We start from the raw sequence: 288358 nt of genomic DNA on the forward strand, positions 1-288358 counted from the left end.
CAAGTAATTCAGCAAAGAAATTAAGCAATTTTATCTGTATTTACTAAAAATCTCCTATTTTCTGGTGGGGATCTACTACCCTATTTTCTCTCTAAGCTGTGAATTAAGGAAAAAATTGGACTAATGCTACAAAAGTTTTATATTAATTTGGGGAAAAAAGAAATTTTTTACATTGCATTCTATATGCTATTGATGGCATCTTGTGGCGAAAGTTGGTACAGCAAGTAAATCTTTCTCCTGTTGTGAGAGCTGACTGAATAACAGAGCTGTCCTTGACATTACTTTTAAAGATAAGTGTGGGAACACCTGGCACTGAAAACAACTCTTTTGGAGGTGGATAATCTTTGACTCTTATTAAAATAGCCTCCATGGAAGATTTAACTGCAAACAACAATGAAATGGATGAATATATCCCACCACTTGATTATAAACTGATACTGGACATGATTTTGGCAATGACAGAGCAAATTAAAGCCAAACTGCAAGAAAAATCTGACAACTTAAAGCCACCAAATCAAATTCTGACCTTAAATGAGGAAATGATATTCCAAAAGCAAATAGAAGAAGAGGAAACTAACACTAAAATAGATTACAAAGAACAACAAATGCAATCTACAGAGAACCTTAAAGTCCAAATTTCAATGTCAACTACAAAACTTACAACTCAAAAAGCAATAGCACCTGAAGAAAGCAATATTAAGAGTGAAGACACTAAAGGCCTTCAAATACACTATATTGAGAAATCAACTAATCAAATGACAACCATAACACCAGCTACTACTTTCTGCCTAATCCAGTTGGAATTGGAAGAAGAAAAAGACTTGACTGATCTAAGGACAACTATATTACATCAATCATCAAAAACTGAATTATTAAAGCAAAACTTCAATGGTTACAAAGGAGACACTTTCTTTGCCAAACTGACATTTGGATACTCTCCCTGGATTCAAATAAGGGGTATAGGAAGAATGGGAGATACATTTGAGAATTTAAAGGCACCAAAAGGGAAGCCTGATTGGCACAAAAGGAAGGCAAGAGTTAGATTTAAAAAACTGAACTTGTTTCTTTTTTGGAATTCCTAAAGATAGAGTATAAAAATACCTTTTAATGGATCAAGGGGAATCTCTAAAAATATAACTGATTTTACATTTAGGTTTTAGATCTGTAAGGGAAAACAAACTTAAGCTTTTAGAATATAATTCTGAACTATATTATAGAATTTGGAATGATATATCAAAAGATAGTATTTTAACAATTGATGTACGGTTAAGACGACTTATAGAATATATTAGTTGTAATGATACAGATAGAAACTCATCTTGTGTTTAATTTTTAAAAGAAACTTATTAGAATCGATATATATCATAGAATTTGGAAAGATATAATATAAGATATTTTGATATAAGTGGTGAATTGTTAAGATAATAAATAGATGATATTGGTAAAAATAAGAATGTTTTGAAATGAATAATGTAAGTTTTATAGACAGGATAATTACTTTTTATTGAAAGAGGGAAATGTGGTCACCCAAAAGTAAGCTTTCTTTCATTTAGTATAGGCTACTTTAGATTGCTTCATTGCAATTAAAGGTAAAGGTAAAGGTTCCCCCGCACATGCGTGCTAGTCGTTTCCAACTCTAGGGGCCGGTGCTCATCTCCGTTTCAAAGCCGAAGAGCCAGCGCTTGTCCGAGGACGTCTCCGTGGTCATGTGGCCGGCATGACTTGCAATTAGGTAAAACCTAAAAACAGGATATTTTTATGTATTATGTATTAATTCTTTTAATTGACTAGGTCACAATTAGAAACGAATTAATTTGATTAATTTGCCTATGTTATAACTAAGGGAAGTAGAGAGGGAATTTTTGTTGATGTAACCTGAGCTATGTACAAATAACCTGTTATTTGATATTGTTTACTTTTGATTACCCAACCACCGTATTGCTTCACAAATATTTGAATGTAAATAGTATAAAATTAATAAAACATATATTAAAAAATAAATAAAAAAGAATGCACATTTATATAGAATAAATCCAACTGATTTTTTTTAGTGTGACTCATTCTGAGTATGACTAAGCTGTGTGTGTGTGTGTGTGTGTATATATATATATATATATATATATATATATATATATATATATATATATATATATATATATATATATATGTCTGTGTGTGTGTGTGTGTGTGTGTGTGTGTGTGTGTGTGTATGAAATGACTAGTCTTTTCTTCTATAAACAACTACCATATGACTTTCAGCACAAGTTAAATTCAGCCATTGTTTTTAAAGGAAAGTATTACATAAATTCATTAGTTTATAAAAAATATATGGCTTTTGAAAACCATCCAGTTGACTAGATATATTGGTGATTGGTCATATAAATATAGGTGACTGGAGGTAGGTAACATCACTGACAAACATGAGATGGTAGAGGATAACATCCTTGTTTTTCTACTCTAGACTTGAAACATCTGCATATCATATGATATCTATTGTATACTGACAAGGTGTTTCTACTAATTCTGTATATCAAATTTCTTCATGGAGCAGAAGTTTGGAAAACAGAAGTGGTAGTGCTAATTCTTTCATGATTTAAATATGGTCACAATTTTCACTGAATGTTGCAGGACTTATTTATGAATATGTATTAGATGATAGTGTGACACTACAACTTTTAAGAGAAGGTTCACTGAGCAAAGTATGAGTGAATGTAATTATGCTTTTGATAATATTTCATGGATAGAATCAAGATTATTTTTTATTTAAATGTTCCAAACATCGACCTTGGCTTGTTGTGTGGAACTCAGTACTTTAAACTGGGAAAATAATGTTGTTGGAACAGCTGTGGGAAAGGCTGAGAGAGAATTAAGATCATAACTGTCAGCAAAAAATTGCCCTGTCAAAGGAGCTTTTTTCCAGAAGCTCTTAAACAATTTTGCTCTGATCACTATTTTGTTTGAAAGCACATAAGAAAGACAACATTTCATCTTACAGTCTAATGCATGGACAAGAATGATCTTATACGCTGCCCGATTCTTTCTCTTGCACACATATGACTTACTCTCTACTTATCTGTTGAAATATTATATAAGCTGAGGTAGGAAGTAAAAATTATGTGTATTTCATCAGAAGAGATTGATGGTTAGCATACCATCTGGTGCTACTGGGATTCTTCATGTCTTCTTACTTTGAGCCAAATTTCATTATAAGATCCCTAAGACATGTTTGTGGCAAAGAATATTTGTGTAGCAGAGAGAGGAGCTAAGGCAGGATTGGCACTGGCTGGGGGGCTGCCGGCGCTCTGCTGAGGCCCTGGGGTTGGTAGATGGGGCCCAAGCTGATCAGCACTGCCAAAGAAGACCAGCTGGATGGCCAGTGGTTAGACTGGGACAGCCACCAAGGCTGGAGCTCTGTTAGAGTCTGGAAGGTGGCTGACTGGAAGAAAAAAGGAAGATGTGGGGAGAAGAGGGGAAATGACTGAAAAGGAAGGGGAGGGGTTTTGGTTTTTGGTATGAGAAAAAGGGAAAGAAACAGAGGAAGAGCAAGGAAGGAGGTTGGCTTGTTTTTTCTTCTGCTTCTGGGGGGGTAAGCTGGACGGAGAGGGAAGAGGAAAGAGAGAGGTTTCTGTGGGGCACGTCTGAAGGAGAGAAAGAGGGTTCCAGTGGGGCAAGGCCAGAGGGTGGAGAGGAGATAGAACAAGGGAGGTTCCTGTGAGCTGCTGAGAGAGACTGACCATCATCACCTCACATAAGCTGCCTGTGAGAAACTGACCACCATTATCTCACATGAGCTGCTGCTGACAGAGATGTGAGCTGCCTACCTAGAAACTGACCACCATCATGTGAGTTGCCTGTGAGAAACTGACCACCATTATCTCACGTGAGCTACTGCTGACAGAGATGTGAGCTGCCTGCTGAGACAGACTGACCACCAGGACCTCACATGAGCTGCCTACCTAGAGACTGACCACCATTATCTCATGTGAGCTGCTGCTGACAGACTGACCATCATCATCTCATGTGAGCTGCCTGCTAAGAGAGACTGACCACCATCACCTCACGTTAGCTGTCTGCAAGAGACTGACTACCATTATCTCATGTGAGTTGCCGCTGACAGAGACTGAGCACCACCACACCACGGGTCTCGGCTGAGCAGAGGTGTCCAAGTAAGGGACCCCTTGGGCCAGCAGCCAGACCAAGAGGGCCAGGAGAACCCGGACTTCAGCAGTCCTTTCGGGAGCAGCGCTACATTTGGATAGTCTTTTCCCCCTCCTCCTTTTAAATCAGTGGTCCATCTATTGATTTGCAGCAATAGGGCTGTGCAAAACATTCAAAACAAATGCTTAAGAACATGTAGAAAAGCAAATTACAGTATGCCCTTTTCCTTAATTGATCAAGGCAGCTGTTGTTGGAGGAAATGATTTCAGTCCATTTCTGGACAGCAAGATCTAACCAGATGAAAGACCAGTGAAGCAATTTCTTATAACATTAACAGAAAGAAGTTTTCTTTTTACAGAAAATAGATGGGAACAAGCAAATGAGAGCCAGTTTGATGTAATGGTTAAGGCAACAGCTAAAAACCAGAAGATGTGAATTCTAGTCCCATCTTAGGCACAAAGCTAGCTGGATGATTTGGGACCAGTCTCTCTCTCAGCCATAGGAAAGAGGCTATTGCAAACCATTTGCAAAATCTTGCCAAGAAAACTGCAGGGACTGGTCCACATATTTGCCATGAGTTGACCCTCAAAGGCAGACACATACATACACAAGAGATAGGCAAAGCCTAACTTAAAATAGCTACATCCCTATCAGGTAGAGAGTTAGAGGGCAAGTAACTTGGAAAGCAAAGGCAGGGAAAATGTATATTGAGATTAGTAATCTTGCAAACTATAGGCAAAGGTAAAGGTAAAGGTTCCCCCGCACATGCGTGCTAGTCGTTTCCAACTCTAGGGGCCGGTGCTCATCTCCGTTTCAAAGCCGAAGAGCCAGCGCTTGTCCGAGGACGTCTCCGTGGTCATGTGGCCGGCATGACTAGATGCCAAAGGCACACGGAACGCTGTTACCTTCCCACCGTAGTGGTCCCTATTTTTCTACTTGCATTTTTTACGTGCTTTCGAACTGCTAGGTTGGCAGAAGGTGGGACGAGTAACAGGCGCTCACTCTGTTATGCAGCACTTGGGATTCGACCCGCCAAACTGCCGACCTTCTGATCGACAGGCTCAGCGTCCTAACCCACTGAGCCACTGCGTCCCTTAAAGTATAGGTAGAATGAGATAAAGAGAGATAAAGATGAGATTCAGAAGAAATTTCTATTTACATCCTTCTATTTTTATAACCAGTATATTGTGAGGTGCTGAAGTATAAGTGCAACTAGTCACACTTCCAGCGGCTGTGATTTATTTCAGTCTTACACTGTTTCGAACACCACTCTCAGCTCTGTCCACATGTATATGTATTGATATCCATTGTATGTTGCTAGGAAGTACGTGAAGCAGCACTACACACACACGTATATATGTAAAAAAACAGCAGTGGCATCCTGGAATCATCTGTTTTGAGGATTTAGAGAGAGGTATTTCGTTTACTCTCCCACATGTTTTGAAGCAACTCTTTATATTTTACACATCCCTAATATGCATTAGATAAAAGTGGCAACATTGGCTAAACCAACTAAAATAATAGCACAGATAGCAGGGGTGTCAAACTCAATTTCATTGAGGGCCGCATCAGCATTGCGGTTGCCCTCAGGGGGCCAGGTGGGTGTGGCCTGGGTGGGCATGGCCTACTGGGTGGGTGTGGCTAGAGTGGGTGTGGCCTACTGGGTGGGCGTGGCCAGCTCTACATCGTTGGCATCAAGGGTGCCTATGAGGGCCTGGGCAGGAGTGGGGCAGGAGGAGGGTCTCTGGGCCAGGGCCAAGGCAGTGGGGGCCGTTCCCTCACTGTTTCCAGGATGGCTTTGCGGGCCGCATGAAACCACTTCGCGGGCCGGATCCGGCCCCCGGGCCTTGTGTTTGACATGTCTGACATATAGTAATTGATTTAAAATTGGCATACATTAAAGAAGGTTTCACTCTAACTTTCAGGGAAAACTATAGCCACCTCTGCACAATATGGCAATATATATGCAAAGATATAAAGAGAGAGAGAATAAATGCTTTGACCTTAGTGGGTTAGAGCTGGGTTTAAAGATTTTTTTAAAAGAAAATTTTATTGATTTTCTAGTTTTACATTTGAATATTTGAAAAGCAACATGGTGGCTGAGTAGGTCAATAATTCAGTAACATACAAATATCTTTAGTACAGAGCTCAAACTATTACATTAAATGTTTCCTCTCTTTTCCCTTTGGTATTTACTGTCTTCATATTTAAATTAATACAATTCTTATTATATCGATTAAATGCAAAAGAATTTTCTTACATTTGTCAATAATTTTTAGTTTATACGTATCCTAGTTGTTTTAACATTCAATCTTTTTAGACAGACAATGTCCTGGTAAATTTTTCCCAATTTTTAGTTTCCCATTAATATTTGAATTTAATGTTTAATATTTATAATTTCCAAGTTTTAAGTAATCCCAATTACCTTTATCACAATTCATCACAAGATCTAATGTCCAGGTTCTCAGCATCTTACAATATAATATTCTTATTTTCTGGTAATTTCCAAATACCGTAAATTTAGTAACCAAAATTTCTCTTATTTCAACATTTAATAGTTCCTCTCTTTTTATCTTGATAGCTACTATCTCATATTTAAGCTAATATTTTTTTACTGCTAAGTAAAAGTATATTTATTACATTCATCGATAGATTTTTGGCTTATATATATCTTAATTACGTTTACATTTGACCTTTATAAGCATACCAATGTTCAAATTTAACTGTTAATATTTATACTTCTAAGTTATAAATGACCAAAGTTTTCTTTATCTCAACTCATAGCAATATCTAATATTCTAAGTACACATCTTATCTATTTGAGTATATTCTATTTTAATTCTCATGAATGTCAAAACTCCAATTTTCTTCAGTCTTAGTCTAGCTTTCTTTCTTTGCCAAATCGTCTTCCATGTCCATGCTTTTGAGTTATCAAACAAATCTCCCTGTGTATATTGTTTGACGTAGAAAAAACCATCCAGTTGCCATATTTTTGAGAGGACTAAGAAACCATCTCTCTCTTGATGTAGTTGTCCTGAACTGTTTATCTTCTCTTCAGTCTGTTCTTCTTGATCTTCAGGTTCCTTCTGATTTATGTAGAAAGTCTTTTCCTTTTTTCATATTGTCAGTTCCTTTTCTGGGTTTTCCATTGACTGTATTTGTTGATCAGTTGAATCTTCTGTCATAATATTTAATTGTTCCACTTTTTCCATTATATTCTGTGTAGTTGATTTTTTAGTTGTACTCATAGTTTGAGTTCGTGTACCTGGGCTGTACCTGGGCTGTAACCTCTTATTTCATCAGTGATTGTAGGAATAGTTTGATGAATAGCTTTCAACATAGAGAGAATCTGTTCCTGATCTTTATCCATATTTTCTTAGTAGTGTATTTAAGCTAAAAGCTTCATAATCAGAGAATGCCCCCAAAATTTTTTGTCACTGGATATGGAACACAGCTGGGCTTCTCACAGCCGATATCTCAAGGTTACATAAATCTTATCTATTGTCTGGGCTACTGGCCAAGTCTCTTTTAATCAATAACAGTTGAAGTATCAGGTTTAGCCACAAGATGTCACCCCTACCTGCTTCTTTTTTATAAGTAAAAACCCAGATCTTCAGTAAGCATAGAAAATCTTTTAGTTCACAAACTTTAAAAAATAAAATTCCAATTAGGATCAAGTTATTCTTTCAATGTTTTAAACTCACCTGGATAGTCAGTCGCCACTGTTCATAGAGGGACGGATAAAATCTCCCTTCCCTCTCCACAGGAGGGATAGTATTTTAAGCAGCTTATGTAGGTAAAAAAATAGTTAGGATTTAAGAGAGGTAGATCTCACCCAGTCTCATTTGCACTCCTTTATAATTGCCTGGTGGTAAGTGTGACTTCGGCTGTCTGCAGTCTAGTGACGAGCCATATTGCTATGGCTGGTCTTTCATGCACCAGTTTGGAGGGCTGCCCCAGATCGAGCAGAAGGACTACCACCCTCCCACGATCAAGAGGGGATCCCCTTCTTGCTGGTCGCCCCTAAAGGGCGACTTTCGACCCTTTCCAGGGTCCCCCAGCGAAGCGAAACTGGATGCAGAAGACGGAGCTTGCCTTCCAAATGTCCATGGCAGCCGCGTCAGCAAACCGGAAGTCTAGAGCTGGGTTTAAAGATTTATGTCTGCCACACTACCCTATTTGATTTCTGTGAAAATGGCTTTTCAAGGGAAAGAGAAAGCAGTGCTTTCTCAGCAGATTAGTCAGATTCAGGTTTAATCATAGACAATTGTCCTAATCTGAAACTTAAATCTCATAAAATTGTAGAGGTTTCTTTTCAATACATCTGTTGTATAGTAATGTAAGTGAAAGGGGAAAGCAAAGACCTTCATCACGCACCAAACTACACTTTGCACAAATGTATTATTTGGAAATATTTCAGTTTTCTTAATTCTACTGTTCATATATTTTATATTGCTTTGATAATAAAAACAGGGTTTTTTATTTTTTGAAACTAGAAAAGCTACTTTTTCATATCCCCCAAATCTTAACCTATTTGCATGCACTTTGGGAGACTTAACCCTTTTGTACAAATAAAATTTACCTGAAAATTAATCCATTAATAATAATAACAATAATGTTCTACAAAAAAATCCAGGAAAAAAATGCTGCCCTTATCTATCTTCAGTTTGACATGTTTTCTTTTCTCATGGATTATTATTAGTATTTTTGAAAATGTCTGCAAGAAAAGTTACAAAATGCATTGTTTTAGTCACTATAATTATGTTCTGATTTCCAAACTAAAATGTGGGTGCAGGTATTTAAGCCGCATTGAGGAGCTTTAGATTGGCCAGAGACAAAATCAGACTATTATCTGAATTGCCAAAATTGTCCTTACTACATGTTACTGTGTGTGCAGCTTGACAGGCAGCTAAACCCACCTATCCTCCAATAAAACAGACCATGTGCATAGATCTGAATGCTTTATTAAAGGAACAGGATGGGTGAAACTGGGGGAAAAATAGAAATGCATATAATAAAAATCCAAATACAAAATAAGCAGTATTGAGTTGCTGGTGGATATAACAATTAACAAATATAGATAAATCTAAATCTCACCAGCAGTGCTGTGTGTATGGGATGTAGATTTTGTCCTCAGATGAACATGTGCCACAGATTAGGCTGTATTCTTCCTGGTGCTTCTGCTTCTCTCCAAAAGCTAAAAGAAATGGAGTCCAGCGTGCACTTGTTCTGGGAGTGAGGGTGTGTGTGCATGTGAGGGTGTGTGTGCAAATTATATGGTGGGACATGACACACACTCATCAGTATATATTTTCCAAATGATGAGGCAATGTTTAACCTTGAAATAATTGGATAATATTTGCTTTAATTTAAATATATGGTATATATAGAATTACTGTTACACGGCACAACATTGGTTGAATGTTTCCTTGAAATCATACAGAATTTTATCAGTAATACTTCTGAACATGTTTTAGAAATGATATGGTGACCTATTGGGCAAAAGTACATTCTAGAAACATTTAGGCACAAGAGTGTTAAAGGACTTACAGTATACCTCATAATCTAGACAGCAGGTAGAGACCACCCTAGCCCAGGAAATCTGGCAATCAATGAAGAACAGAGTTTTTTTTTCCTTTTTCCAAGATCACATTTTAAAAATGATTTCAGTTTCAGTTTATTATAATCAAAGATCAAAGTGAGAGGGGGCAGCTCCATTTTGCTGTAAGCTTTTGATCTTTTCATGGGAGGGTACCTCTTCATCTACCTACTTCAGTCAGATAAGAAAGCCACCCTAACCCAGAGAAGGGCTGGAGAATCAATAGAAAATAGTTATCCATAGACAAATGGAACTAGATGAGATTAAGATTTTCATTGCAGCTGTATTTAGGAATCATCTCAGCTGTGCCTTGTACTTTGTTCTATCTATATTTGTTCTATAGGTCGTCCTCAACCTATAACCACAGCTGGGACTGGAACCTCCATTGCTAAGTGATGTGGTCATTAAGAGAATCATCATGTGACCATGGCCAATTTTATAACCTTTTTGACTGCAGTTGTTAAGCAAATCATCACAGTTGTTAAGTAAATTGCACAGTTGTTAAGCAAAACTGTCCCCCACCCACCCACCCCAATTTGTTTGTTGTAAGCTGGCTGGGAAAGTCTCAAATGACAATCGTGACCCCAGGATAAATACATGCTGGTTGCCAAGTGCCCGAATTGCAATATTGTGATTGTGAGGATGCTGCAACAGTTGTAAGCACTAATTGTTAATTTTTTTTCAGAGCCATCATAACTTTGAATGGTCATTAATTTAATAGTCATAAGTCGACGGCTATTTATACTTGTATTTTGTGTGTTTGTGTATGAAAGAAGAGGCACTGAGGTAAATACATAATACCCCAGAGTCTTCCACTCTCATTTACTTGTTAAATATAATCTGCATAATAAAAGCCTTTTGCCTTCTTTTGGAATCCATACTCTCATTCTGACAGCTAATTTAGCCTACTACATAATCCAACTACCCAGGGAAACTGCAGACAAGAAAAAAGTTGGGGCACAACTTTTGTTTCCCCTCACTTTTCCCTCTTGCTTAACAGAGTAGAGATAGATTACAACTGAATATGGCAGTATACTGAACAGGGTTTCCATAGGAATAGGTGCAGGTAATTATAGATGGAAGGTCTTCCCATTATATCCTGTACAGTCCCAGAGAGCCATCCAGCCTATTAGAATGTATAGCTTTCTTGAGATTTGCTTGCATTTTGTTAAGAATAAATCCTTGTTCTATTAATTCTGTCTCTAGCAGAATCTATTTGGCTTTAAGAATATTCTTCCTGTATTAACAAAACACTTATTCCAAAAGTTCAGTCCAATATGTAACATGCTTGAATTCTATATGAAGCTAAGTTTGCCATCTAGTGGCTGTGGATTAAAAAGCTAAAACCCAATGCATTTTTGTACTAAAACATGGAGAGAACATAAGAAAATATAATCAAAGTACTTGCTTACTCAAGTATTTTATATATGCAAAGACTGTTTGCTGTGTCAAAACAATGTTCTTTGATCAGGTATTTCAAGATTCCAGTTACACTGGCTTGGAGTTTCTTCAGAAGATACACAGCTGATATGGATAATATTTAATATGAGTCTCTTCATGAACTAAAATTGTACATTTTCAATCAGAATATCAAATTGTTAACCTCCTAAGTTATAAAAAATAAATAAAGAAGGAGCAGTATTTTTATAGTCATTAATGACACAACAAAGACGTACTGGCTTGACTAAATAATATCAATTAGACTTCACAAATAATTGTTTAATGTGCCCACGTTTACATATAAATGGAGAACAAAGAACATTCAAAGAACAATGATTTATTATGATTATATGCCATCAAGGTGGTTTCAATTCTTAGCAACTACAGAGATAGATCTTCTCCAGGACAATTTGGCCCTTCAGGTCTTCCAACAGTGCACCCACCACCACTGCAATCAACCTTGTTGCTGGTCATTCTCTTCTCTTTCCTTCCATCTTTCGCAGTGTTATAGACTTATTTCTCTGGAGAAATTTATAATGCTAGGAAAGATAGTAAGAAAGAAAAGAGAAGGAAAAGAGAAATGGATTCAATTATAATAACAATGTCTGTAGTATTGGAGGAGGAGGAGGAGATCATCCTACAGAAAATCTATGTGGTTATGAACAATTGATACAAATTTGATGTATTTAATGCTTAAGCTCAGACCATCTGCTTTATGCTTTATTATGTTACATAAACCACAACAGTCTATGTTTTATAAGTCAGGCCACAAACCTCTCATTTTGATACTAAGATCTGATCATTGCTAAACTAAGTTGAGTTAAGGAGACATACAGTATATAGCCACTACAATGTTTACATTCTGATTTTGTGCAAATTAACTGAAAACCTTTAAGTATAACTTTTGCTTGGTCATATGCAAGATGAAATATCTAATACTGTACTATAAGTATTTTCTTCCTTTTATCTTCTGAGACATGCTTAGCCAATGGTACAAATGCTTGTGTTTTAGAGCTATAGGATCCTAATATTTCTAATTGTGGAAAGTATTTATGAAGACTATTGTGTTTAACTTTTGATTGTGTGGAAGGTTAGTTCCAAATTCTTGAAGAACAATTCTGCTGTAGTCAAAGAGTTAAACTGAAAATACTGTCTTAGAAATTAACTGCTTTATGTGTATATAAGAAAATGGAGGAATGCTATTTGGTATTGACACAAAATGAACAATATATTACAATCTTAGGAAATAATTTTATGATGTTTTTCTTTCATTCAATCATGTCTGATTCTGAGACTTCTGGGACAAGTCCCTGAAGCTTTCTTGGCAAGGTTTTCCAAAGTGGTTTGCCATTGCCTCCTTTCATGAGCTGTGAGAGAGTAATGGCACAAGGTCAGCCATCTGGCTTTGTACCCTAAGGCAGGTTTGTAGCCTGATGCCTTAACCAGGGGTCCCCAACCCCCAGTCCATAGACCAGTACTGGTCCGTGGCATGCCAGCAATCGGCCTGCACAAACAAGCAAAGCCCCATCCGCGAGATGCAGGCAGCACACAAAACCACGCCCCCTCTGGTCCATGGAAAAACCTCTCTCCATTGAACTCGTCCCTGGTGCCCAAAAAGTTGGGGACCTCTGCCTTAACCTCTAACCAGTTTGTAACCTGATGCTTTAACCTTTACACCAGACTGGCTCTCAATGTAATGATTAGGAGCTTGCAACTGCACAAAATTTCAAAGACATTCTAGGAATGGGAAATTTCTCTTTCAAGATAATTTCTGTCTTCAAAATAAGACATTTTTAAAAGCCAAGCATAGGAAGGCTTTGAAAATAAAAAGAAGGCAGTAAACAAATCTTCTCTGGTATATGGCTTTATTCTTGTCTGCACTGAAACAATTTATCTAACCATGACACACCTTTGTGAGCTTCTGTTACAGTAAGTTGCTGACTACTGTGCCAAGTATCTGGAGGTTTGAGATTCATTGCTATGGTGCCCAGAGGCCTGACAGCTGTGAAGATAAAATCCTTTTTTTAAAAAAAAAAACACTAATTAACAGTTTATGGAGATTCTCAGTCATAGTTGTCCCAAAGTTGCTTTGGGAAACATCTTCAAAGAAAAACAAGAAAGTCCAGTTGCCTCATTAAAAGCATCTTTGAGGGTTTGCTAATTAACAGCTTCACCCCCTGCTTGCTTCCCCTGCAGTAGGCACACATGGGAAGAATTGCAAGGAACAAAAGACATTCTGGTGGCTTGCCCTGTCGGTGTTGGTGGAATGGTCTTGGAGGTTCTTTGGTTGCGCTGTTTACTGTTACCCTGTTTGGCAGTTCCTTGATTGGGGTATTGTTTATTTCTTGGTTGTTGGTCTGGTTGTTGGAACGAAACAGAGAGGCCAAAGACTCATCATTTCATCCCTGAGCTACAAATATTCTCCTTTATCAGAACAAAAGGAAGAACAGAATAGTGTTAGCCCATGATTCAGGCTCTCTGTGCCCAGCTAGCTGATAAGAAGGAAGTGAGTGAAAAGAACAGTAACTCCTTTTATCTTTCAGGAAACAAAAGCCATTTAGCCTCAATCTATTTTTAGCTATTGGCGAAGTAAGCAGGCTCCCTGCTTGGCAATGAAGAGAAATAAAGGGATTTTTTTTTAAAAAAAACCTACTTGTCTGTCTGTCTGTCTCTGTTATAGTAACAACCTCTCCCCAACACACACAATTTTCAGTTACCCTGAAATAGATTCCTGTGAGAAACAGTGGAAGAAATATAGCTCATAAGCAACTAAAAGATGAGAGGAAGTTCACGGGGAAGCTCATCTCAAAAATTATATATAAACTATGATAGAATATTTCATTTGAGCATGTATAGATTGGTGGTCTTTTTACTTTTTACTGATTACAGGCCATGAAAGTAGCTTACCCAGGGAAGTGAAATAAGGTGCAAATTCTTTTTTTACTATATACGGTATTTTGATTAACATTATCATATGTAAAACTCAAATGGTAATAAAGATAATAGGAAAATAAGGGAAAGAGGGGAAAAATGAGAGATAGGAAGGAAGAAAAATAAGTATTGATTTCCCATTTTTTCAATTCAGTAAAGTACAAATTAAAATTGTTGCCTCAGCTTAGTAAGCATATGTTATTTCTATAACAACTAAGTTAATCTGCAAAACCCAAAATCAAGATTTCATTTTTTTAAAATAATATCTATTATTTGTGACTGTGGGATGCTGGTACAAATGAGATCTGGCTACTCTAGTCCAGGGCTTTTCAACCTTTTCACCCATTGTACCACTTTTAGGATATGGCAACATCCGAGTACCACCAGTCGCCTAGCAAGGTGTCAAAAATTTGATGACAAAAAAAGAGGACTGTTCGAAGTTACAATGGCACTGAAAAAAGTGCCCCCCAAGGCACAGCCAAGCAAGACACCTGCCCACCCGGTGCTCTTCCTCCTGTCCGAGGTTTTCATTGTTGTGAGCATTTCTGTTGAGGATTGGCAGCAGGGGTGGGGTGGGGTGTTTGGTTTTTATTCCCCCCATCTGCTGGGTGGTTGCAGCAGGTTTTGGTCACTTCACATGACCCTGGGACACTGTGACCATCATAAATATGAATCAGTTGCCAAGCATCTGAATGTAAATCACAAGACCCTGGAGATGCTGCCACATTCCAGCTGATTGGCGCTTGTTCAGGGCTCAGCAGAAGCACCAGGATCTGCACTGAGCTCCAGCTGACAGTCCTGAAGAAGCGCCGATCAGCTGGAAGGTGGCACTGATCCTGGCGCTTCTGCTGAGCCCTGACAGCCCTGAAGCTCCAGCCATCTCTCACTCAGGCTTGTGCGGTGCTGCCACTGGTTCAGCTCATTCCCCTCCCCCACTACCACTTTTCTCAGTTGGTTGCATACCACCTGCCAGGTGCCAATGTACCACAGGTGGTACCTGTACCATTGGTTGAAAAGCTCTGGTCTAGTCCTTATACCTATTATTCCCCCTTCACAATTTCCCATCACATACAAAGCTTTATTGCCCTTTCATCCTTCCCCTTTCTTCCCCCTTCCAGCTTTTGATAGCAGGATGTCTGTGAGGTGCCAAACTAAACCAGGCAGAGCTGACCTTCTGACCCCCTTGAGAGAGATGTTAGTCCCGCAAAAGAAAAAGAAAAAGAGGGGAGGGGAGGGAGAGATACAGAAAATTTCTCAATTAGCAAAACAGTTCAATGTGGCTTATCTGGGTATCAGTTGTGGAATTTTTCAAGCAGTTTGGGGGCCTTTAATATGTTGGGAGTTGACTCATCCAGTTTCTGAGAGGGGAAAATCTTTTCAGGCTGCTAAATACTGTTCCCCCCCCCTTTCATCCTTCCCCCTTCCAGCTTTTGATGCCTGTGAAGCACCAAGCCAAACCAGGCAGAGCTGACAAGTTTTTTTTTTAAAAAATCCCATTTATACCCCACCCTTCTCCGAAGACTCAGGGCGGCTTACAATCTAAGAAGCACAAATCAATGTGCTTAGCAATAGCCTTCATTCTATGTATATGCCTGCTTATTAGGGCTTTTGCCCACCAGCCCCAGCAGCATTATTACAAAGTCAGCTTAATTGCCCCCAACAATCTGGGTCTCATTTTACCTACCTCAGAAGGATGGAAGGCTGAGTCAACCTTCAGCCTGGTGGGATGCGAACCTGCACTAATTGCAGGCAGCTGGTGTTACTTAAGGAGGCATTAGCCCACTGCTCCACCAAGGCTCTGTTTTTTAAAATTACTAATAAGAATAAAGTGCTTAAGACTTAAACAATGTGTTGTGTATGTTGACCTGATTGTCACGTTGTCACAAATAATGCCAGCCTGCATTTCAAGTTTCTCTGTCTTTTGAGGTAGGTGAGTTGATCTCCCTGTCATGTAGGCAGACAGATTCCCCTTTGCAAGATTTTATTGCAGAACTCCTGAAGGAAAGAAGGAAAGTGGCTACAAGTTAGGGAAAAAAAGAAAGTAGACATAGTTCTCTAAACACCAGATTAAATTTGGAACTTTCAGGGGAGAAAAGAGGAAGTCTTGCAAATTTGAGTAGAAAGGGAAATTTGCTGAGGGCTTCCTATATAAATGCTTTAGTTAGGAACTACTGTAAGCTTGAGGTATTTTATGTGCGATCACATCTTTCTTTCTGAAACATTTAAGAGAACTGGGTCTTCTGCTGCCTTGAACCTAACCTCAGAGTATGCCTGAAAATATGTTTTGTTTATTGAGACTCTTCAGGTAATTTGTATGTAGAGTTTATCCATAATTGTATCGCATTGTTTTCCCCCCTAATAAACTTTACTTTTGTCTATCCCTTGTGAAATTGGCTTCATTTTCCAAAAGAGGGAAGATGGAGCTGAATTTTTTTAGTTGCATGTCTTGAGGTTATAATGCTATAAGGTGGAATTATTTTTATTTTCACATTTTAGTTGTCAGAAATATAGTATAGATAGTGAAAGAATAATCTTTTCCATATAGCAGAATCAGAAAAGGATGCTAGCTTAGGAAATTCAAGGAAGATAAATGAAGGAATTTTTAAGCTAGTGTGCCTGAGCAGGAGGCATAAGACTCAAAGGGTTTCTGGGGCAGCCAGTTTGAGAGTAAGTCTTATATAAATTTGAGATAAGCTTCTAGAACTTTCCAGAAATCATGTATGCTCTTCCAAACCTACCTTAGATTAATCTGGAAATTAATCTCTACCTCTACTTCAGAAATCAGAAAATCTTGAATTATTTTTGTGGACCAAACTGAAAGAGTTGGGAGAAATGTCCTTGCTCTCCTTATGGAAATTTTTTGTTCCAAAATACTTGAACTTTCCTACTTCCTTTCCTTAAAACAGTAACTTGTAAGGAAAAAAGCCCTTCTTATATCACCACTTTTATTCTCAAATACTCAGAAGTATTTGAAAAATAGGTGATATTAGGTTATGGAATTAAAAATAAATCAGTTCAACATGGGAAACACAAAAGTACACGACTATTTTCAAACCAGCTCAGGAATATTCATGTAGAAGAGCATTGGATCCCCTAGAGTTTTATAGGCTTTCTACTTCTCTGTACAACACACGTAGTTGATAAAAAAAGGTATGAGAAAGGGAAAAAATGTGCACATCTTATATTTCAGGGTTTTATAACTGTGAAGGAAAGCCAATAAAGGAGACGGGAAATATTTCTAAATTAGACTGTTATTGTGAGACTGCAAATTAGACTTGATCTAACAATTTTACAAGCATATCTTTAGCAACTGTTTGGGAGTGACAGCCTACCTAGACAAACTGTTGCTAGGCTAAAAGTGGCGAGGCCCTTTCTGGTTGCCAAGATAAAGTGCCTCCTACTCATCACTGAGTCTGTAGAAGATGGTGAATAATGCAATAAGTGCAAATTCAAACAATATTTGTCTAGGTAATCTTTTAAAAATGTCACTGCTGAACAAGACTGTAGCTGCAAGCTTTTATTTCATATTTTTTAATTTTTATACTTTTATTCATTTACAACATAAAATATGAAAATACAAAACCAAATAGTAAGGGGCAACAAAGGGAAAGGGAAAAATAAAAAAGTGTGGAGAAGGAGAGGAGAAAAAACAAAGGGCATTGACTTCCAACTCTCTCTGTTGCAGTGAAATAAGACATTAAGATCGAATCTCAACTTTTTACATTTCTATAGTAGTATGCACTAGACATTTCTGTATCAACAAATCAGTCTAATCAGTAAAACCCCAAATCATAGTATCGTTTTTTTCTACCTCAAGCACAAAATCCAGAAATGCTTTCAAAGTATAAACAAAGTACTTATAGTCTTTTATCAAAACAGCCATTTAGCCATTTCTGCTAATTCCATCAGCTTTTGTAACCATTCACCCCATGGTCGGAATCGAAGCATCCTTCCATTTTTGTGCATAGAGCAGTCTTGCTGTGGTCACCATATATAAAATCAGAGTTCAAAATTTTTTTTCCAAGTCTTTTTCCATTAGACCCAGAAGGAAAGTTTCTGGTTTAATCTTTATGTTCACTTTAAGAATTTTTTGCATTAATGTATGAATCCTACACCAATATTTCTTTGCTTTATCACATGTCCACAAGCTTTTATGATAGTAGAAGAAAATATTGATATACTGTCACTACTAAATAGCGTGTTTTGGAGGGCAAAGAAACATTTCCTCGCATAATGTTTGGTTTGTGATCTAGATGAGGAAGGCAAAGAAAACAAGGCTAGATCTAATTTCTCAAAGTTATAATAACTTAAACTTGGTGTTAATAACATTTGCAATAATATTTTATTCAATATTAGCAAATATCTGTTGACACTGGGGTTTTGTCTTTTTGTGCTGAACATTATAATTTTGCTCCCAAAAAGTACATTGTCTCTAAAGAAACAATGATGCACAAATTATACTGGAGCTATGTGCTGCAAATACAAGAGATATTGCAGGATGTACCAATTTCAGTTCCTGTAACTGTTTCCCATTATTTGATGAATCTGGGCCAAATTAAACACATATGAAACCAATTTCTCCTTTCTCTCTAGATTTTTATATAAAATAAATGAAAAGTAAACTAAGTAAGGAATGGTAGAGATTATCTCCTCCCAGTCTTAAGGTTTTTTTTTTTGCCCAATGTCCTCTCATCTGTTCACTAGTTCTCTACCTCTAATATTCTCCCAAATATGGCTAAGCTAATGCAGAACAAATCCAATTTGTACAATTTTTAGTTTTTCCAAAGTTGTCATCCTCTCATGGCAGTTTCTCCACTCTTTGCTCTGACAGCTTCCTCATATAAACAATCATCTTACCTTACCTTATCTTGGCAGCTTATCTTATCATCTTACCTTACCATCTTACCTTACCATCTTATTTTATCTTATTAGCTTACAAAGCATTCATTCCAGCTGCACTCCAGATATGGAATCCTCCATATACCATTTACTGCATTTGCATCCTGTCCAGCCCCGCAGTAATAACAAGGATAACCAGAGGAAACCAACTGGTTGCTCCTCAGCCAAAGATTATTGCTACTTGCTCTCCTAAAGTAGTCATCTGTCTCAAAGGTGATGATGATAGACAGTGGAAATGCAATAGAATTTTTACATCATAGCCCTGGAGAAGCTGCATTAGGGACAAATCTGGTTATTTTCCAGAATGGCTATGTGGCATAAACCTATTTAAACCTTGAATGGTGAGCAAGAAAAAGGGCAACATTTACAATGGTATCTACCATGTTTCCTGAAAATAAGACCTGGTCTTATATATTTTTTTCCTCCAAAAGAGGCACTGGGTCTTATTTTGGGGGGGGGGGTGTTTCTTACCTTATGATCACTACAGCCAGGCCTCCCACACCCCGACACCTGTCGCGCCACTGCTTGACTTCTTCAGCAGCCGATTGCCGCCACTTGCAGCTGGAGCCATGTGGCCATACTGCACTGTTGCCATGCTAAGGGGTGGGGTGGGGGTGAAGCTGCCCCACATGCCCCACACCCACTTACCTTACCAGTCGGACCACTGTAGCCAGGCCTCTCTCATGTCCCAACACTTGTCAAGTAGTGTGGCTCTTCACGCCAGAGACGCCACTAACAGCAGGAGGTTGCACAGTGCTTTGGAACATTGCTGTTGCTTACAGCAAGAAGCTGAGTGACTTTTCAGGCCATTGCCATTGCTTGCGGTTAGACACCTCATGGCACTTCAGGCCATTTCCGCTGTTCAACCGAGTGGCTCCTTGGGCCATTGCCGTTGTTTGTGGCAGGACACTGCATGGGGCTTCAGGCTGTTTCCACCACTCACGGGAAGAAGCCGAGCAGCTCTTCGAGCCATTGCCATCGCTTGCGGCAGGTCGCCGCATGATGCTTCAAGCCATTTCTGTAGGTGCAGGACTCATGGGGCAGCTTCACCCACCCCCACTCCCATCCTTGCCCCCAGACTAGGGCTTATATTAGGCCCACCTAAGGCTTACTTTCTGGGGGGGAGCTTACTTTTGGGGAAACACAGTATGTAAAGGATAATTTAAGATAGGCCACTGTTCAGCAATCACTAAGTGTAGCTCCCATATTTAATGGATTTTCTTTCATCCTCTTTCTTTTTTTGCCTATCAAAAATGCATCGGTCACTTTCATGCACTAGTCAGTAAGTTCACTTATTTTGGCTATCTTGTGCTTTCTACTCTGGGATAGGTTAGGTTGACAGTTGACTGATAGTTGACTATTGCGTGTGCTAAGAATAGAGTAGGGTAGAATGAAAGAATAGAGGAGAATAGAATAGAATAAAAGGAGTAGAGTAGAGTAGAAATAGAGTAGAGTAGAGTAGAGTAGAGTAGAGTAGAGTAGAGTAGAGTAGAGTAGAGTAGAATAGAATTCTTTATTGGCCAAGTGTGATTGGACACACAAGGAATTTGTCTCTGCTGCATAAGCTCTCAGTATACATACAAACAACAAGTGATAAATCATGATTATAATCATCATAAGATACATTCATCATGAATCATAAGATACAACACAATGACAGTCATAGGATACTAATTAAGCAATCAACATAAATCATACTAAGATACTAAATAAAACAATTAATATAAATCATAAGTTACAAGCAATAAAGCTATAGTCATAAGAGGATAAGGAAATAGGTAATAGGAAACATGAGAAGAATAATAGTAATACAGCTCTACTAGGTAGTTTGACAGTATTGTGAGAATTAGTTGTTTAGCAGAGTGACGCCTGGGGGTGGGGGGACTTTCATTGTGTCTAGTTGTTTTGGCATGCAATGCTCTATAGCAGGGGTCGGCAACCTCGGCTCTTTTATGACTCATGGACTTCAACTCCCAGAATTCCTGAGCCAGCGTAGCTGGCTCAGGAATTCTGGGAGTTGAAGTCCACGAGTCATAAAAGAGCCGAGGTTGCCGACCCCTGCTCTATAGTGTCTTGAGGGGAAAAGTTGAAATAATTTATGTCCAGAATATGAGGGGTCTGTAGATATTTCCACAGCTCTCTTTCTGGATCATGCAGTAGATCGGTCAATGGAAGGCAAGCTGGTAGCAATTGTTTTTTCTGCAGTTCTAACTATCCCTTGAACTCTGTGTCTGTCTTGTTTGGTTGCAGTGCCAAACCAGAGAGTTATAGAGGTGCAAATGACAGACTCAGTAATTCCTTTGTAGAACTTTATCAGCAGCTCCTTGGGCAGTCTAAGCTTTCTGAGTTGGCAGAGGAAGAACATTCTTTGTTGTGCTTTTTTTGATGACATTTTTGATGTTAGGTGTCCATTTTAAATTCTGAGATATAATAGAACCTAGAAACATGAAGGTCTGTACTGTTGATACTGTGATTTCTAGTATTGTAAGAGGTGGTAGAATAAGAGTATTTCTGCTAAACTCTACTATGATTTCTACAGTTTTAAGTGTGTTCGATTCAAGATTGTTCCAGCTGCACCACAAGGCTAGTTGTTCATGAGGATTCATTGTCTCCAACATTCAAGTATCAATACAAAGTATGTATCCACACGTCATCACAAGAGTATCACTCCAGTCGGTTGTGTCTGCAGGGGCAAAGACTTTTGAGGCATGAGATTTTAAGAAAGAAAACATCCCCTCCCATAGTCTGCAAATAAATGAAAGCTGCCTCCTTCAAATCCGGCCCCTAAAAGGTCCTTTTCCCTGGTTAGATGAACACTAAGCGCCGTTCAAAAACAGGCTTCGGGTATTTTTAAGCAACGATTGGGGAAATTTTCGGGGAGAAAATACTTCGCTGTCTCTGCGAGTTCAGTGTACGATTAACTTACGGCCGCGGTGTATTTGCACAGGCTGAGTGTGTGCTCAATAGAGGCGGGCCAGGAAGTAATCAAGCTAGGTTTTAAGTTGGGTGATTTACCGAGGTAGAAACTGCAGACAAGATTTTTGTTTTTTTAATGTCCGTACTTGCCCGTTCAGCGCCCAGCCTTCAAGTTTTCTTCTGCAGTTTCGTGTGCCCCGGATGTCGTGCAGAGTTTTCCCTGTAGTCTCCGAAGTTGTTTGAAGAGGGAGCTAACGGGAAATTTCAAAGAGTAACTTTAACGCTTTTATTTTGGCGGGGGACAGACGAGCGGAGAGGGAAATTGCTGTTGCATATTTTTTTGACTCGGGATTTTATCTTTCTTTTGCACCACCGCAAGTCCTTATTTAAAGATCGGAAGTTTTTGCCCTTCCCTTTTTAAAAAGAGATTGTACGGCTGCACGAGAAGGCGCAGGCGCTCAATTTATACCTGGCTGTTACAGTCTCCCCGAGGTAAGAGGAATAGCGAGCTTGATGAAATGTGGGAAAAATAAGGAATTGTTCCTACTCTTAAGAGCTTTGTGACCACAATTTCCAGCAGGCCCGCACCCCGTGGCCTTTGCTTCTTCAGCAGGGAGAGCCCTGCCTTCTTTGGCAGTGGGCTGAAATATCTTTTATTTTAAGGGATTGAGGTTTAAGGGATTGGTAGCACCTTTCGAAAGAAAACCCCAGACTATTAAAAAGGTAAATGGGGAGGGAACTTAAGATAAAGAAAACAGCGTTTTTCAAACTTGCGAGTCCAATTTTGAAAAACTGCTATAAAGTGAACTAGTGCCATTAAATCAGTATTTAGTGCCAAGAATAGTTACCTATGCATAATTTGGAAGCGGTTCGGTGCAGGGTTTAAGTGAGGGCTGAGATTGGATCTATAATGCTGGGCTCCCTCTGGAAGTTGGGCCGTGTCTGTTTCCAAGGTCCATTGGATACTTTTCTGATAAGATTGTACTTCATTTTGCTACTGAAAGAAAACAAGTATCTATTTGTTCACTGGTTGTGTCAAGCTCGCCACGTCATGTGACGTTTCACGATGTATCGCAACTTTCCCCCCATTGCCGGAGCTGGGGTGGGTGCGGTTTTGGCATGATGCATGGGCCGGCAGTTTGACACCCCTGCATATCACATATGCATCAGACATTTATTAGTTTCATGGGTTTATTGAAACTTTGGCAACCCACACTTTTAACCCTTATTCAGCTGACAGCAGACTGTTCTCATCTGCCTCGAAAGCAGATTGAGGTTAAAAGAGTCAAGATGGCGGCCACTGCTGTGTGATTGAAGTATGTGCCCTTCATATATGTGCCAATATCACAAGCACGGATGAAGGGATTGGGTGGTCTTCACCTTTTTATTTTTGTAATTTGTAAGCTGCTTTGATTTGGGCTTAGGTTACTAATACATCAAGATACTATTGGTAGTGAACCTTGACTTAAGATGCATAAATCAGATTTGTATGCCTTGATAAACAGGTAGCATTTTTTTTCTTCTTCTTTCACAGTCTGCTTACTAATGTAATAGTGAAAGGAAAATTTGCTTTTTAAAGAAAAGGCCACCTCTCTCAATAGGTGTGGAAGGTATGACAGGGATAATACTGTAATTTATAATGTGCCTGAAAATAGAGGCTGTCTTGTTGAACAATAGGTTATGTTGAACTTGGCCAGGGACCAAAGAAAAATGGAGTGGAACACTTAATTTCTAGCATTCTATAGCCAGAAGGGCATTCAATTTGCTAGGAATTCTGGGATTTCTAATTCCAACCAATCAGGAGAAACCTGGGTTAGGAATAGAAGAAATAGGGCATCTCTCTTCCAGTTCACATTAGACTTATTTAAATGAATATCTAATTACCTTTTGGGATAAGTTCCCTTGAAAATGTTGCTCTCATTGGAATAGCTAATATTTTGCAACTTTTTGCAGCTCTCTTAATCCTTTTGGAGTGCTATTTTCTGGTGTTTTATTGCCCTTGTCAGAAACTGTGCGCTTCATTTGCATACAAGTCATCCCCAGGGAAAATGGCACTGGACAGAATCCAGGTACTACTGATAATTAAGAGCACTGAAAGGTAGGAATAGAAGGTGGCAAGAGTATATGCTAGGGTAGCCCAGAACAAAATCCTACAAGCCAACCTCCAGAGCTTTACCACAGATGTTGTTGTTGTTAGTTGCGAAGTCGTGTCTGACCCATCGCAACCCCATGGACAACGTTCCTCCAGGCCTTCCTGTCCTCCACTATCTTCTGGAGTCCATTTAGGATCATGCCTACTGCTTCAGTGACTCCATCCAGTCACCTCATTCTCTGTCGTCCCCTTCTTCTCTTGCCCTCAATCTTTCCCAGCATTAGGCTCTTCTCCAGTGAATCATTCCTTCTCATTAGGTAGTCAAAGTATTTGAGTTTTAGCTTCAGGATCTGGCCTTCTAAAGAGCAGTCAGGGTTGATCTTCTTTAGGACTGACCGGTTTGATCGCCTTGCAGTCCAAGAGACTCACAGGAGTCTTCTCCAGCACCATAGTTCAAACACTTCAATTCTTTGGCACTCAGCCTTTCTTCTGGTCCAACTTTCACTGCCATACATTGCAACTGGGAAGACCATAGCCTTGACTATACGCACTTTTGTTGGCAGGGTGATGTCTCTGCTTTTTAGGGTGCTGTCTAGATTTTCCATTGCTTTCCTCCCCAGGAGCAAGCGTCTTTTAATTTCTTGGCTGCAGTCCCCATCTGCAGTGATCTTGGAGCCCAGGAAAATAAAATCTGTCACTACCTCCATTTTTTACCCATCTATTTGCCAGGAATTGAGAGGGCCGGATGCCTTGATCTTGGTTTTCTTAATGTTTACTTTCAACCCAACATTTGCACTCTCCTTCTTCATTCGTAACAAGAGGCTCTTTAGTTCCTCTTCACTTTCTGCCATTAGAGTGGTATCATCTGCATATTTTAGGTTGTTCATATTTCTCCCAGCAATTTTAATTCCAACTTTTGATTCATCTAGCCCTGCCTTTCTCATGATGTGCTCTGCATATAAGTTAAACAGACAGGGTGACAGTATACAGCCTTGCCGGACTCCTTTCCCGATTTTGAAGCAATCAGTGGTTCTGTGTCCTGTTCTCACTGTTGCTTCTTGACCTGCATATAGGTTTCTCAGGAGACAAATAAGATGGTCTGGTACTCCCATCTCTTTAAGAACTTGCCACAGTTTGTTGTGATCCACACAATCAAGGGCTTTAGCATAGTCAATGAAGCAGAAGTAGATGTTTTTCTGGAGCTCCCTAGCTTTCTCCATGATCCAGCGTATGTTGACAATTTGATCTCTGGTTCCTCTACCTCTTCGAATATCTGCCTGGTAGTTCTCGATCCATATACTGCTGGAGTCTAGCTTGTAGGATTTTAAGCATAACTTTACTAGCATGTGAAATGAGTGCAATGGTGTGATAGTTTGAACATTCTTTGGCACTGCCTTTTTTGGAATTGGAATGTAAACTGATCTTTTCCAATCCTTGGCCACTGTTGAGTTTTCCAAATTGAGTGTAGCACTTTTACTGCATTGTCTTTTAAGATTTTGAATAGCTCAGCTGGAATACTGTCACCTCAACTAGCTTTGTTGTTGCTCATCTTTCCTAAGGCCCACTTCACTTCACATTCTAGGATGTCTGGCTCAAGGCCAGTGACCACCTCATCGTGGTTATCTGAGATGTTAAACTCATTCTTGTACAGTTCTTCTGTGAAATTTTGCCACTTCTTCTTAATCTCTTCTGCCTGTGTTAGGTCCCTGCCATTTTGGTCCTTTATCATGCCCATTTTTGCATGAAACGTTCCCTTCGTCTTTCCAATTTTCTTGAAGAGATCTCTAGTCCTCCCTATTCTATTGTTTTCTTCTATTTCTTTGCACTGTTCATTTAAGAAGGCACTCTTATCTCTTCTAGCCATTCTCTGTAATTCTGCACTCAATTGGGCGTATCTTTCTTTTTCTCCCTTGCCTTTCACTTCCCTCCTGTCCTCAGCTATTTGCAAAGCTTCCTCAGACAGCCATTTTGCTTTCTTGCATTTCTTTTTCTTTGGGATGGTGTTAGTTGCTACTTCTTGTACAATGTTACGAACCTCCGTCCATAGTTTTTCAGGCACTCTGTCTATCAGATCTAATTCCTTAAATCTATTTGTTACCTCTACTGTATATTTGTCAGGGATATGATTTAGTTCATACCGGAGTGGCCTAGTGTTTTTCCCTACTTTCTTCAGTTTAAGCCTAAATTTTGCAATGAGAAGCTCATAGTCTGAGCCACAGTCAGCTCCTGGTCTTGTTTTTACTGACTGTATAGAGCTTCTCCATCTTTGGCTGCAGAGCACATAGTCAGTCTGATTTCTGTGTTGACCATCTGGTGATGTCCATGTGTAGAGCCATCTCTTGAGTTGTTGGAAAAGAGTGTTTGCTATGACCATCGTATTCTCTTGACAAAATTCTATCAGCCTGTGCCCTGCTTCATTTTGTACTCCAAGGCCAAACTTGCCTGTTATTCTGGTTATCTTTTGGCTTCCTACTTTAGCATTCCAAACCCCCATGATGATAAGGACATCATTTTTTGGTGTTAGTTCTATAAGGTGTTGTAGGGCTTCACAGAACCAGTCAATTTCATCCTCTTCAGCACTGGTGGTTGGGGCATAGATTTGGACTACTGTGATATTGAATGGTTTGCCTTGGATTCGAACTGAGATCATTCTGTCATTTTGGGGATTATATCCCAGTATTGCTTTTCCTACTCTTTTATTGAGTATGAAGGCTACTCCATTTCTTCTGAGGGATTCTTGCCCGCAGTAGTATACCTGATGGTCATCTGAATTAAATTCACCCATTCCTGTCCATTTTAGTTCGCTGATTCCTAAGATGTCAATGTTCAGTCTTGTTATCTCTTGTTTGACCACGTCCAGCTTTCCTTGATTCATGGATCTTACATTCCAGGTTCCTATGGAGAAAAAAAATCTTTACAGCACCGGACTTTCCTTTTACCACCAGACACAACCACAGTTGAATGTCCTTTCGGCTTTGGCCCAGTCACTTCATTCTTTCTGGTGCTACTAGTACTAGCCCTCTGCTCTTCCCCAGTAGCATATTGGACGCCTTCCGACCTGAGGGGCTCATCTTCCAGCGTCATATCTTTTTTCATTTTGGTATTGTCCATGGGGTTTTCATGGCAAAGATACTGGAGTGGGTTGCCATTTCCTTCTCCAGTAGATCACATTTTGTCAGAACTCTTTGCTATGACCTGTCCGTCTTGGGTGGCCCTGCACGGCATAGCTCATAGCTTCATTGAATTACGCAAGCCCCTTTACCACGACAAGGCAGTAATCCATGAAGGGGTCACCACAGATAAGAATAGCCATTTAGGCTGCGAGATAACTAAACTGTTTATGTAGGAATATTCAAAGAAAACAATGTAAGGAGGAAATATTTAAATTTATAAGCAGGACCTATATATAAGAGAACACTGGAGCTTCTGGTGAAACAAAGAGAGGAACTTAAAACAAATGTCAAACAATTCAAACGACTTTTTATATAGGTTTTTTCCCCCTTTTATTTTCAGAATTGAGCAGAGCTCTTCCGTGCACTTGCCACCTGTGAGAAAACAGGATGTGCTTGTCCCTGCTTATACCTGATCCTCAGAGCAATCAAATTAATCATAGGTCTATCGTAGCAGATGGCCTAGCTTGAAACATTTTTCAGAATGCTTCTATTTTCATTCTATTTCTCCCCACTTCTGCCTTAGCACTGCAGTTATCATTGAAAAGAGTTTCTGCCTTAGCACTCTTAAGGCTTAAACCATTTTATATCCATCCTTTATAATGAAATGTACTAATAAAAGGACAAAAGAAAAATGTTTGTTCCTTCTGATTTAGAGGAGCTTGATGAGTGAAAGATTTGCTCTTAGGTCTCTACACAAAAGTAGCTTTTCAGCTAATTTGCAGAAGTACAGTTTTATAATATAACCTCCAATCTGGGAGTCCAAATCCTCCACTTTCTCTAGCTTCCTGTAGCATTTTCGCTTTGATTCGTGGTTTTTCCCCTTGCCAAATAAATTTCAATATTATTGTATTCAGTTCATCAAAGTAAGCTTTTTCTAGTTTTACCAGAATCATTTGGAATAAGAAAAGTATTTTTGGTAGGATGCTCATTTTGACTGTGGCTGTCCTCCCCAGCATTGACAGTTGAAGGTTTTTCCACTTTTCTAAGTCCAGTTTTATTTGTTTTAACAATTTTATATGATTATCTTCTTTCATTGTTATACATCTTGCTGTTAAGTAGATTCCCAAATACTTAACTTTTTTGACTATTTGGAGGTTTGGTTTTTTTTGCAAGTTGAGTTTTCTGTTTTTCTGTTAAGTACTTTGTCAAGACTTTAGTGTCAGGCTTGCTACTTCACCATAGTTTTCTATTGTCTCCAGCAATTTCATGCTTGTTTCAAGAGGTTCTTCCAATATGAAATTGCAAATGCTTGCAATTTATATTTTTCATCCTTTATCTCCAGTCCTTTAATTTCAATATCTTGTCTAATATTTTTATTCAGTACTTCCAATGTTAATATAAATAACAATGGAGATAAAGGACATCCCTGTCTTGTACCCTTTTTGATATTAAAGTTTTCTGTATAGTCTCCATTTACAATTATTCTAGCAGTCTGTTTGTCGTAAATTGCATGAATTGCATTCACAAAGTTTTTCCCAAAGTCCATTTCAGCAAGTTGCTGGAACATAAATTGTCAGTTTACATTATCAAATGCTTTTTGTGCATCAAGGAATATTAATGCCATCTGTTTCCCTGGATGGACTTCATAGTACTCTAAAACATCAAGGATCGTTCTTAGGTTATTTTTTATCTGTCTTTTAGGCAAAAAGCTTTTTTGGTCTGTATGTATAAATTCAATCAGAAATTTCTTAATTCTTTCTGCCATTATCGAAGCAAAGATTTTATAGTCTACATTTAGTAATGAAATTGGTCTATAGTTTTTTATATGTGCCAAGTCTGTGTCTTCTTTGGGTATTAAAGTGATATTGGCTTCAGTCCATGACTTTCATGTTTTAGCTTCCAGGAGAATTTCATTGCAGAGTTCTTTCAAAGTCGGACTTCACACATCTTGTAATGAAATGTAAAATTCTGCAGGTAGCCCAGCTGGCCCCAGAGTCTTATCCCTTTTTTTGCCTTTTTATAGGTTCTATAATCTCCATCATTGATATTGATCCATTTAAAATATTTTGAATGTTCTCTGAAATTTTTGGTAAGTCTGCTTTTTTAAAATACTACTGTATTTTTTCCTTAGGAATTTCCTCTGCCTTACAAAGTGTCTCATAGTAATCTTTAATATATTTTTTCATTACCTCATTTAACCAATGTATTAACAACAAAAATTTTGGGCTCAATTGAGGTTGTAAGTCAAGGACTACCTGTAGTGTGATTTATAAGAGTGGAGATGAAGCTGTGGGGAACACCTGGTTGGAAAGCCTTTGTCTCTGGCACATCCTGGGTTCCTGCATTCTTGTCACTGGGATCTGGGGCATTGCATGATAGTCAGGAGCTGCTATTAAAGTTGTAAGTTTGCATATTCCTTCACAGAAATGGATTTTGATCAGGATCTTCTTCTTCTTCTTCTTCTTCTTCTTCTTCTTCTTCTTCTTCTTCTTCTTCTTCTTCTTCTTCTTCTTCTTCTCCTTCTCCTCCTCCTCCTCCTCCTCCTCCTCCTCCTCCTCCTCCTCCTCCTTCTCCTTCTCCTTCTCCTTCTCCTTCTCCTTCTCCTTCTCCTTCTCCTTCTCCTTCCCCTTCCCCTTCCCCTTCCCCTTCCTCTTCCTCTTCCTCTTCCTCTTCCTCTTCCTCTTCCTCTTCTTCCTCTTCCTCTTCCCCCCTTCTCCTCCTCCTCCTAGAAAATAAACCCAAGAAATATAGTACCAAGAAAGAAATTTAAAGAAAGTTATTAGAATAATGGCATAGTAACAACTCTTAAATAAAAAAAACCATGTTACTGAAAATGCAAAGGCTTTTAATCTGTATAAATTAAAATATAGCAATCTCAAAACTGACATTTTTGATATTAGCTGTGCTGTGCCATACTTATTGGAAAGTTAAACTGAAAAGAGATGATAGTCTCCTGACTGTTGAAAAGAGTTAGCAGCTTTGTTCTAGCTAGAAGCAGATGTTGGCCTCTGGAGACTACAAAGGTTGTTGGAAATTGAGTTAATTATTTTTATTTGGGGAAGGGGAAAGTGAATAGATTAATTTTTGAGGAGGAGGGACTATTATCCAGTGCTTTTTGATCTAGAAACTGAAAAGCTACTTACACTTTTATTATAAAATATAGTATTTTTATAGTAACCAGACTAGAAACCTTGAGATTGTAAATTCTAGTCCTGCCTTAGGCATAATACCACTTGAGTGATCTTGTGTCACTCTCATCTCTTATTTATTTATTTGTATCTTGCCTTTATTATTTTTACAAATAACTCAAGATGGCGAACGTATCAAACATCCTTCCTCCTCCTATTCCCCTCCCCACAATAACAAAAACCCTGTGGGGTGCATTGGACTATAAATCATTGGCCCAAAGTCACTCAGCTGACTTTCATGGCTAAGGCTAGTCTCGAACTCACAGGCTCCAATTTTCTAGCCTAGTTCCTTAACTACTAGATCAAATTGGCGTTCTTACATCTAAGAAGGAATCAACAAACATCTTATGTAGGCAGTTGCCAGGAGTCCTGAATGACTTGAAGATTTTTTAAAAATTTATATTTAAATGAACATTATTTGCAGAAAAAGAAATGCTGACCCTTTGCTGGAATTTTGTGCTGAATATTTTGTGCTGAATATTTTGTCTATATTTTTCAGCTGAGATCTAGAAGCTCTACAAGGTTCATGGCACATTGCTATAATGTCCTGCATAGATTAGTAAAATAAAGCTAATATTATAAAATGTTTCAAATCCTGTAACCATAAACAGGAATATTGTCTGTTTGTTCTGTCATTCATTCTTCCTCCAACTTCTCTTGGGTATTTGATTTACTTGATAGCTTTTTGCTTTTCACCAAATGAATTGCTTGCAAGTACAGCGTTCCGTGCGCCTTTGGCATCTAGTCATGCCGGCCACATGACCACGGAGACGTCCTCAGACAAGCGCTGGCTCTTTGGCTTTGAAACGGAGATGAGCACCGGCCCCTAGAGTTGGAAACGACTAGCACACATGTGCGGGGGAACCTTTACCTTTACCTTTACATTCAAATTAATAAATTGTGGTTTGTATTAGTATTTTGAAGTAGCATCATTGTATAGATCATGATTTAATGGTCTTTATTCCTGATTTCTGAGCTTGTCAAATGTAGACTGAGGTGACAAATATAAAAATATGTTTTTCCCATTTAATTTAAATTTAATTTATCTTTTGTGTTTATTAAAGTAAAAAAATGGAGGAAAACATTCCTAGTCAGATATTTTGCTTGTGTCATCTTTCGTGTTTTCATTTTTCCTTGGAAGTAAGTGGGAACAGGATAAAGTCTATTGCAAGAGGAAAGTCAGCTGAGGACCTTACAGTATCTTATAGTTATTGATTACTGATTGATTGATACAGCTACTGAGCTCTATTTTCATTAATCTGGAGATGTTTGGCAGTGTCAAAGTTGCATGACATTTGCTTTTAAAGTGATTGAAAAGGTAAAATAGCAGGGCTCTTTTGACTGCCTATTGCCCCAAATCATTTCTAATATACCAATGTTCTGTTTTCTCCACAGTTTAAAGTTTTAATATTTTTGAATTTGCTGTTAAAACAACATCACATAGGTTGATTATTCTTTTCATATAAAGTAATGTAGCCCCAATACATGTGCAGACTCTGGGAACAGAGATAAATAGGAATATTGGAATTATATTTTCTGATCCAAATTTTTTTGGAAACCCCACATTTATCAGTACATTGCATTTACCTCCTCCTTGCATTAAACTGAGTGAGAATATTTACAGTGGAATTGAAATTTTGTTGTACAGGTAATCCTCAATTTACGACCTCAACTGAGCCCCAAATTACTCTTGCTTAGCAAATTTGTTAAGTGAATTTTGACCGATTTTTGACCTTCCTTGCCACAGTTAAGTGAATCACTGCAACTGTTACGTTAATAACACAGTTGTTAAGGGCAGGGCTTTTCAACCTTTTCACCCATTGTACCATTTTTAGGATATGGCAACATCTGAGTACCACCAGTCGCCTAGCAAGGTGTCAAAAACTTGATGACCAAAAAAAGAAAAAAAGAAAAAAGTGATGAAGTACAGGTAGTCCTCGACTTACAACAGTTCATTTAGTGACTGTTTGAAGTTACAATGGCACTGAAAAAAGTGCCCCCCAAGCCACTGCCGAGCAAGACACCTGCCTGCCCGCCCGGCGGCACTCTTCCTCCTGTCCAAGGTTTTCATTGTTGTGAACATTTCTGTTGAGGATTGGCAGTGGGGGCGTAGGGGGTTGTTTGGTTTTTATTCCCCACCCCTCTGCTAGGTGGTTGCAGCAAGTTTTGGTTACTTCACATGACCCTGGGACACTGTGACCATCATAAATATGAATCAGTTGCCAAGCATCTGAATGTAAATCACAAGACCCTGGAGATGCTGCAACATTCCAGCTGATCGGTGCTTCTTCTGGGCTCAGCAGAAGCGCCAGGATCAGTGCTGAGCTCCAGCTGGAACCTGGCGCTGATCCTGACACTTCCACTGAGCCCTGACAGCCCCGAAGAAGCACTGATCCTGGTGCTTCCACTGAGCCCTGACAGCCCCGAAGAAGCACTGATCTTGGTGCTTCCACTGAGCCCTGATAGCCCTGCAGGTCCACCCATCTCTCGTTCAGGCTTGTGGTTCAGCTCATTCCTCTTCCCCGCTACTTTTCTAGGATGGTCGCATACCACCTGCCAGGTGCCAATGTATCACAGGTGGTACCCGTACCACTGGTTGAAAAGCCCTGGTTAAGGGAATCTGGCTTCCCCATTGACTTTGTTTGACAGAAGGTCACAAAAGGTGATCACATAATCCTGGGACACTTGCTTAACAGTAATTAGGACTATAATTTCTATTGGTAAGCGAAGTAGCCATAGGGGCAGTATTACATGACTGTGCCACTTAGCAATGGCAATATTTGTAATCTCCAGTTGCTGTTATTAAGTGAGGACCACGCAGGTTGCTAATGACTTCCAACTTCTTGCCACCTTCCCTGTTGACTTATGCTTGTGCAAAACTGGCAGGGAAGGCTGCAAATTGCAAACACTGCGGCAGTAAAAAAAAAAATCTAGGCCAGTTACTGACTGCTCAGATCATGATCATGTGACTGCTGGGACCCTGTGACAACCGAAACTTTGAGGACTGGTCATAACTACCATTGTTCATTGATATAGTTAGTTTGAATAGTTGCTGAAGAATTGTGGTTGCTAACCAAGGACTTTCTGTAGTTGGATTTGATAGATAAAGAAGAGTGGACTTTTGCAAATTACACTGTATCAAAACACTAGAACTATTGGTTGATTACATGCCATTAAGTCAGTGTTTACTCTTCGCAACCACACAGGTAGAATTTCTCCAGGATGATCTGTCCCTAATTTGATCCTTCAGGACTTCTGATGTAGGTTGTTTATAAAAATGGGAAAGTACAAATGCTGATATAGAACAGAAATGAGTAGTATCTGGTCTATGGCCAGGAATGAATGTTGAAAGAAGTGAAAGTGTCTGTGTATAAGAGCTTGCATTGGCTCTCTTTATTATATGGAAGTGAGAGTTGGATATTTTAGAAGAAGCATTAAGTCAGTAGAATGCACGAGGAATGGATTACTTAAGACGTGTGTATGGCTAAATAAGAGATGACAAAGTTTAGAATAAACTGGACAGCCCAGTCCACTTTGGGTCATCATTTCAGAGCTATTTCCTTACCTAAACAAAGAAACAGAATGACCAAGGACAGGTAAAAAAAAGTTGTGGGAGTCAGAGGGACTTCTGACTTCCTGCTGGTTTCCCCACTGAGTTTCCTGGTGGGAATCTGGCATCAAAAATGGCAGAAATTCCCTCCCTTTGTAGTAGGCAGCTAAGTGACTGCTGATGGGTGGGGAAAGGAGTGAAGGAAGGCAAAGCTAGCTGGGGAACTGTCGTGGAATATTGAAAATTAAGATCACATGACTACAGCAAAAGCATACCAGTAGCACTGAAGTAGCCACAATTTGCCCAAATTTCATGGGTCCCAAGTTGTGGATCACATTCTGTAAATTAGCCCATCCGAGTTATCCTGGTTCAAAAATGCTTGCTCTATGATGCAGCATTTTGCCAGGTTAAAGGTCATGACAAGAGTTTTAGTGAAAGACAGAGGCACATTGAATACAAAATTAGGTATGAAACAAGCATACTGAGGTGGTTTGATCATGAAGGCATGATGTTGGAATTGCAGGGAAAATATGTGAAGGAAAAGTGAACAGGTTGAGAAAAGGAAGAATGAAAAAAAATTATAATTGGATAAGATTCATGTGAACCTGAAGAAGAGAAAGGATAAAACTTGAACCAAAAGCTGTATGAAGAAAGAAGCAAATACAGTATTTATGCATAGAAAAGTATGGGAAGACTTAGTAAATTACAGCTAGGAAATTAGCTGTAATTTCCTTACTCCATGCTTTATTTCTTGGGTTACTGCTTACTCCAAAAGAGAATTGTGTCTGTCTGTTTATCTATCTTTGTCTACACAGTGCATTCAGAGAGGAAACATTCGTTTTAAATGATTACTTTTTCCTTTCAGGAAAATGAGGAGGCTTTTGAGGTGCTGGACATGCTTGCCTTTCATCCTTTGCATTATTCCAACTAATTGTGGATCGACTCAGGATATCTGTAAAATCACAGATAAAATAGCAGACTGTACTCATTTAAAACTGTCTCAAATTCCCTCCAATCTCCCAACTGACATAACAGCCTTGGATATTTCACATAACCAGCTGAAAACACTGCCACCTAAAAACCTTACAAAGTACAATCAGCTCATTTATTTAAATGTGGGATTCAATTCCATCTCTAAACTAGAGATGCACTTGTGCCTCAGTTTACCTTGGTTAGAGGTGCTGAGGCTGGAGCACAATCAGCTGCGTACATTACGTGGAGAAGTTTTTACTTCTTGTACCAGTCTGAGGGAGCTTAATTTGGGATTCAACTTTCTGAATGCAAAAAATGATCCTTTCAAAAATCTGAAGGTAAGTCCAAGCTTTGATCTGCCATTTTGTAAGTTCATTTGATTGAAGGTTCTACAACTTTAAGGTTAGCGTGACGTGACCATATGTGAATATGATTTGACTGAGTTATACTAGCATTGTCTCCCTAAATAATAATTCTTTTGACTGATATTGATTCTCCAGCTTTTTTGATGGAGCTGTTTCCTGGAAGAAGAAAAGATCTCTTTAACAGAAAGGGTTTAATGCCTTCTGTAATGCCTTCTCTAATTTTTTGCTATTTAGTGATAGAAGAGTTTATGTTTATTGTTCTCAAATGTCTCCTTTTATCCATTGTTTTCTTGTCCCGTGCTTCTTGTTATTTCAAATCGTGCATGACTGGCATATAGATATGCTGCCTGTTCTGAGTCAGAATTAGAATTGTGTACATAAATGAAGATAAACATACTTGTATGGGATGTGTAAGTATTGAATATGACATTCCTTTGTGTTTATACTGCAAAGTATATAATATGGATTCCTGTCATATAGCATGCTAATTTCTGCAGAGTTGCTTCTCTGGAATTCTGTACTTGCTATCTAAATTGAAGCAGATTGGAAACTGATGCTTTTCTGCTTCCAGCTGTCATTCTGGAAACCACTTTCTAGCATTCTTACTCTATCAGGATTCTAATTCTAAATAAAGGACTTAAAAGGGCTCCCCCCCCCCCGATTTTGGTGATTTAGTTGTTCACAAATTCAGTCATAGTCCTTGTAGAACAACTGAGCAGAAATACAGTGAACATTAATGATGCAATCAAAAAACAAGGTAGCATTGCTAAAATGGTAGAATGAAATAAGTTCTCTTACAATAAACCTGTGAGATTGTTGCTGGTTGAACTCTCTTCCAGCCTCATATCAGCTTTTTTCAATCCAGTATCTACCAGGTTTGCTGGGTCTGCAGTTCACAATTCCAAAACACCTGAATGTTTCAACTAATTTATGGTCATCTTAGATTTTGTTTTCCTTGACAACGTATTAGGCATTCCACAAACTTAGTCATTTCATGAAAAAGTAGTAAACCAATAAGAAGATATAAGTGCAGTTTACACCAAAGGTTCACAGCAAAGGAAAGGGATTCTAAGGTAACACTGGCTGTTGCCAAGGAAAGGGGTTCTGTATACAATTATTTTAAGCATGTAATTGTCATACTCAAACATAGGCTTCTTAAACTTCTCACTATGCAGGGCTTTCCAGAGGGTTATTTTGAAGAGTTGGTTTACCATACCAGTATAGCAAGTGAGATTTAGATGCTGAGAAAAGATGTAATCACAATGACACATAGGATCATTATAAAAATAATATTGTTAACAAGAAAATAAGCTGGGTATGTGTAAAAATACACAAACATACATGCTGCTGAGAGTCTGGATTTCAATAGGGTAGAAATGTGGAAAACTAGATAGATAGATAGATAGATAGATAGATAGATAGATAGATAGATAGATAGATAGATAGATAGACAGATAGATACAGAAAGAAAGACAGGCAGGCAGACAGAAACAAATAGAAAGTTTGAAGAGATCCACATTCTCTGGAAAATCTCTAATGAAAATGGGTGTGGGCCAACAGTCAGCTGTTCTGTTGTAGGAGATGCCCATAATGCAATCTCTACTGAAGTCCTCTCAATTTCTTAAAATCAAAGACAACTCACCAAATAATCATATGTTGAAGACCACAGGATCAGTTTTATTATTATTTGATTTATTTGATTTGATTTAGATGGCCTACTTAGTAAAGCAATTCCTGGTGGCAGGCACAATGAGAACATCAGCATAACACCAAGTAATAGAAATAATTAAAAACACACAATAACAGCAGAAATGCAAAGAATGACAACCAAGGTTAAACCCAACAAACAAGTTTGATTTATAATGACTTAAATTTCGTAATTTTTCAAACTTTGTATAGGTAGGAAGAGAGAAAGATAATGAATTAATGCTTCTCAGTTTTCTAGTAATTTGGAAATATATTTTGGACTGTAATTATCAGACTCTCTAGGTCCTGGCTATTTCATATGAGAGTTGCAGTCCAAAAATGAAGTCACCAAGCTGTCTATTCTTGCTCTTATGTAGTGTTTCTTTATTTTCCCTAGATGTATATGTAGAATTTAGGGTTTTGTATTGGTGGAAGAGCGTGAGGATATGCCAAATTAATGTTTTCATTTAAATATCAGATTTGCTATAACTGTAAGAAATTATTTAATTTGTTCTAGTTAGTGTTGCACATGATTTAATTAGTGCTGTACAGAGCTTTAAAGTTTTTTTTACAAAATGCCATAGAGCATATGGATGATACTACTTAAAGCAGCTTGCTTTTTCCCCAAGAGTGTGCTTTTGGCTTCTAAATTTGGTTTAAGGTTTTCTGAAAAGAGCTGTATGGTTTAAGGTTTTCTGAAAAGAGCTGGCTGTGCTGATGTATCAGATCCAAAGCACTGCACAGCCATAGTTTTAATTAGAAAGCCTAATATTGAATAAAATACTTGCAACTCATGAGATGAATGTAAAATAGATAATTTGCTTTCTTTATTTTCTTTTTCTCTTTGCTAGAATTTGACATTCTTGGATGTCTCTCATAATTTCCTAAGATCTACAGAATTAGGGTCTCAGCAGCAATTAGGGAATCTACAAGAGCTTGTGATGTCTCAAAACCAAATTACAGAATTAAAGAAAGAAGATCTATACTTTCTTCGTAACTCTTCATTAAAAAGATTGGACCTTTCATCAAACCCCATAAAAAAGGTAAATGAAAACATCATGCCTAGGGTCTTGGTGGCTTGAAAGAATATGGATGAAAGTTACTTAGGAATAAACAACATCATCCCTCTCTCTCTGCCTCTGTCTCTCTCTCTGTGTGTGTAGAAGTCAGAGGTCAGAATTATTGGCCATGATGGTATTCTTGAATGTACACTAGATATGGAGAAGAAACAGGAAAAGTCAAACTGATAGCTACAATTTATGATTTGTTGTTTTGTCTCTCAAAATTTCTCTGGAAAGGTTTATTCTAGGAAAATGCAGTGACTCAGACAATGACCTGTGTGAAATTAAGCACAGGAAACCTATCCGAAAGGAACAACTACCATATAAAGAAGCTATCTCTAACTGACTTTTAGAGACTCTGGAATGGAATTCCTTTTAACCTCTCCAGTGGAGCTAGCAGCTCCACTGCCTGCAGCTCTTCTTGATAGCAACTTCTGGACCCTGAAATTGTTCTTTTTAAATTAAAAATGGCCTGGGTTTTATAAGGTTAAATGAAATCTCACATTCTTTGTATGAGACTCCATATGCATTGTGCTACTTAAAAATAATTTTGTTTTTTATTTTTTAAAATAAAAAACACATGGCACATGGCTCCATCCATAGCCTTAATTGCATTACAACCTGAGTTAGGTGTTGTCTAATTTGGACCTCAGGTTTCTGTGAAAATTGGAGAGAGAACAATTTTTAATTCTTTATCAAATTTAGAAACTGCCCACCACCCTCACAGAGGGACTGGGTGGTGTACAAATAAAATATAAAAACATAAAAACTGTATATAAAATTTAAATATGAGGCAAACATAGTTAAAGTTCAACATTAAAAGTCAATTAAAAGACTTGGCAAGGACCTTCTGGGCACTAACGAGCTCCACGGCTTTGTGGTCCTCTATGAGCCCCCTGTGGGATGGCAGAGCCAGGTTCTTAGATATTTTGAAAGGCCAAGAGAGTAGGGGCCCATCTTGCATCTGAAGGGGGGAGGATGTTCCAAAGGGTGGGAGCAATGGCAGAGGAGGATCTCTTCCTGGAACCTCCAGGAAGGTTAAGTGACAGGGTCTGCAACATACCTTCCCTGCCTAATCAGGTGGGGTGGACTGAAGTAATAGGCTGAGTCATTTCTGTAGGTAAACTGGTCTCATACCATGAACACTTTACATTGGACTGGAGCAAGCTGGCATCCAATGCAGTTGGCACAATAGAGGGGTTACATGCACTGTTCTTTGGGATCCCAAGATTGGTCACAAGGCAATATATACCAGCGAAGCTTCTGTCTACTTTTCAAGGGTGGCTCCATCTAGAGTTCATTGCAATAGTCCAAGCGGGAGATGACCAGGGCATGAGTGACCAGGGACGTTGACTCCCGTTCCAGGAAGGGGCGTAACTGGTGCACAATGCAAAGTTGAGCAAAGATCCTCCTAGTTACAACTGCCACCTGCTCTTTGAGTAGGAACCATGAGCCTAGGAGGATTCTCAAATTATGCACTAGGAGAGTTGGCTCAAAATTTTGGGTTAGTGATGGTGGGAAGACTCAACATTTTTGTAGCTCAGTGTTTCTGTCATGTTTTAATTTTAAAAATTTTTAATTATTATTTCTAGTTTCAACCAGGCTGCTTCCATGCTATTGAAAACATATATGGTCTTGATCTGAACAACATTCCATTGGGACATGATGGCACAGAGAAACTTTGTTTGGAATTATCTGGCACAAAAATACAGAACCTTTCATTGAGCAAAGTGCAACTTTCACGGATTTCCAATTTGACCTTTAGTGGAATGAGTAAAACAAACCTTACCATTTTAAACCTATCAAATAATTATTTGTCTGTTATTGAAAATAACTCATTTATATATTTTTCAAATTTAGAAGAACTAAATCTAATGAATAACAATATTACAAAACTTTTTTCTCATTCTCTTTATGGGCTTCACAATTTGAACTATTTGAACTTGGAAAACTCAGATGTCAGAATAATTGATTCGGCTTTCCAGTGGCTAACTCACTTGAATTACCTTATTATGGATGGTAATAGATTTCTAGAGATTACTCCTCATACATTTAAAGGTTTAGAAAATTTGAAAAACTTGAGTTTATGTCAGTGCAACATAAATTCAATAACAAATATGACATTTGCTTCACTTGCAAATTCTTCCCTGCAGTTTCTCAATCTTACAAAAACTGGAATCATTTCCATCAAGTCCAAAGCTTTTTCTTGGTTAAGGCAACTAAAAATGCTTGATTTAGGTTTAAATTATATTAAGCAGAATCTTACAGGTCAGGAATTTCAAGGTCTTAGTAATATTGAGACTCTGTATCTTTCATATAACTATCAGTTGAATTTGACGAGTGAGTCATTCACTCTTATTCCAAGCCTTCGAAAGCTGAGAATGAGAAAGGTACGTTGCAGTAATCTTGCAATCACCCCCTCACCTTTTCGTAAATTAAAGAATTTGACAATCCTGGATATGGGTAACAACAATATTGCTAACATAAAGGATGATATATTTGATGGACTGCATCAGCTTGAAATTCTTGACTTGCAGCACAATAATCTGGCTCAACTTTGGAAACACACCAACCCAGATGGTCCTGTTCTCTTTCTCAAAGATCTTCACAACCTTCGTCTATTGGATTTAGAATCAAATGGCTTTGATGAGATTCCACACAAGGCTTTCCATGGCTTATCTTTATTGAGAAGCTTGAATTTAGATTCCAATCTCTTAAATCTGCTTCCCAGTTCTGTTTTCGATGATCTGACATCTCTGAGTTTTCTCTTCCTCCAGAAGAATATGATCACAGCTATTGATGAAAAAATATTTGGTGCTGTTTTCAAACATCTAAAAGTATTAAACATGGCTTCAAATCCATTTGACTGTACTTGTGACAGTATAGCTTGGTTTGTTAGTTGGCTCAATAGCAACAAAACATATATCTCAAATTTAAACAATTATCAATGCAACACTCCACCCAAATATCACTCTACTCCAGTAGGACAGTTTGATACTTCTATATGTGATAATGTCCCCTTTAAGCTAATATACATTTTGTGCACTACTTCTGTATTATTCCTCATCTTTGTAGCATTGCTTGTTCACTTTGAAGGATGGAGAATTAAATTTATGTATACTGTGGCTATAAACAGAGTATTAGGCCTCAAAGAAATAGATAGACCACAACAGCAATTTGAATATGATGCCTACATCATTCATGCCAAGAAGGACATGAACTGGGTATATAAGAACTTTATTACCCTTGAAGAAAATAATCAGCCAGCCATTCGATTTTGTTTAGAGGAACGAGATTTTGAAGCTGGAATATCTGAATTTGAAGCCATCATCAATAGCATACAGAGAAGTAGAAAAATCATATTTATTGTAACTAAACATCTCTTAAAAGATCCCTGGTGTAAAAGGTAAGTTGAAAATATTTAAATAATTGCCATTCTATTTGGGTTTTTAGGACATGTATTTAATTTTAAAGTTGTGCCTGTGAATTGCCAGGATTTCCAGCTAAGGAATCCTATTTTCTTATCTTTAAAGGAAGGTGGTGGGAATCCTTCAAGTTAATCATGTATTCTACATATTACTGTGGAAACATTGAGATTTTAGATTGTACCAGTTAAACAGCACATATTTACTTTTCGTGTCACAGATCTTGTTCACAAAATACTACATTGTGCTTTCAAATAATAGAGCTGATTTTGTTAAATTTCAAGACTGCTCTATTGTATTTAAGAGAATTTAAGTTTAACAAGGCAAAAAGTATATGAAATGCATTATAAGATATATTATTTATTACATCTAGTGCTTAATTACAGTATGAGTGACACAGCTATTTGAGTAGGAATGTTATCATAAATTAACAGTCCTGGATAAATTCTTGCAAATGGGAATATTTACGGGAGTATACGCAGTGGCTCAGTGCAGTGGCGTAGCGTGGGGGGTGCAGGGGGGGCCGGCCGCACCGGGTGCAACATCTGGGGGGGCGCATTAGATGCATTTTACTTTAATTACATCAGTATTTTCATAACAAACAATACAGGTGCTTAGGGGGTAAGGGTTTCTTTAACTAATCTAGTGGAAGAGACTCGAGTGCTAAAATCCACGGGTTAGGGGGCGCAAATTACTTGCCTTGCCCCGGGTGCTGACAACCCACGCTACGCCACTGGCTCAGTGGGTTGGGATGCTGAGCTTCTCGATCAGGTCGGCAGTTTGGTGGGTCGAATCCCGAGTGCCGCGTAACAGAGTGAGTGCCTGTTACTCGTTCCAGCTTCTGCCAACCTAGCAGTTCGAAAGCAGGTAAAAATGCAAGTAGAAAAATAGGGACCACTACGGTGGGAAGGTAACAGCTTTCTGTGCGCCTTTGGCGTCTAGTCATGCCGGCCACATGACCACGGAGACGTCCTCGGACAAGCGCTGGCTCTTCAGCTTTGAAACGGAGATGAGCACTGGCCCCTAGAGTTGGAAATGACTAGCACGCATGTGCGGGGGAACCTTTACCTTTACCTAAACTTTGTCTAGTAAAGAACTTTCTTTCCAATCCTTTGCACCCAGGTCCTGAAATTTAATTTGGGAAAGGAGCTGTTTTCAGGCTTTATCAAAGCTTTGGCAGGGGCTAGAATTGCAAATCTAAGATCATCAGTGAGAAACATACAACTTGTGTCACTTAAAGAAAAGTTTAGTTTAGTTTAGTTTTATTGAATTTTTATACCGTCCTTCTCCCGAAGGACTCAGGGCGGTGAACAGGGCATATAAATAAAAAATACAAAAGTTAAAAAGGATTAAATTATTGCCCGAATTAAAACAATCAAAGTATAAAAAACATTAAAACCCTAAAATTCCCCCATCAGGCCAGGCCAGCTTGTTCGAATAGATGGGTCTTTAACCCGCGCCGGAAGGAGTGAAGATCCGGTGCCATCCGGAGCTCAACCGGCAGTTGGTTCCATAAAGCCAGGGCACCCACAGAGAAGGCCCTCCCCCTGGGGGCCACCAGCCGGCATTCTCTGACCGGAGGCACCCTGAGGAGGCCCTCTCTGTGGGAACGCACAGGGCGGAGGGGAGTCGACGCCGGCAGCAGGTGGTCCCTGAGGTATTCCGGACCCATGCCATGTAAGGACTTAAAAACCATCACCAAGACCTTGAACCTCACCCGGAAGACAACTGGTAACCAATGCAGCTCGCGGAGCAAAGGTGTAACATGGGAGTACCGGGAAACTCCCAAGACAACTCTCGCGGCTGCATTCTGTACCAGTGCTCTCAGTACCTGTAAAAGTGCTCTCAGTACCTTGTTTTCTAGTGGAAATAACATACATAATATTTCAAGTTGGCAGGGAAATCTGTCTGGTTCACTTCTGTATGTGAGATTCACAAATTTGTAATTTTTAAATCTTTATAAGTAAATTAGAACATGTTTTTGTATTAAAATCTACATTTTCACAACTTTCGTGATAAAGTTCACAACTCAACAGTGTGCACATGAAGCATATATTAATGAACTATAATCCAATGCACTCCATACAAGGGAAGAACTATTTAAAATGAATTCTAGGAAAAATGCATAGAAAAATGATCATAGATTTCTATCACTTGTACCTTTTCAATCAGAATTATGCAAAACTCCCATCCTCATTCCCCATGTTGTATTGCTATCTTTCCCTTTATATAAAAGGCACAAGAACTAAATTCTCCCAGTTACCAGGCATACAGTGTATTCAGAAAGTACTCAGACCCTTCACTTTTGTCCATTTTGTTATGTTGCTCCCTGATTCTACAGTTGTTGAAATTCATTTTTTTCCTCATGAATCTACAATCAGTACCCCATAATGAAAAAGTGAAAACAGAATTTTGGAAATGTCTGTAAATTTATTAAAAAGAAAAAAACTGAAATATCCCATTGGCATAAGTATTCAGACCCTTCACTCAGTACTTTGTTGAAGCACTTCTGGCAGAAATTACAGCCTTGAGTCTTTTGGGTATGTCACGACAAGCTTTGCACACCTAGGGGATTGGGGGATTTTTTGTCGTTCTTCCCTACAAATTCTCTCAAGCTCGGTCAGGTTGGATGGTAACCGTTGGTGGACAGCCATTTTCAGGTTCCTCCAGAGATGTTCAATAAGGTTCAAGTCAGGGTTCTGGCTTGGCTAGCTTAGGACATTCACAGAGTTGTTTCTAAGTGTTGTCTTGGCTGGGTGCTTAGGATTGTTGCCTTGTTGGAAAGTAAACCTTTGATTCAGTCTGAGGTCCTGACTGCTGTGGAACAGATTTTCATTGAGGATATCCCTGTAGTTTGCTCCATTCAGCTTTCCCTCAACCTGACCAGTCCCGTCTCTGCTGCTGAAAAACCCACATGACATGATGCTGCGACCACCATGCTTCACTGTTGGGATGATAGTGGGCAAGTGATGAGTGATGCCTGGTTTCCTCCAGACATAATGTTTATAATTGAGGCCAAACAGTTTAATCTTGGTTTCATCAGACCAAAGAATCTTGTTCTTCTCAGTCTAAGGGTCCTTCAGGTGCTTTTTTGCAAACTCCAGTGGGCTTTCATGTGTTTTGTACTGAGGAGAGGTGTCTCTCTAGCCACTCTGCCATAAAGCAAAGATTGGCGGAGGGCTGCAGTGATAGTTGTCCTTCTAGAACTTTGTGCTATCTCCACACAGGATCTCTGGAGCTCAGTCAGAGTGACTAACGGGTTCTTGGTCACTTTTCTTACTAAGGTGCTTCTCCCCAGATTGCTCAGTTTGACCGGGTGACCAGCTCTTGGAAGAGTCCTAGTTGTGCCAAACTTCTTCCATTTGAGAATTATGGAGGCCACTGTGCTCTTAGGAACCTTGAGTGCAGCAGAAATTTTACTGTAGCCTTCCCCAGATCTGTGCCTTGCAATAATCCTCTCTCTGAGCAGTGCAGGCAGTTCCTTTGACCCCATAGCTTTTATTCTCCTACAGTATGCATTGTCAGCTGTGAGGCCTTCTATAGAGAATTGTGTGCCCTTCCAAATCACGTCCAATCAATTTAATTTACCACAGGTCAACTCCAATCAAGGTGTAAAAACATGTCAGGAACAATCAAGAGAAATGGAGGCACCATAGCTAAATTTCAAGTGTTGTTGCAAATGGTCTGAATACTTGTGCCAATGTGCTATTTCAGTCTTTTCTTTTTAATAAATTTATAGACATTTCTAAAATTCTGCTTTAAACTTTGTCATTATGGGGTACTGAGTGTAGATTAATGAGAAAAAAATGAATTTCAACAACTGTAGAATCAGGCTGCAGCATAACAAAAGTGAAGGGGGTCTGAATACTTTCTGAATGCAGTGTAGATACAGCCTTCACACAATAGTAGATGTCACATAAGTCCAAAATTGAACCATATCCATATTTAATGTTCCTTCAGTGTCTATACCTGCACTCTTATCATTTTTCAGTATTCTTAACAGCATTTACATTATTCTTTTCATTACTTTCCCCCTGGATATTGAGAAGGATAATTTAGTTTGAATATTTTTTGCACTAAACAGACAATTGGACTTTTTTTTTAAAAAAATCCCATTTATACCCCGCCCTTCTCCGAAGACTCAGGGCGGCTTACAATTTAAGCACAATTCAATGTGCTTAGCAATAGCCTTCATTCTATGTATATGCCTGCTTATTAGGGCTTCCCCCCCAAGTGGTATTATTACAAAGTCAGCTTATTGCCCCCAACAATCTGGGTCCTCATTTTACCTACCTTGGAAGGATGGAAGGCTGAGTCAACCTTGAGCCTGGTGGGACTCGAACCTGCACTAATTGCAGGCAGCTGGTGTTACTTAAGGAGGCATTAGCCCACTGCTCCACCAAGGCTCTTACTTCTTAGTGGCTTAAGAAGTTCCTTCGAATTCTGGGATTCTATGACACTAAATGACTTAAGTCTCTCAAATGTATTACTGATTCTAAATGATTCAAGAGTTAATGAATCATAAAGTTACATGTCTCTGAAACTTATAAGTAAGTCTACTAAGCCAAAACATGTCTTTTTTTTCTTCAGGTTCAAAGTGTACCATGCTATACAGCAAGCTATTGAACAAAGTCGGGATTCTATTATACTCATTTTTCGACATGATATTCCTGATTACAAGTTAAAGAATGCACTTTGTTTACGAAGAGCAATGTTCAAATCTCATTGTGTCTTGGAGTGGCCTGTGCAGAAAGAACGTCTGAATGCCTTTTACCAGCAGTTGAAATCAGCACTTCAATCTAGTAGTAGGATAATATGATTTGTTTTAAGAAAAATATTGTATGCATTTCTAGGTAATTCATTCAGTGGTTAAAATACCACACTAAAAATATGATATTGGGGGGAAAAAGTCAATGCAAAACCATTCTTCCAGGATTTTTTTTCTTCTGTCCAAAATAAGAGAGTCCTGTATCCAAACATACAAAACAAATGAGTAACATTCAGGAATGTCAAATGTTTGCTACAAGAGAAGACAGTGAAAGTATTTGGAGGTGAGACCAAAACATAGGGTTATGTACTAAACAAAAATGTATTTGATTTTAAATCAAAAAACTAATCTCTCTCCTTCTCTTCCACATGGCTCATGTTAAAACTTGATTATCAATCTTTCTAGCAATTTCCTCTCGCTGCTTACCCACAGCTGCCTAACTCCTCTCTCTTCACCTATATGCCAATCTTTGCCTTAGCCATACCTGGGCACCATCTTTCCCACTGGTCTTCACATGACCTTCCTTTTCTTATTCTCTAGCCACAGTGGGAGGCTGCCATCTTGCCATCTTTTCTGACTGCTCAAAACTAGCTGGCCTATACACAGCAGTTTATGCATAGAACAATTTGCATATTACCAGTACTTTGGTCTCTCTCCACTTTCTTACCCAGAAATAGGAGCTGCAAAGTAAGTTAACTTCTTGTCTTTGCTGCATAATCTTACTGGAAAAAAGAAATGTAACAAGAGTAGCATCCTAATATCTGCTGCACTAGAAAAGAGGGCTTGGTGAAAATACAATTGATACAGCAGTGTCTAGGGTTAACCAGTTTAATGGTATGATAATACTTGCCAGTAGTAGGCTTCCTGTTCCTGTTCTTCAGCGAAACAGCTGGAAGATTCGGAATGCCGAATCCTCTGGCTGAAATTTATTTTTGTTGGGGACCCTAAGGGGCCATAATCCACCCTGAAGGGGTGGAATGAAGGAAGGAAATCCCAGGGACTTAGGAGAGATGGTGGTCTCTCCGAACGGTCCAGGAGAAGCCTCCCAGAAACCAACGGAAGAAAAGGCTGGCTAACTCCATGTCCAGTCATAGCTGAAACAACGGAAGCCATAAGCTGTTAAACTAAGCGGATCTTAAACAGCATGTTTGAATCTGGGTAAGATTATTGATTTTCTCTATCCTACCTATTTTCCTGAAGAAGAAAGTCCCCCAAAAAAGAGATCTCTGAAGAAGGAAAAGGGGAGGGGGACTCTGCTCCCTCCCTTATAGTAGCTGTGAAACTTACCCTTTAGAGAAAGAAAAAAGACTAAAGACATGAAAAATGAGCAAATGCTGACGTCTGCTGGTGGATGAGGATTTTTTTCTCTGAACCTCAAAGCTTTTAGAAAATGCAGCTATGTAAATAAAGTGGAAATAACAAAGCTGAAGCAATGAATACTTTACAAAAGGAAACATATGATAAGCAACAACAATTTCAAAGGACAATGATTTTAAACTACATAGAAATCCAGAATAATTTTGAGAGCATGAATCAACTCATTTCCAACTTAATTTCACTCCAAGAAAGTTCCCAGGAAAATACAGTAGAGATGACTGAACAAAATTCTGAGGATAGAGACTTAAAGAAGGAACCTTATAAAATGATCACTTCGCAAAAGGAAGCATATGATAAGTTGGAAAAATTTCAAAGGACAATGACCTTACACTACAAGGAAATGCAGAATAACTTTGAGAGCATGAATCAACTTATTTTCAACTTAATTTCACTTCAAGAACTTTCTCAGGAAAATACAGCAGAGATGACTAAATATAATTTTGAGATAGAGACTTGAAGATGGAACTATATAAAAAACTATGATTTAATTCAAATGGGAAATATTTCATCACGTCTAAGCAACTTTGAAGATAAGGAAAAGAATGAGAAAAAATTTCTTATAGGGAAACAAATGAAGCAGCAAAACATATTGATTAAGAAAGGCAACAACCAGAGAAAAAAGATTAAAATGAAAATTCAGGAAAAAGAAGATGATTATCAGAAAGAATATTTTAAAAAGAAACATTTCTTTGAATATGGCTGAAGAAATTTGTGAAATATACTACTCTTAGAGCAGACATGTCAGACTCAAGGCCCGGGGGCCGGATCCGGCCCGTGAAGTGGTTTCATGTGGCCCGTGAAGCCATCCTGGAAACAGTGAGGGAATGGCCCCCACTGACTTGGCCCTGGCCCAGAGACCCTCCTTCTGCCAGAGACCCTCAGATCTGTCCCACTCCTGCCCAGGCCCCCATAGGCACCCTTGATGCGAATGATGTAGAGCTGGCCATGCCCACCCAGTAGGCCATATGCACTCTAGCCACGCCCACCCAGGCCATACCCACCCGGCCCCCTGAGGGCAACTGCAATGCTGATGTGGCCCTCAATGAAATTGAGTTTGACACCCCTGTCTTAGAGGGATAATTTTTTTTCCTTAACAAATGTAATGTGTTTTTTTTATTCTTCTGAAAAAAGTTGAAATGATTTAAACAAAAGTAAATGTTTTAATTATTTAAATGTGACGATTAGAAAAGCATAAAAATGTGTTTTGAATGAGAGTTAAAGGATTAGATGATTAGAACTATTGAATGGAATGCTCAAAGTTCAGACAGATTAAATACATTCTTAGCTATGGTCAAAAAGAAGAAAAAATGAGGGAATAAATATATATTAAATTAGGAGGGATATATATATTTAAGTTGTATGTTATTTTCTGTATCTCAGTGCTCTTGTCTTTTTTCTTGTTTCTCTTTGTACTTTTTTTTACTTATTAAGAAATATAAAAGCATGAGAGGGTTTATATGGAAAAAACAGAATTAAATCCACCAATATAAATATAGTTAAATGTTGAAAAGATTGTTACTTGTAAGAATATTTAGAATTTGGAGGGAGAAATAAACTGAAATAAACACGGTAACAGGATTTATGATAAGGCAACTAAAATGACAAATAGGATTATTTAAACTATATACTTAACTGTTGTTAATTAAAATAATGAGAATTGTCTTAATCTAATGTTTTGCAAAGAAAGATACTTTGGGGAAAGGGGAAATCAAATGAAATTAGAAATTGTTAAGGATTGTCTTATAAATGTTATCCAGACAACATTCTGTTTATAAATTACTGAATGTTTTATGTTATGTTAAAAAATTCTAATATTTATATATATATATATAAATACTTGAAAATATTCCTTGCCTGAATTGTTCCAGCTGTGGAACAGCTGCTTTTGAGTAGCCAGAGCAACAAAAACATACATTTTAGATATTTTGGTCATTAAGATGGGTCTGTTTTGTTCCAGATATGGGTTGTTTCTCGTGAGGCAAGTAAATGGGAAAAAAAGATAAGTTTTCTAACTTATGCCAAATCTGACATTTTTCCAGACTTTCTACTGAAGGGAGAGAGTTTTAAAGTGACAATGGAATTTCTCTATGAAACCCAATATTAATCTTCGGTGGTACAGTGACCTGATGTATTATCAGTAGTTGAATGAATGAACCTTTATTGTCAAAGTACAACCATGTATACACTGAGATTGGCTGAGCCTCCCTTCGTGCCCCCACCCCCAACTTACAGTGACACAAACCCTCCATCTTATTACACCATGTGAGCTAATTGCACAACACACCGGCTTCGCAAGTAAATCATGCATAAAGTTTATAAAAATTATTTCCCATTCAAAAGCCTAACAGCCCATGGATAAAAGTTGTTCTTCAGCCTGTTGGTACGGCTGGCTATACTCCTATATCTCCTACCCGATGGTAGGAGAGTAAAGAGATACCGACCAGGGTGTGAGTCATCCCTGAGAATTTTCCTCACTCTTCCAAGGCAGCGAGCCCTGGCGATGTCATCCAGTGGTGTCGGGACAGCCCACAATGTCTTGTGCTGTGCTCACCACCCTCTGTAATGCTTTCCTATCTGCGGCTGTCAGACCAGCATACCAAACCACAATATAGTACGAGAGGACGCTCTCTATAGTAGACCAGTAAAAGAGGGTCATTAGTTGTTGTTCTACCCTGTTCTTCTGCAAGACCCTGAGAAAGTGAAGTCTCTATTGGGCCTTTCTGGCCACCTGGGTTGTATTAACTTTCCAGGTAAGATCTTCGCAGAGATAGACTCCCAAAAATTTAAAATTTAAATTTTACAATTCTTATTAATCTAAAGATATTTAATTCAGAAGTGTATTATTAGATCAGTTTCTCTACACTGACTTGAGATATGTTTCCATACACACTATAATAGAAAAATAGCCTATTGTTCTGTTATTATTCAATATGAAAGTTATCATTTATAGTCTTATAAATTTAAAAAATCAGCTGGCATGAGGTGAAGGAAAGTGCCAATTTTAAACATCCTTATTTATGCACAGGGTGAAGAATTACTGTTGGGAAATAATATTCTAGAGCATCTTAAATGCTAAATTGTGTAACTACAGAGCAACCTGGGATATTAGAAATCATTGGCAGGATGCATTCTGAACAGTTTGTCTAAGAAGTCACTGGGCATCTCCATGGGGAAATGTGGGGTGCATTTTGCGAAGAAGCCAGAGGACCTTGTGACAGCCATTTTGTGAGCAGGGTCTAAAAAGCCTAACAATGCTGCCCGAAACAGCCACCTGTTTCAGCAGAGTTACTCGTAGACACTCCCAGCAATATTCTAGGCCTCCTGAGAAATTAATCGACTCTCTCCAGGATTGGGTTTTTCCCCCAATCCCTGCTACGTTCAGGTGCGATGAGCCCTGGGAGGAGGAAGGAACGGAGCACCGGTAAATGCATATATTACACGCACACAAAAATAGAAATAACTGCTAAAGAGAAGCTGTCCGTTTGCCAACGCAATCTTAAAGCCGAGCCTTCTCACAGAAGCCTTTTCTTTCGGGCAGGAAGAAGAGCGAATGGTGAGGCAGGTGGAGCTAAATTCTAGTTTTCCAACGGGCCTCAGACGGACGGCTCGCTTAAAGACGTGTCCGCGAATAAGGGGGGGGGGAAACAACGCTACGTCCTCGGTCCCTTTTGCGAACTAGGCTAGCTAGTTCGGGCGGTTATTTCCAAGAGCTTCCTCAGTCAAAGCATCCGTCGGAGGCGAAACAACGGCGAGACTGGTCCATAAGAGGCGGCATATCGGGGGCAGGAGGAAGAGCAACGCCGCAAGGCTTCTCTTCCCCACCCCTTAATCTTTTCCCCTCAAAACCTGGATAAAGCGCAGCCTCGCGCCCCTCGCGCCCGACGGCGAGAGTGGGCTGCCCGGCGCCCAATGACCTCCTCTGCTCGGTTTTTGTTTAGCTTAGCAACCGCCGCTCCCTCCCTCGGCAGCCGCCTGGGTAGGCAGAAAGGCTGGCCTACGGTATACGTAACCCGGGGTGGCAGGCTGGCTCTTTCTCTCTCTCTCGCTCCGTCTCCAGCCGTCTTCGGTGCCGACCCGCAGAAGGGAAGCCCCGCGCTGGCAAAGAGAAAGCGACCAAGCCGCCCTAACCGCGACGCCTCGGTTCTGGCCGCCGCGCCTGCCAAAGTCCGTCTTGGCGCCGAGAAGCGGCGGCACCATGAAGGTGGCGGTCCTCGACCTGGCCACCGTCTTCGCAAAACTCTTCAAGCCGACCGCCTCTTCCTCCTCCTCCTCGCCCTCTTACTCGCCCGCCCCCGGCGCCCCTTCGCCGAAAGTACAGCCTCTCCTCACTGCCTCGGCGTCCGCGCTGGGCGCCCCGTCTTTGCCCGTCCGCTACGCTGCCCTGGCCTCCGCTGGGGGAACCTCTGTTACAAGCCTAGCAGCGGCGGCTCGGCCGTTCCCCGGCGGCAGCGGGGTCGGGGTCGGGGCCGCGGCGCCGAAACCTTCGACGGGTGGCAGCTGCGCCAGTGGAAGCAGCTCTCCGCGTTCGACCAGGGAGCCCGGGCCTTGGGCCGCCCCCGCGAGCAAACCCCTGCTTTTCGTCACTTTGCCCGATATCGGCGAAGAGGGCGCGCCGGACGCGGATCCCCAGGAAGAAACTGCTGCGCCCAGGCAAGTTGAGGGACAACCCCCCCCCCCGCCGATTTCCTGGCCCTGCGCGGGAACTTTATAATGGTTAACTCCTTTCTGAAATGCTGGTCGGTATTAGTTTACAACCAGGTGCTTCGTATTTATCTAAGGTTCTGGTCAGTCCCAGAAACGAGCATTCTCTTCACAGCTTGGAAAGAAGACAGAGGGATTTTAGGTATACCTCAGAGTAAAGTACCATTTGCAGGATATCTTTAAGGATGCACGGCATCCAAAGTTTTCACAAGTCCAGTCCACTTGGTACAGTAGATTGTCTTCCCTGTGCTCATAGGTAGGCTCTTGTATAGAGTTCTTGTACAGACCATGGTTTGAAAAGGTGCCAGATTAATCCAAAGTTAAGACTCAAGAAGGCTAGGAGAAATGAGCCCTGATACTTTAGCAACCTGTCTGGGGATCAATAGCAATGATGCACGGTCTTACTTAAATGGTTCAAAAGACCACAAGAGCATCACAGGGTAAGGACTAGTCTTGCTGGTCCTGATGTTCCATTTACTGTATTGAGATTCAGGCCTCAAAAAGAATCAGGAAATGGAAGAACAATCTGTCATGTTGGGTCAAACTGAAACTGCATATAGGGGACAAGTCTGTTGGTGTCTATGTCACAATCCTTGAGGAGCAGGAGCCAATATGATCTAGCTTTCACATTGACATTATTGGTGAATTTTATTTTAAAATTCCTTGATGTTTAAAAAGAAAATATATCATTATTGGTTCAGCAAAGGCATATATCTAGAATTTTGAGAACTAAATTGTTGCAGAAAGAAATGACTGTTTACTGAAAACTTCCCCCTCTCCATCAGTTCGTAATGGATGTAGATTGCAAATTGGACTGTAATTCTAAAATTAGTGGAAACCAGCCCTTGCTGTGACCAAGGAAGACCTGTTGGGTGCAGTGATGCATTGTCTTGATTCTCTTTGCTGTCTTTATGTGTGGAAAACGGGTAAGGTTGTCATGGAAATAAAGCAAATTTTGGCATTGTTGTGCTATTCTGGTGATGCTGTATAAACTATTACTAAACAAGTCTCATTGACCAAAATGCATTTTAATTATCCATCATTAGTTAGCTTTCCTCAGTCCTCTGTGCAGATGTAGATCTTAGCCTGCTACTTGATGGATGAACTTTTCTTTACTTGCAGAAAGTTTTTCTCTCTCCAAATAATAACATGATAATGGAGGGTCCTCTTAGATTCCCAAAATTTCTTTTATTGGTGGGGAAATGTGAACTTGGGTAAATACAATAATGGCCCTTGTTTTCCTTGTCTTTTCTTGTTAGAATTTCCCAGTCTGAAAAGCCTCCTTTATCACTTCAAGCTCCAAATTTTATTTTATCCTTTAGTGGGGTAAAGGTTTATAGTTTTCCTGTTGTTCCTCAAAGTAGAATTTGAGTAGTCACCTTATGAGATCATGTTCCTTAATTCAAGGAATGACATTTCAGATAAAATATAAAACAGGCAGCCTCTCCTACAGTGCTAGCTGTATTCCAGTTTCACAACAGCCCACTGATACAGCAACCCTTTAGAAGTGCTAGCATACCAATAGAAACTATACCTGTGAAGTCTCTTCATTACAAATTAAAGGCAGAGACGGGGAGGGAGAAAGAGAGTTTGCAAAAGTTTCTGACTGTGGTACTAGTTGAATTGCAACTGCTGGCATGTGAAATTGAACATGACCCTAAATTTTTGCTAGGAGTTGCTTTCATCAGACAAAAAAAAATCTAAATATTTTTCTTGAATCATTTTAATCAGATTTGTAAATAAGATACTTACATAGGATTCAAAGAGGTAAAAAATAGTCAGTGTTGCACTTTTTAATTTGCTGAACTTTGTTATCAGTTTGAATTAAAACTTGATACTAAAATAAGAACTTGAAACTATACCAAATTTCAGATAAATACTTTAGAAGGTCTAATTTAATGCTAATAAGAGCAGATTTTTCCCTATAAAGAGGTCACTCTTTTGTCTTTTAATTTGAAAGAAAGTGGTGACGATTGATCTTAATAATTTTAGAATGAGATGGGACTACTTATAGCTGTTATAAAGAAATTGTTACCTACTTTTTAAGATTATAAACACAGTTGAGGAATTCTGGGAGTTGAAGTTAATGTATCTTAAAAGTGTCAAAGTTGAGAAATACTGGTCTACTTCAATTAATCTTGAATACATTTGCCTGATGTTTTTCATGGAGACTCTTAACAATCCCATTCTGAGGATTTTCAGAATAAACTGGATTACTATTTATGGGATTGTTCTTATATATTCAAGTAAGGGCTGTAATTTTTATTTAAAAATCATTTACTAGGAAGCAAGCTACTGACTTTGTTCCTTATCTCCCTTCCTTAGCTAGATGTCTCCTCTTTATCTACCTAGTTCACCTTTGGATATTGCTGGACACATGGCATGATGCCAAGCAAACCACTGTTTGGCTGCATCCTCCCACCATTTATAATTTTTAAAAGTCTGTCAGAAAAGTGCAGAAGCAATCTTAAGATGAAGCTTATTTGTTCCGAAGCATGACAATATTTATTATTTAAAATTTAAAGAATCCAAACAAATAGGTTCCAAGTAGAATATCAGTGGGCATATTAATGTGGCCAGCCATTGCAGTCTGTCTCAGATCTTCAGACAGGTCAGCTTCTCAGCGTGAAATTATGTGATTTGATTGCTTATGTCACAAATCCTTAGATGTAATCTAATCTCAGTGCACATTTATTAAGCATTTTGGTTTTTTATTTCAATTTATTTGCATTGCATTTGGCCCACAGCACAGTAAATAGAAAGATCTTTTAATGAAACACTTTATTTTTAGAACCATTCCCAACCTTAATTTCTAAATCCATCAATAAACACATTCAGCTGAATTTTCACTTAGAGTAGCTGTAATAACATGGATTGCCCTTGAATTAGTAACAATTCATATCAGTGGATCTAAATGTAATCATTTGGGACCCCTTTAAAACATAGCAGCTTTATACAGATGAGTTCCTCTTTTATATTTTATATCAACTACTGATTTACTTTTTAATACCGTAACTCTGATAAGTACTGTTATTATAACTATGGGGCTTTTTACATTTGGTTATGTTATGTTTTACAGAATCAAACTGGTATTCGTATTAAAATTTTCTGTAGGGAACATGCTTGACTGCTTTTTTAAAAGAAAAAGATATATAAGAAGAAATAAGATACACCTCTTAGAAAAGGAAAGGATATACTATCACATTAGCATTTTTTTAATTAGACAATCCCACTTAAGCTTTAGAAGAAATGTCCTAATGAAATATTTATCATCATAGTTCTTCTTAGCCCAAGTTCCAAGTCAAATTTATACAGACTTCAGTCTGTGCTCTCCTGGCAGCCGTGTGTGCTAGGCATCTGTTTATCTGATTAAAATCTTTGTATAATTGTAATGAAGAAATTATAGAAGCCTGTCATAATAATAGTCCCCCCCAAAACTAATCACAATGAACAAGTTTATTGATACAATTTAAAATTATTCTTCTCTCACATATTGTTAAAAACACAAACATCCATTATATTTTGAAGCAGATTTAGTTGTAATGAATTCACCATTCATGTTGTCCAAGCACTGTGATATCACTTAAATAGCATCACTTGGCTGGTCCAGTTATGCAAAGTATAACTGAGTACCATCAACTTACTGAGGATATATAACTCTGAGCTGGCAGCTTCTAATAGACACCAAATAGGAGGGATGAAAGTATACTGCCCTGTGGCCAGATGAGAAATCACGGATATCTCATGCAACCTCTCTCCTCTTATCAACACTGACTGGTACCAACCATGGAGAAAGGTGGAGAATCACAGTAACATTGTACCTACTGCTTTGCCACAGTAGGTCCAAAAGAATACTAGGGTCAGTGGTATCGAAAACTGCTCAGACATCAATAAAATCACTTTCTTCCTCCTGGCTCCTTCACAAGACATCTAGACGTGCAATCAGTTCTATCTCTATACCATGACCAATCCAAGGACCAGCTAGAAAAGGTCTAGATACACCTCCTCACCAACAATGGACATCCAGATGAGCAGAGATTAACATAAAATTAACACAAGACCAATAGTCAAGAAATAAAACAATAATTCAATCAACAAAGAACAACCAACTCAGACAAATAAGTTAACAGCAAGCAAGAGCCTAATCAAGAAACCACCAAGAATGCACCCACCCACACTGACATGACAAGCCACTAGTATATAAAAAGACAATAAACCCCATTCCCTTATAGCACTGATGATGTTACCTAATTAGGTAATGAAATGTCTGCAACAAAACAATGAAGCTTAGAGAGCACCAAGGAACCTACAGTTTAATCCTGAGCTATAAATATTTTTAAAGGTCTAGATCAGGGGTGTCAAACTGCCAGCCTGCGGGCCGGTTGCACCATGCAGAGGCCACGCCCACCCCAGCTCCGGCAAAGTGAAAAAAGTTGTGACATGTCATAACACATCATGTGAAGCGGTGAGTTTGACACCTGTGGTGTAGATAGTTCATTTTCTTAAAGGTACAGTATTCTGTAATTGCAATCCTGCCACCTTCTCAACAACCCTGTCAGCCATTAGTTTGATTTTCAATATCACACCCAGGTTTCAAATCAGACTGCCCATGGGACCAGACAGCATTCTGTAATTTCAGCTCTATCATTTTTCAACGAGGTTCCTCCAAAACAGAAGGTTGGAGGCTGGCGGGCAATTTTCCAATTACAGTGGATTTAATCTCTCCGATGATCTTTAACTGTTGTGATCATCGAGAAAACAGAGTTTACCTGCATGTTAATAATAATAATAATAATAATAATAATAATAATAATAATAATAATAATAATAATAATAATAATAATAATAATAATAATAATTTAATTTCTATACCGCCCTTTTCCCGAAGGACTCAGGGCGGTGTACAGGGCAATAAATACAATAAAAATACAATGTACAAAAGTTAAAAAAGAATTAAACATTGTAGCCCAATTACAGTAAAAATAATAAAATTAATATTAAAATACCCCAAACCCATCAGACCAGGCTGGCTTGTTCAAATAAGTAAGTTTTTAGGTCACGGCGGAAGGAGCGAAGGTCAGGAGCCATCCGGAGCTCAACCGGTAAACGGTTCCAAAGGTCAGAAACAGTAGTTAGGAAAGAAGACAGATATCCACTGTGCACTCCTGTACATGTATATTTAATGAGATCCCCAAAGAAGATTAAAAAAACACTTTTATCTTTGTTAATTTTAGGGCTGTGCAATAGAAGAATTTTTTTCTAATTTCTTGTAGTAGATGACTTTTTTTTCCAATTTTTGTTTTCTCTGGTAGTTTTCTTGTCAAGCTGAGAAAGGGCAAACAGTTCTTATCAGAGAAATGACCCAATGATGACCAGAAAGCTTATGAAATTAAACCAAGATCACAAACAATCCACCACTAGTACACAGGATTGCATTAGCCCTGAGTGACAAGCTATATACATTAATGGCATCTCATATTGTGAAATATTGGTCTTCCTCTCTTGGAAGGAAGAGGTTTCTGAAAAAATAATGTATTTTATTTTCTGAATGGAGCTCAACTTCAGCAGTTTTGAAAGAAAATAGTATTTACATACTATTTCACATTCATGTCGTTCTAAAATATATTGCAAGATGTCTTCCTTTGACTATGGCAGCAAGATTTCAACTGTGTGTTGTTATTCATGATTACAGAGGAGAAAGTAATAGAGAAGCATACAGTACTTGTAGTGTTTTGCAGGGGCAACTTGGATTTCATTGAAAGGGAATAATAAATGTATTTGAGCTCAACAAAGTCTGTTATCATGCTTGCATTATCATGAGCCCAAGCAAAATTGACTGTACTGAATCATGATATCTCCTGTTAATACCTCTCTTATCTGTATCTTAAAGTTGCTGTGAGGAACAATGCAAGTCTTATTGCTTTCGTAGCAGTTTATAAATCTGGAATAGACATCTGCAGAGTTAGATTTTTTTTTAAAAAAAAATCTAGTTAAAGTCATTGTCAACTCGGTGTATTCTGTTTATGACAAGGTTTTTGTGGCATATTTAAAAATACAATTTGAAAATGTTACTGCTGTGTAGTTATATACAAAATTATACAGAATTGGAAAGTGCTGTGAAGAATATTTATGTTTATTATGCCTTTAAGTGATAACTCTTGCTTTGCTTTTTTAAGGTAGTATTTTCTCACTGTCTGAAGTGCATTTTCTAGATCAGCGTTTCCCAACCTTAGGAACTTGAAGATGCGTGGACTTCAACTCCCAGAATTCCCCAGCCAGCTATGCTGGCTGGGGAATTCTGGGAGTTGAAGTCCTCGCATCTTCAAGTTCCTAAGGTTGGGAAACGCTGTTCTAGATATCCCTAACTAATTGAAGACTATACCCTATATATCCAATGAAGAGAATTCTGATCTCCAAAAGCTTACACTGTAGTAAATACATACCACAAGGCTCTGTCTTTTGTTTTTGTTTTGTGAAACAGCAATTAGTAACTTAGTCTGTTCTATCAGCAGGAAGTATCATTTAAAATGTTGATATAATGAGACCCACCAGTATTCATCTGATTTCATGGAAGTATGAAACCTAGTTCATTCAAGTGATGAATGTTGTAGAAAGGATTTGCACTCAGTTCCAGTCTATCTTCCCTCATCCTAGCAGGGAGTTCTAATCAAGGTCCAGTTCTGCCCCAGGCTTTAATAGCACAGATATTAGTGAGCTAATGAAGAGACTCTTAATATTTGGAGTTTCCACCTTATTATAAGACTTGATTCTCATCCATTCTTAGATACACATGGACGTTTTCCAAGATTTTTATTCAACCCATTATCTCTTTTCTTTAAGGGATACCTGATCTTATTGCAGTAAATGCTTCCTATCTGATCCTAAAGAAATAAAACACCTCTACCAAGATACTAATTAGTCTCCTTTTTGTAACAGTTAATTAAGTTGATTGCATTTTCCTTGTCTTTTATCAATTATTTACATATGAAATACATAGCAATCATTTTCCATTGACACATTTCCATATATAAGTACTGTCGATAAATATTATAAATAAAAATGAGCATAATAGAAACATAAATATAGTAAAATGTGATCAGGTTATCTTTGGACTGTTAATACTGTTTCTTTCAAAAATTTATACTCAGATGTTCTTATTTTATTTGCATGTTCAGGTAGTGTTCGACTTATGACCACAAAGCAATGCAGTTGTTAAGTGAGCCATGCCCAATTTTATTACCATTTTTGGTACAGAAATTAGGTGAATAATGTGATTGTTGAGTGAATCTGGCTTCCCTCAGGGACTTTGCTTGTTGGAAGCCCCTGGGAAGGTCACCAATGGTGATTGCATGACCCCAGGATGCCACAGCCATACATGACGGTTGCCAAGCACCTGAATTTTGATCATAGGGCTGCAGGGATGCTGTAACAGATCTGAGTGCAAGGACCACATAGACCTGTGACCAAGACCCTTTTTTCAGTGCTTTTGTAACTTTGAACATTTGTTAATCAAATGGTTGTAAGTTGACGACTGTCTGTATAGTTTGAATTACTTTCATTTTCATTCCTTTTTTATACCTCTGTTTAACTACTGGTACATTTTTTTGGTATTTAGATATTTAGTTAAGGTATTGAAGGGACTTTATTGTGCTTATGATTTTATTATGCTTAAGGTTGATATTGTAGTGTTATTTTGTAACCACTATATTGATACTAGTAGTGATACTTTGTAATCATTTTATATATAACTTTGTTTATGTGCAAGCAGTTTTGTAGGTGCCTTATATTAGGAAATTATTTACATAAAAGCAAATGTCTCCTACTAGATATACAGGAGATTGCTTACATGAAAGGAGCAAGGTGAGATTTAGTGGTCCAGGAAATAGGGAGGGGGAAGATGAGCTAGCCTGGATTGATGTGTATGAGTCATCACCTTGGAATTTGTTTTTTCTGTGCTTCCTTAGTCCTGGTAGAGAGACCTGAATCTCTTTGTTCTGAAAGGGTGTAAAGAGTGCAAGAAATCTTTTCTGGATGTGCCTTCATCCCTCTAAGCAGTCACGAAGAGGGAAGAGGCTGCCTGATTCTATTTAGATCAAAATAAAGTTGTTTTCTTGCTGAAACCTTGGCTCAGGAGTTTCTTTGGCTCTTTGAAATTTCTGAGTAGCCCAGAGGAGTTTGTGAAGCTAGGTGGAAAACCTTACAGTATCAATATTTTGTTCTAATATACAGGTGAAACTCAAAAAATTAGAATATTGTGCAAAAGTTCATTTATTTCAGTAATGCAACTTAAAAGGGGAAACTAATATATGACATAGACTCACTACATGCAAAGCAGGATAGTTTAAGCCATGATTTGTCATAATTGTGATGATTATGGCTTACAGCTCATGAAAACCCCAAATCCACAATCTCAGAAAATTAGAATATTGTGAAAAGGTGCAATATTCTAGGCTCAAAGTGTCCCACTCTAATCAGCTAATTAAGCCATAACACCTGCAAAGGGTTCCTGAGCCTTTAAATGGTCTCTCAGTCTGGTTCAGTAGGAATCACAATCATGGGGAAGACTGCTGACCTGACAGTTGTGCAGAAAACCATAATTGACACCCTCCATAAGGAGGGAAAGCCTCAAAAGGTAATTGCAAAAGAAGTTGGATGTTCCCAAAGTGCTGTATCAAAGCACATTAATAGAAAGTTATGTGGAAGGGAGAAGTGTGGAAGAAAAAGGTGCACAAGCAGCAGGGATGACCGCAGCCTGGAGAGGACTGTCAGGAAAAGGCCATTCAAAAGTGTTGGGGACTTTCACAAGGAGTGGACTGAGGCTGGAGTCAGTGCATCAAGAGCCACCACACACAGACAGATCCTGGACATGGGCTTCAAATGTCGTATTCCTCTTGTCAAGCTGCTCCTGAACAACAAACAAGGTCAGAAACATCTTACCTGGGCTAAAGAGAAACAGACCTGGTCTGTTGTTCAGTGGTCCAAAGTCCTCTTTTCTGATGAGAGCAGCTTTTGCATCTCATTTGGAAACCAAGGACCCAGAATCTGGAGGAAGAATGGAGAGGCACACACTGCAAGATGCTTGACGTCCAGTGTGAAGTTTCCCCAGTCTGTGTTGATTTGGGGAGCCATGTCATCTGCTGGTGTTGGTCCACTGTGCTTCATTAAGTCCAGGGTCAACGCAGCCGTCTACCAGGAGATTTTGGAGCACTTCATGCTTCCTTTCGCAGACGAGCTTTATGGGGATGCTGACTTCATTTTCCAGCAGGACGTGGCACCTGCCCACACTGCCAAAAGCACCAAAACCTGGTTCAATGACCGTGAGATTACTGTGCTTGATTGGCCAGCAAACTCACCTGACCTGAACCCCATAGAGAATCTATGGGCCATTGCCAAGAGAAAGATGAGAGACATGAGACCGAACAATGCAGAAGAGCTGAAGGCTGCTATTGAAGCATCCTGGTCTTCCATAACACCTCAGCAGTGCCACAGGCTGATAGCTTCCATGCCATGCCGCATTGAGGCAGTAATTGCTGCAAAAGGGGCCCAAACCAAGTACTGAGTACATATGTATACTTATACTTTTCAGAGGTCTGAACACTCCTTGTTTTATTGATTGCATGTAATATTCTAATTTTCTGAGATTGTGGATTTGGGGTTTTCATGAGCTGTACGCCATAATCATCACAATTATGACAAATCACGGCTTGAACTATCTTGCTTTGCATGTAGTGAGTCTATCTCGTATATTAGTTTCCCCTTTTAAGTTGCATTACTGAAATAAATAAACTTTTGCACGATATTCTAATTTTTCGAGTTTCACCTGTAGGTTTTCAAGCAAAACTATTATTCTGGCACTCAGTCATATAAACTAATTTTGAAAATAGCTGAACATGTTGATGCTAGAATTCCATTTTATAACTTTACAACTTAGTGGACCATGCTTGGGCTAATAATGTTATTCCACAATTACACTGTGGTAAAAATGCTGTTCCATTGTCTTTGGATCGTATTAAATCAACCACAAGTTTATGATATATTGCAGGTGTTGAATTATTCCTCCCTTCTTCTGTCTAATTGAAAAACAGGATTAGGAAGCCCATATTAAGGCACTTAGTGGTTCCTGACAACTATTGCAATTATAGTATTTTATTCCTTTTTATTAATTTTTCACTTGCATTACATAGACACTGAACTTTTTATTTTGTTCCTAAAACTTGTGTAAATGTATACTGTTATTATATATATATTTTATATAAGCAACTTAAAAATATATAATACAACTCAAATATATATTTAAAACAGAATTTAGCACAGAAAATGAAATTTTTCTTGCACGTATGCTTGACATTTATATAGAAAAAAACAAAATTTGTTTCTTTAGGTTAAACCATGAAAGTTGAGAATTATTGTACAACTGAAATCTGAGATTGACAAGGAGCTAATTCACCACAAAACATTTGTCAGACTGAAGTATATAATTACTTTTTATGTAGACACTCAAATTGCAAAGTTAAACTAAGCCTTAATATTCTTTTTCATGTGAAATATAATCCCAGCTTTTTAAAAAATGAACATTTTAACAAAACAGAAATTAACTTAGATGACATTTATTTTATAATGACTCATCCAATTCTTGTTTAAATTGCCTTTAAAAAATAACATCAAAAGGCTGATAAGAGAAATGTCAGGCCGGATTTAATTAAAAAGTGGAATGAAAGGAGAATGGCTGTAGTATTCTGTGGAGATTTTGCTGCAATCTAATATGTATATAAACACTGTCATCTAGTGGTGACATTGCATTATCTCATGAGGACAGTTTAAACATGTTTCGGTCATCCTTTGCTTCAGTGACATGTTGATTTGGATGTAGAAATCTGAACTGCAATGAAATTTCGATTTCAGTGAAACATCTGTGCCTCTTCCATTCTTAAGTAAAGGTAATCCTCAACTTACAACAGTTCATTTAGTGACCATTCAAAGTTACAACGGCAGTGAAAAAGTGACTTATGACCATTTGTCACATGACTGTTGCTGCAACTTACGACTGTTGCAGCAAGATTTACATCCGGATGCTTGACAACTGGTTCATAATTATGACGGTTGCAGTTTCCTGTGGTCAAATGATCACTGTTTGCAACCTTCTGATAGACAAAGTCATTGGAGAAGCCAAATTCATTTAACAGTCATGTTATTAACTTATCTACTACAGTGATTCACTTAACAAATGAGGCAAGAAAAGTTGTAAAATGGGGCAAAACTCACTTAACAAATTTCTCACTTAGCAACATAAAATGTTGGGTTCAAATGTGGTCATAAGTCGAAGACCACCTGTATTAAGATTAACCATAAGAAATGTTCATCATAATCTATATCAGAATGGGAAAAATGTCATTTTGTTTTTTGCCTTACCCAGAAAAATATATATGACCAACTTTGGGCTGAATATTTATTAAGATTGTGTGTGCACACACATAGATATGCCACTGTCTATTTTACAAGAGGTATATGCATGCACATAACATGCACATTCTCTTCTAATTTCTGTCATCTGAATTCTTATTTCAATTTTTTATTGAAGGATGATCTCAGAAGCTCCCAAACCAACAGAATTCAGCCACAAAAATCCAGGGAAATGATGAAACAATTATTTGAATTTGAATTATTTATAGATTTTGCACCTGAAGAAAGAAACTTTGTATTTTGTTTTCACTAGATGTGACACCATATCCATGAATTCTACCTACTGTATATGCAGTGCAGCAGAAGTATAATTAAACTGAAATGAGCTTCATGTTGGGTTTGAGATTGTTCAACTCTTCCCCCTTTGTGCTGTTTTACTAACCAAAATTGCCTTTTGCCTACTGCTGCTGCCACACATGGACGAGGTATCAATAGTTCTGTGTTTCTTGTAAGTGAGAAAAAGAAGAGGAGAGAAAGGGGACTAGCTGAAAAATTAGCATGGGGAATATAATTTAATGATCTTTTTCCTCTTTGCTACTTTGTGTCGTTTCAATTAATAAAAACACACCAGTTGCAAATGATGTCAATGAGTCTTAGACACAACTTAAATTCTGTGAAACTGTGGAGACTGGCAAGCATGTCACCAGATGACCCGTGTCCCATTGGGTTATTGTTTCAGAGATATTTCCTTACTTAAACAAAGAAATGGAATGATACAGGCAGGCAAAGAAACACGGGAGTTGGAAAGACTTTGAAATTCCTCATTGACTTTCCTTGTAGGAAGCTGGCAGGGGGTGTTGAAATGAGAGTCATGTGACCAGGGGGGGATGTATGGCAGTGGAGCAGCATGGCAGCTCAGCAGCACTGAAGAAATCACAACTTTGCCAAATTTTAATCCCACAAATCTCATGGTTCCTAGATTTTGGATGCATTCTTTAAGTTAACCTGCTTGAGGTACATTGATTAAAAATAGTTGCCCTTTGATGCACTGTTTCATCCAGTTGAAGGTTATGCACAAATATCAGATTTTTTAGTAGTACATAGGTAAGGTAAAGGTAAAGGTTCCCCCGCACATGCGTGCTAGTCGTTTCCGACTCTAGGGGCCGGTGCTCATCTCCGTTTCAAAGCCGAAGAGCCAGCGCTTGTCTGAGGACGTCTCCGTGGTCATGTGGCCGGCATGACTAGACGTCAGAGGCGCACGGAACGCTGTTATCTTCCCACCGTAGTGGTCCCTATTTTTCTACTTGCATTTTGACGTGCTTTCGAACTGCTAGGTTGGCAGAAGCTGGGACGAGTAACAGGCGCTCACTCTGCTACGCGGCGCTCGGGATTCGACCCGCCAAACTGCCGACCTTCTGATCGACAAGCTCAGCGTCCTAACCCACTGAGCCACTGCGTCCCTATCCACTGAGCCACTGCGTCCCTATTAGTAGTACATAGTGAAGGCCAAATGTGGCTCTTTTAGTCTCATGGCTCGGCATGCCTATTTTCCAGTGAGACAAACCAAGACAGGAAGATCATTTTATCACAACTTATCAAAATATTCAGACAAAAGGGATTCCTCTCATATAAAGAGGGAACCCCAGTTTAGCTTACAACACCTTTTGTAGTTAGCATAACAAAGAAACATCCAAAGGGAAAGTTGATTGGACAGGATAACGGTAACCTCCCCTTTGCATAGGAAATCAGTTACATGTGGTCAAGCACGTTACACATTTGCATCCCATAAAATCACACATGTTCATTAAAATGAGGTCTGACATCAGAAGAGGCGTAAATTGTAAGGAAAAAGGTCATTTAGAGTTCACTAAAGATAGGAACATGGTGGCTCAGGTTAGGACGCTGAGCCTGTCGATCAGAAGGTCGGCAGTGTGGCGGGTCGAATCCCGAGTGCCGTGTAACAGAGTGAGTGCCTGTTACTCGTCCCAGCTTCTGCCAACCTAGCAGTTCGAAAGCACGTAAAAATGCAAGTAGAAAAATAGGGACCACTACGGTGGGAAGGTAACAGCGTTCCGTGCGCCTTTGGCGTCTAGTCATGCTGGCCACATGACCACGGAAACGTCCTCGGACAAGCGCTGGCTCTTCGGCTTTGAAACGGAGATGAGCACCGGCTCCTAGAGTCGGAAACAACTAGCACGCATGTGCGGAGGAACCTTTACCTTTACCTTAAAGAGAGAAACCAGACCCCAATTTGTACTAACAAACTTTTTCTTATCTTCAGATAATCTTCAGCCTTTTTATCTCTTCAATTTAGGAATGTTAAAAGCTATTCCTAAATTCTCCAGCATGATAGATGGAGAATCCACGAATGGGTTAACTCTGTCTTCCTGCCCAATTAGACTAAGTCAGTCAAACTTGCCATGCCTCTCCTAGGCCAGGACACCTCCCAGTCATGACTTAGTCTGTGCCCAGAATAGACGTGGTAATTTTGGCTCCTAGAATCTTGCTGAGTCATCTCACCATTACCAGTACAGAGCCTTACCGTTCGGCCTTTTGTAGGCCCCAAGAGTGTTTACCAAGATCTTGGTGGCGCTGACCGCGCATCTGAGGTCCGTCCCCATACGCATCCAGTGCTATTTGGATGACATTCTCATCCAGTCCCTATTGGTCCAGGTGGCTCAATCAGACCTGGCTTTGTCTATCAAGACTCTCCAGGACCACGGGTTTATTTATTTTATTTATTTAATTAAATTTTTATACCGCCCTATTGCCGAAGGACTCAGGGCGGTTTACAGGGCAGCATAAAATACAATATAAAAATAGTATAAAATTAAAATAGATTAAATTAATTAAGCCCAACAATTAAAACAATATTAAAAGCTAAAACCCTTCAGTCCAGGCCTGATAGATCAAAAAAACAGGTTTTCAGGTCCCAGCGAAATGAACACAGATCGGGGGAAGTCCGAAGTTCCACCGGTAAATCATTCCAAAGGGCAGGTGCGCCCACAGAGAATGCCCCCCCTGGGGATCACCTGCCAGCACTCCTTAACCGCCAGCACCCTGAGAAGGCCCTTCCTGTGGGAGTGCACAGGACGATGGGAAGTTGATGCTGGCAGCAGGTGTTTCCTTAGATAATCCGGACCCAAGCCATTTAGAGCTTTATAGGTCATTACCAGTACCTTGAATCTCACCTGGAGGGCAACCGGAAGCCAATGCAGCTCACGGAGAAGAGGTGTTACACGGGAGTATCGGGAAACTCCCATAACAACTTGCGCGGCTGCATTCTGCACCAGTTGAAGCCTCCGCATGGTCCTCAAGGGCAGCCTCATGTAGAAAGCATTGCAGTAGTCTAGCCGGGAGGTCACGAGCGCATGGGTGACTGTGTGTAGGGCATCTCGGTCCAGATAGGGCCGCAACTGGCGCACCAGACGAAGCTGGGTAAAAGCCCCCCTGGTCACAGCTCCTATATGGTCTTCAAAATTGAGCCGTGAATCCAAGAGGATGCCCAAGTTGCGAGCCCTATCGACGGGGGGTAACACCTCACCCCCCATCATTAGTGATGGAACAACCTGGTTAACCCGACATGCCGGTATGCACAGCCACTCAGTCTTGGCAGGATTGAGACGAAGCCTGTTTCTCCCCATCCAAACCCGGACCGCCTCCAGGCAATGGGACATCACGTCGAGTGCATCACTGGGTTGGTTCGGGGTGGAAAGAAAAAGTTGGGTATCATCAGCGTACTGATGATACCCCACCCCGAAACCATGAATGAGCTCGCCCAGCAGTTTCATGTAGATGTTGAACAGGAGGGGAGAGAGGACCGACCCCTGAGGTTCTCGGTGAACTTTCAAAAGAGCCACACAGGTCCCTCAACCTGCCTTCTTCATTTGGGCACGGTCATAGACATCGAACTGTGCAGGGTCTATTTATCTCAGGAACGTCAGGACAGCATCAGAGCCCTGGTCCTTCAGGTCCATAGGGAGCATGAAGTCACCCTGGCCATTCTTTCCCAACTGTTAGGGAAGTTGGTTTCCTGCATGGGAATAGTCCCATGGGCCAGACTACATTCCAGGGACCTGCAATGGTTTTTGCTCCCATTTCAGAGACTGGGCACCAGCTCCTCCAACCAAAGGGTAAGGGTTCCATCTCGGATCCTAAACTCCCTCCAGTGGTGGACCTCACCAGCGGTAGCCAGGGGCTCTTTGTTCCAGGAGCCCATTCAGATCACCCTGACTACGGATGCCAGCCTGTTTGGCTGGGGGGTGCATCTAGGGCCTCAGTTGGCTCAGGGCTGGTGGTCCCGGTCTGACCTGAAGCACAACATAAATTGGTTCGAGCTCAGAGCCATACATCTGGCCCTTAAACCACTTCCACAACAGGGTGGCGAGACAACATGTCCTGGTCCTCACAGACAACGTAGTGGCAAAAGCCCATGTGAACCAGCAAGGGGGTACCCGTTCCAGGTCCCTTATGGTCGAGGCTCAACTGTTGGGCTTTTGGGCAGAGACCAACCTCTCATCACTCAGAGCCGAGCACATCTCGGGGGAGTCAAATCAGCAGGCAGATTTTCTCAGCAGGTTAACAGTGGATCACTCTGAATGGTGCCTGCATCCTAGTCTCTTCGAGGAGATATTGGAGAGGTTAGGTCGGCCAGTACTCCATCTGTTTCCTTCTCTGGTGAATTCCCAGCTTCCAAGATTTTCCTCCCGGTTCACCTCTCTGGGGCAGAGAGGATGGATGCCCTCCTCAGCCCTTGGCACGGGGGCTTGCTGTATGCCTTTCCGCCTCTCCCTCTGATCCCGGCAGTCATCCACAAGTTACTGCAAGAGCGGGCAGAGGTGATATTTGTTGCACCACACTGGCCAAGACATCCGTGTTTTGCTGACCTCATGAATCTGTCAATCTCTCCCCCATGGAGGATTCCTCCAGATCACGTTTCACTCAGCCAGGGAGCTCTGCGTCATCCAGGCTCCAGTAGACCGCCTGGCACTTGAATGGTGGCTCCTGACACATTGGAGGTAATTACGATGATTCAGGCCTCCAGACAGCCTACAACAAACAGGATCTATGATTCCACTTGGAAGAGTTTCTGTAGTTGGTGTGCAAAGAACCAGTTAGATCTTTCGGCTATTACTATCCCCAGGATCCTGGACTATTTATTGGAGGGCCTTAACAAGGGCTTGGCACCCAATACCATCCGCCGACAAGTAGCAGCTTTCTCCACCATATTTACTTGGAGCAATTCAGAGGCATTGGCTCAACATCCTATGGTACGCTCATTTCTCAAAGGAGCGACCAACACCAAACCTCCAGTGGTTCACTGGTATCCCTCTTGGGATTTGTGAAAGGTCTTGCAGGCTCTTACCTCTCCTCCATTTGAACCCATGAGGACCTGTACTCTGTGGTTCTTGACAATTAAGGTGGCCTTCTTGATAGCCGTCACATCGGCTAGATGCATTTCTGAATTGGCAGGTCTCTCTGTCAGACAGGACTTATGCGTTTTTCATGCTGACAGGGTGGTCCTTCGATTGGATCCCTCCTTTATTCCTAAGGTCAATACCTTGTTTCACAGAGCACAGGAAGTCATTTTGCCAGATTTTTGTCCTCATCCATCTCATGCCTTGGAATGGCAATGGCACACTCTGGACGTCCGCAGGGCTTTACGCCACTATATTAAGTGGACAGCATCTTTTTGCAAGTCGGAAGCCCTCTTTGTTTCCTTTCAACCCTCTACTATGGGGCGGAAGGTTTCTGCCTCCACTATAGGCAGGTTATCAGGGCTTGTATTGCAGGGGCATACCAATCTCATTCCCTGTCAGTTCCCAGGCATATCACTGCTCACTCCACTCGTAGTGCTGCAACCTCTGCGGCTTGGGCAACACAGGCATCCATTGAGGACATTTGTAGGGCGGCAACATGGTCCTCGCCTTCACCTTTCGTGAGGCATTATAAACTGGATAGGTTTGCCTCCGCAGGTGCCTCATTTGGTCGGAGAGTGCTGCAACAGGTAGTGCCACAGGGTGGGACACAGGCCCAGACTGATTCCCTCCCATAGGGACAAGGCAGCTTTGGTATGTCCCATTCATGGATTCTCCATCTACCATGCTGGTGAAGGGGCGTTGCCTTACCTGAACACCTTTTCTCAGCATGATGATGGAGAATCCACACCCACCCCTTAGTGTCCGTCAGGTCCTGTGTCAGGGGTATGGGAGCCAACACGTCGGACTGTCGTCATTTGCTTCGCTTTCATCATGACTGGGAGGTATCCTGGCCCAGGAGAGGCATGGAAAGTTTGACTGACTTAGTCTAATTGGGCAGGAAGACAGAGTTAACTCATTCGTGGATTCTCCATCATCATGCTGAGAAAAGGCATTCAGGTAAGACAACGCCCCTTCCCATCTGTATTGTACCTGAACAGAGAAAATAATCAGTCTGAAAATTTATCTTTTCAGTTTAGGAATGATAAAAGCTATCTAACCAATCCATACAACTATCCTATATTCCAATCTGTAATGAACCAACATTATTTCAAAAGAGAGAAAATACATCAAATTAAAATACAAAATAGAAAATAACTGTGTTAGTTAACAAATTACATAATCCATGTCATTTGTCCCTCAGTAGATTGGGCTGGCACATAGGCAGAAAGTCATTTAGAAACTTTTTCTTTCATTGACCAATAAATATATATTCAATAAAATGAAGCAAAGTTAACACCTAACACCAAAGACTGTTGGCAACTATTTATAGGCAAAACTTACATATAAAATAGCAGAATTATGCTATTGTTATAGAGATAAATGTATCCTAATTGTGTAATAAATAATGAATTAAAATCACCAGAGTACCTTGGAAATTTAGATAAAAGGGGGATAATCAACTGCTGAGGAATGGCCCTGACAACACAAAAGTACGCAATGTGGTTTCTAGGGCACCCATGTAACTGGGGCAATATATAAGGAATCCTCCTATATTTTCCTTCCAAACTGTGAGGAGAAAATTAAATTGGGCTAAAGATAGGACTTTCCTGAATTTGGAGGCTATGATTGATATAGAAATGAAACTGATTTAGATGCTAAAATTTGGTTATTTACAATTACATTGTTAGAAAAAGCAGCAATACCTGTTTGGCCTTCTATGTTTAAGATACTTTGTCTTAATATTGTTCTAGCTTGATCTGACCCTAAAGTTAAGATGGTATCACTGTAAAGCCATAGTCAGTGGCTCAGCTTCTTTTGGATAGCTGTTCCTCAAGATTTGAAGCTGTCTGCCAATATTAGACAGGTCATCTACTAGGACTGTGGTATAGTTTTAGCCAGTAAGTAAAAATATTTATCCAGAGAATGAATTCAAGTTTATTGACTCCTAGGATAATATCTTTTGGTACTCTCCATAGGGTTTTCCTGGCAAAGATACTGGAGTGGGTTGCCATTTCCTTCTTCAGTGGATCACATTTTGTCAGAACTCTCTGCTATGACCTGTCCATCTTGGGTGGCCCTGTACGGCATAGCTCATAGCTTCATTGAATTATGCAAGCCCCTTTGCCACGACAAGGCAGTAATCCATGAAGGGGACCAGAGAATAGGGAGGACCAGAGATCTCTTCAAGAAAATTGGAGACATGAAGGGAACATTTCATGCAAAAATGTGCATGATAAAGGAACAAAATGGCAGGGACCTAACAGAGGCAGAAGAGATGAAGAAGAGGTGGTAAAATTACACAGAAGAGCTATACAAGAACAAGCATAATGTCCCTGATAACCATGATGAGGTGGTCACTGACCTCGAGCCAGACATCCTAGAATGTGAAGTGAAGTGGGCCTTAGGAAAGCTGAACAACAACAAAGCTAGTGGAGGTGACAGTATTCCAGCTGAGCTATTCAAAATCTTAAAAGACAATGCTGTAAAAGTGCTACACTCAATTTGCCAGCAAATTTGGAAAACTCAACAGTGGCCACAGGATTGGAAAAGATCAGTTTACATTCCAATTCCAAAGAAAGGCAGTGCCAAAGAATGTTCAAACTGTCACACCATTGCACTCATTTCACATGCTAGTAAAGTTATGCTTAAAATCCCACAAGATAGGCTCCAGCAGTATGTGGATTGAGAACTACCAAAAGTACAGGAAAGATTTCAAAGAGGCAGAGAAACTAGAGATCAAATTGCCAACATATGCTGGATCATGGAGAAAGCTAGGGAGTTCCAGAAAAACATCTACTTCTGCTTCATTGACTATGCTAAAGCCTTTGATTGTGTGGATCACAACAAACTGTGGCAAGTTCTTAAAGAGATGGGTGTACCAGACAATCTTATTTGTCTCATGAGAAACCTATATGCGGGTCAAGAAGCAACAGTGAGAACTGGACATGGAACCACTGATTGGTTCAAAATTGGGAAAGGAGATCATGGCATCCGGCCCTTTCAATTCCTGGCAAATAGATGGGGGGGGGGGGAAATGGAGGTAGTGACAGATTTTATTTTCCTGGGCTCCCAGATCACTACAGATGGGGACTGTAGCCAAGAAATTAAAAGATGCTTGCTCCTGGGGCAAATCTAGACAGCACACTAAAAAGCAGAGACATCACCCTGTCAACAAAAGTGCGTATAGTCAAGGCTATGGTCTTCCCAGTTGCAATGTATGGCAGTGAAAGTTAGACCATAAGAAAGGCTGAGTGCCAAAGAATTGAGGCCTTTGAACTATGATGTTGGAGAAGACTCCTGTGAGTCCCTTGGACTGCAAGGTGATCAAACTGGTCAGTCTTAGAGGAGATCAACCCTGACTGCTCTTTAGAAGGCCAGATCCTGAAGTTGAAACTCAAATACTTTGGCCAACTAATGAGAAGGAAGGATTCACTGGACAAGAGCCTAATGCTGGGAAAGATTGAGGGCAATAGAAGAAGGGGACGACAGAGAATGAGGTGGCTGGATGGAGTCCCTGGAGCAGTAGGTGTGAGCTTAAATGGACTCCAGAAGATGGTGGAAGACAGGAAGGCCTGGAGGAACATTGTCCATGGGGTTGTGATGAGTCAGACATGACTTCGCAGCTAACAACAACAGGATAATATCTTAGCCAGTTCAATGGATTGGCCACCAAAGTCTAACTTATTTATTCTGGGCATTTGGACAAAGTGCAATTCTTAGTTTTGGAGTAATTTATTATTAGTTCCTCCTCTATACAATAATACACAAGTGATCTCAAGGCGCTTTTAAGGCCAATGGAAATCAGTGACATAATTACTGCATCATCAGGATACAGTAATTTATATGAAAGGTAGAGTTATTTGGGTGAGTAACTAATGACTTTATATAACAACTGAATAAAACTAGTGCCAATAAACATCCCCCTCTTACTCCTTTCCTTGCTGGCATTTCCTTGATTACAGTACCTGACGTTCAGTCTTGCATCCTCATGTATTTTAATGAGCAATAAAAATGTTTATTGTTTATTCTTTAACTTATGCTGCAGTTTAGATCTTGATACTGTGTCAAAAGCTGACCTAAAGTTAATTACTGCTGCATAAAGGGATCAGCACCAGGTCTAGATTGGAAGACTGGTTTCGGTGCATTAATCATTAGGGATCCACTGGGTGAATAGGTTTGAATTGGACATTTGGACATTTATAGTGCATGGACACTGCAGAGGTAATATATTTCCTGGATTCGTATTCAAATGACATTCCAGCAATGAAGAAAGACATTCTGTTTATTTTGAATTTGCAGAGAAAGGGAATTTGAACATTTGCTTCGTTATAGCTATAAATACAATCAGTATTTCCCATAAGTGGACAGGGGGTTTGGGCAGTTAGATTAAAGAGAAATGGGACATAAGGCATCAGAAATAATATTTACCCAAAAGAAAGAATATTCTGTCCAAAAAAGGAGAAACAACCTCCTTATGTTAAATTAAACTCCTGTTGATGACATGGGAAGCAATAGCAAGGAGCCTCTATCTTCCTCTGGGATGTTTGCTTTGACTTTCCACCTGGCCAATAGCCCAAAGATTTCCTAGTTCTCTCTCATGTAAATACCAACCAGGTCTGACTACATTTTAGCTTCTTTAATCCAGCCAAGGTCAGGGTTGTGCTAATCTTTAAAAAGGGCTGGTCATTCCAGTATAACTAAGAGTATGATGAAAAGAAAAGGAGTAGTTTTAAAGTCAGGTGCAGGTTTTATTTCAAGTGAATGTGGTTCTCTTTCTCTCTCTTATACAACGAAACCTTATTTTATTTATTACGGTACTTTTTTTTTACACTAACTCCCTGTGATTTGGGGTTTTCACAAATAACAACAACAATAAGGCCCCTTCAGTGATACTGTGGACATCCCATTCCAGTGTCTGGAGGCTGTTGGGGACTGGATTTAATTCAACTCTAGCAAGACGAAATGACTGTGGGTATTTGAATTTACTGGAGACAAGGGTTTTCCATCTCTGGTTCTGGATGGAGGTGAACTTCCCCAAACAGATGCAGTTCGCAATCTGAGCGTCCTCCTGAGCTCCTGGCACCTGCTCAAAGAACAGGTAACAGACTTGGCTTGGAGAGCCTTTGCACACCTTTGGATGGTGTGTGTCCATCCCTTGAACAGGAGGCCTTGATTGCAGTAAGTCACAGCCTTGTAACCTCCAGTTTAAACTACTGTAACATGCTCTACATGGGACTGCCCCTGAAGACCATTCAGAAGCTTCAGCTGGTGCAGAATCCAGCCGTGTCGGTAGTAAATGGTGCCAGATACATGGCACATATAATACCATTCCTGTGTGAGCTGCCCTGGTTATCAGTGTGTTTCCAGGTGCAATTCAAAGTGCTGGTGGTCACCTTTAAAACCTTATATGGCTTGGGACCGGGTATCTGAGGCGTCACCTTTTTTCAAGAATCTCTACCCATCCAACCAGGTCATGCAGAATGAGCATGCTTCAGTTGCAGATACTGCAGATCTCATCAGCAAAGAATGTCGGCTGGTGGGGTCCAGAAGATGAGCTTTTCCCGCAGTGGCCCCTGCTCTGTGGGATATCCTCCCTTCAGAGAGCAGAATGGCCTCAACCCTATTAGCCTTTCGTAAGGCCCTAAAGACCTGACTATGTTCCTGAGACTGGGGCACTGCATGAAGAAGTGTGTGTGTGTGTGTGTGTGTGTGTGTTGTGTTTCTGTATTATGCAGCATTCTTGGCTGCTGGGCTGGACTCATGCAACTCCTAATTGCTTAAATGTGCTTGCCTACTGTGTTATGGGACTGTACTCTGCATTTATTACCCTGTAGGTGTACATGATGATGGCAGATGACAGTATGGAGTATTTCCCCCCTCCAGTTGGTTATATTAAAATAGAGAGTGTCTTACCAAGTGGCTCTTCTGCCTAGAGTTCAGATTATCCATGCCAGCCCCATTGACAATGCCATGGAAAATATCCTTGCTGAGTACAAAATGTAACATGGAAAGGCTGACTTTGCATATATTTTATACTCTATTTCTTCAAAAAGAATGTTAACAAATGAAACTATGCTATGGGTTTACTAGTCCTAGAAGGGAAACTGGCAGAACTCTTGTCAATTTCACCCCTGCTCACCAATTAAGTGCAGCAAGTCCTAGTAGCCACAATTGGCATCACCTGAAAGCATCTCATGGAATATGCAACGTGGCATTAGGGTAGCATGACCTCCTTTCCAAGTAATAAAAAGAGTAAAAGGCACAGCCATGCAGAAACCCTTGTCGGTGGAAAATCTGCAATGCCCTTATTTAGCAATTCAGAATCAGCAGTTCAGCTCTTATCCAGTTTATATCAGCCATCGGCCTACTCCCTTTATTTTTGTTTGTTTGTTACAGACAGATCTACCAGCCTTTGGAAAAATGACTGCACACATTTAATAACAAGACTAATGATCTTTCAGAAGATCTATATGCCACTGGATATAAGGAATGCTATTATAATTTATTTATTCATTTATTTGTATCTCACATTTATTATTTTTACAAATAACACAAGGCAGCAAATATATCCAACACACCTTCCTACTCATCGTTTACCCACAACAACAATTCTGTGAAGTGGGTTGGGCTGAGAGAGAGAGAACGACTGGCCCAAATTCACCTAGCTGACCTTTGTGGGTAAGACGAGAGACTTGAATTCCTAGTCTCCCACTCCTAAGCCTGGTTCTTAACCTATTGACCAAACTGGCTCTGTATGAGGAATGCTATTATGCCCATATGCCACTTTCTGATTCTTGGTTCAGACATTACACAGGCAGAGGCTTCATCACAAACCCGAGGTCCAGTGTCTTTTGTCCCCAAGTGATGGCAGTTCCCAGTGACCAGGGGGGAAGCATATATCATGGAACATTCTTATGCTAAGACCTATGTTGAAAGAAGACAAAGCAATTTAGTTTAAAAATGAAATGGTTATGGAGGAATTTAGGCTTTTTTCAAAGTAGGCTGGGATGAGAAAAGGGCTGCAGTTTGAGGTCACCTCCCTAAAATGGCATGGGTCTGGATTACTTACGGGAGCACCTGCTGCCAGCGTCAACTTCCCTTCATCCTGTGCGCTCCCACAGAGAGGGCCTCCTCAGGGTGACGTCGGTCAGAGAATGTCGGCTGGCGCCCCCAGGGGGAGAGCATTCTCTGTGGGCGCGCCAGCCCTTTGGAATCAATTTCCGGTTGAGCTCCAGATGGCTCCCGACCTTCGCTCTTTCCGCCGTGATCTGAAAACTTACTTATTTGAACAAGCCGGCCTGGTCTAATGGGTTTGGGGTATTTTTAATTTTTAATTTTTAATTATTTATTGTTAGGGCTAGATTAATTTAATCTTATTTTAATTTTTGTATGTTGTATTTTATTGCCCTGTACACCGCCCTGAGTCCTTCAGGAGAAGGGCGGTATAGAAATAAAATAAAATAAAATAAATAAATAAAAATGATCAGTAGGACAACTTTGTACTTCAGCTAGCAGGACATAAAAATGAGCATAACAGAGTACCCAGCCTACTTAATTTCTCTTCTTTCTTGATATATCACAAATTAATGATGAATACATAAAAGAAGTGTGTGTGTGTTTGTGTGCTGTGTGTGTCCTTTTTAAAAAACATTTTGTGGGAGGGGGTCATGAATTATAACAAAAACTGGAAATGTGAGACATCCTTTCTCATTTTCAAAATAAACTATCTTATTGTTGACCATTATAGCCAAACAGCAGATAATATTCTTAGTTTCAATAATATAGAAATCAACCATTTTTTGCAGTAAGGTAAGATTTCAAATGCCATGGTGAAATGTGTGGATCTATTTTCCTGTTTCTTCTTCCGTTTGATTTTGACTGTTTTGGAATCTTTCAAAGATGTGTTACTATCTGGTAACAATGTTTTGAAAAGAGAATTGTGGGAGAGAATATACGAAGAAACAGAACTGGAGAAGACGGTGGGGAAAGCTTAAAACTGCAGCCATTGCTTCTTTCTCCTCCTCTTTCATTTACACTCCCACATCACACACTTTAAGGCACTGGCATGCATGCATATTCGCTCGTCTCTCTTAGGGAAGGAGGCAGAAGACAACATGCAGAAATGAAAGGATTCTCTGGGAATAAGCAAGGCTGAGACACAGATAGCCGAGTTTCTTCAAAGGGAGGAGCAGTGGGGTGGGGGCTTCTTGGGCTGTGTTTTTCATGCGCTTTGCTAGTGGGGTACGATGTCCTTGCAACCTGCCTGGTGCTGCTAGCTCCCATCAGAAAGAGACGGAGCCAGAACTGGTTATCGTAGGGTAAGTCAGAAGGAACGAGGATGCAGATGGGTGTGGATGCATGCATGTATATATGTGAATTCATCTGTGGGTTTTCTACAGGGCTCTAGTTCTCCTACCTGCATATATTTACAGCATTTCGTTTCAGCTCCTCTGTGCCCCATCCTTTGTGAAGGGAGGGCTAAGGAAGCAAGCTTCTCTGGAAACATTGTGTGGCCCTTTTTGAGGTTGTGGCTCAGATTTTGTGTTGGTGGGCTGCTTGCTTGTGAACAATGCATTTGCTGTAATGAGCTAAATGTCACAGTACAATTCTGAAGATGTAAGTTAATACAATGCAAACAGGAGGGCTGTCAATATGACCTGAAAAGTCTAAAGACAAAATAGTTTGCTTTAGGTGACATTTTGCATTATTCTTTCATTAAGGGGGTCAGGTTCATTACCTCAATAATAATTTTATTTAGAGCAAATATTCCAAAATCAAATGGTAACAAAACCCCTTCTGATGTAAACAGTGTCACATAGTGCAGGTCAATCTGTCTAGATAAAAATTGGGTTTGGTTAAGAGTGTTAAATTTTATTCCTTTTTGTATACTGTACTGTGATAATCTATATACAGTTTTAATACAAGAGATTATATTCCTGAGAATGATTTAATGCTGTCATTTGATAAGAAAGTAGTGTATTTTTTTCCCTAACATGTCCTCTGGAAGAATAGGTTAATTAGTAACAATTTTGTGGGCCATGGTAAATATACAACTTGTACTTCACAGATGTTTATCTAAAAGGTAACATGTAAAAAATTTATTTTTGTGAGAAATTATTTAACATGTATTATTCAGCACCAAATGTTAAATATATTGGTAACTGTCCTTTAAGAATATTATCAATTTATTAATTTGTATATAGGTATAGAACTTATCTTACAGAACAAAAATTTAGATATATTGGGAGAATGATAGAATTATAGCCCTTTATGCATCATGGCCTATCTCAGAATTATTACAGTTGCCATGCCATAATTTCTGGAGAGCCCTTAATTCTACAGTCTGTGTATGAAGTGCATTTATATAGCTTGACTTTAAGGACTTGATGTTGGATGCTACCCCTTTCTTTATACTCGGTGCATCTATAAAAGAAAAGTGGATCCCAAAAGCAGGTACTTTTTATTAGTTTTTCTAACACCATTTGTTGACTTTGAGAGGCAGGGGCAAGGTGGATGAAATACAATAATTAGAAATAAGGAGATAAGCATTATAGTATAATACATGAACAGTAAGTTCACTTGGTTTTGATAATTTTGCATATCTACTATTTGTGAATGCTCAAAGTATTTCACATGCATTTTAAAAATTACATATATATTTTTTTAAAATTCCATACTATTATTGTTTTAATGTGATGTGCTGTAATATTATGTGCTATAATGTTATCCGTAAGTGACTAGTTCTCAGCCCCTTTTCCTTAGGGTGGGCGCTGGGGGCTAGTTGGGACTGCTGTGCAGTAGCCTCTCTGCCTGACCGCCTACTGCAGGGTTGGTGTTGGAGCTCCTGGCTAATGGTTCAGGGGACTTCAATCTGCCTTCCCTGGGAAGTACAGTAACTCAGGAGTTTATGGAAGCCATGGCTTCTGTGGGCCTGTCCCAAGTCATCCAGGCTAGGAGTAATGATCACCCACATGGTTTGGTGTTCTTGTCACAGCAGAGCCTTTGTGGTCTAGAATTGGTTCATCTATCTCTGGTCCCCTTGCACAAGCCTATCACAATCTGATAGCTATGGACGTCTCTAAGGTCGTACCCCTCTGCAGAGAGATGGGACCTATTAATTGGTCTGCCCTCAGTGACCGATGGACCTCAATGGATTTCAGAAGGAGCTGGGAGTTATAACTGAAGATCCGCTGCATAGACCTGCTGAAATCCTAGTTTCACCTGGGATAGGAGTGTAGCTGAAGTTTTAAATATGATTATGCCTAAGCGATCTCTCTCGACCCATGGATCTCATTGGGCCCTGTGATATATGGAAGAACTGAGAGAGATGAAGCAAATGTCTAGTGTGCTGCTGGTGGAAGACAAAGAATGACGTCTGTAGCAAGAGATCTGACCCTCGATCCCTGCCGTGCTGGGTCCTTCAAGGGTCAGTGCTTTCTCTGCTCCTGTTTAACCTCTGTACGGAAATGGGTGAGATCATCTGTCACCATGGGGTGAGATGACATCAGATATTATCAGATATGCCGATAATAGTGTTCATCAACTGTAAAAGGAAATGCACATTGTGCAGTTATGAATGAAAAAAGGCCTAAATTAGAATTAATTGCATCTAATTCTTTCAGAAAAGGGCTGTCAAAAGGACTTGTGGACCATCCTTTCCAAGCAAAGAATGAATATTGCCTTCCAGCGCCTTTTACAAAAAGTGTACAAGAAGCAATTGAGAACTACTCCTTGTATGTATTAACTTCTGAAATCACATTTAGTATTTAAGTATTTAGCTAATATTTGTCTCATTTTATTGCTAAAAAGTGAATAAATGCATAGAATAAGTTGATATGAGAAGACAGATTTTACTTCAAAGAACACATCACTTCAACATTCTGCTTCCCCATGCTATCTCAATCTAGCATGGCAATTTTAAACAGTGTAACATCTTCAAAGCAATTCATAAAGTGGCTTGAACATTTTATCTGGAAATTAAAAAGTCACAAACTCTGGAAGGATGATTTCCCTCCTGTGACTTGAAATACATATAGCATTGAAATATTGCTTGGATTTGATAGTACAGATGATAGTTCTGGGTTAAAGCCTATGCCTTGCATGAGATGGTTCATGAAAAACCTTTGCCTGAAACACTGTATAGTTAGCACTGAAAATGATCTTAAAAGGAAACTTCCACAAAATGGATCTTGTTAGAACATCCGTAGCACTAAAAGGTAAAGGTAAAGGTTCCCCCGCACATGCGTGCTAGTCGTTTCTGACTCTAGGGGCCGGTGCTCATCTCCGTTTCATAGCCGAAGAGCCAGCGCTTGTCCGAGGACATCTCCGTGGTCATGTGGCCGGCATGACTAGCACGGAACGCTGTTACCTTCCCACCGGAGTGGTCCCTATTTTTCTACTTGCATTTTTACGTGCTTTCGAACTGCTAGGTGGGCAGAAGCTGGGACGAGTAACAGGCGCTCGCTCTGCTACGCGGCACTCGGGATTCGACCCGCCAAACTGCCGACCTTCCGATCGACAAGTTCAGCGTCCTAACCCACTGAGCCACCGCGTCCCTTCTCCGTAGCACTATGCACAGTGTATTTTGGAGGCCTGTAATTGGTGCTGGAATCAAGAGACTATTTTACTATAAATATTTGAACAAATACATTTAATATCTATTTCTTCACCAAGGACAAGCATTAGGGTCCCAGTAGGAATGGGGAACAAAATGGGCAAGGAAGTGGATACAGCATCATCATATAAGACTTGCCATTTTCTACATGTATGTGATCTTGATATACTGTAAAAATGGCTGGTCTTGGATTTCAAAGCCATTTTCACTATCTTGCTCATCTTATGTCTCCACCTCCAGACACCAGTAGATAAAAGGAAACAAAGATACAATTAAAATAATGTAAGATTCCCTCCTTTAACACTCCTGTAAGTAACAGCTTCAGTTACTTTAATAGCAGTCACACATTAACATCTTGTGCACTTTTGGCCTCACCTTTATTTGTTTTCCTTTCTGTCAGCTTTTAACCTGCCACAACATTCTACACCTGTGGTTGCTGACGGACATGGCACTCCCTAGCCAAACTTCCTGTAGATCGGGTTAACAGGTTTAAAAACTATCCTGGTGGCTAAACACATTCAAATTATTGCCAAGAAGTCCGCAGAATTACCAAGAATCAAGGTATATCCAAGAGAGAGACCTGAAAAACTTTATTTACATATGAAAGATTGTTTTGGAAGTATAGTCACAAACTAGTTACCAGAATAAGTCCTATTAAACTCATAAATGGATGAATAGATACTTTCCTCCCTATCTACTGCTTAGAAGTTCCATTAATTTTGCTAATTGTATTCCCAAGACTATAACACATAATTACTTAGGTGTACAGTTGAATTTAAATCCATAGTACACAAAAATACTTTTTAATTTTTTATTTCATTTATAGAATCATAGCTGCAATTCTACATGGCCTTAAAATGTTAAAACTAAAATAAAATTATAATAACTTATAAAATTGCCAGGCATCCATATTGGGGAAAATAATGACATTATTTACACAATCGTAAAATGCATATCTCAGGGAGTAGAAGCAGTGTTACTGACATCTGCTCCTCTTCCACCATAGATGCCCAGGAGACATGCTCCTGGGAGAGCATGTAAGTGTAAGACTTATGTAAATTTGTTCCTTTACAACAAATCTGTCACTGAAGTTTGCATTTGGAAATGAATATGCAAATATATATTCTACTGTCCAGTGAAATAGTCATTGCTTTTCTGCTATGTAAGCCAATAACGTCTGTATTTGCTTCACTAGTAGTAGATGCAGATTAATTATTAATCTTTTATTGCCTTGGGATCTACTGGTCATGTTTTATTAATCCATAATATTACATTTACATTTTGTTTCTATCAACAGGGCTTCTGTTTCATCACTTTCACCAAGCGGGCAAACAACACCCACAGATTTGAATAACTCCTGGTCAGGGATACAGAGCTGTACCACTGGCCCATCTACTGAAAGAAGTTCTGTTTACTCTTGGGGCGATGATGTAGGTCAACCTTCAGTAGTAAAGTTGGTATAAAATGTGTTTAAAAATATGGTGGAGTTTTTTTTAATAACAGCAAAGCTTAATATTTGTTTGAATAAAAGATAGATTCAGAGTCCTGTCTCTTCTTACTTTCAGTTTGGTGTAGTGCTTAAGGCAGTAGGGTAGAAACCAGAGTTCCAGTCCCACCTTAACCAACAGGATGATATTGGACCAGTCACTTTCTAGCACCCCTAGAAAGCAGGCAATAACAAACCACTTCTGAAAAACCTCGCCAAGATTATTTCAGGGATTTGTCTAGGGCAGTTACCAGGAGTTAAGACTGACTTGACAGTACAAAAAAGAATAACACCAGAAACAAAACCCCAAATTAACATTAAATCATGGTTCTTTCTTTAAGACTTATGAAGGAATATAGTTTATATTTATCAGTGTTAAATGTGTTTTTTTATTGTTGTCTTATAAATTTTCTTACCTAGGAAGAAAAATAAAATAAAAATAAGTACGTAATAGTAAAAGAATGTACAGGTAGTCCTTTCTTACCAACTATTTGTTCAAATTTAGAATGGCTCTGAGAAGAGTGACTTATGACTCATCCTTATGATTGTCACAGTGTCCCCACAGTGTCCCCATAGTCCTGTGATCACAATTTGGGTATTTGGCAACTGTCACACATTTTTATTGTGTGGTACGTCATCAGCATTTGCAAAAGCCAGCTTCTGACTAGCAAAGTCAATGGGGAAACTAGCAGGACGTTGCAAGTAACGGATGTGATGTTTTACTTAATGACTCCACGTAATTCACTTAATAACCCCTAGGACTTCTGGGACTGTTGTTGCTATGCAGTGATGTTTCACTTAATGACCATTTAAATTAGTGACAAAGTTGTCTGCCCCAATTATGGTTGTTAAGGAAGGACTACCTGTATTGATGTCAGAATGATAAGCAAACTTTGAGAAGAGCGTACATGTCCTGTGCTTGTTTGAGCTTCTTAGAATAAACTATGGGTTATTTTAGCTATTCTTTTTCTGAGATCCTCCTTTATTTTTTCTAATCTTCTATTTCTGCTCTTAAGGTTACCTTGTTCTTAATTTTCATTACTAGTGAATATAAATTCCTCTGATATTATTTCTCTTAGGTACTGCTGACGCTTGTTGTCCTAACTCTGCTTTTTTAAACATAATCATCAATAATGAAAGGCTCTTTCCATGTAGCCTTTGTTCTGCACCACATTAAATAACTTTTGTTAAATAACTCATGTTGTTCTTCACAAGTCCTGCATTCCTTCTGAATTTACTCATTTTAAACTTCATTCCATTCCTTCTGTCTTTGGCTAAGCACTTCTCTCATTCTCTTTCAGCTGATTCGCGTCACCAGTCTTTCCCATTTAATATATATCTTTTCCTGCTTCTAATTTATCCCACTCATCTTGTGCATGTATTTCCTTTGGTCACTTTTTGTCAGTAATTTTTCTTAGTCTGTCCTTCCTTCCTTCCTTCCTTCCTTCCTTCCTTCCTTCCTTCCTTCCTTCCTTCCTTCCTTCCTTCCTTCCTTCCTTCCTTCCTTCCTTCCTTCCTTCCTTCCTTACTATTATTTTAGCTGTATAAGAAAGGAAAAGCTCATAATAGCTGAGACCCAGCTAAACCATTGTGTCACCAAGGCCCATTTGTAGAAACCTACATGCAAGACACAAAAGCAACACTTTTTTCCTGCCTTGGTTCCCAACAACTGATATTGCAAGTCAGTTTGTTTCTAATTTTGGCAGAAGAATGCCACCTACTGAATTCTTCCATGAATGTCTTTTTAAATAGGATTTAATTTTTTGTGTGTGCTTTTTCTTCTCATTTCCTTCATTTATTCTTGTTTTTTACTGATGTTCTGATCCACTTTTTCCAAAACTTTTTGTATATTTGAGGCCTTGTTCATTTCCTAAATTGATTGTTGTTCCTATTCTTTGTTACATAATCTAACTTTCATTCTGTTATTTACCCCTTTAATTCCCAACCCAGTGAATCACTGGAAATAAATTATGTAATGGAGCTTACTATGCCTGCCTGCCTGTCACTAGGATAGCAATACCAATAGCACTTCATAGTGCTTTTACAGCACTCTTTAAGCGGTTTACAGAGTCAGCATATTGCCCCAACAATCTGGGTCCTCAATTTACTGATCTTGGAAGATAGAAGGCTGAGTCAACCTTGAGTGGTCAGAATTGAACTACCAAACTGCAGTCAGCTGGCAGTCGGCAGAAGTAGCCTGCAATACTGCATTCTAATCATTCTAAGAATAAATTTGAAAAACAAGCAGAACGGGACCAAATTTAGTATGATGAGAGAAAGCTAAAAAAAAAAAAGGCCATATCTATCTTGGTGTAATTGAGAAAAATGGAAACAATCACTCAGGGCATTTCTATAGGACAGTGATGGCAAACCTTTCAGAGACTGAGTGCCCAAACTGCAACCCCAAACCCACTTTTGTATCATTGGGTGCCAAGTGGGTGTGGCCAATTGGGTGGGCGTGGCTGTGGTGGTAACGGCAGACTGGGTGGGGCTAAAAAGTTCAATCAATCAATTCCAAGTTTGCGAGAACTTTCCCCCCCCCAGAAGTTGAAATTGATTGATTGATTGAACTTTTTTTTTTTGCACACGGTGGCAGAGGCCTAAAGCGAAAAGGTTTATAAAACCCAGCTGAAAGCCAAGGACTGGGGCGTTGACACATGTGCCCACAGAGAGGGCTCTGCGTGCCACCTGTGGCACCCATGCCATAGGCTCGCCACCACGGCTATAGGAGGTGCAATGGGGGCATTGGCTTGGAGGACTGCTGATTCTCAACTCACGCTTTGGTTTGGTCACCTGACCCAGAGCAGAGAATGTGCAGCTTGCTTTTGAGTGCACAAGAAACAAACTCACTGTAAGGGAAGGGGAGCAGAAACAAACAAACACACATACGCTGACACAACATGTTATACAGTAAATAGTCCTTGTCTATATAGCTGCCTCATTTAGTGATAGTTTGTTGTTATGACAGTGATGAAAAAATAACTTTAAGACTAGTCCTCACATTTACAGCAGGTTTGTAAAGCAAAGGAAACCTGAAGTTTGTTTGCACAGTCATGGTTTTGCTTAGCGACCACTAAATGAGGACTCTCTGTATTTCACTATACAGAAGATTCCACTTATGGTCAATTCAAGGAATGTTCTGTTGCTTTCTCTAATTTAGTCTAGTCTTCTTTGGTTTCTTGTGCCCCAAAGATATTTTCTCTTAAGCTTCTTTCCTTCCTTTCATTATTTCTCTGTTTCTTTGTTCCCATTAGGTGTATTCAGGTTTTTTTCTTTCCCTATGTGCATATGTGAACTTCTTTCCCAGATTATCTAAAATCAGGTGATGCCCAGATGGATTGAGTGGATATGAAAGGGCTTGCAGTGCAACACACTCCTTAGATGAATTCGGGATAACAAATACTGTATCTTCATTTTGAAGCTGCTAGAATCAGGCTCAGAGTCGTGCTGTAATTCCATAACGTCACTGGCCAATATCTATAGTACTGCAATTTTATTCAGCTGCAATGCTATGTGGAAATAGTGTTTGAGAATCTTAATTTTAAAATCCACAGGAGTTTGATAAAGCGAATACCCAAAGAGTGCATCAAATGTTTTGGGATGTGGATGAAGTGCTGTTTGAAGGAAAAGTGAGCTCTCAAACTGAGAATCTAAAGACAGAATGCAAAGACTGGACAAATAGATCACTTCATTTAAGGCAAGTCTATATAAACTTTATTTTATCTAAGGTCCCCACATTAGATCATTATTTTCTGCATGTATTTTTACTTAATATGCTTAACTTGCCTGGCTTTTTGCAGTGGCTTAAATTACAAGTCTCTTGTAGTTTGAATCATAGCTGAGTTATATGATTCTGGTCTTATATCAAGTTTCTGGTCTTACTGTATATCAAGTTGAATTGAACTGCTCTGCCTACATTCAATTTCCTTACTTTGTTATCATAAATTCTTTTTACAGGATTTTGGGAAAACAACTTCTTTTTCCAAAAGATGAGGGTTTTCAGCATTACCAGAGCAGAAGTTCTAGTTCTGTGTATTCAAAATCTCTTCCTAGTTTGAGTGAAATCAACACCAGTATGAAAGAGTATGTTGTCATCAATTTAATAGATATTTATTTATTGAGGTATATGATTGACATTTTAAGATTATGTCTTTTTGGTACTCCCAATGTATTAATCAACCACAATCAACCGAATAGAAGCAGCATATTGGTAATTCATGCACAAACTGCTTTTTTAATAATGGGAAAAGGTACTTTTCAAATAGATTATACAGTAGTTAAATTTCAGAAATATTGCATGGGATAAAATAGCAGAATTTGCAAGAAATGAAATAACTGTTGACACATGTTAGTGATTGTTTTGCATATTATATTGTTAGGTTTATATTTTGTTGAGTGCAGGGTTATATGATTAAACAGGAATATAGAGAACTAGACAACCCATGACCGTTGGGTCATTTTCTTTCCACATATAATATAGTCATGCACTCTTTCCTTTCCCCTTACAAAACTCAACAGAATCCAGGGGTAGGGGTAACTTCCTTAACAAATTCTTCAATGCCCCCCAAAATGGCAGAGTTTGTAATATATTTCCTTCATTGGAAAGGTTCTTGAAAAATTGGGAAAACTTTCAGAGATGTTTCTATCTTTAAAATAGCCCGTGTTGAACTGTATAGTATAGTCAAACATCAGAAAGTGTTTATAACATTTTGTATCATGTCATAAAATGCTTTCTGAGGATTTTTATGTCGTAAAAAGTTTTACAAATTTGCCAAACTTCAATTCCATGGGAGTCACGGGTTCCAGAATTTGGATGCATTTTGTAAAGCAAGCCCTTTTGAGGTACCTTGTTGCTCTATGATGCAGCATTTTGCCCAACTACAGTAGTAGTAGTATGAGGTAGTTGGGATACTCACCACCAAACAATAATCACAAATGTTATAGAGATGCTTAACATGTGTTAGCAGTTTGCAGTTAGCATCTGTACTAATGTAATAGGAAAATATCTGAGTAGAGATGTGGCATGTTCTGTAAGATGCTCAAAGCACACTAAAGCTTGTAAGAGGCTAATCTTCATTAGAATTTTACTTTATGAGTAGTTTTATTCTTATTTTTTTGTTGATGTAAATTGTTTTTTCTATGTGTTATACTTAGAAATTTTAACAAGTTACCCTAACAGCTTATAGTATTACTGTTTAAAAAAAGCATTTTTTCTCTTTTGTGTACCATAATTTAGGTTATGCATTTCAGGATCAAAATTGATACCAGCAGCTTTTCCAGTGCAGAAAGCATTCAGCTCTGAATTATCAGAGATTTCTTTATCTGAATCACCTGGATATTCATTCTTGGAGGAAGAAGTTTATGATGCAGAAGGAAAAATGGAAGAATATCTTGCATTCGACAAGGAACTGTAAATGTTGAATTTTAATAGCTTTCATGAGTCATAATTATGACTAAAGAAAAATCAGACTTTTTATGAAATTGTCTACATATATCTGACTTATCTTTGCTTGTATCTTTAAGCAGCATCTTTGGTAACAGAAACTTCCAGGCAAAATTATTTTGTCTTTAAATCAGTGAATGTCAGTGGTTGAGATTGGTAATATGTTCTAGACTGAAGCTGTTTTCGAAATGAAACCTTCACCTGCTTTTTCTTCATAATAAAGTTAGCTAATTTAAACACTCATGGTTAAAAACTAGCAAATGTTTTTGGTCATTTAACAAAGAGGTTTTTAAGAACAGCTAGGCAAAAATTAAAAGTTTATTCTACCAATAGATTGTTTGCATGAGCAAAGCAATGTTAAAAAGCTCTACCAATCATTTTGGATTTGATGCCTATCTTTATAAACAATTAAGCTGCTGAAGAATTTCATGTCAACCATGCATGCCTTTCTTAGTTTTATTGGAATTGGTCTATTAGGCAAAAGAACCTGAAGTGAATTTTTCAGAAACTTTTACTCTAAAATCATTTGTCTTCAAAATTGCTGAGAATATATGAAATACGTAAAATACTAATCCTACTATGATATTAATATTGCACTATTTCCTCAGTACATATAACAGTTTTTCTTAAAGGAAGTAGAAATTTTCTACTGGGTTCTTTGTGATTTATTTAATTCAAAATTGAATGTTGTAAGAATATTTTGCAATATTGTCTTTATTGTTAGTGAGTGATCAAGTGATGAATACTGAAGGCCAATTTGTACAGTACAAATTGTAAGAATCATATTTCCTGTGTGTATAAAATACAGCTTTTATGTGCCCGTGCATTTACCACTGAGTCTTGATAGAATTTAAATGTGATAAAATCATAATTTATAATTTGATAAGTTCTGAAATAATACTGTGTGGCACTACTTTGATCAAAAGGTACTTTGATTACATCGACCATGTTGTTATTAATTAATAGTGCTTAGTAATAAAACTTTAATTTCCTTATTTCATTAGTGATGATGAAGATTTCGAGCAAAGGAATCCTCAGCTTGCCCAAAAACAGATTAAACATGGCATTCCTCCTGTTTCTCCCAACTCCTGCATCAAAGAAGCTGTGACTGCTGAAGTGTTTGATCAAATCTGGAAGAATGTAATTAAAATATTGGAAGAATTAATAAGAAAATACTGGCAATCATCTATTTCAAGTAAGTAGAACATTTTATGTAAATTTTATTGGTTTTTATAATGGTGGGGAGGAAAATGAAGGGATAGGGTGTGGGGTTGGGATAGCGGGAAAGTTGGGGGAGGGGTTGGGGTTTCCCCCAATTACAAGGAATATTTAGCAAATAGCATATTGTCTGGGTTGATATATATCAATAGAAGTAGTAAGAATAATGATTGATAACAGTAATAGATATAGCAAATTACAGTAAACAATGTTAAATTTTCAATCTATAATATTTTGCTTAGTAGAATAAGGTCAAAAATAAGTATCACATTCCTTTCTGTCTAATTCGTTTGTCTAGCCATTGATAAAATTTAGTTCTATAGTAGACTAAATGCTCTTTTTCTTTAATCTCTAAAGTTAATCTATTTCTGCACAGTCTGATATTTTCTTAATTAGCATTTCTTCAGTTGGTAAAGTCTTATTTTTCCAATATTGGGCATACATAATTCTCACTGCTGTTAATACATGTAATATTAAATACCCAGTCTCTTTATCATATTTGGGATCTATCATTCCTAACAAAAACAATTGAGGTTTAAATTCTATTTGTTTTTTAACCATCTTCTCCAACCATAAATGTATCTTAAGCCAAAACCTTTTAGCTTTAGAACATGTCCACCAGAGATGGTAATATGTACCTGGTCTTTGGCTGCATTTCCAACAAACATTTGGAGTATTTTTAAACATTTTCGCTAGTCTCACTGGTGTCATGTGCCATCTATAAAACATTTTATACAACTTTTCTTTATATGATACACCTTTAGTTAATCTAATATTTCTATCCCATAAAATTTTCCCATTCTTCAAGTTCTATAGTGTGGCCAACATTTTTTGCCCAAATTATCATTGTTTCTTTAACTTGTTCTTTCTCCATCTTTAGATTAAGCAGAAATCTGTAAAGATTTTTATTCAGCTTCTTATCTGTTTTTAACAATATACGATCGAGTTCTGTCTGTTCATTGTAGAGCCCCATTGTTTTCAAGTCTTTTTCATATGTTGTTTTAATTTGTAAGTATGGCCACCATGCTAAATCAATACCTTGTTGATATAGGTCTTGTCTAGATTTCAATCTTCCTTCCTTATCCAATAAGTCCTTATATGTTACAAGTTTATCATAATTAATTAAGTTTGGGTAAGCAAAAGCTTCCATTGTTGAAAGCCATTCAGGTATCTTAATATAAGTTTTTTCCTTTATTTTTTCCCATTCTAAGAGAACTGCATGTCTTATGGTATGGTTCTGAAAGTATCTATGGACTTTATTCTTCCCATACTATAGGAAGGCATGCCAGCTGAGCTGCAGGTCATGCCCCTCAAGATATAATAGTCTTTTATCTTTGAGTGTTATCCATTCTTTAATCCATATTAGAATAGCTGCTTGGTAATATAACTTCCAATCTGGGAGTCCCAATCCTTCCCTTTCTCTAACGTCTTGTACCATTTTCACTTTGATTCATGCTTTTTTTCCCTTGCCAAATAAATTTAAATATTATGGTGTTCAGTTTGTCAAAGAAAGCTTTTTCTAATTTTACGGAAATGGTTTGAAATAGAAAAAGTATTTTCGGTAAAATGTTCATTTTAATTGTAGCTATTCTCCCCAACATTGAAAGTTGGAGGGTTTTCCAGTTTTCTAAGTCCAGTTTTATTTGTTTTAGTAATTTTACATAGTTATCCTCTTTTATTGTTGCACATCTTGCTATTAAGTAAATTCCCAAATATCTAACTTTTTTGACTATTTGAAGGTTTGTTTTTTTCCAAGTTGCATTTTCTGTTTTTCTGTTAAGTTTTTGTCAAAACTTTAGTTTTTTCTCTATTTATTATCAAACGTGCTACATCACCATATTGTTCTATTGTATCCAACAGTTTCGTGCTTGTTTCCAAAGGTTCTTCCAATATAAAAACCAAGTCATCTGCAAATGCTTGTAACTTATATTTTTCACCCTTTATCTCTAGTCCTTTAATCTCAGAGTCTTGTCTAATGTTTCTGTTCAATACTTCCAAAGTTAGTATAAATAATAGTGGGGATAAAGGACATCCCTGTCTTGTGCCCGTTTTAATATTAAAGTTTCTGTATAGTCTCCATTTACAATTATTCTAGCAGTCTGTTTATCATAAATTGCATGGATTGCATTCATAAAGTTTTCCCCAAAGTCCATTTCGGCAAATTGCTGGAACGTGAATTGCCAATTTAGATTATCAAATGCTTTTTGTGCATCAATAAATATCAGAGCCATCTGTTTCCCTGGATGGGCTACATAGTACTCTAGGACATCCAGATTTGTTCTTAAATTATTTTTTATCTGTCTTTTAGGTAAAAAGCCGTTTTGATCAATATGTATACATTCACTCAAGAATTTCTTAATTCTTTCTGCCATTATTAAAGCAAAAGTTTTATAGTCCACATTGGGTAATGAGATTGGTCTATAATTTTTTATGTGTGTCAAGTCTGCATCTTCTTTAGGTATTAAAGTGATATTAGCTTCAGTCCATGTCTTTGGTATTTTGGTTTCCAGGAGAATTTCATTACAAAGTTCTTTCAAAGTTGGAGTTAAGATATCTTGTAAAGCAGTATAGAATTCTGCAGGTAGTCCATCTGCCCCTGGGGTCTTTTTTTTGCCTTTTTATAGATTCTGTAATTTCCATCATTGATATTGGTTCATTCAATATATTTCGAATGTTCTGGGAAATTTTTGGTAAGTTTGCTTTTTTAAAATATTGCTGTATTTTTTCCTTGGGGATTTCCTTTGCTTTGTAAAGTGTCTCATAATATTCTTTAACATTTTTTTTTCATTGCATCATTTCGAAACTGTATTTCTCCATTTGTATTTTGTAATTTCTTTATCATTTTGTTTTCTTTTTCTTTTTTCAATCTATATGCTAGCCATCTTCCCGGCTTATTTGCATTTTCAAAGAAATTCTGTTTAGCCCGTTTGATCTGTTGAGCCATTAGTTCCATCTCAGATAAATTTTACCTATGCTTTATTATTTCCATTTGTTTCTTGAGTGATACTTTATCTGGATCTGTTTGTACTTCTGCTTCTAGTCTTCTGAGTTCCTCCCTCAAGTTTAGTTGTAGTTGTTTCTTTTCTTTATTCTTTTTTTTATTGAAAAGTTTTAAAATACATTTTATCTTTAACAATCCCCTCTCCCCCTCCCCTACCTATCCCTCCCTTTTCTTTATTCTTATTAGCCATATAAGTTATGGCCAAGCCTCTAAAATATGCTTTAGCAGTGTCCCAAACATTTTGGAGTGATGTTTCTTCTTTCTTATTTATTTTGAAGAAAAATTCCATTTCCTTTTTTTGCTAGTTGTAGAAATTCTTTTTCCTTCAGTATCAATTTATTTAGAGACCATCTAGGTTTCTTCTTGGTTCCTTTCCAGGTCATTTTTATTGGATTATGGTTTGCCCAGTCATTGGCTTCAATTTCCACCTCTTGAATCATCGATTTCAAGTCCAATTAGATCCATATCATATCAATTCTTGACCATGATTTGCGTCTATTTGAGTAAAATGTATACTGTAATTTCTCTGGGTTTCTCTCTCATGTCTAACATGCTAAATTCTTCTATGATTTTTAAAAATGCTCTAGGTAATAGATTTTCTCCTTTCCTTCCTTGCTTGGCACTTTTGTAGTCTGAAGATCCATCCACAATTGCATTAAAGTCTCCCATTATGCAAACAGTTTGGTAGTTTAGATCTAGTATTTTCTTATAAAGTTTAAGATAAAATTGTTCTTGTTTATCGTTAGGTCCATATATTCCAATGATTAGTCTTTGCTTTTGATCCATCATAATTTCCACCATTAAAATTCTCCTCTCTTTGTCCGCATAAATTTGTTTGGGACCCATCTTTTCTTTGATATAAAGGGCTACTCCTCTTTTCTTTTGGGATGCCAATGCAAAGAAAAGTTTGACTATTTTTGGTTGCTCTAGAATTTTGGTATGTAACATAGCTTGGGTATCATTCTGTTGGGTGTCAGTCTTCTCCTGTTGTAACATTGTGGCTATTGATTTCTGGTAGACTGGGTTTGCAGAAATTGAGGCAGGAGCAGAAGAGCCTTTTTTTTCCAAGTTTGGATAAATTAGAAATACTCATCTTTTCCTTCAAATCGTGTGGTATCTCCGCCCAATGGTTTTGTAATCCAGGGAGCTCCTAATAGTTAGAAGAGACGAACCATCAAAAATAGTAGAGGTAGTAAAAAGTAAAGGGAACCAGAAAAAAAATAGAAGTCCCAAAAAGGTAACAGATGAGCAAAAAGGAAAAAAAATAGAAGAAAAGAAGAAGAAAAAAGAGCAAAAATAAAAATAGTGATAATAATAAAAAAATGAGAATAGAGGAAGCCAAAAAAAAGTATGTTGAAAAATAGTGGAGCAAAAAAAGAGGAGATGCCCCAAAAATAAAAACAAGGGAAAAAAGGCCCATAAAAGGCTAATAATAAAAAGAGGTAAGAATTAAAAAAAACAAAAATTTTCAATAAAAATATAGTAAAAGTAAGTGATATGAATTGGTCAAATGCAATAAAAATAGGTAGAAGTGTCCCAAGTTATAATCCAAAACATTATATTCAGAGGTAGGTAGTAGCAATTCCAAATCTCTGTGTACTTACAGTCCAAGGGAATCAAATAGCTTCAAGGACAGACTTGTTTAAACAGTAATCTTCAAAACCAACAGGCCAAAAAGACCAAAGGGAGTCCTTTTTTCTTTCGAAAACAAAGATGCCAAAGACCTTCAGGGCAATGTCTGGGCGAACAGCCAAATTCCAGTGTGAAATAAAACAGTTCAGTGAGGGTGGTGAAATTTTCAAGTTTCACCACTAGATGGGATTATCTATCTAGTCCCACCCTTTGCAGGCAAAATAAAAAAGGAGCAAGGAGGGGAAAAAACTTTCAAGTTTAAAAAGAATTAAAAAGTAAAAAGTAAAAGTAAAAATAAGAAGTAAAAATCATAGTGGCTTTCACACAAATGCCCAATTTTATAGAAGCAAAAGCTTTCCCAAGCTTCTAGCCAAAAACAGCTCTGTGATAAAGTAGCATTTTCACTTTTCCAGGAGCTTAAACCACTGCTTGTAAATTGGAAAGGGGGGGAATAAAAGAGAATTCCACCCCCTTCCTCAAGTAAAGGCTTTACTCTCAAAGGCTGAAAAAGTGCTAATCGCTAAGAGTCTTGGCTTCTAAAGAGAGTAGAAGGAAATTCTCACCCAGCTGACTATTTGCATGCAGATTAGAAGTCTTTTGTCTTCGCTGAGCAGCTGGCAATAGCGGGTTGTATGAAATACGATCTGCCTTTCTTCCTGCTGGTTCCAGTGGCTCTGTTGGGACTGGCGGTCCGGCTACTGCCTAACCACAGTCCTCAGACATTCACCCTTTGGTGGCTGCCTCTACGGGGCAGCATTCAGTCCATTTGGACCCACCAGGTGGTAGAATTCAGACCCAGGGAGGAGAGAGACCTTTACTCGAGTCTGTTTTCAGCTGATGTCACCGGAAAATTCCAGTAGAACATTTTAAAGAAAGGTTGAACCATTCTACCTGGTTGACTTAAGCAGAAGGGATGAGAGTCAAGTGGGCTTAGGACAACTTGCTGTGGCTATCCTGCTATGGCCAACTTGCTGCGGTCATTTTGCTGCGCTTGCTGTGGCCATCTTGCCACAGCAGTGGGACAACTCATTGCAGCCAACTCAATGTGGGACAACTTGTTGCAGCCAACTCACTGTGGGACAACTCATTGCGACCAACTCACTGTGGGACAACTTGCCAGAGACAATTCCATGCAGGATAATGCAAAGTTACTTGCCAGTGTTTCTCTGATATTATTTCCATTTTTGTCAATGGAAATAATGTCAAAGAAACATTGGCAGGTAACATTTATTGCATTGATTTATCCGGCATGGAATTGTTCCATGGTGAGATGTCCCACGGCAAGTTGGCCTTGGTGAGATGGCCATGTTAAGATCGCTGTGGTGGGTTGGCTGCAGAGAAATGACCACGGCGAATTGGCCATAGTGAGTTGGTTGTGGTGAGATGGCCTTGTTGAAATGGCTGTGACAAGTTGGCCATGCCAAATTGTCCCATTCCAGAGTCAAGTATGACTGGATTGGTTTTATCTTGCTAAGAATTTTATCCATGTCCTTAGGTTGTATGAATGAAAATTATCCATAGCAGTTACTAGTGTTACTGGGTAACTAGGACCTGTTATAACCAAGAACCCAAAGTTGGGGCAAACATGAACAATTATGTTTGTGGGTATCTACCAGACATGCCACAGAAGGCAACAAGGTTACCTCTTCCATTTTAATAGGTCCTTGATTACAGACCTCACCCAGGTGTGCCAGTGCATTGGCAATGGCAAAGAACAGTTGCTTTGTCACTTTGAGAGCCTTGGCATAATGTGGGCTTCAGCCTATCAGATGGCTCTGTTATCCTACCGTATCCTTGAACTCCATGAATGAAATCCTTTAGACTCATAAAGCAAGGATTGACACCTCAGAAGCTATTGGTTCAATTGCCTTTAATCTCTGCCCTAGAGATCTACTAGGGCAGAGACAAAAATGCCAGTTTAGGTGGAAATAAATTGTTCCAAAGCAATCAACAATATTCCTTTTCTGTGGCAGCCCCTGCCCTATGGAACAGTCTCTCCCCCCTGAAGTTGAGCAGGCCTCTATTCTCCTAGCCTTCCATCAAGCTTTGAAGACCTGACTTTTCCCCAACGTGAGAATATATGACTTGGTGCCAGATTTTAGTTGGTTTTAATGTTTTAATGTGCTTAGTTTTGTAGTTTTATTATGGTTTTTATATTTGATCAGGAGCCGACTAGAGTTGGTTTTTAAATGGGTGACTATATAATTGTTTAAAATAAAATAAATAAATAATCAAATAAATAAATTATATTCCTAATAGCTCCTCCAAACCATTAGGAGATTAGGATTTTCTTTAAATCTGAACCCCTTCATGCATGTAACACTATTATGTACTGGGCTCATTAGTAATACTACGTGGGTTGCTGGAGCAGCTAACGACTCTCCAGCAACCCAGACTATAAGTCTCCAGCGCTGCAATTGGCTATCCCTAGGCGGCAATGGTTGTTTCAAACCTATTGGCTGCCGCCTAGGGCCTAGACTATATATTGTGGCTAGTTGCAGCCATTTGCTCAGTACAGATTCTGCACAAAATAAAATATGAGTTTCCCTGTACTCAGCTACCTCGTCTTCATTCCTGCGCCAAAGTACCCGCTATTTAACAAACACCCTCTCTATCTGAACAAACAAAACAACCTTCCCAACCTTGACCCATGAAAGTCATAGAATATTGATGTGCTGTTGACAGAATAGCTTCAATTTTCTGTCTGTTCCCCTAGAAAAACCACCTATCTACCAATCTTGGGAAGCAGAATTGTATCATCCTGGCAGCTGAGTAGAGGAAGCAATAGATTATTATAAATAATTGTTAATAATGCATTGCTTCCACAGTTGAAGCAAATTAAGAGGGTTCTGATATTGCCTGATTCATGTATGTATATTTACTATTTTTATGTAATAATGATCTAGAAAATAACAACTATTCGGAGAAATCAAAAGTTACTGGAAATAAGTTGTCACATATTCCAGCCTCCCATGCTATGGTAGATACATCCAGTGTTCCTTCATCCAGAGGGTCAGAGGTTCGATCCATGTCTTTCGGTCTGCATTTTGGACAATCCCAGGTAAAATAATATCTTTTCATCAACATATGAAAAATCTTCACAGTATGAATGAACAATCTTTTCTTCATGTATTTAGTTGAATATTCTATTTTACTTGGTTCCCTCTGTCTCCATGGTTCTTGGGTGCTTAAGCCTGGGACAATTTTCCTGACCATTCTTTTTTTCTTTTTCTTTTGGCTTTTGAGCAACATGGTAAGTTGCAATATTATAACAAAAGACCAGAGTAATTTATCATCATGTCTAAAGCTCAAAATATGTGCATTTATGAATAAGCCATGCAAGAGACATTAATACTAATAAAAATAAATTAAATATTAATTTATTTCATATCTTGAATTTAATTTCATTACTCTCCATGACACCATTTTTTAAGTTTGCAACAGAACATATGTAATAATATTTTAAATAATTTACTTATTACATTTATTCTGTGTCATACTCAGAAACTAATAAATATTAAAATAAGTTTTAAAAACTGTAAGAACTCAAAGCCCAAGTGGATAAGGGGATAAGATTCAGATTACTGTATTTAAAATAAATAAAAACACGTTTGCCATATGCTGGAGAGATCATAAAGATCATGCTGTACTAAACAAAATTGTTCTCATAGTCTTGAATATTTTTTAACTGTTACATGAATCATTTTATTCACCTAAGTCAATGCGTAGTGCCTGGGGCTTTTACAAAAAAGATGCTGCTAAAGAAGTTTTATATTTCCCATTGTTATACACAGTGAACCCAATCAAGAACAGGGTTCTTCATGTTTTCTTTAGAATTTAAAAAAAAATCAATCGGTTGAGCTGTATATAGTTAATTTAACGCAGAAGGGAGCAATTATCTGGTGGCTGATGCCTGCTTCTAACATTTTGGGAAAAAATAAGACTAAAAATAAATTGGACAATAATATTCCCATGTTTGGTCCGGGAAGGGTGTGGTTTGTTTCCTCTTCTTACTTCTTTATGATAATAAGACTATTTTAGGGAATAATTATATTGTGACATTGAATGACCTTCACCCTCATTGAATGACATATCTGTGTTGCTTTCTGTTGCTTTCTTTAGGCCCACCGTTTCTCTAGCAGTTCACATGGCAATTTAAATGGTGTCATGACAATTCAAGCTAAACCACTACAACAAAGATATTCAAGCTTCATTGAAAAGTATGTTTTAAAGTGACCTCATAAAATTACGCTTTTGTATAGGCTGCATTTATCTATTTATTCCTGGGCTTATTTATTTTAGTTAGATAGTTAAAGTGTGTTATGATTATAGATTAGGTTTATAAAATGATAAAAGGAATAACATACCTGGTAGAAGTAGAACATCAATTTTATTTTTATTCAAAACATTAAAATAAAAACGTCAGAAAAAGAAAAAAATACAAAAACAAAACACAACTAAAGAAAACTACACAAAAAAGAATGCATAAAATGAAAAACAAAACATATAGTCCCCACTAGTTGAATACTGATATACTTCAAAGATAATAACTCCTCCCCTTTTGCAAAGCAGACACACAATTTATAAATTTCTAAAACACTGTTTACCCAACCCACTTAGCCTGACATCTATCTACTATACAGAAACATAGTTTATAAAACCAACAGCTGAATTAAACTTCAAAATCCTCTGTTAATACTATAGTCTATTTATTGTATGATTTAGTTACATTTTAGGAAGATGGGAGAAAGTAATTTGGGATTAAAAATATGCATTGCCAATTGTGTCTCTAGACACAGTTGCTTCACTCTTTTTATCTTGGTTATCATGAAAGGATAGTACATTGTTCTTTGCTCAATTTATTATTATGTTTTACTCTCAGAGAAAGACACTTGTGAGTTTCTTATCTCTGATGCCAGAATCATTCATGAGACTTGAAATTTATCATTTCTTTATTGGGAGATGCTGATCCACTTATTATTTAGCTTCAGGTTGCTGAAGACTTTAATCTTATATAAGTGGAGTGATGTTTGATTGAAACTGTTTTTCAGGCATGAACAAGAAGACAAGCCACAAGGTGTGGGTTCCAGTATTAATTCAGCAAAGAATCGAGTGGGGCGAATGACTGACAGCAATGTTTCATCATTACCTCGAGTGTTGCCTGGATCCTCTAAGAAAACAGTGAGCCATCGTAGGTTACCATCAATAGCACAAGATCAACTACGTTTAAAGACTCCCAATGTTTACAGTGATGAGGTCCTGCGAGGAACAAAATTGTAAGTCCTTATTTCTGTTCTTTGCTACTGTAGCTTCAATATCATGTTGAGTTCAGATAAGAGCATTTGGACAGCACTGAGAAATAATGTTGTGATTGTGTAACACAAATAGTGCATTTAGAAGAGAACTATGTAGTCTAAAGATGTTATTTTATCCTTCAAGCTATGAAAATAAGAATCCTATATGAGGAACTAAGCAGGTATGAGGAACTAAAGTAATAAGATCCAGATTTTTAAGTGGGCAGATATGCATTATTAAGATTGTGTAATTTTAAGTGGATGTCTTGTGCTTCAAAGAGAATCTGCCTTCCCAGTTTGGCCACTCCAGATGTGCTAGGACTATAATATCCAGAATTTCCAGAAGTTCAGTTTTTGAAAGTCACCATATTAGGGAAGATTGACTTAATATTTCTATATATGCAACAGACCTGTTATTCACAATACTGGGATAAGAAGCACTCTTTTAGCAGTTTAAGGGACTGAAATAAGAGTTAATTCCTATGTCCATGCTGCTTTCCTACAGATGCACTGCCTTAGATCGTTTGCCATCTCCATTTACACCTGTTATCCGGAACAAGTTGCCACCCATAAATTCAGATACCATTGATCAATATCTTTCAGTTCCCGGACTACGTTTAAGCTTTGTAAGACAACTAAATTATTTGTTTCATGAATTATTGAATACTTGTTTTCATGTCTCTCTAAAAAAATCTAGGGTGTGCACATCAAATAAAAAACTCAGCTTGATTAAAATACAGTGTGACCAGGTATTGGATGAAGTTGCCAATAAAACTTTTAATCATATCTTTGCATAATCCCAAAATGTATACATCCACCCACACATTCATAATTTATTTCAGCTATGAAACTTCCTTGAGTCGTCTTACACAATACACTTTTCCTCTGTGCCTCATAGGATTGTTGTGAAGTTAAAATGTCTATTATATAAATTATCCAGGCATATAAAATAGATCTATATGTGGAGACGATGACTGCTGCAAAGACTAAAGAGCCAAGGAGTAGACCAGTTCTTTGAAAACTCTTTGGTGAAGGAGATGATGGGAAATCACTCACATATGATTTTGGATAGCAATCTCCAGTGAGTGCCAGGAGACAAAACCATCAATCATTAAACTCACAATCACAGCAGACCTTTTAAAACGACACTGAGTATGCTAAGTGTACTTCTAATCACTTTGGAAACTGCTTATTTAAACATTTTAAAGTCTTAAGAAGTCTTTGGAATGAACCTATCTTTGTTTCTGAACAAAAAAAAATAACCATAATTTTAAGAAGTTAAAAAATGTGAAATAAACAAAAGTTTGTTTTTCCAGCTTGCTTAGTTTTAGTTTTATTATTTCTGTTACATTGACACTTTTTTTCTTGCTTTGAAAATTCACGTAATAAGCCAGTGCATCTTGCATTAAAAACATGATATATGCAGTTATGAAATCAAAAAAGTTAATTGTAGTCTACAGATTAAAATGCCAGCTATCTTAATATCATGAACTATAAATTCAGACAAAATGCAGCCTATGGGATCAGAGTTCTCTTTCCAGTCTGGTTTTCTGATAGAGAAGATATAAAGGATGAGACGTGAAGCTGCACTTGAAAGTAGATCTTGGCACACTGCAGATTTTTGTGTTAGCAACAGGTGGTAAAACTGGGTAGATTATTCAACTCCAAATAGCTCCATTTTAACTGTATTTGTAACACTATTCCATTGACAAAAGACTATGTTAATGTTTTCTTAAAACAATGGGAAGTCCTTCCCATGCATGGCAATTCCATATTTTTGAAAAAAAAAATTAGGAATTTAGTACATGTGCTCCACTTACACAGCCATTTACATAGCCTATAGCATTCTTTAATCACAGTTATCATTTCTAGTCTTGAGCAGACCCCTGTGCAATTAAAGTTTTCTCTGTTCGTGCTAAAACACATTTCATCTGAAGTTCCTTTGAAAAAGTCTTAAGTAGGTAATTTTAGAACTTCTTATCTAGGTGCTCAGAAGCTGGTTGAAAAATTAGTTATTTGTGAGGAGGCAATAAAGTCAATTGAAAAACAGTTACATTGACCACCAGGAAGCAGGATATGTCCAGCTTCATCCTCATTAGAATATACATAGCCAGACCTTATTCTATGGAGTTCAAATCCTCTCTCAGGAATTTTGCTCATCAGTTAGCAGTTTTAGGTGACTATATACAGTGCATTAGCTTTCAGATCTATTTGAGCCCTGGCGCACAGCAGTGTTGCAGGAAGGGATACTATATATAGACACTATCCATCTATAGTAGTCCTCAACTAATAATCATTCATTTAGTGACCAAAGTTACAACTGCACTTTAAAAAGTAACAACTGATCCTCACACTTACAACCGTAGCAGCATCCCCATGGTCACACCAGCATCCCCATGATCAAATTCAGATGCTTGGCAAAGTTGCAGTGTCCTGGGGTTATGTGATCATCATGTGAGCCTTGGTGGAGCAGTGGGCTAATGCCTCCCTAAGTAACACCAGCTGCCTGCAATTAGTGCAGGTTCGCATCCCACCAGGCTCAAGGTTGACTCAGCCTTCCATCCTTCCGAGGTAGGTAAAATGAGGACCCAGATTGTTGGGGGCAATTAAGCTGACTTTGTAATAATGCCGCTGGGGTGTGTGTGAAAGCCCTAATAAGCAGGCATATACATAGAATGAAGGCTACTGCTAAGCTTGTAAGCCGCCCTGAGTCTTCGGAGAAGGGCGGGATATAAATGGAATTAAAATAAAAAAAATAAAATAAAATAAAAATTTGCTATCTTTCCAGCTGGGTTCCAACAAGCAAAGTCAATGGGAGAAGCTGGTTTGCTTAACAACTGCATGATTCACTTAACAATTCTTTTGATAATTAGTGGGGAGCATCTGCGGCCGGCGTCAACTTCCCTCCGCCCAGTACGCTCCCACAGAGAGGGCCTCCTCAGGGTGCCACTGGTCAAAGAATGCCGACTGGTGGCCCCCAGGGGGAGGGCATTCTCTGTGGGTGCACCGGATCTTTGGAACCATCTTCCGGTCGAGCTCCGGATGGCGCCCGATCTCCGCTCCTTCCGGCGCGATCTTAAAACCCATCTCTTTGAACAAGCTGGCCTGGCCTGATGGGACGGGGTTGGATTTTATAAATGGATTTTAACTTTTAATCTGTATTAATTTATTACGGGCACTGTTTAATTACTTTTTAATAATTTTTAATTTTTGTATCTTTTTTTTTATGTATTGCCCTGTTCACCGCCCTGAGTCCTTCGGGAGAAGGGCGGTATACAAATTAAAATAATAATAATAATAATAATAATAATAATAATAATAATAATAATAATAATAATAATAATAATAATAATAATAATAGTGGCGAAAAAGGTAAGATATCTATTCCTTAAGCTTGCAAGGAAACAGATGTACAGATGTTACATATTGTCACCGCCCCTGGATACAATAATTGTATTTACTTCAACTGCTAATAATATTTTACATTTTTCTACCCAGTAATTGGTTGCTTCTTTTGTCTTTTCATTTTCAGCATAGAGGAAAACATGTTCATAGCAGAATATCCAGTGCAGTACCTCATGGTCTGGAACAACGACCTCATAGAGAGCGAACTGTCTTAACAGATCAGTTTTCAAGGCCCAATACAACTCATACATTCCGGGTAGGTTTGAAAGTTTGTAAACATGGGATGAGAATCAATTTGGCAGTTAAGGCATCAGGGTAGGTCCGGGAGACTGTGAATTCTAGCCTCATTTTAGGCTAGAACTTCATGACCAGCTTCATGACCTTGGACCAGTCATTCTCTCGTCGTCCCACGAAGCAGACAATGGCAAATCACTACCAAGAAAATTGCAGGGACTTGTCCAGGCAATTATCAGGAGTCAACACTGACTTGAAGGAACAATGATTGCCCACCCCCTCCCAAAAAAACCCAAAGTTGCATGTGTGAGATAACAAATGTGTATTTCATCTCCTTCTATTGTTCTCATACATATGTCTGGAATTTGCCAGTTACCCATTTATTTTTTTCCTAATCTTAATTTGTTATTGTATATTAACCAGTGATTACAGTTTATACACAGTTCACAAGGTATATTAATAAACTAGATTGTTTATCAATTACCATGACTTTAAGTTGATCATGGTTTATGATAAACCATAATCCCTGGCTTGTATTTAGTGGCAGTCAAGCTTGCAAAGCAATGGTATAATTTGTACTGTTCTGGGGCACACATAACTGCCTGTGTCACTACATTCTGCACCACCTTCAAAGACAGCCTTAAGTAGTATATATTATAGTAATCCATCCAGGAGGTTACCAGGACATGAATGACTGACCAGAGCTTCCCAAATCTTGTTCCTACAATTAAGCTGTCAAAGCATAATGCAACAAGGGGTTTGTTTATCAGCTGACTTATCACAGAGCCAGATCCTAATTAGGGCTATGAGTGAATAATGGGTTCTGTGACTAAGGGAGGACTAGACCTTGGATCTCCTTGCTTCTAATCTAATATCTTAATCATTGTACCACACTAATTATCAAAAGAAGCAAAGCATCATATTAATTTATTTTTCAGTCAGATACACCTCAGAAAAAGTCATCAATTTCTATGGATCTTACTAATCACTTGTGGACAAGCCAAGGAGTAATAACAGGTAAGACCTGTCTCATTAAGCATATTTTTCAAAAGTGAGTATAGGACTATATCTTTTTGGATTATAGGAATGTGTGATTTCAAAATTATTACATTTAACATGCTGACATTTGTTGGAGAAAGGGCTAAATTAAGCAATATTTTTTTATTCCACCTTTAAGTTAAATGCTAATGATAAACGTGGCATGACTAAAATGTTAAAAAGTTGCAGCAGCAAATCAATTTCTGCACTTTCTTGCCAAGCTTGGTCTTGACCTTCATTTCGTTCGTATCCAACCCTTTTACCCAGAGGGCACTTTCTTTAAAAAAAGTAAAGTACAACTAAATAAGTATTTAAGATTTGATTAAGATTGTAAAAATTAAAGAGTTCAGATTGCAAAGCTAGGTCTGAAAAGGAAGATGTGGAGTCCTTTTCTAAAAGTTGAAAGAGTGAGAGCAATTCCTGAGGAAGGAGAACAGCTACGTTAGAGCCAACAGAGGAGGGAGCTTTTTCCTATGTGCCCAGCAAAGAGACCTTAGAAAGCAAGGCAAGTTTGAGAGAGCCTCTCCTGCTGACCTTAGGGTAAGTTCATATTGAGATAGGTGGTCCCTTAGAAAGCCAAGTTCAAAATTCATTAAGGCCGAAGACCAAAGCCAAGACTACTAAATTGGAAAAAACGGTGCTCAAACATGCAAATCTTTCAACATGATCTTCTGGTATTATGCACTGCTTAACAATCTGATTGGCAGCACCTGCAGTTTTTGGATGCATTTCAACAGTAGTCCTGGACAGAACACATTTGCTTTAGATAAGTTGGATGTAACTAAGATACAGATAACTGCTGTGGGGGGGTCTACTCCATATAGCTCATTTGCAGCTGGCACACTAGATGTAATTATGCAGCCACCGTTGGTGTTGGAAATGTCTGTCTGGAGAGAAAGTTTTTTGAGAGGAAGTACAATCCTACCCACAACAAGCTGAACTTAATCCAGGACCTTGAGGATCCAGGATGAATAATCCTTGATAGCCTCTGGACTTAATTTCAGCTTGTTTACTTTGTCCAGCATTATTGAACTTAACAATTGGCTAAGAATTGGCTGTTTCCTTGGAATTAAACATCTAAGAGTAACTGAACTACCTGCCATTTGCATACTTAAAGCATCTGAGTCAGTGCCCCATATAATATCTACCAGTGATTTCAGGTAGATATTGAACAGCAGGAAGAGAACACAGCACTTCAACATCAGAAGTCATCTCCTATCACAGTCCTGCGACAGTAAATATAGTAGATAGAATAGGGCCAAAGGGCCCAGCCCTCCTAAGCAGTCCAGTAAAATAATGTTTCTGTATTCCACATTCATTTTTTGTGTAGGTAATCTTCTACGATGGCCAAAGCAATCCTGGTTTCATATAGAATAGAATAGAAGACTTTATTGGACAAGTGTGATTGAACACACAAGGATTTGTCTCCGGTGCATAAGCTCTCGGTGTACATACAAGCAACAAGGGTTAAATGATCATAATCATCATAAAATACATTCATCATAAATCATAAGAAACAACACTGACTGATAGTTATAAAATATTAAATAAGCAATCAACATAAATCATACTAGGATACTAAATGTTGTTGTTGTTAGCTGCGAAGTCGTGTCCGACCCTTCGTGACCCCATGGACAACGTTCCTCCAGGCCTTCCTGTCCTCTACCATCTTCTGGAGTCCATTTAAGCTCACGCCTACTGCTTCAGTGACTCCATCCAGCCACCTCATTCTCTGTCGTCCCATTCTTCTCTTGCCCTCAATCTTTCCCAGCATTAGGCTCTTCTCCAGTGAGTCTTTCCTTTTCATTAGGTGGCCAAAGTATTTGAGTTTTAGCTTTAGGATCTGGCCTTCTAAAGAGCAGTCAGGGTTGATCTCCTCTAGGACTGACTGGTTTGATCACCTTGCAGTCCAAGGGACTCTCAGGAGTCTTCTCCAGCACCATAGCTCAAAGGCCTCAATTCTTTGGCACTCACCCTTTCTTATGGTCCAACTTTCACTGCCATACATTGCAACTGGGAAGACCATAGCCTTGACTATACGCACTTTTGTTCACAGGGTAATGTCTCTGCTTTTTAGTGTGCTGTCTAGATTTGCCATTGCTTTCCTCCCCAGGAGCAAGCGTCTTTTAATTTCTTGGCTACAGTCCCCATCTGCAGTGATCTTGGAGCCCAGGAAAATAAAATCTGTCACTACCTCCATTTCTTCCCCATCTATTTGCCAGGAATTGAGAGGGACGGATGCCATGATCTTAGTTTTCTTAATGTTAAGTTTCAACCCAAGTTTTGCACTCTCCTTCTTCACTCGCAACAAGAGGCTCTTTAGTTCTTCTTCACTTTCTGCCATTAGAGTGGTATCATCTGCATATTTTAGGTTGTTGATATTTCTTCCGGCAATCTTAATCCCAACTTTTGATTCATCTAGCCCTGCCTTTCTCATCATGTGCTCTGCATATAAGTTAAATAGGCAGGGTGACAGTATACAGCCTTGCCGGACTCCTTTCCCAATTTTGAACCAATCAGTGGTTCCGTGTCCAGTTCTCACTGTTGCTTCTTGACCCGCATATAGGTTTCTCAAGAGACAAATAAGATGGTCTGGTATGCCCATCTCTTTAAGAACTTGCCAGAGTTTGTTATGATCCACACAATCAAAGGCTTTAGCATAGTCAATGAAGCAGAAGTAGATGTTTTTCTGGAACTCTCTAGCTTTCTCCATGATACAGCGTATGTTGGCAATTTGATCTCTAGTTCCTCTGCCTCTTCAAAATCCTGCCTGTAGAGCCGTCTCTTGGGTTGTTGGAAAAGAGTGTTTGCTATCACCATTGTATTCTCTTAACAAAATTCTATCGGCCTGTGCCCTGCTTCATTTTGTACTCCAAGGCCAAACTTGCCTGTTATTCCGGTTATCTTTTGGCTTCCCACTTTAGCATTCCAGTCCCCCATGATGATAAGAACATCATTTTTTGGTGTTAGTTCTATAAGGTGCTGTAGGGATTCATAGAACTGGTCAATTTCATCCTCTTCAGCACTGTTGGTTGGGGCATAGACTTGTACTACTGTGATATTGAATGGTTTGCCTTGGATTCGAACTGAGATCATTCTGTCATTTTGAGGATTGTATCCCAGTATTGCTTTTCCTACTCTTTTATTGACTATGAAGGCTACTCCATTTCTTCTGAGGGATTCTTGCCTGCAGTAGTATACCTGATGGCCATCTGAATTAAATTCACCCATTCCTGTCCATTTTAGTTCGCTGATTCCTAAGATGTCTATGTTCAGTTTTGTCATTTCTTGTTTGACCATGTCCAGCTTGCCTTGATTCATGGATCTTACATTCCAGGTTCCTATGGAGAAAAAATCTTTACAGCATCGGACTTTCCTTTCACCACCAGACACATCCACAGCTGAGCGTCCTTTTGGCTTTAGCCCAGTCACTTCATTCTTTCTGGCGCTACTAGTACTAGCCCTCTGCTCTTCCCCAGTAGCATATTGGACGCCTTCCGACCTGAGGGGCTCATCTTCCAGCGTCATATCATTTTGCCTTTTGGTACTGTCCATAGGGTTTTCATGGCAAAGATACTGGAGTGGGTTGCCATTTCCTTCTCCAGTGGATCACGTTTTGTCAGAACTCTCTGCTATGACTTTTCCGTCTTGGGTGACCCTGCATGGCATAGCTCATGGCTTCATTGAATTACGCAAGCCCCTTCGCCACGACAAGGCAGTAATCCATGAAGGGGTGGATACTAAATAGAACAATATAAAACATAAGATAACAAACAACAAAGTTATAATATGATAATAGGAAAGATGAGAAGGATAATAGTAATAGAACCCTACTAGGTAATTTGACAGTGTTGTGGTAATTAGTTGTTTAGGAGAGTAATGGAACGGGGGTGGGGGGGAACTGTCCCTGTGTCTAGCTGTTCTGGTGTGCAATGACTATAATGTCATCTTGAGGGGAGAAGTTTATGTCCAGGAGATGAGGGGTCTGTAGATATTTTCACAGTCCTCTTTCTGGCTCATGTAGTATACAGGTCCTCAATGAAAGGTAGGCTGGTAGCAATTGTTTTTTCTGCAGTTCTAACTATACACTGAAGTCTGTGTCTGTCTTATTTGGTTGCAATGCTAAACCAAGCAGTTATAGAGGTGCAAATGACAGATTCAGTAATTTCTTTGTAGAACTGTATCAGCAGTTCTTTGGGCAGTCTGAGTTTTCTGAGTTGGCGCAGGAAGAACATCCTTTGTTCTTTTTCTTTTTTTTTATGCTGGCCAAAAGCTTGAGTGAAATGGTCAGGTTCTTTCAGATGTGTTGGAAATTACAGGATACTACTTTCTTGATTAATGTAGCCAGAAATATTGCACTTGAGAGTTCTAAGTCAAGGAAATATTTTGATGGAATGGGGGTTTGACTCAGAGAAGAAGAAAAGGAATGCTGAACAGTTACAAAACAGATATCTGAGGCCTGGGAAACATGAGCAATAAATTCAAAACAATCTGCCTTGATTGTGATATGAGAAACAGAGAAGGAAGTTGATAAGTTTTCAAGTTTCTGTTGAAATACTGAAACCTCAATGAAGTACATTCCAAGACTCCTGCCAACTCCTACTTTGAGAAGCTGAATACAATATAATGATCAGCTGCTAATCAGTTTATCAGCTCAGTAGTCATTCAGATTATAGCAGAAAACACATTTACTAAAGAATGCAGTATTGCAGGCTAACTCTGCCCATAGCCAGTTCAATCCTGACTGGCTGAAGCTTGACTCAGCCTTCCATCGTTCCAAAGTTGGTAAAATGAGGATCCAGATTGATAGGGGCAATATGCTGACATTTGTAAACCACTCAAAGAGTGCTGTAAAAGCACTATAGAGCAGCATATAATTTTAAGTGCTATTGCTATATCTCCTATCCTGATTTAATACCTGTTTGGCCTTCAGCAATGCAGTCTATAATGGCCATTTGAAAGGTACAATTCGGGCAAAATGCAGCAGTTAAATAATCTATTTATTATCTGGCACTTTGTGCCAGGAACACACTAGACCTGTGATGCAGGCATTGGGTTGGTTGCTAATATGCTTCCAGCTGCAATTTGGTGCTAGATTTAACCTATCTAATCAGTTGAGGTACTTGCAGAGCCACTTCATCTACCCAGAGGAACTGGTGTGCTATGTGTATTCTGGGAAAACTGTTGGTTTCCTTGAAGTAGGGTGCTGAGACCAGACAGAGTGTTTCTTCTGTATACTACAGATCTTGGATAGAAATATCATTCTTCTAGTCCAGGGCTTTTCAACCTTTTCACCCATTGTACCAGTTTTAGGATATGGCAACATCCGAGTACCACCAGTCGCCTAGCAAGGTGTCAAAAACTTGATGACCAAAAGAAAAAAAAGGAAAAAAGTGATGAAGTACAGGTAGTCCTCAACTTACAACAGTTTGATTAGTGACTGTTCGAAGTTACAATGGCACTGAAAAAGTGCCCCCCCAAGCCACAGCCAAGCAAGACACCTGCCTGCCCACCTGGTGACGCTCTTCCTCCTGTCCAAGGTTTTCATTGTTGTGAACATTTCTGTTCAGGATTGGCAGCGGAGGTGGGGTGGGGTGGGGTGGGGTGTTTGGCTTTTATTTCCCCCGTCTGCTGGGTGGTTGCAGCAGGTTTTGGTCACTTCACTTGACCCTGGAACACTGTGACCATCATAAATATGAATCAGTTGCCAAGCATCTGAATGTAAATCACAAGACCCTGGGGATGCTGTAACATTCCAGCTGATCGGCACTTCTTCTGGGCTCAGAAGTGCCAGAATCAACGCTGAGCTCCAGCTGGAGCCTGGCGCTGATCCTGGTGCTTCCACTGAGGCCTAACAGCCCTGCAGCTCCAGCCATCTCTCGCTCAGGCTTGTGCAGTACTGCCACCGGGTCAGCTCATTCCCCTCCCCTGCTACCACTTTTCTAGGATAGTCACGTACCACCTGCCAGGTGCCAGTGTACCACAGGTGGTACCCGTACCACTGGTTGAAAAGTCCTGTTCTAGGGATTATATGTAAAGAACAGCAACAATAAACAATATTGTTTTCCTTCTCTTTATGGATCCAGACTTTTTCTTTGGGATGGTTTTAGTTGCTACCTCTTGTACAATGTTGTGAACCTCCGTCCATAGTACTTCAGGCACTCTGTCTATCAGATCTAATTCCTTAAATCTATTTGTCACCTCTGCTGTGTATTCATCAGGGATATGACTTAGTTCATACCTGAGTGGCCTAGTGCTTTTCCCTACTTTCTTCAGTTTAAGCCTAAACTTTGCAATGAGAAGCTCATTGTCTGAGCCACAGTCAGCTCCTGGTCTTGTTTTTACTGACTGTATAGAGCAGACATGTCAAACACAAGGCCCGGGGGCCGGATGCGGCCCACGAAGTAGTTTCATGTGGCCCGTGAAGCCATCCTGGAAACAGCGAGGGAACAGCCCCCACTGCTTTGGCCCTGGCTCAGAGACCCTCCTTCTGCCAGAGACCCTCAGAACTGTCCCACTCCTGCCCAGGCCCTCATAGGCACCCTTGATGCGAACAATGTAGAGCTGGCCATGCCCACCCAATAAGCCATATGCACTCTAGCCACGCCCACCCAGTAGGCCACACCCACCCTGGCCATATCCACCCGGCCCCTTGAGGGCAACCGCAATGCTGATGCGGCCCTCAATGAAATTGAGTTTGACACCCCTGGTATAGAGCTTCTCCATCTTTGGCTGCAGAGCACATAGTCAATCTGATTTCTGTGTTGATGTCCATGTGTAGAGCCCTCTCCTGGGTGTTGAAAAAGAGTGTTTGCTATGTCCATCGTATTCTCTTGACAAAATTCTGTCAGCCTGTACCGTGCTTCCTTTTGTACTCCAAGGCCAAACTTGCCTGTTATTCTGGTTATCTTTTGGCTTCCTACTTTAGCATTCCAATCTTTTACTGGCAGCACCCTGAGAAGACCCTCCCTGTGTGAGCGCACTGGACGATGATAAGGACATCATTTTTGGTGTTAGTTCTATAAGGTGCTGTAGGGCTTCATAGAACTGGTCAATTTCATCCTCTTCAGCACCGGTGGTTGGGGCATAGACTTGGACTATTGTGATATTGAATGGTTTGCCTTGGATTCGAACTGAGATCATTCTGTCATTTTGGGGATTGTATTCCAGTATTGCTTTTCCTACTCTTTTATTGAGTATGAAGGCTACTCCATTTCTTCTGAGGGATTCTTGCCTGCAGTAGTATACCTGATGGTCATCTGAATTAAATTCACCCATTCCTGTCCATTTTAGTTCGCTGATTCCTAAGATGTCTATGTTCAGTTTTGTCATCTCTTGTTTGATCATGTCCAGCTTGCCTTGATTCATGGATCTTACATTCCAGGTTCCTATAGAGAATAAATCTTTACAGCATTGGATGTTCCTTTCACCACCAGATGCATCCACAGCTGAGCGAGCGTCCTTTCAGCTTTGGCCAGTCGCTTCATTCTTTCTGCCACTACTAGTACTAGCCCTCTGCTCTTCCCCAGTAGCATATTGGACGTCTTCTGACCTGAGGGGCTCATCTTCCAGCGTCATATCGTTTTGCCTTTTGGTACTGTCCAAGGGGTTTTCATGTCAAAGATACTGGAATGGGTTGCCATTTCCTTCTCCAGTGGATTACATTTTGTCAGAACTCTCTGCTATGACCTGTCCATCTTGGGTGGCCCTGCACGGCATAGCTCATAGCTTCATTGAATTACGCAAGCCCCTTCGCCATGACAAGGCAGTAATTCATGAAGAGGTAATTGTGGTTAGGTGACTGCAAAACGCTGCAACTATTGTTAAATGCAATGTGGTTGCCAATCCCTGACTGAGGGATTGCTGGGATAGCTGTGTGCATGAGGAGCAGTCATAAATACCTCTTGTTTGGTGTAGTCCAGGGGTAGGCAACTTTGGCTCTTTTATGACTCATGGATTGAACTCCCAGAATTCCTGAGCCAGCTACACTGTGGAAAAAGGGAGAGGTTTCCAAGCTGAGCCATGCTTGCTCAGGAATTCTGGGAGTTGAAGTCCACAAGTCATAAAAGAGCCAAGGTTGCCTACCCCTGATGTAGTCTAAGAGTCATTGAATGAATGATCAGTAAACAAATACCATTGTATTACACATCTTGGTGACAGAATTAACGGCACATAGTTACAGAACCTGGTTGTCTTTCCTGGTTGTAATTGGCCTTCTCTGCAGCACATAATTAGCACTAGAAAGTAAGCTTCTGAAAAAAAAATCAGGCTTGTATTTTCTGGTTGCAGTGGATTGCATCTACTTAAGTCTCTATTGTCTGATTCTTTTTTTTTTGTTACAGGTTCACAGTTACATGCCAGGTCATTCCAGAAAAATCCATGTCTCTCTAGGAGAAGATTTCAAGTTGCTTAAAGACATATAGGAGCAAGAAGAGGAGAAAAAATTATTGGCACAGTCAAAATCCTCAATAATTCAGCAATCCTTAGGAATACTGAAATGTTATCTCTGAGTGTTCAGTATCTTTGCATATTGCCTGAAGGTGGAGTGCCATTTGGTTTCTAAAAGTATAAATTTCTGCTAAACTGGATAAGAAAATGGTCTTCATGTTCTTATTTTCTTATGTGGACCAATTCACAATTAAGCTAAGCCAAATTATGTATAGGTACCAGGCTTTCTTTTTTTGACTCTCAGAGGACCTTTGAACATAGTAACAGGTCGTGGCTTTTGCTTTCTTCTGCATTTTAAATGTCTTTACTTTTTCTTCCCTGAAATGGTTGAACATTTCTGTATTCCACTGCAACGTGTTTCATAAAAGTCTTCTGATATAAAAAAATATACTTGTTTAAAAACAAAGAATAAAACAAAACATGACCCTCGCCACAAAGTATTGCAATTCTTATCTAAAATTTAGCTTGCTTCCTATATAAAAAGGACTTTGGAGTTGCATAGCTTCCTTATTCCAAAATCCCCTGAAACATGCTTGTGGGCCAGTTAAATAGCTTTTTACACTCACAGATTAGAGAAAATATAACTGCATTTTGAAATGCATTTCAATGTTTGGACTATTCAATACCCTCTGCATGGGGCTGTGCTTGAAGGACATTCAGAAGCTTCAACTGGTGCAGAATGCAGCAGCTCAGGCAGTTCTTGGGGCCCCTAGGATGGCCCATGTATCACCTCTGCTCCCTGAACTACACTGGCTGCTGGTTTGCTTCCAGATGCAATTCAAGGTGTTGGATCCCAATGGGGGAGCCTCACAATGGAGGTGGTTGATGAATTAAGAGGCAATCCCGCCTCCCGCCTGTGCATCGTTCCCCCCTTCCCATCTTTTAACTATAATTTTATCTTTGATTGAAATTTCTTTTTTATTGTTTTAGAAATATTTAATGCTTTTAATGCTATGAGCCACCCAGAGTTGCTTTGAAACAAGATGGGCAGCAAACAAATCTAATAAAAATAAAAAATAAAAATGCACTTAAAGGTTACACATGCTGAAAGCACACATTAACAAGAATAAAAACCAAACTCAGTATGTTAATATAATCCCATTGTGTACATCCTTAGACCAGCAGATTGACAACTTTTTAATCATGTAAATGTTATGATTTTAATTTTGTGATAATAATTAAGGTTATGATGATTGATGTGGGATCTTTGGATTTGAAAGGAAAAGGTGCTTTAGCCCTTTTACACCCACATAGCACCAACCAGCCACTTGTTAAAGCTCTGAATTTTGTAGCTGCCCTTAGTAACTGTATTGCAATTCCAAGATTTGATTTGGGGAGTTTCATAAGGTGTTAGGTGCAAAGCCCTGATAATCATTACAAGTTGGGAGTTCCCGATTTGTCGTGGATTCTTTCCAGATTACCTGGAGCACATGCATGTTTACTAAACCACCACACTAATCATTGCACCAGCATCTTGCAACATAATTAGTATGTTAACTCTATTAGTAAGTTAAGTATTAAGACAGTGCAGAAGGTATCAAGATTCTTTCCTGAACAGTGTTTTAGTTAAGAAAGATTTTGTTGTACCATTTGGAAACAGAAATCCCTAAATACATAGAAATTAGAATTTAAACTTCCATACCTCTTGTTTCTGCTGAATAGTCCCCTTGTTATAACTGTTTTGGCCTATCTGTTTGCCAGTTATAAAATGTCTTCAAACCATATGCTATTCTAGAAGTTTCCCTTTACCATTTTTAAAATGTAATCTCTAATTCCCTTTTTGCTGTTTATTCAGCATGTGACTGTTAAAAGAATGATTTACAGAGCAATTTCACTTATTGCCAATTATTAATAAGACAAGAGCTAGAAAATAATGCAGATGAATGTATTTATGCAGAATAATAGGTAGATTATCACAAACTGAACCTATTGCTGAATTTTTAGATTTTTGTTTTCTAAAAATTTTAACGTCAAATATAAAATAAAATATTTTTCCCTATTCAGTCCGCAGCCCAATTAAACATACATGGATCTGTGAAAATGTATATAAAATGTTAAAGTTTAAAAATTGCTTGAATTTGTATTTTTATGAAACCTTGCCCAATTTATTTTCCAAATATATATGTGTAATTTATGTATATGTTGATTTTTTAAAAATGTTAAGTACTATAACATGATGAATGCATACATCTATTAATAAAAAGCACTTCCAAAATTGTACATATTGTAAAAAAATCTGTATGTTAGCTTTAATGCATATAAAAATGCATAAAACTTTTACCCATATACTTTTAAGAGCAAATTTATAGAAGTGGCAAGAGACTAAAATAAGATACAGTGAAAAAGTGGGCACCTGGAAATTATGATGAACTCATTGCATCCTGGCTGGTTTATGCAGCTTGGGAGGTCACACAAGGCTGGCTCCAGGCAGTGATTAATGCTTCTTTGAGTGAGGGGTGCTTCCCTGCTGCTTTGAAGGAGGCGGTGGTGAGGCCCCTCCTCAAGAAACCTGCCTTGGACCCAGCTATTTTGAATAATTTTCGTCCTGTCTCCAACCTTCGCTTTCTTGCAAAGGTTGTTGAGAGCGTGGTGGCACGGCAGCTCCCGCTGGTCCTGGAGGAAACTGAGTATCTGGATCTGTACCAATCGGGTTTCAGGCCCAGGTACAGCACGGAAACGGCATTGGTCGCGCTGGTGGATGATCTCTGGCGGGCCCGGGATAGGGGTTATTACTCTGTCCTGGTCCTATTAGATCTCTCAGCGGCTTTTGATACCATCAACCATGGTATCCTGCTGCGATGTCTTGGGGAGTTGGGAGTGGGAGGCACCGTTCTACGGTGGTTCTCCTCCTACCTCTCGGGCTGTTCACAGACGGTGTTGGCAGGGGGACAGAGTTCAACCCCAAGGCCCTTTGATTGTGGGGTGCCCCAGGGGTCGGTCCTCTCTCCCCTCCTGTTCAACATCTATATGAAGCCACTGGGTGAGATCATCCGTGGTTTCGGGGTGAGGTATCATCAATATGCTGATGATACCCAGCTTTTCATCTCTACCCCAAACCAACCCAGTGATGCCCTCGATGTGATGTCCCGTTGCCTGGAAGCGGTACGAATCTGGATGGGGAAGAACAGGCTCCAACTCAACCCAGCCAAGACCGAGTGGCTTTATGTATTGGCATCTCGTGTAGTCTAGGATATTCCATCTTTGGTTATGGGGGGAGAGGTGTTACCTCCCGTTGATAGGCCGTGCAACTTAGGCGTCCTCCTGGATGCACGACTCAGTTTAGAAGATCATATAGGAGTCGTGGCCAGGGGGGCATTTGCCCAGGTTCACCTGATGCACCAGTTGCGCCCCTATCTGGACCGAGATGCTTTGCGTATGGTCACTCATGCGCATGGTCACTCATGCAGAATACGGCTGCGCAGGTTGTGATGGGAGCATCCCGATACTCCCATATTACACCCCTCCTGCGTGAGCTGCATTGGTTACTGGTTGCCCTCCTGGTGAGATTTAAGGTGCTGGTTCTTACCTATAAAGCCCTACATGGCTTAGGCCTGGGATACCTGCAGGACCGTCTGCTGCCAGGAATGACTTCCCATTGCCGTGTGCACTCACACAGAGAGGGCCTCCTCAGGGTGCCGTCGGCCAGACAATGTCGGCTGGTGACCCCCAAGGATAGGGACTTCTCTGTGGGGGTACCTGCCCTGTGGAATCAGCTTCCCCTGGAGCTCCGGATGACCCCAAACCTCCGGTCCTTTCGTTGTGACCTTAAGACATTTCTTTTCCAACAGGCCGACCTGGACTGATGATAAGGGGTTTTTAATATGGTTTTAAGGTTTTATTGGTTGTAGTTGGGGTTATAGATATAGTTTAATTTTTAATATTTGTATTTTTACTTGTATTTTACTGTTGTTAGCTGCCCTGAGTCCTTCGGCAGATAGGGCAGCATATAAGTCCCATTAAATAAATAAATAAATAAATCATCAAGAATCATGTAGGCAGTTTTATTGCAGCACCAACAAGGTTTTAAATCAGACCAGATTTATGCTCAAGCAATGTGTTTCTTTGAAAAATTTGATTTAAAATAATGACCGTTAGACGGGAAAAGACCCGAATATGCGTGTATATATATATATGTGTGTGTGTGTGTGTGTGTGTTTTCTGAGGTTTTCGCGGGTGCCTGTATGTGGATCCTTGGTAAAAGAGGAACTAACAGCCACATGCTTCTCCCAGAAGAAGGAAGCTAAAGCCTGATGATGACGGATGGGACTCCGTCGAAACGTTGCGCCCACACCTTTAGTTCTACGCGGGGAAAAACCCGAAAAACCAAGGATCCATATATATATATATATATATAGTTATAGTTATAGTTATAGTTTATTTGATTTATATACCGCCCTTCTCCTTGGTAGGGACTCAGGGCGGTTCACAGGGCATATATAAAAAGAAAGACAATACAAAAATTAAAAAAGGATTAAACCCATGCCCAATTAAAAACAGTAATACAAATTTAAAAAACAATAAAAACCCATAATCCCCCATCAGGCCAGACCAGCTAATTCGAACAGGTGGGTCTTCAGGCCCCGACGGAAAGTTCGGAGGTCTGGTGCCATCCGGAGCTCCACCGGCAGTTGATTCCATAATGCCGGAGCACCCACAGAGAAGGCCCTCCCCCTGGGGGCCACCAGTCGACATTCCCTGACTGGCGGCACCCTGAGGAGGCCCTCTCTGTGGGAACGCACAGGGCGGAGGGGAGTCGATGCCGGCAGCAGGTGGTCCCTGAGGTATCCCGGACCCATGCCATGTAGGGCCTTAAAGATCGTAACCAACACCTTGAACCTCACCCGAAAGACAACTGGTAACCAATGCAGCTCGCGGAGCAAAGGTGTAACATGGGAGTACCGGGAAACTCCCAAGACAACTCTCGCGGCCGCATTCTGTACCAGTTGGAGCCTCCGAGTGGTCTTCAAGGGAAGCCCCATGTAGAGAGCATTACAGTAGTCAAGGCGAGAGGTCACGAGCGCATGAGTGACCGTACACAGGGCATCCCGGTTCAGATAGGGCCGCAACTGGCGCACCAGGCGAACCTGGGCGAAAGCCCCCCTAGTCACGGCCACTATATGATCTTCCAGGGTAAGCCGTGAATCTAGGAGGACTCCCAAGTTGCGAGCCCTATCCACGGGGGGTAAGAGCTCACCCCCCATAGAAAGAGATGGAACATTTTGAATGTCCCGGGATGCCGGAATGCACAGCCACTCAGTCTTGTCAGGGTTGAGTTGAAGTCTGTTCCTCCCCATCCAGACCCGAACCGCCTCTAGGCAACGGGACATCACGGCGAGGGCATCACTGGGGTGGTTTGGGGTCGAAAAGAAAAGTTGGGTATCATCGGCATACTGATGATACCCAACTCCAAAACCACGAATGATCTCACCCAGCGGTTTCATATAGATGTTGAACAGGAGAGGCGAGAGAACCGACCCCTGAGGAACTCCACAAATGAGAGACCTAGGGGCCGATCTCTGCCCCCCTGCCAACACCGACTGCGAGCGTCCCAGGAGATAGGAGGAGAACCACTGAAGAACTGTGCCTCCCACTCCCAATCCCCTGAGACGCCGCAGCAAGATACCATGGTCGATGGTATCGAAAGCCGCTGAGAGGTCTAATAGGACTAGGACAGAGGAATATCCCCTATCCCGCGCCCTCCAGAGATCATTCACCAGAGCGACCAATGCCGTCTCCGTGCTGTACCCGGGCCTGAAACCCGATTGGTAGGGGTCCAGATAATCCGCTTCATCCAGGACTAGAGGGAGCTGATGCGCCACCACACTCTCAACAACCTTCGCAAGGAAGCGAAGGTTGGAGACTGGACGAAAGTTGTTCAAAACGGCTGGGTCCAGGGCAGGCTTCTTGAGGAGAGGTCTCACCACCGCCTCCTTCAAGACGGTGGGGAAATAACCCTCACTCAGAGAAGCAGATATAACCGCCTGGAGCCAGCCTCGTGTCCTCTCCCTAGCTGCATAAACCAGCCAGGAAGGGCACGGGTCCAACAAACATGTGGAGGAGCTCAGCCTCCTCATAATCCTGTCCACTTCATCAGGGGTCACAGAATCAAACTCTTCCCAGATAACATTGACAAGACCGCCCGTGTCCTGATCGCCTGACTCTGCCCAGCTGGAGTCCAAACCGGTCCGAATCCGAGCGATTTTATCCGACAGATGTTGACTAAATTCCTCGGCACGACCTTGCAAGGGATCCTCCCTCACCTCCTGATTAAGAAGTGAGCGAGTCACCCTAAACAAGGCAGCCGGGCGATTATCTGCGGACGCGATGAGGGTGGAGAAGTAATTACACCTCGCCACCCTCATCGCTGCGAGATAAGACCTAATATAGGTTCTTAACCGCAACCGGTCGGGTTCGGATCGGCTAGACCTCCAGCAGCTCTCTAGGCCCCGTTTCCGACGCTTCATCTCCCAGAGCTCCACGGAAAACCATGGAGCTCGCTGGGATCTGCGCCGGATAATATATATATTATCATCTCACACCCCAGGGGCACTGATACCCCCAGTTGGGAGCCCCTGAACTAAGTAGAGGCTTCTCTCCATTGCCATTTCTAAGCCTGGCTTCAGATACCCATTTACAGCCATTTTTGCAAGCCAACTTCAGACCATTTTTGTGATTTTTTTCCAGATTTGAAATTGGAGGTTTCAATATCAGCCCCCCCAAAAGGTTGATGGAGACAACAGTTCGGGTTGCCTTTTGTTATCTCTCATGTCCATCAGAGCCACCAAAATCAGATTTTTTTAAAACAAACATAAATCTGAGGATAGAGATTTAAAGATGGAATTTTACAAAACAAGACAATATGACTTAATTCAAGTGGAAGAAAAGATAACTTACATTTCAACACTTCAAAGCAAATTTGAGGATAAGAAAAAGAGATACTAGGAAAAACACCAGAACTGGAGAGACAAAAAGTGACAAGAGAAGTGGAGAGAAAAGGAAGGAAAAAGATTCCTAATAAAAAGGAGTGGGCAAATGCCCATAACAAAGATACTGGTTTACTTTCTTTATCTACAGTAATACCTATGATTAAATGGAAAAATCTTTTGATTCAGCGAAGTACACCGATTAATTACTGGGCAAAGAAAAAAGATTAAAATGGAAACTAAGAAAATAGATGATGGGACCTATCAGAGAGAATACTTAAAAAAGAAGCATTTGTTCGAATATGGTTAAAAAATTGAAAAACTTTGGCATATACTACTCTAAGAGATATGAATTCTCCAAATAATACAGTATGCTTCTTTCTTTTCTGTAAAAAAAGCTGAAATGACTTAAATAAAGCAAATGTTTTAGGTACTTAAATGTGACTGAATTTAAGAAAAGTATAAAAAAATGTTTTGAATCAGAGTCAAGGGACTAGAGGACTAGATCTATTGAATGGAATGTTTAAAGATTAAATATATTCTTAGCTATGGTTAAAAAGAATAAGAAATTGAGGAAATAAATATATATTAAGCTAGGGGGGATATATATTTTAAGTAGTATGTTATTTCTTATGTTTCGTTGCTCTTGCTTTTTCTTTTTTTTTCTTTTTCTTTTTTTCTTCTCTTTTCATTCTTTTATTTATTTCTTAAGAAATATAAAAGTGTGAGATGGCTTAAATGGAAAAAAATAGAATTAAATCTGTCAATGTAAATGTAATTAATCGTTGAGAAAATTTTCACTAGTAAGAATATTTAGAATTTGGTGGGAGAAATAAACTAAACTAAGTATTGTAACAGGATTTATGATAAGGCAACCAAAATGACTAATAAGGAAAGAAATATTATACTAATATGATTATTATTCTTTAGGAATATTGGAAAAACTATATACTCAATTGTTATTTATCAAAACAGTAAGAATTGTATTAACTCAATGTTTGCAAAAAAAGGATATTTTGGGGAAAGAGGAAATCAACTAAAATTAACATATGGAATACAGTTTATAGAAATTAATTGTTAAAGATTGTTCTACAAATGTAACCCAGACAACACACTGTTTACCAATGATTGAGTGATTTATGCTTTGTTAAAAAATCAATAAAATATATATTTCTAAAAAGGAATATATGCAATGTGGCCCCCAAACCGATGGTGTCATCAGTATTGGGGGAGAGGAACTGAAGAACGTAGTCCAATTCAAGTACCTCAGCTCCCTCATATGCAGCAACTGTGGTAGCTTTCTAGATGCCTGCACTGCTATCTATGCCCCTTGGAGGAAGTGGCGCCAGGTAACTGGGGTCCTGTGTGATCATTGGATGCATTTATGCTTCAAGGCAAAGATTTACAGAAGGGTAGTGTGCCCAGTCACTCTCTACGGATCTGAGTACTGGCACGAGCAGACTCTACATGTGATGGAAATACGAATGCTCTGATGGTATCTTGGACTAACATGATTCAACCACTCCATGAACGACAATATCCCACGTTGACTGGGAGTTGTGCCAATTATAACAAAACTGCAAGAAGTAAGACTTAGATGGTATGGACACTTCATATACAGTAAACAAGACTTGGTGGTGAGGATAGCCATGTGTCTGGACCCTGATGGCCGGTGACCCTGTGGCAGATCCAAGAAACAGTGAATGGATTGCATCAAGGAGGACATGGAATGTGTGGTGAAGTCACCCGGGATCGAGCCAAATCGAGATGGCTTTGCAGACAAGTGGACCATAGCGTGGGAATAACACTAGGAAGAAGTTATTATGTTTTTCATCTCTGTATAGAGAAATGAGCACAAGACATTTGCCCTCAATCAGCTGTGCACTCGCCTTGTATCTCTGGACCTTGATGTCTTCAGGCAGCTGAAGTATAAAGGGGCAAATATTTCAGCTTAAAAATGGAATTGGGTAAGTTCAAGAGATATTTGAGAGAGGGATGTTCTTAGACTGTGTTTAAGAAAGCAATTTGATGCAAATTTCCATTAATGGAGACTAGCACAATGAAAGATTAAAAGCCAGATCTTTGGTTACATCTAACAAACAGAGGACCAATTAATAACATGTTGCTGTTACTTAAATTGGACAGGAAATTTCATTGGGATTAAAGTGCACTGGGAGAATTAACCTTTCCTTCCATAAACAATCCCAGAAGTCTCTAACCTGTAGATGTAGCTGTAAAAACTTAATCCTAAAATTATGATATAAAGTAGGAAACCAAAAGATAAAAAATAATACACTAGAGAATAGGAAAAGAAACTATATTTGTTTACTGAGAAATAAACACTTTTTAAGTTGAGTGATAAAACCTTTTAGTTGCCACTTTGTTTGCAATAGCAAAATCCTTGTTTATAAATGTAAATGTTCATAAAAACTACCAATCAACTTAACCCTTGTTCATATACAAGCTCTTTTGTTCATATTATTAGCACCATGAGGAAATGATTTTACTATTATCTTGTAAATATAACTTGTAAAAAAATAACTTGGTCTTTCCACATGGCATCATTTTCTGCTCTCAATTGCTGCAAAGCATTTGGAAGTTAGTTGTGTGACTTTCTTTTTCTCGACAACTTCAGAACAGTTAGAGTTGCCAATCAGCGCTCCCTCTGTTTCAAGATTAATTAGTATCAATTTACATTTTTACAAATTTCCTCTACAACCTCAGATAGAGGCTGAAATGTAAGTTTATGCAGAAAATGGATGTGATAATTATTCAAATGGTTCATTTGAATCTAGACTGGGGCAGCTTATATAAACAGGGAACCTTAACCCGGACATACTTTGTTATTGGATCAGTGAAACTGACTACAAGGATTGAGAAATATTTCACAAGTAAGTTGCTCTGAATTCAGGGGTGGAGGCAGGAATTTCAATAGAAAATATCCTGTTTCCAAGCATTGCATAATTCCAGTATATAAACTTCAAAATATAAGTGCTGTGATTTCATCTTACTGCAGCCAAGCTGAAATAAATAAGGTTGGCTGGAACCAAGGAGAACAACTACGGAGACCAAGACAAATGCCATTTCTGGAAGGTCTAACTGGAGATCAAGCTTCCTGATAGTACCTAACATTTTCCCCCACCCCCTGATTTTTACAGATCTTCCAGAGCAAACTTGATAGTTTGAGGCATGCTGATGAAGTGAGATAGAAAAAAATAGGAAATGCAAAAAGAAAGCCTCATGAGTAAACTGTCCCATGGAACATAAGGGTAACATATTTCAGGTACAGAAATCCAGTTAATCATTTGATGAGAGTCAGAATCTCCTATTTTCTATTTGTGCCACCTAGTGATTATGGACATTTTTGTGGCCCAGATCACTTCCATTGAGTAATTCTTATTTTTATTTTAATTCTCCTATATGCCATGGAGAATTGAAACATTCAGTAGGAATTGTACAGCACTGTGCTCACACAGTGATGACAATTTACAGGAGTGAGACTACTGTTACCCAATACTTGTTTACATTCAACACGTAGTCGATTTGGTTTGTTTTTGTTTCCAGTCTGTTTATACCTTTGAACTGGCAAGTGTGCTTGGATTATTAAAATAACATTTTATATATTGCTAGCCATCAATAACGAGTGTGTTCATTCCACATACATAGTCCTCTGCAATAAATTTGTAAGCTTAAATTTGTAAGCTCTGCAATAAATTCTGTAACTTAACACAGCAAAACAGGAATTGTGCAAGCAATTCTGCCTATTATTTTCTTATTTTGAATTATATTTATAATGTGAAGTCACTGTAAAGAGTTTAACTAATGATAAAGAATAGGTCCCTTATTAACAAGAAGCAAGCAATATTTGAGGGATATATGTCCGAGAACAAATTTGAATATTATCAATAATATGCTGTTAAACTAGACTGCCAAATATTTTTTAATAAATTTAAAACAAATGTATTATGCAGACACTAGGAACTAGCAAACAAAATCAGTTAATTGATGTTTTCAATTGCTTTTAAAAAAATAGATCTTAAAAGAATTGCTTAACTTGTTCCTGGTCTTAAGGAATACTTATATTGCATTAGCAAATAAAAGCTAAACAAGAATGCTAAAATCATTCCAAATTACATAAAGAATGCTTCCTCAACCATATATTTCTTTGCATAGTTTCTAAACAGATATTGGCTTCAATTTCTGTTTAGAAATATGTATTCATTTACTAATGTTTGAAATATTACTCAGATAAAGAAAAGTTTAAGTTACATTCTTCATTGTTTCTTGTCTACAGCATCAAAAGTGTAGTAAAATTAAGTATAGTTAGAAAAGATGGCCATAGGGAGAGGAAGAAATCCCCTCTGCAATGCCTTTTTCTGGCCTATAGCAAATTACAAAAAGTTTGCATGTTTTCAGTTTTTCAAAAGCTCTTGCATAATGTAGATTTTTCAAGATCTCAGAAAGTCTATGGAAATTCTCAGTCATCCAGGTTATGGTTGTCCCAAAGCTGCTTTTTCAAAAGGCAACTGGATTTTCTTTGTATTTCCTTGAAGACATTTTGCTTCTCATCCAAAAAGCTTCTCATCCAAGAAGTGTCAGAGCTGAAGAAGCTTCTTGGATGAGAAATGAAACATCTTCAAGGAATGTATGAAGATGTATGAAGTGTTTTTAATTGATTTGATTCTATACTGCTTCCATACAATCCCATCTCAAAGTGTTATATATGATTTATTAATAAAAATAAGAAATTAAAATAATGTTAAAAATCATTATAAGAGAGTTGTGGTAAGGAGAGCAAAATAAAATTAATCATTTATCTGGCATTCAGACCAAGAGAGTCCGAATGAAAGGATAAAATATATGCAGGCACCAAAAACTGTGAAATAATGTTGTGGAAAAATTGGCTGTTATTTCCAATGTTGTAACCCTGCATCTGCCAACTCCCTTGCGTGTTCACTGTGCCACCCATTCCACAGCTTTACCCTGCAGTGCCACAGTGACTGCCACCACCACAGCCCACTGTGAAGGGTAGAACTGGGCATATTGGTCCAGGTGGCTGATGGCCTGGCTGAGAAACAGGGCTAGGTGGTCTGGATCCCTGTCAAATGTAGCCTGCAAGGGCCGAGGACCCCAGCACATGCCCTGGGGTCAAAACCCCATGGGCCACCTGGAACCCTGCGAGGTGCCACTGGCCTGCTGAGGGTCCTGATCTCTAGGACCTGGACCCCGCCGGGCTGATGGACGGGCCACTGGAACGTGCCCCTGGAAGGGGCCCCACCATCTCCAATGTCATACTTCCTTCCCATGATGTCTGTGGTTGTCTGGCCGAGGCAGCCAGGGATGAGTTCTGTTCCAAAGCTCTCACCCGCAGGGTATCACATGCATTACTGGGACCGGCATCCAACCTGAGCTTCGGGCTAGCCAAATGGAACCGGGTTTGTGATGTCTGGGCTGGCTGAGACCCTGTTCGCTGCCAGCCAACAGCCTCAGCTCCAACCTCCCAACATGGCCATGCAGGGGCATCCCGGAATCTGGCCTCTCTGAATCTTTCTTGCAATATGTCTATTGTGTAACTTCCTGGAGCTGTAGAGTAACTCCGCTCCCCTTCCTCATCATCAGTCAACTGCCTCTCCCGCCATTCAATCAACTGAAGTTCAGGAACACCCATCATGGGCAGTTGGCGGGCCGCAAGACCAGTCACAGCTGAGCTGTGCCACCACTGCCCTGAGGAACCTGCCTTCTGCACCGTCCCTGAGGCCAACCGTGTGTCAACCACCGGCACGTCTAGTCTGGTCTCACGCACCTTGTGGCATACCGCTGGCTGAGCGCTATCCTCCACAGCCTCTGGTGTTGCCACATCTGCCACAACCAGCTCTACCACTTCTCACACATCCACCGTCGGCTCAGTGCCCTCAGCCATCTCCCCTGTATCTGCACAGGCCACAATCAGGAACCACCAGGAAAATGGGTAGGGACAGGAAAAGAGGAACGCTGACTTTCTGTCAAAGGTCCCAAGCCCAGGCCTGAGCCCAACAGAAACACTGTCACTCTGGAACCAAGGAAAACTTGGTTTATTCAGGCTGGGAAAGTAAAGGCACACTTTGGCTTATGAAGTGTTAACCAGCAATCGCAAAATAAAGTCAGCTCTGGGAGCTACTCTCTTTTGTTATCTGTTTTCACATGACCCATTTCTTCAAGTCCTTCTATCCACATGACTGGTTCAATTAATTATAATAGTGCTGGGTCAGTTTTCCAATAACACTGATCAATATTTTTCTACAACAATGGTAGGCAGCACAGCAGTTTCAGAGAAAAAGCATCAAAAGATAGGACACCTTTTATAGCGTATTTTTTACTCATCTAATAAAAAAAATGCCAATATTAATTAGGATGTTATGGCTTCATCAAAAAAATTATTGAAGAAACTTAGTAGCCAGTCAACAAAATCAGTGCATGAGGCTGGCGTAATGATCTTATTTAGAAATCATGACAAACCAACTCCAGACAAAAGAGAGTATACACTAAGTAGTTTGTGTACTTGCAAAGCTAGTTGATATGAGCAAAAGTATTAATTATAGGACACTGAATGCTAACATCTGGAATAATTAAATAAACCCACATATGAACATCACTGAAATAAAATTGACTACATGCAAGCAAAAATTCAGTCAACAAAAAAACTGCTCAGTTCATGAATAGATATGAAAAAGACATGAAAATGTTTGAATTTTATAAAAAACAAAATGTGTTTGATAAGATGTTATTAACTTCTGATGAGAAACTAATTAAAAAGTTGTATAATTTTTTGTTAACTTTAGAGATGGAAAGTGAACAAATTAAAGTGTCAGTGACAAGATGGGCGGAGAACTTTGGTTATAACATAGAGTTAAAAGAATGGCAAAAATTATGGGAGAGAAATTATAAATTGACAATGTCAACTGCATACAAAGAAAATTTGTATAAAATATTTTATAGATGGCATTTATCTCCAGCTAGATTAGCAAAAATGTTTTAAAATGTATCAAGTAAATGTTGGAAATGTAAACATAATATAGGTACATATTATCATACCTGGTGGACATGTGATAAAGTGAAAGCTTATTGGAAGAAAAGACATACTTGGCTAGAAAATATACTAGGAGAACATGTAATATTTAATCCTGAACTATTTTTATTAGGTATGTTACCAAAAAAGACTAATAAACAAAATGCATACTTGGTTTTACATATTATAACTGCAGCAAGAATAAGCTATGCACAATGCTGGAAAAATGAACGAGTACCATCAGAAGAGGAATTAATAAAGAAGATATTGGAATGTGCAGAAATGGACAGATTAACTATGAGACTAAAAGACAAAGAAGAAACAGAATACTATGAAAGCTGGAATCTATTTTATAATTGGTTGGAAAAGAGAACCAAAGAGTGAAATTTGTATATGTATTAATAGATTATGAACTCAGCTCACACGTTGTTTGGAAAATTAACATATGTATGTAATGAATAAAAAAACTGCTCAGTTCATGAACTCCTTACAAAATTACTCCTTAAAAATTAAAATAAAAATAAAAAATCAGACCATAAAATATAATCTCAGGAATATTCTCTATTGTTATTTGATCAAGTTAAGAAAAAAAATAAAATATTGCTAAGAAAAAAAATATGGGAGATGATGAAATGCCAGAACTATTTCTAAGTATTACTTGTGCTACTTATAAAGTTTTCTAGCATTAGATGAGGTGCTGGTCATGATCTGGATTGAATCACTCCTATTTTTTCAAGGGAAATTATTCTCAAATAGTGCTAATGTGCACCACAGATGATTGTCAGAAACACTGAATGGGCATTTTGTGGGACTTAAGAGATATATATTGAATAAAAGAATAATAGAGTTGGAAGGGACCTTAGAGGTCTTCTAGACCAGCCCCCTGCTCAAGCCTGAGACCCTATACCATTTCAGTCAAATGACTATCTAATCTCTTCTTAAGAACCTCCAGTGATGGAGCAACCACAGCTTTCAAAGGCAAGCCATTCCACTGATTGTTCCCACTGTCAGAAAATTTCTCCATAGTTCTAGATTGGACAAGTTGCTAAGATTCCATCTGCTACTTCTTGCTCTACCATAAGGTGCTTTGGAGAACAGGTTAACCATATCTTTTTTGTGGCTGCCCCTGATCTCAATCCTAATCCTTTTCTTTATTAGCCTTGACATACACAGTTCCTGCAGCCATTTGTTGAAAGAAAAATTTTCATCGGAATCTTCATCAGGGTCCAGTCCAACCCGGGAATAAGCAAAATGGAGACTGCTTTAGAAAGAAGATTGTAGTTTATTGAAGAGCATAGCCAGACAGAAATGAGGCTCTGGGAAAGCTGACCATATGTAGCAGGGAGTGGTGGGTTTTTATACCTTCTTGGGCTTTTGTGTTTGGAGTTGTTCCTGTGGCATGAACTTTGACCTGAAGGTCAGTGTGCCTTTTTGGTATTCTGATGGGGGTGGGTTAATCCTATTATTTCCTAAAGGTCATGTTTCCTATCCTCTCTGTTTTTCTAATCCCCTCAGCTCCAGCCTTCCTGCCCCCAACTTTTCTGAACAGGATTATCAAATCTGCATTTCTAATTTCTGCTTGGATATTAAGAAAAACTGGGCCTGCTTTTCTGCCTTTAAGATCCTTTGGGGAAATATAATATTCTGCCTTTTAATATTCCCAAAATATTTCTTTCTCGGGGGGGGGGGGCAGTGCTGTCCTCCCACACATTCTTTATATCAGGGTCCCCAATCCCTGGTCTGTGGACCAGTACCAGGCCGTGGTATCCCAGCAACTGGTCTGCACAAACAAATAAAGCCCCATCCATGGGATGCAGGCAGCACACAAAACCACACACTCTCTGGTCTGTGAAAAAACCTTTCTCTACGGAACCGGGCCCCAACCTTCTGGGCACCTCTGCTTTATATGTTTAATATTGAGATTCAGTGAAATGAAGTAATGCTCCCCATTTTTTAATTTTTCTTAGTTGGTGCTTAATTCCCTAGAATGAAATTTCTGAAAAACAGCAGAAGCTCTTTTCCCTCAAAGACAAAGAAGCTGCTCTGATGCTACAAGAATCCAGGCATTAGGGAGAGAGAGCAGGTGGCTTCTTCATTTGACTTACTTTTTTAGTCTCACAGAAACTTTGTAAGAAAAAGCAGATGTGGTAATTTTAGCTTACCAAAGGAGCAAAGGAGCAATGAATTACACAAAAATTAAAGAAGGGAAGATTTGTAATTTGTGGGCAAGCAGTCAGGAAGCCAGGGCAGAAACTAAAAAAATAATAATAATGCCCGGGTGATGTAGCGGTTAAATGAAACAGGCCTTCCTAGAATAAAGGACAGTTCATTGGTTTAATAGTAAAGGTTCCCCTGCACATGCGTGCTAGTCGTTTCCAACTCTAGGGGCCGGTGCTCATCTCCATTTCAAAGCCGAAGAGCCAGCGCTTGTCCAAGGACGTCTCCATGGTCATGTGGCCGGCATGACTAGACGCCAAAGGCGCATGGAACACTGTTACCTTCCCACTGTAGTGGTCCCTATTTTTCTACTTGCATTTTTACGTGCTTTCGAACTGCTAGGTTGGCAGAAGCTGGGACGAGTAACAGGTGCTCACTCTGTTACGCGGCACTCGGGATTCGACCCGCCAAACTGCCGACCTTCTGATCGACAAGCTCAGCATCCTAACCCACTGAGCCACCGCATCCCTTCATTGGTTTAATGGGAAGTCATTTAATTTATTGCAACGTGCGTTTGTGTGTGCAGTGTGTATACAGCATGTATATACACATATCTGTAGCAGTTGCTCAGCAGGCAGAATACTGATACTGGGAAGGACAGGACAGGACAGGCCCTGTAGCCCAAGGAAGCTGGGCTACTCCTAGAAGAAAAGAAACGGTAGACCACGATCTCCTCTGTACAGCTTCAAACGCTCTGGTTGGAAAGCAGCAAAGCTGGATTTGTAACGAGTTGGGGGCGGGAGGAGGGGCCCTTCCCAGTTTCTGGCGATGGGCCTCACCGAAAAAGCAGGTTTGAAAAGCAAACCTGGATTTAGTGGATTTAGTTGCTTGCCTACTCCAGCCCGAGTTAATGCTTGGGTATGCCTCGGGGCTGGAAAGGGCGGGCATCGAGGCTCTACCCCGCCTGCCTGTCACTTTTAACCTTTCCTCGTAGCCGCCTTCGGGTTACAATTAATCGCGCCTTCCTCAAGTTCGACAGCTCCACGGCCGCTCTAGAGATCTCGCTGGGGTTTTCTTCTCCGACTTCCCGGGTTTTCCTCCCACAGTTCCGCGAAGCCTTCCGGGCTGTACCGCCCGTCCGCAAAAAAAAAAAAAAACAACCCTTGCTCGTTAGCACTTAGTCAGCTTCTGGCAAGTGGAGTCCCGGATGGCTCTGGTCAGCGGCGCGTTTTTCTTCGAATGGGCCGCCTCAGCCTTAACTGTGTTGGCCGCCGCCGCCGTCTCCTTCTTGGTGCTCCGCAACTATTGGAAATGGAACGAGATGAAGGCTATTCCGGAGATCAAACCCTGGTACCCCATACTGGGTAACTCTCTGCTGCTGGATAGAGACGCCGAAGGTAAAAAAAAATAACTCTCCCCTCACCCGCGCACTTCTTCCCAAAGGAGCAAGCCGCAAAGGCGGCGGCGGCGGATCTGGCTAGAATCTTCCGCTACTTGCTTAATTCAGGTCAGCTGGTGAGCGGCGGGGACAGAGGGCAGAGTTACGAAGCGAGCGCGGAACTGCTGGGGAAAGGGCGCTTGAGACCGAAACGAAAGTTTGAAAGATGTTAGGGTGGGAAACGGGGGAGAAAATGCAGTGCTTACAACGTCATGATATTAGATCAGGGGGTCTTCAAACTTGGCCCTTTTATGACTTGTGGACTTCAACTCCCAGAATTCCTCAGCCAGCTTTGCTGGCTGAGGAATTCTGGGAGTTGAAGTCCACAAGTCATAAAAGGGCCAAGTTTGAAGACCCCTGTATTAGATGTTGCGGCGGACGAATCATCTGAACAAAGTATCCCTTTCATAATGAAATGTTTTGCATATTAGAAGGTAACCTAAAGTCAGCATTAAAAATATCCTCCATTCTGTGTCTGCATCACTGAAGGAAAGTGAGGACAACTGTTCTATGTAGTGCATTTTCAACCATTCTTTCTTTACATTCAAAATCAGGCTAATTTACAGATCGTGATAGAACATTCCAGCTGGATGGATATGTTGAAACCAAAAAGTCAAACAAAGCACCAAATTCAGGGCAGGAAGGGAAATAAAGTTGATTTCTTTTTAATGTGCATTAGATGTCCTAAAATCTAGTGGGTTAACATTTATTATGGTTATAACCAGCATCGTAAAATATGTAAGCTGACTCCTGTTATGAACATCGACAGTTTTTAAATACCTTCTATATACTAAGTCAAATGCTAAACAAATAACATTTTCCATTTTCAAAAATCATATATCTCTTATTAATCAGAACCAGTGTAGCAAATGTACATAAAGTAATAATATTCCTGTATTAATTTTTAAAAGGGACGTGGTGGCTCAGTGGGTTAGGACCCTGAGCTTGTCGATCAGAAGGTCCGCAGTTTGGCGGGTCAAATCCTGAGTGCCGTGTAACAGAGTTAGTGCCTGTTACTCATCCTAGCTTCTGCCAACCTAAGAGTTCGAAAGCACGTAAAAAAATTCAAGTAGAAAAATAGGGACCACTACGGTGGGAAGGCGTTCCGTGCGCCTTTGGCATCTAGTCATGCTGGCCACATGACCATGGAGACATCCTCAGACAAGCGCTGGCTCTTTGGCTTTGAAACGGAGATGAGCACCAGCCCCTAGAGTTGGAAACGACTAGCACGCAAGTGCGGGGGAACCTTTACCTTTACCTTTTTAATTAATTTTTAGTTCACAGACTGTCGCATCAAATCTAGTTTCTAGCAGCGGAGTCAAGGAAGATAAATCTGATTTTCTAGCTCTGTTTATAAAGAGAGGAGTAATGATTTTGACTCCCATATCCTGGCATAGCTGTTGGTCGATAAAGTGTGATAGCACCTCCATCTCCTTGGAACCACAAAGACACATTCATATAACACTTTGTTATAGCACAGATGTAGTGCACATGTTGAGACATTAATGAGACAGCTGTATGGAACTTCAGAATTGATATGAAAGATAAATATTTAGCTGACTGAATGATATTCCCAATTCTTCCAGGAAAAAAATGATAATTGCTAAGAAGTCTTAAGTCTGTTTGCTTCAACCTGTCTTAGCTATACTGTGAAAGCATCACATAATATGAAAATTATGAACCTGCAGGAGAGGTTCAACCATAACATAATTCTTGCACACTAAGCCCTATCTCCTTCTACCTTAGTCAGACTGGGTTCTAAACATTAAACTGCACCTAGGACACAATTTACAACTCACAAGGGTATTCATAAGAAATTGAACTGAATTCTATCCAGCTGAGCAAAGGCTACGGAAAGACCAAATCTGGCTCTTGTAAAAGAATTACGAAAGGCTTTGGCCTCAGAGAATTCTATAGTAGCTAGGATGCATTCTTCTTAGCTTTGGTTTAAGCACTGGTAAATGTAAATCAACAGATCTGTTCAATTTATGTCACAATGTAACTAGAAATGAAAGCAAATGTTGCTCTAAAGTCTAGTAGCTTCAAATAAAGCTGACTTTGCTGGCCTGCATATTTTCCAAATACGGTAAGTATTGATCTATAGTGGGTTGATTTCTCTTTCCTCTTTAAATATTATCCCCTAATCAGGCCTGCAGTCTGACCTGTAAACACTTTGCTAGGTTATTTAATGCTACTTGGAGACCAGTGGGGAAATATATTAAAAATGTAACTTATATTTTTGAAGCCAATTTACTTAGTAGAATAATAAAATATTCAGTGTATCTCTTAAGTGTATTATTTAGTAATGCCTAATTACATGGAACCCTTATATACCCAATTTTTCATGACCTTCTTATCAGTGTCTATCTTTAATCTGTACTTTACTTATGTACTAAATGTAAGAAATCAGAGCAAGGTCCAGTTTGCCAGAAAAATTCTACCTTAGACAACATCTCAGCTTCCTTTATAATTAGCTGGCTAGTCAGCCATACTTCCTGTCCCCCTTTATAAAAATTAAAAATAAAATCCATAATGGTCCTTTGGGTAAGAGCAACCATAGGAAACAAGGAAGGAAGGAAAGGCTGTGTCTGGCAAGGAGAGAAAATAGAAGGAAAAAGCAAATAGGAAAAACATGAAGGAAAAAAGTTTCCTGATCAACAAAGAAAGAGAAGAAAAAGAAAAGCAGGTCTTAGTGAGAAGATTTCCTCAGATTACATTTATTTATTTATTTATTTATTTATTTATTTATTTATTTATTTATTTAAAAACATTATCAACCAAGATAAATATTTTTTGATTGGATAAATTTACTTATTTCTTAAACTTCTATCATTGCCAAGTCTCAAGGCATCTTACACTGAAAATTCAATTTAAAAAGATTAATGATAAAATTTAAAGCACTAGATGAGAAGTTCAGAAGAAGCATTTTTAGCTAGCCTTTTGCTCACTTGTTGGGATCATAAAACATCCTATAGCTGTGTTTTGCAATAAAATTGATGAAAAATTATTTTGATTTGAAATCCATCCTATGTTTAATTCTGATTGATAATAGTTATAACAGACTATATTTCAGAACACAGTTATTTTGAGCTTTTTTTCAACAAGCTCTCCAACCTAAAGAAACAGCTTAACTGGGAACCATAGTGAATGTTTGCGGTATGCTTCTCCCTGAACCCGATCTACAAAGCAAAGTAAAAATTGCAAGGTTATTCTAAGCAGTTCTCTCAGTTTCAGACAAATCCTTATATTCTATCAGACTTTACTCAAATTACTTACTCTAGCACTACAGTGTTGCAAATTATTTATTAACTGAGACTCAGCGTATCCCATATATACCATGGCTAGATTAACACTTAAGAATACTATTAAAACATAGTTGTTATGGAGTAAAGATCACAGCAATTTGCTAGTGAACAACTCACAACACAAGCTGTGTTAAGATCAAGGACTGCATTTGGAGAATAGGAAAGAAGATACTTCAGGGTTGTTTTATTTGAGTTTGCTTAGTCAGCATGATAAATTTTTTGAGAAAAAATCTTAACCTCAAATATGTTGTCTTTGTCTTGTGAGGATCAAAAAAACCTTCAGATGTAAATGTTTTATTCAAAATACCAATGAGCAATAAACTTATAATTTGTAAACTGAATGTATATCTTTCAGGTTTCTGGAAACAAGTAATTTACTATTCAGAAGAATTTCGCTGTCTACCACTGCTAAAACTTTGGTTAGGACCATGGCCTTATGTGATCTTATATCACCAAGACACCGTAGAGGTGAGTCCTTGAGTTTTCATTCTCAATGGCTATGCAAGATGATTCTTGCTCCCAGGGAAATCTTATAGGTGAGGATGTTAGTCAGTATTTTGACTTTATTGACAACCCCCTGATAGAAAGACCTTGCCAAGTCTGTTTAGAAATTTATTGGTGGAATCCTATTTGCCCCTTTCTAGAAACAATTGTACTTAATAGGCAGGTGGGTAAGTATAAGGTGTAACATCTTTAATAGTTCAAAGAACCCTGAAGTAGCATGAAAGTGTGTGGACATTACTATATTACAACTTCTGGGTTCTTTTTAAACTTGGGATATCAGTTAAATGATTCTTAACAATTCTGAAATACACACACACACACACACACACACACACACACACACACACGATGATCTGAGGTGAAATGGCCAATATCATTTTCCACTGACAGAAAATAAACCACATAGGATTTTGTTATTTGTTTTTTTTTAATGTTATTACATACAGTAATAGCAAAACTAAATATCCTGCTTTATACTACAAATTATAAATGACATCAATTAATAATAAAATTCTTCAAGTCATAAAGTCTGGGGTGATTGTCAACATGACAGAAGTGAGATGCTCTGCTTCTTCACTTTTATTTTTGTTTGTTTCTTTAAGTCAGTGTTGATCCCTGGACTTGTCCCTACAGTTTTCTTGGCAAGATTTTTCACAAATGGTTTGCCATTTCCTTCTTCCCATGGCTGAGAGAAAGTGACTGGCCCAAGTCACCCAGATGGCTTTATGCCTATGGCTGGACTAGAAATCATATTTTTCTGGTTTTTAGCCTGGTGCTGTTAACCATTGGCTCTGTCATCTTTTTTTATGTAAACATAAAGTTAGCAGGAATGCATATATGTGATTGCCAGTAAAGTGTGGTGAGAAGAGTGATCACGAGGGTGGGACTATCTAATACATCCCCATGATTGAGTGCTTTAAGAGTATTCAGTCTCATGATACTATAGGCATATTTTTTGCATTCCTAATTTCCATTATTAAAAGCAACCTAAGTGTACATATCAAAAATACAATGCACGGTGTGGCCTTAAAGTTAGAAATCATGTCAAGGCATAAGTAATAGCTTTTGAGAGAGTGCATGATCACATTGTCTTCTGGGCTTCCTCGGGTTTTAACCAATGAAGCCTCTTTGCATGATGGGATGAAAATGGGCCCCCTAGTGCTATCCAGAAACTATGCATAACTAAATGGGAGAATTTAGAGAACATGCTCATACCAGGAATTGAATCATGAATTCACTAATTTTTACTGTATTTTTCAAACCTAGTCCATATGTTTAGTGGATGATTCAAAGTATCACATGTCTCTAATAAATTGGCTCAATGGTAGAAATAATGTTATGCTTTATAACCTGCCTTATTACCCAGTTTTATTATCAAAGTGGCTGGGTATAAATAGAATGCATTACAAAAGTGAACGTTCATCAATATAAATTAAAACTACTGCAGGTAACAATAAACTACCAAGACCCGAGGAAAATAGATGCATCTTGATTGTGCTCCCAAGGAAGAAAAAAAATGAAGTAATTTCCCAAGCAGTGAATTCATAGCTGAGTTGTTTTGCCAGTTATTCCTCTTAAGTTAACTAGCTGCCAACATCAATAGCTTCTTCCAAAGGTTCTCACTTTAATACAGGGGTGTCAAACTGCTGGCCCCTGGGCTGGATGCGTCACGCCAAAACCGCACCAACCCCATTGCCGGCAATGGGGGAAAAGTCACGATACGTCACCCCTGCTCTAATAAAAGGGCTTGTTTATAACAGGTGAGGTAATATCTCCAATAGGCCTTAAACTATTAGATATTCAAAGGCTACCACCAACCTGCAGTGAAACTACTTCATCAGCATAGATTTGAACTCTTTCCAAAACAAACTTAACCACATGGATAAATAAGTTGGGTAACCACAGCTAACATGTATGCAAAGCATTGTTATTGCAGTGACCTTGCTAAACTAATCTTCCTTGGAGGAGTACCAGGTTGAGGAATCTAGCATCTCTGATACTGTGTAGCCAAATAGCAGCTCTGGAGATTTGGATATAGATTCCATTGCTCCTGACTTCAATATTAATACTTCAGTATTACAGAGGGTGGTGAGCACAGCACAAGACATTGTGGGCTGTCCCCTGACACCACTGGATGATATCGCCAGGGCTCGCTGCCTTGGAAGAATGAAGAAAATTCTCAGGGACAACTCACACCCTGGTCGGTATCCCTTTACTCTCCTACCATCCGGTAGGAGATATAGGAACATAGCCAGCCGTACCAACAGGCTGAAGAACAGCTTCTATCCATGGGCTGTTAGGCTCTTGAACAGGGAAATAATTTTATAAACTTTATGTATGATTGACTTGCAAGGCTGGTGTGTTGTGCAATTAGCTCACATGGTGTAATATGATGGAGGGTTTGTTGTCACTGTGAGTTGGGGTTGGGGGCACGAAGGGAGGCTCAGCCAATCTCAATGTATACATGGTTGTACTTTGACAATAAAGGTTCATTCAATACTGAAATTTTGGATCTAGAATGGAAGACAGGATTCTTTAGTTTTCTTTTTTTAGAAAGAGCAGAATCTCAGACAAACTTGTTTTGGAAAATAGATAAAATATCAGATGATTGGAAGAGAGTCAGTATAGTTCCTATTTGAAGGAGAATTTGAATAATACAGATTAGTCAGCATAAATCAATCATCTTGAGAACCCGGTGATTAGCTGACTTTAGCGTGTGAATTGTTATCAGACTAATCTTATTTAATTTTTTGATTAGGTCTTTAGTAGGTTATGAAAATACTTTTCATAAGCAAAGCAATTGTCAAAATAGTTTTTGATGGTGTGATGAAGCAGTGGATTACAACTGAATGGATACATACTGCCTCAAAAAAATTCTGATCAGATTGCAGAGTGATATTCTTACTTGTACTGTTCAACATTTTTGTTAACTGTTTGGTTGAGCAGGTATAAGAAATTCACATTTGCATATAGCACAACATTGAGTGGAGTAGCTACTGCTCTGACTAATGCTAATGCTCTAGTATGGGATTAACCTTAAAACAATCAACATGGAATTTCTTTGATTTGCCCAATGAATGTCGTTTAAAAGTTGCCAGATTTTGGGCTATCAATGCAAAATTCTGACTTTCTCTCCCATTTCACCAAAATATAAAGAGTGATAAAGCAGAAAATAGCAATTCCTGTTTATTTTAAAGTTATATAACTGTAGTGTGTTTTTCAGGTTGTCTTGCGTAGCTCAACATTTATTGAGAAGTCCTATCTCTATCAATTTCTTCAACCTTGGCTAGGAACAGGACTTCTAACAAGGTGAGCAAAATGTAACTCAACTATTTTGCAGTTAATTAAAGCATGTGCCTGACCCATGTGGTGGACCACTGTCTTGTGGAAATCTTAAGAACTGACTGAGCTATTACTTTTGTTCTTTAAGTATTCCTGAAGATGTAAACACAATAGCAAAAGGAGGAAAAGAGACTAGATCTGAGATTGCTATATCTGAAATTGTACCTCAAGTTCCCATGCAAATGTATCAAAATGCTCCCCCCAACCATTTTTTGGGATGTGATGCTATATAGATGCGTGATCTTAATATATAGGGCCAGTGGTTAGGTACCAAGTCCTTTTTATGTTTACTCAATATCTGGTGCAGTTGGTTTTTATGAAAAAATCAATATTTTGATTTAGTTTGTTTATGGAAGTCCTGAGTTTTATGTGTCAGTCCTAAATGAGATTATAATATACTGAATTTATGGTTTTAGTTCTGGTTCTTCTGAAAGAAAGACCTCAGATTGGTAATTTAAACTAAATAGAAAAGAAATAGAGGGACAAAGTGGCTGGGTTCATGTATTGCCCTAGACTACAATTTGCTGCTGATATTATACATCACATTAAATCCTAAATCCTAAATGAGATTATAATATATTGAATTTATGGTTTTAATTCTGATTCTTCTGAGAAAATAACCTCAAATTGGTAATTTAAACTAATTAGGAATGAAATAGAGGGGCAAAGTGGCTGGGTTCTTCTATGCCATAGGCTATGATTTGCTGCTGATGTTATACATCACATTAAATAATTGTTATCAGAATAGGGTTAAAGATACTAAAGGTTGAGGGGAGATGAGAGCAGAATCAAGATTCACTGTAAGGGTGGACTTTAACCAGAACCCAAGTGGATTTCCTTTTTAGTTACTAATAACTACCACTTGTTGAGATTATATAGTACAGCACTGCAATTAATCTACAATGGAAGTAAATCTTTTCTAAACTCCTTGTTGAAGCTTTAAGAATACAAATATGAGTCCAAAGTTCTGAAAGCTGTTATATTGTAATGAAGACTCCTGAAACCAGTCTGGAAACCATCCAGATCTGTAGATTTCCCTAAAATTCCATAGGTTTCATGGCTGGGACAGTCATATTATTTTTATTTCTTTGTTTTGCAGCACTGGGAAAAAATGGCACAGTAGAAGAAAAATGTTAACTCCAACTTTCCATTTCACAATCTTAGTAGATTTCCTTGAGGTGATGAAGGAACAAGCCAATATCCTTGTTCAAAACCTTGAACAACACCTGGACAAAGATCCATTCAACTGCACTTTATACATTACATTATGCACCCTGGATATAATCTGTGGTAAGCTTTGATTAGTAAATATATAGTGTCTAGTAACACTATATAAAAGCTGAAATAATTGAAGTCTAAAAATCCATCTATTTATATTACAGAAAGAAACTTATTATGATATATGACAACAAGATAGCAACTTTTTTTTCTGTTGATCTAAAGAGAAATACTACCCAGTATTTCTTTTACAGGAGCTTAATTTCAGAAACCAGGAGGAAGGCTGAGACAAGAATTCTTTCTGAATAGAGCTCTGCAGAATTCAAATACCTCAAAGAAACCAACAAAACAAACAAATATTCTGTTTCACACTGCATTAAGTTAATCTGGACAACTATTTGTTTGGAAACAAATTAACTCAGCCCTCTAAGCTTGTGAAGGTCATGAATTCATACATTACTCCAAATTCAGGTTGCTTAACCATGGCTTACTGAATGAATCATAATTGCTTGAGTACTTAAATGTTGTTGTTAGCTGCGAAGTTGTGTCTGACCCATTGTGACCCTATGGACAATGTTCCTCCAGGTCTTCCTGTCCTCTACCATCTTGTGGAGTCCATTTAAGCTCACACCTACTGCTTCAGTGACTCCATCCAGCCACCTCATTCTCTGTCATCCCCTTCTTGTATTGCCCTCAATCTTTTCCAGCATTAGGCTCTTCTCCAGTGAGTCCTTCCTTCTCATTAGGTGGGCAAAGTATTTGAGTTTTAGCTTCAGGATCTGGCCTTCTAAAGAGCAGTCAGGGTTGATCTCCCCTAGGACTGACCGGTTTGATCACCTTGCAGTCCAAGGGACTCGCAGGAGTCTTATCCAGCACCATAGTTCAAAGGCCTCAATTCTTTGGCGCTCAGCCTTTTTTATGGTCCAGCTTTCACTGCCATACATTGCAACTGGGAAGACCATAGCCTTGACTATACACACTTTTGTTGACAGGGTAATGTCTCTGCTTTTTAGTGTGCTGTCTAGATTTGCCATGGCTTTCCTCCCGAGGAGCAAGCGTCTTTTAATTTCTTGGCTACAGTCCCCATCTGTAGTGATCTTGGAGCCCAGGAAAATAAAATCTTTCATTACCTCCATTTCTTCCCCATCTATTTGCCAGGAATTGAGAGGGACGGATGCCATGATCTTGATTTTCTTAATGTTTAGTTTCAACCAAGGTTTTGCACTATCCTTCTTCGCCCACAACAAGAGGCTCTTTAGTTCTTCACTTTCTGCCATTAGAGTGGTATCATTTGCATATCTTAGGTTGTTGATATTTCTTCCGGCAATCTTAATTCCAACTTTTGATTCATCTAGCCCTGCCTTTCTCATCATGTGCTCTGCATATAAGTTAAATAGGCAGGGCGACAGTATATAGCCTTGCCAGACTCCTTTCCCAATTTTGAACCAATCAGTGGTTCTGTGTCCAGTTCTCACTGTTGCTTCTTGACCCACATATAGGTTTCTCAAGAGACAAATAAGATGGTCTGGTATGCCCATCTCTTTAAGAACTTGCCAAGTTTGTTATGATCCACACGATCAAAGGCTTTAGCATAGTCAATGAAGCAGAAGTAGATGTTTTTCTGGAACTCTCTAGCTTTCTCCATGATCCAGCGTATGTTGGCAATTTGATCTCTAGTTCCTCTGCCTCTTCGAAATCCTGCCTGTACTTCTGGTAGTTCTTGATCCACATACTGCTGGAGTCTAGCTTGTAGGATTTTAAGCATAACTCATAAGCATGAGAAATGAGTGCAATGGTACGATAGTTTAAACCTTCTTTGGCACTGCCTTTCTTTGGAATTGGAATGTAAACTGATCTTTTCCAATCCTGTGGCCACTGTTGAGTTTTCCAAATTTGCCGGCAAATTGAGTGTAGCACTTTTACTGCATCGTCTTTTAAGATTTTGAATAGCTCAGCTGGAATACTGTCACCTCCACTAGCTCTGTTGTTGCTCAGCTTTTCTAAGGCCCACTTCACTTCACATTCTAGGATGTCTGGCTCGAGGTCAGTGACCACCTCATTGTGATTGTCAGAGACGTTAAGCTCATTCTTGTATAGTTCTTCTGTGTAATTTTGCCACCTCTTCTTCATCTCTTCTGCCTCTGTTAGGTCCCTGCCATTTTGGTCCTTTATCATGCCCATTTTTGCATGAAATGTTCCCTTCATCTCTCCAATTTTCTTGAAAAGATCTCTGGTCCTCCCTATTCTATTGTTTTCTTCTATTTCTTTGCACTGTTCATTTAAGAAGGCATTCTTATCTCTTCTAGCTATTCTCTGGAATTCTGCATTCAGTTGGGCGTATCTTTCTTTTTCTTCCTTGCCTTTCGCTTTCCTCAACTATTTGCAAAGCTTCCTCAGACAGCCATTTTGCTTTCTTGCATTTCTTTTTCTTTGGGATGGTTTTCGTTGCTACCACTTGTACAATGTTGCGAACCTCTGTCCATAGTTCTTCAGGCACTCTGTCTATCAGATCTAATTCATTAAATCTATTTGTCACATCTACTGTATATTCAACAGAGATATGATTTAATTCATACCTGAGTGGCCTAGTGCTTTTCCCTACTTTCTTCATTTTAAGCCTAAACTTTGCAATGGGAAGCTCATAGTCTGAGCCACAGTCAGCTCCTGGTCTTGTTTTTACTGACTGTATAGAGCTTCTCCATCTTTGGCTGCAGAACATATAGTCAATCTGATTTCTGTGTTGACTGTCTAGTGATGTCCATGTGTAGAGCTGTCTCAGGTTGTTGGAAAAGAGTGTTTGCTATGACCATCCTATTCCCTTGACAAAATTCTATCAGCCTGTGCCCTGTTTCATTTGGTACTCCAAGGCCAAACTTGTCTGTTATTCTGGTTATCTTTTGGCTTCCTACTTTAGCATTCCAATCCCCCATGATGATAAGGACATCATTTTTTAGTGTTAGTTCTATAAGGTGCTATAGGGCTTCATAGAACCGGTCAATTTCATACTCCTCAGCACTGGTGGTTGGGGCATAGACTTGGACTACTGTGATATTGAATGGTTTGCCTTGGATTCGAACTGAGATCATTCTGTCATTTTGGGGATTGTATCCCAGTATTGCTTTTCCTACTCTTTTATTGAGTATGAAGGCTACTCCATTTCTTCTGAGGGATTCTTGCCTGCAGTAGTATAGCTGATGGTCATCTGAATTAAATTCACCCATTCTTGTCCATTTTAGTTTGCTGATACCTAAGATTCGATGTTCAGTCTTGTCATCTCTTGTTTGACCACGTCCAGCTTTCCTTGATTCATGGATCTTACATTCCAGGTTCCTATGGAGAAAAAATCTTTACAGCATCGGACTTTCCTTTCACCACCAGACACATCCACAGCTGAGCATCCTTTCGGCTTTGGCCCAGTCGCTTCATTCTTTCTGGCGCTACTAGTACTAGCCCTCTGCTCTTCCCCAGTAGCATATTGGACGCCTTCCGACCTGAGGGGCTCATCTTCCAGCGTCATATCGTTTTGCCTTTTGGTACTTTCCATAGGGTTTTCATGGCAAAGATACTGGAGTGGGTTGCCATTTCCTTCTCCAGTGGATCACATTTTGTCAGAACTCTCTGCTATGACCTTTCCGTCTTGGGTGCCCCTGCACAGCATAGAATGAATGAACCTTTTATTGTCAAAGTACAACCATGTATACATTGAGATTAGCTGAGCCTCCCTTTATGCTCCCACCCCCCAACTCACAGTGAGAACAAACCCTCCATCTTGTTACACCATGTGAACTAATTGCACCACACACCGGCCTCACAAGTCAATTCTGCATAAAGTTTATAAAAATTATTTCCCGTTCAAAAACCTAACAGCCCAAGGATAAAAGCTGTTTTTCAGCCTGTTGGTGTGGCTGGCTATACTCCTATATCTCCTACCTGATGGTAGGAGAGTAAAGAGATACCATCCAGGGTGTGAGTCATCCCTGAGAATTTTCCTCACTCTTCCAAGGCAAGGACCCCTGGCGATGTCATCCAGTGGTGTCAGGGGACAGCCCACAATGTCTTGTGCTGTACTCACCACCCTCTGTAATACCTTCCTATCCGTGGCTGTCAGACCAGCATACCAAACCACAATACCATACGAGAGGACGCTCTCTATAGTAGACCTTTGCATAGCTTCATTGAATTACACAAGCCCCTTTGCCACGACAAGGCAGGAGGAGGAGGAGTCCTTAAATATGCTAGATCAAAATTCTAAGGGTTATGAACTCATTGCTTGAACTTACAAGAGATACCAAGTCAAAACTAGACAACCTGTATTATGGGTTTGTTTGCATGTGAACTAGGCCACAGTCTGCCATATTTCTTTTTCTCTAGAAACAGCTATGGGCAAAAATATTGGTGCACAAAAGAACAAAAATTCAGATTATGTCAAAGCTGTCCAAAGGTAAGTATAAAGATGATGGTATATTCTAATAGACAGTTAGAAATTAATGAAGTCCAGTTAGTGAGTCCCAGACTGACAAATTAGTTTACATATACAGATTGTACAACTCCTATTCCAACATTATGCAAAAATGAGACAAAACTGCTTGAGCATTTTATAACCTGTTGAACAAGCTATATGTCAAATGGCCTAATGCACAATTGGTGGCTACAAAACAAAATTATGACAGAAGACCAAGCCAGCTAAATGTTAGTCATGATTAGTCCATTATTTTCTAGTCTTTTAACATTTAACTAAATAGTACACTATGCAATCACATAACAAACACTACGTGCAAAGTTCTTACTGTTCCCTGACTTTGTTTCTCTTCTGAAAATGTCTCATTACTAGAGATAGGTAATATCATTACAACATATAAATATCCAGCAAACTCAATTTCTCCATGCACTTAGCCTGGAAATAAAATATCTGGAGGAGGTGGAGGAAAAACCTCAGAAGAAGAAAGAACCCAACAACTGGCAGACGTGATCTCAGAACCACTGAACTATATCTTTCAAAGATCCTGGAGCATTGGGGAACTACCAGAAGACTGGAAGAGAGCTGATGTAGTTCCCATCTTCAAAAAAGAGGAAAAAAACAGATCCAGGAAACTACAGACCTATCAGCCTGACGTCAATACCTGGGAAGATTCTGGAAAAGATAATTAAACAACAAATCAGCGAACACCTTGATGCGAACAAAGTTATCACTAAAAGCCAACATGGGTTTGTCAAAAACAGATCATGCCAGACAAACCTTATTGCATTCTCTGACCAAGTGACAAAACTAGTGGACCAGAGGAATGCTGTAGATTTAATTTACTTGGATTTCAATAAGGCATTTGATAAAGTAGATCACAACCTACTACTTGATAAGATAGAAAAATGTGGGTTAGATAGCATCACCACCAGATGGATTCATAGCTGGCTGACAGGCCGTACTCAGCGTGTAGTCCTCAATGGAACTGCATCTACATGGAAGGAAGTGTGTAGTGGGGTGCCCCAGGGCTCTGTTCTGGGCCCAGTGCTCTTCAACATCTTCATCAACGATTTGGATGAGGGGATAGATGGGGAACTCATCAGATTTGCAGATGACACCAAGCTGGCACGAATAGCCAATACTCCAGAAGATAGGCTTAAGATACAGGAGGATCTGGACAGACTCGAACACTGGGCACTATCTAACAAAATGAAATTCAATTGTGAAAAAAGTAAGGTTCTGCATTTAGGGAGGAAAAATCAAATGCACAGGTATAGTATAGGTGGTACCTTGCTCGATAGTAGTAACTGTGAGAGGGATCTCGGAGTCCTAGTGGACAATCACTTAAATATGAGCCAGCAGTGTGCTGCAGCTGCCAAAAAAGCCAACACAGTGCTAGGCTGCATTAACAGAGGAATAGAATCAAGATCACGTGAAGTACTAATACCACTTTACAATGCCTTGGTAAGGCCACACCTGGAATACTGCATCCAGTTTTGGTCACCACGATGTAAAAAAGATGTCGAGACTCTAGAAAGAGTACAGAGAAGAGAAACAAAGATGATTGGGGGACTGGAGGCTAAAACATATAGGGAATGGTTGCTGGAATTGGGTATGTGCAGTTTAATGAAGAGAAGGGTGAGGGGTGACATGATAGCAGTGTTCCAATATCTCAGGGGCCGCCACAAAGAAGAGGGAGCCAAGCTATTCTCCAAAGCACCTGAAAGCAGGACAAGAAGCAATGGATGGAAACTAGTCAAGGAGAGAAGCAACCTAGAACTAAGGAGAAACTTCCTGACAGTTAGAACAACTAACCAATGGAACAACAGCCATTTGTCTGAAATGGTATAGGGTTTCCTGCCTTAGCAGGGGGTTGGACTAGATGACCTCCAAGGTCCCTTCCAACTCCTCCTCCTCCTCCTCCTCCTCCTCCTCCTCCTCCTCCTCATTATTATTATTATTATTATTATTATTATTATTATTATTATTATTAATCATCTTAAACCTGATGTGCATATATTCTCCACTGTGGCCTTAGTTTTAAGCAGCACTTAAAACAATTGAGCAAGAGAGTGTGAAACATCCAAAGGTTTCAGGGTATCTTAGAAGGTCTTTTTAAAAGTGAGTTTTAAAACACTGCAGTTGTTAAATTGATACAGTACTTGTAATCTGCCTCACACACAAGCTGCATCTTCATAACCATCTTGTCTTTCCCCACTTTCCTACCTATTCTAATTTCATCAGTTTATGATGTATCCGATGAAGTGACTGGAGTTCATGAAAGCTTGTGCTTTTTAATAAAACTTGTTAGTTTGAAAAAGTGCAACCAACTCCTGATTTTTGATACCATACACTAACACATCTATAATGACTACTTTTGGTTTTATTATGGGTGGTTTAACAATGTTAGTAATTTGGTAATTTAGTGCATGTGTGTGTTTCAATAAATTTTATTTTGTTTTAATATTTAATTCAACTTTGGTCACTGACAATAAAGTATAGTTAATATGCAGTTGATACAATTTTTTACAAAAGTATTATAACTTTGTTGTTTTTTACTCTAGCATGAGTGATCTAATTCATCACAGACAGAAGTCACCATGGCTTTGGTCCAACCTTTTGTACAATATGTCTGGAAAAGGAAAGCAACATTACATGAACCTGAAGATGCTTCATAGCTTTACAGATAAAGTGAGTTCCAAAATGCTTCTTCATGTCACAGCTTGTGGAATTATTTCTGTCCAGCTTTGCAGTCATGTTTCTTTTAGATTCATATTTGACATTCATCTGAGTATTAGGCCTGAGGGACGTGGCCTCATCTCATCTTGATGAGAAGCTTTTCACCATGGAGACTATATGTTTCTTCTCCCTGAGAGAGGCAGCTTAGTTTGTGTCTGTGGGATTCAGAAACCAGTCACCGCAGGGTGTCCAAAATCTCTGTCTGCCTACGCAGAGTTTATTTATTACAGTTTTATTACAGTTTTAACAAGCAGCAAAGAGCACACAGCAACAGCATTGTTATTGGTATATTCCCTTGTCAATCTTTAAGAACATCCCAGCCAGGATAGAGTCTCACATATCTTGATGGTTCCTGGCAGTCCTTGGTGGTGCTAATTGGAGTGAGCTCATAGACATGAAGTAAACAAGATACTGAGGCATGGCAGTTTGCTGCACACGGCCCCTTAACCTTGACCTCCATCTCTACATGTGTCACTTCTGGGATTTCTCTCCCTGCTCCACCAATAGCAACCCCAATAAGGTAAGGTAAGGTAAGACAAGACAAGACAAGACAAGACAAGACAAGACAAGACAAGACAAGACAAGACAAGACAAGACAAGACAAGATAACCTTTATTGTCATTTTTTTTACTGTGGGCACATCAAAAATGAATTTAGTTGCCTGATTTCAAAGTGAAACACATACATGACACACACCTAAACATACTATATACAACATATGTATAGACCCACACCCCTACATATACAAAACGAATAAATATTAAATACCGTCCACCTTGAATATATAATGGAAGGAGAAAGCTTGAGAGTTCACAAGGTTAATGCTGTATGGAATGAAACTATGGCTGAATCTGGATGTTCTACGGATACCATGAAGCCTTCTCCCAGAAGGTAACAAGGAAAACAGGTTGTGAAGAGGATGTGTAGTGTCCCAGATAATCTTACGGACCCTGCTCAAGCAATGCTTCTGTGCTATGTCCTGGATGGGAGGGAGGGAACTGCCAATGATCTTTTCAGCCATCTTCACCACTCTCTGCACCACCTTCATGTCAGAAGCAGTGATGCTTCCAAACCAGATTGTGATGCTATATGACAGGATGTTCTCGATCGTCCCCCTGTAGAAAGTGGACAGGGGAAGGAAGATGTGCTTTCCTCATGTGACGCAGAAAATGCAGGCGCTGCTGTGGCCACTTCACCAGTTTCTCACTGTTGAGCGACCAAGCCAGCCTACATGTTAGCTGCACACCCAGGAATTTGATGCTGGTAACCATCTCCACAGATGAATCATTAATGCACAGAGAAGTGTGGCTGTGCCTGCCTTTTCTGAAATCGACAATGATCTCTTTGGTTTTTCCAGTATTTAAAACTAGGCTGTTTTCCTTACACCAGTTCACCAACCCCTCAACCTCCTTGCAGTATATTCTCTGAGGTAACTGAGAGACATCCCAAAACCTATGCAAAGCACAGCAGTGCAACACATTTGCTTTTAGAAACTATGAATGAGGTGGGGAGGGTTGGTTTGAGGGAAAAGCTTTGAAGGAATGAACCTTTATCAGTGAAACACCATCAGTATTTGAAACATTTCATCTGATTTGTTGTATTTTTTTCTGTTACTTCAGTAAAACATCTTTTTAAAATGTGTTTCCTATTTTAGCTTAAATAGAAGCTGAAGGCTTAAGAAATAATGACCAAATCATCAAATGTCTATTGTTCTTTGTGGTTCTATCACAGTTTGAATCTAGAGCTTCTTGGACCAGTAATTTAGCCTATCTAAAACATACTATTACTGCTCTGTCGCCACTAGAAAAGTCTCTATATGTGGGTATATAGGGGATTTGGGGTATTTTCCTAGTACTCATAAAAGCCCTTTTGTCTACCCTTTCATTGATGACCAAGTATTTTAGGGTTGATTTTGGAGTTCAGCTTTTTGTCTGAATACTGAGCAGGTATAAGATTTTAGGGAATCTGAATTTCCATACAATCTTCAGAGATTTAGATATATCCCTAAATTTGGTAGATAAAGGTTGATAGGTAGGTAGGTACTGTAGGTAGACAGACAGACAGACAGACAGACAGACAGATAGAATATAACCTTGAGGTTGGTGAGCATCTTAAGGTCCTTCCCAATCCTTTAAAACTGTTTTAACTTTTAACTTACAGTACCAACTTCTATGAGTTTTTCAGTATACTGATGACTGAAACAAATGGTCCTGTTCTTTGGGATCCAGTTGTTGTTCTATTCAGATTGATTTCACAGAACAATTGCCTGATTTGTAGCTTGATCCTGATCCTATATATTAAGTAGGAAGGAAATGCCCATCTAGGTCTGCCTAAAGCTGGTGGTTGCATTTTCCCTTTGTTTACCATCAGTATGCATAATTCTTCTCTTAAGGAATGGCAGATAATGCTCATTACAGGTAGTCCTCAACTTACAACGGTTCATTCAGTGACCGTTCAAAGTGACCGTGGCACTGAGGAAAGTGACCTATGACCATTTTTATCTCCATTGTTATGTGATCAGATGCTTTGCAACTGACTCACATTTATGATGGTTGTAGTGCCTAAGGGTCAGGTGATCACCTTTTGTGACCTTTTGACAACAAAGTCAATGGGGAAGCCAGATTCATTGCAGTTGTTAAGAAAGTGTTACTAACTTAACAACTGCAGTGATTCACTTAACAACTATGGTAAGAAAGATCATAAAATTGGCAAAGTTCACTTAATAACTGTCTCACTTAACAACAAAAATTTTAGGCTCAATTGTGGTATGTTGAGGACTACCTGTACTTTTGCACGGTGCTGCACATAGCATATCTTGAATAATATATAATAAATGGTATTTTCTCTCCACTATCTAAGGTTATTGAAGAAAAAGCGTGCAAAATAAAGCAAGAGGAGCAATATCAAAATGGTGCTGCCGGCAGCAATCACCTAAGAAAGAACAAAGAGAGGAAGGCTTTCCTCGATATGCTTCTGAATGCCAGAGATGAAGATGGGAATACGTTAAGTTACATCGATATACGAGAGGAAGTGGATACATTTATGTTTGAGGTATAGAATGATCAGAACACAACTGCAAAGAGACCATTGGAAATCAGATCGTTTCTCTTTTGAATGCCACTGCTTTCCTCTCTAAGGCTATAAATCATAATAAATTATTTTCTTCTTAGGCTACCAGTTGTAATATGCTAACACTTAATCATTCAGAATAGCGCTGGAAAGGACCTTGGATCTTCTAGTCCAGCCCCCTGCTCAAACAGGAGACCCTATACTGGTACATTTCAGACAAGTGGCTGTCCAGTCCTTGCTTAAAAACCTCTAGTGATGAAGCACCCACAATGTCTGAAGGCAAGCTGTTCCACTGTTTAATTGTCCTCACTGTTAGGAAGTATTTCCTTAATTCTAGGTTGCTTCTCTCCTTGATTAGTTTCCATCCATTGTTTCTTATCTAGCCTTCTGGTGCTTTAGAAAATAAATTGACCCCTTCCTCCTTGTGGCAGCCTCTCAAATACTGGAATACTGCTATCATGTCTCCTCTAGTCCTTTTCTCTAGACTAGCCATACCCAAATCCTGCATCTTCATATGTTTTTGTCTCCAGGCCTTTCATCATCTTAGTAGCTCTTCTTTGTACTTTTTTTTCCCCAAAGTTTCAACATCTTTTTTGTAATGTGGTGACCCAAACTGGATGTAGTATTCCAGGTGTGGCCTTACTAAGGTTTTATAAAGCAGTACTAATACTTCATGTGATTTTGATTCTATGTCTCTTTTTATACAACCAAGGATCGCATTAGGGTTTTTGGCTGTGGCCACATACTGCTGGCTCATGTTTAAGTGATCGTCCACTAGGACGCCAAGGTCCCTCTCACAGTTACTGTTTTTGAGCCAGATTTCGCCTAATCTAGGGGTCTTCAGACTTGACCCTTTTATGACTTGTGGACTTCAACTCCCAGAATTCCTCAGCCAGCATGCCAGGCTGAGGAATTCTGGGAGTTGAAGTCCACAAGTCATAAAAGGGCCACGTTTGAAGACCCCTGGCATAATCTGTACTTGTACATTTGGTTTTTTCCTGCCCACATGTAAAACCTTGCTTTTCACCACATTAAATATTATTTTGTTGATAGGGCACATTGTTCAAGTCTGTCAAGATCTTTTTGGATCCTGAGCTTGTCTTCTGGGGTGTTGGCAGTTTCTGCCAGCTTAGCATCATCTGCAAATTTGATGAGTTCCCCTTCTATTCCCTCATCTAATGAAGATATTGAAGAGTACTTGGCCTAGGACAGAACCTTGTGGTACCCCACTGCTTCCTTCCCTCCATGTAGATATAGTATCATTAAGGATGACTCATTGAGTACGGTTTGTTAGCCAGTTACAAATCCATCTGGTGGTAATGCTATCTATCCCACATTTTTCTAGCTTACCAAGCAGGAGGCTGTGATCTACTTTGTCAAATGCCTTGCTTGATGTCTAAATATACTATGTCCTCAGTTTTTCAGTGATCTATAATTTGATCCTTTTGTCTAAGAATGAAATTTAGATTTGATTTGGATTTAGATTTTATTAAATTTATATGCCGCCCTTCTCCCCAAGGACTCAGGGCGGCTCACAACAATAAAAAATTTAAAACATAAAGTACAAAATTTTAAAAAGAATTAGACAATGGATGTAATAAATAAATGACAATTTAACCCAATAAAAGCCAAATTTAAAACCATAGTCAGTCCAGGCCCGCTTGTTGGAACATCCATGTCTTCAGGTCACGGCAGAAGGACCGAAGGTCAGGGGCCGTCCGCAGCTCTGGAGGCAGTTCATTCCAGAGGGTCGGCGTGCCCACAGAGAAGGCTCTCCCCCTGGGGGTTGCCAGCCGGTATTGCCTAGCTGACGGAACCCTGAGGAGGCCGACTCTGTGGGAGAGAACCGGGTGAAGGGAGGTTGACAATGGCAGCAGGTCGTCTCGCAAGTACCCCGGGCCTAAGCCATGTAGGGCTTTAAAGGTAATTACCAGCACCTTGAATCGCACCCGGAGGGCAACCGGAAGCCAATGCAGCTTGCGCAGGAGTGGTGTAACATGGGAGTATTGAGATCCTCCCATAAGCACCCACGTGGCCACATTTTGCACCAGCTGAAGCCTCCGGGTGCACTTCAAGGGCAGCACCATGTAGAGAGTAATTACAGTAATCCAGGCGAGAAGTGACAAGGGCGTGGGTGACCGTGCATAGGGCATCTTGGTCCAAAAAGTGGTGCAACTGGTTCACCAGGCAAACCTGTGCAAAGGCCCCCCTGGTCACAGCAGTTAGATGGTCTTCCAAGTTAAGCTGGGAATCCAGGAGGACACCCAAGTTGCGGGCCCTTTCTGAGGGGGGCAGTACCTCACCCCCCATCAAAAGAGATGGAACATGTTGGACAATACGAGATGCCAGTATCCATAGCCACTCGGTCCTGGAGGGGTTCATCCTGAGCTTGTTCCTTCCCATCCAGACACACACTGCCTCCAGGCACTGGGACATCACGTCAAGGGCATCACTGGGTTGGCTTGGGGTGGAGATGAACAACTGGGTATCATCCACATATTGGTGATACCTTACCCCAAAGCCACGGATGATCTCACCCAGCGGCTTCATATAGATGTTAAACAGGAGGGGGAGAGAACCGACCCCTGAGGTACCCCGCAAGAAAGGGGCCTCGGGGTAGATCTCTGCCCACCTGCCAATACAAACTGTGAACGGCCCGAGAGGTAGGAGGAGAACCACTGTAAAACAGTGCCTCCCACTCCTAACCCCTCGAGCCGTCGCAGCAGGATACCATGGTCGATGGTATCAAAAGCCACTGAGAGGTCAGGTAGGACCAGGACAGAGGAGCAACCCCTGTCCCGGTCCCACCAGAGATCATCTACCAGTGCGACCATTGCCATTTCTGTGCTGTAACCGGGCCTGAAACCAGACTGGTACGGGTCCAGATAAGATTGGTTTGGCAAGATCTGTTTTTAACAAACCCACGCTGCTACTAGTTATAAATTTATTTGTTTCTAGTTTTTCACAGATCTGTTTTTTGATTATCTTTTCCAGTATCTTCCCAGGTATTAATGTTAGGCTGATTGGACTGTAGTTTCCTGGGTCTGCTTCCCCCCCCCTTGTTTTTGAAGATGGGAACCACATCTTCTTTTTTTGAAGATAGGAACCACAAATTACTATGTTTATTTTATATATTGCCATATTAGCAAACTTCCTTATAGCAGCTAATGTTTTAGAGAAGTTTTTTTTAAAAAATCCACATAATATTATGTGATTAAGATTAATAAATTTCAGATTATACACCTACTGGAGGAATAAAGCTTTAACTAGGCTTTTAAGTCTCTGTAGGAAGGAAGTTCCCCAGAAGGGAGACTCATTATATGGCACTTATTTCTGTCATAGCCACCTGGCACACCTATTATGGTTGAGGACTTTGACGACAATATTAAAGACCTGGAAGAGATAATTTTAAAGGTTGAAACCTGAGCCCTAGAGTTGTGTCTGTGCCCCCCACCCCCATTAAGTTTCTATTTTGTAGTTCCTGGACTTCTTCCAACCATAATTGGTAACTATTTGTCAGTATACCATGTACCCATGTCTTTTTATTTAGTTGAAAAAGCAACTATTAATTTTTCCATGTCAGGAAGAATCAATTAAGCAAAGCTCCAAAATCTTTGTTAAGAATAGACTCAGCTTCCCCTCTTTGTCTTTTTACCTCACTTTCAATCTCTCCCAAAAAATTTAACTGCAGCCTTCACCTAAGATTGTTCTCTCTTCGTATGTTTTGTTGTTTTATGAAGCATGTAGGAGTTCCTGTGTTTGACAGTTACATGCAAACACAGGAACTCCACTTGCTTCCTTCTTTCTCCTTTCAGCAAAAATAAAATAAATAAAAATAAAAATAAAATAAAAAAAACAAGATCTTGTTCCAGGTTGTCCCATACCTGATAAGGTTGTACATTGCTTTACATTATATTGTAGATGAATGCTTTGAGCATCTTGGGAAGCAAATATAACAACTATCTGCAAGTCTTTCATGAGATCAGCCTTAATGTTCAGTTGTCCATTAGTGGACAAATATATATTAAATAGTCAAAACACATAGTTTCTTTTAATCAAGCTATCTGTCTTTTTCGCCCCCTTTAAATTTTGGCACTTGGCTGCTGAATCAAAGTTCCTTTCATAATTGCTTTTTGTATTGTCATTTCATGTCGTCCTTCCAAGATTGCTATTTAAAAATATTGCTGTGAACCTGCCAAAGATAAGTATTGTGATGCCTGTTGATTTCAGGGAGATAATTGTGTGCCTGATTTTGGCTGAACTACCTCAGTTGGCATACAATTATGCAGACTTCCTTGGCCTAATGATATTGAGATGTATCAGAGTGACAACTTCCATAATTGCCAACCAACATGGCTATTATTGTTTGCAGTTGCTAATTGTATTATAACTCAATGACAAAATGCCAAGTTAAGAAATATGTAATAAAGGTTTATAATTTGAAATTTCTCCTCCTAGGGTCATGATACCACCGCTTCTGCCTTGAGCTGGGCTATTTACTTACTTGCAAGTCATTCAGAAATCCAAAGAAAAGTTCAAAATGAACTGGATGAAGTTTTTGGTAAATGTTTATTTCTTCTGAGCATTTTATTATAATTTTGAGGTAGAACAGAATTCATAAAGATTTTGTGTAAGCAGTCAGAAATATTATATCCAGAGGAATAAGGAACTCACTGACGTTTGAAAATTAATCTTGATCATTCATAAATCCGCCCATTAAGGTGAGTTTCACTGTTTTTCTTTAAGAGGAGCATCTGTAAAAAAGTTAACCAGTTTCCTTATTAACAATAACCACAAAAAACCACCCAAATATTAATTTACTAGTCCGTGAGGCCTTAGAAAATGCTAGAAGAATCATAGGCTGTATTATAATTATGTTACATTTTTATGCTGGTGGAAATCTGTTATTAAGATGTTCATGTTCTGATTTTTGAAGCCACAGTTCAGTCAAAATTGGTTTGGAAAATATTTTGAGATATTAAATCAAAATTTCTATTCCTTGGTAGATCCAAAACACTGTACATACATGTGGCAATAAAAGTGTTTGTATTTTTTTTTCTTTAATTAATACAGTCAGTTCAGCTATTTCTGCTAGCTCCATCAGTTTTTGTAACCATTCCTCTGTTGTAGGAATCAATGTAGACTTCCATTTTTGAGCGTAGAGTAATCTTGCTGCTGTCAACATATGTAACATCAAAGTTCCATATTTTTTTCCAGGTCTTTATCCATTAGCCCCCCAGAGAAAAGTTTCTGATTTTCTTTCTATATTTAGTTTAAGAATTTTCTGTATTAACATATGAATCCTACTCTAATATTTTCTTGCTTTATCACATGTCCACCATAAATGGTAAAACGTCCCCTCTTTGCCTTTACATTTCCAATATGCATTTGAAATACCTTTATACATTTTTGATAACTTGTCTGGTGTTAAGTACCAACAGTACATCATCTTGTAAAAGTTTTCTTTTAGATTATAATTTAATGTAAATGTTAATCCTTTATTCCACATATTTTCCCATTGTTCAAGCATTATATTATACCCAAAATTCCTTGCCCACTGAATCATACAATGTTTTACTTGTTCAATTTCCAGATTTAAATTCAATAATATTTTGTAAACTTTAACAATAATATGGTCATCACTACTGCACAGTAGACTTTCCAATTCATTTTTAACAGAATTAAAACCATGATTCTTTTTATCTAACTTGAATTTTTCTTTCAATTGCTTATATGTAAACCAATGGCAGACACGACTTTCTGATTTTAACTCCTCCTTGGATTTGAGGGCAGGCTCACCCAGGTTGAAAGATATTATTTTACAATGTCCACCAATTTGGCCTCATCACCATCTCTTTTCTAAAAAAGGCTTCTTGCGGGGAAACCCAAAGTGGCATCTTCATAGAGAACTTTGTTTTATATTTAATCCAACTCTCAAAATGGCATGCCTGGTAAAATGATTATTAAAATCAACATTAACTTTGTCATACCACAGACAGCCGTGCCAACCAAACTTTACTTCATGGCCTTCTAGGTCCACCAACCTCTTATTCTGAAGGTTCACCCATTCTTTTAGCCAAACCAAACAACAAGCATCAAAATACAGTTTCAAATTGGGTAAACCCAAACCCCCCACTTTCCTTAGCATCTTGCAATAATTTATATCTAATTCTTGGTTTTTTCCCCTGCCATATAAACTTAGAGATATCCCTTTGCCATTGTTTAAATGGAGTATCAGTTGCAAGTATTGGTAATGTTTGAAACAGGAAGAGCATCTTTGGTAAAACATTCATCTTTAATTACAGAAATTCTACCGAATAATGATAAATGCAATTTGTCCCATCTTAATAAATGTCTTTTGATACCATTCCAGAGTGGCACATGGTTATTTTTAAATAAGTTTATATTTGAATTTCATAATGTAACCCCCAAATATTTCACCTTTTTCTCAACCCTAAAACCCAACTTTTTAGTCAATATATCACCATCCTGTGCAGTTATATTCTTAATCAACATTGATGATTTCTGCTTATTAATTTTAAAACCGGCTAAGGACCCAAACTTATTTATTTTCCTCATCAAACATTCTATGTTATTTTTTGGGTCTTACAGAAATATCACCAAATCATCAGCAAAGGCCCTCAATTTATAAACTTCCTTCTTAACATTTATACCTTTTATTTTTTTGCCTTGCCTGATATCTCTATTCAGGACTTCCAGCACCAAGATAAACAACAGTGGAGACAGTGGACATCCTTGTCTTCTACCTTTTCAGATTTCACATGAGTTAGTTAGATTGCCATTAATAAAAAAAATTTGCTTGCTGTAATGTATAAATAGCTTTAACCCCTTGAATAAATTTCCCCCAAAAGTCCATTTCTTGTAGAACTTTAAACATAAAGACTAGGAATATTATAGCTGCCTGTTGTTCATTGTGGTATTGTAGGTATTTAATAATATTCAAAACCATTCTCACATTATTCCTCCTCTAGTCTTTTATTTGTTAGGTATTTGTTGTCTTTTTTAATATGTGTTTCTTGAAGACAGATTATATCAGCATCAAGTCTTCTCAAATAATGAAATACTTTTTTTACATTAAATGGGGCATTAGCCCCATTGATATTCCATGTAGTAAGTTAAGTATTCCATCTTTAAATGAAACATCAGATTCCTATACAGACACCTCAGTCATCTCTTCTTTAATGTCTGTTTTTCGATGTGGTCTGCTTCCAAAGACTTACCCATATCCATCTCTTTACCTAATTCTGTAATTAATTTATGTCTGCTCAAAAATGCCTTAGCTTTATCTATGGAGTTTAGTTGAAATCTTTGTTCCCAGTATGTAAGTGTCACCCCCCTTAAGTTTATCCCAATGAAAGGGAATTTTTCTCATCTTCAGAATATCTGTAAAGAATAAATAGGCTTTCTTTTTTTGCAAAATTCTTATGGGAATTTCCTTCAAAATATTTATGTCTACATTTTCCATACGTAATTTTACTTTGAAATGACAATTCAGAATGCGGTCTCTTTTTGTTTTTCTCCCAAAGTAAACCAAAACTTCCCTTGGCAATTTTTTCATAGCGGCAAATCTTGAATTCAATCGATACACCTTGTCTATATCCAAATCAAGACTTTTTTTTGTCACAATCTATTAACACAGCCAAAGCTTGTTATCATGCTTGCTCTGATATTCTCTCCAGGTTGTTCATGAATTGCTCTGGATCTTAACTGAAATTCCTTAGCATGAATTTCCAGGAGAATTCTCTCATTTGCTTCAGTTTCCAAAAGAATATCCTGTTTACCAACTTTGTCTTCTAAATTTCAGACCTGGCCTTCACCTGTTCGATATCTCCCCTCAAACCTTGTATCTCATCACAAAGTTCCTTTACCAATGTATCAATTTTTGATTCAAGCTTAGTTCCCATTGCCTGTATAGCCCTTATAGCCTGTATAGCCTCATGTGTTTTGGCTGTATATCCATCCATAAAAGATCTAAAATATTCCATATCTTCTCTGTTCTTTTGCGGGTCACCATCATTCTATGGTCTTTGGCTCCCTCATGTGGTCAAACTGTACCACTACAATAAGAACAGTCTGTCTGCTACTAGAGCAAACAGTGGTGAGAAGTGAAATCAAAACTATTTCTCCCCCTCCTTCCAGTCAAACAAAACACCATTCAGAGAAGGTTTAATTTAGAGATAAGAAAGAGTTATTTATTTATTTATTTATTTATTTTAATTCCATTTATATCCCGCCCTTCTCCAAAGACTCAGGGCAGACTCTGTTAGAAAAGGACTTCTGTAATGTATTGCAATTTTACTCAAACTGCTTTCACGTGTCTTTTGAATGCTGCTAAAGGTTGCTCAATTGAGGTGTCTGTGTAACGGTCGCTGACTAGCCAGTCATGCAGTCTCCAAGAAGATCATTGGATGATTTGGGGCAGAAATGGGTTCCTTTAAACCTATTGGCTGCCGCCTAGTGGCCAATTGTATAAATAGCTGCACAGAAGCCTCTGATTCAGTTCTGTTCTTGTTTGCCTCAATAAAGAAATGTTCCTGTTTGAAACCTCTCATCTTGCCCTCTGCCTCCAAAAAACTCACTACACAACAACTTCTCCAAGAGTTTTTTTAAATCCAAAGTTTCAAAATATGTTCACAAGCTTCTTTAGTTTGGCTCAGATATTCAAGCATCTCCCTTGCCCTATTGAATCCCAAAGCCAGAGAAAAGAGGATGATTCCACAAAAAAGAAAAGGCAGGTTGCAACCAAAGCAAGCCTCTTTTAAACAGAAAAGGTAAATATACAGAAACTAGTGTCTAAGATGCGGAGACAGACTTTTATGTCCATATCAAAATGGCTGACTCCTCCACAGTGAACTTGTGTTTTGGTTGCCCAGCCCCCAGCTAGAGACTCACCAGATCACTTCTTCTTCCAGAAGCTGTCTGAGAGCGCCCAACTGTCCAGGGGAGCAAAAGGGTTAATTTCCAGAACTTCCCTTTTCTCCAGAGAGGCTTCTTCTGCCTTTGAAAACTTTCTAAAACATTTAACTGTGGGGGAGTCTGTAGCAATCTGAAAGATTGCGACCTTCAAATCTGGTGAGTTCTGGTGCTTCTAGATTTTGTGCTTGAGGTGGGAAAAAAAATTTGATTGTGGACTTTACCACAAATCAAAATAGATTTGAAGTTATTGAAATGGCTAGTTTATATTATTTTGTAAAAGTAAAAAGTTGAGGTTTGAAGTTGATATTGTACATACATCATGTGTTTGTTTTGGGGATGAGCAGCATTGTAAAGCACAGAAAAAGAGCAAGAAATAGAGTAGCAAGACATTAAAAAATATGAAAAAGAAATACAGCTAATTCCAGTTTACCTAACAATCATCCTTGTTTCAACCACTTCTGTGCCATTTCTACATTGTTTTTTGTTCTTTAAACAAAAGGTTTAAATGAGGAGGCAGACACAGTTGTATGAAGTCATTTAACTTCTTTTCACAAACACCTATTCTTTAGACCATATTTCCCCACCTTTAGAAACGATTTCCTAAAGATTTTATCTAATCTTTAGTTAATGTTCTATCAAAGTACAGAAATTCATCTATTTACTCTATTTTTTTACTTTCTAGGTCTAAGTTTCAATCATCCATTTTCTCTGTCAAACACAACCAATTGTCTTTTGATACATTACTTTTCAGATACAAATTCCTTGTCAAAACACATAATCTATATAAAATTTGCTGCAAAACATTGGCCAGCGATACAGTATTATCTGCAACAAAAATGCACAAATATTCATGTCCCCAACTTCAAATTTAAATACACTAAACAGTCAGTGGAACATTACTTATCCTTGTATTACTTTCTGCTTAATGCTGAATTATTCACTAAGCATTATATTGATTTCCACACATGCTTTACCCTGATGATAGTCTTGTCATATTTAGCAATCAGTATTTAACTCTATAATCTATATACTACTAAAACTCATGTTGTCATGAGTTTTAACTGGGTGAAATTGTGCATCATAGGGCAACAATTTTTGAACCAAGATACCTCAAGTAGGTTAACTTAAAGAATCTGTCCGAAATCTGAGATCCATGACTCCTGACGAAATGAAATCTGGAAATGTTGTGGTAGCTTCAATGCTACTGGCTGCCATAGTCACATGAACTTTATTTTCAATTTAGTGGCAGTTTCTCAGCCAGTCTTGCAATTCCTCATTCTCTTCCCCAATTAACTGCAACCGCTTACCTGCCTGCTGGAAAGCGAGGGAAAGCGGGGAGTGGAGGGAAGGAAGGAAGAAAGGTAAAGACAGTAAGAAGGGAGGGAGGGAGGAATGAAGGAACGAAGGAAGAATGGAAGAATTATGGTGTTTCCTGTCAGATTCCCACAAGGAAACTCAATAGGGAAGCTGGTGGGAAGTGAGATGTTGCTTCTTCTTCCACTGCTCTTTTACCCACCCTTGTTTCTCTGTTTAGGTAAGGAAATATCTCTGAAATGATGACCCAGCAGGGCATGAGTTGTCTACTATAAAAAGAATGAACTTCAATAGATTTGTGCTCCAGCTCTACAATCAAAGCAAAAGATCTTTTTCTAAGAAGATATTTACCAAACTATTCTCATTCATTCTAGGACAACTGGCCCCAAAACCTATGTAGTGTCATAGAATCATAGAGTTGGAAAGGACTGTCCAATATATTACTACTTTATGAAGGAGAATATAGTGGGACATCCAGTCAAAAACTTTGTTGAGTTCTAGGTTTGTGACAGTTCCTAATCTATTAGGCTAGCAACTCTGTCAAAAGAAGCAGATAATGTTAGCCTGGCATTGTTTATTTGTAACAAACCCATACTGGTTCCTGTTAATTTTAGTTGCCTATATAATCTCTTTGAGGACATTGCCCAATGTAGATGTCAAACTCTGTAATTTCCCAGTTCCTCTGTCTTCTCCTTTTTGAAGAAAGGAATGGCATTTGTTCTCCTCTAGACTTTTGGGCCTTCACAGTCCTCCAGGTATTCTCAAAGATTATTAGGAATAGATCTGTGATCATTCACTAGTTCCTTGAGAGATGCTCCATCTTACTTTGGAAATGTGAATTTAATTAAATGAGCTAAGTTTATCCTCTAGTCTATCCTGAGTTGCCGTTCCTTGTTTCCCAGTGGCATAGCAATGACTAACCAGGGCTCCAAAGACAGTTGCAAACAAAGAGTCAAGACATTTTGTTTCTCACTTTCACCCATCACTGCTTCAACACTTTCTCCTCTTGATGGACCTACAGTCTCTTTTCCTTTCCTTTTATTTCTAGCATATCAAAGAACTTTTTTTTTGCTGTTTTGGGTATCTCACAAACATCAGCTTGTTTTGAACTTTAGCCATTCTGACAGAGTTCTTATGATTTCTAGAAACTAATCTGTATTTTTCTTTAGTTATGTTTCATCTCATTTCCTCTTCAGTGTTTTATACAACTGGTCTCTTTACATTCCTTGTGGGAATTGTTTGCAACTTTGCTCATTTAATAGAATTTCTCATCCTTCTTGGACACTTTTATCTTATTTTATCTTAAGGCACTTTCCCTGAAATCTGTTATTTCACTATCACCATTCCCTAGGTGAGACTGTCACCAGCTTATGAATTCCTATTTTAATAGATATCCACAACATTCCAGATAACATTAACTTATACCAAAATCATAGATTTTTCCCTTTCATTCATAATTAAGGCCATATCTTTTCTTTTTGACATACATTCATCGATTCTATTCCACAAGACAGACTCCCTTTGATCAGAACTATCACATATTTTCCCCTTCTTTTAATTTAATTAATTTATTTTTCTTTCTTTCATTTCATCTATTTTATTTTTCTCACATTCCAACCTCCCATAGACTACCCTCTTCATTAGACGGATCCATAGACTTTGATACAGAAATACAGAATAACAGACTTGGAAGGGACCTTGGAGGTCTTCTACTACAACTCCCTGCTCAAGCAAGATACCCTGTACAATTCTGAAAATTCTTTGATGAGCTTCGCTTCATTACTTCTCCTCAGGTGCTTTGGGGAATAAGTTGACTCCTCTTCTCTGTGACAGCCCCTCAAATATTGCTAGCTTGACTTCTCTTCATTAGGTAGACATGCCCAGTTCCTAGTCCTTATTCTGGTTAAACAAGGCTTTCATTCATAAACTGGATGACCAGTCTTGTGCCACAGACAGTGTTCTCTGGTAAGGACATTACCAGTCAGTTCTAACACATTTTGGCAACTACAGCTGCTTTACCACAGGCATGGAAATGTTTTTCTATCTGAGTTAATAACTCTTCTGTAGTGATTATCTTATTGAGCTAACATACTTTTGCTTTTTTGTCAGGTGATTCTGACTGTCACATTACAATGGAAGATCTGAAAAAACTGCGATATCTGGAATGTACCATTAAAGAATCACTTCGTCTTTTCCCTTCTGTTCCATTGTTTGCCCGTATTCTGAATGAGGAATGCCATATCAGTAGGTAGTCCGAACAGGTTGTAAGGAGAGGTTTTATGCTATTGGACTTTATCGACTTTAAGAGCCGTAATGGCGCAGTGGTTAGAATGCAGTATTGTAAAGTAATTCTGCTGACTGCCGACTGCCAGCATTTCGGCAGTTCAATTCTCATCAGCTTAGAGAGGACTGTAAAGTGCTATTGCTATCTTGGGATGACAAACATTTGTTTTTTGGCAGGAGGATATAAGATACCAAAAGGGACCAATGTCATAATTGTGCCATATGCATTGCATAGAGACCCTCACAATTTCCCAGATCCAGAGGAATTCAGACCAGAGCGCTTTTTTCCTGAGAACTCGGCTGGACGAAACCCATATTCTTATATCCCTTTTTCTGCTGGGCCCAGGAATTGCATTGGTATGTACACAGAACAAAGTTGTGTATCCCTTGGTTCTCTGAAGAATGATATATCTTGTAATGATGTTTTTTTCCAATGAAGAGTAATCCTTACAACATAGATTAGAAAGGGAGCTTGGAGATCTTCTACTCCAACCCCTTCTCAACCAGGAATCTAGATTAATTCTGGATCAATGTCTGTCCAGATTAATTCTAGACATATTCTAGATTAATTCTAGCATCTAGATTCTAGATTAATGCCTGTCCAGTATCTTCTTGGAAATTTCCAGTGTTGGAGCACCCACAATTTCAAAGGCAAGCCAGTCCACTGATTAATTGTTCTTATTGTCGAGAAATTTCTCCTTACTTCTAGGTTGGATCTCTCCTTAATGATCTTCCATCAGTGATTTGTCCTGCCCTCAGGTGTTTGGGAGAATGTATCCATCCCCTCTTCTCTGTGACAGCCCCTCTAGTACTGGAAGACTGCTATCAAATTACCACTAGTCTTTCTCTTTGTTAGAGAAGACAAACGTAATTTGATCAATCATTCATGGTATCATTTAGTCTCCAGACCCCGTTATCATCTTTGTTCCTCTTTTCTGCACTTTTTCTAGGGTCTCAACATCTTTTTTGTATCTTGGTGAATTGATGCAATATTCCAAATGTATCACCAGTGCAATATAAACATTTGGAGTAATTCCTAGAAGTGTCACAATTCACGCTCTGTTTCTTGGAAGAAAGTTTCAGGAAGGATCTCTCAAGGCATCATGCTTTAAAAGAATTATGGAGAAGCTATAGTTAATTTAGCTGACAGCTTCTAGGATTATTAGGGTTAAAGCATTAGGTTAGAAATTGAGTTCTAGTCTCGCCAGTCACTTTCTCTTAGCTCAACCCACCTCCCAGGGGAAAATAGGGGAGGAAGGAGTATTAACTATGTTTGTTGCTTTATTTATAAAATTTATAAAAAAAACCAAAGCAAATAAATAATGACAAGGATCTGGAACCTAGTCGTAGGGGGAATAATGAAAAGAAAGCTAACATTTAACTTCTAAAAGAGGAGTCTAAGGCCAGAAATGAAAACACTCTACAAATATCTAAAAGCTGACATGTTTGGGAATTGTTTTCTTTAGAAGTTGAAAACAGGTCAAAGGGCAATGGAGGTATGTCCACATGGTTGAACTTGATAAATAGTGGAGCATTTACTTAGATCAGTGTTGGACATTCCTGGACTGGAGGTTTTCCAATGAGTCTTGGGGGTCATGACTAAGCCACTGTTTCATGGAATCCTGCATGAACAGAGATAGAAGATAATTTATAGATTTCTTCTAATTCCTACAATTATTATAATGATTTTCTCTGCTTGTGATAAGGATAAAAATGTCCATAAGATATAGATTAAAAAGACACTCAGTATATTTATTTATTTATTTATTAAACTAGTAATTACAATCTAATTTTTGCATTTTGCACTAGAAAAAAAATTAGGTCTGAGTCATTATATTGCTGAGATAGAACCAGCATCCATAATTTCCTTCAATATGAATAATTTCTTTATAAATTAAGATTCATATACTCATTGCTCCTTTCTTCTCTTCTGTATCTTTAAATGGAGCAGAGGCCTTTATCACCAAACAAACTTCATTGCTCATGATGTTAACATAGGGGTAATTGTTATAATTTAACCATGGTTAATGAGAAAAACCAAGTGCATAGATTATTCTCATTAATAATTTTACCTGTTTGGTGATTTCAAAAAATTGCAACGTGTTTGAAAGCAATCAGTAGTGTACCCCAAAGATTCACAGACTCAGTAATATGATGGAATATCAAACCTCTGAGAAGTCCCACAGTGAAGAAATTGGCAGCTGAAGAGAATGTTAAAAGAATATAAAATTTATTTTCAATGTGTTTCCTATAGTACAGTCTACTTTCTATTACGTTGCTTTACTCAATGTGATGGCTTTGATTTGACATCTGCTTAATGATGCTAGCTGCTTAATAAGGCTAGAATACATCTCCTAATATCGCTCACTGATGTTTTGGCTGAGCCATTATTGGAGTTTCATGTATTGTTGCAGCCTTAGTCAATGAATCTGAGACCATGATTATTGTTGAGTTACGTTGAATAATTATTATCACTAAAGAATAAATATTTAGTATCACAGTTTAGTTAATGCCATTATTTTTGAAACTCATATAGGTCAACGCTTTGCCCTGCTAGAAGAAAAGACCATTCTAGCAACCATATTGCGACACTTTTGGATTGAAACTAAGCAGACATGTGACAAAGTTGGTATGGCTGCAGAACTGATTCTTCGTCCAAGCAAAGGCATCTGGATTCAGCTAAAAAAGAGACCCAACTCCAAGCTCCTAGTATAAGAAACTATAGGAGTAGTACATTGGATCATTTCATCAATTAAAACTATGTATTTTGATGGATGCACAATAAAGATGACTGACAATAACGAAAGTAACTTGCTTTGAGAAAACAATTACAATCAAAGAGTTTTGTGATTGTGGATCAATGCTCAAAATAACCATACCAAGGCAAAATAAAATGCATCATATACATAGGGCTATATAATAGTATAATAATATAACAATTATCAAGGATGTTATGCTAAACCTGCTACTGCTATGTTAGGTCATTGGTTCTGCTCATTAAATTTCTCATTAAAGGTTCATGATTGAAATTAGGAGTCATGAAGAAAGCAAAGAGTAGGAATAAATTGGAAATTGCATTGGGTGAAATAAGAAATGGAGTTCTTCAAGAATTTCTGCTGCAATCAATGTCTTTTAACTTGTTAATAAATGATCTTGACTTAGATGTAAGTAGCAAGCTAGTAATCTACAAACTGTATAATACTACTAATAAAGAATAATACTATTAATCAAATACTGTTAATCAAATAATATATATTTGAGTGCATGTATGTACCAGTATGTATGCTCACAGACATGCACACATTCACACGCACTCAATAATATATGTAGTAAATCTCTCTATATAGTAGATCTATCGATAGTAATACTATATGTATAATACTACTATTTAAAATCAGTTTTGAAGAGTTCCAGAAGTCTTTAAACTCACTAAATTCAGTGAAAATAAAATAAAAGAAAAGCTTTAGGATCCGAATGACTCATGAAACTAATGCAATGTATCAGTCATTGAATTAGTGCAAAAGTATCCAGTAAAGTTTTTGAAGCCATAGAGAAAATCTTGCTTTCAATTTCTAAATGAGGATGAATACAATATTGTAGTGGATCCTGGTGGTCAGTAACTTCAGTCTAAGTATAAAATAATTAACTCGGGTCAAAGATTTTAGTTTTGTTTTTATAAAATGTTTTATAGATGGCATTTGGATCTCAAAAAGTTGTCTAACATGTATCCTAACCTACATGCTGGAGATGTGGTAGTTTAGATGCTACTTATTTTCATATGTGGTGGACTTGTAGAAATATAAAAGCTTTTTGGATTAAAATTTGGTGGAACATTCAAAAGATTTTTAAGAGAAAGATAAAGTTTTCTCCACAATTGTTTTTATTGGGTATTGTTGTAGATTATGATACTAAAGAAATCAATTTGATGTTGAACTTGATAACAGCAGCACGGTTACTGGTGGGACAATATTGGAAGAAGGATAGTTTGCCTACTATAGAAGAATGGGTACTTAAGGTATCGAATCTTGCAGAAATGTCTAAGATTTCTGCTTATTTGAAGGATCACTTGCAAGAAAGATATATTTCAGTTTGTAGGAGATGGATAGATTATATTCAAAATAAATATGGGACTAAAAACTTCCATTTAGCTTATGAGTAGATTTTAGATTGTTATTAATTTTAGTATTAGTATTGATTATATTTTTGTTTAAGTTATTATTATGTTTTTAATAATTTGAATGTATCTATGTTAAAGGGGAGTTAAAGCACATTATGAATTTGGTTAATTTTATAATGGATAATCTAAGTTAGAATATGATTATTATATCTATAACCCTGTATTCAGCTCTGGGAAGTGGGGGGGAAGGGGGTGGTTTGGGGCGGGTGGGTTTTGAGGATATGTATTGTAAAAATTTTTTTTTGTAAAACTCTTTAATAATAAAAAAAAGATTTTAGTTTTCTGTGTTGATTGGGCCTAAACTGTCTGCAACTAGAAAGGAAAAATATTTTGGGATCATAGTCAATAGTTCAATGAAGGTATTCTGCAACTATGAAAAAAGCAAATTCTTAAAAAAGCTTGAAAATAAAATAGCCAATGTTGCAATTTGTTGTTGTTAGTTGCGAAGTCGTGTCTGACCCATCGCGACCCCATGGACAACGTTCCTCCAGGCCTTCCTGTCCTCTACCATCTTCTGGAGTCCATTTAGGCTCACGCCTACTGTTTCAGTGACTCCATCCAGCCACCTCATTCTCTGTCATCCCCTTCTTCTCTTGCCCTCAACCTTTCCCAGCATTAGGCTCTTCTCCAGCGAGTCCTTCTCATAAGGTGGCCAAAGTATTTGAGTTTCAACTTCAGGATCTGACCTTCTAAAGAGCAGTCAGGGTTGATCTCCTCTAGGACTGACCGGTTTGATCGCCTTGCAGTCCAAGGGACTCGCAGGAGTCTTCTCCAGCACCATAGTTCAAAGGCCTCAATTCTTTGGTGCTCAGCCTTTCTTCTGGTCCAACTTTCACAGCCATACATTGCAACTGGGAAGACCATAGCCTTGACTATACACACTTTTGTTGACAGGGTGATGTCTCTGCTTTTTAGTGTGCTGTCTAGGTTTGTCATCGCTTTCCTCCCCAGGAGCAAGCGTCTTTTAATTTCTTGGCTGCAGTCCCCATCTCCAGTGATCTTGGAGCCCAGGAAAATAAAATCTGTTACTACCTCCATTTCTTCCCCATCTATTTGCCAGGAATTGAGAGGGCCAGATGCCATGATCTTGGTTTTCTTAATGTTTAGTTTCAACCAAACGTTTACACTCTCCTTCTTCACTCGTAACAAGAGGCTCTTTAGTTCCTCTTCACTTTCTGCCATTAGAGTGCATATCTTAGGCTGTTGATATTTCTCCCAGCAATCTTAATTCCAACTTTTGATTCATCTAGGTCTGCCTTTCTCATAATGTGTTCTGCATATAATTTAAGCAGGCTGGGTGACAGTATACAGCCTTGCCAGACTCCTTTCCCAATTTTGAACCAATCACTGGTTCCGTGTCCAGTTCTCACTGTTGCTTCTTGGCCCGCATATAGGTTTCTCAAGAGACAAATAAGATGGTCTGGTACTCCCATCTCTTTAAGAACTTACCACAGTTTGTTGTGATCCACACAATCAAAGGCTTTAGCATAGTCAATGAAGCAGAAGTAGATGTTTTTCTGGAACTCCCTAGCTTTCTCTATGACCCAGTGTATGTTGGCAATTTGATCTCTAGTTCCTCTGCCTCTTCGAAATCCTGCCTGTACTTCTGGTAGTTCTCAATCCACATACTGCTGGAGTCTAGCTTGTAAGATTTTAAGCATAACTTTACTAGCATGTGAAATGAGTGCAATGGTGCGATAGTTTGAACATTCTTTGGCACTGCCTTTCTTTGGAATTGAAATGTAAACTGATCTTTTCCAATCCTGTGGCCACTGTTGAGTTTTCCAAATTTGCTGGCAAATTGAGTGTAACACTTCTACTGCATCGTCTTTTAAGATTTTGAATAGCTCAGCTGGAATACTGTCACCTCCACTAGCTTTGTTGTTGCTCAGCTTTCCTAATGCCCATTTCACTTCACATTCTAGGATGTCTGGCTCGAGGTCAGTGACCATAGTGGTTATCAGGGACATTAAGCTCATTCTTGTATAGTTCTGTGTAATTTTGCCACCTCTTCTTCATCTCTTCTGCCTCTGTTAGGTCCCTGTCATTTTGGTCCTTTATCATGCCCATTTTTGCATTAAACGTTCCCTTCATCTCTCCAATTTTCTTGAAGAGATCTCTAGTCCTCCCTATTCTATTGTTTTCTTCTATTTCTTTGCACTGTTCATTTAAGAAGGCATTCTTATCTCTTCTAGCTATTCTCTGGAATTCTGCATTCAATTGGGTGTATCTTTCTTTTTCTCCCTTGCCTTTCGCTTCCCTCCTGTCCTTAGCTATTTGCAAAGCTTCCTCAGACAGCCATTTTGCTTTCTTGCATTTCTTTTTCTTTGGGATGGTTTTGGTTGCTACCTGTTGTACAATGTTGCAAACCTCTGTCCATAGTTCTTCAGGCACTCTGTCTATCAGATCTAATTCCTTAAATCTATTTGTCACCTCTACTGTATATTCAACAGGGATATGATTTAATTCATACCTGAGTGGCCTAGTGCTTTTCCCTACTTTCTTCAGTTTAAGCCTAAACTTTGCAATGAGAAGCTCATGGTCTGAGCCACAATCAGCTCCTGGTCTAGTTTTTACTGACTGTATAGAGCTTCTCCATCTTTGGCTGCAGAGCATATAGTCAATCTGATTTCTGTGTTGACCGTCTGGTGATGTCCATGTGTGGAGCTGTCCCTTGGGTTGTTGGAAAAGAGTGTTTGCTATGACAAAATTCTATCAGCCTGTGCCCTGCTTCATTTGGTACTCCAAGGCCAAACTTGCCTGTTATTCCGGTTATCTTTTGGCTTCCTACTTTAGCATTCCAATCCCCCATGATGATAAGGACATCATTTTTTGGTGTTAGTTCTATAAGGTGCTAAAGGGCTTCATAGAACTAGTCAATTTCATCCTCTTCAGCACTGGTGGTTGGGGCATAGACTTGGACTACTGTGATATTGAATGGTTTGCCTTGGATTCGAACTGAGATCATTCTGTCATTTTGAGGGTTGTATCCCAGTATTGCTTTTCCTACTCTTTTATTGAGTATGAAGGCTACTCCATTTCTTCTGAGGGATTCTTGCCTGCAGTAGTATACCTGATGGTCATCCGAATTAAATTCACCCATTCCTGTCCATTTTAGTTCACTGATTCCTAAGATGTCGATGTTCAGTCTTGTCATCTCTTGTTTGACCACGTCCAGCTTGCCTTGATTCATGGATCTTACATTCCAGGTTCCTATGGAGAAAAAATCTTTACAGCATCGGACTTTCCTTTCACCACCAGATACATCCACAGCTGAGCGTCCTTTTGGCTTTGGCCCAGTCGCTTCATTCTTTCTGGTGCTACTAGTACTAGCCCTCTGCTCTTCCCCAGTAGCATATTGGATGCTTTCCGACCTGGGGGGCTCATCTTCCATCGTGATATCTTTTTTCCTTTTGGTACTGTCCCTGGGGTTTGCATGGCAAAGATACTGGAGTGGGTTGCCATTTCCTTCTCCAGTGGATCATGTTTTGTCAGAACTCTGCTATGACCTGTCCATCTTGGGTGGCACTGCATGACATAGCTCATAGCTTTATTGAATTACACAAGCCCCTTCGCCACAACAAGGCAGTAATCCATGAAGGGGAATGTTGCAATATATACCTACAAATGCATCTGTTTGTAACTTGAACACTGTACACATCTTGATGCTACATTTGAAAAATAATGTTATAGAGCTAGAAAACTAAGAGGAAAGATAGTCTAGATCAGGGATTTTCAACCTTTTCACCCATTGTACCACTTTTAGGATATGGCAACATCCGAGTACCACCAGTCGCCTAGCAAGGTGTCAAAAACTTGATGACCCCCCAAAAAAGTGATAAAGTACAGGTAATCCTAGACTTACAATAGTTCGCTTAGTGACTGTTCGAAGTTACAATGGCACTGAAAAAAGTGCCCCCCAAGCCACAGCCGAGTAAGACACCTGCCTGCCCATGTGGCAGCACGCTTCCTCCTGTCCGAGGTTTTCATTGTGAGCATTGAGGACTGGCAGCGGGGGTGGGGTGGGGAATTGGTTTTTATTCCCCTCATCTGCTGGGTGGTTGCAGCAGGTTTTAGTCACTTTACATGACCCTGGGATACTGTGACCATCCTAAATATGAATCAGTTGCCAAGCATCTGAATGTAAATCACAAGACCCTGGAGATATTGCAACATTCCAGATGATCAGTGCTTCTTCTGGGCTCAGCAGATGTGTTGGGATCAGTGCCGAGCTCCAGCTGGAGACTGGCGCTGATCCTGGCACTTCCACTGAGCTCTGGCAGCCCCAAAGAAGCACTGATCCTGGCCCTTCTGCTGAGCCCTGACAGCCCTGCAGCTCCAGCCATCTCTCACTCAGGCTTGTGCGGTGCTGCCACCAGTTCAGCTCATTCCCCTCCCCCACTACCACTTTTCTAGGATGGTCATGTACCACCTGCCAGGTGTCAATGTACCACAGGTGGTACCCGTACCACTGGTTGAAAAGCCCTGGTCTAGATCAGGGGTTCACAACCTCCGGGTCATGGGCCACTCCTGAGCCATGAGCCATTCTGAACCAGGCCACGGAAGTGGTGGTCAAACAAGTATGTGCATCTCCATTTGTGCAAGCAGTGGATGAGCATGTACATTCACAGTCCATTTGTGTGAGTGGCGGGCATGCATGCCCACCACTCAAGCAAATGGAGCTGCGTACCCAAGCTTGCTTGCCGCTTACGCAGAACCATCCCCTCCCCCCTCCCGCTGGTCTGCAAAGCCAGAAAGGTTAGGGAACTGTGACCTAGACTAGGATGAGGATGGGAATCTCAAATACCTGTCCTTGAAGAAAAGGTGAGAAATTTTTGGAATCCAGTATGCAAAAATGGCAACTAAAGGACCTGAAATATAAAAGCATGCATTGCGTAGAAAAAACAAAATACAACAGGAAAAGGTTTTTCTCCTGTCAGAACACAAGGACCATCAGTAATTTAATGAAACTGATATTTATAGGAGTTAGAAGAAAACACCTGTTTGTACAAGAAGTAATATATCTGCAGATTTCATTACCGTAATAGCAATAGGAATAGCACTTAAACCTATATACTAGTCCACAGTGCTTTACAGAACTCTCTGAACGGTTTACAAAATGAGCATATTGACCCCAACAATCTGGGTCCTCATTTTACTGATCTCTAAAGGATGGAAGGCTGAGACAAATCGAATTCCAAACTATAGGCAGAGTTAGCCTACAGTACTGGATTCTAACTACTGCATCACCAGTCATAAAACATTGTGATCACTAATCTGGATGGCATTAAAAGCAGATCATTATACAGTATTGGAGGACAGATCTATCAAAGACAATTGAGGCTCAATATTTTCACTGGATTGTGGGACAGCATGTGCCAGATGCATTTGCAAAGAAACTGTACAGCACAGCTTCCCAAACCTGGGCCACGGCCCACTACAGGGTTGTGGCCTATTTGAAATTGAGCTGTGTGAGTGGTGGGCCAAAGTGTGCATGTGCTCATGCATCTCATCTTGTGTGAGTGGCAGGGCAGTGGGCTCTTTCACATGTGTTGGCCTGTACACATGTCAAACTGCACACATGCATACCGGCTTGGACTCATGCAGGGATTGTGTGTGCACATACATGCTGGCCCACCACTTGTGCAGCCAAGTTCCCCTCTCCCCCTCCCAGCCAGGCTGCCAAACCGCAAAGGTTAGGGGCTGCTGGTGTAGAGTATGTCTTCATTTTCTGCTTGTAGTGAATTTGGCTATATTAAGCACTCTAGGATCCTTGTCTTCATATAGTAAAATTTATGCACAGCCACAGAAGTCCATGGAAAAGTTGCACACTGTATTACAGGACTAATCTGTGAAATCTGATTCATAAACAATGTGCAAAACAGATTTTTCAAAAATATAATTGTGCTCTAGCAAAACTAGTAAAAGTGCTGCAATAAAGTTGTTTGTTTTTTAAAGGTACCTTTGGATTCTTAAATATTATGTGCTTCAACACATTTATGTAACAGTCTTAATTGTTACTTTCTAGAAAAAATAAACATTCTCCTGTTCTTTTTTAAAAAACAAGTTTTAGTAGTTTTTCAATTTACAACCTATATATTTAGAAAGCATCATGATCACTGGGTAATCATCAATTGAGTAACAGAGTTTTCAATACATAGTTCGGGTTACCTTATTATAACATCCTTCTCTATTTCCCTCAACATTCAATACAACGTATTTAAACTAACAAATTTCTAGGAATAACATGGTCAATTAGAGAAGATTTTGTCAATCCAATTTCGATAGGATATATCTATATCCTGTTATTAAATTTTATCTAATTTTGATGTTAACTATAGTATCCAAGTTTAACCTTTAACATCCCAAGTAGTATTCACAACCCAAAGTTCCCTTATCTTATTACACCAAAGACTGTATCATCTAACATACACCAATAGTTAAATAGCTAGCTTCTACCTAATAAACATTGTTTATTTCATATCCTACTACATCACAAGTTACCAATCAGAGAGTCTATGTTTATCAATCTACTTCTACATAACCAAAATTTTAACATCAAACATGGGATCCATAAGCCAGATTTCTATTATATCAATATATACCGTATATACTTGAGTATAAGCGGAATTTTTCAGCCCACTTTTTGGCCTTCCCTGCGGGATGTGCTGCCAGGAAGCCTGGCAGCCTGATGAGTGGACCCTGCGAACCGCGGCCCGAGCCAGCTCCGGGATGCTGCCAGAGTCAACGAGCGGCTCGTCGTGGCACAGAATATAGATATGTTGCTAAGAAGGGGCCAAGCTTATACTTATACTCGGCTTATACTCGAGTCAATAACTTTTTCCAGTTTTTTGGGGTAAAATTAGGGGTCTCGGCTTATACTTGAGTCGGCTTATACTCAAGTATATACGGTAAATTTATAACATTTGGAATAAGCTTAATAAATACTTAAACACATTTTAATTCTATCTCACAAATATTTTCTATTTGAGGTCCTAATAAGTCACTAATTACTAACAAAATGACCTATGATAATTCTCTAGGAATTCATTCTTTAAATCTAACTCTAGGTTTCTTTTTTTGCCAGTCGGGTTTCCAGACCCAGGGCTTTAAATTGCCAAGCAGGTCTTCATTTACTCGCATGCATATTATTTGCACCAATCCAGCAGGGAAATGAGGAGCTGTGGCAGCTGCTGTTGGTCTGGCGGCAGGGCATGGTTCTTGGGAGGGATAAAAAAGGAGGAGGAAGTTGTCTGAGGGAGGGAAAAGGAACAGAAGGTGGTAATTCTGAAATGTCGGTGGAGCAAGCAGAATGAAGAGAGAGAGAGAGAGTAGCTTGCTGGAGTTTTTTGGTTAAGAGCAAGCTGGGTGGGGAGAGAGAAAGAGAGTAGCTTGCTAAAGTTTTTACCATTTCCTTCCTTGCGGGCAAGCCAGATGAAGAGAGGGAGAGAGGGTAGGTCGGGGGGGGGGGGAGTTTTATTTCTTTTCCTTCGTAGGTATAGGCTGGGTGGAGGAAGCAAGGGAAGAGTTTGACCAGTTTGGTTAGGGGGAGAGTGGGGGGGAATAGAGGGGTTTTTTTGTAGGATCAGCTGGAAGAGGCAAAGGAGACCAAAAAGGGGAGGATTATGTGGACTGAGGGGAGAGAGAGATGAGGAGACTGGAGAAGGAAGGTCCCTGTGAGCTCCAGAGAGAGATAGACTACCATAATCCATGCAAGCTGCTATTACCAGGGGCTGACTATCATTGTCGTATGTCAGCTGCTATTATCAGGGACTGACAACCATAGCCACATGCAAGTTGCTGTTGCCAGGGACTGACTACCATTGTCTCCTGTAAGCTCTTATTGCCTGGGATCAACCATCATTATTCCACATGAGTTACCACCAAGAGAGAGAGATCAACCATCACTGCCCTAAGTGAGTGGCTGCCGATCGTGACTATCACTGCACTACGTGCCCCTGTCAAGCAGAGATGGCAAAGTGAGAGACCCTTTGGGCCAGCAGCCAGGTGAAGAGGAGGCTAGGAGGGCCCAGACTTCAGCGGTCCCTATGGGGATGACACTATGCGTGGGGACTCATCCAGGATATCCTGTCTGGCCTTTCTCTTTTTAGAGGGGGGCAGGTGGTCTCATGTAGGGATATGAGTCAAGTGAGCCAAATGGACTCCACCACTGTTACTAAGTGGTGTGAGGGCCAGAATAGAGAGGTAAAGTCGAGCATAGTAATTGATGACCCTGGTGATGTTTGGCCAGAAGAGCGAATTTTACATACACTGAGAACTCTTGTTCTTGACCAGAGGGTATATGTGGTAGACACAAGGATGGACTGAGACTTTTCCCATTTTTATGTGCTTTTGAAGTGGAAGAAAAGTGTTCCGGAGTGCTTTCAGGTTGAGAGCCTTCAATTGACTGAGGATACTAGGGCAGGGGTGATATTCCTGACTGTTTGGGTCACACCTTGGCTAAACCATTGGGCCAAAAAAAAGAGACACATACTTTGTTTAATGTAGGGGCAGCAGAGGCAGGGCCTGTAGAGGCTGGGGGAGCCTGACGTCCATTCAAAACTTGACTGGCAGCTATTGTGTAGGGGCTGGGTTTAAGAAACTATGTATTTTCTCAGAGGGGGAAGAAGAATATGAAATATGAGTTTAAAATGTTGTGAGAATAACCTGATTCTGACTGGATCTTTATCTTTCTAAAATTTGTGGACTAAAAGACTTCTTATTCTTATTGAAGATTTCAGTTTTTACTTACAAAAAGAAGTACAATTGGACAAAGGATTATAAAAATTTTGGACTTAAAAAAAAACCTAAATGGTATGGGCGACATCTTGTGACTAAACCTGATTACAACTTGTTATTGCCTAAAAGAGACTTGGCTTGAAGCCCAGACTATAGATAAGACTGCAACCTTGACAGATATCAGCTGTGAGAAGCCCAGCTGTGTTCTATACTCAGTGAAAAAATTATTTTCATTCTCTGATTGTAAAGCTTTTAACTTAACACTCTACTAAGACAACATGGATGAAGATCAGGAACAGATTCTCTTTATGTTGAAAGCAATTTATGAAACTATTCTTACAGCTTCTGATGAAATAAGAAGCTACAGAAAAGAACAAGATGTCAGCCTAGATATACGAGCCCAAACTTCGATTCAACTAAAGAATCAACTACACAGAATATAATAGAAGAAGTGGAACAATTAAATACTACGATAGAAGATTCAATTGATCAACAAACACAGTTAGTGGAAAACCCAGAAAAGAGACTGACAACATGGAAAAGAGAAAAGACTTTCTATATAAACCAGAAGAAAGCTGAGGATCAAGAAGAACAGACTGAAGGGAAGATAAACATTTCAGGACAACTACGTTGAGATGGAAAAATAGAGAGATGATTTGTTAGTCCTTCCAAAAAAATGGCGACCGGATGGCCTTTTCTACTTCAAACAATATATATAATAACACAGGGAGATATATTTGATGACTTAAAAGCATGGACATGGAAGGCAAGTTGGCAAAGAAAGAAAGATAGAATAAGGCTGAAGAAAATTGGGGTTTTGACTTATTAGTGAGAATTAAAATAGAACGTATTCAAATAGACAAGCTGTGTACTTTGAATTTTAAATTTTGTTATAAGCTGAGATAAAGAAAAATTTGGTCATTTAAAACATGGAAGTATAAATATTAAAAATTAAATTTGAATATTGATTTGCTTATAAAGGTTAAATGTAAAAGTAATTAAGATATATATAAGCTAAAAATCTATTGATCAATGTAATAAATATGTTTTTACTTAGCTGTTATAATAAAATGTTACTAACTTAAATATGAGATAGTAGACATCAAGAGAAAAAGAGAGGAAGTATTTAATGTTGAAATAACAGAAATTTTGGTTACTAAATTTATGACATTTGGAAATTAATAGAAAATAAGAATGTTGCACTGTAATATTAATTAGTTGATATAAGATGGTGAGAAATAGAATATATTCAAATAGATAAGATGTGTATCCTGAACATTAGATTTTGTGCTGAATTGGGATAAAGGGAACTGTGGTTATTTAAAACTTGGAAATTATAATATTAAATGTTAAATGTAAATATTAATGAGAAACTAAAAATTGGGAAAAACTAATTAGGACATTGATAGTCTATAAATATTGAATGTTAAAATAACCAGGATATGTATAAACCTAAAAATCATTGATAAATTTAAGAAAGTTATTTTTATTTAATTGATAAAATAAGAATTGTATTAGTTTAAACGTGAGACAGTAAACACTAAGGGGAAAAGAGAGGAAATATTTAATGTAGTAGTTTGAGACTTGTACTAAATATATTTGTATGTTATTGAATTATCGATTAATTCACCTGCCACATTGCTTTTTAAATATTTAAATTTAAAACTATAAAATCAATAAAACTTTTTTTAAAAAAAAAAAAGAATATGAAACCTGGATGGAGCAGGCAGTACAAGCAGTTGAAGAGTGGGACATATCAGATGCTCAAAAGAAGCCAAGGGTCAGAGAAAGTTTAAAGGGCCCTGCTGCAGAAGCCATCAGAAGTCTAATGCTGAGCCAAGGGCATTTTACTGTGCGTGGCTACCTCTCTCTATTGCATGATGAATTTGGATCTGCCGAAACAGTTTCTAGCCTACTATTTCGCTTTGAGCATATGTATCAAAAGAGAGGTGAAATGCTGTCTGAGTATATAAGATGACTGAACAAATTATTATACCAGGTTGTGGAAGGGAGAGGAGGGCTGGATCCAGCTGAAGTGGAGCAAGCCCGGATGGAGCAACTTTCCCGAGGTGTTTTAGCATCGGACCCAGTCTGGAATCAAATAAAGACTGGGTTCAAGGTGAATAGTAATAAGACTAAGATATTATCTAAGAACTTATCTATGAGTGAAAGGGATATGTTATCTAAATTAACAGGTTTTGAAATAGTGAAAAAGGTTAAATATTTAGGAGTATATATTGCAGCCTCAAATGTAAAATTGTATAAGAATAATTATGAAACACTATGGTTGAGGGTACAAAGGGATTTAAATAATTGGAAAAAAATACAATTATCATTACTGGGAAGAATTGCAGTTGTTAAAATGAATGTTCTGCCAAAGTTTCTCTTTTTGTTTCAAATGATACCTATATTGAAAAAGGATGCCAACCTTGATCAATGGCAGAAGGGTTGCTGAAGGCAGCCAAAGGAAGCGTGGAGTCTTTTTTCTCCTGAAATATGAGGGTAAAATGTGTGCTTTTAATTTACTATCTTTGAAACATTTAGTTGCTCTGTATTGCTTTGATGTGGGTGTTTGAAATTTGCCAACTTTTATGGGTTCTGATTGGCCAGGGAAGGAAAACAAATAATTAAATAATAGTCTTTGACCGCTAGAGGGAGCCATGAGGATGATTAATCCTGAGCTGCTTGTTATTATCAAAGAGACCCTGGACCAGTCATTACAAAAGATCTTTATTTTCGTAAATCAATCAAAATATATTAATTATATACAGGATGTTGAAAATCATCAACCTACTGTGTCAGCCTTACAAATATTGGACAGTGCAAATAACCTAATTGTCACATCAGAATATAAATCTGACATCTGCTTCTCCTACAATGATGGTGTGACTACAGCCCTCTCAGTGCAAATGAAAGAAGAGAATCTAGTAAATTCACAATTCTCAAGATGTCAAGTTTGGGACTTCTGCTTTATGGATATTAACAAGGTTGAGAATGCTTTGAGAAAAAAAAAAAGATATGATAGCCATCTTAGTGGAGGAAACCCTATTCTGGGAAGATTTGTCTCAGACTAATTTACAATCTCAAATAGAACAAACTTGGGACTGTCTTTATATGGATATAATTAAAGCTGACATTTTTTTCCAAAAACATCTGACAGACTTTCTTGAGAACAACTCTACTCTATGAAGATAAGCTGGAGGGAGTGACCTAAAATTAAAGAAAGTTTTACTAAAACTAAAAAAAAAGTGTCTTCTTCCTTTAGGGTTAAAAAAAGAGATATATTATTCCCCACAGCATAGACAAGCAGAGATGGTCAAACCATCTCTGCTTGTCTTTGCTGTGTGGAATAATATCTCTCTCTCTTTTTTTTAACCCTAAAGGAAGAAGACACTTTTTTTTAGTTTTAGTAAAACTTTCTTTAATTTTAGGTCACTCCCTACAGCTTATCTTCAAGAAAGTCTGTCAGATGTTTTTGAAAAATTGTCAGCTTTAATTATATCCATATAAAGATAGTCCCAAATTTGTTCTATTTGAGATTGTAAAATAGTCCGAGACAAATCTTCCCAGAATAGGGTTTCCTCCACTAAGAGGGCTATCATATCTTTTTTTCTCAAAGCATTCTCAACCTTGTTAATATCCCTCCCTCCCTCCCTTCCCACATTTCTCAAGCTAAACTGTGGACTTCAGATCTCTTGTCAGTGCTGTATTTATTGGATCCAACTATATTTTTTTCTTCAAAATGTGAAACAATGTTTACTGTGCAAGATTTCCTGAAAAGTAAACATATTAGGCTAAACATTGACAGAGGGGCTTGTATTACTGTGCACAATTGGAACCAGTCTGTTTCTTCTTCTTTCTTTTCAATACAGTCTTTTATCCCTTTCCTTCTTTTACTTATTTTTTTTCCCTGGGGGGGGGGGGAGAAGAATATAGGCACCTTTTACAGAGAAAAGTTACAACCAGCAAAGTCACTGCTCCAGGTAATGGGATTCTTCTATTCAAAAGGGGCGGCTTTCGAATATTAAAAAAAACCCTGATTCTACTGCAAGAGCTAAATTTGAGATTGTTTGCAGCCAACCATGTAATAATACCATTTAACAATGTAATAATAATGTAAAACAACAGGATTGTTTAAAGATAGCTGCATAACTTTAACTTCATTATTATAACATATTAATAAGTTAAATTCTTTCTAAGTAATTACAAAGATGACCTGGAAAAATTACAAAATAGGTTGTTGTTTTTTTTTTAAAAAAAGATGCAGACAATCCTCTTTTTTTCTCTTATAGAAAATGTTTCTAATAAGCCTATATATATATGTTCCTAATTATAAACAACTCTGAAAATTGTAGATTTAACTTCAGTATAGACCTCACAGGATTAAAAGCATTAAAAACAACAGCAAATATGCAATAAATATGCAATAAAACATGCTGTTCATTTTTTACTGAAAACAAATGCCTTATAGACAGCAAATAGGGCCTCTCGAGAAATTCAGTCTTTGTGAATTTGAGTAGTAACCTCTTGATATACAACCCTTCCACAGATTTTAATGCAATGCAGTCCTTGGTTCAAATATATATTATGATTCATAGACATATACAGGGCTTTTTTCTCATAGAATGCTCAGAACGGAGTTCCGGCACCTTTTTTGGATGGAACCTTGTAGGGTAGGCAAGGCAGGTTGTATGACATGTGTGAGTTCCGGCATCTTTTTCTTTTACAAAAAAAGCACTGGACATATATAATATTTAGAAAGGATTATTTAAAATAAGTGGTTACAGGTTAAATGGAACCAAATGTACTTTGGCATGAACACATGTAAGATTAACACAAACTGAATGTAGAATCATTCAAAAATCGACAGCTACACACAAAAAATGGAATTAAAATATATTGTTGTGTTTTTTCTTTTAGGATGTTTTGGAACTTTCAAACACTTTATTTCATTGCATTCCTTTCTTCTGTATGTAGTGGTAAGTACCATACATAGGGCCATTAATATGCACTTGTCTATATAATGTAAGTCAGGGGACCCTAACTCCTGGCCCATGGTCCGCTACCGGGCTATGGCCTATTTGGAACTGGACCGTGCAAGTGGCTGGCCAGTGCATGTGTGGGCCGGTTCTCCTCTCCTCCACCCTGCCAAGCCATAAAGATTGGTGACTGCTGATATAAGTTACCATAAATAATAAGTATATCAAGGAACTGTACATTAAATGCATACAGAGTTGTGTCTTCAAAAGTCATTTTCAGAAGTAGCATCATTTTCAATTAAAAAAAATTATGAAAAGGTCACAAGCTTTTGTGACCTGCAGCTCACTTCAGATGCATCTATGGTAGACAGCTACTTGTAGATGAATTACTGAGCATGTAGACAAGCTTATTGATTGGCTGAAATGTTCAATTGAATTCAGAGTCCTGCAAAGAATCAAATGGCTTTTGCCAGTTCTCCTTATCACCTTTTCAATATCTCATTCCATTAGAGATTTTATTTTAAAAAAGAAATAGTATAAGAGTTGAAGAGTAATAAAAGACCTACCAGAAAAAGGTGTGATTGACTGATTTTAGTCCTAAATTGGAGCATTCCACATTATTTTATTGATAATCTTACTCATAGATTGCAAAATCTTTCCCTATACCCCTACTAAGGAAAAAATTAACACTTGCTTATTATTTCATTCTTGGCTCACCTAGAATTGATCCATAATATGCTAGAAATAATAAGGTTAGTGGCTATTTGCAAGACTGAACCAAGGACTGTGACCAGGGGCATCTTTCTTTAGCATTTCCATTTTATTCATATGAAAATATCCTTAGAGGCAGGATCAATAATTTTTTAATTTAATATTTTTCATGAATTTAGTACTTACAGGCAGTTTTGAAAAAAACATGAAAGGTAATAATCAAGAAAAAGTTCAGCTCTGTGGTGTCTTTACAATACATGACTGTGTCAATGATTTATGTCCTTTGATTTATAAATCATAATTACAAAAATATTCCAACCCAGCGTTTTCACAGGATAAAATTAAAAAGAATATATTTGAATCTAGCTGTTGTATTTCAATGCTTTTCAAAACAAGTTAAAATTTAATGATGTCACAGGGACAGGCAGTAAAGTAAATGCATTTTAAAAGTGCAGTTATGCATTTCTTATTCATTTTGGAAGTGCTATATAGTGTTTTGGATTTTGATGTGAACAAAATCATTTCAATTTGCCTATAAAACAATTTTAATGTTCTGTATTTGATGGTAACCTTCAAAAAGAACTTGAAAGATGTGAGAAAATAGAGATGCATGGAAAATACTTCTGTTTCAGCTATGGAACTTTCAGTCAAATCAGAAATTTTATTTAGTATGGGGGAAGAGCCTTTAAAAAGGAAAAAAGAATGGTTCCCACATTCTGAATTAGCACTCTGGCATAGAATTTTGGGCCATGATAGTATTTTGTTCCAATGTATCAATGACATATTAAGTCTTCAAATAATTTGAATTATTTCTATTTAAAAAATATAGATAATCTCTAAATCTGGCTATGCCCTTTGGCAACAGTTCTTGCATTACACATGGAACCACAAACTAGTCAGCCACATTTTAGCTTGTTCTGGTTTGTGATAAGGTTAGTTTATTGTTCCCTAAACTGTGGACGTGGTGGCTCAGTGGGTTAGGACGCTGAGCTTGTCGATCAGAAGGTCAGCAGTTTGGCGGGTCGAATCCCGAGTGCCGTGTAACAGAGTGAGTGCCTGTTACTCGTCCCAGCTTCTGCCAACCTACCAGTTCGAAAGCACGTAAAAATGCAAGCAGAAAAATAGGGACCACTACAGTGGGAAGGTAACAGCATTCCGTGCGCCTTTGGCGTCTAGTCATGCTGGCCACATGACCACAGAGACGTCCTCGGACAAGTGCTGGCTCTTCGGCTTTGAAACGAAGATGAGCACCGGCCCCTAGAGTCAGAAACGACTAGCACACATGTGCGGGGGAAACTTTACCTTTTTTAAGCTGTGGAAGCTCAGAAGATTTGGTTTTACCTATTAATTAATCATATTTATATGGCCACCCCTCTCACAGAAGGTGAGTCTGGCCAACATAGAACAATATGAGTTATGAGTAGAAAAGGTACTCACTCTGTTTCCTTTCATGGACGAGATATTTGAATTCCTGCATAGGATTCCAGGGCCTTCCTGCTTTGACTAAACTTAGATCTTCTGAATTTGCAGCCCAGCTAACACTCAGCATCTTTTTTTTCTGTCTCAGAATGTATGTCTGAGATATACAGAAACACATATATTGAAGGAGGAGACATATCTAGGGTTTATACTCCAACTGCAGATTATTGTCAGCTGGTATGCACTTATCACCCAAGATGTCTTTTGTTCTCCTACTTACCTGGAAGCTGGGTAAAAACTACTGCAAGGTAATGCTAAGATTATTTGATGATTTGTGTGTACATTCCTGCATGCATGACAGTGGTGTGAAAAGGCCTTTCTAAGACAAAAGAGCAAATAAGGAAGTGCAAGGTACTTTTCAAAATAAATGATGACAAGAAGAAGACAAGGAGTGGGTGGCAGTGGAAGACAGAGTTACATCGTTGAGTTGGGTGGTCGTATAAATCCAGTAAGTAAGAAAATAAGTAAATGTAAGAAATGTCTGTTGTATGAATAATGTGTTCCACTTCCAACTATCAGGTTTTCTTGTTTCCTGAAAGAAATTGATGCTCAAGAATTGCCAAAGATTCACAGAGAAGGAGTAATCTCTGGTCATTCTCAGAAGCAATGCACTCGAATTACTGGTAAGACCTAATTGTTTATGAGACTTTACAAAACCCAGGAAAAAAAGCATACGGCACCAGAAGTGACCTTATAGCAAATTTAATAATTGGTCTATTTATTTCAATATTGCTTGTACCAGAAAATTTGCTAAAGGTTTAGCTAGAAGACTTGAAGCCCTTTCAGAACTTCAAGTATTTTGCTCAAAATCTTCTAGGAGAAGGGTTTTCCTTCCTAAAAATGTTGGATTTTCTTCCACATCTTTCTTTCTCTCTTTTTTCTAGCTTGCAGCAAAAAAGTCTATGAAGGACTGGATATGCAAGGCGAAAATTACAATATAACTACTGCTGACAATTATCATCACTGCCAACAGAGATGCACCAATGATAAGCATTGTTACTTTTTTACATATACCTTAGAATCATTTCACAGTGTACCTCTACGGTAAATAATAATAAATAATATTCAGGATTTGTTTCATTGGACAAAAAATAGAATACAAATAGCCTGATACTACAGAAGAGCTTTGATATAAAGGTAGTCCTTAACTTAGGACCACAACTTAGCCAAAGTTTCTGTTGCTAAGCAAGACATTTGTTAAGTGAGTTTTGCCTCATTTTATGACCTTTCTTGCCAAAGTTTTTAAGTGAATCACTGCAGTTGTTAAGTTAGTAACACAGCTGTTAAGAATGAATCTGGCTTCCCCATTGACTTTGCTTGTCAGAAATTCACAAAAGGTGAATTTATGACCCCGGGACACTGCAACTGTCATAAATATGAGTCAGTTGCCAAGATCTGAAGTTTGATCACGTGACCATGGGAATGCTGTAATGATTGTAAGTGTAAAAAACAGTCATAAGTCACTTTTTCCAATGCCATTGTAACTTCAAATGGTCACTGAACACCTCTACTACTTGCTTGTGGGAATAAATGTGCACCCTAGGTAAGTGAATGTGATAGCTGGATCTGAAGCATTCATCAAGAAAGGCAGCGACATGCAGATTTTCAGGTATCAGATGCAAACTATGCCCCACATTTCAGTTGCATATTGAGAACTGGATTTGAAATTAAGTTCATAAAATGGCAGGTTTAGATTCACTTGTAATCCATTGGCCATTGGTTGCTTCTATGATGTAAAAAAGTCTTTCACTCAAGGATCCATGAGTTGATCAAATAATTAAATATACCATGTTATTGTTGAGCACAATGTATTACTGGAAAAATGCAGAGTGATTATATGTAGGCCTTAAGTTGTTTGAAACAGTGCTGCAGAAGTGGTGGGCAGGTGCGTGCACATGCCCGCATCCCCACTCGTTTAAGCTTTGGGCGAGCACATGCTTGCATACTCCATTTGCATGAGTGGCAGGTGTGCATGCCCATTGCTCATGCAAATGGAGCTGTGCATGCATGCACACACTTGCCTGCTGCTTGTGCAGAACCATCCCCTCCCCCTACCAGTTCTGCAAAGCCAGAAAGATTAGATAATGCTGACCTTTACAACCAGTTTGGTTTAATAGTTAGTTGCTGGACTGGAAATCATTAGACCATGAATTCAAGTTTTGTTTTTAGCATTTAAGCTAGCTGGATATCTTTGAGCTGGTCACTCTCTGTCTGCCCTAAGAAGAAAGTACAGCAAAACACTGTGAAAATATTGCCAAGAATACTGTCCTGTAGTTCCCAGAAGTTAGAATTAACTCAGCAGTCTGTAACAATTACATCTGGGTTGCAAAAACCTGACTGAATACTAGGTGACAGCAAAGAAATATAGAAACTTTATTTGTTGTCTTCTACTGGTCACCCCTATTTTTTCAGTCCATCCCATTTTTTCCTCCCACCAGAATCTGCTATTATAGCATACATCCAGAATTTAGGTAATATATTTTCCTATGAATTCAGTTCAGTCCTTTTTTTTGCCCTAAAATTGTCTAAAGTAATGGCCACCATTTCATGTTATGATACTAGATTATGTGAATTAACAATGAGGGATATAGATATGATTTGGAGAAATACTTTTCTTAGCCTGAAATAACTGAGCTGAAGTTTGCATTAAATAGTATCTGCTTTTTTCCCCCTTATCCAGTAATAAATGCTACTTGAAATATAGCAGCACAGGAACCCCAAATCAAATAAGGCAGCTTAGGGATGTTATCTCTGGATTTTCATTAAAACCATGCCAACTTGCCCAAACAGGTAAGTTGCTTTATCCTAAAAGAAAATATTGTGGATAATATATCCTAGCCTGTTTTAGACATGGTGTGTAAATATGTGTCATACCAGACGTCTTCCAATTTGGCACATTCCAGATTTGTTGGACTGCCTGAACATTTTAGCAACTGCAATTCCAGGATATCTGCTGGGACCACATTGGGAACTTGCCCTACAGAGTGAGTTCCCAATCCTACAAGGTCTATAGCAAGACCCTGCAGGCAATTACAAGGGAATTCTATAGATATGAATGCCAATTATCCTTGTTTTAAACTTTATTATGAATAATAATATAGTCTACCTGGATTCATAATGTTCTTTCCATATTTAGCACATCCTTCTAAATTCTTTTTGCAATGTAGGCTATTCAATCTAAGCTAATACCTAAGGTTTGTGTCAAGCAAAAATCACCCCTAACCCATCCTAGTACCTTTTGTTCAGTCACTGTCTAGCTCATATTTTCAAATGGCCCCTGTATGGCATCAAGTCCCCGCTCCCTCAGAATGTCATCTGAGCTAGAACTTCTCAGTGAAGATTGTACTAACCCACATACCTCTTTTCTGAAAAGCAGGGGAGACGGGATACAGCAGGCTAAAATGGACTTCTAACTACTTTGGACTTGTCTTTTGAGGTTTTCAGAAATCTTAATCTTCTAAGCCAAGAAATCTTCATCAACCACAAAATATAGGAGCAACTCCTATGCCTGATGTGTAATTTTCTATGAATATTATAGACCTCTGTGACTTGCAAATGCTGCTGAATAAGTGTCACCATTGTATGAAGGTTATGCATTTATGGTGAGGTTAGTCCAGTAGAGAAACACTATATTGCAGCTTTCCCAGTTTGGCATCCTTTAGATATACTGGGACTGCAACTCATTCAAAGTTGCACTCATTCAAAGTTGCACATCTGGAGAGTACCAAGTTGGGATAGACTATTCTTTGCAATCAAAGGTTTTCTGTCATGATTGTCATACATTCTGGCAGAATCTGAAACGTAGACTTTTCCTCTCTCAGTCCATGTTTTTTGATTATTTGATGACAGCATGGACTACTATGACTTTGCCAATTTATTTTCTATGCAGATTGTCAGATGGACCTTTTTCAACATTTTGCATTTTCTGGAATTACTGTTGCAAAGATTTTGACCCCTGACAAATTTGTATGTAGAACAGTTTGTACTTACCGTCCAAACTGCTTATTCTTTACATTTCTCAGCGGTGAATGGGAAGTAAAAAGCGAAAGGTGAGTATAGTTTGATAATAACATGATGTCATCACAACTGTTAGAAGATTCAGTATTCATTCTATTACCTTCTATGGTTCTATGACTGAGATAGCTTGCAGTGGGTATTTCTGTCCATCTGACCAAAATTTGGCAATGTCACACAGATTTGTTGTTGCAGAAATTACAGTCTTGCAAAGCTTTCTGGTTCTCAACTTACATTATATATGGCTAAATGTTCAATAGGAAAATTAAGATGTTCACCTGGTAAAAAGAAGAATGTTTACATATACACATATAGCAGGGGTCCTCAACATTGGCCAGAGGAATTCTGGGAGCTGAAGTCCACAAGTCTTAAAGTTGCCAAGGTTGAGGAACCTTGACATATAGGATTCAGTTCTGCTGGTTTATATTCAGTTAGGCCTGCAGGCACACAAGGCACACAGGGATTATGTGTGATCTGCTGGTGACAAAGATTCAATCTTGCTAATGATAAGTATACAGGTAAAAGATACAGAAAGATACAGAACTTAAACACTGTGTCTATTATTCTGTTCTTAACAGGATTTCTCCTGAAGCCAGTCCAAACCATGACTTGTAGAATTAGAAAAAAAATGAACACAAAGAGACTCAGAGAAGTTGTGGGGAGAAGTTGTGGGAAGCTAAGAAAGGAGTGGAAGAAAATATAGACTTAAACAGTTAAAAAAGAAATATAGTAGCAGCCAGGCCAGTTGGCAGTTTAACTCATAAATGGCATATATAGCTCAGATCAAGAAAGACCTGGGAAGAAGAATTTTATATAACTTGAAGAAACTCTGCTTTCATTGACTTATAATAGATGAGGCTGGAAAATGTCTATTACACTTTCCAAGGTTCTTTATTTATATCAATTTTCCACTAAAGATACTTCCCTGAAATCTGTGTAGCTTTTGCTTCGTTGTTCTTGTCCAGCTGTGTGGGGCTTGAAACAGTCAAATATTAGTCATGATTATTTGGTGCTTTTGCTTTAGATATACCTGTCTGATGATGACTTCAAGAAGTGAAAAACCAGAGAAAATTACAAGAAGAGCAAATGTTATATCAGGATTCAGTCTCCTGAACTGCAAAAGAGCTGAACCTGGTAATGAAAAGATGATTCAAAATGATCCTAATTAAAATAAAATTGCATGATCAGTTTTTGGCCTGTAACCTGTCTTTGACATATACTTTCACAATGTTTACAAAATGATTGCAGCATGCCATTCCCAGACCTACCCTGAATTAAACTTCTATGGGACGGTATTGAGTGTGGAATATGTTAGTGGGCACAATGCTTGCCAACAACTTTGTACAATGACTCTCCGCTGCCAATTTTTTACTTACATTTTCCGTAAAACGCAGTGCAACCAACAAGGGTATGTGCTTTTGTTTCATTTACAAAATAATCTTAATGTAAATTTTTCATCCTACCCTTTGGGGGAAAAAAAACTTTTAGAATGATGTTGCTTCTTTTATTTCCTGTATAGCAAATGTAAATGCTACTTAAGAATGTCGGCCAATGGGTCTCCAGATAATATTGAGGCTGAGAATGAAATAGTTTCAGGCTATTCTTTAAGACTGTGCCAAACAAGCAAAAGCCCTGGTGAGTATCCGATTAAGTGCTCTTCTGTTGTCTTTATAAGCTGGAACAGGAGATGTTCATTCACTTTGGAAAGACTTGTATCATCCCTAACCTGATCATTTCCAGATATGTTGGACTAATATTCTTCTAGTCCTATACTAGCATGTCACTGAGCTCTGCAGTTGGGATTATGGGGAAATGCAATCTTCCAACTTGAAAAATTGTTCTTAAGGGTGGAAATTCTCATTTTACCAATGTTTCATAACTTTTGAATTTAAAATATTTACTGACACCAAAGAGACTAAAGAAAATTATTCCCGAAGAGATAATACATGTCTGGATTTTGTCTGCATTTTCAACAATTGCTAGACATATTTTTAAATATTTTAGCTAGTCTTGCAGGTGGCAAATGCCATCTATAGAACATTTTATATAAATATTCTTTATAAGTAGCTACCCTTGTTATTTTGTAGTTTCTTTCCCATACATTTTGCCATTTTTCTAACTCTACATTGTGCCCAAAGCTTTTTGCTCAAGTTATTATTGTTTCTTTAACTTGTTCATCTTCCATCTTTAAATTTAATCGAAAACTGTACAGTTTCTTAATCAATTTGTCATCTGATGACAATAGTATCTGGTCTAACGCTGTCTGGTCTTTGTAAAAACCATATATTTTTGTATCTTTCTCATATCTCATTTGCATATCTCAGTTGTGACCACCGTGATAGCTCAATGCCCTGTTCTTCCAATTCTTGTTTTGTTTGTAGTTTCCCATCAGTATTCAAAATATGTTTATAAGACACAAGCTTCTCATAATTAATTAGGTTTGGGTGTACGAAAGCCTCCATTGTCGAAATCCACCCTGGTATTTTCATGTAAGTTCTTGATTTTACCTTTTCCCATGTCAAAAGCTGTGCATTTCTTACATAGTAGTTTTGAAAGTATTTGTGAATTTTGGTCTTCCCATACCATAGGAAAGCACGCCATCCACGTTGTAGGTCTTGTCCTTCTAGGTATAATAGTCTTTTATTTCTAAGAGTTATCCATTCTTTTAACCATATCAGTACGGCTGCTTGATAGTACAAGGCCAAGTCTGGTACCCCAAAGCCTCCATTTTCTTTTGCTTCTTGTAACATTTTCAGTCTGATTATAGCTTTTTCCCTTGCCAGATAAATTTCAATATCAATGTATTTAATTCATTGATTTTTTTGTCAATTTTTATCATTGTTCGAAATAAAAAGAGCGGTTTTGGTAAAATGTTCATTTTCACAGTCGCTATTCTTCCCAAGATTGATAATTGCAGTTTTTCCATTTTTTCAAATTTAGTTTTATTTGTTTTAATAATTTTACACAATTATCTTCTTTTATTGTTGCATACCTTGCTGTTAGATATATCCTCAAGTATTTAACTTTCTTAACTACTTGAAGATCTGTCTTTTTCTCATAATTGGTTTTTTTGTTATTTATCTGTGACGTTTTTAACTATAACTTTAGTCTTTTCTCTATTGATTTTCAGCCCTGCTACTTCTCCAAATACTTCAATCTTTGCTAATAATTTAGGGCTTGTCTCTAATGGATCTTCCAATATAAATACCAAGTCATCTGCAAATGCTTGTAGCTTGTACTTTTCATCTTTTATCTCCATTCATTTGATTTCTGGATCCTGTCTAACATTCCTGTTTAACACTTCCAGAGTTAACATAAATAATAGTGGGGATAAAGGACACCCTTGTCTTGTGCCTTTTTTAATATTGAAATTTCTATTCACAATTATTTTGGCCATTTGTTTATGATAAATTGTTTGAATTATATTCATAAAATAATATGAATAATAATATGAATTATATTCATAAAAAAGTCCATATAGCTTAGTTGTTGAACCGCAAATTGCCAATTGACATTATCAAAAGCTTTCTGTGCATCTAAACAGATCAAAGCCATTTGTTTCCCTGGGTACATTTCGTAATATTGCAATGTGTCTAAAATCATTCTTAAATTATTTTTTATTTGTCTCTTTGGTAAAAATTCATTTTGGTCTGAATGTATAAATTCAGTCAAGAATCTCTTTAGTCTTTATGCTATTATTGAAGCAAAGATTTTATAATCCACATTTAGTAGAGATATTGGTCTGTAATTCTTTATCAGGATCAAGTCTGAATCTTCTTTGGGTATTAGTGTAATATTGGCATCTATCCATATATTTGGTAGTTTGGCTTTTAGTAATACCTCATTACACACTTCTTGAATGGGTAAGATTAATGTATCTTGTAAACATTTATAAAATTCTGCTGATAGCCCATCTGGGTCTGGTGTCGTCAATTTTTTTTTGTCAATCACTGTTATTTTCCCATTTAGCGTATTTTTGAAATTCTCAGATTTTTGGTGGCTTGGCATTTTCTAAGTATTGCCATATTTTTTCTGTGGAATTTCTTCTGTATTGTAAAGTGTTTCATAAATTTTTTAAATTATTTTTTTTATTGTATTGTTTTGACATTGTAGATCGCCTCTCACATCTTGTAGTTTGTTTATCAATTTCTTCTCTTTTTCTTTTTTCAATTTATGAGCCAACCATCTCCCCGGCTTATTAGCATTTACAAAAAAGGTTTGTTTTTGTTCTTTTGATTTGTTGAGCCATTTCTTCAGCTTCCATTAGATATAATTTGTATTTTATTATCACCATTTGTTTTTAAGAGTTTTCTTTTGTGGGTCTCTTTGTAGTTCTAATTCTAGTTTTGTGAGTTCTTTAAGCTTAGTTTGTTGTTTTTTATCTTTCAGCTTTTTTGCCATATAAGTTATGGCTACTCCTCTAAAATATGCTTTAGCTGTACCCCAAACATTTTGGAGTGATGTATCTTCTTTCTTATTTTTTTTTGAAGAAAAATTCAATTTCTTTTACAGCTTTTTGTATAAATTCTTTCTCTTTCAATAAGAATTGGCTTAAAGTCCATCTTGTTTTTTATTTGTTCCTCTCCAGGCCAGCTTTATCAGATTATGGTCCACCCATACATTAGTTTCTATCTTGATTTCTTGTATATCCCTTCTTAATTCAGGAGATAGCCATATCATGTCAATTCTAGACCATGATTTGTGGCTGTTTGAATAAAATGTATATTGAGATTTTTTAGGATTTATTTCTCTCCGTATATCCTGTATACAAATTTCTTCCGATATTCTAAAAAAAAGCCTTAGGCAAAATGTTCCTTCCTTTTCCCCCTATTTTACTACTCCTATAAACTAATTTTCCATCTACAATTGCATTAAAATCTCCTACTAAACAAATATTTCAGTACTCCATTTCCACTATTTTCTTGTGTAATCTTTAATAAAATTCTTGTTTATCATTCAGTGCATAAATTACTATCATCAGTGTCTGTTTTTGATTTATTGTTATTTCTACCTTTAGTATTCTTCCTTCTTCATCCGAGTAGATTTGTTTAGAGTTCATTGTTTCTTTGATATATAGAGCCACACCTCTTTTCTTTTATTGTGCTAATGAGAAATAAAGTTTCCCAATTTTTGGGCACTCCAGAAATTTATAATATTGTATTTAATATGTGTTTCTTGTAAACTATATCCATTTTTAATTTTTGTAATCATGTAAAGAGTTTTTTTTTCTCCTCTTTACAGGGAAATTCAGTCCATTTATATTTATTGAGAGTATCCCATTATCCTTTTCCATCTTCTTCAATTATATTTAGGATTTATTCTCCAGGTTGTTCTAGTTTGTTTCTGTTCTTTCTCTTTGAAGCCTTCTTGGTTTATGGTTTCTATTTCTTTCATTTCTTTTTGTTTGGTCACCCCTTCTAATGCTGTCTCTTCCTGTTTTCTAAATTCCCCTTCTGGTTGAAGTTCTGAGTTTCCTTCTTCGAGAAAAGTCATAACATTCCGTTGCTTTGAAGATAGAATCCAATCTGTATCTTTTTGTATCCCAATTGATTAATATCCCTTCCAGCATTAGCCATCTAAAGGTCACTCCTTTCTTAATTAGTTTTTTGGTGAAAAATTGATATTCTCTTCACAAATCCCTTATCCTCCTGGATATCTGCTTCAGCACCACAATTTCCTTTCCCTTATATTGCAATGGATCATCTCTCACTCTTCTCAGTATTTCATCTCTTACTGATCTTTTAAAACAAATCTGACATGGATATCTCTGGGGACTTTGTTTCTTCTTGTGTAGCTTGAGTTAACTCTAAATATTTGATCTATTCCTCCTTCCATTTCCTGCTTCACCACTTTCAGCGCGCCAGCCAGCAGTTCTAACATCAGGTCAACAAGGTCTTCCTCTTTGTCTTCCATTATATTCTGGAATCTTAAGAAATAGGATGCCTTTTCCATTTCTAAAACCACTACTGAATCCTCTAGTTCTCTATTTGTCTGCATCAATCTTTGGTTTTCATCTTTTATTTTTTCCACCTTTTGATCAGTTTCTGCTGATTTGTCTTCAACTGTCTGGATCCTTTGCTCATTCTTTGAGATCTTCTGTTGGAAGTTTTCCATTTGGGATTTCAAATTGTGAGTTTCTTCCTTCACTTTATCAAAGTTATCTTTTGTTTCTTCATGATTTCTCTTTGTATCTTCTTTAAATGATGTAATTGCCTACTGAATGCATTGTAATGTAGTTTGCATATCCTTCTGAAAGGTGTAGTTTTTTTTCTTGCTGTAGCATTGCATCAATTGATCTCTGATGTTCAGGACTGAGGGTAGTAGAAGATGGAGCTGAGGATGGGTTTTTGCTAGCTTTGGCTAAATTAGAGACACTCATTTTTGTTCCCATGCTCACAAGCTTTCTCAGTTCTAATACATACCCCTATTATCAATTTTGTATAAACCCTCCAATCTTATAACCAGTAGTCCTGTATGTCCTTTACATTTGCCTTCATGAGTCTTATATTCTTTGTCTGTAGTCTCTTATAATCCAATAGACTTTTCCATACAGGGGGAAGCTGGAAGAAGGAAAACCTTCTAGTCTTCTATCTTTCAGTCCCAGTTTCAGAGATTTGTCCAAAGGTCCAAAGTTTTAGTCTGCCCAAATTTGTAATTCAAAAGTCCTGAATATAGGGTTAGTAATCCATAAGGCCTCCCCCAAATAGAGTTGCTAACAGTCAGATTTCCATTGTCTCTAAATAGTTCTTGAACATAGGGGTCTGTTATCCAGTTCACTCCCCCCCAAAAAGGAGACAGTAGCAGGAAAGAAAAAATATATATAATGCACTGTAATCCACTTTTAGCTTTGTCTTTCAACACCAGTTATCCAAAATCCAAAAATTCAAAAACACCAGACCAAGTTTGTACTCATCAAAGTCTTGCTATTCCAGGTTGGTAATCCACAAGCCTTCTTCCAAGGAAAATACAAAAATCCAATTTCCTCTGTCTCTAGGTAATTCTTAACACTGAAGCAACAATAGTATTTGTAATCCAAAAAAGCTGGATGCTTTAAAGTAGTTTATAGTTATAATCCATCATACAGACAAAAACAGCCCAAAGAGTTTTTCCTCCCTTTTCCAGCTGCAATCTGCAAGGTTAGGAAGCTCAGACACATCAAAGAGTCTAGTATGCTATCTCTGTCTGGGCTTCAAGCCAAGGTCATTTCTTCCAGGCCAGATAAAAAACAAAGTCTTGGTGCTTTTCCTTTATTCCACCACTAGATGTCATGAAAGGTCTATCTTCAACCAGGATTTTTTGAAAGCTCTATTTGTTATTTTTTCCAAAAAAAGGAAAAAAGAAAATAGTAAAGTTTCCAAAGTTCTTTTAGATCACCTACATTTTTCAGTCTTAAAACTTTAAATTGTTTCCAAGTTAGTTTTGTACTATCTTCTTTTCTCCAAAGGTTTTGAGCCACCACATCTAGTGGGAGGGTGCGAGAAAAAAAATCTCCCCCATCTTCTTGCTTCTGGGAGCCTTGCTTTTGGGATATTTTTTTAAAATAAGGTTTTTACAATTATAGATCAGGAGGGTTAGTCTCATCTAGTTCCAAACATGATAGTTTTCTGCTTGGTCATGCTTTTTTCCCAGCTGTCAGCAGCTTCTGACTGGCTGCTTGCTTGCAGCCAGTCTATTGCCTGTTGGTTTAGAGGGCTTCCTTGGACCCAGAGGTTTGGCTATTGCCTCATTGCGATAGACAAGGATCCCTTCCTTCATCGCCTCTCTGGGGTGACTTTAGGTCCTTTTCTGACCCCCAGCAGGGTGAAATCAGACATGGGAGGCAGTGGCCTGCTTCCCTGCACCCGTCTCACTGTGACGTGAAACCGGAAGTCAGAACTTATTCTTTTCTGATTTCTAGTCTGGTGTCGTAACCACTAGACCAATCTAGCTCTCATTTTATTTTATTTTATTTTATTTTATTATTTTATTTTATTTTATTTTATTATTTTATTTTATTCTATTCTATTTTATTTTATTTTATTTTATTTTATTTTATTTTAATTTTATTTTATTTTATTTTATTTTATTTTATTTTATTTTATTTTATTTTATTTTATTTTATTTTATTTTATTATTTTATTTTATTTATTTTATTATTTTATTTTATTTTATTTTATTTTATTTTATTATTCTTTAATTATTTCATTTAAAATTTAAATTTAATTATTTCATTTCATTTCATTTTTAATTTAATTTATTTTTTATATTTTATTTTATTTTATTTTATTTTTTTGAATTTACTTATTTTATTTCTATTTACTACTCATCACCTAGCAAGTTTAGTTTCTTTATGATTTGAAATAATTTCATTTGAACGTAATGGCAGTTGATGTATCAGTGTAACTAATAATTATACAAAAGTGTTGCATTTTAGCAGCCTATGGAATTTCATATTTGATGGCTACCAAAGTAGTAAAAGCAACTCAACAAGTGTATTATACTTGTAGTTTAGAAAGAAACACAAATTTTCAACATTTATTAGACAAAATTGAAAATTGATATCTTTTCTATTTTTTTATTCCTGTTTTATAAGTTAGAATCTAGCTGTTCAAAATTCTTATTCCTGTTCCTAAACTTTCTAACATAGCTTTCAACAAATAATTCTAAGCAAATAATTATATCATAGGTCAAGCTACCTATTGATTGACACATCAACTGCTGTTTTCTGGTATGTCTTTACTCTTCTTAATACACCTCACGTGGAGCAACCTCTTTAAACTTCATTTAGGTTGAAACTTTTGAGGGCTCCGGCTCCTAATCAATCTCAAGTGTTAAGATGATTCCCTGATTTAGACTATTAGAGATATACTTTGAATGTCCACCTGTTAGAATAGTTTTTAAGTCCATCAAGAGAGAGAGAAAGAGAAATAAGAGATTATATAATATTAAAATCCATACACTGGGGTACGACATCACATCACATTGCATATATGTCCGTGGAACTTAAGAAAAAATGGTCCATTTATGCCATTTGGAATAAATTCTATATATTTGTATAGAAGAAAATACATGTAGCTCAGAGTTGAACCGTAGACTTCCTGGTGATCTCTGAGCTTGCTCATTTGCTTGCAGACATTTAATTATCTAAGTAACATGATCAGCACTGATGTTACCTAATTGCATAACGAAACATGTGTAACCAGACAACCAAGCTGAGATAGCATCCAGGGCTCTATATATTCCTTTCTGCTATACTGTTAATCATTAGAACTCGTATAGCTCCTAAAGCTAATGCAGTCCTCCAAATAAATTCCATGAATTTGTTTCCTGGTAGAGGCTTTGAACCCCATGGGAAAAGATTTGGCTCTTTGTGTCTGATACTTACTAATAAAATTGAAACTACGTAATGCACTGGTCAGTGTAACTTTTAGCATCCACGTTAATGAAATTCCAAGTCAGCTTTCCCTTTTGTGTACCATCCAATGTGTTAGATTTGAATTCTTATAATCTCATATCAAAAGCACTGAATGAAACTTGATGTAGTGATTAAAAGTTATTTTAGTCTGTGTGCAGAAACCAGAGAAACAGTCAAGGGTTGTTGGAGGATCAAACTCTTCTGCTGGCGAATGGCCTTGGCAAGTCAGTCTACATACAGTGCTCCCTGTTCAGAGCCATCAGTGTGGTGGTTCAATCATCAGTGACCAATGGATTTTGACAGCTGCCCATTGCTTCAAAAAGTGGGTAAACTATGTTCATAGCAGAAACAGACAAATGATGTAACAGGATAGCTTTTGTTACTGTTGATTAACATGTTCTGATTAAAGTTATCACTACATATGAACTACTAGGACTGCTGGTCAAAGCCTTGAAGATTAGTCCAGAACTAACATATAGAGCTATTGTCTTATAATTTAAACAATTACATGAAGTAATTCTGTGGTGTATTATGTCATGAAATGCATTGTTCACATGTTTTATATCATAGCCCTCATGCAATTAGCTTGGCAGATTGGGCATCATATAAAACAAAATTCAAAATATCTGGGAGTCTCGCATAGCCCCATTGAGTCACAATGATGGGAACTGCAGTCACACATCTGGAGGCCATTAAGATTAAAAATAGTCCCTTGATCTGTCTTAGTAAAGCTGTTAAGATTGCGGATAACACCCAGGGGGAGGGCCTTCTCTGTGGGTGCGCCTGCCCTCTGGAACCAGCTGCCCGTGGAGCTCAGGACTGCCCCTGACCTGTGTTCATTCCGCCGGGACCTGAAGACTTGGCTCTTTGAGTTCTCTGGCCCAGGCTGAGAATTTTAACTGGGGTTTTATTCTCAGGGATAATTTAATCTTTTAAATTGTCTTTTAACTTTTGTATTTGTATTGGTGTAATTTTAAAATGCCCTGTAAACCGCCCTGAGTCCTTCGGGAAAGGGCGGTATATAAATCTAATAAAATAAAATAAAATAAAATAAAATTAATTAAGTTTGTAATGTTCTCATGATGGTTTAGGTAATAATTTTAATGTGTAATGGGATGGAAGATGAAAGCACAAATTATCAGAAATTAGTTGCTATAAGAATGGAAAAAAATAATTGAATAAGTAAAAATTCAAAAGAAACTATTTAAGAATACATAGGAATATGTTTAAATATTTAAGTATGTTTGATTTGGATTTGAGATAATGGTTTCAAATTATGAAAAACAGCCTTATTTCTAGATATTTTATCTTAATTTTTCTTGTTTTTATTTTGCCTTTAGCTTTCAGTTAACTGAACATTGGCATATTTACAGCAGCATTTTGAAACAATCTGAAATGACAAATGAAACTGCTTTCTTCAAAGTCCAAAAGTTGATTATTCATCCCAGATATGAATTTGCAGAGACAGGATATGACATTGCTTTATTAAAGCTTGATAGACCTATGAATTTCAGTGGTATGTATACATTTATTACAAAACCTTTAATATTATCTTAGGCTTTCATGGTTTGTTTAATAATGGTCAGTTGAATATGCCATCATTGGAATCATTGCATTAAATCCATATATAATAAATTACCATAAAAATGAACCCAATCAAGATGATGTTCTCCAAGTCTAAATAAATTGAATATATTAGATGAAATATGGTCCAAGAAGAAAAAAAAGGATGCTAAGAAGATTTTGTTTCAGAAAAGGAGGCCTATCATAATGAGAACACAAGGAAATTCCACAAACAAGTTATCCTACAGATTGGCTCAATTATAGCAGATAGGAAGGTAATCAATATCAAAATGACATTTTAATAGGAACTGATTAAACAGTTAACAGCTTAACATTTACTTGGGCAAAATGGTAGAAAAGTAATCAGATTAAAAATAAAACTATGGCAGAATTAAGCAAAAGTCAACATGGTTTCTACAAAGATGACTTAAATTTCTAAAAAGGTCTTTAATAAAAGCTTTTGAACAAGCTTAGCAATCATAGAGTAAGAGAAACATATTTTTTTATGAAGCAAGCAGGCAATCTTCTCAGGGGAATGAAGTGACAAGTGGAATCCTCAAGAGTTTGTATAGAGATATGAGTTTTTCACCTTATTCATAAATGATCTTGATTTGGGAATAAGCAGTGAGCAGACCAAGTACCCAAGATATTCCATGCACAGTGATCTTGAAGATTTACGAAAAGGTTTCTTTATTGTATTAATTTAAAGTAATGCAGTTAGGGGAAATCTGCTACAGTAACTTCAGAAGAATGCTAAGTCTCTATACCTAAACTAAGATTTTGGGGTCCACATGATAGATAGCTCAGTGTATTCACTTTACAGCTTCGACAAAGGGAAATTCCATTCAGGGTTTATTAGGAAAAGGACTGAAAATGAAGTAACATTGTAATGTCCTAACACAGGGGTCCCCAACCTCTGTGGGCCATCACCTCTTTGCAACTGGGCTGTGGAAATGGTGGGTGAGCGCACACACACACATCCACACTTGCACAAGCAGCGGGTGAGCGTGTGCACGTGTGCTCCATTTGCATGAGGGGTGGGTGCGTGTGCACACTGCTTGGACAAATGGAGCTGCACATGGCTGTGCATTTGACGGCCGCTCGTGTAGAACCTTCACCTCTCTCCCCCTGCCAATCCCCAAAGCTGGAAAGGTTGTGGAACTGTGTCCTGACATTAATCTATGGTATGTCTGCATTTAGAATACTGTGTACAGTTCTGAAAAAAGATGGAAAAAATGTACAAAAAAGAAATCAAAAATATTAAAGTGCTCATGCAGATAGAAATGTTCAAACTTTATCTTCAGGAAGAAAAGCAGAACCTGATTAAGGCATATACAATGATATACAGCATGGACAGCGTAGTTTGGGAAGGATTTTTCTTCCTCTTTAAAAGTGTTAGGATGAACCAAGGTGCATCCAATGAAAAAGATCAGGGAGAACATGTCCAACAAGAGTGTTGGATTTTTAAACTTTGAGTTTTTATTTATTTATTTAATTTGTATCCCACCTTTATTATTTTTACAAATAACTCAAGGTGACAAACATATCCAACACAACTTCCTCCTCCTATTTTCCCCACAACAATCTTGTGAGGTAAGTTGGGCTGAAAGAGAGTGACTGGCCCAAAATTACCCAGCTGGCTTTCATGGCTAAGGCAGGACTTGAACTGACGATTTCTTGCTTTCTAGCTTGGTGTCTTAACCACTAGATTCTGGATTGGCAGTGCCTGTCTCCAAATACCAGTTCAGGGTAACAATGGTGGTACAGGAATATGACTCCAACTTTGAACTAAAATTGTCCTTTAGCATCTTTGTGGCTGTTGCGAGAAACAAAATGCTGAACTAAGTGGGCTAGGGCGGATAAAGCAAAAGTGTCCCTCCATTTATTTTTCAATAAAAGTCTTTTAGCATTTTATTATCTGATTTTTTCAAAAATGACTATTTAGCTTTACAGCAGCCGATATGCCTTCCCTCCCAGGAAGAAATGAATATGGCATACACCGAATGCTGGGTGACCGGATGGGGTTACACAAAAGAGAGAGGTACTGAAAAATAGCCTTAAGAAACAATGAATACTTTTCTTGGCAAAATATGAGGTGATATTAGGTTGTTATTATTATTGCTATTTGCATATGAACCACCAGGAAGGGTTTAATTTATAAAGTGAATTTTATAACTGAAATGTACATTACCTTTCTAGATTTCATACTGCAATAATGTTCTTGTTATCAAGGACCAGTATAGGTAAAGTTGCCCTAAAGTTGTGCTCTGTTCTTGAGAACCATGTGGCACATCTGTGCAACTGACAACATTATACAGGAAGTCCTAATGTTACAACCATTCATTTATGACCATTTAAAGTTATGAGGGCATTTTACCTGATGCTTTCAATTTCTCAGAAACAGCAGTTACAGTTGGGACTGTCAGTAATCATTTCTCAGCCATATTTTCAGCTGAAATGCCCCTGGGGGATGAACACTTCTTCTGACTTCCTATCACTCAGATTTTGTAAAAGAAAATGAAAAGCTGTTCTCGTTTATCAGACAAGAAACTGAGACAGACAAAATTAGGTGTCTGCCATGTGGAGCGTGCCTACAGCAGGTCAGCACTTTGAAGCTGCAGTGTATGCCTCCCAGCATACACAAAGGACAGCACAGCAGGAGGCTGATGGTGCAGATCAGCATAGGGGCTGGACAGCTCCGGGCAATGACTGCTCACTCAGGATAAGCCTAATGACTTAAGCTGTTGACAGCCCCAGGCATGGTCAGCCTGGTGGGAAGCCAGGATCTACACCCATTGTCACCTTCACTGGCAGGAAGCCCAGGTTTGAACTGATTGGATTCCATCCACCTGGGCAGGTACAAATAGATGCCAGGCTTCCCTGTTCCCCCAGTTTGTTCTGTTCAGAATAAACTCATCTCTACCCCAGCTCTGTGTCCGTTTCTATGTGAAGCACGCGACTTTACACTGGCGACGAAGGTGGGATCCTGCTCCGGACAACGCTAGCCGTGGACGAACCCCCATCGGCAGCTCAGGACCCGACGCAGGACAACCCCGACCGAGGTAATGGCACAACTGGGACAATACCCCATCTTCAACAGCAACCGCCCTGAGGAGTGGGAGGCATTCGTAGGTCAGCTCGAGTGCTACCTACGGGTGAATGGGGTCAAGGACGACTGACAGAGAGTGGTGGCGCTACTCTGCAGCTGTGGCATGGAGACGTACCAGCTGGCGGTCAGTCTGTGCGCGCCCAACAACATTCACGCCGTCGGGTACAGTGAACTGATATCCAAGCTAACGGAACACTTTAAGCCCGAAACATCAGAGATAGCTTGGCAGTACCGTTTTGAGAAACGGGACCAGCGTCCAGGCGAGACCGCGAAGCAGTACATGGCTGCCCTGCGACAAGCGGCGAGACTCTGCAACTTCGACAACCTCGAAGTCCGTCTGCGGGATCGGATCGTCTGCGGGCTAAGGGACCGGAAGCTGCGGCAGAAGATGTTTGCCAAGCCAAAGCTGACCCTTCGGGACGTCCAGGAGGAGTTCTTAGCCTGGGACGTAGCGGAGGAGTCTGATGCAAGGGAGAATGGGGCCATCCATCAGCTGTCCAGCCACGATGACGCAGAAGGGGGAGACTTCGAGGTGGACGCCATCCACCGCCAGCAGCGATCAACCACCTATTCCTGGGACCGCGTGAAGGAGCAACGCCCAGCGATGGCCAAGCAGCGGTACCAGGAGTGCGGATGCGGAACAAGTGGCCCCTGGTCTACCCATTTCTCCGGCTGCAGCACCCATCGCTCCCGATCTACCCAGCAGTGTGGCGGCAGCCCCAGGTCTACCCAGCCTGGCTCACTTGAACAACACCGGTCTACCCCGTGCATCGGCTGCAGAGCAGGAAAATCCAACCGGTCTACCCGTTGCGCCAGCTGCGGAGGACAGCACCCCCGGTCTACCTGCCATTTCAAATCGGCAAAGTGCAGAGCGTGCGGGAAGACCGGCCACATTGCGGCGGTCTGTCGGAGCCGGCCAAGGGACAGTCTGCACGAGGTGGAGGCGGATTTCCAGCTGGCCACAGGTACAGGGGAGAGGTCGCTGAGGATTACGGTTAGCCACACGGTGGGACGGTCGGCTGTTTGTGAAACCGGGGAACACCCACCCCTTATCCCAAAAATCAAACTGAGGGTCAAAATTCAAGGGGTTCCCTGCGTAATGGAACTTGACTCTGGGTCAGCCGTATCCATTATCTCCGCGCGGACTTTCAGCGAGATCTGCAAGTGGAGCGGCCAATGGGTTCCCCTGAGGCCATCCAAAGTGACCCTCTCAGACTTTCAGAACTCACCGATTAAAGTCAGGGGGGAGGCGTCGGTGACGGTCCACTACAAAGGGTTTAAGGGGAAGTTGAGCGTGTTGGTTGTTGAAGGGCAACGGACCAGCCTTGTGGGGCTAGGGTGGTTCAGGGCGTTGGGCATTGGGATCACCGAGATCCACCAAACGCAGAGCCACACCTCCCTGGAGGGCATCTGCAGGGTGTTCGCAGATGTCTTCGACGAACGGTTGGGGAAGTACACCGGGCCCCCGATTTCTTTTAAATTAAACCCCCTAGTCCCACCAGTCAGGATGAAGGTGAGGAGAGTCCCCTTTGCGCTCAAGCACAAAATTGAGCAAGAACTGGATTAGTTAGTGGAACAGGGGGTGCTGACGCCGGTAGATGGGGTGGATTGGGAGACCCCCATAGTTACCCCGTTAAAGGCAAATGGGGACATTAGAATCTGCGCAGATTATAAGGGGACAATTAACCGGGCGTTAAGTGCGCATTCGTACCCGGTTCCCGCCGTAAGCAGCATCCTGGCATGCCTGCAAGGTGGGGCGGTATTCACGAAATTACATCTTGCCCAGGCTTATCAGCAGCTGCCGGTAGACCCCGAGGCAGCAAGGGCCCAGACCATCATCACCCACAAAGGGGCGTTCTGGGTAAACCGACTGCAATTCGGGGTGAGCGTAGCTCCGGGGATTTCCCAGGAAGTCATGGAAAAAACGCTAAAGGGGATCCCCGGGGTTTGCCCGTATTTTGACGACGTCCCATCTCTACCCCAGCTCTGTGTCCGTCTCTATGTGAAGCATGCGACTTTACAGAAGCTATTATAAGAAAGGAATAAACTCTGATAATTCAGTTGATCTTTGGCCAAGATTGTCTTGTCAGTTTTCAGCTGCTTTGCTACTTTTGATGTATTTATTACTCCTAGAACATATGCTATATCCTTTATTTCCTTATATTATGGATACCAAATCAAGGAGAAAAGTTTGAATGACTCCCCACTGTTCCACAAACAAAAATAACAACAGAAGCTGGTCTTAATCTTCTGTTCCTTAAACTTATGGTCAATCAAATGCATCAAATGAGATGTTAAAAATACAAAATAAATCAGAGAGTTCCAAAAGAAAATATCAGTGAAATTATGCCATTGCCTACACAATGTCATCTTGGGGGGAAAAAACAAAACACATTTCTATGGATTGTTAAGTAATGGCTAAAGAACAAACAAGTTTCATAATTATGTTTGTTTCTGGTTTGAACTAAATCTTAGTTTAAACTTAATGTAGTTTCCTGAGCTGAAATGTATTGGACAATTCTGGTTACCGTAGTTTAAAGAAGAAATAGATACTTCTGATTTTCTTATGAATGCAACATATACATATAAATAGAAAATGGAGACCAATTCCTTGTGTGTCCAACCATACTTGGCCAATAAAGAATTCTATTAATAGAATATCAACAATCTAAATACAGGAATATATGGCAATCATCATGAAGGGAAGCAATTCATATTGATCCTTTTTGAAACTCAGTATCACAATAGCCTAATTATCTTTGCCCTCATACCATGTGTGTCTCTCCATATATCAGAATAAAACAGGAGAAAATCAGGTTGGATATTTTTTTGTATCTATTTTGAAACAAATTGTTTTCATTCACATACAATAGAATACATTTATAATGTACAGAGCCACTGCACTGCCTCCCTTTGCTTAATCAGGAATTAAGGGAACCTAAAATATATAAATGGCCATATACTAGGCAGTGCTATGAATCTTTCATCTGTTATTAGAATGAAGAAGTAAAGCTGGTTCTGAGGTATTGGTGTAAAAAGTAGCATAGTTAAAATTCCCCTTTTAATTCCCTGGGTCACACTGTGTCTGTTGTCAACCAATCCAGTTCAATCATATTGTTTTGGAAAACAATCTGCATCACACAAAAGGTTCCTATCAGACGGCCTTGAAGTGTTGGGACTTTCTCAGGCTGCAAACAGCTCACATAAATTTCTTTCTTTCTTTCTTTCTTTCTTTCTTTCTTTCTTTCTTTCTTTCTTTCTTTCTTTCTTTCTTTCTTTCTACAAATTTTATTTATTTTCTAACATTACATTTACATATTTGAAAAGCAGCATGGTGGCTGGGTAGTAGTAATTCAATTATGTACAAATATCATTAGTACAGATTTTAGATTGCTACCATAAACATTTCCTCTCCTTTTCCCTTCATATGTACTGTCTATTTGTAAATTTAAAGACAAGTTTTATCCTATCAATCACATAAAAAATAACTTTCTTATATATATGCACAGTTTTTAGTTTACACATATTCTAGTTGTTTTAACATACAATCTTTTAGACAATCAATGACTTAATAAATTTTTCAATTTTAATTTCCACTAACATTTAGATTTAACATTTGATATTTATCATTCCCAAAAAAATTTAATATACTCCCAATTCATCTATCACCATTCCTCACAAAATCTAATATTCAAAATACACATCCCATTTACTTAACTTCTCACCCTCTATGTCAACAAATTAAGGATACAATATGATATCCTTCCTTTTTGCTAATTTTCAGATTTGTTTTTTAAATAGTAATCAAAATTTCTTTTTTATTTCAGTATTTAATACTTCATCTCTTCCTCTTTGTATCTGCTATCTCTTGCTTAAACTGATAATTTTTGTTTTTAACGGTCCATATAGACCTACTTATTACTTTCAACAATAAGTTTTTAGCTTATCTACATTATTCACCTTTACATGATCTTTATGCACAAATCAATATTCAAATTAGCTATTAGTATTTATACTGCTAAATTTTAATGACCAAAATTTTTTCTTTAACTCAGTTCATAACAATGTTTTGTGTTCAATATGCACATCTTTATTTAAGTACATTCTGTTTTAGATTTCAATAAGATGGTCAAAACTCCATTCTTCTTGAGTCTTATTTTGGCTTTTTTCCTTTGCCAAATCATCTTCCATGTCCTTGTTTTTGGGTCATTGAACCAATCTCCTTGTAATATCATGAACAACTTTCGTCCAGTCTCCAACCTTCGCTTTCTTGCGAAGGTTGTTGAGAGTGTGGTGGCGCATCAGCTCCCTCTGGTCCTGGAGGAAGCGGATTATCTGGACCCCTACCAATCGGGTTTCAGGCCCGGGTACAGCACGGAGATGGCATTGGTCGCTCTGGTGAATGATCTCTGGAGGGCTCGGGATAGGGGATATTCCTCTGCCCTAGTCCTATTAGACCTCTCGGTGGCTTTCGATACCATCGACCATGGTATCTTGCTGCGGCGTCTCAGGGGATTGGGAGTGGGAGGCACAGTCCTTCAGTGGTTCTCCTCCTATCTCCTGGGATGCTCACAGTCGGTGTTGGCAGGGGGGCAGAGATTGGCCCCTAGGTCTCTCGTTTGTGGAGTTCCTCAGGGGTCGGTTCTCTCGCCTCTCCTGTTCAACATCTACATGAAACCGCTGGGTGAGATCATTCATGGTTTTGGAGTTGGGTATCATCAATACGCTGATGATACCCAACTTTTCATTTCGACCCCAAACCACCCCAGTGATGCCCTACCTTTGATGTCCCGTTGCCTGGAGGCGGTTCGGGTCTGGATGGGGAGGAACAGACTTCAACTCAACCCTGACAAGACTGAGTGGCTGTACATTCCGGCATCCCAGGACATTCAAAATGTTCCATCTCTTTCTATGGGGGGTGAGCTCTTACCCCCCGTGGATAGGGCTCACAACTTGGGAGTCCTCCTAGATTCACGACTTACCCTGGAAGACCATATAGTAGCCGTGACTAGGGGGGCTTTTGCCCAGGTTCGCCTGGTGCGCCAGTTGCGGCCCTATCTGGACCGGGATGCCCTGTGTACGGTCACTCATGCACTCGTGACCTCTCGCCTAAACTACTGTAATGCTCTCTACCTGGGGCTTCCCTTGAAGACCACTCGGAGGCTCCAACTGGTACAGAATGCGGCCGCGAGAGTTGTCTTGGGAGTTTCCCGGTACTCCCATGTTACACCTTTACTCCGCGAGCTGCATTGGCTACCAGTTGTCTTCCGGGTGAGGTTCAAGGTCTTGGTTATGATCTTTAAGTCCTTACATGGCATGGGTCCGGGATACCTCGAGGACCACCTGCTGCCGGCGTCAACTCCCCTCCGCCCTGTGCATGCCCACAGAGAGGGCCTCCTCAGGGTGCCTCCAGTCAGGGAATGTCGACTGGTGGCCCCCAGGGGGAGGGCCTTCTCTGTGGGTGCCCCGGCACTATGGAACCAACTGCCGGTTGAGCTCCGGATGGCATCGGACCTCCGATCCTTCCGTCGCGGGTTGAAGACCCACTTGTTTGAGTTAGCTGGTCTGGCCTGAAGGGGAATATGGGTTTTTTAATTGGTTTTATTATTTTACTATTGTTGTATTTTAATTGGGCATGGTTTAATTTTCTTTTAATTTTTGTATACCTATTTATATATGCCCTGTGAACCGCCCTGAGTCCCTAGGGAGAAGGGCGGTATAGAAATCCAATAAATGAAATGAAATAAATGAAAATGTATATTAATTGATGTTGGCAAAACCATCTGGTCACTATTTTTTGAGAGGAATTGTAGGTCTAGTAGGTCGTCTCTTTATTCTTCCATATTGACGTGGTTATTCTGAATTGTTTGTCTTCTCATCCAACTGTTCTTTTTCTAGATCCTTTATTTCCTTCTGTGTCATATAAGAAACCTTTTCCTTTTTCCAAGTTGTCAATGTTTTTTCTGGATTTTCAAATATCAATATTTGTTGAATTGTAGATTCTTCTGTCATAGTATTTGAAAGTTTCATTTGATCTATTCTATTTTGTATAGATGGTTCTTTAGTTGTAGTCAGAGTTTGGGCTTTCATATCTGGGCTGTCTTCTTGTTACTTCACAAAGCCTCTTAGTATTTCATTGGTAGTGGTAAGAGTTTGAATTAGTATTTTCAACATAGTGAGAGTTTGTTGATCTTCATCCATAAAGAAATTTTGTTCCTGGCCTTCTTCCATATTGATATTTTAAACTAAAGGCTTTACATTTAGAAAACCCTAGAGAGATAAAAAAATTCTAGTTAGGGAACACTGAGCCTTTCACAACTGTTGTTTCAGAGCTCTCAAGGTTATCTTATCTATTTCCCTGGGCAGTCAGCCAGGCCCCTTTTAAAGTTTTCCTTTGAGTCCCAAAGTTATCTTAATCTTTTCAGTTTTTCTTTCTTTTTTTCATAACAAGAAACGCAGATTTCCAACAGAAGTAAATAATGTAAAATAAGAAATGAAAAATCTTTCAGTCCACATGCTTTAAGAAATAAAGTTCCAGTTGGGATTCAGTTACTTTTTCAACGTTTAAAACACCCCTGGGTATTTAGTCGCCGCTCTTTCTGGAGGGAGGGCTAAAGTTCCCCTTCCCTCACTGCAGGGGGGAAAATGCTTATCAGCTTAAGGAGGTACAGAAACTAATTAGGATGTAAAAGAGGTAGATCTCACCCAGTCTCTTCCATGCTGCTTTAAAAGTTGCCTGGTGAAAAATGTGACTTCAACTGTTCACAGCCTAGGGACGAGCCATAATGGCCGGTCCTTTCGTCTGCCGGTTTGGAGGGATCGCCAGATCTAAACGAAGAGTTGCAGCTCTCCCGCGATCCAGCAAGCTCCCCTCCTTGCTGATTGCCTCTTCGGGGCAACTTTTGGCCCTTTTCAGGGGGCCCCAGCAATGTAAAACTGGATGGGGGAGAGAGAGCAAGTCTCCCAGCCATCCATAGTGGCTGCATGGCAAACCAGAAGTCAGATCACATAAATTTCTTATTTCCCTCCCAGCTCCCCATACATTCCTACCATTCCCCCTTCCCTCTCCCTTAGTCTCTGTTGTCAGGTTACAAGTAGCAATGTGTTAGGAGTCAGTCTTGAGATATGGTCAAGTGTGGCAGTGAAGGAGTAAAAGGCATGACAGCTATGGGGAAAACCAGTGTGTTTTCCCTTTGGCTTGGTGTCCTAAGCAGATGTTTATTTGGCTTAAAAGTTAATTCAGGGCTGGGATGATGTCCAGGAGTCTCTAATTGATTCTTATGTCACATTCACATATAGTTGGTGATGCCTGAAGCTTGCATTATTCTTGACTTTCACTGTACTAACAACCTTCTCTCCATTTCTCTTTTTTATAATTGTAGGCTCAATCACAGACATGCTACAAAAGGCCAAAATTCCCTTAATACCAAATGCAGAATGTCAGTTTCAATACCCAGAGCACACAATAACTGACAAAATGTTGTGTGCTGGCTACTCAGGAGGAGGCAAGGATGCTTGCCAGGTAAATTAATAGTATCTTGTATTTCATTCTGATTCTATGTACCATCACCCTCTTCAAGAGGTCTGGAAAACTTGAGTTTGATGCAGACAACATGAGTTTAATTAAAAACTGCATGGTATTTCCTTCTCACACTATTATACCCAAGACTCCCTAAGAATAAATAAGAGGTTATTGATGGATTTGGTTGGTTTTTAAAACAGCCTGGTATTTTTTTTTTTACTTTTCAAGTAACAATATAAATATTACGTTATACAAAATGCTCAGCATATAACATGCTGATAAACTTTTGAAGCTGCTGCTAATAAAACATAGGGTCCATTCCTGTTTTATATCTTTTTAAAAAAAAAAAAACCCTATCATACATAGGTTTTGCTTTTTTTCTTTTTGTCCTTTTACGTCCCGTAATTGTGTTCTGTAGCATTTTTCCATAAAAGAAAAAAATATCCTGCTACCAGATTCTGTTTAATGGTCAATGGTTCTACTTAATAATTTGGGGAAGGTGAAAATTCCAATGGAAATCAGTTGGCAGAACGAGCGCATGCATGGATGTGGAGTCAGTCCTGGAAAATTCTTGTGGAAATTTCCAGGTTAAATTGTACTTAGCAAAGAAGAAGCCAGTTTGGTCTAGTGGTGAAGTTATCAGGATAGAAAGCAGGAGAGTATGAGTTCTAATCCCCGCTTTAGGCATGAAAGCAAATTGGATGACTTTCTGCCAGTCACCCAGTCCAACTCACTTCATAGCATTGTTGTTATGGGGAAAACAGGAAGAGGAAGGTGCATTAGGTATGTCTGCCGTCTTGAGGTATTTATAAAAATAATAAAGATAGGATCAAAATAAATAATATAAATAAAGTCTTGGGCAATCCCTATATCCAAGTCAGAATAAGTACACACACCACTCAATAAGACAACAAAAACAGTAGCTTGAGTTTATTTATTAAATATCACAAACATCGCAAATAGTGGACCGGCAAAATAAAAGCAGTATACAAAGCAAGTGACAGCAAGATGTGAAAAAGATGAACAGGAATTTACATCAGCTGTATATTTTTGTATATCAAAAAGCAAAGTACTATCTGTCAGAAACAATACTTTGTGTAATCAGCATGGACAGTCCCAAAGGGAGTGGCCATTGGAAATTCTAGCTTTAACCTTTTTATATATGTAACAGTAACAGAAGAGAGATGGAAACTCGCCCATTAGGTGACCTTTCCTCTATTCTGCACTATTAAGAGAAATAACTTTGTGGATGCAGATTGTCTAGAACAGACATGTCAAATTCGCGACATCATGTGACATTGCGCAACATGTCGGGACGGTTTTGCCATTGCTGGCAATGGGGTGGGTACAGCTTCCGTGTGACGTGTCCGGCCCATGGGCTGGCAGTTTTACACCCCTGGTCTAGAAGCTGGTGGAATTTGCATTCCCCCCCTTAAAACTGCTATTTCTTATCTCTCCCCCCTTTTTAATCAGTTTACTTCATTAAAAAAAATCCTGAAGCTTGGGTGATTTTGTAGAACTGTAGCTGGGCTAAGAAAAGTATTACCTCTTTGGATTTAACATCTTTGCTCTCTCATCTGTGACAATTGGAGTGTATTGCCAATTCTTCAGGCTTTCATCCCAGTGTAGAAACTTAGATCTTTAAGAATATAATTCTGGCCATCTTGTGCCTTCACTAACATCAGAATACCAATCAGATGAGAAGCAGATTTTCCACTGCTTCTACTGAAATACCAGATCATTTGGTTAATCTGGGACATAGGATGGCACATAGGCCAGTTACTCCATCAATAATAGTCCCAGAACTGTTCCACTGGAAACAGGTTAGGATAAGAATTGGCACTTCAAGAACAAGTATCTAAGACTGCTTTTCTCTCTCTCTCTCCACCCATTCTTTTTTTCTTCTGTTGTTTGTGTGCCTTGTTTTAAGGTAGGAACTCACTGGCATAGATATTGGTCATCTTTGTGAGTATTTTAAGAGAAGGGTGAGGGGTGACATGATAGCAGTGTTCCAATATCTCAGGGGCTACCACAAAGAAGAGGGAGTCAAGCTATTCTCCAAAGCACCTGAAAGCAGGACAAGAAGCAACGGATGGAAACTAGTCAAGGAGAGAAGCAACCTAGAATTAAGGAGAAACTTCCTGACAGTTAGAACAATTAACCAGTGGAACAACCTGCCTCAAGAGGTGGTGAATGCTCCAACACTGGAGGTTTTTAAGAAGAGACTGGACAGCCATTTGCCTGAAATGGTATAAGGTTTCCTGCCTGAGCAGGAGGTTGGACTAGATGACCTCCAAGGTCCCTTCCAACTTTATTATTATTATTATTTGTGGAAGTCTTTTTTGGTTGAGTATAGAAAACATACTTTTGAATAATGATGATTTACTTTAAGAACTTATTTATTCACCTGGGTATCCTTTTCACCAATCTTCCCTTATTAAACTTATGTATATTTTTCTTTCTTCTTTGCAGGGAGACTCAGGTGGACCCTTGTCATGTAAATTTGAGAACAGTTGGTATGTGGTTGGCATCACCAGTTGGGGTGAAGGATGTGCTCGTCCAGGACAACCAGGTGTTTACACCAATGTGGCTAAGTTGGTAGACTGGATTCTGGAACAAACTTTAGAAGATTAAAACAGAAAATACTAGGGTTAAATTAATCCTGCATGCTACTAATTTCATGTGGCTTTGTTCAAAGGCCCATTTCATCCTGTTTCTGCATTATTTTAAAATTTTGGAAAAAAACTGCACATAATTTCATATTTAAATGTATATATTTTAAATTTACTTTATCAGACCATTTCTGACCATTCAGATGAATTTGAGATTCCATTTCAGTTATTACTTCTGAGTGCATGGAAAAAGGTAATTGACAGTAAAGTTTACCAAGATGGATTTTTTAAAAAAGTTTTTCAGTATATGGTGTGTGTGTGTGTGTGTGTGTGTGTGTATACATACATATATATTCCACATACTGAAAAACTTTTTTAAAAAATCCATCTTTGTAAATAGTGTGTGTGTGTATACTATTTATGATCAACAGATATGAAGTTCTTAAAGAAAAATCTTAGAAATTTAGTCAATATATTAATTTTGAACAGTCTGACATACTTATTTGATAACACAATAAAAATAATATAGTTATTTCTTGAACCTGCAAATGTATTTTTCCTTAATGTGAATATATTTTGTCTGATCAATGACTGTATTAATTGTAGGCATAATAGAAAGAAAGTATGTTTAAATCATAGTAGTTGGTGACACCTGAATGCTTATATACCTATACTGATCCTGTGTAGAGTTATGCATTTGCTTCCCTAAATGTATATAGACTTGTTTGTGAGTAAACATTTTGATCATCATTTTCACATCAGCCCTCAAATGAATTGCCTGTAACTGAATTAGTGTAATGTTATGTGGGAATAGGCTTGGGAAACAAGAGGGAGAGTAGAAGCCTATACAATGGTCTGATAAAATCTGAGCCTGAAGGAGGGGTGGGGTGGGGGGTGGAGAAAGCATCTCAGAAGGTACCGTATTTTCCGGTGTATAAGACGACTGGGCATATAAGACGACCCCCTACATTTCCTGTTAAATTATAAGGTTTGGGCTATACTCGCCATATAAGACTACCCCTCTTCCAACGCACACCAAATAAAAATTAAAAAACATCAGATTTGATTTTAATATGGTAATTTTAATTCAAATGCTTATGACATGCAGGTGCTTAGTAGGAAAACTGTCACTTATAAACATAAGGCTGTTTGTCATCAAACATGTAAACATAAAACAGTGCAAGTGGATTAAATAATAATAATAATAATAATAATAATAATAATAATAATAATAATAATAATAATAATAAGAAGAAGAAGAAGAAGAAGACGAAGAAGAAGAAGAAGAAGAAGAAGAAGAAGAAGAAGAAGAAGAAGAAGAAGAAGAAGAAAGTTGGAGGGGACCTTGGAGGTCATCTAGTCCAACCCCCTGCTAAGGCAGGAAACCCTATACCATTTCAGACAAATGACTGTCCAGTCTCTTCTTAAAAACTTCCAGTGTTGGAGCATTCACCACTTCTGGAGGCAGGTTGTTCCACTGGTTAATTGTTCTAACTGTCAGGAAGTTTCTCCTTAATTCTAGGTTGCTTCTCTCCTTGATTAGTTTCCATCCATTACTTCGTGTCCTGCTTTCAGGTGCTTTGGAGAATAGCTTGACTCCCTCTTCTTTGTGGCAGCCCGGTTCCAGCAACCATTCCCTATTTTCCTAATTCACTTTTTCACTTTTCCTAATTCACTCTAAAGCTTTCCCTGCGCAGAGCCTTAAGTAACACAAGCTGCCTGCAATTAGTGCAGGTTCACATCCCACCAGGCTCAAGGTTGACTCAGCTTTCCATCCTTCCAAGGTAGGTAAAATGAGGACCCAGATTGTTGGGGGCAATAAGCTGACTTTGTAATAATGCTGCTTGGGGGGGGGTGAAAGCCCTAATAAACAGGCATATACACAGAATGAAGGCTATTGCTAAGCACATTGATTTGTGCTTTAAATTGTAAGCCACCCTGAGTCTTCGGAGAAGGGCAGGATATAAATGGGATTTTTTTTTAAAAAAGACCAAATGGGAGATCTGCTCCAGGTTTTCCAGCCAGCCCGCCCAGTTCCTGAGTCAAATGTGTCCTTAGAGCTAAGCTGCTGCTCTGGCTGCTGCCTTCCCCACCTGCCTTTCAAGTTGGGATATACTACAGCTGCTCTTCAACTTTAGAAGGAAAGACGCCCAGACCCCAGTCTGTAAAAAATCACAGACTGCAGCTTCTTCTCCAATTGGTCCCGCTTTCCCTGCACAGACTAAATGGGAGATCCGCTCCAGGTTTTCCAGCCAGCCCTGTCCCTAAATTTTCAGCACCCGGCGTATAAGACGACCCCTGACTTTTGAGAAGATTTTCATGGGTTAAAAAGTAGTCTTATACGCCGGAAACTACGGTACCCTTTCCAGTTTGGGGGAGAATAAAAGCAAGGAAGAGGATGTTAGCCCTTTGACAAGAGCACCAACCATGAGTATTAATACTACCTTTGTGTAATGTTACAGTAACAGAATTGTGCAAGTCTGGAAGTCCTCAATTCTTTAGGCACTACATTTGTCAGATAAAATCCATGAAATCTATCTTTGATTTTTCACCAGATTATCACTTGGAATATGGATCAGATTGTATCTGATTATTTTGTTTGATTGTTTTAGTATGCAAAAAGATATACATGATCTGAGCTGCAATGTTTCACTTAACAACTGTGGCAAGAAAGGTTGCAAAATGGGACAAAACTCACTTAACCACTGTCGCATTTAGCAAAACAAATGTTGGGCTTAATTATGGTCATAAGGTGAGGACTACCTGTATATCATTTTCCATTTAAGCTTGGCATTGCACATACCTTTTTAGTACTTCTGAATAAGTCTTTAATTATAATGCAAGATTTCACCACAAGATTGTAGTTTCATTCACAAAGTGTGTCGACAGTGATCTGCATATAAACAAGCCTCGGTGAAGTGAAATGAAAGACTTTATTATGGTCATTAACCATCAGAATGAGCCCCATCAATATCAAGTCTATGCAAAGAACATCTCAATCTGCTTGTGGAGCATATAGTCAATTTTCTTCTTTTGTTGTCTATCCGACATTTGAAATGTCAATGAAGCCTGAAGTCATCTTTTAACTTGTTGGAAGGAGATATTTTCTGTAGACATTGAATTTTCTTGGCAGAATCATAGTAATCTGTCTCTGCTTCATTTTATATCCTAAGGCCATTTTTTGTATTATTCCAGATGCTATCTTACTTCTAATATTGCATTTTAGTTGCTTCTGAATTTGATTAGCAGGAGGAGAGGTCTTGTATTAACAATGTATTGCAAGTCATCACAGAACTGTGAAACTTTAATTTTCTTTGTATCTGAGGTTGAACTGATTACAAAGGTGAATGGATATGGGATGACAGACAGGCAATGTTTTAGGCTGCATAGTTTTAGGCTGCATCCTTTTCTTTTATATATATATCTATATATATCTATATATCTATATCTATATCTATATCTGGATCCTTGGTTTTTCGGGTTTCTCCCCGCGTAGAACTAAAGGTGTAGGCGCAACGTTTCGACGAAATCCCATCCGTCATCATCAGGCTTCTATATCTCTCTCTCTCTCTCTCTCTCTCTCTCTCTCTCTCTCTATATATATATATATATATATATATATATATATATATATATATATATATATATATGTTTCAAATGTTAACTCTTTAGATTACCTTGCTAGGCCCCAAACATGGGGCAAATCTTTATTTCCTGTTTTCAGCCTATCTTGAAGGCTATCGAACAGGCAGTAGTCACACCGGACAATTCCTATATTTGTGTAAATTACTAACAAAGAATTAAAGGGAAACTGAAATGCATTTCAGTTTCCCTTTAATTCTTTGTTAGTAATTTACACATATATATATATATATATATATATATATATATATATATATATATATATATATATATATATAGTTTTAGGCTGCATCTATATAGAGTTGAAGGTGTAGGAGCAACGTTTCAACGGAATCCCATCCATCATCCTCAGGCTGGTGGCTTCAGCTGGAAGCTTCTCCCTTATATATATATAAGTTTTCCAATATTACAATAATATCTTTAAAAAGCAACGTGGTGTCCGGGGTACAATAGTTCCATTTCAGACAAATACTTTTTATTACAAATATCCAAGTTATTATAACCAATACTTCCTCTCTCTTTTTTCCTTTAATATATACTATCTCTTATCTAAATTAACGTATTTCTTATTGCTACCCATCAGTCATTTAATAGTTTTATATATATATAAATATACTAACATATATATAAACCATTTTTAAAATGGTTTAAAAAAACCCAGAACTATCGCCAAAGTTGAACATTTTAACAACAGAATAATCAGAGAAGCCATCGAGATAGAAAAACGCCCCCACAGCATGAACAAATGAGATGATACCTCTCACCTACCAGCCATTTGGAAACCCGCCTTGATTGACAGACAAGTCCCAACCACCAAGAATGATACCAGACCCAAACTCATGATAACATCACATGACATCACCACCACACAACCATTCAAAAAGCAAATCCGAACCCATAACAATAATGACACACAACCACAAAACAGAAACCTAACTACAGCTGCAACATCAGCCACTTTAAACCCCTCCAAACCACACAATAAGCAAACTGACACCCACTATAAAAACATGGCACCACCACAAACACGGGGCCAAACAAAAGCAGCACAACTCACCAGTTCAGGTCTAAGGCTGGCAGCTGAGACCAGCCCATCCACTCAAAACACATCCCCACCCAATCAGAACACAGCCCCCATTCAAAACACACTCCCACCCAATCAGAACACAGCTAACCCCCCACCCAATCAGAGCACACCTCCACCCACAGAACACACCCCCTCTCGCAGTCTTTCGTCCGCTGGTACAAAGGGAATGCAGGCACTAATGGGGGGGTTACTGCTCCCCCACATTTCTGCAAAAGCCCCTTCTGTCTGGACACCCCTCCAGGGTGACTCTTCAGTCCTTTTAGGACCCCCCAGTGATGTGAATCTGGACGTGGAAGACGGGAGCCGTCCACCAGACGTCTATTGTTGGCAAACCGGAAGTCCCAGGCTGCATCCTTTTCAGGAACAATTGAAACTAGGACCTGCATATTGTTAAGAATCAAGCACACATGAAAGAAGTAACTTTTTCCTTCAGAGCTGTTATTAATGTTAATTGCTTAACATTTTGCTCATAGCTGCAGCAAAAGTGCTATTCACTGTGCATTTGTTGTATAAGAATGCTGTTAGATGAAGCATTTAGTCCACATATTTTCATCTGCTTAAAGGACTATTAATAAATTCCTTGTACATGCCTTGCTTGGAAAGTAGAAATAAATTACAGAGGAAACCTTAAAGTATTAAAGCATAAAGCAGATGTGATCTTAAAGCATAGATATTCTCTTTAATTTTCAATATAAAATGATTGATTGCTCTTATAATAAACTTAGTCTAGGATAATGACATGCAGAAAAATTCTCTTTTTTTCTCCTAATAGTTCTTATTCAGTTGGATGAAAAAAGAGTGCTTTTAGTTCTTTCTGGGGCTTTTTTGTCATAGAATGCCCAGAACGGAGTTCCAGCACCATTTTTGGATGTAACCTTGTAGGGTAGGCGAGGTGGGTTGTATGATGTGTGTGAGTTCTGGCACTTTTTTTTTTTTACAAAAAAAGCAATGGTTCTTTCAATTGAGAAAGGAATTTCAAGGATTTCATCATGACAGGGTGGTATTTTCTGCAACGTATCCATGAATATCTACTTTTATCACCCACTAGACAGGCAGGCATGCAGTGTCAGACATTAATATTCATTAATATTCAATGTAATTATTCACTCCTGGATGCCTCTCAGATTGTATTTTATGTATGATCTTATTTTATCTGTTTCCTTTTCTTCTTAAAGGAGTAATTAATAATATGTTTCGATAATTTTAGATTCTGCATCTGATAGTCTTACACAGAGCCTATTCCTTAAGCATAGATGCACTACATTTAATGTTCAAAGCTAGGATTGTTGGGCATTGTCCCTTTCTATTGACAATGTTAATAGAAAGGGCTCCCCAAAGTATTGACCTAGATTCAGCATTGGATTCCACTTGGTTAACCTGACTGTATATTAAGAAAGCACATGCTTTCTTTCCAAGGCCATCTAGGCAATGTTGGAAGAATCTTTTGATCATACCAAAACCAAGGGGTAGCTGAATCACACAGGGGCAGAATATAACCTCTTTGCTGGCTTTGTTTCTTAAATATGATATATAGAGAGATCAATGAAATGTATGAAGAATACTCGGGCTAAGTGCATAAGTTCATTTGAATGCAGTCTGTATGGAAGTATTATAGCATGCCAGGATTGACAAGAAAAATTAGGTGCCAATGATGATGAGAAGATCAAAATATGACTGGTGGATAAAAGCAGTAAGAGCCAGACAGGACATGATTCAGAGAAGCCCAAGAACAGCTAAATGCTCAATGAAATTGTATTTTAGATTGTATCATTATTCTATTACAAGATAGCTGGTTAAAGATTAATGCTTTTAGGCTATAAAGTAGGAGACAAGGAGGACTTCATGAGGTAAGTTGTCTATTGTAGCATGAAAGGTAAGCTATTTTGTTTGTTTTCTTTCACTGTTCTCCTGACAGTGAGAACAATAAACCAGTGAAATGGCTTGCCTTGAGAAGTTGTGGCTGCTCCATCACTGGAGGGTTTTAAAAAGTGACTGGATAGCCCTTTGTCTGAAATTATATAGTGTCTTCTTAATGGGGGTTGGACTACAAGACCTCCAAGATTCCTTCCAACTCTGTTATTCCGTTGTTCTATTTGTTATTTTTCTCATTATTGTTTTCCACATTTGGTATTTTTCTGGAATCAAGGGGCTACAAGACAACTTTTAATACCTATTTGATTACTCTTTTAAGCAACCTCTCTGCTAACATTAGCTGAATAACTGTGTTGGCCATGAATATGTTCCTCTATTAGTTGGGCTGAAATTGAGAAATGTACTGAAAGAACAACTATACTCAAACTGTGATTCAACAAATCTACACAATTGTTGTTTTTTATGGTGATTGTGCCCACTGGGACAAAAATACAAAGAGAGGGATGAAAAATAACTTAATAAGAAAACTAAACTTCAGTAACTGAAAACTAGTTTAAAGGAAAGGTTGAACAAAGCATTAGAGAGGAAAATGTTGTGACAAAGAAAAAATGAAATGAGAAAGAGAAGGTGGTTATAGTATTTGTTATGTACTGGGCTTTTGGAATATCACCACGTGTGTTGCTGGAGAACTAATGGTTCACCAGCAACTCAGACAGGACGTCTCCAGTCCTGCAATTGGTCAACTTTGGGCAGCAAGCATGGCTTCAATCCGATTGGTTAATACCATAGGGCCTGGCTATATATTGAAGCAGGGTGACTCCAATCTCCCAGTACAGTTTCTGCTTAAATAAAGTATGAGTTTTTCTGTACTCATCTGCATGCTCTCGTTCCTGCTCATCAGAGCCCACAACATAATAGTGGCGATGAGGATGGGATCCGGCTTCACCGCCTGAGGGTTGAAGTCACAAGGGGACAGCATTACTCGCTGGAGGGAAGAGGCATCTTCCCCCCCCTCTAGCCGGCTAGTAAACTATACTAGCGGCCGAGTGCTCAGAGGATGCGTTCCTGAGTCTAGAAGCAGGATCCAACAGCAGAGCAGGAATTGAGGAAAGATGCCAAAAGTCAGCAAACTCAGAAAATTCGACATTAAACATCCAGAAGATTGGCCATCTTACCTTTTACAAGTAGAAAATTACCTACAAGCTAAGCAGATAGCAGAGGAAGGCCTAAAAGCTGTGACGTTGCTGTGTGTGTGTGGGCCAGCGACTTTTGATCTAGCAGAAAACCTCTTCATGCCAACACTCATCGAAGCAGTGTCTTTTGCTGACCTTAAGAAGAAGCTGACCGGGCACTTCCAGCCAAAAATGTCAGAGATGGCATGGTGGTTTAAATTTGACCAATGAGTGCAGCTTCCCGGTGAGACAGCATCCGAGTTTATCGTGGGCCTAAGGCAGGCCGCACATCTCTGCAAATTTTTGAATTTAGAGGAGTGTCTGAGAGACCGACTTGTCTGCGGACTGAGAGACAGAACCCTGCAGCAGAGAATATTTGCCAGACCAAATCTCACATTCGTCGAAGCACAAGACGAGGTCATGGCTGACGAAGCAGCCGGAGGTGCAGTACAAACAGTACAGCCCACCAAATCTCCAAAGACAGAAGATTCCGTCCACCACAAGGTCACCATATGCAGCAGAGAATCATCATCAGAAGAAGAACCTGAAATAAACAAGCTCCAGAGACAGCCAAGTGTGCAAAACTGTGGCAAAGAGAGAACAATTACAAGGCAGTTCTCTTACCTAGATGTAAGAGGTGCAGAGGCAACCACTCCTGTGCAAATTGCAGATTCCATTTGGTCACGTATACAGCTTGCAGAAGGACTGGGCACATCGTGGTGGTGTGCAGAGCTCACCAGAGAGACAGGCCACCCAAGCACCAGTCGGAGGAACCGACTAGGAAAGGTACTGGGGCCCTGGGTCCAGTCAGTGTGGGGTTCTTCAAGAGCTGGAAGAGCCGCACCAGGGCTCGTCGTCCCCTTAAGCCTAAACTTAAGCTCTCGGTAGAGCTACAAGGAATTCCTTGCAAAATGGAATTGGACTCCGGCTCGGCGGTCTCAATTATTTCACAGGACACATTCAACCTTGTGTGCAGACGCAGCAACCAGTGGGCTAAACTAAGACCGTCAGATATTATTTTAACAGATTTTCAGAATGCTTAGGTTAAAGTTAAGGGTGAAGCCACCTTATTGGTGAAATTTAAAGGGTTTTTGGGGCACCTGGATGTCATAGTAATAGAGGACCCAAGAACAAGTCTTATAGGACTTGATTGGTTTGAGGCTTTGGGCATTCAAATAACAGGCATTAACCGAACACAAACAGCAGACCTCAAGGCTGTTTGTGAGGAATTTGCAGATGTTTTCGAGTCAAAACTAGGAGCTTATACTGAGTCACCAATTTCTTTTAAATTAGATCCTAACTTTGTTCCGATAAGGGTCAGGCCTTGCAGAGTTCCTTTCACCTTTAAACACAAAATCGATTCTGAAATTGATAAGTTAGTAGAGCAGGGTGTATTGCAGCCTGTTGATGGGGGGGGAGTGGGAAACTCCTATTATCACCTCACTAAAGCCCAACAGGGAGGTTCGCATTTGCGCAGACTACAAATGCACATTAAATAAAGCCTTAAATCAACATGCATACCCGGTCCCGATAGTCAGCCATATTCTAGCCTCTTTGCAAGGGGGAACCATTTTTGCTAAACTTGATTTAGTGCAGGCGTATCAGAAGCTGCCGGTAGACGAGGCCACAGCCATGGCTCAAACAATAGTGACTCATAGAGGGGCATTCAGAGTCAAACGCTTGCAGTTTGGAGTTAGCGTTGCAACGGGTATCTTCCAAGGGATTTTGGAATGCACACTTAAAAGAATTCAGGGTGTCTGTCCTTATTTTGATGATGTTCTCATTGCCGGGGAATCCCCAGAAGTATTGGCCAACAGGCTCAGGACTGTGTTACAAAAGCTTCGCCATGCGGGCCTCAAGTTAAAGAAAAACAAATGTAGTATTGGGGTTTCTTCAATGGAATTCTTAGGTTTCTGTATCGATGCTAGTGGAATTCACCCCGCTGAGTCAAAAGTTAAGGCCATCAAAATGGCTCCTAGGCCAAAATCAAAAGCAGAGTTGCAAGCATTTTTGGGCCTCCTGAATTTTATCACACATTTCTACCTCATAAGGCTGTAATAGCTGAGCCCCTCCACAGGCTACTTGATAAAAAAGCCCTTTGGAAGTGGACTGAATCACATGAAAAAAGTTTCCAGGATCTAAAGGCCCTTCTTTCATAAAAGTCCACTGTAACTCATTACATTGATTCTAAACCTGTATGTCTTGCATGTGATGCATCTCCGTATGGGGTGGGGGCAGTCTTAAGCCATATAGAGAAGAATGGGAAACAAGTTCCTATTGCATTCTATTCTAGAACTTTATCTGCTACTGATTGTAATTATGCACAAATTGGTAAAGAAGCCTTAGCCATAGTGGCTGGAGTAAAAAAAAATTCATGATTATTTATATGGCAGGGATTTCACTGTCTTCACTGACCACAAACCCCTTTTGGGCCTATTCACCACAGATAAGGAAACTCCCCACATACTATCTCCAAGAATGCTGAGATGGTCTATATTTTTGGCTGCATACAAATTTAAGTTAGTTCACAAACCTGGGAAGGAAATGGGCCATGCAGATGGCCTCAGCAGACCACCACTGCCACTAATGGATTCTGATCCAGCTCCTGCTGCTAAAATATTGTCCATTTAGGATTTGCCTGAGTTTCCCCTCCATGCTGGGGATATTGGTACTGAGACTGCTACAGATAAAATTCTGAGCAGAGTATTGTCATGGGTACACACGGGCTGGTTGGAAAAAAGTCCAGGCCCTGATTTCCAAAGTTATTTTGTCAGAAGACATGAATTGTCTGCACATAAGGGCTGCATATTATGGGGCAACAGAGTCATTATCCCCACATCATTGAGGAACAGAGTCTTACATTCCTTACATGAAGGCCACCCAGGCATTGTACGGATGAAAGCCTTAGCTAGAAGCTACCTTTGGTGGCCTGGCCTGGATAAGGCTGTGGAGGATCAAGTCCATGGTTGCTATACCTGCCAGAGGTCTAGGCCTGAAATGTCTCAGGCCCCAGTTCATAGATGGGAAGAAACACATACCCCCTGGTCTAGGGTTCATATAGACTATGCTGGGCCTTTCCAAGGACAGCTTTTTATGGTAGTAGTGGATAGCAACTCAAGGTGGCTGGAAGTAGTTCCAGTCCCTAATATGACTACTGCTAGGACCATCCAGATGCTGAGAAAACTCTTTGCAACACATGGGTTGCCTGATGGTTTGGTTTCTGATAATGGGGCTCAATTCACTGCTGCTGAGTTTCAGGCTTTTCTCAGAGTTAACCTCATCAGACATGCTATGTCTGCACCATTTCACCCCTCTACGAATGGACAAGCCGAATGCATGGTGAGGTCAACAAAGGAGGCACTCAAGCACATCATCACAGGTGACTGACATCATAGACTGGCAGATTTCTTGCTCTGTCAACACACAACACCCTACCCAGCTACAGGAAAAAGTCCTGCTGAGCTTCGTTGGGAAAGGCACTTAATTACTAAACTGGACAGGTTGCATCCAGACAGAGTGGCATCCGAAGCCTCTAAACCAAAACCCCTGAGGGGGCTGCAAACAGGTGATTGGGTTTGGGCCAGGAACTATGAGCCTGGTAACTTGTGGGTTCCTGGTCAGGTGATCAAAGAATCCGGACCCCTATCTTATAAAGTGGGGGTAGAGGGAGGGTGACTGGTCAGAAGACATATTGACCAACTTAGAAAAAGATTCTCAGAGCAGTCACTAAGTGAGGACTATGGCACAAATCCCTCCTGAGGTCCTCAAGCTGGAATCCAAGCCAGCTCACACCAGTACCACCAGGGTTTTCCTTCCTCAGTGGAACTTGATCCAGAAGAGGAACATGGCAGCTCAGAAGTGCAACATGGAACCCCTGACCAGGCAAACCTGCCAAATCTCAGCGACTGTTGTGCCTACTCTGCTAAACAGTCAGACTCTGGGGTGGGCCCACCTGGAGAGGCCAGCCAGAGCAATTCAACTCCCCTGGACACAGGAGCACAAGGGGACATGGGTCTACCCAGACCACCGGGTAAGCTGGTAGACCACAAAGTGACTGGAATCCCAAGGCATTCATCCAGACCACATAAACCCCCAGCATATCTTACAGACTATGTTGTAAAATAAAGTGATGTATAATGTATAACACTGTACCACTACCTACAGAAATTGGGGGTAAAATGTAACTGCTGTCAAACATGTTCACTTAGACATTGTTTTATCTCTTTGTAGTTTATTGCATTGACAAGCTATTCTTTAATCTCTTTGTAGTCCACTCTACAAGGCACGTCTGTAAAAGTCGTGTGATATCATTCTAACTATCTTGGGGGGAAAACATTACAATTATTATTGTTATTTATTATTGCACTATTTTGGTTGTTGGGAGTGATTAATAAGCCTTGACTATTGTCAAGGGTATTATAGCCTGATCTTAGGAGGGAGGGGTGTTATGTACTGGGCTTTTGGAATATCACCATGTGTGTTGCTGGAGAACTAACGGTTCTCCAGCAACTCAGACAGGACGTCTCTAGTCCTGCAATTGGTCAACTTTGGGTGGCAAGCATGGCTTCAATCTGATTGGTTAATACCATAGGGCTTGGCTATATATTGAAGCAGGGTGACTCCAATCTCCCAGTACAGTTTCTGCTTAAATAAAGTATGAGTTCCTGCTCATCAGAGCCCACGACATAGTAGTATTCCTCAATGATTACAGGAAGAAAATTCCATTTTGGAAAATCAATGAACTTTCAATAATGTAATTTCTTCACCTGATGAACATATAGACATAAATTAAAGACATTTAACTTTATATGCTTAATTTCAAGGTAATATAATTCATTGTTACAATGTATATATCTTTATGAAGGAAGACTATATTATGAATATGCATATGATATATTCAGTACTGTGGGAATAAGCGGCACTGTTTTTCTCTTTGAGATCAATTTAATAGGAATATATTTAAAGATAGATTTTAAGCTGCCAGTCAGTTGAATAAATGTGATGAATAATGGAACAAACCTAGTTTAAGAAAGATGATATATTCTGTATTTTATGAAGGATTATCTCAGCTGAGTTATTCCTTGCATGACAGAATGCAAATACACACAATTTTCCTCATCCTTTATAGCTCATGCACTTTAGTAAGTAAAATAGCTTTGCACCTTCAGAGAATCCATTCCAGAGTGTCCTCTTTGCTGAAAAGACTGAATAACTGGCCATTCAGAATATGACATTCTGGCAATAGTCTGAATTTACTAAGGAATGGAACTATCTAGCCTCAAATTTTCTAGTTCAAAGCTAAGAATATGCACATTTGTTTCTCATCTGCAAAAGAAATGAATGCTGAGACATTCACAAATCTGCACTGGGAAAGCACCATCTTCTGTCAGAGCAAATTGTGGAGACTTAGATATTATTGAACTATAATTACCAACAACCCTTGTTGCTGGCTAGAGATGTTGGGAGTTATAGCTCAACAATTACTTTCATTCCTCCTACTGGCCATCCTGTCCTAAGAAATGTGAAGTTCTTCAGATTTTGTAGATTTGAATCTCAACAGGCCCACCCGCCATGAAAAATGGCACATTATAGAAAGTCAAGACCCAAACAACAGGGATACCAAGTGGCTTTCCCCATTCTGACAAGCTTACTTTTACCCAGGCAGTTTACTTGAGATTATCTTTTGTTGTGAAAACTATTTCCTGTTTTGAGACCATTCTTCTTAGAAATCTTCATTATGGCTAATTTTCTACATATGGCTTAAGCTGGAACCTTCCAGAAAACATCTTTGCCTTTTTGGCTGGGTTGAATGGATCTCCTGTATGACATTTTTATATCTATCCATTTAAACATTTACAGAAATAAAGGGTAGAAAATAAATTTGGAGACAGAAATACCATTGCTTTAATAACTAAAATTTATAGTGTAAATGGAAATTGGAAAATTGTCAAAAATGCCACTGATATCTTGAGACTTTCAAAATGCTTAATTTCCATTGTCTCTATGGTATGCACCTCATCTGAAAACTTCAATTTAGTCCAATGTTGCTAGCACTCAAGGACCCAAGATGAAATTATATGAATTATACATGCAGCCTCAAGGATTGCCACTCATCTGCCGTGCTTCATCAGGTGCTTTCTCCTTGATTAGCAAAGATTTCCCTCTTGCCCCCTGCCTGCGGAAGCAAACAAGGCAATGAATCAGAACTATAGCAGGCAATGAAAGGAAAAACAGTTCACTGGCTCCCAAATGAAGTATGTAATTTCAGTATAATAGCAGATGTCAAACCTTTTACAAACAGCAGATAGATGAGTGAATTTTGGAAAAAACAGTTCTTCAGTGCACAGATAGCAACTCTTGGGACTTCCATTAATTAAGCTTCTAAAACCAAGTGAGATGAAATAGAATTAGGATTTTGACAAAGGAATTATTGATGTGCCATCTAAGGCTGTTATGAATGAGGTCACTGGAGTGAAAATCCTTTAAAAATTCTCAGCAATGCTTAAAAATATCCACCAGACTTCAAATGGCACCAGCAGTGAACACAATGAACAGGTTTGTGTGTGTGGATCAGGAACTTCATATACTTTATACTTGATGTATGATGTACAGGACATCCTGACACAGTACACACACACACACACACACACACACACACACACACACTAACAAACTAAGTGAACACTGGGATGGAATAAGAAAAACTAAAACAGTTTTTATTGTTAAAAGATCAAGCTTTCATTGGCTAACTGCCAACGTCGCCAGCACAGAAATGCTGGGGTGGGGAGATCACGTTTATACCACTGATGTCTCTGTGCTCTGCTCATGGAGCGCGTCACTGGTCTGTTTGTTGAGTCATTGCGCATCTGTTTTGGGGGGATGTAGTTGTCTCTGGGTGTCTGTTGTCTGTTGTCACAAGTGGATTGCTGACAGTTCCATGTGTTATAGCCATAGCTCTAGTCATTGCCTGTGTTCTTATCCCAGAGGTTCTAAATAGTCGTTTCTCTTCTTACCTGTGTTCTACAATGCAGGGTGATTGCATGTTTGTGCAATCTTGATTTTGATACACACACACACATACATATATACATGATACACACACACACATATATATACACACACACATACATACATACACACACACATAGCCATTCTACCATTTCTAGTTCAGAAATGAAATATTATTTGTATTTTAGGGTTAGAAGTCATATAAATCTCCATTTTGTTCATGAACTAAATAAAAAGAAATATGAATAATTCAAACACAGGAGGAAAATTATGAAGTTCAGTATCCTTGGTGGCAATAGCGATTGTTTTGATTCTAACAAATCAAATTTTTGTTATATTATTTTCCCTGACCAATACATTTTTTGTACACTTATAAACTTGTAATGTGCTATTTAATTACAGTTGCCTTCCTGAATCTCTTTTTTGAGAATATGTTTTGAATTCAGTTGGTTTGCTGCCAATCAGTGTAAATGAAACTTCTCTAAACCTGTTGAAAACTTCTGCAGTTTGGAAAAGTTTGAAATAAAGAAGAAATAAATAAAGAAGATGGACAAGCATTTTGACCTCACTATGTCAAACTTTTAAGAAATAAATATTCTGGAAAAAGCAATTCGTTTTTTTTTATCCTCATACCCTTGGGATTAATACTGGTAAGAGTAAGACATAAAGGTTTTGTTAAGCTATAATAAATCGTGTATGTCAAGATGATCAGGGACAATGAAATACTAAAGTCAAGTGATTTTTCAGTTGGCAAGTGACTGTTGTAGAAGGGGACAAAGTGAGTCAAAGACGAAATTAATTCGGCTGTTTCTATTAAAATAAAGTGGAACAGTAGCTGTACAAACATCCAATTCCTTTTTTTATGCTCTGAATTTCAAAATTACCAGGAGAATCTGCTGACAGGAAATAAGTGCCATGTTCTCATTTCAATGATTCTATCCAACCAATACAATTGACTAGCAGCAAAGTGGTGGCCATGTTAAAAAACCTCCACCACAACTGGTTAACCAGCCAATTGCCTTTCTTTGTGCCTTATTAAACTTCTTGACTATGCTGTCTCTTTCCACAGTGATAACACATAGGACAGTAGGGACATGATGGTGTAGCTTTCTCAATTTCCCTTTCATCGCTACTTTGTTTTATATGCATAGGGTTTTTTTTGTTTTTTTAATACAATCAATACAAATAGTGCATCTTCTAAATGTTATACAGGAACACACTTAAAAGCAGAAAAAATAGTCTTAAAGTAGAAAATGAAAACCCAAACAAACCACCCCCTCCCCAACCCAACTCTCCAGATATTTTCCATGACTTTCCCTTGCTTTAAATCTGTGGTATATTTATTCACGCATAACATCTTCTATCAACATTTTTAAAAAATGTATTGATGACACGAGACTGGGGAGGGTCTGACTTCCCCACTGTATTCTTTTGGTGAGAAGATGTTTTCTAAATCCCATTTATTCAGAGGAAATAAGGATTGTTCTGATTTTTTGTACCCCTATTATATCATGCAAATTGATCTAGGCTACTTATCTCCAATACTTTAGTTGGGAGAAAAATTAATGTGTTTTTTCCAGTATAAATTTTGTGATCAGAGTAGAGAATAAGTTTTGCTTCTGTATAAAGTAAGGAAGATTGGGCAGAATAATAATGATTGGTCAATGTTACTTATTTATTTTATTTATTTATTTTAATTTCATTTATATCCCGGCCTTCTCCGAAGACTCAGGGCGGCTTACAAGCTTAGCAGTAGCCTTCATTCTATGTATATGCCTGCTTATTAGGGCTTTGTTCATGAAAAGCACTTTCAAAAAGTGCAGATTTGAATAGATATATTCCCTGTATTTCATCTGATTCTTTATTTGTCAAATGAAGAGTATTAACCAGATAACTGAGCATTGGCCTCAGCAATCAGTTTCAGCTTTCTTGCAAAACCTGAGTTTCATTCTTATACCTGGAGCACAGTTGACACCTCCAATTATTTGTGGAAGAGAGGAAATTTGTAAGAAAGCATTATTACCAACCTCCTAACTGAAAAACCTCTGAGAACGTTTCATATAACACGAGAGTTCACTTAAGGAAATTTTGCAAAGTAGTGAGGCATATTCCTAGGAACTAAGCAAACAACCTTTAATTTTAAGGGTTGATTTATTCATCCACTTTTGATACTAGTTTCCTAGGGCTTATAATAGACTTCTTAACACCAGAGGGCGCCAGACAACTATATTGAGTGAATGCTTTCTAGAATGAAATACTGTACCATAACACCAAAACCTATCATCTAGTTAACAAGAATGAACAAAATAATTTGAATAAAGCATTGCAGCTGGAAACTACAATATGGAAATATGTGAAGGCAGCTGATTCAGTGCTCACAGTTCTCCTTGTATTCCTTTGGACAAAGATCATCTAGCATTATTTCAAGACTTGGGTGAAATTCAACACGAAATCCTCAGTGAAAGGAACATAGATAATAAAAATATTATTCTTGTCAACTGGCTATACACAAGACAACTGGAATTTCATGCCCACAGGGGGAAAAAATACTTTTTGAAAGAGATAGATTGAAAGCAATCTTTCAAAGAACTACAAGATCCTGAAATGGCCTGCTCATTTTTTAAAAAAAAAAATATTGATAATATTAAATGTTAAATGACAATGGGAATCTACCCATTGTCTGTTATATTTGTAGAAGGAAGGGAAAATGAAGTACCTGAAAGAGACTGTTGAATGTTGCTGATTGCCTGTGGCTCAAGAAACCATGGAAAATAATAATAATAATAATAATAATAATAATAATAATAATAATAATAATAATAATAATAATAATGATGATGATGATGATGATGATGATGATGTAAGGGACCTTGGAGGTCATCTAGTCCAACCCCCTGCTCAGGAAGAAAACTCTATACCAGTGATGGCGAATCTTTTAGAGACTGACTGCCCAAACTGCAACCCAAAACCCACTTATGTATCATCAGGTGTTGGGTGGGCGTGCCCATTGGGTGGATGTGACCAATTGGGTGGGCGTGGCCAATTGGGTGGGCGTGTCTGTGGTGGTAACAGCAGACTGGGTGGGACTAAAAAGTTCAATCAATCAATTCCAACTTTGCAAGATATTTTTTTTCCTGTGAGAAGTTGAAATTGATTGATTGAACCTTTTTTTTTTTGCACACGGCAGTGGAGGCCTAAAGCGAAAAGATTTTATAAAACCCTGCTGAAGGCCTAGGACTGGGACAATGGCACGCGTGCCCACAGAGAGGGCTCTGCGTGCCACCTGTGGTACGTGTGCCATAGGTTCACCACCACGGCTCTATACCATTTCAGACAAATGGCTGTCCAGTCTCTTCTTAAAAACTTCCAGTGTTGGAGCATTCACCACTTCTGGAGGCAGGTTGTTCCACTGGTTAATTGTTCTAACTGTTGGGAAGTTTCTCCTTAGTTCTAGGTTGCTTCTGTCCTTGACTAGTTTCCATCCGTTCCTTCTTGTCCTGCTTTCAGGTGCTTTGGAGAATAGCTTGACTCCCTCTTCTTTGTGGCAGCCCCTGAGATACTGGAACACTGCTATCATGTCACCCCTCACCCTTCTCTTCGTTACATATACCCAATTCCAGCAACCGTTCCCTATATGTTTTAGCCTCCAGTCCCCCAATCATCTTTGTTGCCCTTCTCTGTACCCTTTCTAGAGTCTCAACATATTTTTTACATCGTGGTGACCAAAACTGGATGCAGTATGCCAGGTGTGGCCTTGACATCGCTGAAGTCTCCAGACGATTCGGAAAATTGGCGCCAAAACCATCCCGAAGTGAGGGGCCTGAACCTAACCGCCGTCACCAATCCGCAACACCGCAAAGACAAGCGATAGGGGCCCAACGACCATGGAGGGACACCACAACTAGACCGCGCGACAACGACAATCAAAACCGGTGTGGCAGCTGCGGAGGCAACCATCCCCGCGCCTCTTGCCGATTCTGTACCGCAAAATGTAGAGCGTGTGGGAAGACCGGCCACATCCAGGCCATCTGTAGGAGCCGTGCTCGCGACAACCGCCTTCATGAAGTCGATGTGTGGCCCGAAGGTAAGGTAACCCCTTACTTTAGTGGCAAAGAGACCCCTAGACCCAGGGTTAAAATTCCAAACCGAGGGGAGGTGGCGCGTGTCAATCGCAATAGGAAGGAAAAAAATAGCAATTTTCCAGAAGGAAAATTAAAAATCATAGTCCAATTGCAAGGGGTTCCTTGCAAAATGGAAATAGACTCTGGGGCTTCAGTGTCTATAATATCCAGTGAAACCCTAGAAAGGATTGAACAAATAAGTGGAAGAAAAATTCCACTTAGTTCAACAAAAATCCAATTAACTGATTTCCAAAAAACCCCAATTAAAATAAAAGGAAAAATTACCATTAGCGTTAAATTTAAGGGGTTTAAGGGGGATTTAGAATTAATAGTCACTGAGGGACAAAGGACTAGCCTAATTGGCCTTAATTGGTTCCGGGCCCTGGGTATTTGGATTGGGGGAATAAATTCAATTATTAAAAATAAGACCCTCGAATCAGTCTGCAATGAATTTGCAGACGTATTCGATGGGTCTCTTGGTAAATACAAAGGGCCCCCAATAAAATTTAATCTAGACCCATCAGTAAAACCTATCAGGCTTAAGGCCCGAAGGGTGCCTTTCGCCCTGAAGCAAAAAATCGAGGCCGAGCTCGACAAGCTTGTAGGCCAAGGCGTCTTAGAACCAGTCGAGGGAGGTTTGTGGGAAACGCCGATCGTCACACCCCTCAAACCTAACGGGGATGTGAGGATCTGCGCTGACTACAAAGCCACCCTGAACCTGGGAATGAAAAAACATGCTTACCCGGTCCCGACGGTGAAGCAGGTCCTCGCTACGATTCAGGACGGCGCCATGTTTGCCAAGTTAGATTTGGCGCAGGCGTACTTGCAATTAACTGTTTCTGAAGAGGCTGCAGAAGCTCAGACGATAGTTACCCACAAGGGGGCGTTCCGAGTCCACAGACTGCAATTTGGTATTGCAGCAGCTCCAGGCATCTTTCAAGAAGTGATGGAGAGGACCTTAAAGGGCATGCCTGGTGTATGCCCTTACTTTGATGATGTCTTGATAGCTGGGAAAAATGAAGAAATATTAGCAGAGCGGCTTGAGCAGGTATTGCAAAGATTTAGGAGGGCTGGATTGAAATTGAAAAAGGAAAAATGTTGCATAGGGGTCAAGTCCACTGAATTCCTTGGATTCAGAATTGACAAAAATGGAATCCATCCTACCCCTGATAAAATCAAAGCAATTAAACTGGCTCCAGAGCCAAAGAATAAGGCTGAACTACAAGCCTTCCTAGGTTTGGTAAACTTCTACCATACATTTGTGCCACACAAGGCTGCCATTGCAGAACCCCTCCATAGACTTTTGGATAAAAAGACCCCTTGGCAGTGGCTTAATAAACATAGAGTGAGTTTCCAAATTTTAAAGGACATCCTTTCCAGCCAATCAACAGTAACCCATTTTATTGAAAATAAACCAATTTATTTAGCATGCGATGCTTCACTGTATGGTGTGGGGGCTGTTATCAGCCACTTAGACAACCAAGGTACACAAAGACCAATTGCATATTATTCCAGGACGCTAACCAAAGCAGAGCGGAATTATGCTCAGATAGACAAGGAAGCATTAGCAATCGTGGCAGGAGTAAAAAAGTTCCATGACTACCTTTATGGTAGGAACTTTACCATACTCACTGACCACAAGCCCCTATTGGGACTGTTTACTACGGACAAACAGACACCCCAAATCATGTCTCCCAGAATGCTGAGATGGTCCATTTTTCTCTCAGCATATTCCTTTTCTCTCCAACACAGACCTGGCAAAGACATGGGACATGCTGACGCCCTCAGCAGACTGCCATTAAATGTCACAGAGAATGACCCTGCCCCTGTGGGACAAATAATGTCCCTCCTGGACATTCCTGATTGGCCTTTAACTGCCAAAGACATAGCTCTGGCAACAAATAATGACCATATTCTTAAGAGAATTATGGCCTGGGTCCTTAGCGGGTGGCCAAATACTAACCCAGATGCCAAATACATTCCTTATTTTAGAAGGAAAAATGAACTGTCAGTTCATTTGGGATGCTTACTGTGGGGAAACCGTGTGGTCATTCCCGAAATCCACAGACCAGCTATTTTATTAGAGTTACATGAAGGGCACCCAGGAATAGTACGTATGAAGGCGTTGGCTAGGAGCCACTTGTGGTGGCCAGGACTAGACAATGACATTGAGGAATGCGTTGCCAATTGCTATTTGTGCCAACGTTCTAGGCCGGAACAACAACACACTCGTACGCATAAGTGGGAATTAGCCAGGAATCCTTGGTCCAGGATTCATATTGACTTTGCTGGACCTTTCCAAGGGTTAACCTTCCTGGTAGTTGTGGACAGCTTCTCTAGATGGCTAGAGGTAGTACCAGTCAGTTCATTAACCTCAGGTAAAACAATACAGGTATTAAGGGGCCTCTTTGCCACTCATGGGTTACCTGATGTAATTGTGTCTGATAATGGGCCCCAATTCACCTCTGTTGAATTCCAGGATTTCCTCAAGGCCAACTCGATTAAACACAAGACATCAACACCCTTCCACCCATCCACCAACGGCTTGGCTGAACGAAATGTGAGGACCACTAAAGACGCTTTAAAGAGAATCATCCGGGGCGACTGGCATCAAAGACTGGCCGAATTTTTGCTGACCCAACATACGACCCCATGTACAGCTACCGGCAAAAGCCCAGCAGAAATGAGGTGGGGAAAGAGACTAACCACCAAATTGGACAGATTACACCCTGACAGACTTCTACCAAGTGCAGAACTGGACATTCCAAATAGAACATTCAAAGTGGGGGATTTAATCTGGGCCAGGAACTATGCACAAGGGGACAAATGGATTCCAGGGGTGGTTACTGAAATATTGGGTCCCCTGTCTTACACTATTGAGGGGGAAGGGAATAGGATCAGCAAAAGACACATAGATCAGCTGAGAAAGAGAACTATTGGTTGTTTGCCAGTAGATGGGGATCAAAGTATATTTGGGGGGAACTTTACATCTAGGTTCAGTGATAACAACACGCCAGATAGTGGGGTAGCAGAAACGCAAAATAACTCATCCCCTGGTAACCAACAACAACAATTTAGTCAAATTGACTGGGAAATACCCCTTCGGAGTAGGCCAGCGATAGCTGATCTTCAAACACAACCAAATCCACAAAACAGCAACAGGGAAGCGTCAGAGTCAGGTAGCCAAGAGTCCAGGTCCAACAGAGGCAATCAGCCAAGCAGACAACCAGAAAGAAATGACCCTAGCAGCCAGAGCAATAGATACCCTTCAAGAGTCCACAGGCCACCAAAATATTTAAAGGATTTTGTACATAAATAACAACAACTGGGGGGTAAGGGGTGTTGTGTCTGTAAATAGTTTGCAAACAAGGAAAATAGCAGATTGCAATAAAGCAGGGTTTAGAGCGGGAGATTCCGGTGCAATCATTGGTTACAATAAACAAGAAGCGGGAAAAGAGACTCTGATGATTGGTTACAGTTCAAACAGTTCCACTATAAAAGCTTGCAACATTTGACAGTTGACAGTTGACTTATGTGTATTCAATAAACTCGTTCATTGTAAAACCACTCTGAGTCCTCGTCTATCAGAACCAAACACTTACCAAGGAATGCTCCAACACTGGAGGTTTTTAAGAAGAGACTGGACAGCCATTTGCCTGAAATGGTATAGGGTTTCCTGCCTGAGCAGGGAGTTGGACTAGATGACCTGCAAGGTCCCTTCCAACTTATTATTATTATTATTGTAAAGTGGTATTAATACTTCACGTGATCTTGATTCTATCCCTCTGTTAATGCAGCCTAGCACTGTGTTGGCTTTTTTGGCAGCTGCATCACACTGCTGGCTCATATTGAAGTGATTGTCTACTAGGACTCCGAGATCCCTCTCACAGTTACTACTATTGAGCAAGGTACCACCTATACTATACCTGTACACTTACTGTAACAGCTTGCTTTATGCTGATGATATGATTTTATTATCATACTCACAAGTAGGATTACGTAGGCTATTAAGAAGATTCAGCTCTTATTGCCAGGATAACTCCCTAATTATTAGCTATACCTGTACATTTGGTTTTTCTTGCCTAAATGTAGAACCTTACTTTTTTCACCATTGAATTTCATTTTATTGGATAGTGCCCAGTGTTCCAGTTTGTTCAGATCCTCCTGTATCTATCTTCTGGAGTGTTGGCTATTCCTGCCAGCTTGGTGTCATCTGCAAATTTGATGAGTTCCCCATCTATCCCCTCATCCAAATTGTTGATGAAGATGTTGAAGAGTACTGGGACCAGAACAGAGCCCTGTGGCACTACCCCACTACAAACTTCCCTCCATGTAGATGCAATTCCATTGAAGACCACACGCAGAATACGGCTGGTCAGTCAGCTGTGAATCCATCTGGTGATGATGCTGTCTAACCCAAATTTTTCTATCTTATCAAGTAGTAGGTTGTGATCTAGTTTATCAAATGCCTTACTGAAGTCCAAGTAAATTATATCCACAACATTCCTCTGGTCCACTAATTTTGTCACTTCATCAAAAAATGCAATAATATTTGTCTGGCGTGATCTGTTTTTGACAAACCCATGTTGGCTTTTAGTTATGACTTTGTTTGCCTCTTGGTGTTCACTGATTTGTTGTTTGATGATCTTTTCCAGAATCTTCCCAGGTATTGAGGTCAGGCTGATAGGTCTGTAGTTTCCTAGATCTATTTTTCCCCTTTTTTGAAGATGGGAACTACATCAGCTCTTTTTCAGTCCTCTGGTAGTTCCCCAGTGCTGGATCTTTGAAAAATATAGTTCAGTGGATCTGAGATCACATCTGCCAGTTCCTTGAGAACCTTGGGGTGTAATCCATCTGGTACTGGTGATTTGAACTCGTCTAGGCTGGATAGGTGCTCACGTAGCATTTTCCTGCCTATATTAACTTGAGTTTCTAATCTATTTTTATGGTACTATTTTTGATAGGTTGGACTGTTTTTTCCCTTTGTGTAAAGACAGATGCAAAAAATGAGTTAAATAGTTCTGCTTTCACCCTGTTGCTTGTCACCTTCTTGCCACTTCCCCCCACTAATGGACCAATCATTTCCTTAACTTTTTTCTTGTTTTTTACATGTTGAAAGAAGCTTTTTGTTGTTGTTCTTTTTGACTTTGGTTGCAAGCCTTAGTTCATTTTGAGCCTTAGCTTTCCTCACTTCATCTTTGCAGGCTCAGGCTATTTGCTGATATTCTGCTTTAGTTATTTTCCCCTATTTCTTGCTGAATGACACAGTACCATGTTTTCCTGAAAATAAGATCTAGCATGATTTTTCAGGTTTCTCATAATATAATCCCTACCCTAAAAATAAGCCCCAGTTAAGATCATCAGCCAGATGGACACATTTAGTACCATATTTCCCTGAAAATAAGACCTAATAGGAAAATAAGCCCTACTGCATCTTTTTGGGGAAAAATTATAAAAATTATAAAAATATAAACCCAGTCTTATTTTTGGAGAAACATGGTAGATAGGAGTTATTTCCCTCTCTCCTTGTGACCCTGAAAAAGACTGATTCCTAATCCTTTTTGTTAAGCCTCACTCTCTTTTTGGGTAATGTTAGATGTCCATAATAATAATATACATTAATCATTTTTGTGCAAACATATACCTTAGGGGACTAATATAGTAGCATGTCTTGGATGGCCTAGGCTTCTCAAGATATTTGGGCTGGTAAAATCCAGACAACCATTAATGTCAGCAAAAGTAGAGTTTCACTATCACTTTTGTTGCCATTGAGTGGTTGTCCAGATTTTTGCATGCCAGGTCAACCTACCCCTAAGATACTGGGCTTATGGTGTCCCTGAATTTTTCAGCAGAAAAGCCTTTTTTAGTGTCTTTTCCACCTGATCATTTAACTTTGTTGGAGAAGTGGACTAGAAGGTGGTGGAACAAATGTTAGCTTGGTGAATAAATTGCTGCATCACTCCAGGGTGCATGGTTTGAACGGAGCAAATCCAGTGGGAAAGAGAGAGTAATTGTGAAATAAATGCTCATAGTAAGGGAACGAGCACTTCCCCCACCCCAACTACTACATTTGAAGCACACCCTATTGTTGTGAATAAAGGGGAAGTTAGATGTTCTTTCTTATTATATGTTTAGAAAGGTAGTACAAATGGTGATACCGTTACTGAACGATCAATAATAGAACTTCATTTCCAGCATGGCAGTAGTTCTTTAAGAAGATGGGATCTTTCAGGGAGTCAGGGCCCAAACTATAATATCTATTTTAGATATGAGTTTAGATATAAATACCACCAATAACATGTATTTATAGACTGGTTGCTATTTAGATCCAGCTAAACTTCTTTCCTTCAGTTATGGTGACATATTTAAACTGAACAAAGGAGATTTGTTGCAATTACTACTAGTAGCAATTGGATGAACTCCAATGAGCTGATATGGACTTATCATATATAAAGACAGAATTTATAATTGTCAACTTATCATCTTGGACAAACTGATTATCAGAATGTTTCCTGAAGACAAAGCAGAATAAGGATGTTTAACTATTTAGTACTATGCCGCTTAGGAATCAGATATCTAAAAACATATTATTTCAATATCAGGTGCAAAAGCCTATTTGGTCTAGTGGTTAAAGCAACTGTCTAGAAACTGGGAGTGTGAGTTCTAGTCCCACTTTCAAGTCAAAGCCAGATGGATGGGCTTGGGTCAGTCACTACTGCCTCAACCCTGGGAATGAGGCAATGACAAACCACTTCCGAAACCTTGCCAGGAAAACTACAAAAACTTGTCAGCATGGACTTGGAGGCACCCACACATACAAAGTATTGAGATTATACAAGGTATGCTACTTCTGTCTAATAAGGCAGGCATCAAGCCCAAAAGGGGCATATTATACAGTAATGTTTCTCAGACTTGAAAATTTTAAGATGTGTGTACCTCAGGTCCCAGAATTTCCCAGTCATTCCCCAGACTGCAAGTTATAAACAGCTAAGTGCATAAAATGAAAAGGGAGCAGACTTTATTCATTGCTGAATAATAAAAGTGGGTTATGCAGGTTCACAAAAAATAATGGTGAATTTCTTTTAATTTACTATTGAAGGCATATTCTTTTTTAAAAAATAAATGCCTCATCTTTTTTAAAAAATAAATGCCTCATCCCCCACACATGCGTGCTAGTCGTTTCCAACTCTAGGGGCCAGTGCTCATCTCTGTTTCAAAGCCGAAGAGCCAGCGCTTGTCTGAGGACGTCTCCGTGGTCATGTGGCCGGCATGACTAGACGCCAAAGGCGCACGGAACGCTGTTACCTTCCCACCATAGTGGTCCCTATTTTTCTACTTGCATTTTTATGTGCTTTCAAACTGCTAGGTTGGCAGAAGCTGGGACGAGTAACAGGCGCTCACTCTGTTACGCGGCACTCAGGATTCGACCAGCCAAACTGCCGATCTTCTGATCGACAAGCTCAGCGTCCTAACCCACTGTATTCTTATAATCTCTGAAAATTCTAATCAGTTTTTGGACTGAAATAAGTTGGAATTATTGAATGAACTTTTCCAATATGCCCAAGCCAGATGGAAAGAAGGCACATCCCTTTCTTGTTTGTATAGGCCATCTCTTGCCATGTCTCCCTTCATGCCAGCAGAGTTGCTGCCCTCACATGAAACTGGGTCCGTGGTTGTTGCAGGCTCCTGTGAGGAAAATGTGGACGTAAGGATGGGTGCACAGAAGGCAAAGGAGTCTTATAGTTTTTTCTGTTTTCAAGTAAACTCTGCACTTTCTGGGAGGGAAAAAAACACCAAGCAATACAAATTCTTTCTGGCAGTTACAATAAAAATAGCCAAAGAAGAACTCTGCAATCTGTACTGGTTATCCTACATTTCCATAAGATAGAGACAAGGAAGAAAAATGTGTGGAAAAGTAAAATAAAAAGTATGACAATAATGTTAGATAATACAGAAGTTATATGTAGTAAACTTCTACCATGAAGAGTTAAGGCAAATGATCCCTGAACCCATGCTTGATAACAATGTACCTTCATTTTTATTACATAGCTGGGAAAAATAAATGGGATATTCTTCATGAAAATTTAACAAGGCAGCAAAAATAATTGAACAAATAATAGAAATAAACTGTGGTAATGACTCTTAGGGAGTAGGAAGGCAAGGAGGAGGAAAGATATATATTTTTTGGCGGTGAATTACAAACTAGCAAAAACTGAAATGATAAAAAAAAACCTATTGAAATGTAAATGAGATCATTATTAATTTCTAGCAGCTTTCAACCAAATTTAGAATCCTAGAAAGGACAGCATTTATTGAAGTTACAGAAAGAATGAAGTCTATAATTATTTTCATTAATCCCTCTGTCTGTAGAATTAGCAGGCAGCCTTGAGTTGTTTTTTTAAAAAAAGCAACAAGGGGTATTTCTGAAGTGCTGGTGCATTTAGGGTTCAGACAAGAAAAAATCTAAGCTCCTGTCCTCTGCCTGAAATTCCTACTGAGAGCTGATAAAGTGAGATTCACATTTCATTTAATAAAAAAGAAAACACAATAAAAGAGAGATGAAGGGAAGCTGCAATTTTTGCCAGTGTGGATTTGCCTTTTAACTGTCTTCTTTTGATATCCCTGTGCCACTATTCAGCAAGATATAATTCCCAGTTCCCACCTATAGTAAATGAGCATTCAGTGACAGCTACAGTAGAAGTGTCCAGGTTTACCTGTATATTCACTCAACTCCTACAGAGAGCCCACAACTGCAGGATGTTGCAGGCCTTGTGTCGCATACAAAACCAAACTATCCATATTGCCCTTACTGTGAAAGTAAAAATAATGTCTTTCAAGCAAAGGGACAAGTTGGAAGCCAGACTAAGAAAAGAAATAGGACATCTTCCATCTCTCCAGAAGCTCAGGATGAACTCCAGGGTTCTGGAAGGAAATCTGAAGGAATCTAAACAGAGGGAAACCTGTTTCATGAGAAACAGTCTTGCTTATAAGCACATGTAAAAAAGTATTGAACTAGAAATAATGCATAAGATTACTTTTAATCTGTATCTTTTTCAGTCTAATTTATTGTCTTTGATGGTAACTTACTTTATTTATTTATTTATTTATTTATTTATTTATTTATTTATTTATTTATTTATTTATTTATTTATTTATTTATCACATTTCTGAGCAGCCCATCTCCCTTAAAGAGAGACTCTGGGTTGTGTATGATCAAACATCAAAATATAAAAACAGTATGAAAATGTTAGAATTAAAATTTTGAAAATAATTTTTTTAAAGGAGGCAAGAATAATTAAACTCCATTAAAAATTAATTTAAAAAGCAAAAGTAGGGCTCTCAGGGCACCAACAAGCCCCACGGCTGCATGCTTCTTGGGCTCTCCATGCAAGGTCTCAGACCCATGTTTTATTTTTTTTTTGTAATATATTTTATTGATTTTTTAAAAAAAAACATAAATCACTTAATAATTGGTGAACAGTGTGTGTCTGGATTACATTTGTCAAACAATCATTAACAATTGATTTCTATAATCCATAATCCACATCATGGTTTTATTTGATTTCCTCTTTTCCCAAAATATCCTCTTTTGCAAACATTGAGCTAATACAATTCTTATTGTTTTGATAGATAACAATTCAATCAATACTTTTTCCCAATATTCCTAAAAATAATAATCACATCAATATAATATTTCTTTTCTTTCCAATCATTCTTGTTGCCTTATCATAGATCCTGTTACAGTCCTTATTTTAGTTTGTTTCTCCCACCAAATTCTAGGTATTCTTACTGGTTAAGATTTTTCTCAAAAATTAATTACATTTAAAAATTTAACTCTATTTTTTCCATATGAACCATCTCATACTTTTACATTCCTTAAGGAATAGATAAAACAGTGGAAAAAAGAAAGGAGAGCAAGAGTAAAGAAACATAAAAAAATAACATACTTCTTAAAATATATATCCCTCCTAAGCTAATATATATTTATTTCCTAAATTTCTTATTTTTTAAACTATAATTAAAAATGTTTAATCTTTAGGTAAAGATAAAGGTTCCCCCGCACATGCGTGCTAGTCGTTTCCGACTCTAGGGGCCGGTGCTCATCTCCGTTTCAAAGCCGAAGAGCCAGTGTTTGTCCGAGGACGTCTCCATGGTCATGTGGCCGGCATGACTAGATGCCAAAGGCGCACAGAACGCTGTTACCTTTCCACCGTAGTGGTCCCTATTTTTCTACTTGCATTTTTACGTGCTTTCGAACTGCTAGGTTGGCAGAAGCTGGGACAAGTAACAGGCGCTCACTCTGTTATGCGGCACTCGGGATTCAACCCGCCAAACTGCCGATCTTCTGATGGACAAGCTCAGCATCCTAACCCACTGTATTCTTATAATCTCTGAAAATTCTAATCAGTTTTTGGACTGAAATAAGTTAGAATTATTGAATGAACTTTTCCAATATGCCCAAGCCAGATGGAAAGAAGGCACATTCCTTTCTTGTTTGTATAGGCCATCTCCGTGGTTGTTGCAGGCTCCTGTGAGGAAAATGTGGATGTAAGGGTGGGTGCACAGAAGGCTTTGAAGGTCACAAACACAGATTAGCTTTTCCCAGGATTTGCCAAGTCTTATATTAAACTATTTGTTTTTCAATTTCCAAAATGAACAATTATCTTTAGAACGAGAGTCTTAACCATTCAAACAATTTTAAATTTATCCAGATTCAAGTTTTAAATTTCAGGTTTTATATTTATTTCACTTCCATATATTTTGATCCTCCATAAAAAGATTAATTTGCCACTTCCGTTAGTATAAAAGTGGGGTAAAAATCCCCTTCATTCCCTTTTGCTTCTTGGGGATCTTTTCCAGGAAATTAAATATAGAATAGAAAAGAGAAGATCAGATTCCTCACCCAGTTTGAAGCACACTATTCACAGTTATGCTGGTTAGTGCTTTTGGACTTCAGTTGCAAGTAGCTTGGGCTGGTCGATTCAATACGGCCAGTCTTTCTCCTGTTGGGTTAGAAGGCTTTCCCCAAATTGAACGGAATGGCTGCTGCTGTTTCAGAATTGCTGAAGCACCCTTCTTTCTTTGTTGTCTTTGTGGGGTGACTTAGACCCATTTAGGGTCTGCAAAGAGGGCAAAATTAGCCACGGGGGTGTGGAGAATCCATAAGCTCGTGACCGGTCACTACCGCGCAGGACCATAAGTCCCTCTCAGACCTATGTTTTAACTCTTTTTTGGAAAACCAGGAGAATGGGATCCTACCTAACTTCTGGGGGAACATTATTTCACAGGGTGGGGGCCATGACAGAGAAGGGTCTCTTTCTAGACCTCACCAATCAGAATTCTTTATACCTTCCCTGCCTCACTGGGTGAAATGGGCCGATGCAGTTGGATGAAGCTAGTTCCATATGTAGCCTGGCCCTATTCTAAATACTGTAGTTCTGAACAATTTCATATCTTAATATCCTTTGCCACATTTTTCAGTGTCTACTTAAGCTATAATGTTTACATTCTCTTCCCCCCCACTTTTTGAAATAAAATGTTATTCTGCATAACTCACTATTCTTTCTTGACTCAGTTAAATGTATTGTGTGAACTGGGCTAAAGCTTTGCACTAGACTCTCAGATCCATTTTGGGCACCATATACTTAATTATTTCCAGCTCACTCTAACAACTTTATTTGAGAATATATTTCATTTTAAAAATGTTTTCAATCAGTGTATTTTGGTATCAGTATATACATCTAAACTGAAATGGTTTTACTATTGGAAACTTATTACTTCCAGCTTGAAGTCTTCTGTCTCTGTTTAATTTATTTCTGTATTTTTTTTGTTTGTTACTGACACCTGGCTTATTCATTGCTAAGCAGCTTCTTTCTAGAATTCTTTGCAGTCCCTTTTTGTGTGATAGATATTCAATGATTCCGTCTCTCAATGAGCTATTTTTATGCCATTGATGCATGCTGTCATCCCTGTAAGACTTATCATTGGGGAAATTGCGTGATGACACATTCAGAAATTATGATCTGTTAGAGAGCTCTAAATCTACAATTTTGCAGCAGTCTACGCATAGATATACTCTTGAAAAGTGTTTAAAAACCTAAGCTTTTTTATCATTGAATGATTTACCTTCCAGATTCGACCAAGTAAATCACAAGGGTATGAATTCTTTTCATCTGTCTCCTCAACCAATTGCCACATTTTCACAGGCTACTTTTTCCTACATAGCAATAGAGAGATTAGCTACACACCAACGCACAGCTCATCTGCACTAGTACATACATACATATTCAATGTCAGGCATCTGAATGCTGTTGTTGTCAAGGTTGCTTGATTCATTCGGGTGCAACATAGCTTCTTGACTTCAATCTTAGCAGCCATGTCAACCACATATTGTTCCTCTTATAAGGTTATTAAACTAATTTTCATGGTTCATTATTCAATATACATGGTAATGTATTGACATTAGTTTCTTGCTGTTGATCATTTGGAGCTGATGATGCCAACCGTCCCCTCCAAGATGAAAGAAAAAATAGGTACAGATAGTCCTCAAATTATGACCACAGTTCAGCTCAAAATTCAGCTCAGAACAGTCTAGAATCCCTTCTGGTTTCTCCATTGAGTTGTATGAAGTTGTCAAAGACAGTTTATAAATAGGTTTATTTGACCTGCTGTGGGCTGGAGCCTTAGAAGTGGGCAGTGTAGGCTTAGATACTTAGAAGGCAGCTTTGGAAAAGGCTATGTCACCAACTTGGAAACAATCTGCTAATATCTCCCTGTTCTTGGGGAACAATGACTCCATCTTACTTACAAGGATAACTGGGATTATTGAAACTATAATTTTAAATTGGGTTTGTTCAATTGTTCACTTGTTTGTGGGACTCTGAAAATTTCAGTTACATTGTATTTAGACTATGGGTTGATCACTAAAAATGCACAATTGAATTTCTTATTTTGCCTTAGATATATTTTGGGGATGATGGGAGGGAGGGCAGTATCGGGATGGGACATTTTCTTGAAGGAAAGCTCTAGTAAATTCAATGGGGTGAATTTCTGAATAGATGTGTGTAAAATTGTGCTATAAATAGCACAGCTTTTAAAGAATTTAGTATCAGATTTTTCCTCCAGTCATTCATCACTGAAATATTCTCCCTAAAAATTTTCTTGCATATTTATTTAGAAAATATATGTTTCTACCCATCTTAAATGTGTAGCCCTAGGTAGCTAACAACAATAAAATACACAATTTGAAATACTGTAAAATACAATTAAAACAGTCATAATAATTCTTTAAAAAAAGAATGATGACACTTCACCCAGCACAACCATGCATATTAGGGCCCAGTAGCAATGTGGGTCTTAATGTCTGAGGGAAAAACCAAGTTTTATGAAAACCATCCCCTTATTCTTCTTTTCAGGAATTTATTTTTCCTTTAGAAAAAAATCTTGAGCACAGCTTTATTAAAACTACCCATTCAGATTTATGTTGCAGCTGTTCTGACTTTTAGCTCTTCTGGCATTCAAATTATTCAAAGCTGAAAAGGTCAGTAGGAGTAATCAGTATTCTGAGCTAGTGCAATATCTACTACAAATATAGCCACTAATTTGATTATCAAGTGAGATCTGATGTTCTGAAAAAACAAGACAGGCATGGGAGCAGGGAGGTGTTTATTAAAGTCAACTCTATGTGAGGACTCCCAAGGGCAGTGCTAGTTCTTGCATTAAGAGAACATCAGTGCCTGCCACAAAAGATTTATTAAGACATGTCAATGCATATATTAGCCCAATGGCTCAGATAGTAAAATAAAAAGAGGGAGAGGGGAAAAACGACTTAAAAACTCAGTAGATCAATCTTGAATATCTCACCCAAAGATTGGCTCTACAGTTACAGCTAATATTTTTGAGATTCTTTTCCAATATATGCCAAATGAGAAATACAATGAATACTCCTTGCTTAATTGGCCCTAGAATGTAGATCTACTAGATGGAGAAAATGGCTGGTTCTAAGAGTAATATGATGCAAAGCTAGTAAGTTTTCAAATACATTATAATATTACATCTTTGATAACAAATGCATAGAAACAGACAAAGAAATGTCTATAATATTTATGCTGGCTTGGAGTATTCACCACTATCTATTCTCAGAGTGAAAAAAGTATATATTTTTTTCAGAAGTCAGGCACAGTGGTGGGATTCAGCCAGTTCGCACCACTTTGGCAGAACTGGTAGCTAATTGTTTATTGCCCTGGCCCAGAATGGACTTCCGGAATTGGCATCCACACAGAGAACCGGTTGTTCACATATATGAATCCCACCACTGCCACCACTGGATATATTGTATCTTTTTCTCTATTCAATTTTTTTAATCAGTCCACCACAGTCACTCTACTGGTGGCCTTCCTTCAGCTTACATACCTTCCTCTTTTCAGGGTAAGTTGCACAAGTAGGTATAAGCAAATGAAAATTTCATGGTGAACAGGAGGGTGACATGTTGACACTGGCCAATTTTCTGTAGGACAACATTTCTATAGGCAAAAAAAATTTCAATTAAATCCCCGTGAAAGTAGGATTAATAACTCAATGAATATCTTAACACATATAGAAAAACAAATGAAAAACGCTGATGTGTATAAGAGAGTGTAGTTACTAATTATTTTTCTTACTATTTGAATATTTTTGTTATTATAAGATACCTGGTTTCCCCCCTGCATTTTTTATATCTAAAAGTTATATAGAAGAGTTTGTTTGGAAATAGGATTTAAATAGAAGTTTATTTTACACTTTATAATTTTTGCACAAAAACTGCCCTATTTTTATCACCAAGTACGCAGTTCTTGATATTTTCCCCAAAAATATTTTTATTTGAATAGGTTGTTTTCTCTCTCTTCTTCCCTCTTTAGATTTATGGATATGCCAAGTTCTTTCATTCCCCTGATTGATGGCATAACATTTTTTCCATTTGGTAAGGTTGGTTATACATAGTAAATTTTCTGGTCCATCTGTTTTGTGGTCCTTTCTGATCTAACCACCTAATTCACATTAAAGAACCAGACTTTTCAAGCTGCTACTTTTAGCCATTACATGCATTTCTGAGAGAGTTAGCTGATTCCTTATACAGTAGAAGAAGATGACAAATTGAGAAAGAGCAATCTCATTATATATTTGTTGGTTTTTAAAGTCTATTCACTGTTTTCAGCCTACCAAAATGATCTGAAAAGTTCAACCAGTCCTGTCACTTCTGATCACTCTGAGTAATAGCTTTCCACTTTTTCCCTCAGATCCTCTAAGATCTCACTGAGAGGCTGGCGTGACCAACCATACTATTTTACTAAAGCATTTTGGATGGCTCAGGGAAGTTGGGATGCAGAGAGGAAGACCTAGATTGAAAAAAAAGTTTTGAAAATTTGAATTTTGTTTCATTCAGAATCGCTAATGAAAAATAAACCACAAAGCATCTGGGCTTTGTACTGTTAAGCAAAGTGGGGTGAAAATAGGAAATGGCAATAGGTATTAGAGGAGAAAGTTGTACTGTGCAATTCTAAAACTGGACTCTTTCTTCCAAATGAAGGTTGGAAGTAGTATTCCACTGTTCACTGAAGAACTATTAAGTATTGTGTATGGACCAATTGAAGGGACGCGGTGGCTCAGTGGGTTAGGATGCTGAGCTTGTCGATCAGAAGGTCGGCAGTTTGGCAGGTCGAATCCCGAGTGCCGCTTAACAGAGTGAGCGCCTGTTACTCATCCCAGCTTCTGCCAAGCTAGCAGTTCGAAAGCATGTAAAAATGCAAGTAGAAAAATAGGGACCACTCCAGTGGGAAGGTAACAGTGTTCCGTGCACCTTTGGCGTCTAGTCATGCTGGCCACATGACCACGGAGACGTCCTCAGACAAGCTTCGGCTTTGAAATGGAGATGAGCCCCTAGAGTTGGAAATGACTAGCACACATGTGCAGGGGAACCTTTACCTTTATGAACCAATTGGGACATAACCTTTTTTTTTCAGGTAGCAAGACATTTTTATCTTTTTAATTGACTATTGTTAACTCTGGGTTGTTATGTAGCAGGTGTCTGTCTGTCTGAATACTAAAGTCCCAGAGCATTCTATCTATTTCATTTTCTATGACTTTCTCTACTCTATGGTCCCACCGGTTTTTGCTTGCAGGCAAAATCTTCAGCTGATTTGCAAAGGTGGCACTTGCTATTTGTTGCTATCTTCTCAATTATGGTTTTGTGTATATTTGTTCTTGAGGCTTTTGTCTTGTGCATCCAGAATTAGACCTGCTGTCTCTTTCTTCAACTTTCATGCTCTTAACAATTGTCAGGTCTTGTTGTTATCTACTTTGTCCGCTATTTTGTTTTAATGTACTGGGCCTGTAATGCTTTGTTAAGGTATTTAATTTAATAGCTGGTACAGTAAAGTGTATAATGTGCTAGAATACACAGTTGTAGTTGATTGATTGGAAAGTGTTGGCTCCATTATGAGGCTGTTATGATTGTTGCTGGAGGAGAAGGGGGAGTTTCTCTTTCTTTCCCGCCTTTTTCTTCTGTGTGCTCTTTATGTTGTTCTGTGATTTACCTGATGATTTACCCCATGTACCCACGTACTGGTGCCTGACTATCTTGTCTGCTGTAAATATAGATGTTAAATATATTTATTTATATAAAACTACAAGTTCATGTTAGCATCTCTGACTTCATTTGGACACCTGCTGTGCAATTACCTGACGGGTTATGGGTCAGAAGTGCTCTGAAGCAACAGGAGTAAATTTATCTGAGGTAAAAGACTTTTCGTATGCCCTAGAAAGACTCAGTTCTTAACCATTGCCAGGTCTTGTTATCCGCTTTGTCCACTATTTTGTTTTGTCCACTATTTTGTTTTAATGTGCTGGCCACATAATGTTTTTTCTTCCTAGGTCTTTTTTCTGTTCTTCATTTGTTCTTTCTAGTAGGCCAATTTGGTCTCTCCTGTACCAAGTAAGCCTTATTATTATTGTTAAATTTATTTGTCACCCATCTTGCAATTTGAGGCAACTCTGAGCAACTTATAATGTGATAAAATATACAAATATCAAGAATTATAAATATTAAAACAGATTAAAATTACCATTGAACTTTATTTAATGTAGTTATGTGAAACCATAGTGCATGTGATATTTATTCCTGCTTCTTAAGTGCTTAACACAACTGACTTTATAAAAAAGGAAAAAAAAAACATCCATGACTGAGGTCACAGATTTGTTTTCTGGTGGAAATCACCTAACTTGCTGCTACTTAAACATTCAGTAAGCCAGCAAGGAATTGCTTTTGAATCAAAACATTTTGGCAGAAACTCAGCTCAACTTACAAGTTTGAATAATACCATATGCAGTTTAACCATCATGCATAATTTATGTCAGCCTTGATAAAACATTCTGGTGGCTTTAAGATCAAAAGTAGTTTTTGTTTTTATTTCCAAGTTGCATTTTAGTATTTATTTTAATTGTATTTTATTTTCTACATTTATTTCAACATTTATTTGATTACTTTTGTGTGGATGTTGATAGTAACAGATTCCCCCTTTCAAAAATTAATCACCAATTTTCCATTAACTGTATGGGGCAGAATGACATGGAGCCCTTTTTTTCTGCAGTGCTACTGCTCTCTTCACAGATAAGGATGAAATCCTGCAATAAATTCTCTCTTCTAATAGATAGAAGTGCAAGTGGAAGAGGAAAATTAACAAAATAGGACTGCTAAAGATACTTCTTTCTTGTATATAAATAATGTTAGAAGATTTTCAATGAAAAATACTGTTTGCTTCTTGAAAACAAAAATGAAATTGTACCATTTAGAAAGGAGATTATTTTTTTTTAGTGGAGACAAAATGGCCAGTTTTTGCCTCCTATCTCTAATGCAAAATGTCAAATGATTCAGCACTGCCTATACTTGGTACTTGGGGAGTGGGATAAAAAAATGTGATGTGGGCTATTTGTCTTTTAAGGCTTTCTCTTAAAATTGTCCTATAATTCCATATGAATCTGCACATAAAGATAAAAGATAAAAGTAAAAGTTTCCCTTGTCCAGTCGTGTCTGATTTTAGGAGCCATGGTGGTACAGTGGTTAGAATGCAATATTGCAGCATAACTCTGCTCACTCCAGGAGTTCGATCCTGACTGGCTCAAGGTTGACTCAGCCTTCCATCCTTCTAAGGTCTGTAAAATGAGGACCCAGATTGTTGGGGGTAATATGCTGATATTGTAAATTGCTCAGAGAGTGCTACAAAGCACTGTGGAACAGGATATAAGTCTTAAGTGCTATTGCTCATCTTTTAGCTGAGGGAGCCAGCATTGTCTGAAGAAACTTCCATGGTCATGTGGCCAACATGACAATACACCGAGGTAATGTTGTTATCTTCCCACCAAAGTGGTCACCTATTTATCTACTTGCATTTGCATGCTTTCGAACTGCTACATTGGCAGAAGCTGGGGCAAGTAATGATACCCTGTTGCATGGCATTCAGGTCTTGAACCCAGGCTGTCAGCTGACAAGCTCAGCATCTTTAATTGCTCAGCTATCACCTCCTTCATAAGGATGAAAAACAAACCTGATTTTGTTGGGATATGGTGCTAGTGAGATCATAATCATAATAGTAAAGTTGGAAGGGACCTTGGAGGTCATCTAGTCCAACCCCCTGCTGAGGCAGGAAACCCTATACTATTTCAGACAAATGGCTGTCCAGTCTCTTCTTAAAAACTTCCAGTGTTAGAGTATTCACAGCTTCTTAAGGCAGGTTGTTCCACTGGTTAATTGTTCTAACTGTCAGGAAGTTTCTTCTTAGTACTAGGTTGCTTCTCTCCTTGATTAGTTTCCATTTGTTGCTTCTTGTCCTGCCTTCGGACACTTTGGAGAATAGCTTGACTCCCTCTTCTTTGTGGCAGCCCCTGAGATATTGGAACACTGCTATCATGTCACCACTGAAGGAGGCAAAATGGAATCAGAGGCACCACAATATGATCAATGCTCTGGCGTATTTTTTAGGCCATCAGTACAGATATAAAATGGACAAAGTTTTGTTTGCAATGTTGTGGCTGCTATGTCAAGATTTCTTACCATACACTGCAACCCCACTCCCTGCAAAAAGCTGGCATTTTATTAAGTTTTTTTAAAAAATCACTAAGGTCATAAATAAATGCATGAAGCCTGGTGGAAGCTTTATATTTTAGAATAAAATATTGTTGTAATTTTATTTGTTTACACATGCAATTTGATCTACTTCCTCAACCCTAGGCAGATGACAGATAATAAAAAATACATAATAAAAAGAACAATTAGATTAATCATTAAAACCAGTACAACTATAGACATCAAAGGGTCCACAGTTGGTCCTTTTCTGGAAAAGCCATATTTTTAAAATCAGCTTTTGGAAGGCCATAAGAATGATGTTTACTACACAATTTCAGCAATACAAGGCTGGAGGAAGGGGTAGAAGGAGCAGAGGGAATGTGTGCATCTTATAAGCCATAGATCCCTCCTCTTGTTATAGAATATATATACTAAAAAAGACAAAACTTTTAGTGCAGCTCTGATTTTCTCCAATTACATGCCTAGCAGATGGAATAGCATTAGTTGAATTGAGGATATGAAAGCTTTTTTTAGATGTATATTCATTGGAGTGAAAGATAAAGTAACAGGAGCAAAAGCTGGAAGCCTTTGAGATAAAAATAACTTCAAAGGTAACAACAAAGCCATGGAAACAGAAGTGAAGTGAAGGAAGCATCGAAAAATCAGCAATCTAATCACATTTCAGTGACTGAGATGAAACAAGGTTCAAAATTCAGGGTCCTATGTCCAGAAATAGTGGTTATGAATAAAGAAGAATATTTATAGCACAGGGTTGAAATGTGGAGTCTTTGGTGCTTTCTGAGCTTAGTTATTTTCTTGCAGATGTTTCATTACCCAAACTAGGTAACATCAACAGTGCTGATGATGTTACCTAGTTTGGGTAATGAAACATCTGCAAGAAAACAAACAAGATCAAAGACCACCAAGGACTCCTCAGTAGTGATTATTTCTTTTTTCTTTTTCTTTTTGTACAAGTTTTATTAATTCTTTAATTTTACATTCAGATATTTGTGAAGCAATACGGTGGTTGGGTACAAAAGTAAACAATTGCAAATAACAAAATATTTGTAAATAGCTCAATTTGCGTTAACAAAGATTCCCTCTCCAATTCCCTTAGTTATGACATAATCAAATTAATCAAATTAATGCATTTCTAATTGTGACATAATCAATTAGAAGAATTTTCAATATATTTTCACTTATACTGTACATATCCATATCCTGTTTTTAAGTTTTACCTAATTGCAATACAATATCCTGGAATAGCCTATGATATATTTTAAAAAATCTTAATTTTCGGGTAACCCACATTTCCCTATTTCAATAAAAAGTAATTATCCTGTCTACAGAACTTTCATTATTCATTTCAATACATTCTTATTTTTGCAAGTAAATTCCATTTGTCATCTTAATAATTCACCAATTATTAGAAAAATATCTTTTGTTTTATCCTTCCAAATTATATAATATAAATCAATTCTAATAGCCAACTTTCCTTTCCTTTAAACACCTAAAAATTAAATATAAAGTCAATGTATATCTATATCATTACAACAAATATATTCTATATGTCATCTTAATAGTTCATCAATTATTAATTTTTTTTTTTTTTGCCGGCTCCGAAGATGGCGGACGCGCTGGGGAGAGCTCCGTAGCCCCCAACAGTAAGGCGTCCCCCCAGGAGCCCCCCAGGGACGTCAATGGACCCCTGGGGTGGGGCAAAAATTTCGGGCAAATGAGCTGGGTAATTATGCCGCCCGCTGCCTCCCGAAACAACTGCAGGGGTGCCAGGACATCCCTGCCCCGCCGCCTGGGCCGCTGGCAACCGTTATAAACGGAGCCAGCACCCTCCGCCCTGCCTCTGCCGCTTGTCAACTGCTGAGCAAGGGCGGCGCCTCCGCCGATCAGCTGTGCGGCGGAGGCCCCGGCGGAAGGATGGCAGCGGCTGCGGCGACGATTTTCAAGCCCCCAGGCTGGTCGTTGATCCAGGGAGCCTGGCAACGGCGATGGCGGTGGCGGCGGGGCGGCTCCAGGCCCCCCCCTGGCCATCCAGGAGGGGCCGGAGGCTCTGCTCTGCCCCGGCCCCCCCATCGACTCCCGGGTGACGGCGGCGTCTCCAGGTTATCAGCGGAGACGCCGCGGACCAGCTGGACCAGCTGGGTGGCAGAGGCGGAGGCGGAGGCGGCGCCGGAGGTGAGAGACCCGCCCCTGGACCACGACAGCCGTCGCAGCCATCCTGGAGGGGCCGGAGGCTCTGCTCTGCCCCGGCCCCCTGACCGGCTCCCGGGGACGGCGGCGTCACCGGACTATCCACGGAGACGCCGCGGACCAGCTGGACCAGCTGGGTGGCGGAGGCGGCGGCATCGGCGTCGAGAGGCCCGCCCCTGGACCACGACAGCCCTGGACCACGGCAGCCCTCGCAGCCATACAGGAGGGGCCGAAGGCTCTGCTCTGCCCGTGACCGGCTCCCGGGTGGCGGCGGCATCTTCGGCGGTGAGAGCCCAGCGAGCCCTGGTCTGCGGTCTCCTCCGATGCCGATCACCGGGCAAGGGCGGCGTCTCCACAGATCAGCTGTGCGGCGGAGGCGCCGCCAACGAAACCAACAGCAGCAGCAACGGGCAGCGGCGGCGTCCCCGAGGATCAGAGGAGGCGCCACGGATCAGCTGGGCGGTGGAAGAGGCGGCAGCGAAGACGACCGCGGCCGGGACTGCTTCTCCAGGCCTAGTCGTTCGCCACCCAGGGGCCTTGACAGCGGCGGTAGCACGGAGGGCGTGGCATCTTCGACCCGCCCCCTGTACCGCTACGGCCGTTGCAACAATCCTCAAGGAGACGCCGCAGACCAGGTTTACAACGGTAGCGGCAGCAACGAAGACATGGGCGGTGAGGCAGCTGCTCTGGGCCCTGGTCGACCGCCCTCCGAGGGGCCTTGACAGAGGCCCTGACAGAGACGCCAGTAACAGCGGTGCGGCGTCTCGAACACCGTGGGCTGCCCCTGGACGGCGGTGCCTCCGAAAGATTCACACCAAAGGAGATGCTGGACAATGGAGGCGACGGCCCGAGCCACCTCCTCGAGACACCTTGATCGGAGACGGCAACACCAGGGGCATGACACCAGGGACTCCCATACCTCTGGGAGGCCACGCTCTGGACGGTCCTCAACCAATAGGGGCCATGGAACTGCGGCCGGGAACAACGCCCAGAGGATCAGGGAGGGAACTGTTTGGGGCGGCTGAACCACCGGAGCTGACGCCAATTAATGGATCCCTCCATCCTGCCTTCTGCCCACTCTCACCCATCTTTGCCCATTCTCTCCCCACAGGACATAACGGGCCTGGGTGCTAGCCACAGTGGCAGAGTGGCTGGGCCTTACACCTGCTACCCCATAGAGGTGAGAGCTCTATGGGGTATGCCTCACCCAGAGTACGTTCTGGACCACCTCTGGAAGCAGAGACACAACCCATCGTGAGAGGATGAGGAGTGGCCTGCTTCTGGGGGTTCGCCCGGCCAAGTGGCAGTGGCAGGGCGACGATCCAGATACGCACCTACCCGACTCGACCCTCCTGCAAATTCACCATCCAGGGGACAGCCTTCCCGGAACCACCTGTGACTATGCTCGTTCAATACTCTAGCATAGCACTGCACGCCCTCAGGGGTTCCCCACTCTCCTGGGTGCGACCCGCCTGCATCACATCCAATCTTGATGACGGGCCCAACCACTGGGCCTCTGAGAGATGGCCAGGCAGGGTCAGGGGCCTCCAGCATAAGCCCAACAAGAGGCCCCTGATTAAGTTCTTAGTTAAGTTTTTTGTGGGGTTAGGGAGGGGGGAGGGAGAAGACTATGGTTGCGCGGGAAAGGCACGCCTTCCAGCCACCATAACGCATGCCAGGCCCACGGCCGTTCGCGACGGCGTACAACGAGGACCAGTCGCCGATAACACCCAGTGGCGTACTGACAAACGTCCCATCCCTAGGATGGTGGGGAATGGCAGAAGGTGCACAGACAGAGGGCCGTATCGTCACCGGGAGTGTCATCTCCGCCCTGTACAGGCGGTGAGACGCTCCGACCCTCTGTTCTCCCCCGGAGGACCCGGGAGCAAAGGTGCGCACCCTCCCATGCTAAGGCTGGTCTACCTGAATGCAAGGTCCGCAGCTAACAAAGCTCACCTCATTCGTGACCTAGTGGAGAGTGAGCATGCGGACCTGGCCTGCATCACGGAAACCTGGCTGGGCCCAGAGGGGGGTGTTCCTCTGGTTGACCTCTGCCCGCCAGGTTTCCAGGTACTGCACCAGCCCCGGGCTCATGGGAGGGGCGGGGGAGTGGCAGTTATTATCAGGGAATCCCTTAGCCCGCGAGAGACCACCGTCCCTCAGATGGTCGGGTGTGAGTCTCTCCTACTGAGATTCGGCCCAGGGGCGCAATTGGGTCTGCTGCTGGCGTACCTACCACCTAATCGTGCAGCGGCGGCCCTACCCGAGCTACTCGATGTCCTCTCAGGGTTGGTGGTTGAATTCCCAAGACTCATGGTCTTGGGCGACTTTAATCTACCGTCCCTGGGAGGATCGTCCGAACTGGCTCGGGAGTTCATGGCTTCCATGACGGCCATGGACCTGTTGCAAATAATTTCTGGGCCGACTCATGAGAGAGGCCACAACCCAGACTTGATGTTCTTGTCTGGACGGTGGCGTGATGATGTCGGTGGGGGTGCCACAACTATTACGCCCCTGTCATGGACCGATCACCACCTCCTGCGGCTAGACTTCCCCCTTGCCACCCCCCACCGTGGGTGCACGGTGCCAGTCAGATGGTACCGCCCTAGGCGCCTAATGGACCCTGATAAGTTCCAGGCAGCGCTTAGGGACTCGCATGCACCCCCTGCTCACAGCTCGGCGGAAGCCTTAGTGGAAGCCTGGGAAAAGGCAGCCACGGAGGCTCTGGACCGAGTTGTACCCTTGCGGCCTCTGACCCGGCGCAGATCCCAGCGAGCCCCATGGTTCACCGAGGAGCTCCGGGAGATGAAGCGTCGGAGACGGGGCCTAGAGAGCCGTTGGAGGGCCAGTCGATCCGAATCCGACCGATTGCGACTAAGAATCCTCACCAGGTCTTATCTCGCTGCGATAAGGGTGGCAAAATCCAACTACTTTTCCACCCTCATCGCGTCCGCAGATAATCGCCCGGCTGCCTTGTTCAGGGTGACTCGCTCCCTATTAAACCAAGAGGTGAGGGAGGAACCCTTGCAGGGTCGAGCCGAGGAATTTGGTCAATATCTGCTGGATAAAATCGCTCGGATTCGAACTGGTCTGGACTCCAACTGGGCTGAGATGGAAGAACAAGACATGGACAGTCTTGTCGACGTCATCTGGGAAGAATTTGATCCTGTAACTCCTAAGGAAGTGGACAGGATTATGAGAAGGTTGAGCTCCTCCACATGCTTACTGGACCCGTGCCCTTCCTGGCTGGCCTATGCAGCTCGAGAGGCGACACGAGGCTGGTTCCTAGCGGTCATCTCTGCTTCTCTGAGTGAGGGTCACTTCCCCACCGCCTTGAAGGAGGCGGTGGTGAGACCTCTCCTCAAGAAGCCCACCTTGGACCCATCCTCTTTGAATAACTTTCGTCCAGTCTCCAATCTTCGCTTCCTTGCGAAGGTTGTTGAGAGCGTGGTGGCGCACCAACTTCCTCAGATCCTGGATGAAGCGGTTTATCTAGACCCGTACCAATCGGGTTTCAGGCCGGGCTACAGCACGGAGACGGCATTGGTCGCTCTGATGAATGATCTCTGGAGAGCCCGGGACAGGGGCCATTCCTCTGTCCTAGTCTTATTAGACCTCTCGGCGGCTTTCGATACCATCGACCATGGTATCTTGCTGCGACGCCTCAGGGGACTGGGAGTGGGAGGCACGGTTCTGCGTTGGTTCTCCTCCTTTCTCCAGGGTCGCTCGCAGTCGGTGCTGACAGGGGGACAGAGGTCGACCCCGAGGCCTCTTGCTTGCGGAGTCCCTCAGGGGTCGGTCCTCTCGCCTCTCCTGTTCAACATCTACATGAAACCGCTGGGTGAGATCATTCGCAGTTTTGGAGTAGGGTACCATCAGTATGCTGATGACACCCAGCTTTTTATCTCAACTCCTAACAATATCAGTGATGCCCTCGACGTGATGTCCCGCTGCCTGAAAGCGGTCCGGGAATGGATGGGGAGAAACAGGCTTCAACTGAACCCGGACAAGACTGAATGGCTGTACGTACCGGCAAGCCAGGAGATTCAGAACGTCCCACTGCTTAACATTGGGGACAAGTTACTTCCCCCTGCTGATAGGGCCCGCAACCTGGGTGTCCTCCTAGACTCGCAGCTCTCCCTGGAAGACCACATTGGAGCTGTGACCAAGGGGGCCTTCTCCCGGGTTCGACTAGTTCACCAACTACGGCCTTATCTAGACCTGGATTCCTTACGTACAGTCACCCATGCCCTTGTGACATCTCGCCTAGACTATTGTAACGCTCTCTACACGGGGCTGCCCTTGAGATCCACTCGGAAGCTTCAACTGGTGCAAAGTGCGGCGGCACGGACACTCTTGGGAGCCTCCCGATACTCCCATATCACACCTCTCCTCCGTGCGCTGCACTGGCTTCCGGTTGCCTTCCGTGTGAAGTTCAAGGTGCTAACAATGACATTCAAAGCCCTACATGGCATGGGTCCGGACTACCTACGGGAGCACCTTCTGCCGATGTCAGCACCCCACCGTCCTGTGCGCTCCCACAGAGAGGGCCTCCTCAGGGTGCCACCGCTCAAGGAATGTCGGCTGGTGGCCCCCAGGGGGAGGGCATTCTCAGTGGGTGCGCCAGCCCTCTGGAACACCTTACCTACCGAAATCCGGATGGCCCCTGACCTCCGTACCTTCCGTCGCGACTTAAAAACTTTTTTGTTCCAGCAGGCTGGCCTGGCATGATAGCGTTAATTGGGGTCCCAGTTTGTGTTCATTAGTGTTTCTTATTATTTTATTGTTCGGTCTGTATACTTCGTCCTTCCTCTGTACACCGCCCCGAGTCCCTCGGGAGAAGGGCGGTTTATAAAAACTAATAAATAAATAAATAAATAAATAAATTAAAATAATGTTTATTATATCATTCCAGATTCTATAATATAGTTCAGAGTTATGTTCTAATAGCTTAATTTTGTTTTCCCTTAACAATCTAAAACCTAAATATAAAATCAGTTTATATTTTTAAGGATTTCCCTTAGCCCATTAAAAGAAATTTGTTAAGCTCTATTCTTACAAATCCCAAGAAAGAGACAAGTCTAATTTTTTAAATCTAACTCTCGCCTTCTTTTTGTGCCAATCAGGCTTCCATATTGGTGCCTTTAGATCAGGGGTGTCAAACTCAATTTCATTGAGGGCCGCATCAGCATTGCAGTTGCCCTCAGGGGGTCAGGTGGGTGTGGCCAGGGTGGGTGTGACCTACTGGGTGGGCGTGGCTAGAGTGCGTATGGCCTACTGGGTGGGCATGGCCAGCTCTACATCGTTCACATCAAGGGTGCCTATGGGGGCCTGGGCAGGAGTGGGACAGATCTGAGGGTCTCTGGCAGAAGGAGATGGGACTGGGGCAAGTGCCAAGGCAGTGGGGGCCATTCCCTCACTGTTTCCAGGATGGCTTTGCGGGCCACATGAAACCACTTCACAGGCCGGATCCGGCCCCTGGGCCTTGTGTTTGACATGTCTGCTTTAGATTCTCAGATGTGTCTCCCTTTCGTCCTACATACATTGTTTGAATCCAGGGAGACCATCCAAATATTAGTTTTGCCAAGAAAGTGTCCCCTTTGTAATCATTGAAGTGTTGCTTTAATAGCTCAATTTTCGATGTTTGGTGTAATGTAATTGTCATTAGTTCAGTCTGGTCTTTTTCTTCTTCCGATTCCATCTGGCTTAGATTAAAAGTAGTAACTGATGTTATGGTTATCATTTGATTGGCTGGGTCCTCAATGTACTGTTTTTGAAGGCCTTTAATATCTTGCCTCTTAATGTTGCTTTCTTTGGGTACTATTGTTTTTTGAGTTGTAGATTTTATAGTTGAGGTCGAGGTTTGGGCTTCAAAGTTCTCTGTAAATTGTATTTGTTGTTCTTTAAAGTCTCCTATTTTAGTGTTAGTTTCCACTTCTTCTGTTTGTTTTTGGATTGTCAATTCATCATTTAAGGTCAAAGTTTGATTTGGTAGCTTTAAGCTGTCAGATTTATTTTGCAGTTTGGTTTTGATTTGCTCAGTCATTGCCAAGATTGTGTCAAGTATCAGTTTGTAGTTAAGTGGTGGGATATATTCTTCCATTTCATTGATGTTTACAGATGAGTCTTTCATGGAGGCTATTTTAATAAGAGTCAATGATTGTCCACCTCCAGTATTCCTAAAGATTGTTTTCAGTTCCAGGTGTTCCCAATTCTTATCTTTGAAGACAAAGTCAAGGACAGCTCTGTTATTCAGTCAGATCTCACAATAAAAAAAAGGTTTACTTGCTATACCAAGTTTTGCAACAAGATGTCATAATTAGCATATAGAATAAGAGGTAAAGTTTTTTTTCCAGATTAATAGAAAGCTTTCGTTCAATTAGTCCATTCCCCCCTTAATTCTCAGCTTAAGCAGGAAATAGGGTGGTAGGGCCCCACAAAAATAGAAGCTTTTTACTAAGTACAAACAAGATTGCTTAATTTCTTTGCTTAGCCATTTGATTTCTTTTAAGGCTTTATAAGGCTTTAAAATTTATTCCCCAAGTATGCAGTCACTGGTCTCTCAAAATAGGGGGAGGAAATTTTTGGAAAAGTCCCACAGGAAGGTAGTTAGGGGAATAAGAAAGGTAAGGTCTTACCCAGGTTCTCCAGATTGCTTTGTTGTGCTAGATGGTGCTTTGGGCTTTCAGCAGGGAACGGCTTAATGATCGGCCATCTTGATGGCCAATCTCTTCTTCTTCGGGCCAAAGGAGCTGCTCCGGATTCAAGCAGAGGGCTGCTGCCCTTCCATGATCACAAAGATGGCCTCCTCATGGTGGTTGCCCCTCCAGGGTGACTTTCGACTCTTTTCAGGATCCTCCAAGGAAGAAAGATCGGACAGCAGGGAGACAGCTCTTTCTGCACGTCCGCAAGCTCCGCGTGCGTGATTATTTCAATGGATGCATTTCATACGTCAAGGTCAATTTTCCAACACATTTTGTAATGTTTTGGCAAAACTGGAGGAAAAAAAATACAGAAATTTATCTTTCACCTATATATTCATACACAACATATGCCTACAAAGAAATATGTATGCAGATTCCCATCCACTGCTTTACCTGACTGCAATCTGTAGTGCCCAAAAGGGAATGTTCTACTGTTAGAGGGGCAGTTTTTGTTTTGATAGCAATTAAATTTGCATTGGTTTTAGGACATTTAGGGCAATTTATATGCATAACAGCATTATTTGCATATTTAAATGATATAGCTCTTGTAATTTGGATCATTCAGATTATATAAATTATGATGAATGGCGTAATTTGTGAAAACGTTGAAGACTAATAGACAATTACTGACCCCCAGGAATGATTCACTAAATTTTCAATTTGTGGATGGATCTTTTTGATTTATGGGCAGAAAGCTAGTCAATTGAAATATAAAAGGAATTTATTTCAATGTATCAGTTTTCTCCTCATTCACTAGGCAAAAGCAATGAAGACAAAATATACGCTATTTTATATGAAGAGAAATATTCAACCATAGATTTTGCTGTTTGGCTTCTCAATATTTTAAAAGGCCATCGATTAGAGAGAATGCTTATTTTGAGATTTGAATTGTGCAAAGGGAAGCTGTAGTTTTTACTTCTCTATTTTATAAACCTCAGTGTTTTTTGAAGCATGCCAATTGTTCTCCATTGTTTCTTGGTGTCTGCTTTAGTTCATTCATAACTGTTCTGAGTCTGTTAGAAGAATAATGTGATATAATATATAATGATAATATAAGAATAATAATCCACTATAAGCCCTCAGAATGTTTAAACAAAATATCCTCCCACTTTGATTCTAAGCTTATTTCGTTATTTTCTCCCTTTTGTGAAATAACATTTTTATAATAGAATTTTTATAAAAATGTTTAATTGCAATAGTACAAAAACTATTACAAACTAAATTAGAGAAAGAGAATGGAATGAAAATAAGAAGTGATGGAAAAAAGGGGAAAAAAGAAAGAAGAAAAAAGACAAGAAAGGATACCATTAGTCTTTGAGTTATGAGCATTTATTCAATGATTATTGTGTACTGGATTCGCTGCGCAGGAATGAAGATGAGGCGAGTGAGTTCAGCAAAGATCATGGTTTATTGCTTGCAGGATCTGAACTAAGGAACAGGGCTGCAGATGCAGCAATTTATACCCTGGCCTCTAGGCAGCAGCCAATAGGTATGCTGCCCTAGAGACAACCAATAGCAGCGCTGGAGACAGGTTGTCTGAGGAGCTGGGAGCCATTAGCCAGCTTCCCTGCTCAAACAGCCTTCCAGCATTTACCACTTGGTGTTCCCTTAACAAAGCAAGCCCAATACATTACACCCCTCCTCTTAGATTCTTTTTAGATTCCACTAGTTAGAATTTTTTAACCAATAGGGTCCACAGCAGTAGTGGGATTCAGCCAGTTCGCCCAGTTCGGCAGAACTGGTAGCTAATTTTTTGTTGCCCAGGCCCAGAATGGACTTCCAGAAGTGGCATCCACATAGAAAACCAGTTGTTCACATATTTGAACCTCTCTATCCAGGAAAGTGCATAACTGGGATACAATATGGAATTTAGCAAAGAGTCTCCTAGCCATGGTTGCACCTGTTCTTTGAACAGAAGCCATAAGTTAAAGAGGAGCCCATGTTACATATTGGATCTGTCTAGGATACTGCAACACCATCTGAAACCAAAGATGATAAGCTCCTGGATACAGAGGTGTCCAGCCATAGCCAACTCCATTTTACTAGGGTTCACATGAAATCTGTTGTTTCCCATTCAGGCCTCCACAATCTCCAGGCACTGCAAAAGAGCATCCATAGCAACACTCACTTACAGAAGTGGCATCCACATAGAAAACCAGTTGTTTACATATTTGAATCCCACCAGTAGTCCACAGCTTACCTTCCCTGCTTGACTGGGTGGAATGGGCTGATGTAATGGGATGAACATCATTCCATAGTAGTCTGGCTCACAACTAACACCTTGACTAACACCAGAAGCAAACTAGCACCCAATGCAACTCATGGAGCAGCAGTATTACATGTGCCCTTCTTTGCTCACCCAATATAGCTCATGTGGCTGCACCAGCTGAAGCTTCAAGATACTTTTCAAGGATAATCCCAGGTAGAACATGTTACAGTAGTCTAAGTGGGATATGACTTGGGCATGGGTGACAAGTGGAGAACCTCTCTATCCAGGAAAGTGCATAACTGGGATACAATATGGAATTTAGCAAAGAGTCTCCTAGCCATGGTTGCACCTGTTCTTTGAACAGAAGCCATAAGTTAAAGAGGAGCCCATGTTACATATTGGATCTGTCTAGGATACTGCAACACCATCTGAAACCAAAGATGATAAGCTCCTGGATACAGAGGTGTCCAGCCATAGCCAACTCCATTTTACTAGGGTTCACATGAAATCTGTTGTTTCCCATTCAGGCCTCCACAATCTCCAGGCACTGCAAAAGAGCATCCATAGCAACACTCACTTCATTCAGGATCGAGATATATAACTGGGTATCAGTATACTGGTGAAACCTCATCCTGTGGCAATGGATGATCTTGCCCAGCAAGTTTATGTAGATGTTAAAAAGGAACACAGAAAGCACTGGTCCTTATGGCATCCCACAAAGAAGAGGCCATGAGCTAGACCTCTCACTCCCTATTAACACCAATTGGGGCCATCCTTGGAGAAGGAAACGAACCAGCACACAATTGTGCCATCCACCTCCAACTCTCTAAGTTGTTTTATGGTATCGAAAACCACCGAGATTAAGAAGAGCAAGAATGGATATATCACCTCCATTCTGCTCCTCTCAGAGATTTTCCATGAGTGCAACCAATGCCATTTTGGTCCCATTTTCATGCCTGAAACATGACTGAAAAGTGTTCAGATAATCCATTTCCCCCATGATTCTCTGAAGTTGCAACACCACCTTCTCAATCACCTTTCCCAAATGGGAGACTGGATGAAAGTTGTCCAGAATGGTAGGATTCAACAATGGCTTCTTGAGTAGGGGTACACCAGTATCTCTTAAAAGGAGCTGGAAACACCCATTCCAACAAGGATGAATTCACCATTGCTTAGATTCATCCATGTGACACCTGCCAGACAGCCTAAATCAGCCAGAAGGGGTATGGATCTAATGTGCAGATGGTGGTGTTTGCATTCTGTGGAAGCCTGTCCAATTCTTTAGGTCCAAGATAATCAAACTGTTCCCAGATAATTGGATAAGTCTGCTCCCAGTCATTTCCAAAGGACTTGCACAATCCATTGTTATCCATTTAAAACATTTTTTATCTTATGGATTTTAAAAATATGTCTAGTATGGTTGGGGATGGGAAGAATGAGGTGAAACTAAATTCCTTGCTAGGCAAGATCCAAGTTCAGAATCTAGTTGGCTGGTTAAGTTGAGGAAGAACCCACCTTATAATGTTAGAACCAGGTGTTCCTAATTAGATAACAAAGAATTGAAATGGTGAGCTATCCCTTTAGCATCTATGAAATCTATGAAGTCTGAAAAAACAAGTTTGCAAATCCAAGAATTAGCAACAGGGACTAATTCTAAATATAACTTCTCTCTCATTCTCACTCACTCTTAACAGCTAATTAGTAAAAGTTATAAAAAAGGCTTTAGCTTATTTAGAAAAATTATTCAGCTCTCAAAAGACAGTTCCATTGCATTAGCTAGTTCGGCTTCGTTAATAAAAGCAATATTATCCTGCTGAGATTGGCCTGAAAAAGCACTCAAGGAGAGGAAAGGTCAAACTGACTTTAAATTTGAGAGAGAAATTAACAACAATTTCTCTTCTTTACCAAGACTTTAATGCCTACTCTGTCTATCTCTATTTCTCTGTCTTTCTCCCCCTTCCCACATACATACACACAAGTTCTTTCTTGATCTAGCTGCTGTAGCACTGACTGCAGGCAGCATAGCTTCAGGATGACAAATTTGGACTGAACATTTGTAGAGGGTTCTGAATGCAATGGTTTACATCCACCCTCTACCACAAGAGAGAGAAGAATTTATTTATTTATTTATTTATTTATTTATTTATTTATTTGTTTGTTTATTTATTTATTTATTTATTTATTTATTTATTTATATTTATATACCGCCCTATTCCCTGAGGACTCAGGGCGGTTTACAGGGAATTAAAAATCCAAAATACAAAAATTAAGAACCAAATTAAAAAATATTAAATTAACCCTGTAGTCAGTTAAAAAGAACCCCAAATTAAAAATTCCTCCTCAGTCTGGGCCCGAGAGCTCAAAGAGCCAGGTCTTCAGGCCCCGGCGGAATGATCGGAGGTCGGGGGCAGTCCTCAGCTCCACCGGCAGCTGGTTCCAGAGGGCAGGCGCTCCCACCGAGAAGCTGCCCTGACTAAATCTGCCCTGACTAATCACAAATTATCTGAAATTTGACTTTTGATCCATTCTGCTTTGCCTAATTTGCTTTAAGAGCAGGTGGGCTTTCGTTCCCTCATCTTCAAAAGAAGACCAGATCTTCCATCTTGATTTCAACTGAAAAACTTTCATTTCTGTGCCTGTGCTTTTCCCCAGGCATAATTATTGCCCCAGGCCCATAAAGAACACATTTCTAGTGCTATTCCATAGTGATTTGTGTTGCAATTGCCTGAAAAGTAAACTGAGTTTTAAATCTAAAACATGTTTTACTATTGTACATCCCTAGCATTGTTGCTGATGTTAGTGGCATCCTGGGACTTGTTTCTGTCATTGTCTTGTCTTGTTTCTGTGCCCAAACATCAAAGAATGCAGGTGAGGTTCTTTTCTTGGTCCAACTAAGCTTCATAGCATTTTCTCTTGAAAATTATTTTTGACCCTCTCTGATAGCCTAGTTACAATTCTTTCTGCAGGTTGGTCATCTCATTGGTCAGTGATTTTGAATAAACTGATCTCTTGAGTGAAGACCATTTTGTCATAGAACTCCATTCCACATTCCTTCTGTTTTAATAAATTGTACAATTCTACTGTTGATAGTTTTTACATCATTGTGAATTTCTCTATTGGTATAATAATTGAAAGACAACATATGTATCTAAACAGTTTTTTAACAATAAATATGCATTCCCAACATCTCCTGTGCCATGATACTAGAAAAAAACCCTTTTATTTTCCATGTTTCCAGCATTTAATATATCAAGATTCCAAATATGAATACGAATTACCACCATTGTATATTCAGAGAATATGTTTTTATGTGATGGATGATCAGATTAGACATTTCAATGCAGTAGGATTCTGCAATGAGTCCCAAATATACCCATCTCATTGATTTTAGGAAGATGCATATATTTTCTTGATGAAAAAGTACATTAAAAAGTACACAGTTTACAATAGATGACAAATAATTTCAACTGATTGATAAAGATTATAAATCTACACCAGTAAGAATACATCTATGAAATTGGACTTTCCTTTCAATTGGAAGATGAATATATATTGAAGGGTTTCAACTATTGCACAATGTTGTTAGTATGATTGTTTAGTTGAAGACAAATTTGATTGGGTTGCAGTGATTGTTTTGCTGAGAGTGAGTACCATTTAATAAAATACCACTTAAGAATTGCAAATTACAATTGCAAATTGTTAGATGTAGTTGGATCTGAAATTTATTACATATTATTATTATGCTTTTATAGATAGTAAAAACTCAGTTCCAACATCAACACTGTGAAAGCGATATGACAGAGGGCATTCTTCCCAATTTTTTAGCCTGATCCCATTACTTAGAAACAAGGAATGTAGGAGTCAGAGTGAAGGAGAGGGTGCTTTGAGCTACAGCACCTTTTTTAAAAAAAGGGAGATTGGTGGTGGTGGAATAAAATAAATTCATATTTCAGTTAGTATTCTGATGATATCCTTGAAATCTTCAATACCAAGTTGGTACTTGGAAGCTTTTTCATAAATTGGAGGGCAGCAACTTTAGTATTTCATTTGCATTTAATTAATATAATTTCTCATTGTGAAACATACTGGTCCACAGCTGGCAAATTTCTAGCACTTTTTCTTTTTTCCCAAGTTTCTCTTCTGAATATGAGAAAAAAAAATCCCTACAACCTTTTGTTCTGGAAATCAATATGCAACTTAAAAGGCATTTTTATTTTTATTTAATTTATTTTTAAATTTATGTGCTTAAGATGATTCTATAGGCATGGTTTCTATGAGGAAGAGGGTTGTTCACTTTCTGTTCAATCAATCAATCAATCAAAACTGGACCCTGAAAGACTATGAATATAATCAATGGTGGGATTCAAATATGTGAACAACCGGTTCTCTGTGTGGATGCCGCTTCCATTCTGGGCCTGGGCAACAAAAAATTAGCTACTGGTTCTGCCAAAGTGGTGCAAACTGGCTGAATCCCATTACTGGATATAATTTGTAAAGGTAGACTTAGACCAATGAAAAGGAAAAGATAAAAATATCTAAGCTGTATAGTCGCTTTTAGAAGAAAGAACTAGCTAGGGAAAGAAATAACAAAAGCCTGAGCTTTTTGTGGTAACATCAGAAGACTTATAGGATTCTTCAATATATATTTCTCTCTCACACAAAATCTCCCAGGATTGCATGGATCAGTGGGAGTAGAAAAGGAAGGAATGAGACACACAAAGATCTAAGGGATTCTCAGCAGTTATCTTGCCATCAAACATTTTAAACCTTTAAACCAGCTGGTGTGAACTGAAAACAGCTCTGCTAAAAGTGGACCAGCTGCCAAATGCAGTGGAATGAAGACCAGCTAAGTAGATTTGCACTTTGTAATTCCTCTCCAGACATAGAGAGGATGGGAGATCATTCACAAGTGCTCCACAAAGTTGAAGAGACTGTAAGACAATGACCTCTGGTGGGTATAGAGCAGGGGTCAGCAACCTGAAACAGTGAAAGAGCTACTCAGAACCAGTTCCCTCACAAAAGGAAAAACTGGGAGCCGCAAAAAATGTGTGTGCATGTGCAGAACAGGGTTTGACTGAAGAGTGGAGCCAAGGCGAGATATGCACCTACCCTGCATATTTGAATTGATTGGTTGAACTTTTTTAGTCCCACTTTTTTTTTTTTGGACTGCACATGGCAGAGGACTGGGAGCCGCAGGAGATGGCTGAAAGAGCTGCATGCGGCTCCGGAGCTGCAGGTTGCAGACCTGTGGTATAGAGTTTGGGGAGACAAGGAGATAGCCATCTTGCTCAAACCAAGGCCAGCGCTTTTAAAAGGATTTTGCAAACTTCCTTTTCTAATCATTTTCCAAAATTGCTTGCTAACTTCTTTTTAACTATTGGATCCAAATCTTTGGATTGACAAGTATGAATACACCAAGAAAGCTTCGTTCAATTTTTTGTGAAAGAAGTTTTAAATATAATTTTAAGGACTTTTTTTTTAAATAAATAGTAAAAGGTGATTAGAACATTTGTAAAAAAAATTGTAAAGTTACAAATAGTCTGAATGGTAGAGAGTAAGATTTTGGAATTAATTATTAGAATCCTTCCTGTGAGAAAATGCTTTTGTTTTGAATTCTTAAAAGAATGATCAGTTTAAACTTTTAAGGTTGGACAGCAAAGAGAACTACAAGGAACTAATGATTACAGTTAAAGGACAAAAATACTTACATTTGATGTGTTAATACAGAATAAAGCAAAATATTTTAATATTGGACATATTGAAGAATACTTTGAACAATACTGTAGATCCAGAAGTTAATTTTAAGAGTGTCTATCTCTGTGAATACACTGTGTTTAAAAGATATTATAAAAAGGAATACATTTTACCTGACAAGATTAAGACTGATCTGAAAGTGGATTGAAAAATTACAAGCTTCAGAATGATATGAAAAAAGATGCTGTCCTAGATATGCAAAACAAACTGACATTGTAATAATTAAAAGGGATATACAAAGAAAATGATCAGGATAACTTTTAAATCCTGGATTTACAAAAGACAGTTGTTAAATTTTGAAAAATTTGTGAAAAGAGACAAAGAAAAAAAATAAATCAAGTCTAAGATATTATTTATCTGGATTAGAGATAAAATTTGTTAAAATAAATGGAAAGAATATAAAGTTGATTCATTTGATCAAGATTAAAAGAGGCATTATTATCTCTGGTAACCCTTAATGGACTTTTGCTGATAAGGAATGAATTACAAGGCTTTTGGATTTTGGTATAGTTAAGCAGTGAGAACAGGGCATTTTTTGCATTTAAGAGAAGGTGATAAATTATTAAAATTGTTTATTGTTTTTGTGATGAAGAGGGAAGCGATTTCTTTTTCTTACTACATTCTTATTTTTTCTCAGTTTGTCTGTGTTTTTCTTTTCTGCGCTTTTTATTTGCTGTTCTTAATCTTTTTGTTTGTTTGTACTAGTTTTTATCTTTGCAATTGTAAATTTTAATAAAGTACTATTGAAAATGTTTAAGCATGTAAAAAATATTTAAACCAGCTCAAGAACTCATATAAATGCATTCCCTTTTCTTATGAACATTGCAGACTCACTAAGGTACATCTGATGGGCATCTGGGCTGCTATAGAAGTGTGATATGTAAATAAATAAATTGGTCCAGTAATAAATTACAGGTGTATGTCTGAAATTAGAATGAAAGCCAGCTCCCTTCTGTAAAGAAATTACCTTGTCACTGCCTCCCTTTTATACATACAGTATATGATGTGTTTATACTTGTTCTTACATAGCTTTTTTTTAACTGGATGTGACTGATTTTTTTTTTAACCTGTTTGCCATGACCTCTGAAACGTTGCTACTACTGGCATAAGGATTCTGGGCAGATGAGAAAACTACAGGTGGCATCAGTACAGTTCTTTTCATATACAGTAAAACCTCTGAAAGTTGACCACTCAAAGGACTGAAGGAAAGTGGTCAACATATGGAGGTGGTCAACATACAAAACAACTGCTTCTGCAGACAGACCTAGGTTTGCATTTTAGTAATGACCCACTGCAGAAGCTGGACTTGTTAATGCATTTTGAATATTTTGATTATGCCTTGATCGAGAAGTTAAATTTTGGATGTAGTGCTTGGAGGGAAAAAAATCAGTTTCACATTTGTAAGATGATTCACTTGGGGATGGCTGGACAATTATCCACTACAAGGATAAATGGCCCATTTCTTCTTCATCATTGGTTGGTCAATACTGCTTATCCACTCTTCAAATAGGGCACCTGTCATCCATGCAGATTTGTTAGATTTCTAGGTGACCAGAATGTCTGCAGGTTCTTGAATGAGCGTGACTTTGCTGTTCTACCAATCACCAAAGTTTTTAGCTTCTCTCTGGTTAAGCTAGCGCACAGCAGAACTATGAAACATTGTGACTCTATGACACTTACATTTGTCATCCCTCATAACGAGGCTCTTTTCAGGTATCAGTTTGAAAGAGTCCACACTCATCAGCTACCAATTCTGCATTTCACTTTTCTTCCCCTTGGTGCAGACTGGATTCAATTGGTCAAGTTACAGAGAGTAAATTAATACTGTGTGTCAGGATCCAGGTAGTCAAGATACAACTTACAGAGGTGGTCAATATAGAGAAGTTGGCTTTCTATTGTGTACATATAGTGTATGTCCGGTCTATGAAAATTAGGTCAAGTTAGGGAGGTGGTCAGTTTAGGGAGGTGGTTAACTATGAAGGTTTTACTGTATTATGAAAAACAAAGACAAAATTTTGGAAATTGTAGTAGTATATCAGAATATATAGAAGGCTTAATTTCACAAGGGTGATTAGATTACTTCTAAACTAATCAAAGTATGTTGAAACTTTGCAATAAATTCAACTCCTAATAGAAAATACTTTTATAAATTGCATGAAAAAATATTCCTGCATGAGATTCATTAAATAAATAATGATTGGCTTTCTTTGAGGAGTGACAAAATGTGTCTTTTGGGACATAAAATGTCAATTGTCAATTTACCTGATTTCATAAATAGTAGAATCAATGTTTATAATTAATGGACATATAATTTGATATAAAGTTATCAGCATGAATCAGTAGCCATTTCCATATTAGTGACTTACACCATTCTCACAGCTATCATTGAAGTGATATAAATTGAGTTTGATTATTAGTATTTCAGCACAATGATGGTTGGATGACTCTGGAAGTTGTTACAAATCACAAGAAATGACCAGAAATCCAATATATCTTTGTTCCTTTCTTTAAGGAATAAGCCCACACAAAAACATTTACCTATTTGATCATTTACTTCAGGATATTTTTTTCAAAAATGTCCATCTGTTCACTTAAGCCTTTTATATCAGAATTAGATTTGTTTCCAGAATTGTGCTACAATTCCATTAAATTCATTCCATTAATTAATTGCAAGAAATTTGGCAATTTATTTAAATTATAGATAATTGTCTCAAGCTGGCAAGCAAAAAATTGCCACTACATTTTGGCATGAAATGTAATTGAAAATTGAAATAAAATAGAAATAGAAGCTTCTTTTTTAAAACAAGTTTTATTAATTTTCCAGTTTTACATCCAAATATTCATGAAGCAACATGGTGATTGGGTAATCAAAAGTCCAATAACAAAATATTTTGGTACATATCTTGGGTTACATCACCAAAATCTACATAGTTGTCGTGTCTAAAATACATATATTGTTTACTTAAATACATTCTTATTTTATTTCGCAAATATATTCTATTTCTCATCTTAGTGGCTCATCAATTATTAATAATGTATCTTTTATTATCTCAGTCCAACTTCTGTAATGTAATTCAAAGCTATGTTCTAATAGCTAATTTTTATTTCCCTTGGCAAATCTAAATCCTAAATATAAAATCAATTTATGTCTTTTAAAGACTCCTCTTAGCCCATTAGATGAAGTTTTAGTCGCTATCATTATAAATCACAAAAGAAAAGAACCCATTTTTAAAATCTAACTCTGACTTTCTTTTTGTGCCAAACAGGCTTCCATACCAGTGCCTTTGAGTGCTCAAGTGGGTCTCCCTTCATTCCTACACACATTATTTGAATCAAATAATCTTTTCAATTTTTCAAAGGAACTGGCCCCTTTGTAATCCTTAAATTGTTGCCCTAATAATTCAAATCTCCATGTTTGATTTAGAATAATTATTGTTAGTTCAGTCTGGTCTTCTTCTTCCAGTTCTATCTGGCCTGGATAGGAGGTCATGTCCAGTGTTATAGTTGTTGTTTGGCAATATTCTCAGTATACTGTGCTTGAAGATCTTTAGCATCCTCCATCTTAGTGTTGCTTTCTTCGGCTTCTGTTGTTTTTTTAATTGTAGGTTGTATAGTTGAGATCAAGGTTTGAGTATCAAAGTTCTCAGTAGATTGTACTTGTTGTTCTTTAGAGTCCCCTGTTTTAATATTAATTTCTTCCTCTTCTGTTGGTTTTGGGATTATCAGTTCATCAGTTGAAATCAGGGCTTCATTTGGTGGGTTTAAGCTGGCACCTTTATCTTTCAGTCTGGAATTCATTAGCTCACTAGCTTCAAGGATTTTTTCAAGTATAAGTTTATAGCTAAGTTGTGGGTAGTATTCCTCCATTTCTACAGTGTTTACAGATAGGTCTTTGGTGGAGGCTGTTTTTGATAAGAGTCAGTGAATGTCCACCTCCACTATTCCTAGAAGTTGTTTTTGTTGCCAGCTGTTTCAAGCTCCTATCATTAGAAACAGTGCCAAGGACAAATCTGGGCTGCAGCCAGATCTCACAATGAAAGTTACCTTGCTATACCAGCCTTCACCACAAGATGTCCTCAATTGTATGTAAAATCTTTTTCCAGACTCAAATTAGGCTTTTATCCAGTTTAATTTTTTTCTTTTTTCTTTTCCAGCTTAAGAAGTAAATAGGGTAATAGGTCCCCATAAAAATAGGAACATTTTGGTCCCCCAAATATTTTGAAGGTGCAAGTTATTTAGTTTAGTTATGTTTTTGATTTCTTTTGAAGATTTAATTCCCCAAGTAGGCAGACACTGGTATTCCAAAGGGTGGGGGAGAAATTTTCAGAACGCTCCCACAGGAAAGTAGTTATGGAAATAAGAAAGGTAAGATCTCACCCAAATCCTCCTTTCTGCTTTTGTTGTGTTTGGTGGTAATTTTGGCTTTCGGTAGGAAATGGCTTAGTGATCGGCCATGTTGATGGTGGATCTTTTCTTCGTTGGTCCAAAGTAGCTGCTCTGGATCAAATGGAGGACTGCCGCCCTTCTGCGATCAATCACAGGGTTTCCTCACAGTCATCGCCCCTGCAGGGTGACTTTTGACCCTTTTCAGGGTCTCTCAATGGAGAAAAACCGGATGGCGAAGAGACGCTCTCTCCATGTTTCCGCCAGTGCTGTTAGTGCAAACCGGAAGCCATAGAAGCTTCTTGTCAAGACAAAATTTTCAAAGGCAGTTCATGGAAGTTTAAATTTTAGTAATAGTGTGAAAGATTTTCTTTTCTTTTTGTTATGGATAAAATAGGTTTGAATAGATAAGGCATAGATAACCTTTTTGACAAGGTGGATTATATTTTACTAGGAAATGCTGATAGCTTTTCTGTAGACTAGTAATATATCATTTTCTCCCTATTTTAATAGTTAAGAAATTTTCTGCACCATCATATTATTTGTATAATTAAAAAAAAATCCTGAAAAAATATCTGCAACTGTTTTCCTGTAAAAATTTGTGATAGATTTTTTTTTGTCCAAGAAAAGAGAGGTCCTTATAGAAGCAGTCTCTTCTTTTCCACAATACAAAAGCTGTCAAGATAACAGCTCTCTTTATAAATATATGTTGAGCTGTTTGCCCGGAAATGAGGAGCATCTTCATTTATTACTTCTCATTTCTCAAGCATTTGCACAGGATAGCATGGAACAAACATAAAAATATAGATATTAAACAACTACAGGTAGTCCTCATTTAGTTTGTTTAATTCTCAGTTACAAAAGTAATCCCCAGTCCTTGCATTTACAACTTCCTTCATCTGTAAAGCAAAAGAAAAGTGAAGTAAGATAATAACCACAGTTTTAGAATCACTTAGTGATCTTTTGACTTAACCACCAAGTTCTGGGTTCCAATTGCGGTCACTATCTATAATGGCACCCCTCCTGGTATTTCAATGATGTAGATCCCCATGTTAGTCAGTGACTTCCATACCTAAAGAGAATTATTAGCAATAAATAAAAACATTATCACTTTGTGGTAGTGCACCACTTAATAGGTGCTGATAGCTTTGATGAGACATCCCTTTTCTCCCTAAGCCATCTGGATTTTCTCTACCCTAAAAGAGGGCTACAAATGCCTTTTGATAGAAGCACATGCAGTAATTATCCCTGTAAGTTTCGTGGAAGAATGAAAGAATAAAGTGCCAAATGATATGTCAAAATGATTAATAATGCTTAACTTCAGTATAAATGAATGTAGGCTCAGAGACATCTGTTATTTGTCTTTTTACAGAAGTTTCTATTTTTCTTCCTGGGTTAAAGATCCTTTGGCTAAACATCTGAAAATACATTCTTTATTACCTTTGGTAATATAGGTATTATTTTTATTGCTATTTTTTCATGTTTCTGAATCAAACAAAGCAAAGCATTTGCATTCAATGCTCCATGCCAGGTTGTTGAATATTCTTCAGCTTGCTGCATTTTATGTGTTTTACATCTTCTTGAGGGCCTTGAAAGAACCAAAAGTTTGAATTTAGGATGAGTGGTGACCTCATCTTCTGTAGTGAAATTTAATGACTTTTCTTTTGTTCACAAATTATACAATCATGTTTGAAAGCATAAATGATGGGGGGGAAGCCCTATTATTAGTAAATGGGGATATATTTTTATTTCCTTTCCTCTTTGCTTTAATTGAAAGGACCAAAAGCTACAAAGAAAATGTGTATAAACAACTACAGGGATGTCTCAAAGATAGGTTCAAAAAGATAAAAATGGTGGCCTTGATAGTGAAATTGAAGTGCTATTTATTTTTACACATATTGCACATATATATATACACACACACATATAGGTAAAGGTAAAGGTTCCCCCGCACATGCGTGCTAGTCATTTCCAACTCTAGGGGCCGGTGCTCATCTCCGTTTCAAAGCCGAAGAGCCAGCGTTTGTCCGAGGGCTTCTCCATGGTCATGTGGCCGGCATGACTAGATGCCAAAGGCACATGGAACACACACATACACACATATATATATACATACATACATACATCCACTATATTGGTTTTGTTATTGTTTCTAAGCCACCCAGAGTCACTGAGAATGAGTAGGTGGTCATATAAATCTTCTAAATAACTAAATAATTAAATAAAGTTAATTTTTAGATGTGATAGTTTATTGATTAACCTATTCTGTTTCAAGTTTGCTGATATGCACACACAAACACAGCTGACAGATTTACTATAGTTGTAGGTAGATAACAGCAGACATCAGTGAGTCAAGAGAGCTTTATCTAATTTAAATATTTATTATATTTAAGAATCACCCATCCCTCTCATAGCTTGCCTGAAGAGAGGCAAATGCAGCCCAAAAAGTAATGGTGTAGTCCAAATACCTGCCAAGAGTCACAGAATGTCAAATCAGGTTGTTAGTTGGTCCAATGGTCAAGAGTCACAAACAAGATGCAAGAGCTGGAAAGTCAAACAGTTGTCTCCAACTAAGACTGCAAGGAAAGGAGCTATCTAAATCTCTGTAGCCAACTGGCTGCAATTATACATGCTTACCCTTTGTTTAATGAGAAGTCTAGTTGAGGATCATTATTCAGCTCATTTCTGGATGTACTTAGACTTGGGTTTGGGCATTGTGCCCAGCTAAATAGGTGATGCCTCTAGTTGATCAGCTGGCATTAAATCCTGACTTCTTGATTCCTGAGGTCGACCATCCTGAAGCACAGGTTCAGGTGGAGCAAACATTGTCATATTCCAGATCAGAGTCAAACTCTGATCCATGGCTTATAACAGGCATGTCAAACTCGCAATGTCACATGATGTTGAGTGACATATCGTGACTTTTTCCCCATTGCCGGCAATGGGGTGGGTGCTAATTATCTGTTTCAAACTTCCTACTTCTTCAGATGACTAATTCACTCTATCCGACAAATGGCTTGGTTTAGAAAAAGTTTTCTTCCAGACTATAAAACCTACAGAATTCTGAGATGAAAATTACATCTTAGTGTCAAATTATTATGAATCTCCTTTTTTCTCCTCTTTTCATCTGGAATCTGCTTCTTCTAGAATCAATACTTTGGGCTTAATCCATAGCATGTTCCCCTTTTTATTGTCCCTAATTGTATATAAGCAGAGGAAGACATTTCTTTCATCTCTAGCACAGTTGAATTAAAACATCCATTGCTGCTCTTGAAAGGGGTTATTCAGCACTTGTTACAAAATTCTATCCAGCATGACTGGAGAAGCATAATTTCCTAGCCTGCATAACTACCATGGCCAGTTTCATCTATTACGTTATAATGGTGCATTTCACCACACTTTACCATCTACCAAGCAATGGATGGACACATGCCAAGTCACTTTTATTTTGCAAGACTTTGACAGTGATTGCTGAAAGCCAACTGTACTTTGTTTTATACCATGGAAATTTCTCACATGGAAGTGAGAAACATGAAAACTCTAAGGTCATCTAAAACAAGCCTTTCAGGATGTCAAAATCCCTAAAAATTAAAAAAAATTAAAATACCCAAATCTTGTGAGCAAGCTAAATCCCTCTGTGATATCTCTTATTAGCTTCAGGGATATACCAGAGTGCTAAATAGGTATAGATATTTCCAGCCCTAAAGAGAACCTGGGAAAAATAATTTTGTAATTGCCTTTCTCTGACTTCATCTCTCTCCTGTTTTGATTTTGTACTAGTAATAATACCTTTCCATTTTTATTTTACACAGTGATGACACCTTTTGGATTTTTAATTTTTTTCCTCATCAGTTCTTAAAACTAGCCAATCTGCATCATAATAGTACTGAATTACTGATCACTTAGTCAAATTTGCAGGTGTCACAACACAAATAATTTTAAACAGAAGAGTTTTACTTGGAATAATAATAATCTGATGCTCATTTATTCCAATGTTCTGCAGGTTAATCAGATGGTTATAACAAGCTGATATTACTACCTGGTTGCCTGTATCTATGGAGAATATGGAGTATTCATGGAATATGGTATGTTCAGGGACATATGATATTTATGTAGTCTTTATTAATGGGTTAATCTACTTTTATTTCAAGGGTTACTCCGAGAAAACAAATTATTTTCTTAACAACTTGTTTTATTATGTCTCTTTCTAATATGTAAAAGCATGTATAATGATTCTTGGCTACTGCTAATTCAATAAATTTTCACATGATTGTGGAAAACCAGTATTATTAAGATGATTTTAAAGAATATTATAGACAAATTATGACTGCCAATTAAAATTAGTTCATGTTCTTATTTCAAAATTATTTATTAGAAAAAATATTTCTGATTCATATGCATTTTGTTTCTACAAAGCCTTGGACACAAATGTTTATTCTGGATTATCAGATTATTGGATATTACAATTTTTCATTATACTTTAAAGGGAACAATTTATAAATTTACAATGTAATGGATCTTATAATTTTACTAAAATTGATTCTATGAAAACGGAATTTCTTCTTGAAAAATGATTATCTTCTATTTTTAAAATAGTAACAGTTACACTTAATCATGAACTCATTTTAGAAGATTTCATTTGATTAATCATATTCCTAAATTTAAAGTTATTTTCCTAAAAAACTACAGAACTAAAAATCTTATTATATAAATCAGTATATAATAGTCATTAAAATTACTGCTATAGTTAGTTAACCACTAATGTACTGTAATTGTATTAAGAAACTTTATAATTAATACCATAAATTAATCTTAAAACACCAACTCATTATGTGCTATTAATTTTAACAAAATTAAATCAATGTATAAATTAAGGAATAATGCTTGTTTTTATGTGCCAATACTTTATTATATTTCCATAACTTTAATAAAATATTTTATTATCCAGAATAAAATGGACATATGATTTCATCTTTAAGTTAGGGATATCCTGCTTGAGGACACCCTGCCCCTTCAGAGCATAAAGAAAAAAATTATTTCCTTGCACTTTCCAGCTCTTTCAAGACCTCATCCATGTTTGATGTCTGAAAAAGCAAGAAGTTTGTCTTAGACAGATCAAAGGATGATTAATATCAAAAGCTTTTCTGGTTCTCAGATGTGCCTCCAAATTATTGGGGACAGAAATAGATTTGGAGCCATATAATTATAATATACTTTTAGTTGAGGCAAAGACGCAGCCCAATGTCACAATCTCATTTTTATTTCCAGATGCAATTCTTCATACAGAGGCTTCCATGGAGAAACTGTGTGTACTGACAGAATCTCTTCTATGGATAGCAAGCAATGGAAGAGGCTGCTGAATGTTGGGAGAGGCTGTGATAAGCATAGGAAATCAAAGTAATGAGATGATTAGTTTTAATCCATCTTTTGGGCTAATCTAAATTACACAAGTAATTTACAGTGATTTATTTTATAATTCTGTAATAACCCAAAGCTACAATTCTATACCTTCATGTACCCATTATAAGTCTTTATGAATTCAATGATTTTACATTAGAGAAAACTAATGTAGGTGTGCAATGTACATTTGTGGTGTCACTGGATTACTGAAAATTATCTAATCATTGTCAGATGTAACTTACATATTGTTTTCTTAACTATTGTCAATGGTTTTCAAGTATCTTTGTTGAGATCATGCCTGCTGTGTGTAACATCATACATAATGTGATAATAGAATATGTAATTATTAGCTTGGTTCCAAAATGTTATACATATAATTTTATCTAAATCCATACAGCATATACATGTAAGGATCCATGTATTGTACAGAAGTTGAAGAACAGGGCTAATACTTGAATTTAATACTTGGGTATCATGTAACATAATATTTAGTAACTGTTAGTAACTAGATCTCTCTTTTCATACTGAGCCAACCCTCACTAAATTGTTTTGTGTGAGCAGGGGCGAAACCTTGCTTTTTATCCTGTCTGGAGCATCATTGGAACTATCCTGGAAGAAAACTTTTCTTGTACAAATTGTCCTAAGTATTCGTTTATATTCTCGTCGGAAATTCTGATTTAGAAGTCCATAAATTATAGCATTAAGGCAACTATTGAAGTATGCCATGTAGTAGCTAGAAACAAACAACCACTCTGGAATCTTGGAAATTATAGTTTCCGGACTGATAGCCACCGCAAGGCCGATGAAATTTAATGGAGCCCAACAGACTGCAAACAGTACAAAGACTACAAACATGGTGATAAAGTTCCTGAAGTCGTGTGGCTTTAGTTTAGGTTTGTAGTCAGGTTTAACTCTTCTCCGTACCTGGATAACGAGGATCCATATTCTCAGGTAACAGAATGTTACTATGGTTATTGGAAGCATGAAATGAAAAAAAACCACTGCTATGGTGTATGTGGAGCTCACTGACTGGGAGAAAGTACATGAATAAATCCTAGCATCATACTGAAGAGATCCAACAAAAAAGTTCGGCACAATGGCAACAAAAGTCAAAGTCCAGATTAGAATGACATAGCAGACAGAATTCTTTTCACTGTACAACTTGTTGTATTTGAGGCTATGGCAGATGTAGCAATATCGATTAATAGCAATGCCTGTAATGTTGAAAACAGAGCCAATCACACTCAGGCCCATAATAAATCCACTGAGTTGGCAGTGTATATATCCAAGGTTCCAGCCATTATGAAAGACAGATGTCAAGACCAGAGGATATGGGTAGATAGCTACGATCAGATCAGTGATAGCTAAGTTGACCACAAAAACATTTCCTGAAAAATAAACATAATATATTAGTTAATAACTGATAGCATTTTTTAAACACAAAGTTACATACAGTACAAGCTGAGTTGAAGATCAAAGTGTATGTGATATGTGCATGTATACATTCATTTCTCCCATGATAAATTTAAGATATGAATTCAACCCATTAGAGCCATAGTTTTGATCATAAAAAATGTTTGGTACAGCAACAGTCTAAAAAATGGTAGACACTCTAGGTCAGGGCTTTTCAACCAGTAGTACGCATACCACATGTGCTATGTTAGCACATGGCAGGTGGTACACTGCCCAGCCAAGTGTAGAGGGGGAGAGAATGAGCCAGCATAGGCAAGGACTTACTGTGAAAAGTCCTCCAGAGCTGCAAAGTGGCTGGGGCAAAGGAAAGGCCCCAGGCTCACTTTCGGCTCACGCCCCCCATGAGAAAGGAGGAGGAGGGAGTGGAGACAGGAGAGGCTATAAACAGAGGCAGTTTGGGTGGGAGAAGGAGAGAGAGAAAAAGAAGCAGCCTTTGGGAGGAGGTGGAGTCAGCTCTAGCTGTACCAAAGGGAAAGAAGGAGGAGGAGGGTGGGGGGAGAGGAGAGGAGTTCAAGCAGGCCAGCCATGAGCCGATCTACAACTTTTGTGACAGCCACCTGTGCTGGCAGCAGCAAATAGGCAAGAAATGCAGCAAGGGAGGGGTCGCCCTCCATGAGGAATGAAGAAAGGCAGCAATGAAGAAAGGCAGCATCAGCTGGAGGTGAGGCACGGAGGGAGGCAGATGGAGAGTGGAAGGATTCTTATGTGCTTTTGTGACTTTGAAGTTCTGGGATTTGTGCAATGTGGGCTTTGTGTTCTTAAGGAGTGTTTGGCAATTTCTATTTGGCTGATGGCCGATGTCTTGTGTTAGCTTCTATTGCTCTGCTATTGTTAGCTGTAAGTTTTGCTGCAAGGGATTTCGAAATATTTTTCTCCTGAATGGATTTTGCCTGTAGCATTCCTTTACGTATGAATGGAGCCATTTGGGGAGGCTGCCTTAGCTGGCAGCCAGTACTTATTTACGTTTTTTTTTCTTCCTTAGGTGCTGGCTGTGCTCCTTAACTTTCCTTTCTAGCCAGTAGCTAATTCTTAAAGGGGAATGTGCCTTTTTAAGCTGGTTCCCTCAGTGGCTTGTCTTTTTTTTGTCTCTTGAGGCTTTTCCTTGTTTGATGAATATATGGAAGAGGGAAAATATGGGAGGGGTTTTTCAAATTCTTTCTTCAGAAAGAGATGGGAATGAGAAAAAGGGAGGCAGGGAGGTAGGGAAGGAAGTCCCGCCTTAGAACTTGGCCACCAGCAGCCCTGCTATTGACTTTGCTTGTCAAAAGATTGCAAAAGGGGATCACATGACCCTGGGACATTGTGACCATCATAAGTATGAATCAGTTGCCAAGCATCCAAATATAAATCACATGACCCTGGGCAAGCTGCAATGCTCATAAGTGTGAAAAATAGTCATAAGTCATTTCAGTGCAATTGCAACTTTGAACAGGGTTTTTTTTTGTCATTAAGTTTTTGACACCTCGCCACGTGGTACTTGAATATTGCCATATCCTAAAGGTGGTACAATTGGTGAAAAAGTTGAAATGCCCTTCTCTAGATGATTAATGCAAGTAAGACACTATTGGTTGATTATTTGAGGGCACTATAAAGACTATGTAAGATTGTTATTCTTACTTAAAAAACATTGCTTTCTATAGATCAGGGTTTCATTATATTTCATTCAGTAGAAGTTGTTAGAAAAATATTCCCAAATCTGCCTCTACATATATACATACATTAAAAATAACTCAACTTTTTCATGAAAATAAACTTGTGAAAACTATCTAGTTGGATAACACCATAACAATTTTTGATGCTGAAATATCCAGTCACACAGAAAGTATTTGTGAGAAATCCAAGACAAAATATTTTTTAAAAAAAAATGTATAGAAAAGTCTTCAGATTCCTTAAAAAGGAAACCTTATACTGGGATAAATTATAAAATCTAGATCTTGAAAATTCACTAAACGAAGATAAACATAAAGGTAAATTACATAAATTATTTTGAAAATTAAAGTTCATTAGCATCCATTAGAGGAAATTGAGTATGTTTATATAATGAAAACTGTAAATGAAATTACATTTTTTTAACCCAATGGATAAAAATTCACCACTGCTAAAATAGTCAGGAACCTACTTGGTCACATGTATTGAAAGCTATTCGATCTCTCTTAATATATAAAGAAAATAATATAGGTAGATATTCAGGATTACAAAACTATTAACATAGTCTCATTCTGCTTTAATTATCCTAGTTCAATTTGGATAAATGGATCTCCAATCTTTAGAGCACATAATGATTGACTGAAAATAAAAACATTCTAGCAACTCCCAGGAATATTACATTCTTTTCACAATTCTTACATCTCCCTCAAATGTGAAATGCTTGCCTATATAATCCAGATTCTATATATAAACCTATGCTAAGCATATGTATAAAAATTCATGTGCTTATTAAATGGTAATTCATAAAGGCTGTCGGGATTTAGTTCTAATAGTGCAGGTGGCTATATAAAAGGATGTGAATGGCTTTAAACTCAGTGTTCATTTCAGCAGAAAGCACGCGTACTTCAACATATCTGTCCATCTAAAAATAGGCCATATATTTTATATTATTAGTAATTTTCACATAGGTCTATTTTATTATCTTAGCAATTGACTCTATTTAGGAGACACAAACAAGCTTTGTTAACCAAACAACTGATCCAGATAGGCATTTAAGAACCAGGAACCCTACAAATGTGTTCTGTAAACCCCATTCCCATTCTATTGATGGTTTTGTATGTAATCCAAGGTAATATGATTTGTGATTGTGTTATAATCAGTGTTCATGATTATAAAGGGATTGCATTATAGCGATGTATGATTTCAGTTATATTCAGAACAATCTCTTGAGTAATTATTAGTAAGATGTCTGTGTTACTGCAAATAAAGCAGGTCACAGAAAGTAGAGCATTACAGACTGTGTACAACCATATTCAAATTGCAATGGCTATTAAACCACATTAAAGAGTTGCTTATGGTTATTATTTCCTTATTCCATAAATACTCTTTGGAGCAGTAATTTTGCAGCTTTCAGAAATTTTGAAGAAGTATGTCCAGGATGTAGGAAAAACTGTTTTACAAAATATTACTGTCTGTTCTTATTAAAGGAAATCTTGGCTATCTTGTACAAAATGAATTGGCTTACTCTGAACTAAGCTCATATTGATAAATTCTTGAACACTCTTTTCAAAGGTATCTCTTTAAAACAGTCCACATTTAGTTTAAGTCATGCTTATCTTTGTTAATTTAACAAAATGAATGCCAATCTGCCTTTAGTGAACTGTTGAACAAGGATTCACTCTCAAAACCAACTTTCCTAAGGAACTGCAAGACTTTACAGTGTTATAATTTGGACACTTGGAGGGATAAGAATCTTGTGGTTCTATCAAGGCTCTCGTCTTAACATGGCAGGTTGAAATTGAATCTTGAACAGAATAATTAGTCAATATAATCTGTAACGTTCAGCAAGCATTTAGCACTTTACAATTGCAAACTATACCCTCAACAATAAGAGTAGATATGACAAATTCTTGTTATATAAAAAAATCTGTCTTTGTAGTAATACTCAGAATTAGGATGTAGTTTTATATTTCCATTTATAAGTGCCCATTACATTTATCAGTCTGCAAGAAGTATATTGGAAAAAAAGAGGTATCTGCTAAGTTATTTCAGACACAGGAAAGGTACACTTTATCTGATTTTACTGATGGCATGTGAAACCCATTTATGCTAGAAGTACAAAAGGTTTGCTGAGATTGTACACAAAGTAAATGACAGTAGGTTTGTACCAGTGTTGAATCAAAGTTTCCTGTTTGAATTGTATTTTAAATTGTGCAATATTAATAGATATAATGATTATGGATGCATGTGTTTAATACATTATTAATATGTATATGTATCACATATTAATATTAATATGTATTAATATATGTATAATATATTATTGTATATATTAAAATACTTTTAAAACTTCTATAGTTGAATATAAACTCTGTTCTATTAGAGAAATTAATCTTCAATCTCTTTGAAAATTTCCTCTGAAATTTCTATACTCTCTCTGACATTAATTCAATAATTTTCTCTTATTTTTTTAATAAAGGTAACTTTGAATAATTCATTACAGGATTTCTATAGCAGAAAACATTGGCCATTTAAAAGAGCTGTCTAACTGAAGAATACCACTAAAATATTATGAGAACATGTATTAACTGAATTGAATGAGGAACTACAGTTTCAGATTGAAGAAATAAATAAATTAAAATCACAAACATTATAATATGCTTCCAGTCTCCTTGGAACTGGGCTGCAGATTTTGCTCCTGGCATTTAAACTTACAACTCTCTGTTAACACCTTGGTATTTTGCTAAAGGACTTACAAATAATTCATTGCTGTATAAAATATAGAAGGATTTAGGGGGCTGGAGGCTAAAACATATAGGGAACGGTTCCTGGAATTGGGTATGTGTAGTTTAATGAAGAGAAGAGTGAGGGGTGACATGATAGCAGTGTTCCAATATCTCAGGGGCTGCCACAAAGAAGAGGGAGTCAAGCTATTCTCCAAAGCACCTGAAAGCAGGACAAGAAGCAATGGATGGAAACTAGTCAAGGAGAGAAGCAACCTAGAACTAAGGAGAAACTTCCCAACAGTTAGAACAATTAACCAGTGGAACAACCTGCCTCCAAAAGTGGTGAATGCTCCAACACTGGAAGTTTTTAAGAAGAGACTGGACAGCCATTTGCCTGAAATGGTATAAGGTTTCCTGCCTGAGCAGGGGGTTGGACTGGATGACCTCCAAGGTCTCTTCCAACATTATTATTATTATTATTATTATTATTATTATTATTATTATTATTATTATTATTATTATTATTATTATTATTATTATTGTCTCTTGCTCCTGATACAACAAATAAGCACAAAAATATTTACAAGAAAGATATATGAGAAACTTTAAATACAGTCTTACTAGAAAGAAGATGTAGGAATTTGCATAAGATACTAAATACATGATGTTGTCAAGGGAACCTCATCTTGAATTGTAGGACTTTTATTCCCTTTAGAGTTAGGGAATGAAGATGAATGTGACAAAAACTTCTTCTTTTGTCTGAGAATTCTTGTTTTTAACTAAAAGAATGGTCATGGAAAACAATCTTTCCCCCAGAGTTAATGTGAGGTGACCTTTCTTTTTCCATCTTTAAACTTCCTTGTGCACATTCATTATGTATGTAGTGATCTGGATGCAAAAATCCATCCCTTTAGCAGAAAACATTTAGAGATAAATTAATTCTTTGGCATTCAAACAAAAGAGGAATGCTTTCCAATATTAACTTATTTTTATTTATTTTAATACATAAATAAATTATTTTTTTTAAAAAATAGTTTTATTACCTGATAAAAATGAAATAAATGAAGTAACCTACATCAAACTTCAGCATTAAAAAGGCAGAAAATACATCTGGACATGATGTTCAACACAATATATTTTTAACTTTCACTGATTAACATCCTTCTTACTGTAACTCCTGTTGATTTTATCTGGCCAGTTACACATACTTAGAATTATAGAAGTGGAAGAGTTCTTAAAGGTCCATTGAATCCAGTATGTATTTGCCACAAGGAATCTAAAACTTGAAAACCTACTTAAACGTCTCTGAATATATAATGAGTACTGAATAAATGATTGTTAATAAATTGTTGACTCATTTACTCATCATGACTTCTGAGGCAGCAGAAAACAAAAAATGTTACATACTTATTGAAGGCAACAACACTAACATTTTAGCCAAGCTATAGAGGTCACAAAGAATTCCTGTTACTATTACTAATTCTTTAATCAAGTCAAAATTTATATTTTCTACAATTTCTTAATTAAGCAAAGAGTACAAAGAATTTTCAATTTAAATTTCAATTACATAGAAGCCAAGGGAAACTTTGTACACTTTAAATACAATATGATAGGAATGAATCAGACTAATAGTTTAAACATATAACCTCAAATATAAAGTCATTAATATATGTGAGGCCACTGGGGAATATTATTCTTTATTCATCATCAGTGAAAACCGATGATGCTCAATTGTATATTGCCACCTTAGGCCAAGTCAAAGATACAATGGAAATCCTTACCCTGTTCTGGAAGCAATAATGGATAGTTGTATAAATATTAATGCTAAATATTACTTAATTTAGACATAATTCCAGAGTTAGATATGGAAGGGATTCTCCTCCACACCCATCCCAGTTGATCAGCTTTGCAACTTGGAAATCTTTTTGGATCAAGAAATAATGCTAGGAAAGCAGGGAAGTTGTGAGTGGTGTGCTACTGTCACATGCTATACATTGGTCTACACTGCAAAACATCTTGGAAACTGCAGTTGATTAAGATGTGGTAGGCAGGATGTGAATGGAACACCACTGATAATTCCCTATCATTATTACCAATGGGTTTGCAGAACAAATGTATGACATAATTTTGACCTACAAAACTTTATAGAATTTGGATTCTCCAAACAGAAACTGCCTGGCCACGTGTGCATAAAAGGAGTAGATGCTCAGGACATGGGCCCAGTGATGGTGTTTCTGTGCCCTGAATGTCACTGGCCTCATTCCCCAGGAGTTTCCGTTACCCTTTTAGCCTTTCACAAGGCAATTGAAGACCTGGCTGTTCCCAGGTAAAATATTTGAAACATATTGATTGTAAACACTGTAAGCCAGACATGTCAAACACAAGGCTTGGGGGCCGGATGCAGCCCGCGAAGTGGTTTCATGTGGCCCGCGAAGCCATCCTGGAAACAGTAAGGAAACAGCTCCCTCTGTCTTGGCCCCGGCCCCGGCTGGCTGGGAGCCAATGTACAATTTTGTGGTGGTCATCTATGCTGAAATACATTCAGTCTTAGCTCCATCTGGAAACAGTGAGGGCCGGCCCATGCTGCGTCGGCCCTGCCCCGTGGGTGCACGCTGGGGAGATATCACCATTTGTGAGGAATGAAGAAATATACCATCGCCTGGAAGTGGCCAGCAGATGGCCCTGCCTACTTCGGGCAGGCTAGGGGCTGGGCAGTGTTGTGCTTCTCTTCAGATTCATGCCACCTGGCTCAGCTTCATGGCACTGTGAGGAGAATGCTCCACTGTCTGCCAAAACTGGGCAGGCTGGGCAGCATTACACAGGTAACATCGGCTCTCACGCTGCTCATGGCAACTCCTCCCACAGAGCCCACCAAGCCGGATATGTGAAGTAGGCGAGGGCCATGTGCTAGCCACTTCCAGGCGATGGTGCAATTCTTCATTCCTCACAAAGGATGACACTTCCCCAGCTGTGTTTCTTGCCTGTTTTTCTCCCTCCCTCATCTCAAATATTTTCCCACCACTCTGTTCTTAGGAAGGAAGGAAGGAGAGGGAGGGTCTGAGGGAAGTCCTACCTTAGTCCTGCCCTGCTGCCCTTTCAGCATCCCCTTGCCCCCTCCTCCTGGCCTATCCTGGGGGGTCTCCCATCCTATTGCTAAGGAAGCTTTGGATACAAAGCCAGGTCTCCTCACATGGAGAGGGAGTGGGCCTCCCTCTTGATTTTGCCCTCCTACCCATCATGAGCAACCTGGCTAAGGAGCGCAAGCACAGCAGCAGCAACCTTGAGGAGGAGGTAAATGCAGCTGGGCACCTCCTTGGGGAAGTGGGGCTGGGCTTAGTGCCGTGGGTGCTTGAGGGCTGGGCTGGGCATTTGACCTCCGCGCCACTGTCCAGCCCCCTCCCCATATGGCCTGAGAGGAACAGTGAGGCTCCTCCAGGGGACCATGCCTTGGCACTTCCCCGGTCCCATCTCCTTCTGCCAGAGATCCTCAGATCTGTCCCACTCCTGCCCAGGCCCCCATAGGCACCCTTGACACGAATGATGTAGAGCTGGCCACGCCCACCCAGTAGGCCATATGCACTCCAGCCACGCCCACCCAGTAGGCCATATGCACTCCAGCCATGCCCACCCAGTAGGCCACACCCATCCTAGCCACACCCACCCAGGCCCCTGAGGGCAACCACAATGCTGATGCGGCCCTCAATGAAATTGAGTTTGACACCCCTGCTGTAAGCCGTCCTCAGAGAGGCATATGCACTAAATGTAATAGAAATTGATAAAGAAGCAATTAAATCTAATTTTAAATTTCTCTCATAATTTGCAGTTTGATTGTGAACATCCACATATATCAACCGTGTAATATTAAAAGAATTGCAATGTTAAACTGTAACCTGCAGAATAACCATCACTATTTCATCTGTTTGAGATTCCATGCTTTGAATGCAAAACTACTTCATAAGAACTAGTATCTTTCTGTTGTATTTCTGGCAAGTGTCCATAGTTAGATAAGTGCCCTCAAACAATGATCCCATGATGTTTTTCTTTTCTTCATTTCTACTTTTAGAAATGAAGATGCAATTATTAAAGATATTCATATGCTACACTTCTGAAGGAGGAAGAAAGCCTGTCAAGACAATTTATAAGTAATATAAATAATGATAAAAATGCACAATAAAAGGCATGACATTGATGCTTTAATTTTAGTTTTCTATATACCAAGATAATTTTTCATAAGCAGTCATTTAATACCAACATTTAATTGCTTCATCACAATTCCTCACATTACTTTTTTTTACTGACTTGATTCAAAAAGTGGGCTAATAAATGTTTATTTGATATTTCAGTTAATTAATGCTGAATTAATTCATCATTTCCAGGACCAATGGAATGTTCAGAGAATATTAACAGTGCAGCCCTCTAGATATTCAAACAATTAAGCTTTGAACAATACTTTCCCCTGCCGGGAACAATCTATAATCTTCAAAAATCTGTAACCTGAATGAAGCCCAAGCAGCATATACTGTAACATTCTTTATTTAAAAATCTCCAATATATCAAAGAGAATTCTCCAAAGCACCTGAAGGCAAGCCAAGAAGCAACAAATTTGTAACAAAACTTTTCCTTTTCTAACACTTTTACTACTCATTTCTTAAATTTTAAATATAATTCTTATTAAGAAGGAAAGGACTGAGGCAAACAACTAATAATTTCATAGATTCACACTCAGAAGCCATCTGATGGAGAAATCATTTGAGGAAATTATCCAGTAATTCTGTAAGTTTTCTCTCTTTCTAATCACACTTTACAATGTCGGTATATGAAGCAAGCTGCTTTACACTGAAAAATAATTGCCTCATGAGGGCAGAAATGGAAATGAGTGTGGTGATTTGACTTACTGTCAACTAATCATATTTGATAAGAAGCCATATATTTAGGCTTCTTATCAAATATGGCTTTAGGATGCATATTTTAAGACAGGCATTGCTGAGAGTTTGGAAGAAGTATAGACATAAGCTAAGCAGCAAGATACCATTGTGGGCAATTCCAAAACACGCAATAGAAAATATACATGCTGGTTTCAAACATGATGTGACTACGTACAAGGAAATTTTAAGCCTGGAAAGGAATGTTTGGTGTTTGAAATCATATAGCCTCTTGCGAGAAGAGAAGGTTGTTCAAACTTGGTTTCAATATATTCAATTACAGGCCAGGTGGAAAGAAGACCAGAAAAATGGATTTACAATGACTGATGAAAATTTGATAAAGCAGATTAGAAATCAGGGACCAGCACATATTAAACGGATATATCTTGCATTGATAGAGATTGACTCGGAAACAGAGCTTGTTAAGGATTGTATGATAAAATGGGCCCAAAACATCCAGGAAGTTATTACAATGGACACATGGGAAAAGATTTGGGTGAGGAACGTAAAATTTACTCAAGCTCAAAAGCTAAGAGAGAACTTTTACAAAATGTTTTATAGATGGCATCTAGATCCTAAAAAGCTTGCAAGTATGTATCCGAATTATCAGCCTAAATGTTGGAGGTGTGGTGATGAAGATGCAACATATTTTTACATATGGTGGACATGTAAGAAGGTTAAGGCTTTTTGGATAAAAGTCTGGTGGAATATGCAGAAGATTTTTAAACAGAGGATAAAGTTTTGTCCGCAACTTTTTTTGTTGGGAATAATTGCAGACGCTACAGTTGTGGACACCAAGCTGATGTTGAACTTAATTACGGCGGCAAGACTTTTGATAGGCCAATATTGGAAGAAAGAGGAACTGCCGACCATAGAAGAGTGGACTTTAAAGGTTTCCGACCTGGCAGAGATGGCGAAGATTTCGGCCTATTTGAAAGATCATTCGCAAGAACGTTATATTATGGAATGGAGAAAATGGATTGAGTTTATCCAGAACAAGTATAGGGTTAAGAAGTTTTATGTAGCATTCGAATAAGTCTTCTTTCGTGTTTTTTTCTTTTTTTATTCTAGTTTTTTATATATATTTAATATTGTTAAGGTGTGTCTTATCCTATATAAGCTAGAGAGTGATGGATTTTAGAATTTATAGTTGTTAGTATATGGTTGTTTATGATTGCCTTTATATATATATATACCTTGTATTTAGCTCTGGGAAGTCGGGGGGGTGGGGGTGGAGGGAGGGGAGGAGGGAGGGAGGTTGGGGGGAGGTAGGGGGGGAGCAGGGAGGGGGAAGGGGGGTTTTTTAAAGGAAAACTGTATTTTAAAACTTTTCAATAAAAAAAATAATAATATGGATTTTATTTATAACAAGGCAAAAAAGTCTACCTTAAGGTACTATAATTCAATTAAAAAACTGAAGTAGAATTTTATCTTTTGATTAATTTAATTTTAAGGTGAAGGAGTAACAGAATGAAAATAAAATTTAAAAGGCAGAAATCCTCACCCAAATGACCCAAAATGTATACTATAGCAACATATATTTTCAATGAAACAGGCCTCTTTCCTGTTTCAGGTGGGGCAGATAAAGGCACTTTCAAGTTTTATTTATTTATTTATCAGTGTAAGCATCCTATTTTTGTGGGGTTGGGAAGAGGCTATTTTTTGAAAACCTACACCCCTAAACTAGTGGTTTTGCCACTGAATTGCAATATCCTACAGTGGAACTTCTTTAACAACTTTAAGATTAACATAATGAAATCTGCAAATCTGGCTTCCTGTTCCTAATTTGTGGGATCAATGGGGAAATTGTTCTTTTTCCAGTTGTGATTGGGGAAACCTGGAAAAGTATCAGGACACCCAATATTCCATAGATGGGAAGCTGGGGTTGAGTTAGCTGGAAGTTTGTGATAAAAAAGGAAGTGAACCACCAGTTTCTGTACATGTAGTAATAAATATAAACAGCTCATTACAATATACCAGAGCCACAGTACATAAAACCCTCCCCTGGAAAAAAAAGAAAGAATATGGACTAAAAATTAAATGAAGACTCATTCTTAGGGATATATATTTCCCAGTTGTTAAATAAGCAAAATAATAATAAAAATGTCAAGGCAAATATCATTCTTCCACCAACAGTGGAAAACAGAAGTCACAGGTTCTTTTAGTGTTTTGCTTAGAATTATTTTTGAGCAAATTTGCTAAAAATTGATACCCTTAAATTCTGCTTACAAAGACAATTGTCAAAAAAACAATTTACAGCACCACTGGTAGTTTTGCCAAACTTTCCCTACAAAAAAAGTGCTTAAGTAGCATGACAAATGTTCTAATAGTGAAGACATATGTATTTCAACCCAAAATACATGTACCTCAGTATTTGTGTTTTCCTAACGTTGAAATTTCTTATTAAGAAATAAGAGAAATATACAGACTCTTAAAGTATTAGTTTGGCAGGTCATTTCAAAAATATGTAATTCAGGATGCTTATCCTTTTTTCCAATGATTATTTAGCTCACTAGTTGTGATCATTCTCAGACTCTTGCATTACTATTTGTGGGTGACTGGGAGAAGGGAGTCAGAAAGAAAGGGCTCCATAATATAAATAAATATCCTATTGCATCCAGCTCTCAGATCTCAATTTCAAAAATTGATGGAAAACCTTTTTCTAAATTCAATAGTTTTCAGACATGGGAGCTCTACTACTTCAAAATTCCCAGTCACCAGGGCTTGACTGGTCACACCGGAAATTACAATCTCAAAAAATACAGAAGACCATGTAGGCTAGGAAGGTTTGATAAAAATAAGGAAGCATATAAATGTCAGGAAATAGTACTTTAATATTCAGTAGGTTTTGTAATTGTTGAACACCTCCCAGAGTCACTTTCCATGAGATGGTCAGCCATATGAATTTGATTAATAAAGCAAATAAATGACTATGATACAAATTTCACAAAGAATGGGAAAAACATTTTTGAAGTTTTTTATTCTCCGCCTGCAGAGAAATTTAAGATGCAATTCTATGCACATCTACAGACATGTGAGTCCCATTTAAATACAAGGGGACTTATTTCCTTGTAAACAGATGTAGGAATTGCAGTCTAAGATGGCTAACTCCCACCCCCTCCATATATGCAATTTGCTTACCCTTCACGCTACCTGATGTAAGGCAATTCTGAAATACAAATGTTCACTTTCTTCTCATGAGATCCTGAGTTTGCATGTAAGTAGCTGGTCTTCTAAAAGTGAAAATGTCCTTCTGATGGTTCAGATGTCTCCTCCATTTTTGCTCCAAAAGACATCTGCAATAATGACAAGGACTTTTTTACTTCAAAATTCAAGGCAACAATCGATGTATTTTTTATTACATTGGAAGCAATAAAAAATTTGAAATCTACTTCAGTTCAAAAATAGGGCACCAAAAACAATGAGGGTGAAAGTGATAATTTGATTTTCTGAAGTAGATTAAAATCTAGTATCTGGCCTTTCGTGTTTCAACAAATATTTATGTAAAAAAGGGCCCTTTGTTAATAAATTAAACTGCTGTTCAAAATTTCATATTTGCTTCAGAAAAAAAAATCAGTTCTGCAAATGCTAGTCAGCAGGATCTGTCTATAATTCCAAATATAGACCTCGATTTCCTTATTAGGTTTTAAACGGTTGATTAGAATTACCTTAAAGCCAAGCTCTGCAATCAGCAGAATTATATGATGCAGCCCCTATTTACACTACAGATGGTAGAGTGATGTTTGAAGCAAACATATATGAAAGCATTTAAAAAGGAGACATATCACTTAAGTTCTAAAATGGTATCCATCAATGACTGTTTACCATATGTTCCTACTAACTGTAGTATTCACTTCAGGGCTGTACAAAACACTTAAAAGGTAAACTTCACAAGACATCCAGAGACAACTGGAATAGTTTTCAATGTATTCACCTAAACCTTGAAAAAAATGTGGCTGCTTTAATGATTCAGAGAGCAAGACTTTGTTATGCTCCCATGTATCATGAAGCACCTCCTTTGAATCTTT

At 39.0% G+C, this 288358-nt stretch overlaps 5 protein-coding genes and 1 long non-coding RNA gene across 10 annotated transcripts in view; 4 read left to right on the forward strand and 2 right to left on the reverse strand.

Annotated features, from left to right (window-relative positions):
- The first annotated feature begins 22155 nt into the window (after positions 1-22155).
- On the forward strand, positions 22156-49293 carry TLR3 (toll like receptor 3). Of its 3 annotated transcripts, XM_083367400.1 has the most exons (6): positions 22156-22435; positions 29172-29237; positions 34752-35196; positions 37761-37952; positions 39563-41376; positions 45986-49293. In XM_083367400.1, exons 3-6 carry the CDS (start codon positions 34756-34758, stop codon positions 46212-46214), a joined length of 2676 nt encoding a protein of 891 aa, XP_083223526.1. In that variant the 5' UTR covers positions 22156-22435; positions 29172-29237; positions 34752-34755; the 3' UTR covers positions 46215-49293. The 3 variants fall into 3 exon arrangements, with proteins under 3 accessions (XP_083223526.1, XP_083223525.1, XP_083223527.1); XM_083367399.1 differs by lacking the exon at positions 29172-29237; XM_083367401.1 differs by lacking the exons at positions 29172-29237; positions 34752-35196.
- A 1875-nt stretch (positions 49294-51168) lies between these two features.
- FAM149A (family with sequence similarity 149 member A) lies at positions 51169-114088 on the forward strand. Of its 3 annotated transcripts, none has more exons than XM_083367545.1 (14): positions 51169-52190; positions 79684-79794; positions 81973-82105; positions 85716-85858; positions 86119-86283; positions 87398-87571; positions 88609-88799; positions 96362-96516; positions 97578-97675; positions 98507-98731; positions 99255-99375; positions 102282-102410; positions 103327-103405; positions 111769-114088. In XM_083367545.1, exons 1-14 carry the CDS (start codon positions 51736-51738, stop codon positions 111837-111839), a joined length of 2250 nt encoding a protein of 749 aa, XP_083223671.1. In that variant the 5' UTR covers positions 51169-51735; the 3' UTR covers positions 111840-114088. The 3 variants fall into 3 exon arrangements, with proteins under 3 accessions (XP_083223671.1, XP_083223672.1, XP_083223673.1); XM_083367546.1 differs by having other exon boundaries at positions 86119-86244; XM_083367547.1 differs by lacking the exon at positions 51169-52190 and adding an exon at positions 77179-77379.
- Positions 114089-128623: 14535 nt separating this feature from the next.
- CYP4V2 (cytochrome P450 family 4 subfamily V member 2) lies at positions 128624-164960 on the forward strand. The gene is made up of 11 exons (XM_083367419.1): positions 128624-129396; positions 133098-133210; positions 136470-136555; positions 137688-137878; positions 142178-142247; positions 144830-144956; positions 147864-148055; positions 152532-152634; positions 160434-160568; positions 160785-160964; positions 163144-164960. Exons 1-11 carry the CDS (start codon positions 129207-129209, stop codon positions 163320-163322), a joined length of 1566 nt encoding a protein of 521 aa, XP_083223545.1. The 5' UTR covers positions 128624-129206; the 3' UTR covers positions 163323-164960.
- A 15615-nt stretch (positions 164961-180575) lies between these two features.
- LOC310643556 (plasma kallikrein-like) lies at positions 180576-208928 on the forward strand (the record flags this gene model as incomplete). The annotated part of the gene is made up of 13 exons (XM_083368028.1): positions 180576-180597; positions 180781-180940; positions 181212-181315; positions 181577-181736; positions 183373-183482; positions 184582-184741; positions 185731-185840; positions 185955-186114; positions 186226-186341; positions 194248-194422; positions 195441-195616; positions 206155-206294; positions 208767-208928. The coding sequence occupies 13 exons, from the start codon at positions 180576-180578 to the stop codon at positions 208926-208928; spliced, it is 1755 nt and encodes a 584-aa protein (XP_083224154.1).
- Positions 201981-202895, reverse strand: LOC310643607. The gene is made up of 2 exons (XR_014493101.1): positions 202739-202895; positions 201981-202110 (listed from the first exon to the last, which is right to left on the reverse strand). It is a non-coding gene; the product is annotated as an uncharacterized lncRNA (long non-coding RNA).
- A 65153-nt stretch (positions 208929-274081) lies between the features above and the next one.
- The window catches only part of MTNR1A (melatonin receptor 1A), a gene marked incomplete at its 3' end in the record, with an annotated part of 26473 nt that continues 12196 nt past the window's right edge, over positions 274082-288358 (reverse strand). Inside the window, exon 2 of the mRNA XM_083367045.1 lies at positions 274082-274950. Coding sequence (XP_083223171.1) covers positions 274082-274950 — 869 coding nt within the window. The remainder of the gene's footprint in view (positions 274951-288358) is intronic.

The sequence above is a fragment of the Vipera ursinii genome (assembly GCF_947247035.1).
Source record: "Vipera ursinii genome assembly, chromosome: 7".
NCBI classification, from domain to species: domain Eukaryota; kingdom Metazoa; phylum Chordata; class Lepidosauria; order Squamata; family Viperidae; genus Vipera; species Vipera ursinii.

Bases quoted from the DNA above. Each gene is read 5' to 3' on its own strand.
- CYP4V2 (XM_083367419.1), top strand. From the start codon at position 129,207: ATGGCTCTGGTCAGCGGCGCGTTTTTCTTCGAATGGGCCGCCTCAGCC. The intron at 136,556-137,687 runs GTGAGCAAAATG...TTTGTTTTGCAG, and splicing joins GGAACAGGACTTCTAACAAG to CACTGGGAAAAAATGGCACA. The intron at 160,965-163,143 runs GTATGTACACAG...AAACTCATATAG, and splicing joins TGGGCCCAGGAATTGCATTG to GTCAACGCTTTGCCCTGCTA.
- TLR3 (XM_083367400.1), top strand. From the start codon at position 34,756: ATGAGGAGGCTTTTGAGGTGCTGGACATGCTTGCCTTTCATCCTTTGC. The intron at 37,953-39,562 runs GTAAATGAAAAC...TATTATTTCTAG, and splicing joins CATCAAACCCCATAAAAAAG to TTTCAACCAGGCTGCTTCCA. The intron at 41,377-45,985 runs GTAAGTTGAAAA...TTTTTTCTTCAG, and splicing joins AAAGATCCCTGGTGTAAAAG to GTTCAAAGTGTACCATGCTA.
- FAM149A (XM_083367545.1), top strand. From the start codon at position 51,736: ATGAAGGTGGCGGTCCTCGACCTGGCCACCGTCTTCGCAAAACTCTTC. The intron at 52,191-79,683 runs GCAAGTTGAGGG...TAATTCTTTCAG, and splicing joins GAAGAAACTGCTGCGCCCAG to AAAAGGGCTGTCAAAAGGAC. The intron at 85,859-86,118 runs GCAAGTCTATAT...TTCTTTTTACAG, and splicing joins AATAGATCACTTCATTTAAG to GATTTTGGGAAAACAACTTC.